Source organism: Hippoglossus hippoglossus, chromosome 23 (genome assembly GCF_009819705.1).
Source record: "Hippoglossus hippoglossus isolate fHipHip1 chromosome 23, fHipHip1.pri, whole genome shotgun sequence".
NCBI lineage: Eukaryota > Metazoa > Chordata > Actinopteri > Pleuronectiformes > Pleuronectidae > Hippoglossus > Hippoglossus hippoglossus.
This window is the reverse complement of record NC_047173.1, coordinates 5513752-5802109: the sequence shown is the minus strand read 5'-3', so window position 1 is coordinate 5802109 and position 288358 is coordinate 5513752. Positions and strand designations below refer to the sequence as shown.

At 42.1% G+C, this 288358-nt stretch overlaps 10 protein-coding genes, 3 long non-coding RNA genes and 1 pseudogene across 28 annotated transcripts; 8 read left to right on the top strand and 6 right to left on the bottom strand.

Annotated features, from left to right (window-relative positions):
• Positions 1-1533: 1533 nt before the first annotated feature.
• Positions 1534-4759, bottom strand: phlda1 (pleckstrin homology-like domain, family A, member 1). 2 transcript variants are annotated; one of them, XR_004613051.1, is made up of 3 exons: positions 4115-4759; positions 1811-2499; positions 1534-1776 (listed from the first exon to the last, which is right to left on the bottom strand). XR_004613051.1 is itself a non-coding variant. In XM_034578012.1 (1 exon), exon 1 carries the CDS (start codon positions 4613-4615, stop codon positions 4154-4156), a length of 462 nt encoding a protein of 153 aa, XP_034433903.1. In that variant the 5' UTR covers positions 4616-4757; the 3' UTR covers positions 3277-4153. The 2 variants fall into 2 exon arrangements, 1 of the variants encoding a protein (XP_034433903.1); XM_034578012.1 differs by lacking the exons at positions 1534-1776; positions 1811-2499 and having other exon boundaries at positions 3277-4757.
• Positions 4760-5709: 950 nt separating this feature from the next.
• On the bottom strand, positions 5710-30283 carry nap1l1 (nucleosome assembly protein 1-like 1). Its single transcript, XM_034578011.1, is given in 17 exon segments — positions 5710-7526; positions 12190-12240; positions 12393-12425; positions 12766-12888; positions 13851-13870; positions 13969-14114; positions 15619-15641; positions 15643-15666; positions 15668-15760; positions 15857-15928; positions 16215-16343; positions 16738-16818; positions 18257-18398; positions 21497-21599; positions 23950-24038; positions 25031-25069; positions 30138-30283. Coding segments are annotated over 16 exon segments (1185 nt in total). The 5' UTR covers positions 25048-25069; positions 30138-30283; the 3' UTR covers positions 5710-7487.
• Positions 30284-65071: 34788 nt separating this feature from the next.
• Positions 65072-146942, bottom strand: osbpl8 (oxysterol binding protein-like 8). 13 transcript variants are annotated; one of them, XM_034578262.1, is made up of 25 exons: positions 146619-146942; positions 124953-125050; positions 113323-113391; positions 105171-105207; positions 102179-102349; positions 83105-83178; positions 81609-81689; positions 80531-80632; positions 79556-79759; positions 77714-77798; positions 76259-76424; positions 75926-76151; positions 74739-74923; positions 73883-73964; positions 73672-73770; positions 73427-73523; positions 73184-73282; positions 72712-72809; positions 72218-72307; positions 71945-72081; positions 71615-71800; positions 70959-71112; positions 68821-68923; positions 68504-68609; positions 65072-68407 (listed from the first exon to the last, which is right to left on the bottom strand). In XM_034578262.1, the coding sequence occupies exons 2-25, from the start codon at positions 124995-124997 to the stop codon at positions 68278-68280; spliced, it is 2826 nt and encodes a 941-aa protein (XP_034434153.1). In that variant the 5' UTR covers positions 124998-125050; positions 146619-146942; the 3' UTR covers positions 65072-68277. The 13 variants fall into 13 exon arrangements, with proteins under 13 accessions (XP_034434153.1, XP_034434156.1, XP_034434155.1 ...); XM_034578265.1 differs by having other exon boundaries at positions 71025-71112; XM_034578264.1 differs by having other exon boundaries at positions 102179-102307.
• A 2357-nt stretch (positions 146943-149299) lies between these two features.
• On the top strand, positions 149300-180078 carry zdhhc17 (zinc finger DHHC-type palmitoyltransferase 17). The gene is made up of 17 exons (XM_034579083.1): positions 149300-149505; positions 158875-158978; positions 159507-159629; positions 160056-160133; positions 161463-161607; positions 162289-162353; positions 163133-163295; positions 163404-163529; positions 165466-165608; positions 166335-166435; positions 172770-172894; positions 173688-173750; positions 173864-173957; positions 176050-176133; positions 176239-176396; positions 176536-176630; positions 177024-180078. Exons 1-17 carry the CDS (start codon positions 149443-149445, stop codon positions 177160-177162), a joined length of 1869 nt encoding a protein of 622 aa, XP_034434974.1. The 5' UTR covers positions 149300-149442; the 3' UTR covers positions 177163-180078.
• Positions 179205-193562, bottom strand: csrp2 (cysteine and glycine-rich protein 2). Of its 2 annotated transcripts, none has more exons than XM_034579088.1 (6): positions 193488-193562; positions 191213-191339; positions 187684-187852; positions 185491-185620; positions 183054-183147; positions 179205-180301 (listed from the first exon to the last, which is right to left on the bottom strand). In XM_034579088.1, exons 2-6 carry the CDS (start codon positions 191322-191324, stop codon positions 180225-180227), a joined length of 582 nt encoding a protein of 193 aa, XP_034434979.1. In that variant the 5' UTR covers positions 191325-191339; positions 193488-193562; the 3' UTR covers positions 179205-180224. The 2 variants fall into 2 exon arrangements, with proteins under 2 accessions (XP_034434979.1, XP_034434980.1); XM_034579089.1 differs by having other exon boundaries at positions 191213-191333; positions 193483-193501.
• LOC117757708 lies at positions 181420-195885 on the top strand. The gene is made up of 3 exons (XR_004613192.1): positions 181420-181658; positions 194814-194816; positions 195864-195885. It is a non-coding gene; the product is annotated as an uncharacterized LOC117757708 (long non-coding RNA).
• Positions 193612-208855, bottom strand: e2f7 (E2F transcription factor 7). Its single transcript, XM_034579082.1, has 14 exons — positions 208647-208855; positions 208008-208112; positions 206978-207268; positions 206290-206449; positions 205727-205960; positions 204669-204824; positions 204419-204562; positions 204095-204268; positions 203893-203977; positions 201350-201668; positions 201018-201156; positions 199441-199826; positions 197352-198398; positions 193612-193674 (listed from the first exon to the last, which is right to left on the bottom strand). Exons 2-13 carry the CDS (start codon positions 208101-208103, stop codon positions 198243-198245), a joined length of 2340 nt encoding a protein of 779 aa, XP_034434973.1. The 5' UTR covers positions 208104-208112; positions 208647-208855; the 3' UTR covers positions 193612-193674; positions 197352-198242.
• LOC117757706 lies at positions 200319-230477 on the top strand. Its single transcript, XR_004613190.1, has 3 exons — positions 200319-200410; positions 201445-201526; positions 230336-230477. It is a non-coding gene; the product is annotated as an uncharacterized LOC117757706 (long non-coding RNA).
• A 2034-nt stretch (positions 230478-232511) lies between these two features.
• LOC117757702 (fish-egg lectin-like) lies at positions 232512-234263 on the top strand. Its single transcript, XM_034579087.1, has 5 exons — positions 232512-232588; positions 232766-233002; positions 233184-233407; positions 233506-233633; positions 233908-234263. The coding sequence occupies exons 1-5, from the start codon at positions 232534-232536 to the stop codon at positions 234047-234049; spliced, it is 786 nt and encodes a 261-aa protein (XP_034434978.1). The 5' UTR covers positions 232512-232533; the 3' UTR covers positions 234050-234263.
• Positions 234264-236996: 2733 nt separating this feature from the next.
• LOC117757701 (fish-egg lectin-like) lies at positions 236997-239368 on the top strand. Of its 2 annotated transcripts, none has more exons than XM_034579085.1 (5): positions 236997-237073; positions 237866-238101; positions 238281-238504; positions 238603-238730; positions 239005-239368. In XM_034579085.1, the coding sequence occupies exons 1-5, from the start codon at positions 237018-237020 to the stop codon at positions 239144-239146; spliced, it is 786 nt and encodes a 261-aa protein (XP_034434976.1). In that variant the 5' UTR covers positions 236997-237017; the 3' UTR covers positions 239147-239368. The 2 variants fall into 2 exon arrangements, with proteins under 2 accessions (XP_034434976.1, XP_034434977.1); XM_034579086.1 differs by lacking the exon at positions 236997-237073 and adding an exon at positions 237564-237768 and having other exon boundaries at positions 237865-238101.
• A 4773-nt stretch (positions 239369-244141) lies between these two features.
• On the top strand, positions 244142-246348 carry LOC117757705 (fish-egg lectin-like). The gene is made up of 5 exons (XM_034579090.1): positions 244142-244285; positions 244678-244914; positions 245082-245305; positions 245404-245531; positions 245968-246348. Exons 1-5 carry the CDS (start codon positions 244150-244152, stop codon positions 246107-246109), a joined length of 867 nt encoding a protein of 288 aa, XP_034434981.1. The 5' UTR covers positions 244142-244149; the 3' UTR covers positions 246110-246348.
• Positions 246349-248589: 2241 nt separating this feature from the next.
• Positions 248590-249373, bottom strand: LOC117757707. The gene is made up of 3 exons (XR_004613191.1): positions 248747-249373; positions 248663-248665; positions 248590-248630 (listed from the first exon to the last, which is right to left on the bottom strand). It is a non-coding gene; the product is annotated as an uncharacterized LOC117757707 (long non-coding RNA).
• A 913-nt stretch (positions 249374-250286) lies between these two features.
• Positions 250287-252524, top strand: LOC117757700 (fish-egg lectin-like). Its single transcript, XM_034579084.1, has 5 exons — positions 250287-250436; positions 250542-250778; positions 250942-251165; positions 251256-251383; positions 251785-252524. Exons 1-5 carry the CDS (start codon positions 250382-250384, stop codon positions 251924-251926), a joined length of 786 nt encoding a protein of 261 aa, XP_034434975.1. The 5' UTR covers positions 250287-250381; the 3' UTR covers positions 251927-252524.
• Positions 252525-255610: 3086 nt separating this feature from the next.
• On the top strand, positions 255611-256745 carry LOC117757703 (annotated as a pseudogene).
• The last annotated feature ends 31613 nt before the right edge of the window (positions 256746-288358 follow it).

Here is a 288358-nt window from a genome sequence, read left to right as displayed (position 1 = left end):
ATGATGGCAACAGGAAGGTATGTCGGAGAGATGCATCTCATCAGTTGCATTAGACACAGGGCACAGCTATTGCCCAGTGTGTGAGATGACAGCAGCACAGAGGCATGTGCTGGTTTGGCGGTGGTGATACACTGGGTAGAGGGGAGAGCAGTGGGAAACACCTCCAGCAGACAGGAAGCAACATGAGCCACAGTGAAATAAAACGGTTCCTGACAGCGAGACATCCCACAATACTGTTGCCTGTCACGTCCCACTTAATGTTGCCCTGTGTATCAACACACACGTTGCACAACAATCACATTATTTCCTCTGGTATTTTCTCATGAAAATCGTCTCATACTTTAAAATCTATAGCTTGCAGATTAGATGAGATGGTTTTATGAGCGTTTCTCAGTGGCAGAGCTGCTGCAGACACTAATCATCTGACTGGTTGCAATAAAAGTCAGTGGACTGAGCCAAAGAGTCGGTTTTAGTCTAAATGATCTAGTTGGGAAGCTTTAATCTCCAAGTACCAATTCAAGTCAAAATTCTAAATCCATTGTATTAAAGATATTAGACAATCAACAAATAGTTATCCTCAAAAAAAATATTATTTTCCATTCAAATCTCTCCTGCCCAATGTTTATTGTATCTATTGGAGAACATAATTCCTCACAATGATTTTAGCCGTCATTCCCTTTTGACTATATTAGCTAGCCATTTTGGATCCAAAACACAGGCAGCCTTGACACGGTGAAAAAACCTTTAGTGCACTTTTAGCCCTTTTAGCCCAACTGTTGTAGTTGCCCCATAGGATTACATTGTAGCCTCATTGTAGCCACTGCCGTCGTGTCATGGCTGCCACAGGAGGCAATCTACTGGACCGATGGCAAAGGTTTTTTGCAAATGTATTTACCCACTCACATATATAAACAAATGCTACGTTCCATTACACCTCGGAGCTCGTCCCTCGGAATGACATCACACATGAATAACCCGAGTTGATAACGCTCTAGTTGCCCAGGAACAATGTTTAGGTTAGTCAGCTAGCCATTGTTAGCAAAACCAGTTCGTAATAACGCATTATGCTACATTTCACACATACTAGCACCGTAGTAACACGTCCACAGACAGTAATTGGACAGTACAATGTGTATGACACATTTAATGACAAGTGCTAGTAAACAGTAAAAACTGCAGCTGTCACGATTGTTGATACGCGGAGAGGCTATCTTGGATTTTACAGTTGGGGGTGGTGAGATTCCTTCGACATTATGAGTCGAAATTCCAATCAGGGGTCGGCAATTCCGAGATACGAGGTATAAGGGAACGCAGCATTAGGGCTCAGGTTGAAAAATACCAGAATTTCCCTTTAAGGTCGACAAGAGAGTTTAGTGTGTGCCCTCGGTGAGAAACCTTTGTGGGATAGATGGGCTGTGATCATGTGACAGTGGTATAAAGCTCCGCTATAGGCACTGTCACAACCAGAAGTGCAACGACAAAATGTATCCGTACATTTTAACAGATAGTTGACATATAGCTACCATCATCAAACTAGCTAATAAGCTATGATAACTACTCCTGTTTTGCTCTAAATTGACACAAATTCAAAAATTTGGAGTTCCTCATTTGTCAACCTTGAAATGTTTTAGTTTCCATTTTTTTTTAGCTTCAGTCTGATGTTACCTCCCAGCAGAACTTCTTATTTGACCCCATCCACTCGGCCTTAATGCAACCAGTAGCTCCTTAAAACTGTCAATACAAAGAAAGCTCCACTGCTCATTTTACTGACTCCTGCTTAACTCTTCTCTGTGATAAGCTCGTATCTCACTCTGATTTAAGACTCACAAGAAAACAAGACACAGATTTTGTACCCATGAATGCAGCCAAATAAAATGTTGGAAAATAACTGATGTACACGACGTAGCGATTAATAAACCAAGCACTTAACACAAATTATGTATCGGTCGAGCAGGTATCTCATCATATACAGAATCCATAGTATTTTACTTTCGTATATATTCTAAGGTGTACAACTGCACAAGAGAGATGTAACGTAATGAAATGATTCTTTGGTTCAGTTAAAAAATGAAAGCATGGACAATTTTTACCAACCATGAGGTGATCCGACTAACGTACAGCGACCACCCTAACTACGTATGAAAGCTTCTTCCCAGTGGACTTTTGAGTGACTTGTAGGCCGTGAACCTCCGAGCGAGTATTTCCTGTTCCACTCCAGCAACAACCACACTGAACATACATAACATTTTATAGAAAAGATATATATATACACAACTAATAAATAAAGGGATAAACCCATTGCACGGTAGAATACAGTTGTTTTCTCACATGCTTTTTGTCCATCAGTCTTTTGTGAAAGAAGTCTCTGGGTGGAAAAGGGGGACGGGGGCTCTGCTCTTGGGAAACCACTACATGGAAGAGGGGTTCTCCTGGAGAGTGGAGCAGGGGGGAGATGCAGCCCGGGTCAATATTCATCCTCCGGCTCAGCGTCCAATTAACCTGCGGATGCATTCAATTAGACAGACTGCAGACTGGTGACACCCGACGCGGGAGCCAAAGGAAATCTTTAAAGTCTTGAAACATGGACTTAACAAAAGGTTGCGTATTTCGAACAGTCAGGAACTAACGATTGGACGCCAACTCACAGTGGCGATGTAGAAATGCTACTGTGCCTCAATTTGCTGCTCAGTCGCCGGTATCCATAATCTAAACATCTGGTTTTTTGAGAGTCGCAGGGGAGATGGAGACAATTGGGCAAGAGGCAGAGGACACCGTGGACTGGTCGGATGCCAAAAATACAAGTCTTTAAAATGTTTGAATTATTCATTCAGCTATTTATTTCTGTAATTGCCTCCAGTCCCCCTGACAACCCCCAAAGGATAAGTGGGATGAATAGTGGATGGATGATGGATATTTCTCAAACCCTATGACAAACACTTCTCTACACAGGGACAAAATCCAGCTGGGGAAAATATATTAAAAGCCTGTATTCATTTTATCTATTTTCTTCCTGAGAAGAATTAAAATGCCAATTACCTGACCTCAGTGCTACAACCCAACTAATCCTGAGGGATTCACTTAACTTTGATATTACTTTCTTCTTTTTCTTTACTAAAATAGGTTTTGATCAAGAAGTTTTTTTTTGTAAAGATAACCTAAAAACACAGGCTCTTACAGTGTCTCCCTTCAATTCAAAGCCTCGGACAGGATGTGACACTTGCCTGCACCTATTGTTTATTACCATGACTAAAGAACGAGAGGATGGTGAATCAGTTGCAGGAATGTTTGGTCCATTCATCTTCCTCTGGGTTGAAACCACCTTGTGACAACAATCCCCATGTGCCTCAGAGAGCCACGTGTGTGAGAGAGCGGCTCATTTCACCACATACAACCGGAGCCAGGACTGAGAAAGTGACCTGAGCTGCTTGAGCGTGTGAAGCTGCAAACACTTGGCTCCGCTGTCACACTTCAGAACAGGTTGGAGAGCGTGCGCGTGCGTGTGCGTAATGTGAGTTAGGGATTCTCCTGACCGCCTTTGATTTTTTTTTACGCGCAATCTGTGCGTCTCTATGCGTAATTTGGAGTCATCAGCACATACTTTCAAATACTGAGCTTTAACACTGTAGATTTAAAACATATAACATCATTGATTCACCCACGTTGGCTCAGTGTAATTCTAACAACACATAACCTATGCGACACTGGTGGAAATAATCAGGCGACGTGCGTAATTCAATCTATGGATCGCCGCGCGTAAAATCATGTTTTGGATAAATATGAACTCTGTGTATGAAATATCAGACGTGCTCCACCACATTTTTCTGAGTGGGGTTTCACCTCCATGTATGAGAGGACGTCTACAGCAGCCACTTACAAACTTTTCTTTACGCAAAAAATAAAATCCACAGTTTTGAGTATTTTCCCTTGTGGAAGAATGTTCGTTCAGGGTTGGATCTGTGCGGGAGGACTGTCAACCTACGATGGCACCAGATGGTATAAGTATCCAGGGAATAGAACCAAATGGGAAAAAACGCATCCTGGATTTGTAAAGGAGACCCCCAGCTGCTCCCCGGACCTGGGGGTCCCCTCCTCTCCTTCTCCCAAGGCGTCTTACCGATAATGGCGCACCAGTGTCCGCGGGACTCGCCGCAGGTCACGCCACGTTCGGCGTGCCCCGGACCGTCTTCTGTCCGGGCATCTGCACGACGAGCAGCTGCTGCTTCTGCCGGGTGGACTTGACGGCCAGGATCGCCTGGCGGTTCTTGTACTGGACCATCTGCAGGGTGATCTCCGCGTTCCAGCCCTCGTCCTGCGGGCACCTGAAGTCGATCTCCTTGCCCTCCATCATGACCACGGTGAAGTAGACGTACTTGCCCTTGCGCTCCACGCAGTCCACCGTCTTCATGCTGGCGAAGTGCAGCTCTTTGACTTTGCCCGTGTCCCCGCCGCCGTGGTGCGGCTGGTGGTGCTGCGGGTGGTCGTGCTGCTTGGGCGGCAGCAGCAGCACGCCGTCCTCGGTCAGGACGCAGTGCTTCTTCTTCCAGAGCTGCAGCAGCCCGTCGCTCCGCTTCTCCAGGAGACCCTCCTTGAACACCTTCATGCCGTTCTCCAGCATCTTGTCCCGCTTCACTGCACCGACGGACGGACGCGCAGATGGAGGAGAGGTGGAGGCATGAGATGCTGCTGGGACTGCGGTGCCGGAGTGTGTGGTGGAGCGGGCTGGAGTGACTGAGCCTGGCTGCTGGTCACAGTGTGTGAGGGGGCGGGGGTGGTGCACCGCCCCCCTGAGTGACACCAGCTCCACACACGATGGAAACAGCTGAGAACAACCGGGATTTCACCAGGACAAGCAACTCCTCACTGGGAGCTGCACAGTTTGAAATCAGGTTCATGATAATGGGACATTATGAGAGAGATGGAGATACATCAGGGAGGACACACAACTGACACTTTGACAACCATCTGCACTTTTGCAGGTGATACACACACACACACACATATTTGATGTATGTACATATATAACTATTCATATATACACATATGCACAAGCAAAGCATGCATTTAATCTATTTATATGCACACACGTATATATGCATACATAACCATCCCCACACATGTATATATATTTACACAGACATACATTTGTACCCATACCATATCTGTATGCACATACATTTTATTGATCAATATATATGCACACGCAAACACATACTGACGTGCATATATACACAGATACATTTTATGTATATTCACGCATAAAGTCCTCAGGTCTAAACGTATTTTCACTGTTTGGCTGCTTTGGCTTTTCCCCTTAAAGAAAAGAGAACGTGCAAAATCAGTTAACACTTTATTTTATTGTTTAATATATTGACTACAGCCTGAATGTAATGACATTTGAATTTAAGTCAAAGTCTGAACGTGTGTAAAAGTGTAAAACCATTTGTAACCAGTGTTCTGAAGACGTTTTGAAGTTTCATGTTCTGGTCAAATCTACATCAGCATATCAAAGGGCTCTCTTCTGTTTGGGTGGTATTTTATGTATTTAACGTGGTCATATTTAATTCAATTGTGAACCACTCAACCCTTTTTTTCCATTAAGTGTCACTGTTGATCCATCTCACAGCAATGGCTCCCTCTGCTGGCGAAAGGCTTTCCATGAAAGCACTTGCTCAAATCACCTTGATGGAGGAACAAAAACAAGTCAACACGAGACTTGTTTTACCAATTTATTCATGAACATACACGTACAGTTATTGAGTACATTAGTATTTTTGTAGCATAGCATTTTGCCTTGACAACAGCTGCTCGGAGGGACCCTACAGAACCCTGTCACCTCCTTTTCCAATGAACAGGATTTGAATACTCCCTGCAGATTGAGAAGTACCCTGGCTCTCCACAGTGGACACGATGCTGCCCGACAACCAACACCTGGCTGTTTTCACAACTAAAAAGGCATTAAGAATTGACTGGGAAGGAGGCAGGCTACGGTTTATGCTTGGTCCCTCCTCCTTACTTTAAATATTGCTCTGACGTACTTCTCTGAGGCCTTCTGGGTAACGAAGGGAGGGTCGGGGTGGGGCGGGTGGTCGGTCACTGGACACGTAACGGCCTTGTCGCGTTTTGCCCTCATTCTTTCACAGTGATAAAATGAACATGGAGCTCAGGGCCTAGACTAAGTTCCACGAGTCACCTGACCAGTCACTAATTGGCCACACCAGAGGTAAATGTCATAAACTGAGGAGAAAAAAGGGGGCGGGGTTTGGTGAACCTGACATGTCGATAAACACTAGATAATCTTTTACTCGTCGTCCGCTGTGCTACATCTGCCCAACATCGTTCTTTTCTGAACAACCAAAGTGTCTCCCTCGGTAGAAAAGGTGGCCCGCTTACATAGCACAAGTTGAACCATCCAGAGTGGGATCTCAGCACTCTCCCTGTTCCCTTGGAGGCAGGCGGGGCGTCAAAGTGCTGCTCGCAAAGGAATACTCAGATAACCGATGATAGGACGCCACTGGCACGCCACACACTAGTACAAAGTGCAATAGAAACGACAGCCACGCTACTGCGAGCCTACAAGGAGCCTGAAGCACTGGGATACTGGGGCGAAGAGGCCGGAACTCGCCCTCCTACCAAACCGTCTCACGACCTTCCTCATCTAAAGAATTTCTCTGGAATGTTAAAGAGACTCGACCAGGTGGGATATGATCCAAGTCAAAACTAACTTCACTTCTGGTCGGTTTCGGGCGAGTCTGTGCAGTTGGAGAGAAGTTCACCGATGGGGCCAGCCAGTCTGCTCACTGGAATGTATCAAGAGTGGAACGTCGTTGAGATCCCACACTCTGCAAGATTGTAAAAACTGGAGTGGACACCCGGCTGCCAGTCAAATCTGTCCTCCATCTCCAGAGCTGGAAATGCTACAATGCTTTTTTTTTTTTTACACAAGTGCTAAAGGCCCCAGTTAGGAATATATATTTAAAAAAAAAAAAAAGATTCACCTTTTACAACCAGAGCTAACCAAACCTGGAACTTTGGTAGGAGCGAGCGGTGGGTGGAAGGGGGAGTTTATAAATTGACGTCACCGTGATGCAGTCTGAACCACAGCTGTTGTCTAAGAGCAAATACAACAAAAGACTTCACAAGAACCCAAACTAGTTTAGCAGTGAAGAAACAAGTTCATGCTTTTTGAGGGAAGTTTTTTTCCTGTATTCTATCTATTTTACAGAGAAGGAGGAAGAGAAGGAAAAACAGGTCTAGTAAAATACTATGTATATTGAGCCACAGCTCCCAGTATATTACCATGAGGTTTTGTAACAAAAATCTTGAAACCTTTTTTTTTTTTTTTCTTCAAATTCTCTACCAAGAAAAATACAAAACATTATAAGGCGGTAAGTAACTATTTTTTTATATATTTTTTTCCTCTTTTTAGGATTTCTTAATTTGAGAAGCCGTTACAGTGCAGTTGATCCTCAAGACAGCCAGGCCAGGCTTCACTGCTGCTTGCACTCAGCTGGGGGGACTGCATCCTTCTGTAAGAAAACACAGGGATGAGGAGGGGGAGCTGTTAATATGAACGTCACTCCGGACACGCACTAACACACATACTACACACACACACACACACACACACACTACACTACACACAGCCAAGCCACTTCAACACCTAAAACATCCAACAAGCTTTCAGAAATCTAAGTAGAGTCTGAAAAGTGTCATGTCTCAACTATTTTGAGCAAAGCTTAAAAAAAATCTAAACAAATAAAACAAACCACAAATATGAACAAAATGAATGAAACATTGACTGTTGACAGACGGTGATAACTGTGGTTTGTAGTGTTTATTGGTGCCATGACTACAGAAGTGTATAGATCATCAGCTTCTCAATAAGCAGGTAGAAATAATAGATCTGCACCACCCCGAGGTTTAAGGATTTAGATGCCAACCATGAAAGGCAATGACCCTCCACAGATCTTTGTTCCATCGCCATCTGATTATTTATTTATTTCATGTCTTCATGATTAGTGTCCACGGCATCAAGGCAGACAGAGCTACAAAAACTGGACTAGTTTCTTTTGGCAGGGTTGTCTGTATCTGAGCAGCATTGGATATACAGGAATATACAGTGAGAGTGGGGTATGAAACAATGGTACTTTTAATAGTACAAATATCTTTGCAGCAAATCCTGAGAAAGTTGTTTTTTTTCTCCCTTGCATTGCTGTGGAGAGCCCAGTTTTCCTGCAGTGTCATTAAAATGATGGATTTGTGACTAACTGCAAGTACAGAAATCTTTACAATGAGGCTGATATGAAACCATTAGTGATTTATCAGCCAATACGAGTTAATACTTATAAGGAAAATGAACATTTTGCTGATGGGATAAAGTCTGTGGTAGAGGTTTCCTTTGGAGTTAGATGTTACTGATCTATCTGTAATAAGCTTAAGTCCACTCATAACACACGTCTGGACAATGCATTGGCTCTAGCCAACAACAGCCCAGATTTAAGAACTTCCAGTGAATATGCTCATCTGATAACTTGCTAAAACACATCATCTCCACTGTGACTGATTAAAGTTTTTCCTGTTGGCTAATAGAAAACCCAATATTAGGACAGTGATAAGGAAATTGAAGTCTAATAGCTCATTATATGAGTATATAAAGATTATAAAACTTAAGGAGATAACTACATATCTGATGTCTGCCAGTGGTGCGTATTTTTGGTGTCGCTGCAACAGGATGATAAATGTAAACACTTTAAACAACCTCAGGCCACTGAGCTCAAATTAATTAGCTGTCAAAAGCACAGGAAACACTTCACTGTGTCAGACAGGAAGATAATTAAGAGCCCATCATATCTGAGGTAGGGCGTCCTTCCAGCCGACATTAGACACTTGTAGAGGTGACGGCAAACTGCAGCTGTTCAGGCTGCTCTCCGTGGCCTGATGTCATACTGACTGCACAGTGCAAGGGCATGTTCACCACTGTGAAACACAACTGGCCTTAAGGCAACTCCAGAAAGTTTTGAGGACAAAAATATTACCTTTTGTGTGACAGTATACACTGAATTTTCACTAAAGTTCCTCAAAAATATCTATAAATGTAGACTAGAATGTATTATCCTTTTAAAGACTTATTTTTTAAATCTGTTGCCAAAAAATCATGTTCCCAAATATAAATATAAGAAAACAGGCTGCTCTTGCAAACTATTTCCGTGTATTTTGGATAATTGCCCACTATTTGTTAGTCCCTAGGCAGACAGACATTCAAGGCCGTTATCCCAGCACTAAAAGCAGATCTATAGAGACAAGGGAGCAGACAGAACTAATGTGGAAAAGGGAGGAACATAAAAACATGAAGAAATGGACCAATGGTGACTCAATGGTTCTTAAAACAAACATCCACAAATAAAACACAGAATTCATGGCAGACAAATCCTCAACCTGACAAATAAAAACTCAAAAACCAGACGACGTTTTGTAGACGGGAGAAGTTCAACATGGTGGAGGAAAAGAAAAGGGAGGGTTGGACTATTTTCAACATACAGAAGTGATACAGGTGCAAATGCAGAGCTTAGTATGGGTTAAACTTCAAAAAAACCAACAACAAACCGGTGGGTTAGTAGATCGGGGGGGGGGGGGGGTGCAGCACGGCGGCAGAAGAGAAAGGGGGTGCTCATGTAGGGGGTGGGGGGGTGCAGACAGATGGGTACACGATGGAAAAACAGGAGGGAAAGAAAAGAGGTGGGGGTGTGATGGTAGTAAGCTGACAATTCACAAGCTTTACCTACCAGGACAGGGTTATTTTTCTACTGTCACCATTTAAACCTAGTGAGGAAAAATTTAAAGAGTAGCTGACACAAGATGCCAAAGTGACCGGAGATGAAGAAACATTGATGAATAGGAAAAAAAATAAAAATAAAAAAGCAAAACTAGCAGAATACAGAATGTCAAAGATGTTTTTTTTTTTGGTTTAGCAAAGAAGAAGCAGAGGTCATGCAGGTTTATATCATCTAGTGTGAAATGCTCCAGTTTGGTTTAGAACATTTTTAACTAAGGCCAAATCATTGAGGCAGGACATAACAAGAAGCCCTAAACCTGCGTATGTGGATTCCAAAATTCATTTATAATGTTCACAAACTGTGCAACTGCCATAAAAAAAGTTTAGCTTTACCCTTTAAGCACATTATGTATCAAGAGATCCAGTTTACTGGAGCTTGCGCTGCTTTTGTTCACTCTGCTTGTTCGTAGTTTTTTAAGCTCAATTAGCGCCATCATTAAAGCAGTGACACAGAAAACCAGTGAATAAACAGAGCCGACAGGAGAGGACCTGCCATTTGTCTCAGGGGAATTACAGCAAGCCTCTGCAGGTTTGCACTTCATTCACACCATCTACATTTTTACAGCTGTGCCAGTTTCCGACACAAAATAATGCAACCACATGAGGCAGCAATGTTCAGATAAACTTATTAACCCATTTAGACCTGATGCAACCTATGCAGGAAAATACCTTAAAGACCAGATGTGCCATTTGCGTGCATCTCCATTTAGAGCTGGATGAGAAGGAGCGTGTTTTAGGCCTGCGATATACTTGCTGTGAACAACGCATACACAAGTTGGCTGTTTCGCTTATCCTGCATCTGCAAATCCTCAGATCTAACGAAACGCATAGGGAAGATACCACACAATACTCACAAAGGGTCGAGAGAGTAACGAATCTTTGACAGGGTCGATGGGCACGTAATCATGGGCAGAAATAGCGGAGCCGTATTGGCAGAAACAAAGTAAAAGTATAGTAAACTCCCTGTTTTCAGGAGTCATTTAGGAGTCTGACATTCCACCTACAGTATGAATGCGCAAATGACGCCTTTTCTGTCTTGATTCAAACATTAGTCAAAAGGTTGATCTCCTCGAGTGTCCTCCAGCTTTGTCCGTTTACTTAACGCAAAACCAGACGTGGCAGAAAGATGGTCTGAGCCCAAGATTATGGAGCAGAGCGTTCTACACCCTTTAGTTTTAGTTCAGTGTTTTGCCGTAGACTGGAATCCTCCAGTAACACGCGTAGTACCTAAGCAAGTACGTGAACAATACTGTTCACAACACAGCCAGCTACCTTTGTGTAGGTAGACAGCAAGTATATCGCAGGTCTTATCCGATTGTCATTGTTTTCAAGACACGTTTGTGTTGAAATACATCGCAGTTTGCTACAATACTCGCAGGAAAGGCGAAAATGGATTCTGGGAAATGCAGTTTGTTTGTTAGTGATCTAAGCCTGCAAAAAAAAATTGAAGTTGCTTTTGAGACGATGGCTGAGGATGTAGGCGATATTGAAGCAGAGTGCAGCAAAAATGAAAACAATGAAAAAGCTTCAGACCCAGACGATGTACCTGCTGACCCACTGACCAAAGCTCAGTTGGGAAGAGACATGTTTGAGGAGGAAGAGGGGGGGTCTCTCAGGGTTGGTTGGATTTATTGTCGTTTTTTTTTTTTTTAAATGCTCAAGAACATTTGAGAAAAAGCAATGATTTACAATTAAAGTAGAATATGTAAGCTACCGAATTGTCTATAAATAGGTCTCCTATGCTACTTGGCAACTCTGTCAGTTCTTCAGAAAATGGTTCAGGGTTGTTTTCAAACAACGCTTCAGTTTTAGAGGGTGTTTTTTATTCCCCACTTCAGGTCTTAATGGGTTAATTGTATCTTAAGCATGCTGGGTCTGTGTGTTGCTTTTAGTTAAGTTTCAGGTTTTAGTGACAACATGCAGCAGTCAGACTTAATTGACTGGTGAAAAGTCATGCTGAAAATGCAAGTAAAGATCAGGTTAAAACGAGCCAAATTAGATCATGACAACAAAATAAAAGCTGAAGCAAAATGAGATGCATTTGACAGTATGTATTCTGTATGTTGAAATCTGACAAGTCAATTTAAAACAGCCATTCTCTTCCTGCAGCTCAGGACGCCCAGAGGGCACCGGATGGTGCCGTGCGAAAAAGTTTCTTACTGTGATAACGACAGAACATTTACTCATGAGCTGTCAAAAGGTTCAGAGAGATCACTGCGGGCTATCCATGGCCTCCAGTCGGAGCTGGAAAGAGCATCCTGAGCCAACTAAGTTGAGAACAGCTGAGTAAGGTCTTTCTCAGGACACCAGAGATCTTTAGAGGGAGGGGGAGTGTGTGTGCTGGGGAATGAACTCACCTTGGGATCATAGTCGGGGTCGTTCTCCTCATCAGCCTCCTCCTCACCTTCCTGCACACACAGCACAGAGACTTCAGTTTAATGGGTTCCCTCAACACAACCACAATAAGCTCTTAATCACATTTACCACAACAATAAAACCACATCTCACTGTGGTCAATCATTCTCACTAGTTAACTGTGCAGTGCCCTCAATAGTCTCACCTCATCATCAGCCTCCTCTCCCTCTTCATCATACTGTAAAAACAAAAGTGAGGATTGGTTAGAAAACATCTGATGATAAACTGTCACATTTGTAATGAAGAATACCCAACTGCCAAGGAACTTAGCAATGTTATCTAAGGCTACATCCATGCTACAACATTGTCTATGTGATTGTTTCCACACATCACTGTTCCTTCTTGTCCAGAATAAAAACACAGCCAAGAAGTTTTCAAATTAAACTGGGCCCAGTAGCTTTCCCAAACATATTTGTAGCAGATTTGATGCATTATCACATGAAAACGTAGTAGTATGGATGAAGCCTTAACTACTAAATTCAGTGTGCAGTCCAGCAATCAAAATAAGTGATACTCACATCGTCATCATCATCCTCTATGGCCTCTCCTGTGAAGTAGAGCACGGCCCGAGGTACGATCCGCTCACGGATGAAGTGGCCGATTTCAAAGTCAGCAGCAAGAACTGCCTCTGAGTCCTCATCCTGAAGAAAGACAGACATTTTATTTGTGGATGTCCTGTATTCTCCCTTAAAGATTAGCACTACTTGGGGGTGAAATAAAAGCTATGTTGGTATCATTACGTTTTGGTTGAACAACCACAGCCTCCACAACGAATAGATTAGAGTTTGTTAGGAAGTTACACCATTGTTTAGTTCAGTATTGGACATTGAGTTTTCAAAATGATTTGTCAGCAACATTTTCCATTGCGTCCTCGGGGGGTGTTAATAGTTTTAAATTGCGTCCACATTGAGGCTTTCTATCGGTTCCCATGGTGACTGCACCGACATTCAATCACAAATTGATCAAAACGGAATAGTTTGCAGCTTGTGGATATATATTCTATACTTCATTTTTACCTAGTCTTGTTCTTCTAAAGCATGTTAAATTAAATTTTGTTTACTTTCACCAAGTATTTTCATCATCAAGAGAGAAACTAAAAGCTCGGTCCTGCAGTAATCTCTGCGTTGCACACACAAAAAAAAAAGCACTGGGCATGCAGTGAATAAGCAGCAACGTAGACAATAAAACATACAAACTACTTTTCTATTTTCTCTACATCCCTCTGTGAACAACTACCACTGGGTGATTTAAAAGACTGATTATTCTTCCATTTCTAATCAAGCTAAATCACCAAAATCTATTTAAAAAGGAGAGAAGAGGTGCCCGAGTACTCTGTCAGGCAGTATATAGGGTTTTGGTTTTAGTACTGATGATATAAGGCATCAGATTTAGAGTAAGCCTTCTGCAGTTTGATGACATCATACCAGATAATTAAACTCAAACAGTTAATTTCTTCATTTCTGCAAATTTGGAATGACGGCAGTGGTATCATCTAGTGATGGAGTTAGTGTTGACCAGTAAAACATCCATCTCACATATTCTTAACAAACCCAAGTTGAAGTTTAACTAAAATGCATAAACAATTGGAAGAACAGTGACTTACCAACTCTCCATTTTCTGGAACTGTAAGAGAAGGAGAATAGATAAGGTTTGTTTAAATAAACAGTAGTTTCAACTCCATGATTAAATGATCCCCCATATTTCAGCCCCATCGTTCTTACCCTCTGGTGGAGTGAAGAAGTTGAAGAAAGAGTCGTTGGGGACGGTTTTGGTGACTGTCCTGACGGTGCCGCGACCCTTGTGCTTCTGTTTCTTCTTAATTGTTTTCAACGTGACGTTCTTGCCCTTTGTCCAGTCAATCGTGCAACTGTGGTGAAACAGGAGGAGGAGGCAGCGACAGAAAGCAGTCAGCATCCACCATTTCAAAATGTCAAATCTAATTAGAGATTCAAATAAATCAGCTTAGATTTATTTTTAGGAATGCAAGTGGTGAGGTCACATAAAGATGAGTCAGCAAATAATGAGGTCACGATGAGAAAATGTTTGGTGCAGATTATATTGGTTGCTGTGGGGGGGGGGGGGGTTTCATTAAATAACAGCTCATGTATAAAAGACTGAATAATAAACTGACAGTATGACATCAAATAAACAGTGATTTACTTGGATTCAAAATGAAGACCACTGCAAAACAAATTAATGTAACAATTAGGGCTAAAACTATAGATTATTCCATCGATTATTCAAGCAATCACCTGAGCAGTATCTGTAACTTGCATATCATAAGAGCATGTTAATTATGAGGCAACGCAGTCATTCTGCATATGCACCTGATTGTCAGAAGCTCTGCTAAACAGCCATAAAAACATATTCACCTAAATCAGGGGTCGGCAAGTAAGCTTGGCCGCTGATTGGCTGTCAGTGTTTTCCAATTAGGAACTAACAGATCAATAGATGTGTGCCTGTAAGCTAAACCCATGGGTGACCCGATTAACAGTTCACACAGCAACGAGGCACAATGCATTAACATACGAAATAAAGTTGTCAATATGCACATGCTATACCTGTATGAACAGGTAGAAGCTCAGCTAAACACAAATATCCCGTTTCACATAAACCAAAACACAATTCTAACACCAAGCAACTAAAGCAGCATGTCACACTAACAGCACATGTCTACAAAGCTTGTACCGACGATCATGCTACTTCATGCAACACAAGCTGCCAGATGAAAGCTCAAACTCCCACATCTGTGTGAAATCAAAGATTCCAATGGTATCATATATTCTTATGACCAAGACTCACTGAACCAGCAGCCAAACAAGAGTTAAAACTACCGTTTTACCTTTGCTCTATTCTTACATTTTAATCCAAAGGTTTACTATGACTGGATACTATAATGTCTGTCACTTTGGAATGATCCCTGGGATCTACCTTTAGTTGGAAATGGTCCCAAACTTAGGACTTTTTTTTCTCCCTTTCTGTGGCTCGTCTCTCGGTTTTGCTCCTCGCTATTTTATCTGCGTTACGACCTCGTGCCATCCTTTCAGGTCGTGACATGCAAGCACGTGACAGGTACATACATAGAATAAACATGTTGTGCAACAGTAACAATGTTCTGTGGGAAACACTGTGAACACCGTCTGTTATACGGATTAAGAGAAGCTCAATGCAACTTATTTGAATCGAGGAAATGTATTTGAGTAATCGTTGCAGCCTTAGTGAAAGAGACACATCATAACTGAAAAACAGGAAAAAGCAACTGCCAATTCTCGCTAAAACAAATCCACTACAGCATAATGCAACACAAATGAGATTCAGTGAATTTAAGACAGATGGCCTGATTGAACAACAGAATCCGGCACTGTACTCACCCTGTGCAGCACATGATCTCTGGTGCCGTCAAAAGAGAAGGGGTCGCTCATCGTCGGGCTCTGACCTCATCTTGTAGGTTTTTGTCAACACTGTGTTTGTGAAGAAGTCGTTGGCCTCAAAGAGGAACTCTAACGTGAAGCTCTGGGTGAAGAAAGAAAAGAGACATGATTGAATACAACTCACTTGCTTAATAAACAGATCGCTTTAAGCCATGTAACCGAGTGTCGGCTTACTCACCATGGGCTGTCCTGGATCTGGAGAATTTACTTTTAATATCTTGTAAATGTTAAGGATGGGTTCGTCGTGTTCCTGAGGAAGAGCGACAGCACCAGAGCGTTAGATCATCCAGAAATAGAGAGAAAGAAAAGAGGGCACGTCTGTTTTTTTTAACATGACTGGGAATGTGCCACATACTTTGTTATAACACCCCCCCCCCCCCCCCCCCCCCCCCCCCCCCCCCCCCCCCCTGCAAACCCCTGCTCTGCACTAGTTGGGCCAGCAGGTGGAAGCACACCCTGATTTTTCATTGTTGGAAGCACATCCTGACAGTGACCCATTTTGTCTGGCTCACCAGGAGCCATATGGATGAACCTACCTGCAGCATGTCACTGAGCAGGTCCACGTTTTTGAAAACTGTTAACCAGAACTCGGGGATGCCTTTGGGGTCTTCCTTCTCCTCGTCCTTCTTCTCCTCCTCTAGTTTGGCCTTCTCCTTCATTTCATCCTGATCAAAAGGAGACATTTTCCTGATCAAAATAAGGCTTGCTCAACCACTTGCTCTTTTTGACTATGTCAACACAAGCTTTTCACCCAGAATGACAGCACTGGGGACAAGATGAAGAAAAGAATAGCTAAAATTACAGTGGCAATAAATCACTACACTGATTTCATCAAGTCCGCTGCCGCTCTGCGACTGAAACCAGGGGTAGTGATTTTAAATTTGAATCCTTGTCTTTAATTATTAGCCGCATGCAGTGCTTCCATTTTATGAAGTGAACCTTATTGAAATCTGGTTGAGCAAAGATTATACATGCATGAAATGTAAGCAGAAGGTTAAGAATTCAGTCAGCCAGGAAGCATGCAGGTGTGTAAAATTTCACCTGTAACTGCTTACTTACGGTCAGCTCTTCCTCCTCATCTGCCTTCCATTCACATTCCTCATCTGTGGGCTCGTAGGCTGCTTTCACTATTTCACTTCTCTGTCAACGGGAGAGGAGAAAGTTAGCTGTGGCTCTGGAGTAACGTGCAGTACACCATTATCTCTGTGTTCCATCATGTGATGCGATTCGTACAGAAATGTAAGATTACAAACAAAGAAAATAAGGGTTTTTGTTAAATTAAGAGCAAATTGTTTCAGTGATCCTGCCCTGTGAAAACACTGGCCACTGCTTCATTCCTCGGTTTGTTTACACGAAAACAAATGTGCCTGAAAAGCTGCATTAGGGACCTGGGAAACGTGCGGGTTGACCGTCAACAAAATGGCTCCTCACACTTGAAGGTTGAGAGCAGGGTCATTCTACTTTACTGAACAACATCAGTTCTGCTGAGTCATGTGACCTACAGAAGTATGACAACGCCATCTTTAAATCAGTGTAACTACAGGAAGTGTCAGGTCTGTTTTACTCCCACATCGATGACAAGGCCTTCACTTTGTTTCATCTTTGATTTTGCTACAGATTCTGAGTGAGAAGGCATCAAGCATGTCGTGTATTTGACATAAGCTGTTGCAGGTGTCAAAACCCCAAAAAAACTGTTGGGTAGCTTCTAAACAAGCAGGTACACAGGAAAATGTTAACTGAGAGCTTATGTTTTAAGGTAATAAAAATCCTTTAACGGGTAAAAAAAAGAGAAAAAAGAAATGTATGACTGCAAGGCAAAGACAAAAATGATCTCCAGGATGTAAGCGGACATGTTTCCTCCTCAATGATTGAAACTTAATGACCATAAACTCAGGAGGATCCACAATAAAGAAAAATATTTGGTAAATATCAGGAAGAGATGCTGCAGTTCACTAAAACACAAAAGGGAAAACAGAGTTCTGGATCAAAGTTCCACAGACTGATGGAACAAAAATGAACCTTGTCACAGATACGAAGCATCTGGTCGCATTTATGATCCAATACCTCAGGCAATCATTGACCCCATTTTACACTAGATATGTAATGATCGTTTGACTTCATGTGTATCTGTAAAATTACTCTTGAACTTCTGTAATATGACTAAACCTTCCACACAATTGTCTATATTGATGTAAACCTGCAAAAATTGAAGCTGAGACTTCAATCTCAAGTGCGGCTTGCTCATTGTGGAACTATAATATTGACAGGTTTCCACCCAAATCAGCCCTGTGCCAAAGTGCTTTGAGAAAAGGTATGTTGTGTTTTGGCATTACGTGACAAGCAAACTGAATTGCTCTCAACACTTTAATGTATTATTTTACATTTGTGAAAACAGAGCATCAAGAAGAAGAAATGTAATTGTGCAAATACTTGGCCAGGACTACTCAGGGAAAAAAAAGTGTACACAGAAAAGTATGTAGTAACAGAAAGACATGTACTTTCATCAAACATGCAACATAGCTGCATAAACATTTTCAATACTCAAAGTAAGGATAAAGAATGTGTATAAATGACCTACTTTGTCAAACAGGGGTTGGTAGAGAGCTGCGTACTTCCTCTCCAGTTCGTGTACTTCTTCGTAGAACTTGGCCTCAATGTGGGCACACTTCACCTGCAGGTTCTTCAGGGCGTTTACGCGTCTCTTTACAACCTTTGGTAAACTGTGGGACAGACGGAAGCAGAGAAGATGTGAGGGGAATCCTGGGGGAAAGCAAGATCCTGGAAAGGACATGGTATGAGGCCATAGGGACTGTTAGAATATTTTGTGTGGTTTAAAGGCTACATCCACACTAACAGTTTCAGACCAGTGATTTCTTTTCTTGGACAGACGACAACATGGAACAGTTACTAACAGGAAGTTTTAGCAATGTTTTGCCTTCACCGCTGGTAGTCTAGTTGTGACTGATAAGACCCAATCAAGAAGCGCATGTAGGTAACGTCTCTGTCAATCCAGACTGAGGTCACAAACAAACATGAATGTGTCAGAGGCAAACCTCACGTCCCGTTTATTTCCAATCTGTGGGAGCGAGGAGGCAGTTTGCTTCCTGTGGTGGTAAATATTTGTACAATATTTGTTTTCGCATTCGTGCATGTGTGAGCAACATCAGAGTAGTGTGGACGGCAGGTGTCAAAGTAGAAACAGTGATGAACGTAGTAATGTGGATGCAGCCAATGTCATGACTGTAAAGACTCTCAAACATGTGGTTATTAGTATGTGTTGACTTGTGACACGTCGGCATAGGCTAATTATGAAACTTAGAATGGCATTTGTATATGCAGCAACACCAGCCCAAAAATAATTTCCCCAATGGGAGAAGTAGATCATAACATTCTCCTGTCCAATCAAAACTAATATATGAACTGTAAACGAGTACATATCATGAAATTACAAGAGAAAACAGTTGGACTGCTGAGTTTGTGAAATGTGAAACCTAAAGATAGATGTGTATATAATTTGTTATTGTGCTTTTCTTCTGCTTCCAGGCTTCTAAATTTAAAAACATGGGACAAAATGTGCTCAATTTGGAGGACGTGGTAACAGAGAGGACCCTGCCTCTGAAGTTAATCTGCTGAGAGCTTTAGAGCCGAGCGACACACTGCAGGGGAGCACTCTCCCCAGAGGATCTCCAACGAGCCAGGGTGGCCTTCCCAGTACGCTCTTTAAACAAACTGAAACCAAGCCAAGAACACATTTTATTGACATTTGCTTCAGTTAGCAGTGAAGAAACGGTGTCTTATTTGTAGACAGATTTATTGGTTTACGCTTGAGGGATTCACGGCCTTATTCCTGCTCTGTACAACAGAGTGGCTTCCTCGACATCATAATAAAAAATGTAAATCTTTTAAAATGGCCTTTTAAAACCCCTTTTAGATGACATGTGTAATGGCAGATTTGCATTTGTGTAATGTTTAATAGAAGAACAGATATGTATTTAGAAGAAGTAGATAACAAATGTGTTTCTGTGACTTACAAGAGTTGCAGAGGGGACTATAAGTGTTTATGGCCCTCACATGTGTGTCTTAGCAAATGCTTCACTGCAGGGGTTACTTAGTGTGTCTGATAGAGATGGGTGAGGGGAACTCTGCATTGTATACAGGACTTGAGTCTTTTGATGTTGTAGATCTAGATAGGGGATCTCGGAGACAGATTGTCTCACACCAGAAAGGCACACCAGGGGGCTGAGACGGAGATCTGAGACAGGAACTCTGCCCAACCTGGTCAGACATCAAGAGGCTGAAGAATACCTTTTGGCTCCTCGCGGGGAGGGGCTTCTGATTGTATAAGTGAAGTGATTCTCCTATGCTCTGTGCTCATTCTATACACGTCACACTAGGTGGCTGTGTGGGGTGAGCCCACCTGCAGGTGTTTTAGTTGAACTTTCCTAGAGACAATGTTATGTGTGTATTATTATACAATAGAGTATGATTATTAAACAGAAACTGCCACCACACATGTTAATTAATTCCAACCAACTGGACACCATTGGATTCTAATGATTTACTTATATTCTTCACCCTGAAGTTCAGCTATAAACTGTACCACAATAATGTTTCTGTTGATTAGAACATGTGACTAGAACTGATTTTTTTTTAACTGATCATAAATCAATAATATAAATCAATAAAATGTGAGATTGATTGTTTTATTACAAGTCCAAAAGCCAAAGATATAACAATTATCTGACAAGTTATTACTGCCTGAGGGCTTTTACAAAAAGATTTTAGTCTTCGAGCATTTTCCTTTTGTTTTAGCATTTTTAGAAGAAATTGACAATTGTCTTTTTTGACACTGTCGTCAACCTTTGCTGTCTCAACTCTTTCAGTAGGTAAGGGTTATGTTTGAGGATACAATAGCTGCTTACTAAGTAGGAAACAGGTTGCCTATACTGCTCTCCATCTTCTATCCTTGGACTGAGCCAATCAAATTCGAGCTAAACAATGTATCACACAGGCTGTCGACAGGCTGCCTGTTAAGCTGCTCTGCACAAAGTGAGGTCTCTGAAACTGAGCCAATTTTCCCTCTTGCTTCCCTCTTATTGAGACGGCTAATACCTGACCTAATGTGAGCTGAGGTTTGACATTCCCCTCATGTGAGGGACTCAGCAGTACAATGAAACCTGACTATAAACTCAGTATGGGCTCAGCTATTGAGTATCAGGCTGAATGCATCTTCATGTTTAAGTGGAACACTGCTGCTACAGATGAGAATGACTGAACTTCACCTGAACTTAAGTTGCCTGAAAACACATCGACTCAACAGGGCACAGTCGCCACTTAGAAAACTAATTAACACAATATGTAAGCAATTGGACAAACAAGAACATCCACGTCCTCTAAATCATAGCGCAAAGCAACATAATGAAACAGCCTGGTTAAAAGCTACCAAGATTTAGATTAAAAAAACAACAAAACAATCAAATGTGAATAATAAGGGAATGTTATGATGAAAACAAATACTGTAGTTTTGGCCAATAAAAAGTTTTTACAGCCTTTTGCCAAAAGATTTTATCGTTAAGTCGATTGCCAGTAAAAGTAGCAATAGACTGAATTATCAGTCGACTGATTATTTGGAACGATATCTGGCATTGTGAGATAACTGTTATTGGCTGATGTCGGCCCCCACGAGGCAGATAAATGACTTAAAAAGCATCTCCCCTACTTTCATGTCCTTACAGATGCTGAACATCTAAATTATGCTGCAGCTGATTCCGCTCCACGACAAAATTGCCAAGAAGGTCAAAATGAGTCATTCCCTCACCTCTCCATGTACCCCGATGGTGAGCCGTTCAGCCCGTCCAGCCTCTCCTGCAGCGCAGCCAGGATCTGTGGATTCTGCATCATCTGCACAGTCAGCTGACGAGCTGAGCACACGAAACACAGAGAAGTCAAAAGTGTAAGATGAGGGCAGACAAATTCAGGAGTATGAAAGAGTCATTTGGGTCATATTTGGATGAGAACAGGTTTAGGACAGGATTCAAAAGGCAAGAACATAATATTAACTCTTTCTACTATGTAATGTGACCTGATCCTTAAACAACATCTGAGTTTTCCCTGAGTTATATTGCAGATCACAGAATAATGGTGCAGCAGAGTACAAGAGCAGTTTCACCTGTTTGCTTCCTGCATACTTTGTTGTTCGTTTGAGTAAATATCCGCCTGAATCAAATCCACTTATTAACGTGCCAATGCAGCAGGGACACAAGAGGTGCCAGTCTCCAATAATAAAGGGTGCTCTCCTTTTGTAAAAGCAGACAGGTGACATATGGTACGATGTGAGTGTACAACACATTGCTCGTGCCTATCAAAGCTCAGCCCGATTGCTGCTGGCAGGTGAGAAGATTAAAGAGACTGGATGTCCCTTTTCTCTGTTGGCACAACCTGGCCATTTTGCTTGTGGTGTGTTAGCAGCTCGAATAGATCAGCTGTCCAAGACTCCGCATGCAGTCAAATAAATAAACTCTCCCTTGTCTAAAAAATAACATAAGAGGTACTGGCTGAATGATTTGATACAAAATACCACTTTGGGTGGATAAATCAGTGAGAATTAGCCGCCACCGCAGAGTACAACTTTTAGAGGTCAATGTCAGTTTAGCAAGTAGCTATACTTTATGTCTCTAGTGACTTCCATACACTTCCTAACCTTGAGCAAAAATGGCTCTTAAAGATACTCCACTCAAAATCCATCCAACAACTATCCAGCATTTGCCCTCTGCAGGTCTAAACAGAAGCTATAAATGTTTGAAGCCTGTTATTTTCCCGAAGAAGCGAGTAAATATCTTTAATTAGTAATTTTTACAGTAGATATTAATTCGTGGAAGCTACAGTATGATTGCTCCTGATTTACTGCTCATCACAAACCAGTTGCATCCATACTTTTTGAGCATTGAAACAAGGTGAGCACGTTAAACACGAGAGAATGTGAGTGAAGAAAATTATTGTTGCGTATTTTAATGAGTATGGCTAACCAGGGGGAATTAGGCTTGCTCTTCTGCATCTAAACTGCAAGTAAACCGCTATTATATGTATGCTTCTGAAGAGATGGCTCTACTGTAAAAGAGAATTTTTTTAATGTGTTGCTCTGAACCCAAGGAAGAGCCGTGTTGAGCTTTAAGTTGTTAGGATGTTGCTCTCAAGAAAGCTGCAACCTGGTGATTTATGCGCGCCCATCAGCCCCTACGTACAGGCACATTTTAAACAAGCACAGCATAAGTGCAAATCAAAGATATTTAATTAATTCAATAAGACAAATTAATGTGTGTGGCGTATATATGAAAAGTGCAACACTTTTAGTGCATTTCTGGAGTAGTCTGTCCTTATGGAAAGCTCTGTTCCAACCACCGACATGCATATTTAAAGACAACATTTATGCATCCCCATTTTTTAGAAGAAAAAAGCTAAACTGTCGACAGTGAATAAACCTGAGGAAGAGAGATACTGTATAATTTACAGTGTATGCCAGCAGATGTATTTTCACCTTTGGATTAGAAACATCGGTTCACTTTCACAAATCTTCAGAGCGAGACATGCGGGTCCTCTTAGCTTGTTACTCATGTCTCATAGCAGCCTTGATGCGTCAGTGTGTTATATGAGTGGTTTCTTAACAAGAGTTTGCGCCGCACGTTAACACCAGCAGTCTGTGTATTACTCATGCATTTCTAATCTCCCCTCAGCTTCCAGAGTTCTTGTAAGGCTTTCCTGAGTGTGTGGTCGTTATGACGGATCACTCGCACACAGTCAGAACGAGCCTTTTATCAAGTCTGCCTTCTCAAAGACTTTTTAAATCTTGCTATAAATATAAAAGGCCAAACAGCCATCTATATCTATCTACAATGAGCCGGGAGTGGGCTTACACATAGGAGCCGTCTGAATCATTTACTGAGCATCAAACGGATGCATAAACAGCATCCAGATCCGAAAATAAAATGGATTAGTGCCTGCCAGCTTCTCACTACAATTCTAAAATCATTTCATGCAAATACCTGCTCGGTTCAAAAACAGTAAAAAGTAGAGCCAGAGTAAAAACATTTATATACACCCTGAATTATTTAACATTCCTTCTTTAGATTTTTGCCAATTTCTTCATTTAAAAACAATGAACTCCTCTTTCCAAACTGCACACAAATGATTTAATTTGCATTAACAAATAGACCTTGAATAACTACACTCAGATTGTTAATGACGCCATATTGCATTTTTTGCAAATAGGCTCACCTTTGCTGTTTTCATCTTCTCCAGTCTCCTCTTCTTCTACTTCCTCCACATCCTCCATATCTGCTGGGTCCATCTCGGCCTGGTCTTTGCTGCTCGGGTGGCAAAGGGAAGACGAGAAGGTCAGACAAAGCACAGACACTTGGGTGTTAATCAGTCAATTAATTCTAATACAACCAATCTGACTTTGAGGTTTTGTCAAGTCACAGCACCTTGTTTAGAGATTGACCAATCTATACTTGTATAAGTTTCAATGATCGTAGGGGTCCCTCAGAATGCAAAATATTGAGCCATACATATGTACGCAGCACACTTACTTGTTTATGGCTGTGAGGGTGCAGACAACTGGGACTCTTATGAGTTACATTTAAAAACTAAATTCGGCTAAAGACCATGCAAGGCAATACCCTAAAAGACTATCTGTGTATTTATATCCCAGTGAGGACTTAAAAATAAACAAAAAAACAACTCTATAGAGATTCTGGCACAGTAGAGGACGACAGGACCTTTAATGTGCGTCCGTCTTGATCCTAAAGCAGCAGTGGTTATAATTATTCAGCGGCAGGACATTGCTACAACAATGAACGTAGCGGAAAATATGAATAGATTATGTTCGGTCACCGCATTGCGATGCATGGAAGAATCAAGACATTTCCGAACCTCTAGTGTGTGCGTATACGCTCGAGCATGTGCAAGAGACATACACTGTATCCATTCCTGTGTGTGTGACGACCACAGGAGGGTAACTAAGGCTGGATCAGTGTAAATCAATGTGTTCTGTGGTGATGCGTGTATCAAACTGATGGTTAAACTGACTGCGTGGGCATGACATTAAAAACCCGTAGTTTTGGTAAACATCTGTTTACTCTTCAGCTTATTGGGGGACAGTGTGCTCCCCTGTGGGTTTGAATACGTTGCACCACACCTACATCAGTGATGTCACAGCTGGTGTATCTATCACTTTAACCGTCACCGACCCCTGGAGGCTACTTCAGGGACAGGACATGCAACCAAAAGCAGAAGAAGAGACAGGTGGAGGAGAGGTCAAGTGTTTTTAGGCATCACTGAGGGGAAATGTACTCACTTGTCGATGTCTGCCATTTTAGCTGAGTTTCAGGTGATGCTAGAAAAGACAAGATACATAAGAAAATAATTAGCTTTGAAATACTGAAGAACAAATTAATCACTTTTGATCCAACATATACTGTGATCGCAAAGTTAGTTAATTTGACTTAATTACAAAACACTAATAAAACATTCCTTAATTAAAAGTTAGCTCTGATGGGATTTTAACTTCTTTACAACTTGAATGGATTCTATACTTCTAGCAAGACAAGATGCAGGTGTACACAGCCTGCATGCCTTGGGTTCAGTAAAAACATAAATGAATGACCGAGATGGTTCCAATTATTCAAACTTGACATTTGGATATGTGGCAATGCTTCCCTCTACATCAGGAAAAACCACCACAGAATAGGGACTTTTCATCACTCAACCTATTTATTTTTACATAATGGCAGTAAAAGCTTTGCATCCCAACCGTTATGATGGAAATGAAATAAAAATTAGCATTACGAGTAATCCCACTCTTGCAAATGATGGCTGTGTGCACAACCATGTATAAAGGAAAATAGATATAAGAAAGGAACCATATGCAGCAACACGACAGTCTGCATCTGATAAACGATCAAAGCTGGTTTCCTTTTAAACATCATCTTAAGATGTACAAGATACTTAGAACAGATTGAGCTGTTTAAATCTTGTCACATCAGCAAAACAGATTTTTTTTTTGGAAATGTATGCTGCATCTATATGAAGTCTACCTGTCACTGTAAAGAGGAGCATAAACTAAAACTTTTCAATGGATGGAGTTTGACTCTGTTCCCTTGCAAAATGCCTACACAGAATCTAAAGGTTTTTAAGAAGTGTATTATTAACATTTTCTCCCCCCACTTTGAAATTTCAACAAAAGTGAAGATGCTTTAGCACTAGGGTTGGGATGATGAAGATGCCATTGGCACCATCATCATGACAGACATTCAGGGGTTTGTGTCCATTCTCAAGGTCTCACAAGTTCACGTTTTACAGTGGAAAATGTCTGTTCTTGAACACAACCCAATACATTCCTCACACATTATAGTAGTCAGGTAAAAGTTCCTTCTACTGCTTGTAAACACCACTCAGGAAATGCTTGTCAGGCATCTGCACTGTCTAGGGAGGTGTTCAGATTAATCAAGCAGTTTATTTCACAACAGATTGAAAAATACCTCTCTGCAAAGCACATCTATAAGCACTGAATATCCCTCAATGTCCATGATTATGTTGTGGATAACGTAGAATATAATCATGTTCATTCTTTCAGTCCAGGAAGTAATTAATACAATGTTAAATATGCCAAAAGAATTGGGTTGTGGTTCCTCATTTTTATCACAGGCTTTGAAACAAACTATGCCGTGCTCTGTGTGTACAGAGAACGTTTATTACACAAACACAAAGGATTTAGATAATTCAGGCCATATGCTCTAAAACACATTCCGATCTTAGTCCAGACAGGATCAATCCAGGTTGTGATGCATCCAACCCTCATTCGCTCATTCCCTCCGAGAGCCTTCTTCTCTTAAGAGAGATGGTAACCATGCTGTTCTTTTCAGGGGGGGTGGACAAGGGAAACTTGCATTGACAATAAGCAACCATTAGGATGTATATTTTGTTATGATAGAATAATGTCTATCACTTAATATTGTGTTCTATTGTTTATTTCTTTGTGTCGCTGATCACACACTTTTTAATTTAGATGATGTTTTGGCTCCACAGACAGAGGTGACAGAGTCGTGCAAATCTGAAGAGAATAGAATTGTTTTCTAATATTTTTGACCATGTTCACATTTGCATTTCAAATGTAATGAGAAATGGGCCTTACCATGTGGCAAGTCTATATAAACTAGTAAATTAATTTGCTGAAAATGTGCTATATGGTGATATTGTTATCTGGATATGAAATGGCTGATAGCAGTTTTGGAGCTTGGCCATATTGCACGGTAGTATAAGACAGTAAGGCAACAGATCAGGACCTGGAAGTGGCCGTGTCAAAACTCACTGAGGTGGCTGTAACTCAAACCTATAGCCTTCCGGTGAATAATAGACTGGGAGGAAATCTGCTTGTCACATGAAACCGAGCCACATCAGCTGTTAATCGGAAGTGGTGAAGATTTTCAATACTGATGCCGGATCAACACAGACACAATGCTGATAATGTTAAAAATGACAGTTGTCAAAATATCAACCAAATTATGAACCGAGTTTAAATGTTAGATATTTATTGATCCTGAGGGGAATTTACTTGTATGTTGTGTGGGTTCGTCCTACCAATCAGTCCGTCCACACTGCCCATCAACAGTGTGGTGAAAATGAGTACAAGAAAGATGAGAGTCCAACAGACAGAGGAGAAATTCTTGTAGTTTGGCTGAGCTAAAGCAGACGTAGCACTTCCCACATGGCAGCTCCCTCAAGGGGCCATTAATGTGCTTCTAGTGACTGTCAAAGCTCCGCTGGACTCCCTGTTCTGCCAGCAGTGAGTCTGACAGGAGCTTCTCGTGGCATGTTAGCTCCAACAACCTGCTCTGTGTCACTGTCCATGCTAAACTGAGCGGCGGGCACACAGTCTCTCCCATGTTCCAAACTACCCAGCCATGCCTCCGAGTTACAGCCCCCTGACTCATCTGATGGCTTTTTAAAAATGTTGGAAGAGGGTCTAACAGGATAGGTGCGGTCAAAGGCAGAAGCTGATCAGTCCAATACATGTTGATGTAATACATCCAGTATAAACAAACTGTTTTACAGACTTCAACCACATTGCCCAACCCTAACCCAGAATACCCAGGTCTCTCTGTCAGGTAAGATATTCATATTGCACCTCCTGGTGGCAGGGGAAATCTGTATCTTATAATCCAAATACAAACTACAAGCTCTTTCTTTAAAAAATAAAATCAGAAAATCTGAGTGACATTTGGATAAGGTTGAGACTGTGGCAAAGGTTCCTAATCCTGGTCTGACAGCCGCCCACCTGCTGGCTTTCCATCCTGTCATGTGTTGAGCTACATTCACCTGTCATCCCATAATCACTGCCTTTTTGAATGGCAACACTTCACAGCAGCACAGCTTGGACTCCTGAGGCCCACAACTCTGAACGTCCCGAGTCACGTAGCAGAGAAAAATGGAAACAGCAAGATAAAACCGTTTCTCATAGGGGACCAACAATTTAAACCAAAACCATGAGAAATTTAGGCCGTTGGGATTTTTTCTTTAAACGAACACGACGAAAAATATTTTCAGCAAAGCCGTCGAATCATCAACATCCCTTCATATCTTAGCTGTCCTACATTTCTCTTATACGGCGACAATATTCAACCACAGATCTGAAGTGACAGTTCATTGATCTCAAAATAAATCCACAACAGATCAAACCGGTTCGTCCTTCATAAGGGTATAACTGATCGAGTGTGTGTGTGTATTTATGACTTTCATTAAGTCCCATTTCATCTCAACTGAGAGCTTCATTCTGTCACTTTCTTAAAATGGTGACACATTCTGAAGCTTTCACTTTTCAGTCGACATAATCCCAAAGTGAACGGCTGCACATGTCCCCGTTATCTCGCTACAATATCTGAGGTAAGATGACACCCAACAACACAGCCATCTTCTCTATAATGCCAAATTATTGATGGGAAAGCTCTTAGCAGCAGAAGCACACATTCTTCAAATACACTGTTGTTGCATAAAATGTGATGACAGGGTTTTTTTCAGTCAATGTGCAGTCCTTTGTAGATGGACAGAAATGTATGTCTGGTGGGAGACCAGGCTCTACTTTTCACAATGATGTCTGTGGGGAGTTAGAATTTACATTTATTGTTAGTGTTTATCATTTGCTGACGCTAAGGTTCCTAATATAGCTGAATGTGATTGAATATCTCAATGCAACATGGTATTTTGTCATGTAGAATCGACCAGAACCACCATCCATCTCCACCAGAAACATCTGTCCAAGTCAAGACACGTGATACGAGATTTCTCTGATAACATCACAGCTCTGCACATGTTGAGTGAGGCAGGTTACTCCTACACATACATGGGACATATGAATCACATGTGTTTTTTAAAAAGGCCAGCAGATACTACCAGACAGTAAATGCAGTCGGTTCTGTGTGGGAGCTGCATGTGTCCCGGTGAACCATCAGACCGATCACACACACACTTCTCCTCACTGGTACCAGCCCCCCCCCCAAACCTGCCCAGCGACCACGTGTTGCATGCTCAAGTCTAGCGAGCCACCAATGACTAACAAAAAGCGCAGGGTGGGAGCCTGCTCAGTCTTTACTCTTGACATATTTACAACTGCATGCAGCCCCTAACAAGACAGCGAACCTGCTGAGACGTCAACTAAATAAACGTCCCCTCGCGTCCTCCACAAAACGAGGCGACCCCCCCCCGGCTACTAAACAGGCTAACTTTAGCCGGCCTGTGCCCGGCTCTTGTCAACGCGCTGCCTCGCTGTGTCCGGCTAGTTAAGCTAGCTTGCGCGCTGCTAGCTTGATGCGCACTACCCGGGTCTGAGCCTGTGGGAGGACCAGACTGGAGCTTAGAAAATGTGGGCCAGTGGACAAGTGGTGCCACGGGCGCCTGTACCGCGTTCGAAGCCGCTTTTGTTGTGTCATGCAGCCGGCTGAGCGATCGGAAGCAGCCGCGGTGTGCCGTGTCCCTAAAAGTCCAGAGTCTCGTAACCAGTTCCCCGCCCTGAGGATCACCCTCCAAACAAAATTAAGGTCGAGTCCAGAAATTACAAGATACAAGACACGTGTCAACAAATGTCGAATAACGCTGACAATTATAGGAGCTATTTGACGTTTTGTTGTTTCTGCCAATGCTGTAATTCTCGGGATAATCCCCGGGAAGCGAACATTGATGATTGCTGGATTTTTTTGGGGGAAACGCGTGTAACGTTAACACATCATGGTGGAGCAGGCTCGATGGCTGCTGCCGCTGTCTGACTGGCTCGGTAGCATTAGCAGAGACAGAGACGTCTCCCTCCGCCGTCCGTGTGGCTAAAGCGGCTCAAAACGGGGTTTTAACTCCCGAGACGATGCACAAGTTGTGGGGCGTCGGCGCTGAGGCCGCGTCCATGTCCCGTCCCTTACCTTCTCTCTGTGGCCGGAGGCTGGACAGGTTTAGACGGCGCTGCGCAGTGAAGCGGTCCCGGGGAAGAAAGACACTCCGCTCCGATGGCGGTAAAAGGGAGAGAGATCCCGCCGCCTGCGCTCATATACATCCTACGTCATCACGTAAACTGGCAGTCACCGAGGCAACGCTGCTTATGGGAGGGGCAGCGGCGAGGGCGCCCCAGGGGAGGGGAGGCGCAGGGGAGAGAGATCATCATAATCATCACCATAATCATCATCAAGCTTCATCTTCATCATCATCATCATCATCATCATCAAGCTTCATCATCATCATCATCATCATCATCATCATCATCATCATCATCAAGCTTCATCTTCATCATCATCATCATCATCATCATCAAGCTTCATCATCATCATCATCACCATAATCATCATCAAGCTTCATCTTCATCATCATCATCATCATCATCAAGCTTCATCATCATCATCATCATCATCATCATCATCAAGCACCATCATCAAGCACCACCACCACCATCATCATCATCATCATCATCATCATCATCAGAATCATCATCATCACAATCATCATCATCAAGCACCATCATCATCATCATTATTATCATCATGCACCATCATCAATACTATCATCAAGCACCACCACCATCATCATCATCATCATCATCATCATCATCATCAAGCACCACCACCACCATCATCATCATCAGAATCATCACCACCATCATCATCATCAGAATCATCATCATCACAATCATCACCATCATCATCATCAAGCACCATCATCTCAATTGTCATCATAAGCAGCAGCATCACCTCTGTCATCCTCTTCCTCCTCTAATCATCGACATCCTCCTCTTCATCCTCTTCCTCCTCTAATCATCATCACAATCATCAAGCACCATAATGCCAATCATCAAGCACCATCCTCCTCCTCCTCCTCACTGGGACTCTCCCTGTTATAAACCTTTATTTTCACCAGCAACAGCAGCTTTTTTTCATTATTATTGATTATTTACAATAATTACTGCTCCAATGAAGTTATGTCACAATTCAAACCTGAAGGTTCACCATTGACCTTGGAAATAGCTGCATTTTTTTTTATCTTGAAAACTTGAACACTTTCCGTTCCATATCATGACTTTCATCAGCCATTTGGAATTAAATATTCATCACACTGAAAATTCTAGATAGGATTATATTTCCCCCGTAATTCCGCCTGACATACAGTGGGCTATATGATAATGAGCAGCAGTAGACCTGCCAAAGAGTGCATGGGCCTGTAGATGTAAGAATTTGGATATACTGTATACGTTCTATTGTCCATCAGTGAGAAGCTGAGACCCCCTCTACTGCCGACAGATATTAGAATTATCAAACTAGCCCCTGTCTCAATACTGTGCCAACTGTTGACACCGTGTACCTAGCAATTAACTTGGGTGTGTTCACAGCAAACCAAGACATTATTTTCTTTCAAATCACACAGGACCACAAGCAGACTTGTCATGCCAGTGGTGGCGGCGTCATGGTAGACGTACACGGTTTTTTCTGGAAGCTTCCTCCTTCTCGGGTGTTCACGCCGGGGTCTCAGCCATGACTCGCTTTTGCTCAGTTCTCTTGTAGTTGCTGCAGGTGAAACCCTCTATGAAAATATCTCATGCTCTGAGGTACTGTATGTCACAGTTTCAATTGCAATTTTCTCACTTGTCAAAACCAACAAAACTCATGGAGGAGATGTTTCCAGAGTGTGAATAACTGCATCATTTGTGTTCAGTATCCCACAATATGAGAGGGAAAAAGTATTCTCAGCTGGTTTCCAAGACAATACATGCTGATTTGATCATGAATCTAGAAATCCCTGACCTACGTTACAGATGAAATTGTCTGTGAGGATTTCGGAGTGATTCGTCCGTCAGGCAGCACCAGTCTGAGTGTTACTAACGCCAGACTCGCGCTGCTCAGCATCAGCTCTCTCTGAGCAATGTCTGGCACAAGCCCAAAGGTCAGATCTGTCATCCGATGCTTTCCAACAAGAGTAAGCCTTCCCACGTGCGCCAATCCCTGTCAGAAACTCGTAAGTGAATGTTTCCCTGAGTCATCCAGGCCGGTTAGTGTATGAATAGACACCGGACCAGATGACTGGAGGTGTTCAGGGATGATTTTTCTCATCCTGCAATGTTTCATTACACTTCATCACTCTGATACCTGAGAGCTGCCAAGTACAACTAGTAAGACACTGGTGGGTGGTGAGCAGCTCCAGAGCAGCTGGAGGGGTGGTCACAGGAACCTTGCTGATGAGTGATAGATATAAGCCTGAAGTGTGATATGGAGGGGGAAGCACGGTGATGCAGTGGTAGGCATTGTCACCTCACAGCAAGAAAGTTCCTAGTTCTAATCCAAGTACTCCAGATTCCTTTCCTCATTACAAAGACACGCAGATTGGAGTTAGGTTAATTGGAGACTCTAAATTGACCATTGCAGTTTCTGTATAGCTGCGTTCAGACATGCACTGAACTCCAGAGATCCTCCGCAGTTGCTCCAGAGGACGTGTGTGTGTGAACGCAACTGTCCGCGTGAGAGCCTCCAGAGTTTCTGCCTGGCCCGCTAGTATAAAGTCGGCGGAAATCGATGTGAGAACACAGGAGATCCTCTGATGATTTCACTGTGAGGATGCAAAAGACGCAAAAATGAAAAAAAGAAAACAGACATTTTAGGATGAAGAAGTGGAGCCATACACGTACAAGACACAGACGAAGATGTCAAGAGAGTTTGTGGTGATGAGAGCCGACGCAGCAGTCGATGTGCTGTAAACACAATCCTGTGATCTCCGCGGCGTAATAATATACGTTATGTCCTGTCAATGCCTGCTGCACCAACCCTTACCTGAATCCTGCAGAGAATATTTTGCTGTTGTAAAAGCGTCTGAGCAGAGAACCCCCCCCCCCCCCCCCCCCCCCCCCCCCCCCCCCCCCCCCCCCCCCCCCCCCCCCCCCCCCCCCCCCCCCCCCCCCCCCCCCCCCCGCCCCCCCCCCCCCTGTGTGTGCATACATGAAAGTAAAACCCTGGAGAAAGTCTGGATCCAATTCTCCTGAGATCCTCTGCAGGAAATGTCTGAAAACGTCTTATGTTGGCCCTTTGATGGACTGACGACGTAGGGCATCCACAACCCATGTAATGGATGGATAGAATCAGTGTGGCACATTAGCCTCAACTAGTACAAGACACCCAGTTCCCAGCAGACCTGTCTGCAGGTGAGATGCTGTTGTCAGCAGGTTCTGATGATGAAGAAGAATAAAAGAATAAAAAAAGACGATATCTCTGGTTGTGCTGCATTGATTTTGATCCATTTCTCAATGTTACAGGTACAATGTTACATTTTAGGTGGCGTCAAGCAGTACGAATACATTTGACTTGACAATAGTGATTCAAGCTGCAGTTATTTCAATACTGGCATTTGAATTTCTTGTTATATCTCAAAGCTATAGGCTAAAAAGTGAACCTTATAGGAAGCAAATAAAAATGAAGGTCAAAATTGGCATTGACAAACACTAAGAAAAGAAACTTTTTTAAGTGTAACTTTTTGCAGCGTCCCCCCTGGTCTACTTTATTCTCACTCAGGAAATCATTTTGTGAGATCAGCCGTCAGTCAGTTTTTCGAGGTGTGAACCTCGTGGACCTTAAATGTGTCAAATAACAGGAAGGTCCTTCTCTCAACAAAAAAATCCTGTCCGCTGAGTTTGCATTTATGGTGGCAGCCCGGGCCGTCAGCAGGACATCTGATAAACCTTCAAACTGAACTGCATTCTGGGAGCAACAGTCAACTGGGTGATGTAAGTTTATTTAAATTACACTGAAGTGCACCGAACAGATGACGGAGCACTTTGGGGGGATGTGGAGTCACTGCTGCATGATAATGAGAACTGGGTTCCATTTAGAACGCGGTGCAGGCTACATGCCAGCATCCAAATGTCAAGGTGGGTTTGTGTTTGGAGCCATGAAACTGGCACCGAGTTCTCCATCACTGCTGGGGACAATTATCTCTTGGTTTGAATCCCTCAGATGGGATGACGCTAAATGAGAGGCTGAAAGGAAGTTATCACTAAGGAGGTATCAAGCCAGAGTTGTGCAGGGTGTTAGAAGACTGTAGGTGTAGTGGGAAAGACTGGTTGGGCAGCTTTTGATCATTCTTTCCTCTCTGACCACAACAATAGAACATTCGACTGAAAACCCTGCAGGAAACTTTATTCATCTTTCTTTATTTCATCTTTCATCGCTGCCTCAAAACTCTGCAACTCTCTCCCCTCCCATCATCCCATTCTCCCTCTGACTAGAAATGTTCAAAAATAATCTGAAAGCACATTTTTATTCTTTAGCCTTTCAATGTGCCTAAATTGTTGTGTTGTTAGTATTATGATTGTTGTTGTTATCATTATTATTTTGAAAAGCACTTTGGATCAACAATGTGTTTAAAATGTCACATTTTTTTCTGTTATCCAAGGTTTAGCTTCAGCCCTGTTACACAACGTACAGCTTTATTTCCCATTAGCTGTATCAGACTTGTAGGAATTTAATCAAATTATAACCGGTTTCACTTGAATAATCCAGATCATTAAACGACATCACTCTCTGTTCGATTCCCCCATGTGCCGAAGTGTCCTTGGGCAAGAGAGTGAACTGACACTGAACTGGTACACTGAATGATAGACAAGTCCTGCCACATACTGTAGATGCTGTGTGAATGAGAATGGGTGCATGGCAAAGCTGTACTTTAAAGAGTCTAGAAAAGACTAGAAAAGCACGATATGAATTCAGACCATTTACCAAAACACAAACTGCAAATAGGTTTGCAGTTTGGTTTATATCCAGAATGGAATTTCAGTAAGAGGGGAGCTGTAATAATACCTCGGCCAATCAACACTATTCATTTATGAGCATTTGTTTATTCAATTTCCAGTTTTGAATTCAAGCTTTATTGTCTGAATATAAAACAACACTACCAGTGGTTTCAAAGTTTCAGTCTACTATCTGAAATGCTTGTCCCACATTCTGCTCTGCTCATGCAGAGTTCCTCTAATTGCACAAGCACAAATGTTCCTCTGCCCACATACTGTAGCTGCCTCTTTGTATTTTGGGGTTTTCTGTCTCTTGAGGATGATATTTTAGATACGTGTGTGTTCTCTGGAAGGCGACAAATGACACAAAAGCCACACACTAATGTAATTTCTGTCGTAATTAGTCTTTCAAATTTAGCTATCACTACAAGCTTATTAGAAGTACCTGCTATAGTGAGAATATAGTGTATTTTAAAGCTAATGTAATAACTGATTAGCATTTCCATCTTTAGCAACACTGGCACCAGAACACAGGGGACAAGTGGTAGTTTTCCACTTCCAGGTTGCATGGTGAGGAAGTGGTGGCATCATAGCCAGGTAGACGGTGATAATATGAGCTGACGTCCAATAAAACTTAGATTATAAAACTGTGTGTGTCACTCGTGTGTCTGTCTGACTGCACTTCCCCGAGTGCTGCCATGAAAACCGTCACCCTTGTTGAGGTTCTGGCAGCAGCTGGAGAGGTGGTGAGTGTTTTTAGTGACGTGGACAAGCTACTGTGTCTCAATGTCTCTGTCGTTTGAAGACCTGCATCTGATCTATAATGGCAGAGAAATGGTTTAACTAGCTGCTTTTCCTGCACTGACACTGAAACCCGACTGATGTATTGAATATAAAAAATGTGTTAAATAGCTTTGCCTTGGGGTGATAGTGAGTGATACTTCGGAAAATAAATCTGAATTTGCAATGATGCTATCTATTAGGTTATGTTTTAACCGTAGATTTTTTTTTGTTTGAAATATTATTAAAAATGGTTGTTTGGTTTGTCTGGTTAGTTGGTTGGTTGGTGATGTTTGGTTGGTTGGTTGATTGGTCTGTCAGCTGGTGATTGTTGGTTGATTGGTTGCATGTTTGATTGATTGCTTGGTTATAGCTGGTTGTTGGATGGATCATTGGTTTGGTTGGTTGGTTGGTTGGTTGGTTGGTTGAATGTTTAAACCTTTCTCAGAGTGAAAAAACATGCAGGAGAAAGGATGCCCCTTTTGAATCTACTGTACATCCACTTGCCCACCACACATCAGAGAAGGTCTGGCAAGCTCACAGTTTGATGGTGGACAAAATAAGATGATGTGAAAAATTGAAGAGAAGAGGGAATGTGTTTCTTAACATATTAGAGCTGTACTAGAAGGGTAGGCTGGGCTGAGATTGAAAGGAAGTTGAGGTGGAAACGTTCACAAGCCCCCCCCCTCAACCTGAAAACCCCTTCCATTGCTGCAGTGTAGCTCCTGTTTCTCAGTGGGCACTACCTGAAACATGGTACAGTGTTACCTGCTTGGATGAGTGGCAGTTCCTCCTGATTGTGTTTCCTGTGAGGAGTTACTATATCCTGCTTACTGGAAAAAAGATTATGATGTTTGCACAACAACGTTGCTCCTCATTTGATGAATATTTAGCTGCAGCAGCAGACCGTTGCCTTCGGCCGCCGAACGTCCTTTCTCTGTTAATATTCAGGGGGATGGTGAAACTTTAATTTTGGACTTGAATGCATTCGCACCATCTATCTGGTGTGCATTTCCCCTCCTCGCAGGTCACTGTCACTGTGTGCAAACAAAGCGGTACTATTTATACACTTACAACTTGATAGCCCGTGTGCGTTGTCGTGAACAAAGCAGCAGCAGATTCTAGAATGAGACGTCCTGACTGAAGCACCGTGCTCGGGGAGGGCTGTGACATTTCAGTTAACATTTAGAGGCCCGTCCAATTAATATGAGCACGGGTGTGTTTCCAAGCCCGGCCCACTTAACAAATTAAAATGTTAATGTTGTTCCCAATTACCTCAGAACAACAGCTCCCTTAATACGCTCGACTTGCTCTTTTGTCAGCTAACTCCCTATTTACCTCTCAGCATGGCTCCTATCACACAAACAGACCCACACAGTTCCTTCAAAGCTAAATGCTGTTTAATTACTGTGAAATCGGGGCTGATGCATAATTTTCTAGGTCCAGCAAAAAACTGCTCACATCTGTTTTGTAGATATACAACTGGTCGGTGTTATTCATGATTTATGAGAGGACTATAGTCAGTGGAAAATAACACGTCGTGTGAGTACAGCTACTTTTTATTTCATGAACTTAAACACTATACACAACACAAAAAGATTAATCATGCAAGTTAGTGTAAACGTTGGGGTCTTGTGTAGTCTGTGTGTGATTTGTTCGATGGAAAGGCCGGACCGCAGATCTGTGTCAACAAAAACTTTAATAACTGCAATGTCAAATACCTCTCCCGTGGAGTAGAACAATAGAGAGGGGAGAGTTGAAGCGGGGACACACCCGTTACTAGGAGGGGTCACCCACATGTGGGCATTGGTATTCAGGAATTTACTAAATATTCTACATTGACAATGCAGAACTATACAGGCCAGATAATAACTATATAAAAATATATTGTGTATTATTATTAATCAGAAATCTATAAACGTAATTTGCATAAACTTTTGTATACAACTCACAAATGCCTGCTTGACTTATGAATCAAATCATATAAGAGTAAGTTCTTAACATTTAGTTAATTTTTATTCTGAGGGACAGAGTTACTGATGTCGGCGCTGGGATGTGCACTTCGACGCCTCCGTGAACTTTGCCCCTGGTGGATGAATCAGCAGCCTCCTAAGTCAGTGGAAAGCGATGACCCAGAAATAAGAGGTGACGCTTGGTTATTGGAGATCTCCTCAGTGAAAGCTGAGCATGTGACATGGCTCTTTTATGTTTGAAAACATTCTCCCTCCACACACACACACCTCCACACTATCCCACTGGTGGTGCATCAGAAAATACCACAGCAGCTGATAATGAGTTCTTGGCATTACGCTCATTCATTTCATACAAGAAAATCCATTCTGTTCTAGATGTGTTACGTGGCATGTGTTAGCTTATCTCAGCACTCATGCACTAAACTGAAAGTTGTTTTACAAGCTCTACAAGACATTTTTACTCCCCCATGTTCCAAACTGCACAAACCCAAAGGTTTAATGGTCCTTGACAAAGTTGTGTATTACAACTGAAATGACAGAGGTGTTATTTAGATGTGATTCAGTTATAGTTTGGAGCATACAGGGAAAGTTACTTTGCAGGAAAGGTCTGAGAAGTTTATGGACATTTTTATACATTGTTAATGATCATATCCCAAATAATTCATGAAGGACCGAACATTTTAAAACAAACCTAAACTAAGGAACTAAAGGACAGCTCACTAACTTTTTGCAAGAGGTTTCAACCAGTTTTGCACTGTGGATGGAGTTAGCTGCAGTTGTCATGGAGAGTGGATCTGATGGAGTTTGTCCAATTGCCTCAAAAGTGAATGGGCAAGAGAGAAAACTTACAAGAAATACATTTCTCTTTAGCAACAAAATGATATGGGAGCATTAGCCCAGAGCCTGTAGGGAGGCACCAGCTATAAAAGCTGTAATAAATAGTTGTATAATTTTTATATGAGATGGGTGACCTCATTATCAGAACTCAAATTTGCTATTGTCAGGACTGAAGTCTAATAATAGCATCTCAGGCTAAATATTGTTCCTAAGAGTGACGGCAGAGCCTCCATTAGAGGGAGGAATGCCACATGTTTCTTAAGGCCACCTGGCAGAGCAGCACAGGAACGCATCTCACGGCCTGTAAACTGCAACTTGCCACACGCAGAGTCCCCCCGTCCACACTGTGACGCCCCCTAATGGGCTTTTTAATGAGACCATCAAATGCAAACGGGACCTTGGTTGTGACTCCTGAGCACCCAGGCAACGTATTCAGCTTCCCAGGATGTGGAGGTGAATATTCCACCTTGGAAAATGTTCCATTCAACAGCAGACATAACACCTGGCCCCACAGAGAGCACTGTGGGAAGCACAGTCATGTTATTGCCGGCACTTAACCAATCCACACAGGTCAGTTGATTAAAGGTAACATCTTTCAAGTGCTCAATACGTTTGTTTCCTCTAGGGCTCGCTCGCTCTGTGTGTGTGTGTGTGCGTGTGTGCTGTTTCTCACTTGTAATATTTAGCAGTGGTAATTCTTGTCCTAATTATCCACCATCTGCTCACAGCCCTCTGACTTCTTTTACCTGATGAAAATACACCTTCTTCATTCTCCATATGGAGCTAAAATCACTGAAAGTCTGTAGTCATGCTGTGTTGAATGGTAATATGAAGATAATATAATAACATTCAGTAGCTATATTGTTTACCTTGTTGATGTTGTAATTTTAGGGTTTTTGCTTGTTAACACTTGAGTTTGACAATTGTCATGGGAATTCATTCTATAGTTTTTGATACAGTTCACTCAAAACCCTACAAATATTAAGCTCATGGTAGGACGAGAGGAAAAGTTAGGGAATGAACAAAATCAGAGTGATGGATCCTCTGTGGAAGAAAACATTTTTTTAAAATCCTGATTGGCCCACAAAAGCAAATGAAATTGCAAATTTTGCAGCTGAGCCCCACCCACCCAAAAAAATGTGAATTAAACAAGGACAAAAACACAATTAGAGAAAGTTGAAAAAGGGGAAAACTTTCCTAAATTGCATTGACACCACATCTCATAACGTCACATTAACTGAAAAATATGTTTTCGGGTAATTTATAGTCAAAGGTCATTATTAAGGATTTCATTCATGCCACTTTTTTTCTCAGTTTTCAGTGGTTGTCGGGCGCGGCAGGATGAAACTGATAATAGCCCTGTCACCAACTGTCAAATCTTATAAGCTGTAAGGAGAGATGAACAACCGACGTGCCAAACTTAAATATTAATGGCAGCTTCCAGCTTCCTGTGACACTTCAGTAGAAGGTGGATGCTCCCCAGTTTCCCCTCTCCTCTCCTTCCCATGGAAAACAATGATCATTACCAGGGTGATGAAAAAACTCTCAGTGCCTCAGTTTTACCACTAATATTAGCTGAAGGGCTAAAGATAGCCCAGCGGCAGCCCAATATTTCAGGGATGTTGTAAAAGACGACGATAAACCTCCTTTGAAAACCTCAAGAAAAACACTCAAAGAAAATTAAAGTGCCACAAATGTAAAAGCTTCAGGAGGATGCTGAAGCAGAGTTTGATTAAAGGTATGAGCATACGCAAAACAATTTTCATGTAGAAATACACGATATATATTTATACAGGGTATATTATACATTAAGAATCATTAAGGATGGTTTGTCTCAGCCTCCTGGCAGCAGGAAAGTCAGAATCAAAATTATATTTAACTGCCACAGTTGCATCTTATCCATTTGAAGTGTTTGTTCCGTGTTAGAATTGCATGGACTTCAGACACCTGAAGTCAGGATTAGTCTGAAACCTCTTAACATCCAGTTTTCCCTCTTTACCAAACACCAAAACATACACGACTGTCAGCAGACGAGATTTAGATCTGGATAGATTTATGCCAGTAATTAGTTAACATGGTAGAACATTAGTTACTACTGCTGCTCTAAAGGTCACAAAGACGAGTTAGTCCCTGAGATGCTCAGGTAGAATGAGTAACAACACGTGAGAGGAGGCTTCAACATGGACTTTTTAAAGATCATTTAAGTTTTTCTGCTTACAGGTCTCAGGTCAGACCTGGGATGTTACAAGCTCATTAGGATCCTCTTTCACATGTAACTGTTTCCTTCCTGGATTTGTCCTTCAAGACAACATTTGTCCTCTCCCGTCCTGACAGCTCATACTCAGCCTGTGCTGCTGAAGCCACAAACGGAGCTCAGGCGACGTCTTTCACCCTCTCACTCACCCTGTAAATAGCTCTGCTTGTGAAGACGGTTGGATGTGATCCACCAGGCTCCTGACAGACTGGATCCTGGCCTGCACACTCGCTGTCTGCCACCACACAGCACAACGGGAATCTCACTCTGTCACTCTGAATCGAGTAACTTGTGGCCATAGAGGAGCTCAACTGCTGCATGTTTGATTTCCTGCCTTGTCCTGGTGTGATGTATTGGTTATATGTTTGCACTCTAGTTTCCCTTTCTAAATAAGGAGGAACGTGGCACATCACTCAGCAGACAGCAGGAGCTTAATCTATGATGCTCCATCTGCATTATCACAGAATGTTACATCTGAAAGCTGCCAGTGTCCACGCATGGTGGCTGCAACAGCTGGATTGGAAGGATGGGCTGTGACATCTGTGGTATCCCGAGAGCAAACGAGCCGTAAAAGGGAGGAAAAAGAGATCAGGCCTGGCAGGAGAGGGAGAAAAAGGAGGATGGAGAGGCAACTGGCAACCACCTGCAGTCCCCAGCCAACACAAGGGGCTTGATAAATACTTAACTATCCGGTGGCACAGGACAGAAACCCCTGTTGCATAACAAGCAATAAGGCTCCGGAGGCTGACAGAAGGTCAGAGGGGAGGAGAGTGGGAGGGATGGAGGGGTGACTGTGTACCTCCCCCTAAACCCTCCTCCTCCCCTACCTCCTCCTCCCTCTGTCTGTGTCTGTCTGCTTCCGGCGATGATCTTCCTCTGGATATTATCCTGATGTTGCACCACAGCCTCACTCACAGTGTTGGCTCCCGGTGATGTGGCCCCTTGAGTCTAATTCTCTCAATCAGCAGACGCACTGTCACTGATCCACATGTCCTGAAGCGTGACTATAAAACTAATGTTGGATCTACAAGAAAACAACAACTGTGGTGGTGATTAAAAGAAGATGAGCAATAAGATCCGACAGAAGCATCGAGACTTAAAGACTGTGATGATTACACTGACCTGTCACCACAACTTGAAGATGATACACAGAGTAGAAAAACTGATTTCTACTGGTTGAGTCAGCATTAAACAGAAGAAATGAAAAATGCAAATAACTGATAATCAATTTTTAAAGGCTATTGAAGAAGGGATTCAGAACCAGGTACAGAGCAGGCTTTAAATAATTGATGAAAGAGTAGTAACTTATCAGTAACTGATTTGTATACATACACTACCGTTCAAAAGTTTGGGGTCACCCAGACAATTTCGTGTTTTCCATGAAAACTCACACTTTTATTTATCAAATGAGTTGCAAAATGAATAGAAAATATAGTCAAGACATTGACAAGGTTAGAAATAATGATTTTTATTTGAAATATTAATTTTGTTCTTCAAACTTTGCTTTCGTCAAAGAATGCTCCATTTGCAGCAATTACAGCATTGCAGACCTTTGGCATTCTAGCTGTTAATGTGTTGAGGTAATCTGTAGAAATTTCACCCCACGCTTCCTGAAGCACCTCCCACAAGTTGGATTGGCTTGATGGGCACTTCTTGCGTACCATACGGTCAAGCTGCTCCCACAACAGCTCAATGGGGTTGAGATCTGGTGACTGCGCTGGCCACTCCATTACAGACAGCATACCAGCTGCCTGCTTCTTCCCTACATAGTTCTTGCATAATTTGGAGGTGTGCTTTGGGTCATTGTCCTGTTGTAGGAGGAAATTGGCTCCAATCAAGCGCTGTCCACAGGGTATGGCATGGCATTGCAAAATGGAGTGATAGCCTTCCTTATTTAAAATCCCTTTTACCTTGTATAAATCTCCCACTTTACCAGCACCAAAGCAGCCCCAGACCATCACATTACCTCCACCATGCTTGACAGATGGCGTCAGGCACTCTTCCAGCATCTTTTCACCTGTTCTGCGTCTCACAAATGTTCTTCTGTGTGATCCAAACACCTCAAACTTTGATTTGTCTGTCCATAACACTTTTTTCCAATCTTCCTCTGTCCAATGTCTGTGTTCTTTTGCCCATATCAATCTTTTCTTTTTATTGGCCAGTCTCAGATATGGCTTTTTCTTTGCCACTCTGCCTAGAAGGCCAGCATCCCGGAGTCGCGTCTTCACTCTAGACGTTGACACTGGCGTTTTGCGGGTACCATTTAAAGAAGCTGCCAGTTGAGGACCTGTGAGGCGTCTATTTCCCAAACTAGAGACTCTAATATACTTGTCTTCTTGCTGAGTTGTGCACCGGGGCCTCCCACTTCTCTTTCTACTCTGGTTAGAGCCCGTTTGTGCTGTTCTCTGAAGGGAGTAGTACACACCGTTGTGGGAAATTTTCAGTTTCTTCACAATTTCTCGCATGGAATAGCCTTCATTTCTAAGAACAAGAACAGACTGGCGAGTTTCACATGAAAGTTCTCTTTTTCTGGCCATTTTGAGAGTATAATCGAACCCACAAATGTGATGCTCCAGATACTCAACTAGCTCAAAGGAAGGCCAGTTTTATAGCTTCTCTCACCAGCAAAACAGTTTTCAGCTGTGCTAACATAATTGCACAAGGGTTTTCAAGGGTTTTCTAATCATCCATTAGTCTTCTAAGGCGATTAGCAAACACAATGTACCATTAGAACACTGGAGTGATAGTTGCTGGAAATGGGCCTCTATACACCTATGTAGATATTTCATTAAAAACCAGACGTTTCCACCTAGAATAGTCATTTACCACATTAACAATGTATAGAGTGTATTTCTGATTAATTTAATGTTATCTTCATTGAAAAAAACAGTGCTTTTCTTTGAAAAATAAGGAAATTTCGAAGTGACCCCAAACTTTTGAACTGTAGTGTACGTACATACACTAACCCTACACACACACACACACACACACATATATATACATATACATACACATAAAAATACATATTTATAGTCTTTTCACTTTCTATAGCTGAAAATTATAACTGAACTCACGACAGATGAAGATTGTGAATTGCAGCCTAAAGGAAAAGGTTGGATTTGGGCCTTAAAACTGCGTCAATAAATAATAACAACAATAATAATAATAACAGTAATAATTACAGAAAGACTAATTGTCACATTAAAGGCATGTTTTAATTATATATACAGTCTATACTGTGTATATGTAAAAATGTGTCTCATAATTTTATTGTAGACATGGGATTTTTATGTTTTCAGTGTTTAATCCTCTGCAGGGCATGAATGTACTGCTGCAGCATGGGACCTGCTCTGCTCTATCATTTATTTATAGCACAACAACAAATTCCATGACAGTGGGAACCTCAGTTGTGTCTTCAGAATTTAAATCTCAACAACTTAAAAGCTTTTTTTTTTCTTCCTACCTTGAACATGACTCTAAATTAAATATAGAGCATAGCACCTGCTTCACTGAGTTCTCCGATAGGTGTTATCTGAGTTACAAATACACACACGCAGCCAAATGTAGAGAGGATGAGGGTTCAATGAGGCTCAAGCTTTTACTTATTGGAACATGTGCTGTTGAGACTGTTTGTTTGACAGAACTATCTTAATTCACTCAGAATAATGGGGAGGAAATCACCACCTTCTGAGATTGCAGTGGTGGAAGAAGTATTCAAATCTTTACTTAAATAAAAGTACCAATACAGGAATGTGACACCATATTTGGAGGAGCAGATCTGCAACCTGCACCCATTGGACAGTAATAGCCATCAATCACTTTGCAGACTTCTGCACTTGTAGGCTCTGTTTCCAGTCTTGGGGAAATTTGGCCCGTGACGGGAGACATTGACCAATCACAGGGCAGTTCAGAGAGAGCGCGCTCCTATCGGCTGTTCTACTGAGCAGCTGTGCGTGTACGCCCCTTTGATGAAAAGCCAACCCTCAATCAATGGCGGGATATCCTACAGGAAAGGTCAGTATCCTAGAAGTGCCAACAACTGCCAAAGCAAGATAAAAAAAAAATGTTAAACTGACTTATCGAAAATAAGAGAGTCTGAATTTAAATGCAATAAAACATGTGTGCGTCGTCGCTCTCGTGTGCGTGGGAAATGGTCGTCTGGTGGGAGGGGCTAAGGACAGAGAGCCTCCTTCCCAACACGTGACTATTGAACGTCCTTCATAGAGATGAGACCCAAAGATTAACTATTCTTCTAGCAATCCCACTTGCTGCAGCTTTAATGAGGAGGACAAACAGACTTGTGTTGCATATAGATAAATCAAATACTGGAAATGGAGAAAGATGGAGTAAGTGACGAGGGTTCAGTCCTTCACTGTCATCACTATAAAATGAGGGCGTTTCCACAGTGAGCAAAAAGCCTTCTCTCTGCCTCTCTGTGGGCAGGTTTGACTGCGCTTTAAAAATAGCACCGCGGTGAAATTAAAAGACCTCTGTTCCACAGCTCGGGGTTTGTGCCAGCTCTGTAATCCTATTCACCACTGTCACTACAATGTGTCGCCACTCTCGCTGGGCACTGGAATAACAAGGCCCACTCGCCTGCTAACCACCGTCGCTCCTGCAAAGCTCCGACTCCGCTGACATCAATCTGTGATGCAAGTTGATGAGGGTGATACTGAAAATTTTGCGAAAAGACATGAAGGAAGATACTGTTTGAAAAGTAGAGGCGATGACTGAAATTTGATGACTCCATACAACTGTTTTGAGTTGAGATATCAAGAACAGAACGTGATAAAAACATTATACAACTAGTTTAGATCTATAAAATGACAAGGAAAGGAAAATTAATCGACTGTGATGCACAAAATGTGTCTGTGCTGTGGAGTTGTACCAAAAAAAAAGGTCACAGATATTTAGAGAGGATTAAAAAAAGCTTTGGAGGTTCAGTGTCCAGATGACTGTCGCTCCCGACCGCTCTCAGGCATCAGTTCAGAGTGAGATAAAAAATAAATATTTGTTGATAGACAGCAGGGAGGCATGTTGCACAAACTGCTTCAAAGACAAAAAAAAAGCACTTTGATGAATGGGCCGAACCCAAATCTCAAATCTCAAATCTCAAATCAAAACAGAAATCTCTGCAGGGTTTGTGCCTCTGACTTCCTCGAAAAAGCAGACTTTCAGTGAAGCCTCCGCGAAGCCGGAAGTCATTTTCGAATTTACCCCCATGCATTATTCATGGCCTGGCTGCTGCCGTTGGCCTGCTCGTGTGCCATGGCCTATTTACAGAGCCACTCGCGAATCCATTAGCTGTGAACAGTGGAGCGCCAAGGCTCATCTATAAGCAGCTTCACAGCCACATGAAACCATTCATAAACATAATAACTCTTAGACAATAACAGCAGCAGCCGAGCTTTTTTTAACCTGGCTGTGGCTAATTCCAAATGATGAGTCTGTGGATGAGTCAACATGTAAGAGAGTAGACACAGAGCTGTGAAAAGTTTGAAGAGTGACTACATTTTACTGAATATTTAGCTGTGCTAGTGTTATATGTATTAGTCCACAGACTTTCGTGGTTCCTAAAAGATGATTCTTGATTATCTCCATCAAGGAGGTTATGTTTCCACCCCTGTCCCGCACCCGTTTGTTTTGTTGGTTGGTTCGTTTGTTTGTCAGCAGGATTACGCAAAAAACTACTGACCAGATTTCCACTAAACTTGGTGGAAAGATGGGACATGCGCCAAGAAGGAACCCATACAATTTTGGTGCAGATCCGAACATAAGGGTAGATACATTAAAACATTTTCTTTATTGTTTTTAACATTGTGTGATGCAAGTTTAATTGCGATTTTAGCCACAGAGGCTAAAACTATTTAACAAGCAAACAGGCAAGTAATGTAACGCAGGAAATGCCAGATGGAAAAGATTAGCTGATTTTTTATAAAAATCAAAGAAGAACTCAACACTTTGAACACAAATTATATATTAACTTGGCATCCAATGAAAAATAAACCTCTGTGGCTTCCACCGTTTCTGAAATCCTCACCAAACATGTCACACAAGAGGGGGGAGTATTCATATGAATGCGATACACAATCCCATTCGAAAGAAGCACCCGTCGAGGCTAATTTCAAGATGCTATCCACACAGCTAGTCTTTGACACATCATTTAAATAACCTCAACTACCTTCATTTTTGTGTTTTGTAAATTGTGTTCTTGTAAAAGAAGCTTGCTGCTTTTCCTAACAGCAATTCTTGTGTTGATTGACAGTTGATTAATGTTGGTATAAAAGTCTGGGCCCGTTTAGTTTTTTTAGATTCCAGGTCATTCACATTATCTCAGAATTACATCTCAGAGTCTGCGATCTTTTCCCTCAAAACTCATATTTACAGTTTAGACAACAGGGTATGAACACTGTATAAACCCTTTCTCAACGTTCACAACCGTTCACTGAAATCCACCCAGCAGAAAGTTGTACCTGCACTGATGTTGTGTGACTGTCGGTGTGTGAGTAATAACCCACAGGGAGAGCGGACTGGGCCTCTGAGGAGACGAGGAACAACTGGCCTCTAATCCTCAGGTTCAATGAAAAGCGCCACATCGGCTGGATTGGGCAGAGCGAGGTCATTGTCAGCGGCTGCTCGCTGGCATGTGGTCGGCGGGTTCCTGGCCCTCAGAGCGAGCTCTCACGCTACGTCCTGCCTCTGTGCTGAACACGGCAAACCTGCAGACTGCCGGATGTGATTCATCAGGCTGCGTGAAGTTGCTTCTCAACAAAAAAAAATACATAAGAATGTGTGCGTTTCTAAATCAAGAATGACGCGCACAATAAAAAATAAAAGTTGTGTAAAAGAGGCAGTGATAATGATCTCAAAGTCAGCGTCAAAGTGGGAAAAAATGAGTCACTGTTGGCTCTGATGGCTGAACTGCCCACCGAGGCCTTTTCTTATATATGAAAAACATCACTTATGATCTCAGTAATAGCACCTGAGAGGACTGTTGCTATGCTGAAGACGTACTCTAAGATATTACGGTGCACTGACTGACGAAAGTACCCCTCTCAATCTGACACAGTGATGTGGGTTAGAACTCACGTCGATGATCCATCTGCATGGGTCAACACGCGTCACCCAGCTCTCCTACATGACCCCTTCCACAACCGGGGGTTGAGGCTTCCTGGCTAATTGGACGACCTTTGAAAGTGGTGGACTGGTCGCCTGATATTGTCACATCTAGATCAAAGCCACTTGTGCCAGAAGAAAATAGTGTATCACAAAATAAAAAACAAAAGAAAATACATAAGTTCCTAATCCAAAAACCTTTGCATAACGTGTTCTATTGTTAAACTGATATTTTTGCTGTCTGTGGTCTGTAGTTTTCTTTTTTTTTGTTCTGTGATAATAATTTTATTTCTCTGCACCTTATTGGACACCCAAGGACACCTTACAATATATCATAAATGAATGTCATAAAACACATGAATAATTTAAGTAAGATCAAGGGGCATCAAAGGCACCTCACAGTACATATGTGAACACATGAGTGGCTAAAGTCAAAGCCGATGGTTAATATCTGATTAGTCTGTACATACACACTGAGAACACATTTAATGAATACAACACCATTATATCAATATAATAGAAGAACTCCGTCAGCCAAGCCCCCACATATTCATCTGCTACACAGGGATTTTTAGCTGTGCATCACCCACTGCACTAAAAATAGAGCCTTCTATTTCAAAACATCCAAGTTTTCTCATGTTCCTTTCTTTCAGAGCTGGTGCTCGCGAGGTTTTTCTGGTCACCTCGCTCTACTGTATCTACCCATATTTACTGATGCTCTCTCCACCATCCCCTGCTCTACAAAGGTGAAAGTCAATCAGAATCAATTTCCTGTTTCTTGAGTCCTGACGTGCATACAGTCGTATCCCGTCGGGGGCCTCAGCGGCATCTGGAGCTTCAGTAATAACGAGCCTCCCCAGTCCGAAAGCTCTCAGCGGCGTCCTCTGTTGACCTTACCTCCGGCGTGGCCTTCCTCCACTCTCACTGAGTCACCCTGCCATTGATTGCTCGCTCGCAGCGCGTTCCGCCGACAATGACGGAGATTTCTGCATCTTACATCACATCTGTTTATCCGTCTGTAACATAAAACACATTAATGTCCTCGTCCAATTTTCTTTTTATCTCTTCCCGGCAGACCGTGTCCCTGCCGCACTAGTTTTCTGCTGCATTTGCTGCTCTACCTTTTTTCCCTGCAGGGGAATTAGGTTTTTTAAATGTTTATCCAGAAATGCATTGTCATTGTCCCCCTGACTAAACTTAAACTTTCCATATGACCGGTACAAGACTCAACACTATGACTTTACTATTCAAACTATTGAATCCTGAATAAGACATTTAGATTTTGATGTTTACATAAGTTACAAATAGAACATTCCGTTCATATTCCCGTTTACGTGTTAGAGCATGGTCCAGTGTCTTATTCACACTATTGTCTTAATTGAGTTAATATTGGAATATTGTGTCCATGTGAACATAAAGTCTTTGATAATGTGGTCCCTTGGGGGTCATCGCAGTGATAGTTCAAGTTTCTGAACCGGCTTCTGCAAGAACCAGTGTCTTCTGCAATAAACAGACCAGTGACACGTCAATGAATATGAATTAAACGTATTTCCAAGTTCAAAGTCATGGGTGGCATTGTTATTCTGATTTCCCCTCTCATGTTCATTCATGGCCTGTTTTTAGAAGGTCTTCAAATCTCACCTGCAGAGCTCACACGTCTCGTCTTTTCTTACTTTCATCCACAAATGATCATTTTTGCCAAAGGAGAGTTCGATGGCAAAATCTGGATCATATTTTTTCTCTTTTCCAGCAGCGCCATGCTTCAGATTTACTCCTACACCTGGGAGCTGTCAGGCATCACCACAGATTCTGGCTCGGAGCTCTCAGCAAACAGACACCTGGAGGGACGGAGACAACTCGCCACCGAGCATGAGAATCACACCATTTCCTGCTTTCACAGCTTGTCGGCTTGGTGAGAAAACCAAAAGCGGTGCGGGGAGCATTACTCTATCAGAGACCACGCAACCTGAGATAAATCTGTGTATGTCTGTGTACGGACACACCGAATATGGGTGTAAATATGTCACAATCTTTCATTCTGAAACGGAGACTAAATAAAACTGACACTAAAAACACAACATCGCCCCCACATGTTTTCAAAGAGGCCGAGCTGGGATTTGGAAATGATGAAATGCAAATATTCACCCATTAACACACAGAGCTTCTACAAGTCTACATATATAGCACTTCTCTATCATGTATACATTGAATTCACACATTTTAGGGCAATAATGGCAAAAACTGAAAAAGCGGTTCATTATCTTTCCAAAAGACACTTTGATATGCAGACTGGTGTAACCGGAAATCTAAACTCTGACCTTTTTAATCAGGAGCTGACCCGTTCGCCTCCTGAGCCACAGCTGCCCACATTTCACAATTTGTTTTAAGCCAAAAATATAAAATATAAAATAAAAATAACAGTGATGATGTCAGGGTTATTTAGTCTTGGAGGCTGCACATACATGACAAAGAACCTGTGTTACAAATAAGATTGTGGTTGACTGCATTATAGGAAATGTAGAATGCAGTGATTTTGGATTTAGAGCAGGACATCTCACATTGTCCATCTCCATTTCTTTATAAAAAATCTGTTAGTTACACTAAACCACTGGAGGATCCACTGTCATGAAACTGATTCTGAATGTAGCCACCGAGACACACAAAACTACCTAAAAAGTCCTATGGAAAAAATATTTAATGATTTAGTTTGTGGATGGACAAATGGATTATTTCCATCCAGGACATTCAGAGTGCATGGAGCCAGAATCTGGAGGCTGGTGTCTACTAACAAGACTCAACACATGTCGATTCTTCTGATCTGTAGAATCCAAACAAGACAGTCAAACAAATAGTTGGAGGCTTTTGGATAATGATTTCCAATGCTTGTATCCATCAGGAATAAAACTAAAACCAGGAGGTTTAGCTCAAAGACTTGAGACAAATGGAGACAGCGGGGCTCTGTCCAAGGTTTTAAAGACAAAACATCTGCCTGTCACTAACAAACAAACACAAAAACTTCAATTACAGTTTGTGTTATTCATCATTTGTGCAACACAACAGGTCGTCAGCCTCTACCTTCCTGTAAAATGACAAATTTCCTCATCGAGATGCATTGAGATGCTGATCAAAACTTTAAATTCAACACCACTTTGTCACTTGATGCAGTTACAGTTGCTCGTGTGCTGTTTTTTTCAGCTTACGGTTCCTTTTTGGGGGCAAGGCTAAAGTTAATTTTTCAGTTTGTGATAAACATACAGTATAAAAACTATATTTCTGTGTTTATATCAAAAGAGTTAACTTCTAAGCCGGCCCCTTATTAATGCAGATCCCGGAGACGTGTTATTTCTGTGTGTGGGTCAGGCCGGAGCGTAACCAGAGCGAGCAGAGACCAACAGAGGTGTCTGATAAGGCGATGAGGAGTCAGCAGATTGTCGGCCAAACAGACAAGCAGGCTGGCAACCAGAGGAGGCAGCGCTTCAAAAATCTCTGAGTCATCGCCTGGCTTTCTTTTGACTGCTACAGAAATCCCCCCCCCCCCCCCCCCCCCCCCCTTCCTCCTCCTCCTCCACCACCACCACCACCTTTTCTTCTCCTCTGTTGTTTCTGCCATCAGTCTCAGTGACAGCACATGCATATAGAGCTGTTAGGAGTCAGTCAGCAGTCGCACACCGGGGCTAAGTGGGGGAAATCATAGCCCGCCGTGAGTACAGGGGGGGGACGGGGACGGCTCAGGGACAATCCGGGGAGTTCATTAGTGGCCACAGAGTTGGCAGCAGCAGAGACATTTGAAAGGATACAATGGGGATTTGATGGGAACAAGTAGCGATCTTTACATCTGTGACCGAATGACGCTTCTCTGAAGGCTTTCGGTGGAGAAATAAAAATGGATAAATGTGAGAAAAACATGGTGACCTTTCCGTCAGCAAGCCGTTTTTCTTTTTGTGGCAGGTTTGGATTATTTGCAGAATAATAAGAGATGATGCAGGAGGTGAGATCGGTGCAGACGAGACAGAAAATCCTTTCTTATCGCAAAGATATGTCATCTGGAACACAAAAGGAATCAGTTTTCACCACTGATGTGAAAGTGATTGGTCTATTTATAGCAGCCTGCCCCCCCCCCCCCCCCCACCGATGCAGCCCGAGACTACAGGCAATAAGAAAGACGATAAAGGGAGAGCGACAAAGAGTTTCTTACTTTGGACTAATATCTCACAGTCCAGCCGAGTTTAAAGTCAGCCTGTGTAAATGTAATTAGCCACCAAGCTCAAATTATTTAAAACCCTATTCCACAGGTAACTGAAGAACAGATTATTGGTCAGTTAAGGCGACAATTAAAAGTGTTTTTTGCGCTGAAGACTAAATTATATGAGTTCTTTAAAGAAACGCATAAATGGTGGTTTAACAATCACATTTATTACCAAATTTATAAAAAGAAAAATCAACATTAATAGATGTTTGACACAGATCTTCATGATTTCCTGCGTTGCACAATACTTTCTTTTTTTTCCCGGCTATCTCTTGCTCTCTTTAACGCATCCATTACACGACTGATAACAGCCCACCATTTATTTATCGTGTCTGTATGGTTTCTTTGCACGTAATCAAAAGCCACATCCTCATAACAAGCAGGGGCTCAGTATAATGCCTCTAACCATGGGGAAATAGTTAACCACATAACGTTTGCAGTGGGACCAGTCGAGGGACAGGAAAGGATGGGGGACATTGTTTGAACCGCTGGCTGAGAGGGGGTGGGGGGAGTGGTGGTGGGGGGGGTGTTTTAGTCCCGACTCTAAAGATATTTCTTTGAATTTCCATCCCAGAACGTAAGAATAAAGCTGCACTGCAGGTTATTTTGTTTGTTAGGGCAAGAAACTCAAAGCTTTTTTTCCAGATCTCCGTGTTCATGATGTTCATAAACAGCAGAAACCTCCACGAGGTCTCTTTAAATAGCACCGACAGTGTGACCATGTTTCTAGAGTGATGTTCGCTACATGCTTGTTTCACCTCTGTGGTCTAATTGGCTCCTGGGCTGGCAAGTATCCTGAGATTCTTTTCCAGAAAGTACAGACACACTTGACGGCCACAAGGAAAATCCGTCACCTGCTGATGTCGACTAGGAGAAGAGGAGAAAACAGGGGAGGGAGACAGAGCAGGACTTCATCAGAGCAGAGCCACTCGTTCATTCTGATATGCTGGGTAATGTTTTTTCCTTTTCAGAGACGGAGAGTGACGGTGCAAAAAAGATGCAGCTCTCCTGACAGAATCTTAATCTGTCCACACGCATCCTTCAGAGGTCAGAGGTCATCAAACCAGATAAACAGCGCCCTGGCTAAATGGACTTGCACATCCACATCACTGCCCGTGTTAAAATGCTGCAGAGGGGAAACTCAATCTGAACAAACTGTGCTGTGGTGATGATCTCGCCTGCTACGCCACCTCGAGATCGGCTTTTGTTTTTAATGGCGATGCAAAGTTAAATGAGAGAAACCCGAGACAGGAGCTGGGAGTCTATTAACGAGACGAGAGAGGGACGATGCATGCAAAGCATTTGTCTTCGGTGATGCTTCTGGATCAGGAGGAGAAAAACAGATCGTAGGTCTCACTGTGGGAACAAGTGATGCTCAACCCGAGGGAGAAAAAAATACTTTCAAGTTGTTACGAATTCTCAATCATGGGAAATTATCTCAGTGGTTATAGGGATGACAATAATGGTGTGTCTACAACTTTCGTCCACACGAAAAGATGTAAAAAAAAACAACAACTATTGGCTGGATTGACATGAAATTTAGTGCAGACATTCATGATCCCCAGAACTTGTAAAGGATCAACATCATCTGTGCTTATGAACAGACGGTCCTCAGGCGATTCATACGTTTCCACAAACAGATATACCTGCTTATACTCATCATATTTCCTGCAGCCAAATGCCAGAAACTCTATTTGATTCTATCTTTCAGGCTTTTTAACAGAAATTGACATTTTCATGTGATTCTCGTCTGACAATCACGAGGCTGAAATAAACCCACAAACCCCCAGGAAGGAATTACCCTGAGCAGGGGCACATCTGCATTTGAGGTGTGTGTTGTGTGCAGAGAGAAGGGAGAGGCAGCTGCACTTAGGGGGGTTCCCCAAAGCAATTCCTCTTTCTAAAAATAGCTGCAGCTCTGCCAACCTGGACAGAGGTAAAAAAAATTAAAAAAAATAAATCAATCAATCTCCAAGGCATTTATAGGAAGAGAGAGACAGGGGGGAGAGTGTGGTGAAATCAATGTAATTAACCTAAAGATCCCTCAATGTTTCATGTCCAAGGGAAAAAAAGCACTACTACACTTTCAAAATAACCGAGAGCAAAGGGAATGTGCACAGAAAATGATCATGAACAGGCTTATGCTCTTTTGTAATGCACTTCGCCGGCGCTGCTTCAATTACATGTCACACTTCCCTTATCTCTGACCCAGATGTTAGCAAGCAGGAGGAGAGCGAGGGATGAAGTGCAAAGAGCTGATCCTATGGACAGCATAGCCCTGAGAGTCAGCTATAGGTCACTTGATAGTGTGTTCATGTCTGTGTTTTCAGGGGCAGAAAAAGGAAAAAGATAATAAAAAGACGAGTAAATGCTGCACTAATCCGGCTGTGAATGAGAGCGGCTCGCTGCAGCAGTTCTTTTATGCTCTGTCGATTCCACAGGGGGATAAACACAACGCTGAGCCAGCACCCAGCACAACCTCCCCAACCCCGCTGCACTGCAAGCACTGCGGATTACCTCATTTTATGTCTGTTAACTCATTTAAGCCTGCAAATACAGTGGGGCAGAGGGCTCTCTGGAGACGCAACGCACCCCCTGGTGGCCGCACTGGACGTCCGCCACTCTTTAAGCACCGCTGTCTGTGACGGATGTGGAAAATCTTCATTTTTATTTTTAGTGTTGGCTTTGGCTCTGAACTCTTTATATACAGTCAATGCTCTGAACTGACTGATACGATCAATTATGAGCTGAGATGCAAACATTTGAAGACACATTGACCCTAAAGCTACTGAATTTATTTGGTAAAACTGCAACCTGAAGTGTGTAGAAATGACTCCTACACTATCTTCTGAAACCTCTTGTTGTTATACAGTATCTTCCCTCGTGTTGCACTTAGTAGCTTGTTAGCTACACTGTAAAAGTCCGGCAGGAAAAGTTGCGAAACACCATAAAATAACGGTAAAGTGATTGAAAAATGCAGTAAATAAGTCATTATATTTTCCTGTTGAATCATTCTACAGAAACTTTTATTTTACCGTTAATATTTTTTACTGTATTTTTATGGCATTAACACTTATCTAAAAAAATGGTAAATAATACAGTACATTTCTTTTTAAAAAAAACTTTACAGTGTCTCTAAAAAGGGGGTCAGATAGATATCTAAAGTTTATGTCCAACTTCAATCCAAGTTTTCCTAAAGGTGACCCACATACCAAATGTGGATGGGTGCTTATTATAGTAACACACAACAGACTGGATGAACCTACACTGATCTCACTGAACAACAACAAAAATATGCGCTGCCATGTCTCTGCAGTATTGCGGAATTTGACCCAGTTTTAATATAAATAAATAATGAATTAAAACCAAACTTACTCAAAAAATGAACATTGAACAAACATCAGTGGGATAAGAGCTATACCTAAATTGACAGACACCATCTTTGACTTTTTAGTTTGGTCCATGTCCCATCTACTAACATGGAGGAAGGAGGCAGGGTTTGGTAACTATACTGCAGCCAGCCACCAGGGGGCAATCCAGATGTTTTGCCTTACATTTTCGGGAGCTGTCATGTCCTCCGTCTTTACACGCAGTTATTGATATGAAGTACTTGTCTTTATATTATCGCGGTTGACACCAGTCTGGAGAAGAGTGCGCACATCTTTTCCATGGATAAAAAGTCTTCAGTGCTTTTCCCTGCTCCTCTTTAAGAGAAGGACTTCTCTCCACGTCTGATTTCACAGATGCTGTGGCTGCATCTAACCTGAACCAGGTGAACCTCGACCACCAGCTACTGTAGAGTTCCTGTAAATATTAATAAGCCCACTCTAATAAATAAATAAAATGGTTGGGTGAATAAATGCTTGTGTGTGTGTGTGTGTGTGTGTGTGTGTGTGTGTGTGTGTGTGTGTGTGTGTGTGTGTGTGTGTGTGTGTGTGTGTGTGTGTGCAGTATGACCATGCACTTATCTGAATCTAACATTCCAGCATGTTAATAAAACAGTGCTACACGTACGTCCACTGATGCAAAGTATTACAGTTGAGTCACGCCCCGCAACATCAGTCTGACGGCCTGTTGCCAGGACGATACCAGGGGGGGCGGAGTCTTCGACAACACACAGTGGAAAGCAGATTACATAACGACTGACAAAACATTAAGTGTTTCCCTTCTCCTCCACTATATCCGTCTGGTTGTCTCTCTCTCTCTCCTCACTTTCTTTATTTCCTTCCAAGTTTCCAAGTCTCCTTCACTTCTCTCACTCCCTACTCCCTCTGTTCATTTATCATTTTACGTCCTTCGATTTCTTCTTTTCCTTTCTACCTATGTTTCCTTTCCCCATGCCTCATTCCATTTTTTCTTTCCTCCCGTCCTTTCTGTCTTCCTTTCCCATTCCCTCATTCCTTCTTTGACAATCTCCCTCGCCCTATATCTTTCCTCTGATATACTTGTTCACTTTCTTCCTCTCCTTTACTCGCTAGCCTCCCTGCTTTACATCCTCACTCCCTCCTCCCTGGTTCCTCTCTATAGCCTTGAAGGGGAGCCAGCCAGTCATGAGGAGGATGTCTCCTAGCAACAGCGACATCCCGCCCATCCAGCATCAGGATGAACCAAATGTAATTTTTTGGGGATGAAGAGGGAGAGACTGTGATTGGAGGAAGAGGAGGGTTGTTAGGGAGGGGTGATAGTTAAAAGCTTAAATTTGACATTGTTTGACAATGGTACTTGTTTTGCACTGATGGCAAAATCACTGAGTTCATTTAAACATCACAGACTAACTTCAGGGTGTCTAGGTCAGTTTGACTCTTTTCTGATGACCTTGTCAATGTGTCCTTGAAGTATTTTGCAGAGATAAAAACATGGAGGGATGGCGGAGGGATGAAAGGCTCTGGAGTTATATTTGAACATCTTTGACTATATGAACACGAGACACTCAGCTTCATAAGAATGTGTCATCTTTTCATTTATTTCTGGGGGGAAAAAATTGCTCTTCAGCCACAGAGATGCTGGAAAGAACGTTTTCCACGAGCCGGATGGGTTGATTTTCATCTAATGGTCGGGAATAGTGCGGAAAATCAATGTCAGTAAACATCGACTGAAAACAGTGATTTCTCTCATCCTGGGTGCTGCAGTATGTACAACACATAGAGTGCATATAAATACATCTCTCCTTCCTCCCACTATCCAGAAATCAAGCCAAAATATGCAGGAAACAAACGCTGCCATCTTGTGCCGAAATCATCATTTAGAGACACCAGAGTCTGCAGGGTAGCAATCAGGGGATCAGGGAGACGTGGTAACCAGGTCCTGCTGATACAAGCTCTCCCCCAATCACGGGTCAGTCTCAGCTCACAATCAAGACCTTTCATCCCATTTTTTTAATAGAATCATAAAACAACGTAGAACTACCCACAATATGAATCGTACTGCAGCCACCAGGGGGCGATCAAGGCGCCTTGTAATGTCAATCCGTCTTTATGTACAGTCTATGGTGCAACATCACTGGAAAAGACACAAACTCTAATATAACAGTGAAGGTTAATTCCCTTTTTTTTGCAACTTGTCAGAGGAAACATCTGGATTTGAGGTGACATTTCACGAGGGTGGAGTTATTTTAGTAAATATACTGTACGCCGTCATTTAAAAGAGCTTTTGAAATATTTAGACTACTGCCTGAGGTCTTAAGACATTAAGCTGCAAAGCCACGGCCCCACTTAGTGCTTTTTTATTTATCAGGAAAGCTGCTCTTTGAAGGGTCTGCGTGATTCCTGTCAGGACCACTTCCTTCAGACAGTCTTTGTTTCTCAGACATGAAACACCAGCTGAAATTAGAAACTGCGTCACAGTTCTCACACAGTCCTAAAGCCCGGCTCTGAGAAGACATATGAAGACTGCAAATGCACGAAGTAGATTTGCATTGATTTTCTGCTAACTTATGGTTTTTGAATAACAAAGTACCAGTGTGGCCAAGCTTGCACAAAGGTCTGATGCTGCATGGTCTACGTTTTTAACATTTCATGACTGCGGACACTGCCTCTGCAGGAACGGAACACTGCAATATTCATGCGTCCAATAATGTCAAAGACGTTTCTGACGGATGCAGAGCTGCACGTCAACACTTTTCTTACCTGATGAAAACCAGCAGCCGCTCGGAGCCACAGCGAGACAGGGAGAAGCAGACGTGATCCAAGAGGAGAGGCAGAGATAAAGGGTTAAAACAAAACAAGAGAACGGTCACCTAGCTTTTTGGCGTTTGTTACGTGGAAGACAGGTGAGGACTTAGCAGGAAGTGCAGCACAGAAGAAATGTTAAATTTAGTGAACAGACTGTGTCCAAAATCCCTCACCAATCTCTATATACTCCAATATATAGTGAATTTGCCTTTTTGTACTGTCAGAATGTTTAGGGAAATGTTTATACCCTAGATAGTGGACTCATTGTATCCCACAATGCATCATGAAAAGTTGTGTAAAACCGATCACGCAATATCGTGCAGTGCCTTTGCGGCATTGACAGCAAGGTCACTGTTGGAAAGTGTTCTTTTTTTCCTGACCTCACTATATAGTCCTCTACATGTAGGAGATAGTGAATGAGCTGATTTCAGACACAACCGCAACACACTGGGAGGCAGATGGGCAAACTGGAAATCCAGAACTCCACAAAAAGAAAAACTCCAAAGGGCAGAAGAACAAACTGGGATCACGATGGTGAGCAAAACTGGAACACGAGGGGGAAAAAATGGCCGCACAGAGAAACAGAAACCAAAAGAGATGAAGACGTGTGCAGGTGATCAAAGAGGCGGGAAACAAGAGGAAGTGAAGGGACCACAAATTTGACACAGGAAACAACAGGAAGTAACCGCCAAAATAAAACAATAAATCACTCAACAAAAGGGATTAGTTGCCAAACTAAGGCAGAGACACAAGGTTTGTTACTTGAACATTTGAGGAGGGCCTTGATAAAACAGTTTGTTTCAGATGATTATAAAACATTATTAAAATGTTTGAGGTACAATGTTCTGGTAAAGGAACTTAAGTGTGGTAATTATTGAGTAAATAATGAATACAAATTTAATAATTTGTTCAAATTCAGTCTACTCAAAACTAATCGCATCTTATACCTGCACATTTTCTGTCGAGCTTCTGAGAAACAAAATATTATTGCCTTTTGTGTTTTCACATTAAAATAATGTAATTACATATCAATAAAATGTAGAAATTTGGGCGATTTCTTTGTATCCAGCTTGATAAATATATCAGTTTGTGTGTTAATAAACAATTCAGCGAAACTTGTTGAAAGACTGTGAGCAATAAACTGATTAAGGTGTAAAAGGAGCTGCTTTATAAAACACTTTATGCAGAATGTTCACTATTCCACATCATGATGAGCTAATACTTTACCAAACGTGTGCCGCTACGATCACGTCCACATCTGAAGGAGGAAATAAAACATTGTCAGTTCACCTGCGTTGAGGGGCCGTTGTACAGGAAAGAGAGGATTGTGTCAACATCAGATGATCTGAAAGAAAACAGAGACGACGCCCAAGACAAAATAAACTTGGTTCAACAATGACCTCACCAATACAACATCTTCTGCTTACATAAGTAAGGTTCACACAGAACGTATCCGTGTCCAGACAGGAGGTTCCCATCAGGACGGAAAGTTCTTTATTTAGTATTATAAGTAAAAGTTTTCAAGTAATAAATAATTATGATTTGTTGTTAGATTTTATATACAGAAATTTCAACTATGTAATTTTACACTTTTGTTCTTAATGCTTAGACTATAGAGTGTATATGAAGATAGAAGACACGTCTCCATTTCCTCCCACTATCCAGAAATATAGCGAAAATATCCTGGATACGAACACGGGAGTTAGAGTCTGTCAACAAATAACAAATTAAAAAAAGACTTTTAATGACTTTTTAATTTGGTCTATGTCCCTTCTGCCAACATGGAGGGAGTTGGGACTTCCATCCTATGATGCAGCCAGCCACCAGGTGGCGATCAAGACGCTTTGGCTTCACTTCTGTTTGGGGAGCTGTCTCATGTGGTCCATCTTTACATGGTGCAGATATGGCAGCTGCCAGGAGCTTCCTATCTGAAGCTCAGTGTTTGTGCTCTGTTGACTGACACAGTCACTGAACACATCCTGCATCACAGGACACAGGAATACTGCTGTTCACCACCAGTTCCCCACGTGTGCAGAGCTTTCTGACTGAGGGCCAACACCTTCTTATCCAAGACGGCTGCTGCTCACTTCAGACGGCTAGCTGTGAGGGAAGCTGGTAACAACCCAGAGGAAGATATCTGTGAAGTCTGCACCGAAACCAAACTGGAGGCCTGAGGTGCTGCCTGCTGTCGGCCCCCTGCTGTGAGACTCACCTGGAGCTTCATCACAGCTCTGAAAACACATAAAGCTGACTAAGAAGCTTGAAGACAGGATGTGTGAGACGCATGAGATTCCTCTGGAGCTGTTCTGCAAGGCTGACCAGGTGTGTGTGTGTGTGTGTGTGTGTGTGTGTGTGTGTGTGTGTGTGTGTGTGTGTGTGTGTGTGTGTGTGTGTGCACGAAAACCGATCATATACAGCATCATGTCGCTCCTCTACAAGGGGAATAAGGCTGAGCTGGACAAGACGAGCTGAAATCCGATGATCAGGCAGAAACGAGTGAAGATTGAGGAGGTCAAACAGTCAATGAAGCGAGTGTAACTTCCCTGCTCTGATTCAGTCTGTTGAGACGCCCGAGCTCGCTGACATGATTAAAAAAGAAGCAGAGAGCTTCATCAAACAACTGGCAGAGGAACTCTCTGAGCTGCAGAGGAGAAGTGATGAGCTGGAGCAGCTCTGATGCACCGAACACCAGCTCCTCCATATTTGATCCTACACACACCGAGGACTGGAATAAAAAAAGGTCCGGGTCGACTCATCATGTGAGGGGCAGAGCTGAGAGAGCAGCACGTGGACAACTTCACCGAGCTCTTGTTGGTCCTTGTATCCGAACCAAAGAGGATGAGTGTGTTTGTGGATTATGACGAGGGCCTGGTCATCTCCTCCATACGTCCCTGTCCCTGTGATGGTGGGAAAACAGTCAAGTCTCATCGTTTGCTTTACTACAACTCCAACTTTTAAAATCAAAGTCCAGACCCTGCTCTCTCTAATACATGTTTTTAATCTGAACTTCACTACACTTATTCTTAAATCTGCACTGGCTGCCTGTTTGCTTCAGAATTGATTTAAATTCATTTTATTGATTTCTAAAACCTAATTGTCTTGAACGTTCCTATTAATTATCATTATGTATCAGATTTGACATAAGAACCCTTGCGCGCCCTCAGACTACCGTCACCTGGTGGCTATTTAATTTACCCAAACATAGAACAAAAACCCTATGGTGAGGTGAGAGTGATTATTTTTTATTAGATCTTTATTTTTTTCATTCAGCCTCCTTGAATACGTGAGGGCAGCAGAGAATATGGGTATTTTTAAAGGCAAATCTCATTTATAGATCTTAGTCTGTAATGTCTATATATATATAAAATCTGTTTTTCAGACATATCATTATTCCATTTTATTTATTCAATTATATCCTTATTTATTTACTGTTATTGTTTTAACCCTAACCCCCATCACACTTTTCCTTCCCTAATCCTTCCTGTCACCTTGCTTCCTCTGCTTCTTCCCCCTCTCTTGTCCTTTCCTTGCTCTTCAGTCTCCTCCTGTCTGCCCTTTCTCCACCTCCCCTGATCAGGCTTCCCTCCTTCCACTTAGGAGTCTCTCTCCTTTCTCTCCCTCCACTGGAGTGGGGACTGACACCAGATGGTTTGTTGTTATCTGAGAGGGACAGGAAAGACTGTTCCCCTCTCACAACCTCTGCCAACGTCCTTGACAGAGGAAATGACACCGTGCACGACTGGATTGAAACAACTGGCAACCTTCACATCGCTCTCTCACAGGTTTTAGATGCTGTTTGGAGAAATTCAAAGACAAGACTGACTCTTACTTGGGCTCATTTCAATTCTTATTAAAGTAAATATGTAAATTAGCCTATACCATTAATGTTTAATGTTAGTACTCCTTAATAATTCCTAAACTTTTACTTTTTGACATATAGCCCATTGTGTCCCTGTTGTTAACAAGGATAATCGTATATGTACTCTCAAGTAATAGTTAAAAAGTTAAAAATAAAACACTGTAAATATGTTGTTTATGTGTTAGTTTGTATTCTAATGCTGAGAACTGTGTAAATATGTCTTGTTTCTTAGTGTAATACTCTAAACATTATTTTGTTTTCCTCTTGCTGACCCATAATGGTGAAAAAATATTCTAAAAAAGACATTTCCTGCATCACTTTCACTCCTTAAACCCTCAGCGGCACAATCACGGTCTTTAACGTCCGGTTACCATCTTGCTCAAGGGCAACAGCAGCGTATAAAGAGAAGAACCCTGCATATGAACCTGCAGCAGCTGGATGCAGGTTCAGGAAATCACTCTGACACTTTTTTCTCTGATCAACTCAAAACCAACTGGTCATCAGCAGGGAGAGGGTTTTATATCGCCCTCTAATGGTGGCTGAGTGGTATTACAGGGAAACCAAATGTTTCTTGGTACAAATGTGATTTTATGCAAATGCATACAATTTCCATTTAGAAAGACAAATGAATTCATAAACATAATTTCATTTGATAACATTTAAACTACGCTATAGCTTACTAGGGCCGACACATACTTACTGGGGTCAGCATACATTCAGTTTATATATAATTTACATATAATTTATCATCTTTGAATTTTTCCTTTTTTCTAATTCATCATATTATTTATTGCACGCAAGCTTTTTAGTCACAGTGCATTTCAGATAAAAGATTTGAATCCTTAGTTACCAAAAGTAGATCTCTGGAACAAAATACAGGATTGGAAAACATTTTGAATTTATACCTACACACTCAGTTGTCAGATTATTAGGAACAGTAAAAACAAACCTAGTGCAGCTGAATACAACTTAGTTAGCTTGGTTTCGCTAGATGTTCCTAAAAAACTGCCAACTCAGTTTAAATGATCACAATGGCATCAACTGGGTCCTTCACAGGCATTACGAAAAAGGAGCTTGGCCCATCATCTGCACGAGCGTTTAATGAAATGAAATAAATGAGACTTTGCTTTACCTATAAAGTTCATCAGATGAGAATGAAATGTGCTATGTCATGGCCATAAATGTACAATAAATACAAAGAAAAGGATAAAATTGTTTATTTGACGATGAAATGAGAAGCAAGCAAACAAAACCAAGCAAATTCAATTAAATCCGACCTTAAATCTATAAATTCTAAACCCGCTCCCTTCCTCGATCATCCACACCTCACTTTCATTCCATGTTTCAATGCATTTTCATTTCATGCCTGTTACTTCATTCGTTTTTCACCATCGGGTCTTTCTGATGTTATTGAGATCATTTTTTAAATTGGGCTGAATCCTGAGAGTGCCAATGTTTCTATTTGCATTTGCTTTGACCTATTTATGAATTAGTACATGTTGTGCAGTTAAACAATTCAATTAAATAAATGGAAACCGATTTTGGAAAGATGATCTCAACTCTGACCCCTCGTGCATTATCGATAAAAACAGCTGCTTCACAACAAACACACAGAGAAGACACCAGGATGTCACTTGTTTTTATTCTGTTATTTGTTACATGTGACCATCAACTTCTAAGAAGTTATAGTTGCCATGGAGATACAGTAAATATATTCAGATACTAAGATAGGAAAAGTGTGTGTGTGTGTGTGTGTGGGGTGGGGGGTGGGGGAGGTTGTGGGGCAGTTATCAGTTGACAGAGTGCACAAGTTGAGGACAGTTGTGACGTCAAGTAACGAGGAGCGGAATAAAAGTTTGAAATCATTTCTGAAAAACGTCCGGTGAGGAAACAGAATGGTGATCTGACGCTACGAGCAGAAACCAAAAAAAAAGAAACATGAACCCACATATAAAAGAGTAATAAATAAAACGTGTTATTTTACAGATACAACAACAGACTGCGGAGATGTTTATTTCTCTCTGAATTTGGTGTGTGTGTGTGTGCGGGAGAGAGAGAGAGAGAGAGAGAGAGAGAGAAAGAAATATAGAGAGAGAAAAGGACAACAATGGAGAGGAGAGCTCTCCCTCCCTCCCTCCCTCCCTCCCTCCCTTCCTCTCTCTCACTCCTGTGGCAGGAATCAGCATCCGTGAGCCTACAGGTTGCGTTACTATAGCGACGCGTCAGGAGAGGAGGCGGGAGGCGGGGCGGGGCGGCAAACTGTGGAGCCGGAGTCAGACTCGTTTCTAAGGCTTCTTATGGCACGTCCGCATGAAAACACTGCGGCGACCGCAGCCAGAGTCCCAGAGTCCCAGAGTCCCAGACCCAGTCCAGGTCCACTGGTCCCATTACTGTTCCAGGACGTACGACTCTGGCTACATCTGGATGGCGCCACACCCCCCTCACCCCTCCTCTCACCTCCGCTACACCCCCTCCCCAGCCTGACTCTAGAAGGCACTGGTATAATATGTTTATCTCCACATTCTAACATCTGGATTCTCTATTTAAGATCAGCGATTTGAGGCAATGAGGATACACACACACACACATGAAAAGGAAAAACAAGTACAGATACACACGGGCCAGCCGGGTAACTTACGGGGGGGGGGGGGGGGAAGGGGGGTACAGCCGGCTCCTGATGATGCTACCAGTTTTTTCTTTAATACCTGCGTTAGGGTTACAAAGTTTTTCTTCGCTTAACAGTCAGCTGACGGCGGAGGCAATCGGATATGTAAACGTCGACAAGGCTAACATCATGACAGGCGACAACAGACACACAAAAATCAATATTTTCCGATATGGTCCAGAAGTAGGTTTGATCTTTTGAAATGGCCCCAGCTAGTAATTACTTGCATCTTTGAAGAAAACCCTGACTGTATGCTGCCCTCTACTGTCAGTGAATCAGTAAAATGTTCAAACATAATCGCAGGGTTAACTAGATCACTGGGAGAATTAGATTTCCTGGGTAGTAAATCCAAACACACACCTTCACTTAGTTACTCCTCACAATCCTGGGATTTGTCAGGTTGTTATGCCAAACATTATTTGTTTTTAAAGCTGCAGGTAACTACTGCTGAACAACACAAACACCTGTAGGCCATGTGGATACACTGTCAATAGGAATATAATCGTGTACCCCACTAATCTGTTTTCCTCGGTTTTTGCCTATGTGCATGTGTATCTACAGAGTGAGTGGACAGAAAGACACACGAGGTTGAAAAGACTGGCTTGTGCACAGAGCGCAGGAGTGTCTGTGTTTGCGAAAAAACTCGCTGTTAAAAACGGCACGCGCTCACCCGTGAGGAGACGAGCCGTCCCATTGGATATTTACACAGTGAACAGGGGGGGGGGGCCCGACTTCTACTCTACACACTTGAGTTTGGCCGGTACTCGAGTACATCTGGAATGGTTCACTATGTTCGATACTAGTAAGTAGAAAAAATCGTACGTCTCCTCTGCAGCTAAAGTGTCTATCGCTAGTTTTCCTGGTTAACATCTGAGACGCAAAAGCACTGGAAGTGATGTTTGATGCCGTGATGGTGCAGCTCAGGGGAGTTTCTCCTCCATGGCTCAGTCTGGAGTCTGCCTTATGCAACAGCTTCTTATACATAGGGTCGGACATGAAGTAAGGGAGGAATAAATCGTTATTTTCTTCCTTCCTTCCTTCCTTCCTCTGATTCTCTCAATAACCACTCTTTCTTTGCTTCCTTCCTCCATCCCTCTCTTTCTTTCCTTCTGTCTGTCTTTCTTCCTTCCTTCGATTCTCTCAAGAACCGCCCTCTCTTTCCTTCCTTCCCTCCTTTTATTTCAAACTCACGCTATGTTTAAGTTGAGGAACTCTTCTATTCCAAAGCCTTGGAGAAGCAGATGTCTGACGCCAGGTACCATCAAAAAAACTAAACATCAACTAAAAGGCAACTTTAAATATATTTGCCTCTTTATAATTAAAATACTATACATACTATTAGATATTAAAATCTGTTCTGCATTTACGTGGATGTTAAAACAGGACATCACTGTCACGGTCAGCCATGTTTTTTTTGTTTAAGTTTGGCTTCATGTGCCCGGAGAGTTTAGAGGTCGGAAAAAAAACTCTACTTCCCGACGTGTCTTGAACGCAGCATCGATAGATCCCATTCCACCCATCAAGCTTTTCTTTTGTCACAACTTCACCCACTGACAGGCACTTTTTGAAACAGGCAAAAAAACACAGTTATTAGTTTAGTGTTGGGAAACACACTTACTCACTTTCCTGTTGAGAGTTAGATAAGACGATTGATATCACTCTGCATGATGGACATGAAGGTTAAGACTCTTCACAGGAGCTGGACTTTCTGGGTGAGACTGTGGGAGACACACACACACACACACACCCTCACCTCTTTCCTTTTCTTTGGTTATTTTTGTTTACGTGGTTTAATGTGAAGTCAAGTCCAACACGTTCTTTAGTGTTCTCCTCAGAAAAAATACATCTTGCACGCTCACTAAATTAACATCATATTATGTTGTGTTTGTTGAAATGATTGTTTGAATGGAATCATTTGTATCTGGGAGCAGTAACTACCTGATTATAGCGTCACATCTAAACTGTGTAACTGCCACATGTGGTTTGAACAATGATTTGTTGAGTAAAAAGTGATCATCTGTGAGCTTTAGAATAAATAAGATATATTCAGAGATTTTTTTTGAATGAATACTGAATGTTTTCCCCTCTGGTTTTGTCAGTCTGTGCGAGTGATGATTGACCTGAACAGAGTGGTATCGATTGTCTCATCTGACCGTCAAGAAAACAAACGAGAGCACTTCCATTTCTTTTCCTTTACCGCGTCATTTGGAATTTTGGTGAATTCATGTTTTGCCTCGATAAAACCAACTCCTCACGACCACCGCTAAACACATCATTCTCCCTTTTAACTGAAACCAGGGCAGTGGTTAGAAAAGTCACTCTTTGGCCCTCTGTGGATTTCCCCAGACCTCGGAGCAGAAATGTAAAAGTACTGTGATGCACTTGAGCACCATTTGAACTGATAGAATGACGAATGTATTTACAATACAAACATTTCCAGTGCATTTGTGCCTTCAAACAAAAATACTGTACATAGGGCTAAAGTCCTAACCACGCTGCCGTCTGTACACGCTACGGTCTACAATGACGCTGTGTCAAACATCGGACTTCATTTTTTTTCTTAAACATCGACTTTGTATGCAAAAGGTGACATTTTATTACACAGCAGAAAGTATAGCTTCTGTTCCTTTTGACAGTATCACTTGTGTTATTTTGTCTCGCTCGTCTTTTTTCTCCACGAGCCTCTGTGAAAGTATGTGATAATAAAAAAATAAGTCACATCGCTTTTTGGACCACTTTGTTTCTGTCTCCCTTATCGTCGCTGTTTGTTCGACGCAGACCACGGCACGCCAAGCAAAACAGAAGAGCAACAACACGAAAACATCAAAATAAAAGTTTTTTTCTTTGTCTTGGTTACCATCTGAGTGATGGTACTCGTCTCCGGGTGAAGATGTTCCCTGTCTTTTGAGGTGAAATGTGATTCGACAGAGTTGTTTCCCATCATTGGTGGAAAAACAAAACAAAAACAAAAAACACAAAGAACAGCTAAAAAATGGCTGCTGTCTTTGCCTTTACATCAAGGCAAATCAATAAGCTTCAGAGTGGCAGTCGAGACTTTTCTACACGGATGACTCCTCTCCGCTGCTCCCCTCCGCTTTGAAATCTGTGGATCTCTCAAGAGTTTCGGAATGGATAGGTTGAAAATAAATAAAGAGTTTTTAAAAGTCTCTTTTTTGTGTGTTGAAGTCTCCACTTCTCCTCTGGACGTGTTGCAGTTGGATTCAATAAAGACGGATGAACACAGTTGGTGGAGACTGTCACTTAAAAGGTCAAAGTTTATACTCTTCGTACCCCGTTGTGAAGCCTAAGGCTCAGAGTGTGTGTACAATATATATATATATATATATATGTGTGTGTGTGTGTTTGTGTGTAAGGGCATCACGCTCTCTCTGTGGGGTATGGCTGCTACTTGAAGACGTAGTTGATCACGACCTGAAGGAGGATGAGGAAAAAGATGATGACGTAGTCGCGCTGCTGGAGGAAGGAGCTGCCCTCCACCCGGCCTGACGCACGACTCCGCAGCACACTGATGCTCCTGCGAACACACACACACACACACACATTAGATGTAGGGGCTGAAAATGCACACATCGCATCACGAGCATCACAACGCGGCTGATGTCCGTCTCACCTGTTGATGTCCTCCTGCGTCTGCTTTATGGATTCAATGGCACTTTGAAGTTCACTGAGGTCGGCTCCTTTTTTCCTCAGTCGACTGTTGTGTTTGCTTTTGTGTCCTGCAACAAAGTGCAACAAAGAAATTCTGTGTTATTGGTCTCTAATAATAAAAGTGTTCAGTATCTGTGATATTTATATTTCACTTTAATATAACAAAATATTAACAGACTACACAAAAACAGTATTTTTTTATATAAAAAGTACAGAAAAGTTCTATTCATGTTTTCCTGTTAGTTTGCAAAAGCATGAATTTGAGTGTAAACGACTCACGTTCGCTGCCAGACGAGTCCTGACGGTCGGGTTCAGGTGAAGAGCAGCCACTCTCTGGACTTTTGGGCTTGTCGCTCTTATGTTTCCTCTTTGGCACCGTTACCTATTCACACCAACACGCACACACACACACGCGCACACGCACACGCACGCACACGCACACGCACGCACACGCACACGCACACACACACACACACACACACACACACAGAGAGACACACACACACACACACAAACGCAAAGATGAGCAGGTCAAAAAACAGGCGACACACGTCAGCTACAAACAAATAAAGCGAACACAAACACTCTGAATATTAGTGTCCACACATGTACAGACAAATAATTGTTTCAGTTCACATCAATGCAACAAAATAGTGCAGAAGTTCAACCCCCCCACGCAAGCTCCCACACAAACATGCGAGTGCAAGGCATGCTGGGACATCAGTAAATTACATCCAGAATACACAAATTATCCAAACCTGCCAAGAGCTGGTACATGAACATTATTCAGTTCAGAGGGATTAAACTCTGAGTGGGTGGCAGCTCCTGCTCTTAGTGCTTTTTTAATGGGGCGCAGTTTGGAGGCCCCGAGGTCTTTGTCAGACGAAACAGGTCGATTTGGCAGAAATAAAACGTTTCAGATTTGACTTCACAAAACAACCAATAGGTCTAAAAGTTCAAGTGCACAAACTATAAATAAGGCGATGAATTATTACAGGTAAAGAAATAATCCTTTTTCAAAAAGTTTCAGCTTGAAATATATATACTTTCTTCTCTTCTTGTACTATTTTGTGACTAGAGTCATGTAATATAAGGATTTTGTGAAGAAAACAATGAAATTCACCTTGTAGTGGTTTGAGTAGATACAAAATGTACTTGATATCATTGCTGAGTGTAGAACCGTGTGACGACGAGCCAATCAGGGCCTGATATGAGGCCAAATCTAGAACCTTAAAGAACTGAAAGACCCTGTTCAGACCTGGTTTTAAAACACGCCCTGAATGTGTCTCCTGTTGTGATCACTTGAGTCTGAGTATCCAATCTACAGATGTGTGACAATGTTTGTGTCGGTGTGTGAGAGACATACAGATAGAGAGAAAGAGAGGGAGTGAGCGGAGTCAGGAGGGACTAAATGAATGAATGCACGCAGCTTTGAAGAAAGATTTGACCATTTTAGGAAAAGTATCAGTCATTATGTGATGGTCAGTGTTGATGTTGTGGTGGTGGATACAAAAGAAACGGGTGTGTGGACACTGAGAAGCGTAAAAAGAAGTTTAAAATGTACCAGGTCAGACGTTCTTTGTACCGATGTTACCGCTACCAGGTCTGAACGGGGTCTTACAGGCAGGTAACTATCCACCCAAGAGAAACTTTACTGGATTGGACCCTTGGCAGGTGTTTACTTTCAACAAAACACAAATAAATGACCAGCAGCTGAGTAAAAGTAAAGAGTCTGTGAGTGATCACGACACAGGAACAGACAAAATGAAGATGAGGACAGGTGAGAGGTGAGCAGGGCGTGACGGCCGCAGGCTTTGATGGCAGTGGCCGGTTGATGTGATGGATGAAGCTGATGATGCTGTTCTCTCTCGATGACTCTGTACAGGGAGTAACCATCTCTAAATCCGTGTTGGGTCTGATGTACACGGGGCTTAAAAAGATTTACTTCACTAACTTTGTTCGACTCCCATTTGATGCTGAACAGGAAGTGCTTATCAGAACTTTTAATCACTTTCTCTTAATTAATCACAAACTGAAATCAACAACTTTATGGTTTTTAATATTACATCTGAAGCACAGATGTCTTCATGAACCCCTGCTGGTGTTTCTCCTCTGCACAAAGGCAAGAAAAGGAAGGAACAACTGTTGGATTTCCTGCAGTGTGACTTCCCTCCCATATAAAGAGAACAGCTGGTGCCACAGCAAGACAAGAAAAAAATAAAAAATAAAAAAAGGTAGAGAGACATAAAAGGGGCAGAGGCGACGGCGGCGGTGGCAGCACAGCGATGACGACACACACAGAAGAAGCGACAATGAAGACAGTGCAACGGGTGCTGCGTGGAAGGTGGCTGAGACGGCGAGATGCTTTTTTTTTGTTTTTGTTTTTTAATGGCGGCTTTTCGATCGGGACAACCTACCTGGCACTTGCAATTGTCCCTCCGCGGCCCCTGGTTACTCAGACTAATAAGACTGCCAGAACGTACCATAGGGGTGCGGTGTCGGACCTTGGTCTGGATGCAGCCGTCCTTTTCAAACTGGATCAGGTCGTTGAGTGGATCCCATGGCCTTGTGCTGGGGAGGGGGATGCAAGACGCAGAGTTGCAGTTAAAGATAGTCGCCACTAGATGGCCCCATGTCCCAATGGACAACTCAATACACTTGTCACAAGAAATTGTACAGTTCAGTACGTTCAAGCCAATTATATTTGTGTTTGTTTGAAACGGTGTCTACATTACATAGTTTATCCACAAGAGGGCACAAGTTTCTTACAAATGAGCAACTAAGGACACACTGCATTTTGTTTCACAATATATTCAAAATTAAATATCCAAAACCATAATGTCTTTTCTGTGTTTGTTATGTGTTTATGTGAAAAAACCCAACCATTGGGTGAGATATATGATAGATCTTGTACCAGTAAGCCTGTACTGGCTCATTCCAAATGTATGTAATAAGCATAACGCATAAAATAAGTTTTTCATTATCATAGTGTGTTCGGTGCAGGAGATGTGATAGAGCCACCTCATTTCTGCCCGATAATGTGACGTCATGCTGCAGGAGAATAATCACTCACTCAGCATATCTGTAATGCCACTCTCCAGTGATGGGGTCCTGCTCAAACAGGGCGGAGATCCACTCCTCGCATTTTGCTTTCCGCTCGCGGGCCGACTTCCTCTGAGCTTCCTCCAGAAAGAACTTCTCGTTGGTGGCCTCGGTCTGGTCCTTGTTGTTGATGGCCCGGGTCACGTGCTGCCACAGTCTGATGGACAGACGGAGAACAAGGTGGTCAAGTAGAGTTTAGACAGTTTAGACCGCAACAGACGACAGACGGTACAATAAAGGTACAATTAAAACACGCTGTCATGAATGTGTCTTTCTTCTATTCTCATTTAGTTGAGGTAACCTTTCTGCTTCAAACTCCCCCTGGTCCTCTGGTGGGACTGTGCAGCGGGTCAGTCGACTCTGTCTCAGCTCTGGTGTCGGATTCCAGAAAGTGTCCACCGTCCCCGTCTTCTTGTCATTGATGAAGATCTCGCTGTCCTGTAAGTGTCGTAACAATGTCGTCTTTAAAGACAGATTCTAAATGGGCATGCATCTCTTCCATCATATTCATATATCTGCTAATACTGTGGTTAGAAAGCATATATACATATAGATACATAAATCAGAGTCTCACCCAGTGTCCTTCTAGTGTGGCTAACACCTCCTTTCCCAGCTTGATCTTTCCAGAGATCTCATTGACACTGTCGCTGCTGCCCAGGAATGGCTGCAGGAGAGAGGAGAGAGACAGGGAGGAGGGGTAAGGAGCGGGGGGGGAGGAGGAGGAGGGGGTAGACGCTCAATGAGAGGCAGAAAGAAGAGAAAATTCAGAAGGAATGATTGAAGAAGGACAAAAGGGCAGGGGAAAAAAAGGATGGAATAGGAAGGAACAGAGAAGGAAAGAGAGGATGGGATTTGGGGGGTTAGGGAGGGAGAGGTACACACATCCAGTTAACTTGCTGCAATTACAGTGTGCTTCATTGGGTCTCATTTTGTGTCGGCAGTGTGTTCGTTGTGCTCTAGTTCTCAAAACGTCAGAGGATTCAATAATAAACTTGACTTCTATCACAGCTGACGGAGTTAAAGGCATCTTCTAATCTTACATCCGTGGATTTGAAAACACAGCCGTACCTTCAGTTTGAACTCGAGCTGAGCGCTGTAGCCTGTTTTCTCACAGGCAATGGTGATCTGTCCTCCCAGCTCCAGTGTCATGGTGCCGTACAGGATACCTAACAGATGGACAAGCAGCATCAAAACATTCAGTCAACTCAGATCTCTGGAAAAGTCAGACACAAGCTGACATGATAATCAGTTGTTTTTTTCTTTTTACACAAAAACAAACAGTGGAGCTCAATGACAATCTAAAGTTAAGTCTATGGATTAATAATTAATAATACATCAGAATGTAGACCTACAGAAATATAACACTCATGTCTTGGTAAGGTACAATTACCTTGGTGTGGCATAAAACCTTACATGCAATGCTCTACAATATTTGGAATAGTCCGAGTTCCACTGCTCATGCTCACGCACATTTCAAAGAGTTTACAGCTACGTAAAGCATCAATTTAGTGTCATCATGGTGTGGAGGATGAATTCTGACCTTTACAGTGGGCGTAGGGCATGTTCATCACATAGTCCTCCCCTCGGTTGAGAAAAGTGAGACGAGCCTCCCCGTCTAATATGGCCGACAGAGAGTTACCTAAAATGTAAATGATACAGTCAGTGGGCGTCAGCGCTAGAAACACCTGCAGCTAAATAAATACTAGAATATTGGTTTTACTAGAGTTAAGGTTCTTGTGGGTGATATTATTTTGGTTTTAGCTGTGTGTGTTTGTGTTTGTACCATAAAACTTCGACTTGGCAAGGATGCTGCCACTGAGGCAGAACCCATCCTTCCTGTTGCTGACATAGAAGGCAGACACCGGAGGATGATGGGAAACCTGGGAACAAACAGTGAGTCAGCTTGGATGCTAAAGAGGTGATTTCGAGGTCCATGTATTCGTCTCATGGCCAAAACCAATACAACAAGCTTTATAGTAATGATCTGTTAACCAATCAGATCATTCAGTCTTGGTATCTCTCTGTTACCTGTTCTGCGATGTAGAACGTCTTGCTGCTTGTCCTCTGGTGGAGCCACATGCAGCGGTACGTCTCCCCAATAATGGGGTTGTAAGGCTTCTTCAACCCCTGTGGTTTAACAAGCAACAAAATACCATGTTACTCTAGAGTACTGTTTGGAAACTAGTAAGTGTAATCTATGGAGCTCATCAACATGAAGTAGAGTGTTTACTCTGCTGACCTTTGGCTTTTTGTAAAATCCAGAAATGTACCACTTCACCACCTTCTTCATGCGGCTGTATGCGTTCTCTTCGATCGCAGCACTGAGAATGAAATAAAGAGTTAAACTTACGCTCGTCTGGAACACACGCTGTTTAACTCAGTGGGTAGAAGTTCCATCTGCTGTTGTGCAACTCTCTCGATGAGCTTGCCCAGTTTTTTTTGTATCCACAGACCAACTTTACAGAGCAAAGATTCTCTGTGTATTTCTTGATTTATATCTTGATTTTCTTGTTTTCTGAGTCCATGTGTTGATCATATATAGCTCAATCTGTCACTCAGCTCAATAATGGACAGCCTGTCTGGAGCATCAGGACATTTCAACTTGACCAGTGATAATTAGTGAGCAGGAAGGCGTAGACAGACGCCTCAGAATCCGTGCATCAGGCACGACTCTCACGTCTCTCACGTCTCTCACGACTCTCACGTCTCTCACGTCTCTCTCTGAGGTGCACATAGCAACCGTCTACCTGTTTTTACATTAATCAAGTTGCAGGCGAAACTGAGACAGACCCTTGCTGCAATATCAGTGCACAAGTTTATTGCTTAAAAAAAGGCACCTCACAAATTCGGTGTACGTTATGGCTCCTTTATCATATTACAATTTTTTTTCTTTTTCACTTGAATCCTTACAAATTGAAACAAGATTTTTTCTTTGCCACATCAGTATGCAATATTCCTTTTTAGAGGCTTGCTACATTAGGTAATATGCAGGTATTTCCTTTTAAAAATTAAAGGGTAATACAAAATTAAATAGGTTCCAGGAATTAGTCTAAAACCGAAAAAGCCTTTAGTGAAAACAAAAAGACTGGACTTACTCTGACAGGAAGTCTGCGTGGTAGTAGTAGTCCGAGAGTTTGTCCAGGAAGGATCTTGGCTCCAGGATGAAGGTGGGCAACACCACCTTGGACAGGTCCATGCCAGGTCGGACCTGCTTCAGCAACGTCCAGATCAGAGATTTATTCTCCTCCGATACCGTCTCTGTCTGCGCAGCCTCACCAGCCTGGAGAAGGAAGAGCGCAGGAAGGACGAGAGGCCATGATTGTTTTGAGTGTGATAAAACCGCAGACATCTTACTATTCACTCACAAGTGTTCAGATTCAGTTAGTTGCCATTGGCCTCCCACTCTGTTCCACTAACCCACATTTGTTTGCTGAACACTGTATCCAAGTCTCTATCATTTCTGTCCACTCTATGACATTAGGTAAAACTACAAACCATAACATACACACCGCACATCAATAATGAAGCAATCACCACTGAGTCTATATCTAGTTTGTGTTCTTCTCCTAAATCATATGCTTGATTTTAATGCTTGTGTGTTTGTGTACTTTGTCCACCTCCTCCCTCCAGGTCTTCATGGTGGAGAGGAGTCTGTGTGGCTCAGGGCCTCAGAGATCACAGTTTTTGTATTAGCTTACCACTTAAAATTTTGTCAACAAGATTTTTCACACTGTTAATCTACAATATTGCTCGGTTCTGCCCTGTAAGTGAAATTTGTGATTTGTAGAGGGGAAAAAAGTGAAATTTATACAAACATTCACATTCTTCCATGTGTCTCCACTTTCTTGAAATATGCTGCTATGTGTGAGACTACTGTGCAAGAGGCGGCTTTATTTAGCTTTTAACTATAAACATTTTGCTTTGCTTCAGTAGGTGTTTAATTAGCGAGCTGTCAAACTCAGATTCAGTACGGAAATCATTTCAGCACTTTCACACTTGTCATTATAGCACTGCAGAAACCCCCACACACAGCAACACCGATCAAAGCCTGTCAGAGTTACAGTTTTCTTCATCGCCTCAACAGAGAAAAATGCTAATTTCTCCTCATTATAAGAAACAAACCTTCATGAGAGAACAGCATCAAACTGAAGTATTAATTCAAGAAGAGGATGAAAACTGTTTCAAAATATCCCATGAGAGCATGTCCCACTGCTGCAAACATGCTTGGAAAACATTGTTTTTTATTGAACAGTGGTTTTGAATCAAACTCTTCATCTCCTACCTCTCCCAGTTCCTCGTGGGACTGTTCCAGGTACGGGGTTTCCCTCAGATGTTCGTTTGGATCAAGGTCAATGTACGAGTCGTCTTGGCGCTCCGACGTGTCGCTGTCGCTCTCCTCGCTCTTCTCCAGGCCTTCTGGGTCCGACTCCTCGTGGTCCTGCTCTCCCTCTCGGTCCGACTTGTCCGAGTACAGGTCCGGGTCTTTCAAATGGTCACTGTCACTGAACCTGGAGGAAGACAGGAGGATAAAGTGTTGGAGAAGTTTACAAGAACATACAAATACAATAGCCACTTTTAAGTGAGCTGTAGGTACATATTTTATTTCCGTACTTACTGGAAACCGTGCATGTTGTGGGCTCGCAGGAGACTGTAGAAATTAATGGAGTGTTCTCCGCCAGTAGCGACTGTGCTCATGTCGTCCTTCCCCTCACGGATCATGGTCCTCTTCAGCAGGCCGGAGCACTTCAGGGCCAGCTCTAAGGCGTCCATCCAGCATCGACCTGAGAGAGAGATTTCAATTCATTATCGAACTGCAGGAACATGCATTTAGGTTGTGTTTTCTAGATGGGATTTTTGTTCTTCTGGGACTTTTAACCCTACTCTTTATATCATTCCAAAGGCTCTTTCTTTCTCATGTTGATATTTATATCATCAATGTAAATGAAATGTAGGAGGGGGAATTATTTTTCATGTCTGTTTGGCTCATAAGAAAAACCATGTCTTGCTAAGTGTTTATTTTTAAGCATCTTTGAGGACACGATATTGTGTGTGTGCATTTTTTCACACCTCAAGACACTGAAACAAAAAAGCAAAGGAAATATTATGGACTAAATAGCAAATCGGGAGCCATTTTTGATTTGGCTTCTGCTTGCCTGTTCCAGCACCATGGAGAGAGACTGAAGGGAGAAGGGAGAGAATGGCTTGGAAGTTTCAGCACCATGGACAGAGACACATAGTTTCTGTGGCTTAAAGCTTTCACTCATTTGTCCAAGAGATGAGAACTTTATGAAAATAATCTTACAAAATGCTGCCAAAAATATAAATGAACATACATCTCAGGTCCCTCTCTTTCTTTCTTGTATTCTATATTATCTATATTTTCTTATTTGATATTAATCCTACTTTTGATCCCATTGCAGCTCATATATACCCCATACACTATGAGGGTTATTTAACAATGTAACCTTTCTACAGGAGACAGACTTATTAAGCACTTTATATTTGTAATATATACGTATACAGTACAAACATGTATATTCCAACCCCTTCACCTTTTAATATTTTGTTATATTGCAGCCTTCCGATACATAATTAAGGTAATTTTTCCCCCTAACAATCTACATTTAATACCCCATAATGACAAAGTAAATACAGAATTTTAGAAAATTTTGGAGTGACTGAAATAACCAATTAACATCCGAAGATGTTTTTTTTATTGTAAATGTAAATATTTCGGGTTAAAAAACATTATTTAATGGGATTACAAAACTAAATGGGGGCCGAGTGTTTTCTTTGTGTGTATTTTTTTCAAATTGTCCATGGATTACCCTGTACACATGGCAGTCTTAAGTCAGGACCATCAGACAATAACTCAGGTTTTCTTAATCAGACACAACAGAAATTAACGGGTTTAAAAAAAGGCTTGTGTTATTTCCACAAATTAGCAGCAGGTATTATTATGGAGCTGATACTGCCGTGTTGCCAATTCATGGGTTTATCACACAATGTACGCAAAGACTGGGACAACACAGACATATTACTGTTGTGTGAATGACAGCCTGTCTCTTACCATCAGACTCAGAGGCAGCACGAAAGATGAGGTGGCTGCTGGGTAATGGCTGCGTGATGGAGCCCACCGCTTCCCCTTTAGGACCCTGTTGAGAACAAGAGTTGAGGGATGTTATTTTGACTCAGTGTCTTAATTGGTGCATTAGTAATTTTGATCTTTGTCTCGTTTTCTTTTGACGTGGTTTGAAGATCTCCTTTGTGATTTCATTTATCATTTATTTGTATGATGTATATGTGCAAATAGCGGAAATCTACACTCGTGACTATGTCATTATGAAATAATCTATGAGAGGGGACAGCTGCGACAGAAAGTGAATGAGTGAAGTGTTTATCTCAATCGTGAAATGGAGAGTGGAGAGGGAAGGCGCGCTGAAATCTAAAACACAGGGCGATAATTGTGATTCAAGCCTTTTCATAGCGCTAACAAAAGGGAAAACACTTGAAATGCGAGGCCAGCGATGAAAAAAATCAAATCACAGTTGAAGTGGATGAGAGAACACAGCTGCACACACACGCAAATGGAAAATGTCCTGCTGCCAAATAGGAAAATGGCTGGGGTGTCGTATAATTTTTTGCATCTGTCCTAAATTAAACAAAGATGAGCTCTTCATTACAGTAAACATCCACAGCTGTTTGACTGTTTGTTTTAACTGCAGGGGACAAAGGGACTTTTATTTTTAATGGAAAATCATTGATCCCCTGATGATCTCCACATGAATATCTGTTTGTGTTCAGTTGGTTTCATTCATCACTGGTAGGAAAAACACACTGAACTCATCTGCATAAGAAATCACTGACGTTACTCTTCTCTAGCTCTCCTATTATCAGTCTATTATAATAAACATTGGGATTACTCTATAAGAGCTATACTTTTTCCAACACAACAATAAAGATAAATGTAAACTAATATATGGCACATTTAAAGGAATTTGAAAGGCATTGGGAACTATGTTAGAGTTAGATGAGAAGATACTGACTGCACAGTAAATATGATGTGACAGCTAGCATCTGTATCCTATTTATAGACATACATGCACATATATGTCAGAGCCTGTTCTTGGACCACAAACTGTTCTTCCAAATGCTTTGAAAGAGGGACACTGTATATTTACAGGTCTGAATTATAGTGCTGTGGAAGTGAATGGAAGAGGCTGCTGATGATAATTTCCCAGCCCCTGCCTAAACTCCTGGGTGAGTTTCACCTCACTCAGTTTCTTATAGATGATGCAGGATTTTGTCCTATTGAGCGAACAAGCTCTCTCTCAGAATTCTCTGCTTAGACTACATTTTGAAACTAGAATTACTGCACTGCGGTTGTATGCCTCCCCCAGCCGGTGCAGTTTCCATATATATATTTCAATATAGTTTCTTTCTTCCAGATTCACATAAGGTCACTGTAACCTTTGACCACTGAAAGGTAATCACTTTATTGGAAAATCTTAGTCAAAGTGACAACTAAAAGTTTAAAAAATTCTCTAAATCAGTCTTGAGATATCACATGAAGTGGCCAAAAACAATTTTTTGACCACTGACATTTTTTGACCACTGAAATTAAATCAATTTATCAGTGAGTCCAAGTGATTTTTGCCAGATGTAATGAAATTCCCTACGGGCAGTCCTAATATGTTACATTCACAGTAACATGAGGTCACTGTGACCTTGACCTTTGATTGCCTCCATCTATTTTTCATTTCCTGTTTCTTAAAGTAAGTTAATGTGAAGCTAAATAGTCTGTTTTTCTCTGCTTTTTAATTCAATAAATACCAGAAATTCCAAAAATGGAAAACACCAACTCAGCATTCCATGACCTAAGTAAATCCTGTATCTTATAGTGAGTTCTGACCTTGACGGCCCAGATGGACTGTTCCAGCGGGTGGAAGAGCTTGAAGCAGAAGCCGTCCTTCTTGGAGGGCCTCTCGATCAGCTCGCAGGCGTTGAGCAGCACCGTTCCCACCCACTGGCCGTTTTTGTTGGTTTTGTAGATGAGCAGGACGCCTGGCTTCAGCACGCACCACAGCTTGGTCCAGCTCTTCAGAGTGCCGCGGATCTAGAGAGGAAACATATGAGTGGCAGATAATCTAAGGTTTTACCTGAACAAAATTAGTCTCTGTATTAGAGATTTCAAATTATGCAAATTATGACTGCAGAGATTTATTTGTCCTTATTGCATCTTTGAGTATTCTTATTTTATTATTGTATATGTATTGTTAAAATGCACATTTTATTCTATTCTTGTATATTTCCCTGATTAGCATTATGTTCTGTCTTTTATTATACATCTATAACCAATATGACAATAACCATCTTGAATTTTGAATTCACACTGAACATGTTTAGTTAGGTTTAGGTTTATTCTGTAATGTAAAACATCTGGATTGTTTTACACCTTTGCACCAAATTAACACAAATGCAGAAAACATATTGTATTTGGAATTTAAAGTGGAGTAAAGTGCAGCCAATTCTTTAACTGCTAGATGAAGCCAAGTGTTGAAATTTATGATGTACTTGTACAATTATTTCTTGATTAAAATGTGTGAGAGAGACATTTTTATATTAAGTCATCCAACCTTCAGACACATAGATGATATAAAACTAAATCCTTCAAAAACAGCAAAGTGCTTTGTAACTGTTCAAAACACCAAACACACCAAGTAAAAAAAACATTTCAACTAAGATTCATTGTCTGTTCTTTATTCAACTGTATCCATTTGAACCTGCCAGTAATCACTTTTATGCAGGATTTTATATGGAGTGTGAAATGGAATCATCTTGAACACTGAGTTCCTGTAAACCCGAACAAACCACCCCTTCCTCTCACCTTCAGCCAGTCGGCCATGACGATGACAGAGGGGTCAGTGATGGTGCTGAGCAGCTCCTTGGTCGCCCTCTTCTTTTCTTCCCTGTAGTTTTTCTTCTGCACCTGCAGAGAGCACACACAGAGGGACAATGCTTCCAGTCAATCTACACAACTGCAGTGAATAATAATAAAATCCCACACTCGCTTCATCGCTGAATTGGAAACAAGTAACAGTGGGATCACACTCAATTTCTCACTTCCTGACTGCAGTGTGAGGTATCCGCTGCATTTTAATTCTTCAGTTTAATGTAATGTATCCTGCCTTCCATGTACTGTGGTGACACTGGTGCACAATATGGAGGAAGTTAATCCGATCAAATATACAGTATTTTGACTAAAGGTATTTGTACACTAAGGCCGTATTCTTTGTATGTTTTCCTTAACAGTTTTCCAATAAAAACTCAATACACGGCAACCTTGCACACGGAGAACAACAGGTTTTATTATTTTATCTATTTGTCCGAAAAATTTGTAACAGGATTCGAGCAACGAGGATGATTTTGTGGTCCTCTTACTTAAAAAACTAAAATAAATAAATACATTGGGTCTATCCAATCTTGAGAAGCCGTCAGGAACAAGGAAAAATTCATCCTATGATCAAGGAACTGTGAAATTATCCTGATCACTTCCAAGTCTATTTCAGGTCCAGTCTGTTTCGCTACCAGCACTGCATGTTAAAAAGAAAACACATGTTTGCATATCTAATTGATCCTGAGCAGCTTACACAACTCGACTTGACACGGCTTTCGACAGATGCTAAAAACGCAGCTTATCAAACCTGTTCTGACAACTGAAATGACGGACAAACGTTTCGGAGCTGGTGTGTAGATGTGATTTACACAATACGTAGGTTGTATCTATTCATTTTAAAATGAAGAATTTGGATGATAAACAGGGACTTGGTGTGCAAAGGCCTTTAGAGTGAACCCAGTGTGAAAGCAGCCTCCACGATAAGCATTTGACTATACATAGCATGACTGTTGTCGTGAGAAGTAAGAATCCGGATGCTCTAGACTTAAGCTATTTAAAGCTTATTTACCTTGAGGGACTCCTTCTTGGTGAGCTTTCCTCCAGACGCCGACACATCCTTGTCTGAGCCATTGTACAGCTTTGTTTCAGACTGTGAATACACAGAGGAAAGTCAGTAGATAATCTCTCAAGACTTCTTCAAATGTTACATGTAAATCTATCATGGGCTCTCTAATATATTTAAAAACACTACTCAAACATGTCTGGTGATTATAACCCAAGCTTTCATGTGAGGATTTCAAAATGTGCGCAGTCTACGTAACAATCATCAGCTTGTTTTACTACTGCACTCTGCGTAAGCTGCTCTAATAACAGTCTGACTAAAAGACTAAATGCAATCTAAGCTACAGCGTGTTCCCTGTTAATAATAAATCTGTTACCAAAAATGTTACAATCAACAAACTCCACTGAAATAAAGGCATCACATTGGAGGTTTACCAATAATAAAGTACTTGTGTAAGCCATTGTTTGCTTTTCCCTCTTAAGTCTGTTTTCTCCCCGGATAGTCCAAACTTAGCTCAGTTAGCAGAATGAAGCCTATAAATGCCAGAGCAGGAGCGACTCTGCCAGCTCCCTTTACAAGGAGAGATTTAAAGTGCAGAGACAGGTGGTGCAGTGAGGGAATCCTAAAAGCAGGGCCGCTTAAATGCCCACAGGCAAGGTTGAAGAAATAGAGAAGATGCATGATAACGAACGTGGAAGCTGAAATGTTCTCTTTCTGATCGCGCACCAGATAATAACTTGTATGCACACATAATTTACTACAAAATTCTGATGCATCTCTCACAACTTCAGATGCAACTTCAGATGATCTTAAAAACTATAAAAGCAAATTACCCGTGTTGTGTTCAAAGCATAAGTCAACTATGCCTTTACTATGCAGATATCAAGAAGGAAATTATCTTTTGCAAAGATGGCATATAAATAAAAAAACATCCCCTGTTAGGACTTAAGGGGCGCTGTACATTTCAGAACCATTACACAGAGTTTCCATTAGATGAGACTGAGCTATGGGTCGACTATCATAGATACAATATCAAAGTCTGGTCTTTGCCTTTTAGAGGCCTTGCTGATATCAAGAGCTTTTTCAGGCAGACCAATGTCCAACAAGATGAAACTTCCGAACTTTAATTGGATTCAAGTCTGATGCAAGTGCTTATGCAGTGACTCAGAGGGAGACTCCCACGTTTGTGCTGACAAACATATTTGATGTGGACCTCGACAGATAAAGGAGACGGGCCTCCTCCACATTCATCTGACTTGAAAGAAGGACTGAGTTTAAGTTTTGGTTTATAAATGTTTGATGCGTGCAGTGTATGATATGTGCGAATCATCTCAAAGTAGGCTATCTCGTGCCTGAGGCGAGACTGGGAAAAACAGAAAGAAGACGTGCACTAATTCCCATATTCTCCAGTCTCATTACAACAGGCACACCGAAGCACCAAATCAATCCGACCCACCCACCCATCACAGAACACTCACTCAGTGGAGGGATCTGAATCTTACCTTGCTCTTTGAAATGGAATGTGAGTCCTCTTTTAAAGGCAGAGGCAAGAGGTCCTCCTTCCCTCTTTCAAAACCTGTAACAAAAAAACATAAAGACATCATACTCAGTGTGTCTCTGTGGAGTGAGCTGGGTTTCTACCATTAACCGTGTCCCTAGCAACAGATTCCCCACTGGGCTCCTGGCAGATGGTGACACCGTTGGTCTCAAGGTGACAGAGAGCCTTTAAATATTTTATAATATCCATCTCCTATCCAAAGGTCATCAGTATTAATCAGTGAGTCAAGGGATGGCTGCAGAGTCTCATCATTACAAGTTGCATCTCATTTGCTTTAATGAAAAATGGGTGTGTTCCTGAGTTTGCTGCACAATAGTCCTATCCTTTTCAGAATTTTTCCAGCATACTTTTGTTTTGCAGAGGACATAGCTTGGATCCTGAGTTCTTAAATGAATGTTGAGAAGAGAAGAGAAAAGTGGTTACAGTAGCAGATAGTGAGAATGAGGCAATATAGAGAATATGACGATAATATTCACCTTTCACTAAAGATTGAAATATAATTTGTAGAAAAATGTACTTGGGTAAAGTGCAGTGGACAGGATGAAAGCGTAAGGATCTATATAGGTAGGTATGGTCTAATATGAATATGAGTATAAAAATGGCGTGTCGTTTTAGTATATAAACAGGTATAATTAGTATAGTATACTAAGCAGTATATAATATATAATAAAACTATATATATATAATAGTCATAACTTCCCAAGTGTATAAAATATGATAGGAATAAAAAATGAATTGTAAATATATATAGAAATAGGTGACATTACCAATAAGAGGCATACTAATTAGATAATATAATTGGTAAAACGTGATACCCATTTTGTATTAACTCTGCTGTTGTATTTTGCATATAGTCATACTGATGGTGAAAAGGAACCCCTTCCAGTTTCAAGGTGGATATTTCCTTTAACTAGCTAGTTAAACATCTCATGGAGTGAAACAGTATGAATACTTTTCATGCTCTTCAAGTGCTACTTGACCAAGAGTCAGTCGCATGCATGCACGTTTGGTTCGAGAACACTTCAGCTGCTTGAACGATGCCACGGAAGTATTAACCCAAGCATCAGTGGGAGATCCTTCTTATGCCAAAAAACCTGCCGGCATTCAGTTAAAACCCCACGAGCAACAGGAGTCGTTTCATTTAGCTGATTACGTCCAACATCCGAGCCACGCCGTGTTCCTTTACATTAGTTCAAGCTCCAATCAAGCAGAAGCGGCGATATACATCAAGACATCAGGGCATGTGATTGTCTTTCCTGCCGTGTGAGTGCGACACTAATGCGAATCCAGCTTCAGTGGGATATTAGATGTCCCACCAGACCATCTGTGACCACTTGACAGACACATCTCCATGCCAACTTCGGATTGAAAACAACTCAAGGGCAATTCAGACACTTATAGCGAGCCACCAGAGATGACATAATCACCATCCCCGTTCCCTTAATCTCCACATGTATGGACAAGAGTGGATGATCATAACATATATAATTCAATTCATTAAGACACAGAGTGTTCTGCTGCTTTGTGGTTCATGAAGTAACAGAAGAGCTGGTTTGAACACAACAAAAGATATAGTAATACATGAACATGTGATAAGATGATATTGAGAGATAAATCTGGGATGCATGCTGATGTTTAGTCAGTGTGAGTACACTCCAATTTACATGCTTGACAATTAGTAATCAGGCATTCTGAATAAATCAGTGCAGACCACCAAGTGTCCCATTTCAATTGGAGACACTTCAGGAGGCTACTTCTCCACGCCATAGGGCCTCGGACCGAAAACCTGAGGCAACTTGTTCAATAATTACAGCCACTAGAGACACGATGAATAATAAAATAATGAAGTTCCATTAATATTTAGCTTCTATATCTAGCTAATGTGGGAAAACAAAACCACCTAATGGTTATTGTGAAAGATTTAAAAACGACGATCTTTCTTTCCCAGGGGCCATTTTTAACAACAGATGTGCCATTTATTTAGAAAAATCCTCTCATAACATAACACAGAGTTTCTAAAATAATCCACCTGGATATGAGGGATCTTTCATTTGCAATCTTAATCCTATTAGTCCACATGAACCTTTTTTTGTTACATTTTTGGGATTACGCAAAAACATTAAGGACAATAGCTACGCTTAGAAATGTGCTTTGTACTGTTTCTTCTACCGAGGACAGTGGTATAGCATAGAGTGAAACCACCAGAAGATGAAGGGAAGAGGGTTTAGTGGGGTGTCTTTCACACAGATACGTGGCCTATGATATATTTTTATTTGAGATCATGCATTTTTCATTTGGTGCGAAGCTGTTTGGCTCTACAGGCTGATATAATACCTCTGTTAGCCTCTGGATGTGTCCATTCAGGACAGATGTTTTATCTTAAAACAAACTGTTAATGTTTTCAATTTTTCTGATATCGCCGTTTCATGACAACATATATTCCTTATATTTTCATAGATGGATCTTTTGGATTGTGTCTAGTCTAAGGTTGATACTTTTATATTTTGTTCTTTCTGTCCCATTACTCCCTTGTTTGTTTTGCAACTGTTTTGCTCTATTACTGGCTCTTGTACTTTTCTGTTTGTCAGTGTTTGGGATGCCCTCCAAAAAGAGACGATACATCTCAAGGGATTTACCCCATGGCAATACATTTCTTTTGTACAAAACAGTGATGGAATCAAACTATTAATCAAAAATGTCATTAGCTGATTAAGTAATGATACAAAAAATGGTTGACATTTCTTTAAAGGAACCCTTGAGATGCCACCGGGACGAGCAAAGGTCAGAGCCCACTCTCCCAGACAGAGAGGATGCTGCTGCCTCCACGTGCTTTATTTTGAAACCTTATAGATTAAGTAATCTAATAACTATTAAACATGATTTTCTTGGCACATATTCTGTGCCATCACATCATTATGGCACTGTGCCTTGCCTCCTACAAGTTGGCTGCTGAAATGTGGGCCACAGTTTTTACATTTACCTGATACGCCACACTATCCATAATCCCCCAGCAAAAGTAAACTGCCCCAAGGATGCTGGGAAAAAACAATTAAAGTAGTTGGAGCTCCGCCACACAACTGTTGCACAGCTGAAAAGCTGAACAATGCATAATTTTAATGTAACACACTCATCCTCGCATTTCAACTCACTATCCCACAATGTCAGGGATTTATAACTGAATTACAGCAAAAATAAGTAGCGTAAAGCAGTTTATTTTTATATCAAATATATTTTTAGTGCTGCAGCTTTGACAAACCCAGCCTTTGCTGTGCACGTGTGTGTGGTTGAAGCAGTAGGAGCCTCACGTCCCACTGCAGACAGACTGGGGAATTTGCCTGTAAAAAACTGGAGCTGCAGAGATCTCACTCTGCATCAAAGATCATAGACAGAAGAGAACAGTAAAGAGACTGATGAAAACAGAGGGAGAGAAAGAGCTGTACGCTGCTAAAAGAAAGTGGTTCTACATTAAACAGCGCCACACACACACACACACACACACACACACACACACACACACACACACACACACACACACACACACACACACACACACACACACACACACACACACACACACACACACACACACACACACACACACACACACACACACACACACACACACACACACACACACACAATTGCATACACTCTAGATCACCAGAGGCACCCATATGCATCAGACATCAATAGTGCGGAAGAAAGTAAAGGAAACTATATTGATTGAGAGAGCTGAATATGAAGAAATTTAGGTTTCTATAGAAACATTTTCAGCTTTTAATAGCGCTGCAGTATTTGTTGTTGTAAATGCGAGGGTTGCCATAGCAACAGGTGACCTGAGAACAACACAAGGAGGAAAAAGCTGTCAGCCCGGTTTCTCTTCAGAATACATCAGTTTTAAGGATTAAATTGAATGCTCGCCATGGCAACAGGATGTGTGGACATATTATTTTGGCTCTAGATTCATGAAAACTGAAAGATGTCTTGATCCGTTGAAGGAAAAGGAAAATACAAATAAGGACATTCGCTGGTATTGATTTTCTGTTTAATTTTTGGATGTCTACCCAGTTAGTAGCATACACCATGTGTAGTATTGTAATGTTTGAGTATAAATCTGAAACGTATTATCAATGTTAAAATAAGCTGCAACACCTCAGGTTCACATGTAAAAATAGCCCCTCATAGATGTTGAATGCGCTGATTGTAAGTCACTTTGGAAACAAGCGCCCGCCAAATGAAATGTGATGTAATGTGTCTGGAGCACTTTTTTAAACACGGCTGTATCGGTTATCATATTTGTTAAAATCCTCTTAATTTGTTAATAGCCATCATTAAAGTCATCTGGAAAAAAAAGGCTGTTGTATGTGGCCGTTGCTGGACTGTAATGTCATATAAATAACAATAATTTCATTCAGATTCAATAAAATGATTGGTCCACCTGCTATAACCCAGTTGTAACAAGACTTGTTTTTAGCAGTTGTCAGACATTGTATGTTCATATGTTTTGGGGGGCGTAGCTTTGATGAGAGGGCCAGTGTGAGGGGGTGGGATGGATCGGTCGCGTGTGTTCAAAGTGTAGCCTGCTCTTGCTAGATTTTCCAGGATTACCAACCCTAGCTACATATATCCCTTTAGGTCTTTTACTGTATATCTAACCTCCAGCTAACCTCTGTTCATTGTGCACCACTTGCACTGGTAATCAAAAGCTCATCTTATCTTCATGGACAGAGACTCCACTTATTGTTCCGTCATGCAGCCGACTCACGCTGACCTCAGGATGAGCTGTGATTACAGCTAATTATCGACCACAATGGTAGGGCTCTTTCTCTCTTTGGCTTTATAAATACCCCATGTTCAACTGCCCCAATCAATTCCCCCCCTGCAGGTAGTCCTTGACTACAGAGGAAACAACAGTCAACAAAACAGCTGAAAGTGCACAGACCACACTTTATGGGGGACATTTGAGCAATTTCGCTGCAAGTAAGAGAAATTTGCAGATTCAAACCAGCACAGCTAAGCTCAAACTTGTTACATTTCGGTCTGCAGGTCTGCTTCCAGGTCTCTGAACCGGTTACTTACTCAGCCGGTGCAGTATTTCACGAACAAAACAACAACTGAGACAAAGTGGCCCAAACCACATTATGTGGGTCATACTCTTATTCTGTCCGCACACAGGAAGCTCGATGAGACAAAAGCACATTATCGCTTGGAAGTGGTGATATTTCAGGATGTGACTGGATGAGAGAGGAGGGCATTAGGCTGCTTGTTATGGCTGCTGTTTTGTGTTGGTTATATATTTATGGTTTCATCAGGGTTAATGTGCACTGTCAGATGCTGGGCTCTTTTTCTTGAACCTTGGTAAAGACTACAGTCAATGACTAGTTGCCCTGTCCTCTGATATTTTATACGGATGTTCAGAAGAAACTAACAAAACTGCATTTTGTTCATTAAAGTTAGCTGAAGTGATTTGAATCCAAATATGTCAAATTCTCCTACTGCCTCCTCACCGTCTGCTAACTGTCAGCCACTGGAAATGCTACTATGCTATTGCACAGGAAGATACCCACAATCATGTTCACAACAGCACTCTAAAGGTTAAGTGCTGAAGGACAAACCACAGATAACACAAAGAACAAAATGAAATAACAAAAGGGCAAAAGCATCAGTGAGGTGGAGAGACCACTGGAAGTTGACAAGGTTATGAAAGGGGATGAAGAAGTCGCTCTGTTTCTGCCTGACAGGTGGGTAACATTCAATTTCCTTTGCTCACATTTGGTCAGCATTGTGTTGTTCAATTTGCTATTGTTTGTAATGCGCGATCATGAGTGTGGGGGGTGGAGCATCTCAGGGACCAGTTAAGGGAGGGGTTTATTTGTTTTGGTCTTAAGTTCAAATATCATCACACTCATTCCCCAGAATCCCTTATCCCACTTTTAAAGGGTATCAGAAAAAAATATGAATAAAAACGTATTACATTGACATTAAAACCAAGTTAAGAATGAAAATTGCATTATACACTAAAAGATACTGGCTGAAAACTGAGTAGCACTAAATTTCATATTTGAGAAATTGGAACTATCAAATCAATCATCAAACGTTTTGCATTTTTTCTTCAGCTGTAGCCTAAAAGGTTTCAGTTTTCCATTGATGGGCTAATAATTATTTTGACTCTGGTGGGTTTTGCAAAACAAACAGAAAACATATCCATTTCATCTATAATACATTTAAAAAGATCCACAGACCCTCTCATGATAGAAGATGAAATGGCAAGAGACAATTATTTGACTGACAAGTATGACCACAATTTGTTTGGTAATGTGTGTTTTTGACAACGTTACCAACGTACAAAGAAAAACTGAGTCATCAACCATTCGTCAGCTGTTTTCTATGACACAGAGCGTCGATCCTGAATGTGATAAAGATAGAGTAGACGCAGACTCTACTGTGGAGGATATGTGGGTGTAAAAAAACAGGGAAAGTATGAGAAGGTACAAAAAACCGTAAATGCAACCTGCCTGCACCAGCTGCCTCCTGCAGTTTCTCTTAAAGCCGGTGCCAGTTAGCAGAGTGACTACAATAAGGATGAATGGAGCCAAGACTGGGAGCTGACTGAGAGAAAAACATCATGACTCAGACAACGTCTCGCAGCTCGAGATATTCGTGTTGCTGGAGGAGGTGCAGCTTTAGAGGGGCCAAAAGGTCGTCAACTCAAATCCCCAGGCATGAAAAGGTCTGAGGAGAGAAAGACGATGACGAACACCCTCTCCGTCCCCGTCAGCTGCTGCTGCTGCTGCTGCTGCTGCTGCTGCTGGGGCTGGGGCTGAGGTGCCCTTGAGCAAAGCAATGACGTGGCCGAACTGCTCAATGGCAAATAGCGGGGGGACGAAGGTTGCGCCAGGTCGCATGACTCTGGATTTGTGCATTAACAGTGTGGCAGTGTGCAGGTGAAAAGTGGCATCTAAGCACAGTCAGCCTCTGCTGGATTAATAACAGTCATCTGCGAAGGTGGAGCAGAGAACATCCACTCTGTCAACGCTCCACTGGCTGCCAGCTGTCCGCCTCCAGGTTAGTGTCCTTTTCGGCAGGACAAACAAAGGTGGAGGCAGAGATTTCACAAACGAACACTGAACTGATTTAATCCTAAATGTTCTGGGGGGGATTTGGTGCACTTCTAAAAAATGCAGGATGAGGATTATCACTCCACTCTCACAGAGGTATCACCGGAACCTGACTAACAGCAAAACAGCTGAGCTGAGGCCTGAGCCCTGCGTCATTCATCTGACAGTTTGTACCAACCTGGTTTACCTCTGTCATCCCTAAACGGTTATTTGTTTCATTCTCTAACTGTAGGGAGAGACAAGAGAGTCCTTGAAGTGGGGGGGGGGGGGGTCACTAAATATCTTACAGCTATGACCAAATAGTCAAAGCATTTCAAGCTGAAATGATTCTGTTTTAGGATCAATGACACTAGTGTGATTTTTAACAAATGATTTTCTTATGTAACAGAGTTAAATCTACATTTACCATTGTCTCTATTTTCTTTCAATATTTCAGATAAGGTGTCGTTTACACCCTTGTTAACAAGCTTGAAGTCGTCTTCTTCTTCACTACAGTTGGTGGCACATTGTTACACCCCTTTTCCTGTTATCTCCCCAAACCCTTGGTCAATTGAATGATATGAAACAGGCAACAGGAATATGTATATCGGATATAGAAGTATTATCACATCACCCCCCTCTCTTTGATGGTGGGCTTCCTACCAATCAACATCTATCAACATTTTGCCCTCAGAGTCAAGATGCAACTTCATTTTAACTTCATAGTGAGCACATCTCTGCTGTTACAATGAAATTCTAAACAACACAATGCGTGAAAGCATTGGGTCCATGAAAGTGATATATCCTGATGTACGGATTATAAGTTTTCCTTGCAACTTTTTTGATGCCAACATAAAAAAAACTAAAACTTCCCTTTGGTTGAAAAAGTTTGAAGCAGTAAATCTGTTAAATCATTCAGGCAAATCTTATGTAAACCCCATTCAAATTCACTCTCTGAAATACAAGACCGGGCAGCCATGAATCACCAGAAGCCTGTTAATATTCAGTTTGAAATTGACAATCAAACGTGCATCTTAACAAACACAGTCATGCTTCAGTACTCCGAATGAGATTTCACTTTCAAAGCCACAGCTACACACATACTTGTCAGTCATTAGGTAAAACTAGAGGGTAAACCTATGGGCCAGCAACACTTCCCAGAGTGGAGCTCTGTCTCCGTAACACCATCGTACACCAACCTGGCAGCGACAGGGGCGACAGCTCGTTATAGCCCCCGAAGGAGGCATTGCGGATGAGTTTGCGTCCGTCCGGATGCGGCGGTCGAAGCGATGCCGTGCCGCCACACGTGGAGAAACGGCGACGACCCAGCAGGCCCTCCTCCTTCATCATGGGGCCGGTGCGCAGCTCCCTTGTGGGGAAGCAGGGAGGGAGGGACGCGGGTGTGGGTAAGGTAAGGAAACTCAAAGAGTAGAAGGGTCGAGGAATGGGGGAGGTCGGGGGAACAGTCCGATCTGTCCCACGCAGATATCGTGTGAGTGAGGAAAGCAACAAAGACACTCACATACAGACACACACACACACACACACAGTAGCTCAGACAGCAGTCGCTGAGGCAGTGCAGTACGCCGCTCTCCTCTACGCTTCCTTCAACCAACAGCTCCCTTCCTCCCTCACACACAGTCTCTTTCTCTCTGCGAGTGTGTATGAAAGCAGCAGCCTCCAAGTACTTAATAACGAATAAGCTGAGCCCCTCCTACTCCCTCTCCTCAGGATGGGCAGGAGAGCGGCATCTTAGCTTGAAAATAGCCCTTATGTTCCATATCTCATCTTTCTATTCAGCTATATCCCTCTCGCTACATATTTTATTCATTATTATAGATTCAAAAGGGGCACTTCACTGCTTTTCAACCATATTAATGGATTAGTCATGGGGTGGTGTGTCTATGACGTCTAGGGTACTTATAAATATTTTCTAAATATTAGCCGAGCTGAATTTAGTTTCTGTATTCACTCCTCTGACATCAGCGGATGATGTAAAGAAAATACAGGGAGGGTTTGGAAATTGAAAATCACATTTCAGTTAAATTATTTTTCCCAGATGTTGAAAAATCTTTGCTCAACATAACCATAGCACTTGTCAGAGTCTGGACAAGAGTTCTACTGTATGAGTCACAGAATAAAGATGAGTACGTGCACCAAGCAGAGGCATAAGCTCGAGCTGCTATTGATATTATTGCCTTCCAGCAGGAATGGACAGAACAACTGGCAGCATCAGGGCAGCTAGCTGGAATAAAAACAGCTGAAACACTGGTAGTGAAGTTATATATATATATTCTATTCCAAATGTTTAATCTAATTATATTTCAATATGTTGCAAACATTATATTTGTATGTTTATATTCAATACATTTAGGCTACTAAGGCTACCAGGTAGTGTTAAAGGGATAGTTCAGAGAAAAATGAAAATTCACCCATTATCCACATCGGTGGTTCACTGGACCGTAAAACACCTTGAAGTTTTTACCATCATCGGCAGGCTGCATTGTTCAAATGCCTCTCGTATGACAAACACATAAGTAATGCTTGCTATGCTTGCTTGATTTCTGTGGTGAGCAGGATTAAGTTTGAACCTAGTAAGTGTAAGCACCGTATTTAATCTCCATTCAAAGAAACACTGGTTTTGTTTGGGTCTTCAGAGGTTATGAGTCAATGGCCTATAGACCAGCGATATTTAATAATATCCACATTAACAGCAGTGAAATGCCCCTTCAAGATAACTGTATACACACCCTCCTTCCTCTCCCTACTAGCCACAGTCCATAGAGCTTACAAACTGTAAGTGCTATGGAGACAGCTGTCGTCAGACTAGAAAAACAACACCCACACTCAAACACACACACATACAATCACACAACATAAACTCTATTGAGGACAGAAGGAAGCACTTTATAACATCAGCGCTCAGATGATTCCACCGCATAACCCAGATGTCAACTGAGAAAACAAATTTCTTCCAATCACAGGCTTCTTATCTGAACGACCCGGTCGATCAAAATGAATTGAAATTCAACCCAGTATAAATCATATTCATATAGCAATACTAACTCCTTCCTGTGTACAGCTCTTGAAGCTAGAGATTCAGTAGTACCCAGATTCACAAAGTAAATGGTAATGGTGTGTATCAATACAGCGCTTTTCTAGTCTTGATGGCCACTCAAAGTGTTTTCCAGTACAGTGTAAGATGAATACGGTGGCAACAATTCATTCTGAGACTGAATACACTTAAATATGGCATTGACTGTGAGGGAGCAGGTGACACTCACTGTAAGTTGCTTTAGTGACACTGTTTCCTACAAAAGTTATCGCATGGTACAAATCTAGCTGTGTTGTAAGGGATAACTGTGGCTCAGACCAGACAGAAAGCTGATTGGTTTGGAATTAGTTTTTTGATTCAGTTATAATGAGTTGTTTCTTTATTTAAAACGATATAACTCGTTTAGTTGCTGTGGTGACGGCCATAAAAGACAATTGAGGTAGTCTGTGTTGCTCATACCAAGTGACGACATAGTGTGCGCTGGAAAAGAAAAATCGGCAACGACACCGGCGGGTAATGCATCTGTGCAGGAATGAAAAGACTTGGCCTTGGGCCTTATCTTTGAAACCCAGTCTCTGAGGCGCATTGTCTGCTGTTGATATCCCTCCACAGTCCACTGGCATCTCCATCTTCCCTTTCAGCTGACGTGCCCTTTTCTACTCTGTCGTCTTAGCCACTCCAAATGCAATCTCCTGGCATCGGGTCAAACCATGTTACGAGGTGGCCACAGAGACATTTCATCCCAGGTAGCTTCAAGAGGTAAACAGTGCAATCCCTTTCCCTGAGCTAAATGATGAATTCAAAACTGGTAAGTCAGCAGCTTTGACCTCCTCTGCTTTAATTAACAAAGGCAATTAGGATGTTCTGTATGTATAATGCACATCCCAGATCTAATTAACCCGCTTGCTGAGGAAAAGTCCATTTCTTCTGGTCCAATGGCACATTGGCTAAGTATAGTCGCCATCTGGGACGTTTCTCAAGTAGGAAGTGATTCTGGCCAATCCTTACCTCACTACCTTCTCTAACAAATCCAAAGTCAAGAATGGCATTAACCTGCTGTAAACACTCCCACCATTAGCTTTTCCCTATGACCACAGGTTTTGCCATCTGTTTTCCTGCTAATTATACATTTTTGTTATAAAAAATATTACGTTTTATTAAACCTTCTCTAACAAGCATTCTTATCACAGGGACGTGAGAAGGAACCATCAGTTAAGCGTACAACTGGGTGAGCATTGTCTGAATATCAGCTCTTTGGCACGACCGGCCAGATGGAGTTACTTATGTGCCACGTCTATCTGCTCAAGCACCTGATGTCTCATGTTTATCAGGTGAGCTGGTGTCAGGTATAGGGAGTGCTGCTCTGCCATGCAGGCAAACACGTGGAAGAGTGAGGATCTCCAGCTGCCCTGTGGAACAGCAATTCAACACGCTGATTCTCACCAGAGGGGCCAAAGTTATTGCTGTATTGACATTTAAAAGTTGATTTTGATTGGTTGATTCCAGACAAAGAACTGTGGTGTTTTTTTTAGCCATGCTATTGACTTAGCTCCAGAGGTGGCAATGTCTGTCGGTCAAATCACCACTTTGGCCTGAATATGAAAATTCTTTCATACAGATATCCGTGCTGTCGAAAAGATGAACCCTGACTTTTCCTTGATGATAATGGGTTTGACATTTGTGGCTTTAGGTGAAATATCTTGACAGCTGCTGCTTGGACTGCCACAAACTGTAGGTCCCCTCAGGGTGAGTCATAATAACTTTTAATTAGCACCATTAAGAAGGCAAACTTTTAATTTGTCCCATACTTTGCTTTAAGACAGAGATCAGAAGTGTGGTCCGGAAGCAAAAAAAGATTTTGATTATCAGCCATAATACTGTAACCACCTAGGGTACACTAACCACAGCTACGAGATTGTCATATGCTCCTGTAGAAGCCACAAGTCTGTATGATATCTTTGTTTTAAGAAAAAAATGTCAAGGAGAAGAACTACATTCCCCACACGATCAATCAGAGTTACATTACGTTTACCACCCTTTGTGACATGCTGTGCTTTTTTTGGAGACAATAAAAAGAATCCAAAGGGGTTAAAATCACTCCAAGTCAGGTTATGTACTAGAGTGAAGTGTTAGTGAGGGCCAGCTTAGGTGTTTATAGTGCTTTATGGGATGCATAGTTCCTTCACTCTTAAAATAATTATGTCCCTTTGCCACTTTTTTTTTGCCTCTGAATCAAATGTTTTATGGTCACGATTGATCTAGAAGCAGCTCAGCCTTGTTCCAGGTTAAACATTTTATTATAAGGATTTTGTAAAATGTCAACGGAGAAAATTTACTTTCAAAACCAGTTCTGGAAGCGGACGGTCACTGTTACACTCAATAGCCATCAGCCATTAAAGTACTTTTAAGATGCTAACATGTTAGCATTGTCATTGGGATGTTAGCATTCTGTTTTCAAACTGTAGCCTCGCAGAGCTGCTAAAATGAAAGTAGACCTGCTATTACTTTAAGAATTTATTGCAAGTTTACCACGACAAATGTAAAATCTCTTGAGAAGAGTTACCATCAGTTACAGTCAGTGCTGGTTGAGACCAAAACAAAGCTTTTCTAAGCTTTTTCTTTTCAGCTGAACAGTAAGAAACTGTTTCATCATGACAACACTGACAGTCTGAAGTCACCTGAGGATAACAATCTGTCCCTGTAGCTGCAAATCACCTGCAGACAAAATGTGACACAGTAACCCACAAGTTGCAATTCACTGGATACCAAGCGTGCTTACATACATACTGTGTGTCACATGCAGACAAACCTCCCTAGTCTTACATAAAGCGTCCAAGGAAACCCTGTAAGCCTGGGATTAGCTTTGGAACAAAGAGGCTTTTTGAACGCTGGCCTACAGGCATCTTCTGCTGTACTTCTCTCCTGTTAGACTCACTGTCACAGTCGAGGCTTTTTAAGAATCAACAACCTAGTTTCTGTGCACATGACATCTTTGGTGCGTAAAAGCGGTTTTATGTTAGTGCAGTCTTCCTTCTGTCCTCTTCACACAGAAAATGCACACATGTAAAAGCACAAAACAGAAAGCAACAAGAGAGTCATCATAGCGAAAAGGGGATGGGATTCATATGAGCAGGGACAACGGGACAAGGGGGGGGGGGGGGGGGGGGGGTTAAGGGGTCGCGCTAGCTGAAACACTAACAAGCACTATTTTGACAACTGCATGGTACCTCTTTTCTGATGCTTCCGTTCAGGCTAAAACCTGTGTGCTAAGGTCAAGTGCTGACAGCAGTCCATCTCCCATATCATGCTAAAATCACTTGTGCTTTAGATCCAGATCATGTCAGTCCAAACAAGCCTCTGGCTGTCCGAGCAAAGCTCAGACCTCAGGGCCGAGATATTGTCCATCACGTCGTCCTGTCCTCCTTCACTTCCACAGACTCTTCCTCATCTATGGTGAGTATCTCCACTATCAAGCCCTGTCCCTCTTAGCACTCAGGTCTCCCAGGGCTCAGCTGCTCATTGGACAAGAGCGTAGGTGGAAGAAAAGGACACTGGCCTGGCAGTGGCTGAGGGTGAGGATAAGACCTGCCCCTTCCATGTTATTAACCCTCTCTAACAGGGTATAATCCCAGAGGCTGATCTTAAATCCGTACTGACCCCACCTGCTTTCTCGCTTTTGCACTCCTTTGCCTTTCATCTCACCCCTCTTCCATGTATATAAATATATATCCCGAATCTCTCCATTTCCTCTGAAATCTCTTTTTAAATTCTCTCCCTATCTTAAACTCTGCACTTTTGTCTCACTCTCCAGTACAGGTAGACGTTCCGTTTACCTACAAAGAGGGTCAAGGCAGCAAAAGGTGTTTAAAGCGAGAGCGGCTTATAAGCCACTTGAAGAAACCTTATTAAACAACCTCCTGGGTTTATTTTTGTTCCCAGTGAATCGTGATGAAAAGAAGAGTCACGTAACAGCCAGACCACAGACACCAGAGTTTGTCTGTGCTTACGTGGGGATGCAGCTAAACTCAGATTAAAATAAATGAAAAAACACTTCCCATTATGGTACGAGAGCAGGGTGAGTCATAAACCAACACAGCAAGGATTTACGATAGAGAACAGTTCTCTACAAAAGCACGACTCATTTTGACAGCAAATGTCCATATTTTAGAATCCGATAACTATATATTGGCCACTATTTTCTATGTGTATATTTTCATTACTGATAAGGATCCCTTCAATTAAATTTATGTTCTTAAAGATGCTGGATATAAGTTTTCTCTTCAAATAAATGTGATTTTTAGAGCTACATCCATTATTGTGTTTGCAAGACAAATCTGCTATAATAGGAGGCAGTGCAAAAACAAGAGTTATTGGTGTTGCTTTTTACTGCTGGAGATATTTGTTGGTGAGTAAAGGAATAAAGTTTGATACTAACGTTGACTTTGAAGCAATAGTGATTGCATCAACAATGCAAAAGAATAATGCTTAAGAATAATTAATTACAGAGCAAATCAATACTACTGAGTTGAAACTTTTAAGCAAGGTGTACATCTCAGTTAGTGATTTAGAACGTCTCGATGTTAAGAAGATATTTTGCACAACTTGCACTGTTTCCTGTTTTTGAGTAATTCAGGAGTAATCATGAAATTAGCCGTGTTTAAATGTAATACTAATGTTTTTGTCAAATGATCAGTATCAGTAGTTTTTCATTACTCTTGGTGAAGGTTGAGGGCAGAGGATGTCGCACCTTGTTAAGCCTGTGATTTTAAAACTGTGATTTGAGAATATGGGCTTCACAAATAAAATTGGATTGATTGATTGATTAAGAAATGTCAACGATACAGTATTTTGAAATACAACGTTTCTACATCAAAGAGCACTGACAAGTTTATTTAATATAACTGTTGGATGTCCTGCTCAGTACCTATTGCTCAGTAACCCAATTTAAGTTCTAAGATGAAAAAAGAAAAGACAAGCTCCCACTCAATCTTAGCAGAACAAAACACAATTGAATTAGAGGGAAGTTTTTCATTGTGTCCAATGGGCAATAAACTGCCGCACTGTACCAATGTGATTGCTAAAATTGGATTTGCAAATTTAAACTCACTGCAGGGAATAACAACTTTGTAATTGCTTTCAGTAACTGTGTTAATAACAAAACCCAAAACGCCGATTCAGATTCAGAAGTAAGAGGAAAGATGTGGACTGTGATCAACAAACCCCATGTAAACAAGGGTTTTAAAGTGGTTACTATAGCGTGCCCAGTCAGAGGTGAGTCACTTCACTCAAGTAGAGCAATCAAATGTTATTGTGTTTATATACCTTGAGAAATCATCCTCCATAAATCATGGTTATTGTTCACTGAGCGGCATCGACTCACTAAACGGAGCTGTGGAAAATAACGACGAGAATTAACCATCGATCTTTGCACCTCGGTTGTTAACTTTCACACAACACCTACAATGCTCCTCTCTAACTGAGAAATAACTCAGAGTGCAACAGTCAACACCTTGTGATTCTGTGGAATACACAGCTCAAAACCCACATTAACGATTTGAAGTCAATTGTTACTGCACACTTTAAACCAAGGAAAATGCCCTTTCCTTGGGCATTTTTTACACACACGGCCATCACTTTGACACGAGACCAAGAGTGAGCTGGAGTCAGTTGCCATGGATACCACATTTTGGGCTGCAGGGAGTCGAGGGTCAGAGAGAGCTTTCATGCTGCCGTACTGACTCTTGTTGCACAGATACTTGATGTTTGGGAGGGGAGGTAGTTGCACAGACACAAGCCGCTCATGCTGGTATGTTTACTTCTGCTGGATCATGTTTCCACTGCACGCTCTCAGGGAACCAATTACCGTTTTAGTATGCTAATGTAATATGATTCACGGTGGGCAGGACTGACGCCAGACGACTGTATGAATTCTGATTGAGTGGATACATTACATGTCTGGCTGATCTTATTGTTGAAGCGCACATGACCACACATGTTAGAAAAAGCCTAAAAGCAGGAAAACGGTGACGCAGAGCAAGTTTTTATTGACCCCATCACATATGATGTTTGTGTATTGAGAATGTATGCATGTACACGCACACACACACACAGATATGAATAACACTTATGTCAGGGTGCAGTGAGATGACACTGATGAGTCCATTATCTACAACTTATAGTAAGTTGTGTGTTGGCAAACAATGAAGGATAATCACTAGATTGTCTGATGTGATTACTCCCTCTTGTGGTGGGAAAGTGGCTTACAACAGTTAAAAAACTGGAGGAAACAACAGACCGAGATGTCAAAACTACTTCAGCAATACGAGTAGATTCAATTTATCTTGTGGCAGTAAAACCTGGTACAGCAGATTCAGCTTAAACATTTTGTCAAGACCTTTGTTTGAGCATTTATGAGTCAAAGCACTATCAAGATGTCGTCTTTCTGCCTCTTACTTGTGACCTTGAGCTGCCCAGGTTCAGAACTATGAGCCAACAGTTGACAAATATTTTTTACAATACTGACATGCAGGACTGTATCATAGGGAATCCAACAACCACAATTTGAAGTTGTTTCTTTTTCTAAACTTCAGTTATCTTACTCTTGAAACAACTTGACTTGTAAACCAGTTTCTATGGCAAGTGCCAAATAAGCTTTTCCACCAGGTCCAACACCACAGTCTGCATATCCCTATGTTTTCTCTGTGAATCCTTGCAAAAGACAAATAGATACTGAAGATTAGTATCCTTCAACAACACTGGAAGCAGTTGACTAACCACAGAAAAAAGGATCCACAAGGGGGCACTGTAACATAAGAAAAAGGAACAAGCAGAATGAAGGGTGATGTAAGACCCTGGCCAAATCTACCCTTGAGTTTATTTCTCATCAGCTATTCACTTTCTTTTTCATTTGATTCTCTCTCTGCTGCGTGGGGACGTCCATCATCAACTCTGAAACGTCCCAAATGAGAGTCTACAAAACAAAATGATACGCTTTTCCAAAAGTGCAGGCAGATTCTGATGTCCTCTTCAAAGCTAAAGGTTGAGGATAACAGGGATACATCAGGTGGGCAAGGGGAGCTGACATGGTGGGGTATTTATGATGAATCGCAAAGTACATCAGCTGATACCTGAGCTATTTTGAGTTGTAGGTCACACATGTCCACAGCAGCTCAGTGACTCATCGAACATGAAAAAAAAAAGAAATAAAGAGACGATAAGAACTGGACCATGCAGGTTTACGGCTGTGCGTCAGTGAGACGGACAGAACTGCCCATTGAGTGAGCATGAGTCATTGTTTCTCCAGCGGGAGTGTCTGGGAAAGGCAAAGACCGAACACTGGCGGCCATCCTGGAGCTGGAAATGTCAAAAATATTCTTTAAAGTCCCTCTAAGTCTTAACTTAAACCTAAGAAAACAAGCCAAAGAAAGCAAAGACAAAGGGAACAGGATTATATATGTTAAGAGGCTCAAGGCGTATGTAGATCTGTTTATAGAGTTCAGGGGTAAAAACAGACAGAACACGCAACTTCAGACTGTTAATACCGAATGTTAGAACCAGTCTGTGACCTTTCTGTTAGGAGGCAGCCATTCGGACTGTTCAGCAACCCAATTAATATTCATGCAGTTTATCAAGTCAATCGCCGCAGAGGAAACTGGAGTTCTGCCTTCAGCCTCATAGCACAGAACCCTTAGTAACACAAAATGTTTGGGGATTTGTACAAAACAGATCACGAGATCGTCAAGAAATGGAATCCCATGTAAAATCTGTCATGTAAGAACGTTTTCTCTCACTGAATTCACTGGTGGACTTGTAAAGCAGCCCCTATGCTTGCTCCGCTAAACAAGAGCAACTGTGGCAACAGAAGACGAGAAGATTCGTAAAGTCAGAGAACTTAGTGAGAAATGTCCAAAAAGCATCGACATGGAGTTGATAACACAAGCATAAAAAGATACTGGTCAAACCAGACTGAGACTGTAGCGGCCAAAGCCTCGTCTCATTTGTAAGAAAATGACCTTCATACTGACTCTGCCAAGGGGTTTATGTTTTTTAATCCTGTCCGTTTGTTGGTTGGTTTGTTTGTTAGTTAATTAGCAGGATTACAAAAAAAACACTGGTATTTATGAGTGTGTGCAACTATGATGCAGATCCAAATAAAAATGCGAGTCTGGTGAATTTAAATGCTGTTTCATAAGGGGATTATTGGGCCAACTGGGTGCCCTTCTAGTTTTTTTTATTTCAGTCTTGACATTGTCTCACTTGGATGTGAAACATCTGCAGGAAGTGATACGTTTTATCAACAGCAGCTTAACACTGGAGAGACAGAACCGCGAAACAAAACATATTTTCTGACATATTTTCTTCAAGCAAGAAACTCATAATGAGTGTGGAGTGCGTTTTGACTACAGAGGAAATACACGTTACGCAGTGATCACCATATCAGTTGTGAGTTTCCATGAGCAACAGCAAATGGAATCAAATGGGAAATGTTCTCACAAAAGTGTAATTAAATACAGAGAAAACAGGAGAATTAGAAACACCAGCCCTTCTCAAACAAAGGCCATGGTAAACAGGGAAGGACCAGGGAAGCATTTGTTTCTTTTTACCACATTGCTGTTTTTCCTTCATAATAAGATATTTAAATCATCTGCACATGAGAAATATGTGCAATAAAAAGAGAACGAATGTGAGTGCAGATCATAAGGTTAGAATTTACAGGGTGGGGTACTTATTAAATGATGTCGCAAGATAGTACTGTTTGAACATGAAGGCTTAACCCATGATTATATTTGGCAAACTATGACACACGTTTACATCAGCAGTTTAACAGCTGGCCCACGCGCTCTAAACAACCGACTGTCTATCTTACCGTGGCTGTAGCTCACCCCCGGGCTGAGGGTCGAGGGGGTGGAGACATGCTCCCTGTTGGGCGTCTGGAGGCCGGCCTCCTTCTCCCTCTCTTTGTCCCGCTCCTTCACCTGACGCTGGCTCATCCTGCCTGGGGTCAGAAGGACGGTGTCATCACTGCACACTACAGCAGCTGGAGGAGAGAGAGAGAGAGAGAGAGAGAGAGGACAGAGAGAAAGAGGTGGATTATGAAATAATAAAGAGACATGTTGCCATCTTGTGTCAGATCACAGAGCATCTCCACACAGCCCTCTGGTGGAGCATTTGTTAGCTGCAGCCCTCAGTTTCATAACACATTTTAATAAATTATATAACATTTTTCATCCAAGTTTGATGATTGGGAAAGATGTGTTTCATGAGTCCTAATAACTTCAATATGTGTGTGTATCCCTCATCACCTCTATATGTTTACTTGGTCCTACTGAAACAAGTAGGAGTGTTATGGTAGTAGTGGTTGGCAGAGGACCAAAATAAATGTATGATGTTTAGTCAAATGTTTTGTCCGTGGCACTCTTCAGACCTGGTATTAACACCCGTCCCCAGTGATCTGATCACAACAGTGGACAGCTCGAAGTACATTAGTTCACACCGGGCCTTAGAATGTGTCTCGTCATGTGTCTCTAGATCTCATCTCCCCAACAACACACATATGTAATTTCCTGAAGGAGAGGGAGCGTGTCAATAAAAGACAAATAACCACCTGCACTGTGATCTGACGCTGTTTTGTAAATGGATTGTAACTGTCCGCTCAGATTCAGGTGTAAAAACTATTTTTAAGGCAGAGTTTTACAAGCATTTTCCTGCTTCATATCTGTACACACACATTCAAAAAAGCACTTATTTTCCCGCAGTGTCTTTAACCTCACCACTGATATCATTACTTAAAAGGTTTAATTCAAACAGACTCTTTCTTTTCACTATCACAAATCTTTCCTACAGGTTTACAAAGACTGATGTACAACTACAAACTTATTTGTGAACATCACTCAAAATATTATTTCAGTGTTTGTCGATAAAAATCTAGACTGTGGTGGCCCGCCATATTCTAATTTGTCCTGACACAGTTTTGTATAATAAATACACACAATAATACACACGTATTACATTTCTGTTCACAGAGACCACATTTTTTTCTCATCCATTCTGAGTATACATGTGTGTGTTTGTGTGTTAGTGAACTGAGCTCTACAGTGAAATACGATTTTTCATATTTGAAAGAGCCAAGGAATAAAATGGAAAATCAATATGTATTGGTAAATCTTAATAGTGTCAACGAATACAAAAATGAGAAGTGTAAAATTATGTGGTTCATTGTGAAACTGTTGCTGGTCAGAGGACTTCAACTGCGTAGGTGAATGTGATCAGGAAACATTTATGTTCACGCAGCTAACAGAATGTGACCACATGAGTCCCAGACCTCCGATTGGGTTCTGAGTGATCGCCTTGTTCTCAATGCGTCTTGGGTGCTTTCACGGCAGAACTCCAACCTGTCGACTTGTGATCGGATCACTCAGGACAGATGTTAACACCCGGTGTGAACAGGGCCTTTGTTTACTGAGACACACTGAGACAAGGACCTTCTCTCTCCCATGTTGAGAAAATTAGCCTCAAGTGAAGACACTGCAGATAAGATATTCTCAGTGGCCTTCACAGTACCAGTCTGTGCTTTTACTCTCATTAACTGGTGCAAAAAACATCCTCCTCCAACCTGAACAAGGAGAGCTATTGAAATATTTTCTATGTCTTCTTTCAATGATTCTTTGAATGATAAACGAGATGTTATGTACCAAACATTGTATTTCCAGTTATATAGAGGTTGATGTTACTACACTACTCACTTTATATAACTAGATACAGTGTAAGATAAGTGTTTTGAAGTCAGTTTGTATTATTATTATTCTTGAGAGGATACATATAACCAAGCTTAGTCTGAATCCAATTTGTATCCTCATTGTCTTTTCATTTTCCTCACATGTAAAAATACATTTTATAATTTCTCCTTTCAGTCTTTTGCACACACACACACACACACACACACACACACACACACACACACACACACACACACACACACACACACACACACACACACACACACACACACACACACACACACACACACACACACACACACACACACACACACACACACACACAATATATATTATAATCCAGAAGATAATCCATCAGATAATCCAGCCCTGTCAGCATCCATTCATTTTATCAGACAGCAGTGTGTGTATAGCAGGTAAGTCGTTTTGGGTTTGTGAATGAAGCTTTGCACACGTCATGTAGGCCTGCAGGGCAATAAACCCATGGCAATAATTATTCTGTTATAATTTTGAGGTTCAATATATATCTATACAATGCTTATATGATGCCAAAAGCACAACATAAAACACCTGTAAAATAAATCAAAAATGAGGAGTTTAAACGTGTGTTAAAAAAATGTGTATTTGTAGAAAAATTCTGATTCAGGTGTAAAAACAGGGTTAAAGTTCAAACTTTGAATTAAGTGTCACAAATAAATGTGTGGGAACTTTTAAGACAGAGTTTTACACAGTTTTCTGCTTTGTATCTGCACTGACGTCCAAAAAGGCACCTCTTTTTTCACAATGTCTTTAACACCATGCCCACAAAGAGAAGTTACTAAATTTGGAGGCAGAAGCGCTACAGATTTTTTTTTAAAAGCACTGAACAAAGTCAGTGTCAAGGAAACTGCAAAAAAACGTGCTCCGTGACAAACTGCAGTTAGTGGTTTATTAATGAGTGCATTACTGTTTACTTTTTGCACTACCTGAAAAAGACACTCACACTCACACTCACACTCACACTCACACTCACACTCACACTCACACTCACACTCACACTCCCTCATGTTCAATTGGCCCCTAAATACGAGCCCTGGCCCTTCCCCTGTGCACTGCCCTTCGTCTGAAAGGTCACTGGCTTACCGGAGGTGGCATGGGGCTCTCTCAACTCTGCATGGTGCTAGCAGGGGGAAAGCGTGGAGACAGAAAAAAGAAAAGCACAAGAGGGAGAAACGTCCATCATGGGTTGACCAGATGTTGACCGGATGTTGGCAGTGGTTGGTTTGCGTGCAGCGTGGGTTGGCGATAGTGAGCAGCAACAGCATCAGCAGGGGGAGAAGCCGCAGCCATACAGGACGACAACAAATGATAAAAGAAAAAAGAGGAGACGAGAGACAGAAAACAAAAGGAAAAAAAACAACATACATTAGTTCAACCAAAATGTTAACGGTGGACACAGCTTAACACAAACATGAAAACAGATTGGGGCAGTATGAGAGATAAATTCATAAATAAACAAGAGGAATAAATAAACTGCCATTACCACACAGGACACTCATGTATTATACTAGTTTACTTGTAACAGCCAGCCTGACAACACGGTTACTGCTACTTCAATTCGTAACAACTAAAGCTGGGTAAATATCTTGGTCTTTTTCAGTATTTTCACTTTTGTATGGCAACCAGCATTCAAATTAAATGAATTTCCTTGTGCGATTCAAACAGCAGCAAAAATTACATCATTTATGAGCGAGAAATCATTAAATAAATCACATTTGATGGACTGGAACCACAACATGTTGAGTATTTATATTGACAACTCACTGAAACCATTTAACAATTATTACAATATATTAAGTTTTTAGTCAAATGACTTTATTAATGTAAAAACTGTTTCAAACTCTAGTTTAATCACAAACAATTTGAAGATTAACTTGAGAGGGAAACTTCATTTGATTCTGCCTATTAATTGCAAATGACATCTGAAGCCATGCTGACAGCTCTGTGAGGCTGTATTTACACATTGTGGTGCGTGTAGCTAAATGCTACCATCAGCATGCTAACATGCTCATAATGACAATGTTAAAATACTGATGTTTAAATGGTGATATGAGCAGGATCACAGTTTCAGTGTAGTCGAGACTCATTGATCAACATTGCCATTCCTAGAATCATGTTGCTAGCGTGGCTAAAAACCCAAAGCTGAAAATTATTAGGGTTAAGATATGTTAAATTCGCAAATAATAAAGTGTCTTAGTTTTCAGTCATAACCAAAACCATAACTCAGACAAGGAAACTGTCAACGCACTGCAACATGTTGCTTATCTACCCATCTTTCACTAGATACTTGACTCTGCATGAGACTCTTTAACAAGATCCTAATTTACACATAACAGCATTGTATAAGGCCGCAGTGGATAAGGTAGAAATCTGACGTCACAGTTATACCCAGAAACGAGGAAGGATCCCCTAATTCCCGCTTTCAAGATGCACGAGCCAGTCAGTGAGGACTAAGACAAACAAAACAATGCCAGTGATTGGATATTGCACAGTTAATCAGGAAGGAGGGGGGGTCAAAATGCTAAGTTGTGATTGGTTAGAACTGCCCAAGCCACTGGCTGAGAGGATAGACAACAGTGAGAGCTGCTTACAACAATAAGGCGAACGGATTAAGAAACTGTCACTGAACGTCAGAGGTCGATAAACAAGGCTTTGTGGGAAGGCATCAACAGAGGGGCTTTCTAATTTAATCTTGGCTCAGCCCATTGTCTCGTAGAGGGAGAGCATATTTACACTTTGGTCACTCCCTGTCGACGGCAAAACCCTGACCTACAATCACAGGGGCATGGAGGTTAGAGGAACTGGCGACAGGAGGCCTGTGTGGATTCCTAGACAGCTCCACCTTTATTCAAATCAATAATCTTTTATCTACACATCTGGTTTTCCCACCTTTACCATAATGCTGCCGTCCATGATTCCTGTCCGAGTCAAATTCCAAAATAAGCCACCTTTTTCTCAATCATATTCTTTGTCTGACATGAAAAGTTTGGCAACTGTCACTAGTTTCCTCGACTGACGCACTATAATGGGACGTGTGTGTTCCAGGCTCTTTATAAAAGCCCTCGCTGATCATTAGCACTGATTAAATATGCAGATGAGGGTGTGGGCTGGGAACAGGACTGACAGTGAGACAAAGTGAGGGGCTGTGAAAAGTGTCACTGTCAAATAATATAAATTGTGAATTGTGAGAGTTTTTTGGGGGGGTAGAATGTAATGGGAGCACACAGCTGGATCGCTACATGTGACAGGCCTATATTTAGCATGTGAAAAGCTTTCCTGACTATTAACTCCGTTGCTCACTAGTCAACGGAGGCTGGACTCTTGAAGTGGGGGGGGGCGGTAGATCTATTCTACTGGCGAGAGTTTGACTCATTCGTACATTTCACAAACTTTTAAGTGATGGTACTGTTTCATTTTTTTGTCTCTGATTACTGCTTTACTGCTTTAATAAGCAAGTTACCATGAAGTGTAACACATCAAAACGCTTATTTGAGAAAACAACAAATCTTTTATCGTGAGATTTTTTCTTCCAAAATTCCAAGTCAACTAATCTTATGAGCATGTCCACGAGTGTGCACCAACCTTCTATGAAAGCTTCTGTCAAGTAGACTTACATGATTGAAACTTGCTACATGTCTTTTACGTCTATAAAATCCTCTGTAAGAATATGAAGATTGCCAGTGTAGAATTAATTGATATTTTGAACAGGTGTATAGGTGTAGGTACTCAGTTGAACAAAGTGCAAAATAGATCTAAAATGTTTTTAACCATGAGGAAAAGTTTCATGTTACATCTGTGATAATTGTTGGCAAAGCAAACTAGAAAGGTTTTTAAAGGCTGTAGACGAAATAGCTGGTGACACAATCCAGGTTTCAGATGGTCCCTTACATAATGTCCCCAGCAAAGGCTCAATGAGGCAGTGTTTCCATTTAAGACTGAACCCTGCAGCAGATCTAAGGTAAAGGAGTAATCAGTGGGACCAGGATGTTAGTGAACGTGATCACACATTTGCATGTTTGACAGTCACGATCGACTGAAAACACAGAAAACCAGGCTGGTGTCAGCAGGTATTTCTGCAATAATGAGCAAACCTGAGCCTGCTGTGTCTGATGAAGGCAAAGTCAGATGATTTGACTCAAAGCAAACAGACTCTCAGTAAGGACGCAAATTATTACATTTCCTCTCTAGCTCAGGAAAGATCTGTTTTACGGCAACAGAGGAAAAGTCTTAATATTTATTTTAAGCAACTTTGAAGTATGAATGAAATGTATAATTGTGCATCATCGCATGGACACGACACAACTTCTATGGGTTTACAATAAGAAAACAAAAACAGTGTCACCTTTATTTCAAGGTGTAGTGTGGCTGTCCTGTTCTTCACGGGGAAACACATATATTTTAAGATAAGGTGACATTGTGCTGAGTTTGGTCCTTTTGTCTGCCTATAATTTGGCTTACAGACCACAGCATGTTGATGAGATGATATACAAGGACAGAGGAGGAGATGCTCTTAACTAAAACCTAAATATTTAATGTTATGTCTGAATCATACACGTAAAGCGAAGGCAGAAAGCTGTGTATTGTTTTATTTGAGGAAGGTGGTTTGTGGAAGATTCATATTTTCCTTATACAAATAGTAACTTTGCCATCAATATTTGTGCTTTTGTCATAATATTTCAGAACGATATTGTTCCTGAGTAGAATATTACCTGGACATTATATTCTAAGGATTGAACACCATCAATTCAATAAAGATATATTAAATAAAGGGGAAAACCCTTGCTAATTGCCTGCTAGTTAGCTTGCAATGTCACAATGTCAAACAGTTTTATAGCAAAGACATCAACTGCAGCCATCAACCTATCTCATCAAGGTGAGAGAGGAGATCAAATAAAACAGGACGGTGCAAAACAAGGAATAGACGTTGTCATGACATCAGGGGCTGAAAATAACCTAAGTTGTTCTATGAAGTTGTTTTTGTGCCTAAAACTGTACAAATTGCAAAAGTAATAAAAAAGAAAAATGCTCACTATCTCAACAAGCATACATGCCTGATGGCTTTAAGTGTATAAATAAAGCTCCACAGCAAATTGGGCAAAGCAGTGGATTTTATTAGGGCTGAAGATAAGTTTGGAGCGAAACTGCAGGAATAAACAGTTTGAAGGTACGACATTCCACCCAGTTACAGTGTGTTGATGGCTGTTTAATGAATGTTGACGCTTGTCAGGCTCCGTGTTTGACATTAGAGTTTCAGAGAGGGAGGCGACAGCAGCTTTTAGAGGAGCGGACTGAATTATTTGGGTGGCAAATGTGTCACGTTGTTATGATTATAATTATAAGGAGAAAAAAACTAACAGGTGCACAGACTCCTTTCAAGATCCTGTATGGCAGATGACTAACATTGATTAAATCCTGTATTGTCACAGTTTATCAGAAGTGAAGCTCCTAATGTTTACACTTCAGTCACTTCTGGGGTTTTTGTATTGATGTGGCATATCACATGTCCAGTGTCTTGTATATTTCATTCATACTCACGTTTCAAATACAAACAGCTAATTGCGCTCTACCTGTGCAGCTGACTTTGTGTGTAGCCATGTTTAGCATCATCACTGATAGTTGCTTGAATATCATGCTAACTGTCAGGGCATGTATCTATCAAAGGTGGCCTTAGGGATTTAGAAGTTACGCAATGCAAGGATGGGCATTACAATTTAATCTCCAAACAGCAATTTTATGTTTTTCCAGTGAGTTTATTTCAAAAGAAAGAAGATGTCCATATATTAGCAATTATAACACTGGAAACATGCATCCTGAATCCTAGAAAGCTTTGTAAACAATCTACAACTTCTTCCACTTTGGACTCTCCATCCCAGTTTCTTATTTGTGTGAGATACAAATTTGTGGATCACCTGTAACCAAGGCTTGTAAGAGCTGATAAAAGTGATTGTATTAATAATATAAACAGACTTGTTGAAAAATTCTGCAGCTTTGGTGTCACCTGCCCCTGAGCTGTCGAGTGTGAAACTCAAACGTGATAGAAGAAAATATATTTTAGAACAAAAATGATATTGCATCAAAGTTCATGATCAATAACATTGATGGCTAAACTACAATCTCCGTATATTATATTCTCCACATCTCCTCCAGAGCCTCCAAACCTAAACAGGAAACACAGCCTTAAACAAAGCACACTCTCTCTGCCCCTAAAAAGATGAAGAGTGCTTACACAGAATAAAATGCCATGACATATTACATAACATTTAAACATCACTTGCAGCAGATTTCTGACCCAGTTTCTTTATAGCAGCAGGGAAAGAAGATATAATAACAACATCGTTTTTTCCCCCTTATTCTTTATCTGAAGGGCACATTTTCCCATTTATTCAGCTTGGAATAAAAAAACTATGCCATGAAGGCAAAACAAAAATGCTGTTGAAATACTGAATTGACTGTTCTCTGTATTTAAGATCCTTCTAGCTTCTAACAAATCCCCCACCACAGACTGTGAGCAAGATAGTGTAGGTCATGAATACATTTTGATACGGAAAAAGGAGACTAAAAAAGGATAAAGGAAAGACTACGGAAAGAAAAAGAGACTCAGAGAAGAGGAGAGCAACGTCTGTCTAGGTGCTAGACTGCTGATGAACAGCTGAGTCATCACTGGCAGCTATTTGTTGAGATCACATTATGACAGTAAATTCATGGATGTCATTTGTCTTAAAATTAGATGCAGGTAGCAAATAAACATAAATCATCCTCGGGGCGAGGTACCCCCAGAATTTAATCTGTCTGCAAGACAAATCATCAATACATAAAGGTAAATCAATTTCTCTAAAATCAAATTTACATAAAATAGTGGACAGATTCGTCCCTCATTCAAGAGAGTACGATCATCATCAACAATACCATCTGACATCAGATACATCGCCAAAGGGAGGTTTGGCAAACTAATCTCTCGCATTAGAGAGGTTATTCTGATATATGTGATCAATGATTTAATTAAGCCAACAAAGTCTGGCATAACTATATCAGTTTGTGCAGCTTTAACTTAAATCTGTTTGTTGTTCAGCAACAAAAAAGCTGTTAACACAGTATTGATACAATCAAACAGTGACTTATCATTTGAAATCACGTAAAATTGTTCAAGACCAAAACAATAAGCTGAAAGACACATTCAAACTGTGAAACTGAACCAACTGCTGGGTCATTTATTCCTGTTGTTATCAAACAGTATTGATTACAGCACCTTTAAACAAAGATATAATTATCTACATTCAAAACGTGACCATTCAGGCAATGTAATGAAAATATTCATCTATAATATTCAGTCATTCTTTCTATGTCCCACTCTTTGCTGTGGTAATGACGATATCCCCTCTGGAGTAAAACGATGGACATTTCCCTGTGTCTTACAAAAATGTCTTTGAACTCCTCAAAGTTAAATAGCTGATAACAACACTGACTCGACATGTTCATGTAAATAGTTGATATTGTTTTTGGGCTTGTGCCATAGAAGTGAATGCACTTAGGTTAATAAGAAAAGCCTCCCGCCCACCACCACACACTATAATGAAGGTTCTTACAGCCGCTGCTGTAACAATGGATTAATCAGCAGTGTTTACAAAGCCTGGTAAAGAGCTTTATAATTTCTGAGGCTATTGACTGCTGCATATGTGATACATGTGAGAGGTTATAAACTGTATAACCTCTATACTGAAGTAGCAATGGGATTCAGAGGGGTAAATCCATCCAATGTGTTTTGAACCTTTCAAATAGATAAAATTCTATATCAACACCTACAATGACTCAAACACACAGCTTGTAAATAAACTGAAAACATCTATTTTGTAGTTTCCAGGAAGCCCATATCATATGACGGTATCTTATTTTAACCTCTGTGCCCTGTCTGAGTCTGGCTTAATAAAGAAACCTAATACAGTACAAGCTAGGACTTGGATTGGATATCACAATTAAAGGTTCCTTGGTTCGGATGCTCATATGGTAAATAGAAATTAACTACTTCTCTGAACAGGAGAATGATCACAAATGACTGCATTAGTGGATGTGAAATAGGATGCAGTCTCCTGAGATCATGTTCAAACATCCGCTGGAATTGGGACAACAAAGGAGAGGACAACAATGACTTCAGCGAATGCTAATGTCATAACAAGAGCAATGACTCCTTTTGTATGGATAAACACAAAAATACTTTTGAAAATAAGGTATCAAATATAAGAGTTTTGACACTGAATATTTGATGTAGGCAGTTTTACATCATTTAACCATGTCAGTCTTAATGCATCAGCATAGTGAATATCCTGCTACACCCGGTAGGTCACCTCATCTAATACCACTGCCTTCCCTCATTTAAATACTGAATGCGCAGGGCACAGATGATGAATCTTGCTTATTTATATCTTTTCTAGAGGCTGTACTCACAGAGAGAGGGGGGAAAAAACACTTGACAAATGGCTGTATGCAGTTCAGCCCTTTGCAGCCTCTCTTCAAAGTCAACCCTGCCACATGGAGCATGAAAACTTCAACATATGACAGAATGCAAGTGGACAGAACGCAATCCCTGCTGAAAGGTTGAGCAGATTGCTCTCCTGATGAAAAATAGCTTCAAAATACAAAGTTAAACTAAATGTTGCAGATAAAATAGTGAGCTGGATAAATAGAAACAGAAGGAGACAAAAATGGGATTCTGTTTGGTCTTAATACCTTCCATATTAACAATAGAGCTTTGTGTGTTTTCAGAGACTGCCCAAGGTATGAAATAGAGCAACCCTCCTCTGCACAACATTACATTCTGTAGCCATTTCTACCATATGTGTCAAAACACCATAACACAGCTTTCACTAAACCCCAAGCATCCTCCTCTGCAGAGTAAGCAGGGTGTGAAAACCGAGTCGATGGCAGCATGCAGGAGTGTCAGAGTGGTTTTATCCATCAAAGAAGGGACACATCTGTCATCACAGGGCGGGTCCATAGTGTCCACAGCCTGACTCCGGGCAGGGAGGGAGATACAGTGTGTGGTATAGATCATAGGCTGCTGTCCATATGGTGGCAGATTTACAACTAGACCGGAGTTGCAATGGACACCATAAATAAGATGCCCCAGAGACTTTGACTGTAGGGCGGACTCCATTTGCCAAGATACTGTCCAAAGTCATACTTAAGCCAAGGAAACAAATTCTATTTACTGCGAGACACAAAGTAATTGTGGATTTCAAACCTTGGCAGGAAGGTAGAGGAGACAATATATTTTAAGATGTGTTTTATCGTTTTCAGGTTTCTGTGTCTCCTGTGTAGAAAGACAGATGCAAAGCAGGTGAGGACTTGCAGTTCACACTTCCTTCCTGGTCCCTGTTGAAATCACTGTGACACTGTGCAGGACTGACCTGTCAACTGTTCGATCACTTCTGCACTTCGTAACCATGCCCATAAATAAAACATGTTCTAAAACCTTCAACAAGCTATTGCAGATATTTCCTCTGGTCTGGCCTAAGATTCAAATAAACACAGATAAAGATGTGGGCAGAATATGATGAATGTGCAATAGCTGCTGGGAAACAAAGGCCTGAAAGTAGTTAAGTCAGTGGAGCTTCTCACAAAACTCTGCCTGCAGCAAGTGTAGAGAACAGGGCGCCATCATCGAGGAGTTGAAACAGTTTGCTATTGGCTGACTTTGAACCCAAACACTGCTCATGTTGATTAGTGTGATGCATTGAATTAGTGTTGTAATGTTGGTCCCTGTATTGATTCTGTTTGCTGCCTGAAAGTAGAGCTGCAACTAATGGCTGTTTTCATTGTTGATTAGACTGCTGATTATATTTTCGATTTGTTGGTTACATAAAACATCGAAAAACAAGTCATCAACAGGTTCCTGCTTTGATCACCATGGACAATGGATGTTAAATGAGAAAAGATTTTGTGATCGACAGATGAGGAACGTGCTAAATGCAGCTGTAGACTTTAAAGGAACTTTCCCTATCTGATGTTTTTCATGACTTAACCACAACTGAAAAATGCTGTCCACTGAGAACAACATGTACCAGACTATCCTTACGATAAACTTCAACTTGACAGCTAATGGTTTTTAAAGTAGTGCTTTCGACATGAAAAGACAATAACAAGCTGTTCTAAGTAATAATGAGGCTTTCAGTAGACAGTACTTTAGTGATTCATTGTTACTACGTGACAATCCATCAAAGACAATGTCTACAATCTAAACCCTGGGAGAGGTACATTTTCTGGTACGGAACTACAATCGTGAGTATTCTTGGAAACACCACAAGATGTGTGCGGTATCTGTTTGATGAGGACTGTGGAGACAAGGTAGCCCCGCGATTCTGAAAGAAACACTTTCCGGATAAATGTCTGAAATCAGAGTTTAAATCCACAATAAAAAGCTGGAGGAAGACAGTGAGGAAATCAGTAGCCTTGTAAGGTCAGGCAGGAAATCCATGAAGAGATAATTCACAGGAGCAGAGCAAATTTGGACACGTAGGCAAACAAGAGCAATCCAAAGAGATTTGGGGTTTTCATCCTGTTTTTCCATTGAAAAGACAGATGCCTGCTGTTGTTTATAGGCTCTACAGCATCTTGCACAATCACATCTTGTCCACGTTTTATGTTACATGAGAAAGAAGCAGGGACTTGAGAAGGGGGACACTTGACCTCACACGGACAGCATTTCATTAGACGGTAGCATTTCAACAAACAGAGCTGGGGGTGCGCTGGGTGGGTCTGTGGCCCTCACGCAGAGAGAAGTCTCAGTTTCATCACTGCGGGAGGGCTCAGGGTTCAGGGACAGCATAGAGGAGACAGGTTAACTGCTCTTAAAAGGAAGGGGTGGTAACAATACTAATAAATAATGAGGTCAGATGATGTCTTAAGGTTTTCTTTGTCATTCTCAGAGCCTAGAAACAGTATAATATTAATAATAGTATCAGAAATATTGGGACTGTGTGGGCCTGAATGAGGACAGTTTTCTTGAGCTGATCTAACCTTTGCAGGATAAGGAACGGCCTGGATGTTAGCTTCTCATGTAAGCAACAGAAAACTGCAGAAAAATAGTAAATAGATATGATTCGACCACATACTGTACGCGCTAACAAACAAATAACAGTCATTGTCAGTGATTTAAATAACTAGTTAATAAACACACATGCACAAAGATGCAATACCATGCACTGATATAGGTTCATCTAACATTCAGTGTCATATTATTAGAATTCCATCACTTATTATAATAATAACAATAATGCAATAATAGAACACAAATTGAATAATAAATATATAAGATACCCTTACAAATTATTAACTTGTATGTATCATACAACTTAAGTAACATAATGGATGCAGGACATGTAGTGTTTTAGTGGTCGAAACTGAAAAGTCCCATAAGGCTGTTGCTGAATGCTTTTTCAAAAAATGATTCCCCGTCCTGTTGGAGGAGGCAGCATTAAGGCCCTCTCCAGACTCCAGCAGCTGTTCAGAATGAATGAACACAGGCTTCAGCTGGTACTATAAATCTGATTAGACTCAATTCAGCCCCACTGCCTGCACCTCTGAGCTGCAGCCAAGACTCCTGCAGAGCCTCTGAGGTGGTGGTGGAAGGGGCCACATGACAACAACAAAAAACATGACCATTCCTCGATAACTGCTGTTCACGTCCTGGTTCATCTCCCCTTATTCAAATAAGCCCTGGACAGACATTTAGGTGGCAATTAGGAAAACTGAGAGCCATATTGGCTGTTAATTTGTGTGGGGTTAGGATTGCCACATAAAAATAAAAGCATTTCATTTAGTTTTTGTTGTGAGCCCCATTGGGGTTTCAATTGGTACTTGAGAGTGTTGCATTAAGGAGCTATCATGTTTCTACAGTGTACTGGACTCGGCTACTTCCTCAGTGGCAGGCAACCAGAGACAGACTTCCCCTCTCTGCCATTAAGCTCGATTAGATCCATGCTTTGGGTATCTGCCTGCAGCAGCCCTCCGTATTTGCACGAGGACAAATATTTTGCCGTCCAACTCTCTGTACTAACAGAAACAGCATGATCTGTGTTAGCTGTACACGTAGCACTTGAGCAAAGCGTGGCAGTGAGTGTTCAGCCTTCATTCAGGGATGACACACTGAGCAAATAACAAGCTGGAGTGGAAACAACACCGTAGACTCAAGAATGGAAGCATATCACCAAGTCTAAAGCTTAAAAAACTAACGGTGATGGCAACAAATTATTCTGTAAGACTGAATGACACAGGCTTTGAATTTGTGTACACTAGCTCAGGCTGATCCACCCACCCCTGCTTCCTGTACTGACAGTTTAAAGGACAATGTTCACATACAAGAAAAGAAAAAGAGGAAATGCGTACCGTGTGTCACTCGGTTCGAAGGAGGTGAGCTTGTCGCTGCTGCTGCGTCTTTGTCAAACTAAACCTGGTACGACAAGCCACTGAGCTCAGCCCTGTCTCTTTCCCAGACTCGCACACACACACACACACGAAACAGTGAAGGGAGGAGAAAAGGCAGAGAGAACAAGCATGCGAGAGAATTCAAACATCTCTCTCTCTCTCTCTCTCTCTCTCTCTCTCTCTTTCTCTCGCTCTTGAGCGCTGTTTCCTGTCATTCCTGATCTTTTTCTCTCATCTAATCATTCTGAGCCCTGCGTAATTTTCTTGTTGTCCAACTCTAATTTGTTCCATGACTGAAATTTGTTTATCCTTCCCATGCAGCTTTTATCTGGCCTCAAAGTACTCGGTCCATCCATCCTATTCCTTCAATTCCTTTTTTATCTTTCTGAACCCTCTATCAGGCATTTTGACTACAACAAAACTCTTTTCATCATGTTTGTCAGGCAAATATCATCTGACACACAGACCACCAGAAGACCACACAACCCCAAAAACAAAGAAGATTGTTGTCGCTGTTGTAGAGAGAGTTGAACCCAGCGCCACAATCAAAATCTAGTGTACTGGACCGGTTATTAGTGCAATTCAGAGCTGTGTGTGTACCCTGGAGCACAGCTACTATAACCACAAAGCTCTTCCTCGTGCTCGTGTTGACTGAGGCCCTTCTGCACCAATAAACCAAAGCCACCAAGCCCATCTCCACAGCCATCATGGAAAATCACCCCAGAGGAGGAAGCATGCATGACGCAGTCGCCCTACGACCTTATTATGGGCCCAATAACGTAAGCTTTAATGCATTCTCCTCTGCTGCTGTTTCCATTTACCTGCTTAACTGCTTACCACACACAGAGCGAGGTTCATTTAAGGATACAACACCAAATAATAATGACCATACAGTATCCACATATTTAGGAGTCATTAATACAGATGCAATAACCAACTGTGGTTTATAGATAGATGCCAATTGTTGTCAATGGGAGTACAGTATTTCCCGTACAGTTTTACCGGCATGCTGGGCTGCCAGGTCAACGAGAAGCCCGCCAGGCCAAGAATAAGCTTTTGTTTTTAATGCCAAAAATAATGGCAAATGTCAATTCATTCAGAAATCAATAATCATTTGCATTTGCTTGCCTCTGCGTGATGCTGTTCCAAATAGTGAGTCACCCTCTTTGTCTTTGCCAAGGAAACTCTTGATTTGATGCGAGTAGCACAGCATGGTACTCAGTCAATTTCAATTAATGCAGAGTGAGAACAAGAGTGTGTGCATGAGTGTATGGGATGCATGTTAGCTAACTGTGAACATAACCTCACCTAAAAATAGAAAAAGATCAAATGTTTTAATGTTTCTCTACAAATCTGATATTCAGTTGGGGAAGAAGTGAGAGGGGTAGGTGAGAGAAATGTACGAGGGCAGATGTATTGGGGGATGGGGGGGTTCGAGTAAAGTCAGATCAAGCATAAACATTGTAGCTGAAGCTGAACAAGTTGAAAAAAAGAAAGCCAATCTGGCTGGGATCCAGAGTGGTGGAAGAAACCCAAATGTTGCCCATGGTTGTACCAGATTACCCACGGAAGGTTCCAGTTTGTAGATGTCGGATCATTTTAAAACTTTTGTAAATGTGTTCAGCTTTAATTGTTGTTCTGTGTTTCCTTTTTGGCGGCTAATAATAAGGAAATTTACACCAATAAGTGATTGTTTATTGGATACATACCAACACGTCTGAAAAAAAACAATCTAAGGTAAACAGTTGAGTGTCATCAACAAAGATATTTAGTCTCCTCTGGCAAAATTGAAATGTTCTGTGTTTACTTTTCAAAATGCGTCAACATTCAATTCAACATTTTTTCGAAGTACACACACACATTTAGCATGAAACGTTTGCATGGTCTGCTCTGAGAAATGGCACTACATGACAGTAACTTTCTGAAGTTCTCATGAAATGTGTCACCAGCTTGCTTGAAACATGATTGGAGACTGTGAAAAACTAGACATGACAAATAAAGAGAATGGCAAACAATCCCCCATATAACCACAATGTGCCAATTTAATCTTGGAACTAAACAAAAAAGGTTTATAACGTTAATTTGAGCACCGGTAGGTTTTGTTACCTCGGATCAGAGCAAGGCAAGCAGTTTTTTATTTTATTTTTTATTTCACTATGTCAATATGTACACTAGTTCTAAGCTACATGAGAGATGATAAACAAATAAAGTTCGATTGATGAATTGATCGTTTGCAGTCTTTATGCTGCTGGCTGTAGCTTGTAACAGGCAGATATGAGAGTAGTATCAAAGGGCACATCTGATAAGGACAATTGAGAGGGATTTGACTCACTCCTGTCATAGTGCTCATGAGCAACTAAGTTAGATCAGTATAATATAATCTTATGCTCACAGGCTAGACATTTGTATCAAGTTCTGGAGACACTTTTTCCACAGACGGAGTGATGCATGAAACTTTAGCCTCTGTCCTGAGAGAGGAAATTTGATTTTTATTTAAGCCCACAAAGGAAGAGTTGAAATGGTTCACTCTACATCCAGTCCGCTGAGGTGGACGACCGGGATTCACGTCATGAGGTTGGATTTGAGAAATTATTTTCATCTTGACAAAAAAGGCCTGTTCCTCGCATCGCTGCTCGGAAGGTGTCAGCGAAAGCAAAAATGACCCTTCAAGGAGTTTGAAAATAGTCAAATCAACCAAACAAACTTCCGCCAGAGCCAGAAATGTAAAACTTATTTGCAATGGAACAGTGGCCACTTTAATTAGTCTAAAGAGCTCAGCTGCAGGCAGGAAACTCCTGCTGTGTGATTCAATCTGTGAATTGGACAGTGTTTTCTAAAAGAAGGAAAAACAAAGCACCCTTCTATGAGAGTTACTGTGTAAGGAGCACAAAAAACCCTGAACAGTAAGTCTTGTGATTGCGGCAAATTTGGTTTATTATTTATTTTCTTGGGCAAATGTTGCAACTGTAATGTTGACAGAAGCAGAGCCTCAATTCTAAAGGTGTATTTAAAGGGCACTTGCTCAGTGATTCACAACTTCCTCTGCTTTAGACCCAACAAATAACTGTATGGTCACACATCCTCATTACCATATGGGGAACTGGTGATATTCTATCTTTATCTGTTTGAATGTCAATGTTGTTTTACATAAGACACCATGACAGGTTTCAAAGTAGTGTTCCACCTCTGTAGAATGTTTTATTTATAACAATTAATGTTAACTGCACTATTTTTAAGTACTCTTGAGTGCTGATGTTGCCAATGTGGACGATTTGTCTTTATAATATTTCTGGACAATATAAAAACTGCTAATACTAAACATGATAGGATAGGTCAAACTTAAATGAAATGCAATGATCTATCTGCTCCTTAGTATTTAAGGAGCAGATAAACCATGTTCCAGAACAGGACCAGCTGGACCCAGTAGGATTGGTGAAGTGGGCTGAGGACTACTGGACAAGCGCTGTTGTTTTGGTCACAAAAGTCAAACAGACGGGAGCGTTATGAATAAGGAAATGAGACGTTGGCAGTGTGGCGTTACTTTGGCTGACTTTAACGCCTTGTTTTCAGCAGCTTGAAAGAGTGTGAGATTACTCCAAGTTAATTCAGCCTAAACCTAACTGTGCCAGAAAAGACAGGAAACACCACAAACAGAAAAAAACACACCTGAAACATCACCATCCAACAAACAGAATACTGTCATCGACACTCTCCCCAGTAATTAGACACATCCCTGGTAAAAAAAAAGAAGAAGAAACAACCCTGAACATGCTGTTGCCAAGACATGGTGCTGTTAGGTAACCTCAAAATTTAGGGATTTCATTTAATAAACGTAGCTGAACCGAGACATAAGCTTGCTGTTTATTAACATTTCACACTCTAGGAATTAACGATTAATACTCACGAGATTGTTTATTCTTGAATCTATGATAATTTGAAGACACGCTGCTCATATATTACATAATCAACTCAGGTTCTGAATGTTAAGCTTAAGCTTTCAGCTCTATGTCATGGCACCCACTTCACTGTTCTAAACTAGGCTTCCACAGTGAGATATGTTACTCACGCTCAAAACACAGGGGTTATGCACATAACCTAGTTTTCCCATGTTCTTTCTGCACTTCATCCCTAAGAGGAAAACTCAACAAGAGGTATATTGCTCCAAAGCCAAAGTAGTGTATGAGATTCTATATACGACACGATAAATGGAGCGTCTTTATGAATGCTTGAATGACTTTCAGTGGACACTTTTGTATATAGGGCTGCATACACGTACCATTGTATGATAGCTTTAGCATACATGTGGACCAAATAATAGTATGGTGCACTGTATGATTGCGAGGAGGGCTGCCACTCATCTCACTTCTTTAGCAAAATATATACTTTTATCATAACTGCAGCTCTAGTGCTGATACACATGATGTTAGCATCCAAAGACACTATATACTCCAAAAGGGATGTGACTGTGCCTTTTAGTTCATTGTGCACGGATCGATTCACACCAGCAAAGAACAGAGAACTAAATGTCTTTTTAGCATGTCTAATATGGTCCTATGGGTCCTATAATAGAGAACAACACTGAAATAGGTTGGATCTAAAGAGTTAACACACACATAGAACTTCCATTACATCCTAGGTGCCAAAATAATCCATACCGTCTTGATTAAAGCCCTCAAATTAACAGCCCACCCACCACTTTTGCCCGATTAATAGAGGGATTTATCTGTAATGGAAAAAACGGGACAAATTTCTGCCAACCTATGATAAATCCAGATCATCCTGCAACTTGCTCCACAGCATCTGAAGTTCACTTTGTCAAGTCTTTTCAAAAAGCTTGTATATCTTCAGACTCTCATTTGCAGTTTTCCCACATCTGAGGCCAAGCCAAAGCCGCGGAGGATACGCTTGCTTTTCCTGTTTACTCGAACTCATTCACTTTAGAGGTGAGATTGTGTCTCATCAGCCTGGGCTGTCAGCTCGGCTCTGTCAACAGCATCATGACACTGACCACTGATGTACAGTAGTTGATGCCGCCTCAGATACTCAATCCCTGAGAGCAGCCTGAAGCCAATTCTCACCTCTGGTTTCTTGCAGCCTCCCGCAGCTTATTCCTGTCACACTGTGTGGTGTTGTAGGTCTAAGAACAAAGACCCAGTACTCACTGTAGCTCTGACAGTTAGTGATTACTTTCTTAATAGCAGAGCATGTGGAGAGCTACTGTCAGTTTCTTGCATTTATTTATTCCCACTGCTTTTTTATGATGTACTCTTGGGTAAAAGCACATTTCCAGCATAGTTTAGACTATGTCAAATGTCAGTATATGGCATTAAAAGGTTTAATAATGATTCATGTTTATTATTGATTACATCAATTGTTAACATTGTGTGTTGTTGTCGCTATGACTATGATTCTACTCCGTACACAGTCTGGCAAACATGCAAATCTGTGTCAATACATCAAGTTCATTTTGTGACTTTTTTTAAAACTCTCACCTGCGAGTGGCGCTAGATGAAATGTTGGTGGATCACCAAGATCAAATTTCATAAAAAAGTTATTATTTATTAAGTATTACAACTCAGATTTTGGTCTGAACCAAAGTGGTGGCGTGACAAATAGACAGCGTCATCCCTCGAGCCAGTCTACTAGCGTGGCTAAAAAGTCGTGTTGAAAATAAAAAGTGTTCATGGAATAAACTTGACTCTACAAACCTGGGCAAACCTAAGACGCTGCAATCTTTCATATCAGTGTAATTTTCACACTGATGATTCATTGAGCGGTGGAAAGCACCGAGTCACGCATGAGAAGAGTCCATTACAGAGTTACACCATTTGTCGATTTTTATTATCAAAGAAATCTTAGCCTGCTCAGGCAGTGGTATTTATGGGCAGTAAAAAAAATGCACAGTTGGGACAAAATCCTCTACTAGTTTCAACTTATTAAAGTATTGCAAACTCAATTCCTGTATTAGAATGTCAGGTTGATAAAGATGCAGTGCACTGGTCATTTGTCGAGGGCTGATCAGTGTTGAGAGAAGAGTTGGTGGTGTTGATCTGCGGTGTTGCTTCACCAGATAGGAACAGTAAAAAATCTTGTTCTGGTGCTATGACTTTTGAAGATTCTTTTCTTTCTCAAAATCCATGAAAGAAAACTGATTTCAGATCTTTTCCCAGCAATATCCGGACTCGCATTCACTCTGGAAACTAGCACAACAAGTCTTTTACTGTTGGCACCTGCAAAGCTTTTCTGGAACAAATGTCAAACAGCCATCTTGGATGAATTTCTTTTCCCTCTCATCCATTTTAGCTGCTGAAATCCCCTCAGTCAGTGATCTTGCAGATCCTCTTTTCTTACCTTTAAGCCACCTCAAAAACCATTGTTTGAGTGCATAATGGCTGTCTATGGGCCTTTTCACTGCGGCCTATTGTGAACAGCAGGTCACCAGCACTTTCATTACAGTATGTACAATGCAAATGACAGGGGACTGAATGGCGGTGGACGTTTGAAACGGGAGGGGAGAAGGAGGGGGTAGGGGGCGCATGCTGCCATAAACCGTCCCGAAGCGTCTCCTGACTGTGAGGGGAGAAGCAGCAGACACCTGGCGCACTTCCCAGAGTCTTTCATCTCGGGGTTGGGAGCCATCCTCTCCACCAACGGGCCCTTTCAGCAAACAGCAGGATATGCCAGCGACACAATACATCGCACAGTCTAAGTCTCACACTATCCTGGCACTGCATGTCGCTTATAATCTGCAATCAAGTGATAACACGCTGTCCCGCAACCTCCACAAAGAAGGTTTATTGCTTAGTCACAAAGAGGTACATGTTCATCAAATGCAATTCAACCGGCCCCAAAAAAAGCATACAAAAAATAAACCAACTTCAAGCCGATTTATGCATCAGCAGTTTCATTATGCAGCTACTAAATTAGGCTCCGGGGGGGGGGGGGGGGAATTAGCTTGCACTAATAACAGAGATTGAGTGTTATTAAAACTTACTCCCACTCGGAGCAAGACTCAAAGAAGTAGGGAAGGGCTCTTAGCTCTGCTCCCGTTCAATGCAATTGTGTGTCATTGTGTGTGGAGGCCTGCGGGAACACCGTTATCATCCCAGTTATCTGCTTTTATAATTGCCCTCCTGCTCACTACGAAAAAAAGGCAACTGTGGATTATGATTGAGGTGAAATGAAAGGGCGAAAGTAGCCTAACAATGCTGGGATATGAAAAAGTGCGTTCTAGAGAGTGGATGTTTGTGAAAGTCACTTTAGTAGGCATGTACGTGAAGAAAACTTTAGTAACAAGTCAATGGGAAAATTGTGTGATACTCGTTTTTCTACAGTACCGTAGGTACTGAAGGTTCATTGATCTAATAACTGATTAATCATTTTAGTTTAACATATTAACATATACCTATTGACTGTCAACCTGCAACACCAAACAGGATGATGTAACAACCTCACACCATAGAGCAAAACAAAGAGCAAGAATTGTGGTTGACTGTGTCTGCTACGGAAGAGGACATCTTTAAAAAACACCTCTGTGACCTTTAATCTACCACAGCCTAAGTGACAGTAGCTGGCTTGTCTATCAACTGACACACACTCTGACAGTAGCTTAATTACAAGCAACAACACGCACGGTCTGCCACAAAGGGCCTGACAGGTCTGTGGCAGGTCAGTAATATTAGCACCTTTATCTAATCATTTAGATTCAGAGAGTGCACTCATGGAGCAAACAACCTGTCACTGATGCCAAAAACAAGCAGGATCCCTTTCTGACTCGAGACAATACATGGAGGTTGAGTGAAAACCACCAATTATTAGGGACAATGACGAGGCAATGAGGCAGGGTGGGTGGATTCAAGATTACCGGCTTGATCTGAACACATTTACCCATGTGTGCATCTCTTTAACTCTCTGCTTCTTCTTTTCAAGCCAGAGCATCTATGGCTTCATATGGTGCTGTTGTTTGCTAGATATGTGACGGATGAAATATTATTATTTAATACTGTTGAATAATGAGAAACTGAGTGAGACTAAAGCAGTCTACAGCAGTTACTTGAATTAAAACAACAATGACAACATTTCAAACACTGCCTTTGACGTGCCTGCTGAGATCCTACAGCTAGGACTCAGGGTGGGAGACATATTCGAGGGGGAGGAGGAGGAGTTTGTTTCTGTTTAAGAGGCTGGGAAATAAAGGTTTTAGTGAATATTATGTTTTCAAATGATTATTTTTTCAAATTATTTTTTTTATTTTAATGGGTGGAGCCTACAGAAACATAATAGTAATAAGGGTCTGACATTCATTGAAAGTAGAATACATTTTTTCAATTTAATCCTAAAAATGGATTTAATTTTTGGAACAACAGGTTAGACTCTTGTTTTGGAATGACCATCATTATAAGCATGTTCAAGTGTGACTGTATTACTGTATATAAGTCAGTGACTCACCAAAGTTTTCTCAGGCTCCTGCTGGGAATCAGAAGAGGACTCCATGGTCGTGTTAAACCAGAGTCAGGCCTGTCAGCGCCGCTCTGACAGCTGCATATCTGTCGGGAGAAGGGAGAAGCAACGTGTTATCACAAGAGGACAATATTACAACTCATTTGTTCTTATATGCATCTTTCATAGTTTTTATTTTCATTTCATTCAATTATATTTATGTTAAAAGTTTACAATGTGTTGAAAATGAAATCCTCAAAGCCTTGCAATTGTTTTCACAGCAGATATTTTTTGCCTAGAAAAGCACTGAATTTTTCAAACTGCCCTTTCACCTCATGTGGGATGGGAGGCTCGAAAGATTGGACTCCAATCCAACGTCGTGCCTACTCATCTATCACATTTCAGAACAAAACAGTTCGCACAGAGGCACAACGAAGGATTTCGCTCGTTTCTGCCACAGCAAAGATGACAAAAACAGAAACCTGTTCACTATCCCCCACTTCCTTTTACCACCCTGGCAAAGGTGTTTTAGCTCCAGGGCTTTAATAAACAACCCTGTTTCAGGTGGGAAGCAGTGGAGAACGGAGGATCAGCCAGTGTCAGCTCCATTCCCAACAGAGTCCTGAAAAATTCATACTTTAATATCTCTTTTTGTCTCTGCCGTCAGCTTCGTTTTTTTTTTTTACAAATTTGAAAAAAAATCCCTCAAGCTGTTAGTAGGATATTGCATTCATAGGAATAGGAATGATGGATGGATAGAAGGATGGACAGATGGACAAATGGATTTACATATGGATGGACAGATGGAAAAATGGATTTGCATATAGAAGGATTGATGGACATATAAATTGATGGATGGATGGATGGATGGATGGATGGATGGATGGATGGATGGATGGATGGATGGATGGATGAAACACATATTTACTATTGAGTATATTTACTCATCTGTCAGATCAAAAGTTCACGTGGGCATGAAAAGAATCTACAAGAAAATAGACAGAATTTCTGATGCACACTGAGACTCGCCAGTTAGTCAACAGTCTGTCAGCAGCTATACTGGAACAAAACAAAATAAAACCGAAGGCCAAATACAACCAAGAGACTTACAATAAAATGACCTGACCAACCTGCAATCCAAAAGCGAAAAGGTGGCCCCAAGACCAGGGATAGAAACTCAAATGAGGCACACAAAAGGCAACATGTGCATCTGCTGGTATCAGCTGCCCCACCTATGCATCTGTTCACCACCTCATATGAACAGACCCAGCACTCATTACCTATAGTTCCTTTGCTTCTATTTGGCCACTGCAACTGCACACAACAAAATACAGCCTCAACCCCACTATCTGCCACAGGAATACAACTCTCAGCTAAGGCCTCAACACAAGTTCACGATCAAGTGAGACCATCTGTTAATTACACTCGATGCTAAAGGAGGTTATTTTTGCGTAGAGCAGCTGCGAACCAACACATCACTGTCCTAAAAACACTTTCAAGATTAGGGCAGACAGCCACTTATGCTGATTGCTGTTTTGTGTGGATATTACAATGGTATAAACGGTGTGGCCCCACCTGAGACGATACCTGATCAACCTATTGGAGGCTGCGGGACCCAGGAGGCCACATGAGAATGAAGTAGTATTATGACCCGAGGTGACCAAGGATTATTAGAAGAAAAATACCTCACTGCATAACAGGCATATACACTTATGAGATAAAACCTTATGATCAGCTCAGGCAGTGACCAGCTACGCAGGCCCATTAGCAGCAGGGTGTGATGCACTGTGTTAAGACACATTCCTCTAATAGCCGTTAACCTTTCTTTCGACTTGTGCCACAGTAGCTCTTCTCTCAAGTGTTTTGGAGTTACACTGAAAATTAAAAATGACGGGGCTATGTTTATTAACTTTTCAGCGATATATTTCACAAACTAATTAACAACTTACCATGAAGACCACTTGACACTGTGATGCATATTCTGCTTCATGTGTTATAGACCATGCTGAGAGTATTTTGAACTACGGAATCTGTGCAGGTCCTGCAGGACAAACTATGTGATGACACATTTCTAAATACACAAAAACACAACTTGCATAGCATGTATTGTGAAATATTGTTTCCACCAATTTAAGGCCCAGGTCAACATATGCAAGCTAGACTGGCACTCAGTGGAGTACTTCTACCAAGGTCCCAGCAGTCCTCTTATGAAACCACATTTAAATGCACCAGAACACACCATTTTTATTTGGTACCAACCAATAAAAGCCTCAACTCCGTGGCATCAAGTAAAAGGCTTTGGATTTAGAAAAAAGCAAGTAGGCTTAGTCACCCTGTCCTGGAGAAATAAAGGTTGAAATTAGATTATTTAATTTATCCCTGCTTGCTTTTATTCACTGTGCAGGGACCAGTAATTTGATCATAAGAAAGAGCAATCTCATTTAAAGTCAATCCGAGCGCTGAAACAGTGCCATAAATGCCTCAAAGCCTGTTTCAACCTCAAAGCATCAAATCCAGAGATTCGTTGTAAAAGAAACGGGGGTATAAGGGATTCAGGTTATTTTAGGAAATAAGAGAAGGATGAGAATTGTATTGTACAGAGAACCATCACAGAGAAATAAGGTGTAAATCAAATGTTGTCTTATATAACAGTTCTGCAAAAAAATCGAATCTCGAATGTTTTTAATGGAACTATAGAGGCACTGATTCAACTGTATGATCATTCTGGAGGATGTAGGTCGTGCTGCTGTCCGACTGTATCACATTATACAGAGGTGTTACTTTAATTAAGGCTAGCTAACCTCAACACAAACTGCACATTAAAACTGTCAAGAAGCCAAGATTTATTACTGTAAGATCAGACTGCATTCGTTTTAGACTGATGTGCCTCGCAAACTGCCAACTGAATGAATAATTCAATATAGTTTCCACAAAAGAGTTGTGGAAACCGTGGAAACCACGAGTATGTGGTATATTTGCATTAGCATTTATGGTATGTGTATGCAGCTCTTGCCAATATTAGCTCCCTTGAGAGGTGCCAAGAAGCTATTAGAGGACAGGTTGCAGGAAGGAAGCAGTTTTAGGAGACTCTTCAGGGACAAATAGTGCCTCCTATCAGACAGAGGACATGCAGACATCCTGACAGTGAGATGATCGCCAGCCCCCCCCCCCAACTCATCAGTCATTCTACTAATGTAACACTCCAGTGCTCCAATGGCCTCTTGTCTCCAGCCAACAGACACACTTCATCTTGCCTCAACACTCAAGGACCCGACACGCCGAAGACAGATGCTTTCCACTCTTTCTCAAAACCAGCTTTAGCAATCAGACCATGACTCAGCCAGAAACAGCGGCCAAGCGGCTGAGGTGGGAAAATAACCGACACATCAAGACTTGCAACATTATGGCATTTTTTTTCTATAGTGTGTGCTGCAGCAATGACGATTGAATTTCCTACTAGGACACATGAAATACTTGATCTTATCTCTGAGCCTACAGTAAGATATTTGCCATTGACTGACATTGTTGGCATTTGGTTGACACACTAATCTATAGAAGCCGTACAACATATGCATTCAGTTCCACTACCACTTCTATATTTATGACAAAATTTACATTAACCTTTCAGCTGCCCTCTATTCGCAGCTAATCTTAGGAAAATATACCATTATTCTAATTTAAATGGCATATCTCAATGACTACAGGATGGATTACCATTTAATTTGGTGTTGACATTCATCTTCCCCACAAGATGAAATCTAATCACCTCGGTGATCCCTTTAATCACTTTTGCTCTATTACCCATAGTAGCACAAACTAATACTCAGGTATGACCAATTGCGTGCACAAGTAATTACAAACCCCAATTGACTCAGCTGTCCTTGTGTTAAGAACTAATTAGGAAATGTTAACAAGCTGGCAACCTACACTAACACGGTTCAATGGTTACATTATACCTGCAACACATCAATGTCAACATCGTCTTTATGAGTATTAGAATGCTGATGTTTGTGGCACAAAGCACTGCTGTATCCGGGTAACCGGAGCTGCAAAGCTGTGCCTGTTAATCTTGTCCTTTTAATGTCTGAATATTATGGCACACTTTAGGTTTCTTTTGTATTTGTAACAAACTGTAATAATAAGTGTGTTGGAGTTTTCATTACATAAACAAAGGATGAGCCAGTGACAGACACAGAAGATGGCACATCATGATCTGTTTTAGTCCTGCCAAAACAGTCTCTGACCTGAGTGCTGTGACTCATTGCCAAAGATAGAGGGCAAACGCACAGGGAATCCTAAACTTGTGGCTTGGCAGTGGCCCCAAAACAAAGCCGGAAACACTGGCTTAAGGGTTTTTCCACTGAGCCAAATGATAACAGGGAACCTCTGAGTAATATTTCGCTTAAAAGAGATCCAACAGAATGATACGTGTTTTCATTTGAGTCATTGATTTCCACTGTAGTGCAAGAGTATAAATTACAGGGTATATGAACATGCATCATTGGCTGTATCTGTAATAAATCACAAAATCACTGGAAAACACAACCTCTGACTCAAGGGTTATTTAAGCCAAACCCTGCCCCTTTGGATGTTCTATTTTAAAGTAATCACTGTTTACCTTGTTTTCTTCTTTAATAGTATTTTAGAAAGATATAGTTGACACAAACCTTTTTATCTGTGGTTATGAATTTGACTTGATTGCCTTCCAGAGGAATTATAGTCCAATTACACTCCTCATTATGATGGCAAATTGCTGTGATTATGCTTACAATACAAATATCATAAAATATAATGCATGTAGACTAAGTTAAAGCGGGGTGGTTTGCCAAAACAAACAGGTCTGAAGATTATAAAAGCATTTTAGAAAATGCTGGTTTGGATAGCTTGTCACTATTGTTTTTTCCCCAATCTGCTGCAGTAAACACTATGATTCTGATTGTTTTCAGATTAACAGTGGAGCCCTGCTCAAGGGCAGGTAGGGACAGCAATCATTTCAGGACCCTAAGCTGATTGTAGAGATGTTACTATCTGCTCTCAAAAGGGGGAAGCAGCGCTCTGAAAGCCTGACAGGAAGAACTATCGTGGCCCATCAATGCTGAGTGTTTTGAAAATGATTACCACGCACAGAGCTACAATGCTAAATCACAGACAACGGCAAAATATGGGATCGTTCTGGTCACGGACATTTTCCCCACTTCGGCAATATGATTCAAAAACCTAACCACTGCAAAGGCAATTCGCAATTTTAATATTTCTGTCGAAATATTCAATATCTCTCTCATCACCACTCCTCGAGACGACTGCCAGCCACTCTGATAATGCTGTGCAAGGCCTCTACTTCGCCTCCACCTCTGCTCAGTGTTGATGAAAGTTTCAAGATAATGTCCACCAAGAACCTCTCAGGACAAAAGTTTTTTGTTTTCATTGTAAAAGGAAAAGATGTGCTGCTAAATGATTGTTTTTGCCAGAGGCAGCAATGGTTTGTAGAGACGTTATGGGCTAAGAGTATTGAGTTAAATCTAAATTAGATAAAAGTGATCTTGTATACATGCTGAAATCCTGTTTGTTTGAATTTGGCTTTTCAAAATATGATGTCCAAACCCATGAACAATCCTTATATCACCTGTGTTTGCTAATAAATTGCCGGGTGTCAGGTTCGTTGACACTCAGGCAACACAGACGCCTGAATCTTCAGCCTCAGGCTAAGTTTCAACAAGTCTCATTCAGATGACAGACGAGCACTAGGATGTGAACTTGATGAACTATGGGGAAAAGGGCAGGTGAGATACTATGACTAAACAAGAGTCTAAAGCTATATGCTAGTGGCATGTGGGGTTGTAATTGGTGACAGTGATGCTGGGAGAGAAAAGCTCATTTCAGCATGTTTACTTGCTTATAGTGACAATATTAAATGCTGATTTTCAGCAGGTTTAACAATGTCTTTATCTACGTTTAGCTGGTGGACATTTGATACTGAATTACATTATAATTATATTAACATCCACATAATTATGTGACAGTCCATCCAGTAGTTATTAGGACAGTCTGAACAAAAATGGTGGAGACCAAGAAGTGCCCCCTAAAGCCCGCCACTTGCAGAGAGAGCACAGTTTCATAGATAGTAACAGTATGTTAAAAATAAAGTAGTTTTTCCATTGACTATTGAGTGCTAAAGTATCCAAAGTTTAAGTGAAAAAGCCGGTACAGCCTGGCAGAGGAGGTCTTTATACTCTATCACCTCCAGCAGGATGGCTGGATTGCACATTGGTCTTACGCCATGGTACTGTTAGTTCCACCTCTTCTTTTTAATTTGTTTTGTCATTGTTGCTGATAAGGCCCTTGTGTCATCAGTAACCCTAGTCATGTGGTAGGAGCTGGATGATGCAGCGCAGTCATATGTCAGCAGCATGACTACTCAGCCCCGGGGAGGGCCAGTGCTCATTGTGCTGCTGCTAGAGGTGTAGAGCTGCTGACCTGGACTAACTGCATCCTGCCAGTGAGGAAGTGCAGGGATCAGGCTGAGCTTCTATCAATTAATACTAAAATCTTTGAACATGAAATCTTTTTTTCCCCAGGTGTTCCATGGATGGGTGGAGGGCAGATGTTTCAGTGGAGGAGTTGGAGCAATAAGCAAACTGTAGGAGGTCCAGTGTGGAGGAGAGCCTGGACTTAATGTGCAACAGGATGAGCCTCGCAAAGCACTTTATGATGACAGATGTGTGCTGGGCCCGTAATCACTCAGACAACATACGGAAGACTTCTTAGATACCCAGATGATGGTGCTTAACTTGATGCATGTGGGGATGAATGTTTGGGCCAGAGAGGATTGAGGATGTGTTGGCATAGCCTGGGATTTAGTAAAGTTCTTCTGCTGTCAACGGGGTCAACCCGGACAGGGTCTTGTTGACAGACACATGCCTGGTGGTGAACCTGGTGATGCAGTCCCATTATTTAACTTCTGAAATCTGTGCCCTGAAGCTGTCCAGCACATCTGGATGGGAGGCATCCCTGCCACAAGTCTATGTTGGGGCTTTGTAGTCCGTGATGGCCTGGATGCCCTTCAACGAGCGCTCTGTGTGCCTCCTGTCAGCATAGTGGCTGTTGCTTCTCTCTCTGCATAATTCAATTCCTTCTGTGATGCCACGTGACAGGTCCGTTCTTGCTGATTTCAGGGCTGCCTTCGTTTTCCCATGTCTGAATTCAGCATCTCAGATCCTCAGTACCACCCAAACCTCTGCTGTCAGTTAATAGCGTCTGGTTTGACCTTGAGCTGACGATTTTAATGACTGTGACATCATCAATATGCTTCCTAATGTCAGCTGTCACAGTCTCTGTGTACTTCTCCAGATCAACAGGCTCGTTATAAGGAGCCGACTCTTTGAACATGCTCAGTGCTTGCAGTCCTAAGAGAGTTATATTGCTGTCATCACCTCGCCACTTTAAGAACATTAATAAGGACATGTGGAGCTCTGAAATCTACTGACCATCAGTTTTTACAGTTAAAGTTTGCTGTAGACCCAAATCAAACACACATCCACACTCTTTGGGGATAAACGGTTGATGGTCAGTGTTTTAATAAGTGCTCGCATTGCGAAAGAGAAGGGGGCAGGTGAATAAAAAGTTGCCTGGTCCACTGTAATCTTCTGCCTGTCCCAGTTTGGTGCTGTGCTCAGGGGAAGACGTCTTTAAACAGAATTAATCCATGTAGGTCAGGCAGAGATGAATATTAATCAACCACGAAAGTAGAGGAGGAGGATTGCCTGGCTAGACCAAAGAGATCCCGCACTGTTTTCCAGAATAGTAATCACTTTTCACCCCGTGACAAGAGTAGTATAAATGTATAGAAATTATACTGTACATGTAGTAATACAGCTCAAATACAGAAAATAGCATAAATGGTCAGTGTAAGGAGACGGTGCTGTTAAGAACATATCACCTCCTGTCTGCAGGAGTGTGTGTGTGTGTGTGTGTGTGTGTGTGTGTGTGTGTGTGTGTGTGTGTGTGTGTGTGTGTGTGTGTGTGTGTGTGTGTGTGTGTGTGTGTGTGCGCACAAACTGATAATCACATGTATTTAGTTATTAATCGATGATGTCGGATCATGACTCCGGATCGTTTCGGTCACTTTAACACTGATGTCCTGACTCTGTGCATCACATTACGTTACATGTGTCTCTTAAACTCTAGAGCGACTCAAACAAACACATAAAGTAAGCATCAGTCCTGTACGTGTCCTAATAACTTGTGATCAGTGATGGTGTTTATTGTTAAAGTGTAAAGTGAGCACAGGTCAGAGGGGGAGTGAGGAGGAAGCAGACTCCGACAGGAGACTCAGTAAAGGACGACCGGACCTTTAATGAGCGTCTGTCCTGATCCTGAAGCAGCACTGGTTATAATTATGAAGCGGCAGGACATCGCTAAAACAATGAACGTATGATTGATTTTGTTCTGTCTCTGCATCGATGCAGAGTCGTCCACGTCCACCATTATTATTATTTATCAGAAATAATCTCTGTCCACAAAATACTAGGGACAGTAATGGCTAAAAGTAAGAGCAGCTATTACTTTGCTTGAACAGACAACAAGGTGGAACTGTTACAGTGAGGGTTAACTAAGGGTTAATTCGATATTCATGTTGCATTCACCACTAGTAGTCAAGTCGTGACTCATTAGAACCAATTAGGAGGCAAACACAAGTGTCTGCAAAATCATTTCTAAACGTTTCTGTTGATCTTGACACAAACACAGTCCCAGATTTTTCAAAAACAGGGCCAGTAGTGCTTTCAACAGTCTCCAGAGTGGTGACCCTGACGCTATGTAGCAAAATATTTTTCTGAAATAACTATTGTAGATGTAGCGTAAAACTCAGCCTGCAAGGGTACACAGACATTACTATACAAATAAATGGCATGCTGCCACACATCATGCCACAATTTGATTACCGCCTCATAGCAATCCAATGTCATTCTTTCAGTATCACCTCATGTGCAACATTAACTCCAGTGAAGTCACTTTCCATGACCTTGCCACAACACAACATGTTGCACACAAACAAACGGAGTACTTCTCAACAAGAGATCATACACATATCCAGATTCAGGATTATATAATGAGTGTCTTATTGGTTCCCCATATTTAATCAAGGCTCCTGTCATGCTTTAATACCATCTCTGATAGCTAAAAGAAAAATATCCAGCATGATATTGACTCTTTTTAGAATATCCCTCTTTAATGTTGGAAGAAGGCATGTGAAGCACTGCCAGCAAAATTAAAACACTTTCAAATTCGACAAGGTGACTCGGCGCTCACTGAAATCTATTTATCAGACATGTGGATGGGAATGTTGATGAGGAGGAGGAGGGTGAGAACTTCAGTGGTGTCAAGGAGACTATGGTGACCTCAGATCACTGAACCCCCTTGTCGGGAGAAGCCCTGCACTGAAACTGTTGGCTCATAATGAACTGCACAAAACCATTACTGCCACAGAAATAGAGAGGAAAATCACAGAGACAACAAAGCTCCAGCTCCACTACAGAGCGGCACACTGGAAATGTGTATGACGCACACAGCCCGAGATGAATAATATGTCAGTTTGTGTGTGAGATACCTCTTACATAACACGAAACGGAGAAAAAGATGTAAAGCGGATCAAGTCTACAGGTGCAATCGTTCACACTTTACATTTGAAAGAATTTGCAGATATCATAAGGAAGTTAAGAGCTCAAAGGTCACGGCAGCAGGCGGTAGTCCTGTGACCCAAGAATGACCTTTAAAGAAAAATGGCACATGGGGAACACAGGCTCATAGACATCACGTCAACATGAGCGGTGCTGTCAGCAGCTTTACCAAAAATGAATCACCTTCTCATGCAGGCTGGGATTTCGACACAGACTGTCTGAACAGCCGTGGGGGGGGGATCCGGACACATTATCAGCCTGTTTTGTGATGTGGCCCCAATATATTAGCATCTGTTACCCAAACGGAGCTTTCCAACACGCACAGAAACCACGAACACACCAAAAAAGAAGCCACAAAAGTGACATTATTACACAAAGGATCATTACGTCTGTCCAGATCGAGTGAATTTACACTGGAACCCATAAAACACAGAGGCACGGAGGGCACCGGACAGATGCAGCAGGCACGCAGGGAAGAGGGTGAATCAAGGACCTACCTCATGTAGCTCGGGCAGCAGAAAGCACCATTACATTCACAACACAGCCTCTGAGAGAGGAAAAGAGAGATAAATAGAGAAAGAGAGACAGAGAGAGAGAGAGAGAGAGAGAGAGAGAGGGAGCGAGACGTAGAGATGACATCACCATATTTTTCTCCCTCCTCCTCGTAAATGTAAGCTGGCGCTGCAGGGCTGCCGATGTGAGCGGCGGAGCGGCTGTAAGAGCTGGCTCACTGTGTGCAACGACATGAGTACGCTCTCCATATAAGCCTTTCCTCCAATACTAATGTGACCCCAATGTGTTAGCGTCTATGGCTCCAACAGTGCCAAACAAACAGACACCCACACTATTTTAACAAGCACACACACGATTTAAACACCTGATGTAACTGAGGGACTGATATGATTCCTCTCAGTGAAATCACTTGTTTCATTATAAATTTTTAAAAAGTCTCTGCCGGTGGTGATGGTCACCTGCTATGAGCTTCAGCCATGGTGTCCTTATAAGAGAAGAGTTATCTCTCTTATCAGGCTAGACGCTACAGTTACTCACTAACTTCATGAAAAGATCCAAAAGAAGTGATTTAACATTAATGTTGCTTTCACCGCTGCAGCTCTTAGTGAGTACATGTTAATGGTTAACCAGTGTATCACTGCCTGTATTTACTGTTGTTTGTGCATATGGAGAAATCATTTGAGTATTTTTCCTGAATATTTAAAAATACGAATTACAGTAGTAAATAGTAAACCTACTAACCAATTTTTATGGAGGGTTTTTTTCCCTGGACATTTAAAAACAATAGTAAACACTCCCCTTGGTGGATTGTGTTGCAACCTAATAGGGAAAGAGGTGCTTTGATTTTCACTGTTTTTCACTGCTTCTCCTTAATAACTCGAAAACAAATTATTTGGAGTCTGAGCTTCTGTAAAAATAGTAAAGTGCCCATTCTAAACCAGCCTCTTTTAGAATGGCCCGTTTGCTTGGTAATGCTGGTTGCACCTTTCTTTCTGGAACCTTAGAAGTGACCTGCAGTAATTGAAGTGAAAAGACCGGCTGCTGGACTCAGTCCACAGAACCATGAAAAAAGAGCCGTTCACCTGTTTATTCAAAGCTCAATGAATGCGCCTGTTGATGTGAACGGCCTGTTAACAGGATCGTCACATCCACTTACATTAATGAGTCCCAGGCACTGCTATTACAGAGCGCTGGTCGTCTATTTATTCAAATTTTATTAATTGAACGAACAGATTGGACTGGAGTTAGTGTGGGAGACAGTGTTACTAGTGATCTGCAATGTTGGTGTACACACTGATTATATACAGTCACATGCCAAGAGGCTTTTCTTTTTTTAGTGACATAAACCCAATTTTATGCACGGGTGATATAGTGACCACATTCATTAAAAAAAACTAAAATTTGTAAAATTATTATTATTACTTAGGCAGACACAATTATTAAGTGCTGCGGAGTCACATCACAGAGTAGCAGAGAGAAGATTACATAACAAGAGGAGAGTTGAGCGACTTGGTGTCAAAGGGGAAAGCAAAGATTTAGCCAGAATACCAATTGTCAACCTGATAACATTACTGAGGCAATCTGCAAACTTGTGTGTACTGAGGGTGGCAGCATCTGGAGGTAATACCTCTACTCTGCACGCACACCTACAAGTGCACCACTAGATTGAAATCCAATGTTAAAGATCAAAGTCAGTGCTCTGCAGATACTAAGTCGACACTATTTCCCTTAAAATGTCCTGTGTCATTGATAGCAGCAGTGTTGTCACAAGTGTAATACCCAGTGGGATAATCTCTACGCCTTGTCGTCCATAGAGTGGATGAAGGATTTTTAAGGAGACGGGGCTACATCTCACATTTAAAAAAAGCAAATCAATCTTTTTATTTACCACTCACACACAAACAACATCCTGAGCTCACTGTCAAAACGATTTTTTTGTCTCATAACATCCGAATGATTCCTCCCTATCTTTTTCCTTATGTCCTGTTTCTACACCAATCGTCTTTATTGTGGTGCAGCACAGCAGGGCCACAGAGAGTAATCCGGTTCTGACTCTGTTCCAGGGGTTGTTTGTAATTCTTAGAGATCGCACTTGAAGATTACTCTTTTGTGGCAATAAGAGCAGACAGATGTTACTTTTGAAAGAATTCTGTGTGAGTGTGTGTGAGACGAGAGGACTCGTAACACTGCATTTGTTTTGAGATTTTAGGACCAAAAGTGTAAGCTATCTTTTCCTGAAGCAGTCTGTTCGCTTGACTGACCGTGTCTCTGCAATTTAAGTTTTGTGTGCGTGTGTGTGCATGCATCAGTGCGCGTGTACTGGTCCAGCTGCAGGGGGAACATGCTGTTGCACCCAGCACCCAGCTGCGAGTTTGCTCCTGAGGGAAGAACAGGCAGGTGAGGGCTGACGGTGGTGTGTAAGAAAATGCTGGGACAGGCTTCTACAGGACGCACTGTATCCAAATGCCCGACAAATACAATATATGTGTCTACACACACACACACACACACAAATACACACACAATAAGCACACACCATATCATAGCAATGTATAACCGTGAGCGTTTTGAAAAAGACATTTAATAAACCATGGCGTCAGTGAAGCCAGCAGGCAAGAAGCTCAAATCACAGCACATGACAATGAATTTGAAGGATGATTTTTATCAAAGAACCACATAGCATTCTGTGTGAATCATGTGTTCATAGCAAATGTAGCCCTTCACCATTTTTTGCCACCATGATTTTTCTATGAATTATTAAGCCTGAACACCTCCATGACCTTAAGTCTCTACTGGTTTTGGAGTTGTTTCCCTAACAACCTCACCCCAAATAACCATCTATTCACTAAAATTCCTCAAACATAACATGGCGTCTTTAATATTCCAGACATTCATTGATCAATGGGAAAGCAATTTCGATATAATCTCCTCATGAAAACCAATTCCATCTCACTCTCCCTCATTATCTCTCCACAGATAGGTGCATCGTATTAAACTCTATTGTTTGGGGCTTTAATCCAGTAGTGAAGCATCAGCCTGCATCGGAAATGAATCAACTTTTACACTGACAATCAATTCATTGTTCCGAGTCATTATGTAAGAAATGTTCCTCAAATTGGTTCCAGCTGCTCAAATTAGTAGTTAATATTGGTTTTATTTCTTATATAAGGGTAAAGTGAATATTCTTTTGGGGCTGTTGGTCGGACAAAACGAGAGACTGTAAGAAGTCACCTGCCTACATTTTTCAGTGTATAACAGTTTCAGTCCCTCCTGTGGTTCAGCATCAAAAATTCAAGCTAAACTATCTCCCTCGCCACTTTCGAGATCTGACAAAGTGCAAATTAGCTTTTGTGAAAGGTGAAGAATGCAAGGCTATGTGAGGATATTACACCACTGCATTGAAAGGTCATCTTTAAAGAGGATTAATGACAATGAAAAACGGTTAATAATGTGTTGCGTGGAGTCAATTTTGCAGCGAGTGTGGCACCCAATTACTAGGTTCCGCTAGAGGTTACAGTGAATTGGAGGGACAGACACAGCCAAAGGCTTGATTCTCCCACAATACCTCAGAGTTAAAATTGAACAAAGACGCCTGTCACTCCACAAATAACTGCAATTATCAGCCCAAAGAGCCGGAGTCAAGCCTGCTCACACAGATAGCTTATCTACACAGTGATAAAACAGAGGCCGAAGGAATTTTGAGATAACAATTTTGATAAGGGAGATGAAAGTCAAACTTACAGAAACAGGACATCTCAAAAGGAAAGTTTTCTTGATTCATGTTCAGCCATGAGATCCAGGTAAGGTATTTTATGATCTTCTCTCTTAAATGATCTTTATTTGCCATAATAGCATTGCCCGTGTCACAGGGGATCTAGAAGACATACTGTACGTTCCTGGAGCTAAAAGGCAATCTAGTCAGTCAGCTTCTTTCTTCCTGGCTGGTCTGTCATGGTTGGCTCAAATCATGTCCCTTTTCCCTCAGGCACCTGCTCAGCCTGAAGGAACTTCAGCCGACAGTACACAGAGATGCAGCTGAAATGAAAACCTGCCAAAAGCTGAAAGCTGCTACAGTTTTGTAGACAGTAATATTGATCTGGTACGGTATGACACTGCATCCTGGACACTACACACTCTGAGCAGCATCACCATCCCACTATACCAAACAGGCTCATCAAAAGCTATGAATTGTGCAGCTGGGCACAGGACTCAGGAGTCTGACCGAATGAATTAGGACGCGTATCTGAGCATGTGATGTCAATATGTTATATACTATCTTCAACATGGAGGCAGGAAATGTCCCCACAAAGAGGAGGCACCACTACCATCATCTTCCTTCAATTTACCATCAATAGGGGATTAGGATAAAAATAGAAAATGGTCCTGACTTTTTAACCTCTGAAAGCCGAGGACAATTCTCACACTTTTCATTTCGAAAAAACTTGAGGCTTCATCCTGATTTGTACATTTCAGTTTTAAACACTTTTCGAGCCTTTAAAAAAGAGGCACTGGAAAAGCAATGTCGCAGTCAACTGCTTTTGCTTCCTGATAGTTTTTTTTAAAGTGACAATACCACTACCAGCGATAACAAGCAAAGCGTTGCTAACACTTGCTGTCATTAACAGTTCCACCTCGTCATCTGTCCAGGGAAATAGATCTCTGCTCTTTCTTTACACCACTGCTGTTCCTCGTTCATAGCATTTTCTGGAACTAAGCAACCAACTGCAGAGTAGACTATCTACTTCCTGTTTACACAGGCATGCACATGACGATTATATTTGAACGGCCTTGTGATACGTGTAGTCAGATGTGTTAGTATGGACAAAGATCACTTCTGACATGGAGCGTAATCACTTGGAGAGGGAGAGGGATTGTGTGTTAACAGTAAAATCTATTTGTATGGATGTAGCCCACGTTCTAAGGGCTGCCTGAGATGCATAATATTTAAATCCTGTTTTAAAAAACTGGGATAAAGAAGATGGGAATACAACTACTAACTGAATGCAACTTTAAAATCATTCTTCACAATCTAAAATAGCTGGTCCTGCATTTCTGACCAAACATCCCTGTGAGATAGTTTTACTTTTTGTTTACTGTATCTGTATAGTCTTCCTTCCTTCAGGAACATATTTGCAGCCACTAGAAATGAGACACCTTAAAAAAAAAAATGTCTCATGTAAAAAAAAACATGATTCACTGGTAACCAATTGAGTCACCTGTCTATTGTGTTTTTCCTGTGACTCATCTGGAATGTCTTCAATACAGTTCAAGGTGTGGTCAAGGTATTGAGATAAATTACAGTCCCACACCATGTGCTGAGACCGGCTTAACTTGCGTCTGACGTTTATTACTCATCTCCTGAGTTCAGACACAGTGATTACTACAGAGTCAGATATGCATAATCAATTATGGATGGCAAAGAAGACTCCTGTCTAATAATCATTAAACCAAAGTGTAAAGGAAAAGACACTTTTGCAGGGATCAGTATTATTATTCTATCACATTTAAAAGAGTGGAATTAGGATACAGATACAGTATGTCTCTCAAATCTTTAGTGATAACAGGGATGTGTACCTCAAGGACCTCACCACAAAAGATACAAATATTTATACGTGGTATTATATTGCAATATGATGCACCATACAATATATCGCAATATAATACAACACAATACAGTTTGCGATATATAGCAATACTCTACATATTTTTTAACGAAAGTGTGAAAGGACCTAAAATACTACTTGTTGTGTACTACCTTGATAGTATATGTGCATCACATAATATTGATAACTCCGCCAACAAATTGTGCAAATAGTACTTGCCTTTCTAATTTATTAGGACAAACATTTGCATTGCAAAGTGTCACTAAACACTGAACAAATTGAACTGAAATTCACTTGCCATACACATTCAAAAATAAAGGGCATATTGCACTGCAATAATCATCTGTACCAATATGTTTGCACAGCCCTAACTGACCATAAATCATTTTTGTTTTAATAAGCTGACTGTCTTGTATTAGATTTTGGTAAGAATGTTCCCGATGATTCAAAATCAAGTGGTTCACAGGGTCTTGATTCTCCATAAGGTTTTGCTGCTAAACTTTGACAAAATTGTGTAATCAAGTACAGAGCAAATCCAATTGTATTTTGCCACTGGCAGATGTGGAGATTATGACAGCAATCATTTCACTGTTGCCTGGTCAAAAAGTTAAATTTAATTTTGTGTCTCAACTCGGGGGCATCCAGCAGTGTTTTGTTATTGGAGGCAGCCCACCTGTGTAGCTTTGAAACCAGCGGATCTTTCAGTGATGCAGGGGGAAGCAGCAGCTCAGGTGGGCAGTAATATGATTCCCCCCGCCTGTGAGGAAATGCACCCGGGGCCCGACGAGCGTGGACACTGAAGTTAATGGGCTGAGACACTCATAAAAGGGCCTGGTGCACCCACGCTCCTTCATCAAATGAGCAAATGCCGCTCAGCAGCGGGCCTGGTGCAAGGCTGACACAAGGAACCACGCTTAACCAAACGCTGTCATCGCGGGAGACAGGTGCAAATTAAAGGCATGTTTGTTCAGTTTTGTTTGATGTAGCACGGCCAGCAGCAGTCGAGCTCCTCTGAACAATGAAGGCCGAGACTATTAAACGAAAGCTGCACAGTAATACGGTTTCATTGGCATTAAAGCAGCTGCTTTTATTGCTAAGCCTTGGCTAACCCTCTCAGAGGCGGCAACAAAAGCCGATGAGCTACACACCACGGCAAAGTGCTTCAAAATGTAACCCGATTTGTTTGCCACTCCTGGACACGAGAAAGTAGAGTCAACTCTATCACTTGGAGCGCATCTGGCATTTGTGAGAGCAAATGCGTCCAATCAGCCAAACCACAGCCAGTGGCCTGAGTGTCCCGGCTGGGAAGATTAGCCTGCACTGATGCACTGGCCTTGGCATTTCAATAGCTCCATGAGTAGCACAGCGTTTGTTATGGCTCCAGATAAGTGTTTCAGTCTGGAGGGAGAGCGAGAGGGACTTATAACTCACTTGATGGGTGAACATTTGTTCAGTGCAGGAACTCAACTTGTGGGGGTTGTTATATTGTTTCATAATGTGGCTGCTGTGAAGCCCTTCAAGAACTGGAACTGTGATTAAGTCCTCTGCTAACTGATGTGAATGACAATGTTTATCTCATTACAATGCTACCTGTAAAGGCGTGGGATATGTAATAACTATTACAATAATTGTATTTATTGCAATTACTATTATTATAACTTCTGGTTATGTTTTTACCCGCATCTTGTTTGCTTGTGTGTTAAAAATCGAGATGATTTAGTTTTATTGGGGGGGGGGGGGGGGGGTAGGTTTTTTTCAGCTGCTGTACAATCAGAAATAAGGCTAGAAACATGTAACTACCACCGATGTGTAAGGAAGAAAATGTGGATTTAGTTGAGAATCAAAAGTTTAATGAACCTTCAATAGTTTTAGAACCATGTCTAAACAAACATGACAGATTAGGGACTATGAACCCTGGAGGACTGGGTTAGAGCATCTCCAAAACAGCTGATATTGTGCGGTGTTGCCAATCCAGGTATGAGGTGGTTAGTATCAAATGGTAAGAAAATGTAATAACATTATTATTGTAACCAAATCTATTACGGTTATTATTATTATAATCATAGTATTGATAAAAATGTGGTGAAAGGCTGAGAACGTGACAATAGCCTCTTGAAAACTTGGCTGTGACGCAATATTCCTGACTGAACAGATTCAATCCAAGTGCACTTTCCAGTGTATGTCATTTTGCAATTGTGGAAAACAGACAAGTTGCTGCGGGTCAGTCATTTGCTCCCAGTTGAAGAAGAAACCAATCTTTGTCTAACCGAGTAATTCATTTTTTACTGTAAATGCAAGACTCCACGAGGAAGGTTCCTTAATATCTGCAACAATGGAACATTTCAATTTTCTGAATCAGCTGGAATGATTCAAACAAATATTGACCAAGAATGTTTCAGTTTCAGCTCATCAATAGCAGCCTGCTTTGCATGTAAACAGTTTCTGTGGGAAGCTGAGCACAATCTTCATATCATGAAAGGAATCTGATGTAGCATAATGAAGCCAGGGATAATGAAAACATGGATACCACATTCCAGTCTCGTTTTTAATACACACCTAATTGACCTAATGCAGAGTAGGAGAGAAATATTTCTCCTGCTCTGCAGACACGACCTTGTTCAATGGCTGATGTAGAAATAAACAGCCTCTCTCTCCCACGAGTTAGTGGGAGCTAGCTTGGCACTTTGCATAATTAATCAGCTTCATTAATACAACTGTGCATCTCAAGGTAAATCTTCCATAAACGCCCCATTTTCCATGGTCACGGGTCTCGATAAATGCCAATAGGTGATAGGTATACCAATTTTCTTCTGCAAACAAAACATTTGCAATAATTAAATGTCAAACGGGTACTCAACATTCATGTTTAAAAGCAGTGAAAGTGCTTCTGTAATGAGCCATTTGAGCTATGCATCAGAATCTGACCTAAAATAAATAATAAAACCTATTTAAGAAGAGCAGAGACCACGTGACATGGCATCACAATGCAGTGTATACGTTACATTACATTACATATAATTTAGCTGACGCTTTTATCCAAAGCGACTTGCCCAAGGACACTTCGGCATGGGCTGGGATTCAAGATGCCGACCTTCTGGTTGGAGGACAACCACACTACCCCTCAGCCACAGCCGCCCTTTATAAAACTATTGTATTTAGACTGCAAATTATACAAATTATTGAATCAATCAGGTGATCAGAAGAGTAATCGGTTTTGGACAAACCATTCATTTTTTTCAGTCATTTTTTCAAGCTTTTACAGCCTCTAATCTTAAATTATTTTGTGCGGTTCTCTGTTATAAACTGATTACTTTTCCAACCTTCCAGCTAGTGTCCAAGTGCTACTGCAACGTTGCTACACTGTCTGGCTAATGTCCAACACGAGAAATAACCATGCAAACCTAAATTGGAACTCAAAGCCCTTTTCCCTGTGCTGATAAAGGCAGAGCAATCTCGGAGCCCATCGGCTACACAGTCCCACTTAGCAACGTGATACACGAGAATGGAGCTGGAGTTGAGAGACATCTACGACCAGATTTATACACAAAGAGAAACATTTGGACTAATCTCTATTAACAGCAATCTGCTTATGAATGCAGATACATTTCGAAGACAACAGCTGATGCATTTCGGTCAATGTGTTCCACCTCTTTTACTCTCCATATCGACTGTTTAACTGCAGGCAACCAAAGCCTGCTAAAGCGTGATTGGTCAAACTAGAAAAGGAAACCAGAAGGCTGCTGCACCCACAATCTTGTCCCTCGCCTAGAATCTGCATATTCACATGCATAGAGATTAAAGGCAGAGTAAAACTCCAGTTGCATTAATGAGTGGACAGGTTTGGTTATTCATTGATCCAGCAAAAATAATGGCATCTGAGGTTCAGTGTTATTCTTCCTTTATATCACTCCCTGACGTCGCCTTCTTTATCTCCTCCCAACAACGGGGCTCTTCTCCTTTTACCGGCTACAGTTACCACTACCTGGGGAAAGCGTCTGATGGCTACTGAGGAAAACAAAAGCTCTATCCTCTTTCTTTTCTCGTTGTGGAGTGGCAGATGCACTTCCTTTTCATGCCAGGAGCACAGAGAAAGCAAGGCTTATGGGAACCAATCTAAATGCAGATGGCTTCTTTATTCATTAGCCATTACGTTGTGAAATCAACATCAAAGACACTTGTCTATTGCCACACTAATATCTTTGTAGAGCCACTCTGTGCATATTTAACAGATTTCTGACAATATTAGTAAAAGCACTAATTGATTACTAGAGAAAATAACTGATTTATTTGCAATAACATTTCAGTTTCATTTTCTAGCTGTTCCTTCCATCTCTGTGCAAACAAGCTTCACAGAGGTGATCTCTTTCTCTTTTCCTTTGTATATCAGCATCATTAGAACCCTGATGCTCCTGAATAGACTGTGAATTCAAATATAAAGCTAATTGTGTCATCAAGGGAAGTGTGCAGGTAACATGATGTGGTCGGAGAAGGGCTGAAAGGAAACTCCATTTGACTGACAAATGAGCTGGTTCGCTCCCTTGAGCCTAGATTGCGAGAGTCAACAAAAGTCTGTCATGGAAAGTCTGGGATTGCCCTTTATTTATATGCAAATACGCAGAGGATGGAAAACATGAAAATAAAGTGTGTGACTGGCAGAAGCCAAGTCGGCCAAGGAGCACAACCAGGACTGGGCCATAAAACAATATACATAATTATTGCAATACAATTTTTAGCGTTAACAATATAAGAAAAATCCAAAACATAACTGTATGATGCGTATGAATTGTGTAAGCACAGTGAAGACAGTATCCTTCTACTTCAGGTTTGTAAAATGTTTTGTCGAATATCAAGTGTTTCTCATTCTCTGCTCATAAAGAAGAGTTTAAAACCACAACCAGTACAACCAATAATGCTGCATTTAACATCAGGATTATCGATATTGACTGATATGAACATTTCAATTTTGGCCCTACCAGATGTTTCCATCATGAACTCAAATCACCTGAGGTCAACAACAAATTTGACAGCTATTGATTTTTTTGATTTGAAATATTATGCCCGAAACCCAGACCTCTGTTGCCGCTTCCATCCTGATTTAATGCTTCATACACTTATTGTGGGTGGATGTAGGGGGGCTGATATCCAATGCCTTCAAACGCAGAATACATTTCCAACAATACACCCCAAAATGGTTAGAACAAACACTTACACAGAGCAGAAAAACCGGAGGGAGAAAGCTGCATAAAAATCGCAGGAGGATAACATCACAGACTGCTACCAGATATCCCGTAACAGGCCAGGAGCGACCGGATGCTTCACTTGGTCTGACACAATTAGGAACAGGTCTTGATGCCGGACAGTCTCCTGTTTCTGCTCCTGGCTCCTTGTCGGGTGAAAGTGGTAACAGAGCACCATTGAGGGGCTGAGGGGTGCACACATGGAAAAACTGGGGCAGGATCACAGGCAGATTTTGAAACCTCAAAGCCACGAATTGGACACGAATGCAACAGATTCTTCCATAAACCACCCCAGACACACTGTGGTTGCAGGAAATGGGAATCTACCCACTCACCACTTGAGCTCTTCCCGTTCAGATCGCCCAGCTGCAACTAGGCTATTTCAAACCCCATGTTCCCAGTGGAGGGTGAGTCGGGACAGCTTGTACAGGAAGTATGTAGAGATGGAGAAGCTGCTGCACTCAGCTATCGCTAACCCCGCGTTATTACATAATAGTACGCGGCGCTCGACTGCAGAGTCACGGCTGTCAACTCGTCACAAACACACACACGTTAGCAACTAAGCTAGCTGCGTTGTATCAACATCATCAGCTGGTGCAGGGGTGCGTTCGTTTTGTCGTATTCTCGTTTCGGGCGCGTGAGACTCACCTTTCCTTTCTTTGGGGGGGTCTGCGTGCCGGCGGGTCGCGTGACGGGCTCAAGACAGGGGAACACAGGCTGTGGGTATTCGTCCGGTCCTCCTGTGTGTGCTAAGTGTTAGCAGGCGGGGTTGTGATGTTTATTCGCAGGCAGCCATTGCTTCAGTGCGCGTCCCCCTCCGCCCAGCCACGTCATCCAGGTCCAGGTATTGATGTTTAAAAGCACAACATTAGAATTCAGGGTTGCTGGTTCGATTGCGAGCGTCACCGACCCACTGATGTTCAACCTGTTCTCCACTGGCCCGCCTACACGGTTCTGTCACAGCTCTGAGGGGACGAAGCTCAAGTCAATAATAATGCACCGTATTTCCGGTTACAAATTTCAAACTAAAAGCCAATTTTATTTAATTGAATTGAGACAGTTTTGAAGAGACTCGTCTTTTATAAGGGTTTATAATAATTGTCCTTAAATACATACTCAGTATAATAAAATGTATTGTGTTACCCCTATTTTCTATCATCTTACTTCCTGAATATATATTCGTACTGACTTTTTACAATGTTAGCATATATAAGTATTGTATTTACATATCATTTTTATATGTATTTAAACAATACAAGATAATATATATATATATATATATATATATACATAAATTGAATATGAATATATGAATTTAATTACTTTTGTGCTTGCATCATATATAAGTCATAAATGCTGCCGTATGTGTTATATGAATCGAGATTGTATTATTATTATATTTTCATTATATTATTGCTCATACTACAAAGTTCTATTAACTAATCGTGATAGTTTTCTTTTTATGCCAAGTTGGTATTTTGGCACCAATGCTCTGTCTTGACTTTATTCTGAAGATCGAACACTCGATATCCTGCTCATGATTGATGACAGTGTACCTTGACACAAAACATGAGACTTCCTTCCTTGTTTCTACTCGGTCATCGTTTGAGTTCCCTGAATGGACAGAACAGCTCAACAGCGACCCTGTCAGGCCACTTTCACTTCTGACACAGTCCATCTGAGCGCTCTATATCTATGATGGACAACATTTAGTTGTATAAAGTTATATATTATCATTATTCTGGCGGTGTATGGCACCTTACATGGCTGTTGTTATGATCCTTTCCTGATAAACAAATTGATGTCTCGTTTAATTTGAATATTAATTGAACTGTGGTGTGGTAAAGATATTTATGTCTATTTGTAAAAATTATGTTTTATATTCGGGTACAAGATACCATCTCTAGCATGCTTCTAAAGTCATGGTTTTTAATGTAGTACGTTGGACTCTATGTGCAGCTAATCACATCATCATAGGTTTATAAACTGTGTACAGGATTACTGTGCACGCATGTCTGGGTAAAGCCTGACATCTAGTGGCTGAGAGATGTATGTGATGGGACGTGGAGAACATTTAAAGGCACGATTGAGGAACTCCTATGTTGTTGTTGCTTTCTATTGGATGTTGTGAAATGTTAAAAAGTCAAAGTCCTCTGTGTGACTTTAGGTTTCCTTGTGGCCATATAGTACTGGACACTGAAAAGCCAAGCTGTGTGTTTGATTTTAGTGCATCCCAGACTTAGCCCTGACTGGTGGAGGGTCTGTCTCACAAGATGTAATGTCCCACTTTCAGTTGTCTTTTTTAAATAAACTAGTCACTTAATAACAATATGAAAATTTGTCAAGATTTTTTTTTTCCTAAGCTGTATTGAAGGCCATAATGTGCTTGAAGAAGATATATTAAATGATGTGTGGCTTTGCTCAAAGCTTTAGAGCTTACAGTAAACAAGGAATGACTTCAATGTGCACCTTTCTATCCATGTATCTATTTATCCATCCATCCATGTATATATTTATCCATGTATCCATGTATCTATCTATCTATCTATCTATCTATCTATCTATCTATCTATCTATCTATCTATCTATCTATCTATCTATCTATCAATCAAGTGTTGCCCCGTTGGTAATTGATGCTGATGATTCTAAGTTGTATTATGAATGGATGGTGCTATAGTGACAGCTAACCACAATGAAGTCCCACCTTTCGGACACAGACTTGTGGTGAAGGAGCAGTGACACACAGCAGCTGTCATTTTGTTTTCTGATATATGAGAAAACCCATCATCAACTCTGTATTTTGTAATAAACAAATAATAGTTCAAAAATGTTCAAATGTTCAATATCAATAAAATGTGGACAGGTGATCAGTGTTCTGTAGCACTTGGGTTTGTTGGTTGCCTAACACACCTCTGAAATAGCCAACATGCAATGTATGAAAAATATAAACAGCATAAAGTAAATCATTCAAACTTATATATAAACCACACACATGAACAGTAATAAAGCATACTGAGTTTCATTTGATGAAAAATACAATCAAATCTTCACTGCAGATAAACCAGGTAGGATGAGCACAACGTTTTCTAACTTCACTTCCGCACCATAGACTTTTTTATAAAAAAGCTCAAGCACACAAACAATGAAAAGTGGCAGTTTGTTGTAGAACTGTTTGAGGAAGACCCACTAATGACAAGGAGTAATTCTGAAGTCGCTCCAGAGCAAACAGCCCATAATAAACAGTCAGGTTTAGAACCGGAAGTGCACTAGTAGTTTATCCTTTAATGTACATTAGATCTCCTGGTAACGTGATGTGATTATGTGACCTTCTGTGTGATGAGACCTGCCCTTCATCTCTCACATTTTGACAGCTCCTCTCTCCTCTCTCCTCCTCCTCCTCCTCCTCCTCTTGTTTTGTTTCTACTACACAGCCTCCTGTTTCCCACAATGCTCAGCGGACATCACCACCAAGATGGCCGACGCTATGGAGGAATATGAGAAAGAAGCTGGCTGCGTCCCCATTCTCCATCCCGAGGTACGCTGTGTTGACTCCTCGCCGCCACGCGCACACACGGACACACACCAAACGCGTCTCGCCCGGTCCGTGTGTGGCGGGTTTTTGTCGTGCGTTGTGTTTTTCTCGGTAAACTGCGATGCCCCCTGCAGAAGAACCACCGGTGGGGGGGTGGCAGGCAGGCAGGCAGGCAGGCAAGCAGGCAGCTAGCTAACGATGCTAAAGGTGCTAACGCTAGCCCCCCTCCTCCTGCTGCTGCATAGCAAGCAGACGCCAGGCAGATGTGTTCGCGTTAATGTCCCCGCTAAACTCGGTGGTCTTCGCCGCCGTGGTGACACCGTGTACGACATGGCAGTGCGTGTGTAGCGGGGAGAGGGCACCGTTAACGCTTAATCCTTGCAGTCATCCGATGTTAGCTTTATAGCTCAACTGCCAGTGCAGGCAGGCTTAGCTGCGCTGATGTCCACTGGTGTCAAATATGTAAGCGTACATTAAGCTGCCGCGGTGGTGCGGTCTGTTCCGTTTAGATCATGCTAGCAGACAGGGATGTTGGTTAAAGTCTTATTTTCACTGTCATGTCAACCCCATTGGTTTCTTATCATGAATCCCCCCCCCACCCCCCCTCCCCCTGCAGGTCCACTCGGCTGGGATTGCTAGCAACGTTATCTGTCAATTTGTCATGTAGCATCTGTTGTTTCTACATCGCTCATCTATTTGGTAATGGTCGCTTTAAACGTACCGTGAACCCCACGCTTTAACAGGTATATATGCTTAAGTAGCCACAAAGGCTAACATCTGCCATGTTAGCCTCATAATAGGTTAGGAAGTAATTAGAATTGCAGCTAAATAAGGTTCATTTCAACAAAGGTAGCTTCAGACATAAGCTAACCTGACAGGAGTGCTCCTCTCTATTTCAGGCCAAGTCATCAATTTGTATTATTTTCATATATTCCCTTTATACTGTAGTATCTTGCATCAAAATTTGTAGGCCTTAACTTAATATCCTGGTTGTTATTATCATTGCCTGCCGTGTGATTTAAACATCAAGAGCTGAGTTTAATACGGTTTGTTCTATTGACAGCTGACTTGCTGTTTTACCACCAGTCCTGTCTTGATGGTTGGTTTGTAGCCAGATGGTCAAATCAGCTAATTTACCTTCAGCGTCGGCCTGTAATTGTCAATAATGGCCGTGAAGGGGTGCAGTTCAGATGATTCCTTTCTATCAGTCCCCAAGATGCAGGCAGATGCGTACATGTACCCTGAACGTTCATATAGTTGTTTATCATCTGGGCTTTTGGCTGTTACAAGACGAGACAAGACCCATGCTGCTTAACATGATAGGTCCAAGACTATTAAGCCCAATTCATTCTTCTGCGTCGAAGCTACGCTGTAGCCTACGTGGAGTTGTGCACCCTACGCAGAGCCCTACACTGCACCCTGATGTGCACCTCCCCAAAAATGTCACGATGCCACTAGCGTTTCTGTGGTGGAAGTGCAGAGCTACTCACACACCCCTAAGGACTACTATGAATTCTCAGCCCCTTACGTAGGCTACGTGTGGATTTACAGCGTAGCTTCGATACAGAAGCATCAATCAGCCTTTACTCGTATCGCAACCTCAATAGTATCAGTCACTAACTCACTCACACTTTTGCCATCAGGACTCAGGTGCACGTCAACAAGGTGCAACAGGGCCCACTTTGGCGAAAGCCTAGTACCTGTAGCCATAGTGTCACGAAATATAGCCTCTTTTCCACTGGTCAAAAAACCCAGTAACACCTGCTAACGTGGCTTGCGTCTGCAATGGGAATGGATACAATCGACATTCACTGTGGGGTCAAATGACTCTGCAGTATACACAGGTTTTTATCTGCTTAAACTCTGATCGCCAGTGATGGAAACATGACACCTGTATGAACATGCTAATTTCATCTTAATTTTGGTAGTCATGTTGCTGATGCTTTTCTCTCCATATCATGCAAATTGTAACTGGCAAATCACCGAGGTGAGCTTCTCAGCTTTCGGCACGTTGGTGATGTCGAACATGACTCACCAGGGATGAAAACATAAAGACAAACTCCTACTTGCAATGGAAAAGGAGTCATTACCCTCTTTTTCTCAAGTTTATCCACATAAAAACACAAACTTTGGTGTAAAAGAGGTATTCTTGCCATCTTGCCACTAACCCAGCACTTTACTGTCTGTCAATGTTTCATGTTGATGAGATGTTCTTGATGGTTACTGTTGCTATTATTATTGTATAAGTGTACTGTTTGCTCGGCGTTGCTCTGTTGTCTGTTTCATAGGACATTGTTTGTAGGGGTGAATGTGAATGTGCACTGTTGATAAACAGAATTTCCCCAATTCGGGACAATAACTAACTAACAAGTTCCACACCACAAAATGTTTAATTCAAACATTTAAAGTGTCCTGTTCACACATTGTGCCAAGATGAAACTGCGGTTGTTGCCTCATCATGATCTGTCATATTGCCACTAATATATTTGCTTCCATTTCAGTACTTGCTCCGTGTTCATAAATAATCCTATAATGGGGGAAAATGTGGTCAAATTAACCATAACAGCTGCATTTGTGTAAACAGGCACCATATGCTAATCCTGTCCTTGTCAGTTTGGTTTTGATTTTCACAAAAGAAAAGAAGAGCAGACAAAGGAAGACAGTAATTTGGAATGTAATCCTCCTGCTCATTATTCACCAAGGCTCTTGATTATGAGCAGAGATTAAGCCTCATTCTTTTTGGAGATTTTGAGACAATTATCTCACTTAGATGCTGCAGTGAAACCTGGACTATCACTTTCAGTCTGAAACGGTTGAGTTGCATTCACACCAATCTTGACAGTTGATCTGAGTCGGTCATCCTATGTCATCTCTCAGATGTGGTGTAATGCATGTTGGAGTTTTCTTGGCTTTGTTTAATGATGATTTAAATGATTATAAACACACATATCTCATTGAGAGCTGAAACATACATGTAGTAATTTGGTATTAAAATATTCAGTAATTTTACTGTATGGTAATGGAATGTGACAGTGCTGACCGCTGTCATATGCACAGATTCTGTTTGAAACCGTTGTGTACTTATTTCAAGGTATTCTGAAAACTACAAATACACACATGGAAGTCATGAAAGTACTGCTAGATAACAACTTCGTATATGAAAAAAAAAATGCAAACCCTTAAATGATTCTATTACACACTGTAATTTGAGGAAATACATGTAAGAATATTGGTTTTCTCCTATCGTGTCCTCTTGTGTGATAGATAACATGCTTCCTCTCTGTGGCACAGGAGAGGAAGTCTTTGCTGACTTGGGGAAACTCTGCCTTTTATAAGATAGGAAAGATGATTTCAAGCTGTTCTTTGCTGCCTTGATAGTCAGTTATTGACAATTCCTTCCTTAGTTTTGTTCAACTGGATGTTATTGTTTGAACCTTAGACTATATAAAGATGACACAACAGCTCCCCAAAGGTGAAGCCAAAGGGTCTCGATCGCCACCAAGTGTTGGGCTGCAGTATAGGTCCTAAATCCTGCAGGTTGTAGTTCTTATCACACTGATGTATGTCCAAGTGCACACTTGTCCAGTAAGTTTGGTTTTGATGAGTTATGCCTTGGTATGAAATGGGGTGAAACTTCATGATTGACCCCTGAGACTGACTTATGGTTGATCGAGCATGTGTATCGACAGGACTGCGCCATCCCCCAATCACTACTGCGCATACCCTGCCTCCAAATGCGCAAGATAGCAGTGCTTATATCAGGTGTCGACATGATGTCCATCTTTATATACAGTCTATGGTTTGACCTGATGGTGACGTTTGAGAGACATCAAACCGACTTAAGTCTTGTCAGTCAGGATTCAGTATTGGAGGCTGAGCCAGTGCCTGGAAAAATACAGTAAGAGAACCTGTCATCTGAAGTTTAATACACATACAAGCACCAGCAGCAGAGTAATGGTGATTTATTTTTCAAAAAAGGTAAAAAAAAAAATACCTCTGATGGTACAGCATGTTGAATATTAGTTTTATTATTATGAATTTGAGTTTTATTATCTATTTGACCCCTGTTGTCCAGTCGCCTCAGTAATTACTGCAATAAATACACAATTGCATGAGAGAAACAGACATTTTTTATTTTTGGCACTTAAAGGAAATAAACACAAGAACTCCACCTGTGCTCGTGCTTTCTCCAAAGCTTATTTCCTTTTCTCCAAACTGTCTTCCATTCATTGAGAGGTGCCACATCCTCCAGCGTCTTTAAATCATTGTGTAGAAGCTTTGACAATATGACCTTTTGGATGCACATATACCTGTCATGTTGAGGGATTTGTCTGATGGGCATATCTTCTTCATAAATGTAGTTTATTTTCTGTTTGTGCCCGCACAGGCTTGGCTTTAAGTTGCTCCTCCTTTCAACATGATGCTGCCTGTTATCTGTGTCATGTCGGAAACTGAAGTGAGAGCAGAGTGAAGCTGAATGCACAAAGCACCTGAATTAGAGCATCTGAACTTGAATTTCAGAGGCCATGCACTTCTTTTTTTATTGGAATGAGTTAAAAAATGTTGAATACAAACTTTTCCTCATTTTGAGGAACCTAAGATATAACGTCCTTGGCTTCCAATCTTATTTGAAATTGCAAATCAGTTTTCTTGCACAAAAGGAACAAATAGGTCTGGGACATGGTCAGGCACTTGATTTCATTCTTGGTTGTGGTGCAAAGTGGAAAACGCACGTTCTGTTTGCGTGGAGCATTCTCATTATGTCTTTTACAAACAAAGTGCTCCCCCCCTGCTTCCTCCAGGTCTGTGGATGTAAACTGTGCTTCGAATATTGAATTAGTCCCTCGGAATGGATCTAATTTCTGCCTGAATCTGATTGTGAGCTTTGGGCACAGCCAGCATGAGGAGGAACACAGTAGCAATGCAGTTTACATTGCTGTTGCACTTAGGAAACGGTTATAGTTAGTGTTTGCTGTGAATTCTCCAGACGGAAATCTACATAAATGTGGGTCTCAACTAGGGATGTCGGGATTAACCGAATTTACCATAACCGCTGTTTCATAATGTCACCGTAAGAATTGTAAAAAACACGATATTTAACTATGGTGTCCTGCCTCTCGCCAGTCACGTAATTTTTGCGAGTTGTGTGTGCGAGCCACTGAAATGTCAGTTGAGAAGAGGGAACCAACTAAACATCCTTATTTCCATCAACGCTGGACAAAAAACGCTGTCGGAGCAGTTCACAATAAAAGGAGAAATCCCTGTTTACTTTTTGTTTTCTGACCAGCACCGAAAGAGCGGCTGACACCCCCCCCCCCCCCCCCCAGCTCACTCTCTTCCTATTAACCATTATAAATGTAGCCGAGAGTTTAATTCACACAAAGTCACTGACCAACCTTCCACAATAAGGCAACTAAATAAAAGAGCTTACATAAATTACTTTTAAATAGCCGTTACACTATTAACAAAAAACTGGATATAGTTGATGATGATAATACATTTTTTAGTCCATTACCTATATTATTAGTTATATATTGGTTGTCCTGTCTCTTTCCTTCTATAGTATCGATAATAGTTAAAACCATGAAACAGTGATTTCCTCTGACAATAGTCGTGGCACCAAAATTTCATATCGTGACATCCCTAGTCTCAAACTAATAATTGGTAATGCTTATTGTCCTGTTGCTCCGAATAATTCTGCTGTAGTAAATGGTGCAGTTAAAAATGCATTTTCAGAGGTCCTGCTGTCCACCATTTTTAGCTCAAGGCACATGACCTCCCACTCCCCAAGGAGAAGTCGCCATATGTCCCACTGACCAGCTCCATCGACAAAAGCCAGGCCGGTTGCCTCTCTGAACAGAGGATCCAATCTAAAATCAATGGGTAGCACAAAATGCCTAATATGTTTAATTGATAGTATCGTTACTGCCCTCTCTACAGTTGTATGGGTTTCCAGTCATAATTAAGAGGTGAGAAAGTGCACAAACTGCAATTATCACTGCAGTTACAAATGCCATCATTCCCATTTTTTAAGATGGCAGGAGGGAATGAAGAGAGGGAACAGGCCAGTGCGATTGGCAGGGGGGGTCAGAGGTTATCTCCACGGAGGGCTAAGATGGAGAAAGTTACTTAACATCTGGTGTCTGAGGGTTTAGAGTCCTCTTACCCCTGTCCCTCGACTGACAGGAAATCACTTTCCCTGCTGAACGGCGGGATCACGTTCCCTCAGTTTAAAGTCCTAGTGGAGGAAGAGTCCTGGAGTTCCACTTTTTCTATTTGCCGGCCTGTAGGAAGGAATAACGCTCGGCTCAGTCACGATCGTAACCGAGTGACTCTCACCCGCCCACCTTTTCTCTGGCAGTTAAACTCGTCTGAATAGCACACTGGGCCGTTGAAACAAGTCGTATGGATTTGTAAAATGACCAAATCTTGGCAGTGCAAAGTACAAACGCCTCCTACCAGCTTTGACACGTTTAAAATACAGGAATAGAAATACAAGCTGGTCACCTTCATCTTAGCCGCACTCTCCTCCTCCATCCTCCTCCTCCTCAGTCTACTGTACTCTCAAAAATACAATCCCCTCCACTGCTGTTCGTGACATTAAATGTTGGTCATGCTTGTGGTGGCCACACAGAAACCTGATTTCAGTTTTAGTACATGGCTTCCATAATTAACGTAATTTCTTGCGGAAATTAAATGAATAAGACACTGCCATGTAAACCGCATTCTGAAAAGCCATTTTTACACTGAACATAATCAAAACTTTTATTCGCACAAAATTTACACTTTTAGCCTACAACTGGAGCTAATTTACATCAGCTCTGCACGAAACCGAAGGAATCTTTGGTTGAAATACTCTGCATGTCAGTGTCTGCACAAGGAGGATCTGCGGAGTCCAGTGCATGTCTGAAAGCAGCTAGTGTGACAGTGGAGGAACCAGGAAATGGAATTCAACCATCATTCATTCCTATATTTGCATGTTTGCCTTTCCTACTTTAACATGCCACAATGGCAATGTAAGAAGGCTTGCTGTTTTTGTTTTTTACTACAATGTATCTCATAGTTAGATTTTCAGAGAATAATCACAATGTTAATTGTTATTGGGTTGATGGACATTATCTATACATTTCTCAGCCAGAGTGGGAGATTAAAACACAGCTTGTTTGTGTTAGATTTTCCCAATGCACCTTCTCCATCTTGTTTCCCCACCACCATTCCCCATGATGTCAGAGATGCTGGCTCAGCACATCCCCCGGGCGCTGTAGGGAGGCCCAAGCTAAACTCGGATGCAGGATGGTACAGCTTGAAATCTCTGTGGCCCTGAGCTCTCACTTCAGGCTGCCCGGCAACTCTGCACAAGCCTGCCATGTCCTCTGCCCCCCCACCCCAGAGGCTGCCTCTGTATTCCTCATCGTCGCATAAATGAAAGTAGCAGCACAGCCAAAAAGGCTCAAAGGGCCTGCCTGAAAATAAACACAAACATTGGGCTTGAGTCGAGGTTGATGGTCGCCGAGATCCCAGTTTTGACACGAACTCTACAGAAATTGTTATTTCAATTTCTGGGGGGTTTTAGTTTGTAGAAATAAAGTACAGGTTACATGTTTAATTGTAAATGGACTGTATTTGTATCGAGCTTATCTCATCTTGATGACCATTCAAAGCTCTTTACAGTACAGCTTTGCTATTCACGTGCACATTCATACTGTGCATCTACGTGCAGCACTTTCTCTATCACACGTCACTCACACACAGCCCTCAGGGGAAGTTTAGGGTTCGGCATCTTGCCCAAGGATAGTGGACGACCCGCCCTACCTCCTGAGCCACAGTCGCGTCAGCTCCCTTTCACAAAATCAGATTTCAGAAGCCAGTGTGAGGGCTCTGTTTACCAGATGCAGCGCTAGTTTCTGAGTAATGGAGGCTAGTTGTGGTTTCTGTGGTGTTACTATGGAGGCTAATTGAATGTGAGTAGCACAGTTGCCACATCTGTGTGACAGATTAGATCTTCAGCAGGAGCAGCAGGATTCGACAAGCCTATCTTTATGTCTTTCCTGTTGCCTTATCAGCTATTAATATGAACATGTAATTGTCCTGCAGCAAGGCGCTGTGTGTCTGCATCACCCGAGCCTCTCTCCTGTTCAGAGGCTAAAAACGTGTTTCTGCCATGTTGCCCTTAGAAGCCTGTCCCTCGTGTTCTTTTTTAAATATATTTATTTTTAATAAATGTTGCCAACCGAAATCTTGATATCCTCATAAGCATTGGAGCACCCTTGTTTATTAATTTCTATATTTGTCCCTAGATTAATCAGATATAGTCATAGCCAGGAACCCTGGAGGATTAGGTCTGGACTATCTCTAGAGGCTTCTTTTTAAACATGAACAACGCAGCAGGAGATTCTCTGCTCAGACGCACTTCCCAACAGCAACATATCTGGTGGATTTGGGTGAGGGGTGGTGCACCAGGCAGAGGCAGGATGTAAGGTATTAATTCCGCTGCAGAGATCACGTGTTTTTGTTTACAGCACATTGACACCGGCATCGGCTCTTATCGCCACAAACTCTCTTGGCATCTTTTTTGGTGTCCTCCAAATGGATGGCACTGCTTTTTCATCTTGAGATGTTTTTAATGTTTATTTTTCTTATTTTTCCGCCTGTCGTGTGTTAGAAACGTCATCAACACAACCGGGGGATGTCCTGATGTGTTCTCACATCGGCTTCTCCTGAGTTTTGTGCAGGCTTTATGCGAGGGGGCCAGGCGGAGAAGGTTCACAGAAACTCTGGAGGCTCTCACTCGGACAATTGCGTTCTGGATGATCTCCTGAGTTCAGTCCATGTCTGAAAGTTCGCTATAATAACACAAAAGATCCCTATTGTTGTGTTTTGTGTTGTTGATTCATTCTAGAGCTCTGCACATGTGCTATTGCTCTTTCTCTCAGTAAAACATTAACAGACCAGCCTCTCATAGTCGTGGGCATCGGGAAAAATCCTGACAGATCGGTGGCTCAGTGAACCGTCAAAAAATCTATAGAGTTCTACAGAGCAGTTACAGCTACATATATATTCTAATTCTGTGGGAAACACTGTGCCAATTTATTGCCTCATGTAATTGAGTAATTGTTTTGTTAAAAATGTCATTCACAATCACTCAGGTCATGGGGATGTCTCGAATTAGGTTACTTTGTGTGACTAACAGTCTAAAACCTCAGGATATTCTATTTGCTGTCATGTGTTGCAAGGAAAAGCAGGAAACGCTCACTTCTGATAAACTTGTAGTGGAGATTTTTTGTCAAATTTGCTTGAAAAGGGACTAAAATAATCGATTATGAAAAAATATTGCAGGCCTTTTCTGAATCCTTCCTCTCTCTGTCTTTTCAGGAAATCAAACCCCAGAGTCATTACAACCACGGCTACAGCGAGACTGTCAGCCGTAAAAACCATGTGGACGACTACAGCACCTGGGACATTGTCAAAGCCACACAGTGAGTGGATAATATGTACATGTGTGTTGTCAGAATTCATACTGTTCTGTCACAGGGAGGTGGACATTGTTTACGACTTCCAAGTTATTGGCCTAATTAAAGCAGCAGCATCTCCGGAGTCAACATGTTTACTCATTTACAAAAGCTACCAAGCTACATTCATTTTAAATCCGGAACCACCACTTTGTTTTCTACTGTGGTTTTCGGATTCAGTCTGTGCTAAAGAAAGAAGTCACAGGCTGGTGAGAGAAATGTGTAAATGTGTTCCTGATAAGACAATGAAAGCTTTGTCTGACTTGTTTTGATTTGAGGTTTGGGATATCCCCTTTTTAAGACAACCACTGCCAAGCTATGACACAGATACAGTCTGTGTTTGTTTATCTGTGTTGTTTGTGTGTGTGCTCCTATGCATGTGTGCATTTTGTCAGTGTGTCTTATGTTTTATTTGCTTCACCCTGTACTTATTTGTGTATGCACACATATTTGTCTGTGAGGAGACCTTAATCCCACCCCACTCCTCTTCCTCAGGTACGGCATCTTCGAGCGGTGCAGGGAGTTGGTGGAGGCGAGCTTCGACGTTCGGCAGCCAGACAAAGAAAATGTTACCCTCCTCCACTGGGCCGCCATCAACAACAGGATAGACTTGGTCAAGTGAGTCAGCGCGATAGTGTAGGATGTTGACGTTGGTTGTAGCTTTGAGGTTCGAGATTTTCAGGTTGTGCTTGGAGGGTTGTGAGTCTGAACTCCAGGACTGGCTAAAAATATGTGGTTGTGCTGGTCAGTTCTCAGGTGTGAGTTATAAAAGTGAAACTAAAAATTCAGTATTGGTAAGGCTGTAATCTAGAATGTCCTGTATGAATCCACCAAGCTTTCTCTCCTAGCAGTTAGTTTCACCAGATCTCTCTGTGTGTAACATCCTTCTAGTATTTCATTTCCTTGTTGGAAAAAATGCCAACAGTTTATTAAAGTCTGCACCAGTTTCACAGCTCACACCCAGATTAGATTCATAAAAAGTGTTCACAATCTTGTGTAGATGTAAAATACAATTAAACCTGATAATTGTGTTCCTGTGTGTAGATACTACATATCAAAGGGAGCCGTAGTTGACCAGCTGGGAGGAGACCTGAACTCCACACCTCTGCACTGGGCCACCAGGTAACAGAAACTCACAACAGATAACACGTCTGCCATGTGATCGACACATTTCCCCCACAGCGTGTTCACCTTTTTTGACCTGAGAACATGCACTTTTCTCTATCATTTTTGTTCAGACTATTGTAATTGAAATGCTTCTTTTGATTCATATATATTCCTTGCGATGGTCCAAGGTTATAACAGAAAGCAACTGAATCTAAAGCTGCTTTCCGATATGCACTGAATCCTGCACATTTTCCTGTAATTTTCCAGTAAGAACGCAGATGTCCGACTAAGTCGCTCTGGAATTTATTCCTAAACGTTTCCTGCCAGCCCTCTTGTAAAAATTCTGGAACATGTCCAAGTGAGAATACAGCAGGACAATTCACACCAACAAGTGGGCGTGTTGAGGACGTTTCTAACCCATGAAGGAGGTGCAAATACTTCAGGGTGAAACACAAGATATCAACTTGGAAAGACAATGAGATTTGATTTCCTGCTTGCTCTACCCAGACGACACCACCCACCTGAATATTTTGGACATTTTCTGGAGTTTGTTGGAAAACAGCGTAAGAGAGATCTACTTTAGCTTCTCTCGTCCAGTTGATAGTCAATTGTAGGCTTATTTTAGCATTGACGCAATCAAGCAGTGCAAAGTTAACTGTTTAAACTCATCAGCGCAGTTGTTTTACACGTAGATCCTCTATCTTATCTTGATAGTCTGAAGGCGTTTTTATTTCCTCCTTCCTTTTTGTAACGATCACTCAGTTGTGCTGTAAACTGAGGTGAAGGGACTGGTTGCAAGTGATCCACAGTCGCCTCTGTGACCCCCAGTTAGCAGACATGGGGGGGGGGACATGAAGCTCTCTCCTTCTGAATTATTGATTGGTTTGACAACAGGCATAGGAGTCCTGTGTCGGTCTCCACCCCCCCATCCCCTCCACCTACCAATGACCTTTAAATGCCCCTCGTCGACTCTTGTCTATATGACCTCAGTTATTCACACACATAACCGAGCTAGGTGTGTTGGGTGTTACTGGCTTTGTCTACTCAAGTATACACACAGCAAATTACGGGTTTTGTGTGATGAAAGAGAGACACACACACACACACACACACACACACACACACACACACACACACACACACACACACACACACACCGAGGTCACTGTGATCTCATAAAACATGTTTTTGGCCATAACTCAAGAATCCCCCCACAATACACTTTTCTATTAAATATCTTGTTTCTTATTTCTGTTATTTATATTCCCTCAAAGTCTTCACGATATATGAGCCATCTTAGGGAGTGTCTTTATCTCTTTTAAATCATTGTTTGTCTTCTTCCAGACAAGGCCATCTATCCATGGTGGTGCAGCTCATGAAATATGGCGCAGATCCATCTTTGATTGACGGCGAGGGCTGCAGCTGCGTCCACCTGGCCGCCCAGTTCGGTCACACCTCCATCGTAGCCTACCTTATCGCCAAAGGAGCGGTAGGAAACACTCTTTCCAGCAGGCTGAAGCTTTGTCTCTTGTCAGTAGGGGTGTAACGGTACACAAAAATCACGGTTCGGTACGTACCTCTGTTTTGAGGTCATGGTTCGCTATGTTTTTGGTACAGTAGAAACAAGGAACAGAAAACAACAGATTTTTTTATTTATTTTTATTCAACCCTGGTTAACTATGGCTGTGTCTTTCTTACCTAAGTAATTTTTACAAAGTAAAATAACAAAATAAACACTTTTTTTTTCCCTTCAAAAAAAATGTACCTGTCCACATAGTTTGCAGAGAGGGTTTGATGCCCTGCTGGTACTAACAATGTCATCACTCTGTTAATGCCCAATTACAACGAGTCGGTACCGTGCATACCGAACCAAAAGGCCCGTACCGGAATTTTTCACTTCGAATATATGTACTGTTACACCCCTACTTGTCAGAAAGAAAAAAATAAACGTATGTAATGGCCCTTAACACAACAGCAAGTGTAGTTGTCACTCTACACAGTTTCCTCAAATGTTTTTTCCCTGTTTATCTGTTTTGTTTGGGCTTTGTGAGCCACTTTCTACCGTCGCTCTCCATCAGGGGGAGCCCTACCACCTCTCTTGTATTCCTGTCGCCTCTCACTGGCTCCTCAGCTTTTTCCAGCGTGTAACTGAACCTTCCCTCTCTAACAGGACGTGGATATGATGGATCAGAACGGCATGACTCCTCTGATGTGGGCGGCTTACAGGACACACAGGTGTGCAACACTTACATTTTGAAGTCCACTTAAGCCCATGTACAAGCCGGAGCATGTTTCTGCTGACGGCAGACACACACGGAACATTCTCGTGTGAATGACCAGTAATTCATTAGACAAACTGCTGACACAGGGAAACGAGTCTCAGTCTTGCTGCTCTGCTCTATATGAATAATCCTGACAAGCAATTTTTCTCTGATTTATATATTCAGCAATTAAATATATTACAATAGTGGGTGATTAGCAGGATAAAATGGAGAAAGGAGAAACGTCTTGAGGTTATGTAAATGAAAATGCATTGAAAGAAAGGACAGTTTTCATATGACATCATTGTCTTTCGAGCACTTGTAAAAATGTTTTTACGTCTGTTATACATCTATTGTTGACCACAGACGTGTATTTGTTTGGTTAGGTGGGTTTCTTTACCCTGAGTGAGATACACCCACTGGAAGAACATGTTAGAACTCGAACAGCAACAATGTTTTACTGAATTCTATTGGCTCACATCTGTCGAAACCAATTAGCGATTAAATGTCCAATTTCACACAGTATCTTAAAATTTATGAAAAATGTGTTGTTACTTTAAAAACTGAAAATGGAAGATTGTTAGAACTAACAATGCTATGACATGTTATAGAAAACAATATACAAGTATTTCTTCATTTGACAAAAATTTTTTGAGTCAAAATATATTTTGGGGTTTTAAATCCTAACAAATGGCACAGTCATCTCATTAGGTGGATTTCATAACTTGATTGATTTCTGCCTCTATGTGATAGTGTGGATCCCACCCGGCTGCTACTAACCTTCAACGTTTCTGTCAACCTTGGTGACAAATATCACAAGAACACAGCGCTGCACTGGGCAGTGCTGGCCGGCAACACCACTGTCATCAGCCTGCTATTGGATGCCAACGCTAACGTTGATGCACAGAACATCAAGGTAAATTAATTCCTCATGGCTTTGCACTCTGTCCTAGCTGTTTCATGCTGGTAATATTTAGTTCCGTGATGGTACATGTGCACAGACTTGTCTTCTGTCCCTTTTCAGGGGGAAACGCCGCTTGATCTTGCCAAGCAAAGGAAGAACGTCTGGATGATCAATCACTTACAGGAAGCGCGGCAGGCAAAAGGCTACGACAGCCCGTCCTACCTGAAGAGGCTGAAGATGGACAAGGTACACGCAAACACATACACACATTTAAGAGAGTCACTGCTTATCAAGTCTCACTGTCTAAACAAAAAGAAACACACAGTTTTGATGTTCGTGGGGCAACCTTACATTTTCTATCTCAGTTGAAGTGGACATGCTCAGACCAGCTTGTCCAGGTTGAACTTCTTTACAGCCCAAGTGCAACAGCATGCCTGGGGTTGGTTAATGTGTCGGACTTTTAACAGTTTCAGAGAGACAGTCTGACAGGAAGTAGAGGGTTCTTTAAATGACCTGTTGCATTTAACAATGTGACCACCTGGGGAAATTGGAACAAAGCAGGAAGCAAACCGTCTAATCTGAGCAGAGAGGGTGGTCATTCACATGTGTCCTGATAATCAACTGGAATACAATGAACTTGGTACCGGAATACGGGATGTTCCGATATTTACTTGGTTTCCTGACAGAGTGGGTGATTTCAAAACATCTGTGGTCAGTTATTTCCTGTCCTGGTAGAAGTTGTGTATTGCTTTCTGTTTGTTACTGTCTGAATGTTTTTATTTTGACTTTGTAGATTTTTTGGGGGGGGAATTTTTGCAACTGAATACGTGTTTTAACTCAGCTTGTGTTGTCTTTCTTCTTTTCTGCTGGGACATAATAAGTTAATGAAGGTACATTTTAGATTTACACAAAAATTGCATTAAAGATAGAAAAATCGATGCCTATTCTTTGACAATGTCACTGTAGATTTAGTGGATTGTAGATTATTATATGCACATCCCATTGAAGTCTGTTGTTTGCCTCAGCTTTGGTCCAGATCACTACTGTCAGGCCCAGTGCTTTAGTGAGTAGAGCTTCATAGGCCATAAGTGTGAAATACACCTGCTGCTTCCTTCCTTGCTCTTCATGTCACAGGGCTGTTAAAGACATAATACCCAAACTAGATAGAAAACTAAATAGGTTGCATTTCACTTGTTGAGGGTCGGGACACCTCATTCTTTAAACACAGACATTTTTAAGTTATCATTGTCAATTATTGCAATAAATGACAATAAATAAATGCGGAAGATTTTAACCATCAAGGTTAACTTGCAAATGAAGCTTTAATTACAATCTTTCTAGTACAATGTTTAGTAATATAAATAGTAATAGTTTAAATTGTCCTTTTCTGTTTTTCATTTGTTAATTGGAAAATCAAAAATTCAATAAAATATATTTATACAAAAACGAAAAAATCAGTGTATGAAGTAGTGTAGTAACCCTAAAATAAAAGTGAACTCAAGGCATGTCTGTACATGTGTGGGACTTAATGATACACCAACACCATCTTTCATTGCCTTGTAGAGGCGGTTGAAGAAGGGCTGTTGCTCGGCTGCGTCCACACCGATGGCACGTCGCACTATAGACGACCCTCAAAGCTAAACCTGCTCTGTACAGACTGCCCTTAACGTATAGTTCATCACTTGTGCCGTTTTTACAAAAATCCCCAATGCTGCTCTAAAATAACTGCAGAAAACCCTCCTCATAGGGTGAAATCTTAAACCTATATGTTAGACAGTTAATGAAGTCCATGTTTTATTGATTTTTGACTTTTACGCCAGTGGATTTGTCTCATGAACCGTGCACATTTAGTCTAATTATTTTAAACAAGGGTTAAGAGTCACCTCTAAGATAATATTTTTACGTTTACAAAAGATTTTAAAACCATAAACCGCTACAAAGTGCTACAACATTCTCCTTCCCCCTGGTTTACGTCTCATGTATTTTCCATTTCTGCATTTTCTGTCTTGTTTTCATCTCTCTTTGATTTTTCTTTACTCTCCCAGACTTACATCCATCTCTTATCAATCGTAATGTAATGCTCTCCACATTGAACTCAATACTTTGCTTCCCCCCTCCTTTTTATGTCATGTCTCTCTCTACTTGTCTCACTTGTTTTTTTTTATCCGGCCTCCTCCTGCAGGAGTTCAGGCAGAAGGTGATGCTGGGAACGCCCTTCTTGGTCATCTGGCTAGTTGGTTTCATTGCTGACCTGGATATCGACTCGTGGCTGATCAAAGGCCTCATGTACGCCGGTGTCTGGATCTCCGTGCAGTTCCTCTCCAAGTACGTGTCAGTCACATAAACACACTTACACTCACACACACCTCACAGATTTCTGTCTGCTATGTTCTTGCTTCATAATGGGTGGAAGACATAAATATCCATAATTCATTGTTCTTGCTTGATTATACACTGTTTTTGTTTTGTTGCTTGATTTTGTTGGTTAAACTTCTTTCTAAAAATTCTATCAACTATTTTGATGATGACCCACTAATGCAAACATTGCTAGGATTATGTTACATTCAATTTCCTCCAATAGATCCCCTACACCTAAATATTACACTGGGCTTTTAAACCCCTTTACTCCTGCCATCAGGTCCTGCTGTTGCAGTTTGTTGTCACTGCTGTTAACCTTTTGACTACAATAACATACTTTTACCAGAGTGTTCGCTGTATAATTACTGACATTCCCAGTGAAAAGTCCACATGAGGTGTAGAGTGCAGCTGCAGTGTGTCACTAGGTCGTGGTTTGGTTTATTTCTGCTGCTGTCAGAACAGAGTGTCGGCTTCATATTCATCCACATGTGCTGCAGTGAGCAGGTTTCACATGTGCAGGAAGAATGCCTTGATGTATTGAACACATTAATTAAGTGTTACTGTGAACAATATTTGATTAGCAGGAAGTGCAGTGCAGAAATGAGATGATGGTTAGGGGTTAATGAGGGCGATTTAAAAAAAACAACAACACTTAATTCCTCTTCTTCTGTCTTCTCTTCTCTCTGTGTGCAGGGCTTTCTTCGACCACTCCATGCACAGCGCCCTGCCTCTGGGAATCTACCTGGCCACCAAGTTCTGGATGTACACCACCTGGTTCTACTGGTTCTGGAATGATATCCTTTTCTTTCTTTAGACTGCATTCGTATTGGCTTTTTTTTTTTTTTCAAGGAAGAGTTTGACATTTAGGGAAATGCTTAAAAAGATTGATGCCATTGTAATGTCAGTACAGTTAAAATATAGCTACTGCTACAGCCAATTAGCTTAGCTCAGCATAAAGACTAGGGATGGGGAAACAGCTAGCCTGGCTCTGTTCACAGGTAATACCATATACATTAAGTTTTTATGTACAAAATGACATTTGAATTATTGTGTTCCTAACCCCCTTGCTGGCACATACTACTCCATCTCCGTGATAGATGAGTGACATTGAATCAAAACGTTTTGGCATTTAGCTGGCACTCGTGTAGACCTCTACCTCTTTCCAGCCACTCAGAGTGACAGATTGTTTCCACATTAAGTCACATATCTGTATTCACCCACAATCCACTTGTGTGTGAAGTGAGTTGCCAGAGGTTTGAGACCTGGCACACTCATCGTCTCATTACCAGAGTAAAGACAACAATTTAAAAACCTTGCAGTTTCGTTCCATGTTCCTCAAATGGGCTGTTTGTTCTTGGCTTAATAGATCTTGCAATCATGCAATACAAGCCAAGTGCTTTTATGTATTGGGTCAACCAATATATGTTTGGCAAATGTTATCTCTAAGCAGGAAGATCTCAATAAAATAAGGGCTCGTAAAATTGAATTCCCCCCCCCGTATTTTGCTAGAATAAGACAAAACACTACTAGGATAAGTCCTCGTGTTTCAGGCCAATTTCAGTGGATTAAAGGAGTTGGAAGAGAGAAAGCTGTGTACAAAGAGGAGTTAATGGAAATTAGGGCACCAGAAGCTGATATGTTCTCTTGTTAAAAAAAGAAAGCAGAATAAGTTACGTGTCTAAATGAACACGCCGCTTCTTTACTGTGTTTCATAATCGGGAACAGTGTGTTTAGTGTGCAGCAGCTGCTGGGTGAAACCTGACAAAGCGACTCCAAAGAGTTTCTCTTGGCCACAGCACGGCTGCTTTCTCATGTTATTTTGTTCGTGGAAGAATGGCTGTTCTTTTTCCGGAGCCACTAATTGCAGGAGGTGAGTGGGGAGTTCTCGTTTGTGGAAAGCTTTTAATTTAATGCCTCATTGCTTGACTAATGGGAAGGGAGAGGGTCTTTGACCTGAGGTTATTGAAAAAGAAAACTGTGCTCTAAGGGTCTTTTCATTTTTCATGTTGCTGGAGATGTGTTTTGAACATGTTTTTCATGGATGCGTGGCATCTACTCAGCAGTAAATAGATGGGACCTCACTACAGTGAAGTGCCCTGACCTGCTCATGTGCATTCATCTTCAAAGAGCAAAGATTTGATGAAGTTAACATCCCGTGCACTGTTAGATGTTTGTTCGTACATGGATCATTCACCACGTGGGAAGTTGTCCCTTTGACAACAGACATGTCTGGTCTCGTATGAAGACGTGATTGAGAAAAACACTGCTTCTTTCAGACTTCTCTTTTGTCCTCCAGCTATCAAGCCTGTCATTAGGTGTGTGTGTGCGTGTGTGTCAGGAATCGTTTTGCTCTAATGGTGTCTCTCCTCAGCCTTTTCAGTCCACAGACGTGCTGGTTCATGACTCTGACATCATCGAGACATTAGATATTTCTCCTACAAGGCTGCAGTCGTGGTCTATTCTGTTTTGTTCCGCCGCTCAATAGGAGATTTTGGGTTGACATTTGGTTTTGTCCACTTGTCTACTTTTTAATCAAGTGTAATGTTTCTCAAGAGCACCGTGAGACCGGAGGATTTTGTGCTTGTTGTGACGAGACGTTAGTAATTAATTTAAACGCACATCCAGCTTTTTCCACAAGTATCGTTTTGATACTTCAACCCCACTGGAACAAATGTCCAGTTAAGGTCCAAGTGTGTTGTCAAGTATGATGCGTTATCCAGGTGCTGACATCTGTTGTGAACAGGCCCACACTCAACATCTGGATGAAACATCTGCTGTCCTAGAGAGTAAAGATGAAATAATCGTTTGAATAGGGGGATATCAGCGCACACTGCACAAGCGAGTCCTTCCTTTTAAAGGTGCGCATAGTGTTGCACTTGCTTGTCACTTGTTTTTGAGAAGCAACATTTTTGCTTGAAATTAGACAATTTCTGATTAATTTATTCGAATTGACTAATCAATCATGTAATAGTTGCAGCTCTGCCTAGTTGTATGCGCAGGAAGGGAAAAACATAGTTACGAATATAAAAGAGAGAACATCATTCCTCATGATAGTCCAAGCTAATCGCTGCGGGAAGTGTTTGTGATTGATGGATTTCTGAAATTCTCAACAAAAAGGGTTTGACGTGAAAACGTGTGTGGGTTTCAGCCCCATTTTGATCATCCGACAGCACTGCAGTTGAAGCGTAGCAATGCTTTTTACCTCCTCCTTTGTGATGTCAAGGGAAGAATCGGTTTACTCGGTCTGACCCTTCAGAGCCTGGTTACGTAAACTGTGGCCTGGGGCCCAGCACGGGTTAACATTCATTCTGTACGTGCCTGCAGTTCTGGTGACCCTCGGTTGAACTTGGATTAGTAGATAGGATACAAACCTTTCATTTGTGCGAAGGGCTGGAAGATTCCAACATGTGGTTTAAAGTGTCTTGTCCGGATTTCATGGTCAAATATGAAAAGGGTACGTTTTCATTTGACATTTTACTTTTTGTTCAAACTTTTCAGTGAATGATTTAAGTTGCAAAGAACTGATAACCACAAGGACCTGATCTGCTGTTGGTTTCGTAACAGCCCCAATGTCTGTTAGGCAGTGTCATTATTCTGCCTGGTATTTTGCACGTCTTTGTTCTACCTTCAAACGGTGTGTCTACCATTCCTGACCCACTTTCTCATAATGTGAGCTTATTATCCTCCCCAGGCCTGTGGTGGAAATCAGATCAAATGACAAAGGTATGAGCTGAGCGATGCTACTTCTTTTGTCCTTCCCCCGGCCCAGATCATATTTTCCTTATGTCTCAAGTGAAAAAGAGGGGGAAGACCTGCTCATAAAATGCTTTACCAGCGGGGTTGAAGATTTGAAAAAGACAGATTTGTGATGTGTGGAATTAAGCAAGAGTGCAGAACTGATGAAAGACGACACTGACTGCTTTGTAGAAACAATAAAAACACAGAGCTTTGATCTGTATCAGTTTAACTTTAGTTGAACCGAAATTATATCTGCTCCTTATTAAGGGTGCAACGGATCACAAAACTCACAGTTTAAGAAATATGTACACTTCCTGTAATAACATAAGAGATCTCTGATATTTTGCTCCTTTGATTCATGTAGAGCTGTGTGCAGCCCTATTTATCTCATGCTCGCCCCGTCTCTCCCTCTTGCATGCTCGTGATATGGTCCATTAAGTTTTTACCGTGCACACAGGCACTCAGACATCATAGTTTCAGCTGGAGCTGTGTGTACACATGCAGTGCAGTGCAAGTAGTCTGTACCTGTCATTCAGGCACTGTGGCGCGGGCATGTGCCCCTGTGGTACAGCCACAGACTGGATCAACTGTGTGGGAATCATTGGTCTTATGTGCCGGGTGTCAGGGTGATGTAGCTTCAAATGTGTGGCCATGCTAGATGTATTGCCAATACCATATGGTTTATTTTGCCACAGTGCCTACATACCGTAACAGTTTTATCCACCATCCGTCATCAGTATATTGATCTGGGAATAAGCCAAAAATGCTTGCGTCCATTGCAGCCCTTCAACAGATAAATGGATACTAATGGGAAGGCGCTGACTCTCTGTCCCACTGAAACCATTTGTCTGAGGAGTTGCATCGATCCCTGGCTCAACCTCTGCCACTCCACTGGTCATTGAGTTACTAGACCAATGAGGCACTCCAGTGAGTTTCTTACTTATCAGTTCTGTTCTGTCAACCCCCTCTTCTTTATGGAGATACTTTAGAAGATCAATCTCCATGTTGTCCTCAGGGATGTGTAGGAGCTTCTCTCGCTCTGTCAGAAAGTGCCTATGAATGAAATCATAACTGCGCTGCAGGGATGACCACAGAAGCTCAGTGGTTTGGTTCCTTGTCAGCAACAAACCACAGTAGTTGTTGAGGCACGTTATTTCTGTGCCTGCAGTGTCTCTCACAGTTACTAGTAGCTGATTTCCCAACGGACCTCGAGGGCTGCAAACCTTTGCTTCTGCTTCACAGGATTTATTCGGTCATCTGTTGTGGTTCTGTCGGTGTTGGTTTTAACATCGAGTGTGTTTTGACAAAGCAGATCGCAGACTCCTGCCTTTGCGCACACATTTCAGGCGGCATTCTCCCACCATTGTGTTGCGGACCCCAGGAAGAATCACTGCTGCAGTGCTGGAGCAAATGGGGATCCTAACAAACTAACATAGACTGTTGCCATTTTTAAAATCCCCTTTGCTATTGGAAAAATGAGAGTAACCTCCATGGTAGTTGTTAGCGATAGTTCAATAGCACAGTCAACACAACTTGTTATTGTTTTAATGGCGTTTTAAGTTGGTACCATTTTTGCGACCCAACCGTACTGACAGTGTTTCTTACTCAAGGCACTTGGGATTCAAATGGGTTTTTCACTTTGTAAAAACCTGTTTCATTTTAAGTCTGGAATATGATCCTGACACATTTATGCAACACGTCGGCCCCAAATAGAAGCTTTGCGGTGTGGAAACATTTTTTGGGAAAGATTATTCCAGTAAATAAATATTGCACACTCATAAAGTTAGTGGACAAGACCATATGTAAAATGCCTTTTAAACTTTTTTCAACATGGACGACGTAAAACCCTTTTATGTCAGTCATTTGCTGCCTTCCAGTGACACTCAGCATGTTTGACCGAACACTGTCACACGCAACACTTCATTTCAGACAATATTGCTCTTGATTTGTTTTCTTTTGGATCCCATCATGATGATTGACTCATAGTTTTGCCTTACAAATTGAAATGTTGAGTCACACGTTAGCAAGTGTTGATGCTTTTGCAGTGTGTGTCACTCGGCTGGTTTCCTCTGGGAAACACACACACACACACACACACGCAGCACTGACTGTACTTAGGCTAATCCACAGCTGTCACAACATATGATCTTATCTCTCCATGGTTAGACACCAGGCTGTTGAACCTACACATCTTTTTCCATAACATAGTAATCGCATGTCTGTTATGTGTGTTAAAATCGATGTGCACACTTGAACCTTCCTCCTTTACATTTACACATTGACTGTGAAACACCTTCACACAAGCAGTGTTTGTGTAACAAAGAATCTATATATATATATATATATATATAAGAACAGCATTTCCTCTGTAGAAGCAGGAATGCTTTATGGTCTCTTGTGTGTATACATGGAAGGAAGTCATGTTGAGCTGTTGTGACGGACTGAAAAGATCCCGCCTTGACGCGGTGAGTCGAGTTCAGACAGTCTGTCTGTTTGTCATGTTGTTATGACGAGAATAACTGACTCACTTTGACATCATTGTAATAAAATACACAGAAACTTGACACAACACACAAGTTTTTGTCATGTTCGGCCGACGTCAGCTGAGTCTTTACGGGACGCAACAGCAGGTGTTGGTGTGAGTTTGTCATCATGTGGACCTGGACACACCTACTGTTGCAGGAACGACCACAGAAGTGGTTTTGTGTATTTTGGCAGGTGCTGAAAAGTCTTTGAACAGATTTAATCAACACGATGGCGTCACAACCGGATGTAAACAGGTGTGTCATTGAAATCACAATGAAGAGGTGGACGTGGTCCTACCCATGAATGTTGAGCACTGATGTGGTAACGTAGTAATGACTACTGAGCACTCATGGGTTGGCATGTGTCTGCTGTGTTCCCATCACGAGATCGTCACTGGTTATAGAATAAATATAGAGATTTATAATCAAGTATTTTACCTGCTGCTGTTAAAACTACAGTCTTATAAGCGTGTTTCTATAAATTCATCAAGATGTGATTGAAATGTAGACTTTCAACTTTATTTCAAGGGGTTTAACAAAAACATCACATTGACTGTTAAGGAATTATTGCTACTTTCATAGATAGTCCCTCCATTTCAGGAGGCTTTGAAAGTAATGGTTGTGCTGTGTTACACAAAGGACAGATGAAGCTCCAGGCAGCAGCAGGTTACACTAGCACCTGTAATAACGCTGCAGCTTTAAATGACGTCGATCGTTTTAATGCAGCAGTTGCTTGTCATCGGTCCAGGAGTAGCAGCAGCAATGTGTTTTTAAAATGATTTGAAGTTTATTGTGGTGAAAGTAACGAACTAAAAGTGTGCAGAGAACAGCTGTTTGTCCACCATCTTCCTTAACCTCGCTGCACATCTACCTTTTGCCACCGTCCACGTGCCCTTCCTGATAAACACCCTGTTTCTGTTCTACAACTTTGGGAAATCTTGGAAGTCGGACCCAGGAATCATAAAAGCGTCAGAGGAGCAGAAGAAAAAGGTTGAGTTATACTTTGTGATCACTATGACTTGTTTGGTGTTTTTCCCACTCCCACTGTTTTCTTATATCACGTGTGATGTTAATTGAGCTGTGAACATTTGACCGGTGGGTTCTCCGGTCCGCTGCCCACAGTGGTCGTCCCTCTCTGTACCCTCCTCCGGCCTCCGTCCCTCATTATCACACTCTGATCGACAACGACAGGGACTCAGCGTCTTACCAGGACCCGATTGTCCTGTGTCCTGTGATTGATGATGAGCTAAATTTACCCTGCATTGTTAGCACAGTGCAGGCTAGTCAGCCACCTCCGATCAAAAGCTTCAAAGTCTTCCCTCCGCTGCAGAGGATCTCCTCCCACCTCTTGTTTTCCTTTGACACATGCACATAAGGAGTTTTCTAACTTCAATTTATTTGCACAGAGACGAGCTGTAAAAACAAGATGATAAAAAACACACAGGAGGAGCAAATGTCTCATTTGCACAGATTAGATAAATCCCGTTAAAGGTATATTGCCTTTTTAAAAAAGAAAACGCACACACAAGTGAGTCATACTGTAAATCTCATCGTGGCCTTTGTCCCAGTTCACCGTGAATCAGCCAACTTTCCAGAGTGATCATCCAGCTGGAAACCCTAGCTTCAGCCTGTGCACTGTCAGTAGGTCTTTTGTTGCACTGCCAAACAGACCTCAGCGAGATGAGTTTCTCAGTTGTTGATTCATTTTTCTGCCATGTCTTTCTCTTCTTCTTTTTTTTCTTTTTTTTTAATCCTGCTCTTTATTCTCGTTTCTTTGCTCCAGACGATCGTGGAGCTGGCAGAGACGGGCAGCCTGGATCTGAGTATATTCTGCAGCACCTGCTTGGTAAAGTCTATCTCCTTCCCCCCCGCCCCACAAGAACTGATAATGCATATGAGGGATTATGTCAATAAGCCGACTTTTCATTTTAAGGATTCCTTGTTTGTGTTTCTTGACAGATACGGAAGCCTATCAGGTCCAAACACTGCGCCGTTTGCAACCGCTGCATCGCCAAGTTCGACCACCACTGCCCTTGGGTGGGGAACTGTGTCGGTACGTCGGCGTACACCACTGCAGATTTATGAGCATGTCAACAACCACAGCAACACATTCACTTCCCAACAACCAGCTGCTCCTAGTTTTACTCCTCAGGTGGAGAGTTTTGATTCTATTGTTTCACAGCTTCAGATTTCCCTTAGCAACACATGTCCTCACTAAAGGCTCTGCTCGGACTTTATTCTGTTTTTTATGCACAACAAAGAAGAGCTGAGGGGGAAAAAAAACATGATCAAACACAGGAAGCACTACGTAATATCTTCTTGATTGTAAAAAATTAAAGCTTTATGACATAAAAACCTCCAGTGGGACTTAAATAAGACCACATCCTTAAAATCATGAGTTATGACAGAACCTGAATGCAGTGGAGAATTATTCAATTAAGTCCTTAATCCGTTGGAAAAACCTAAGTGAAGTGTATGTACTTCTGTCTTTGTAAGGACCAGTTTGATTATTAGGCCTTACAGTGAGATCATTTTGGTGAAATCTGGGTTTTATTTTTGATGGTTAAGTTTAGTGTAAAGGGCCAGGAAAAGCGTTATGTCAGTGAGTGTCCTTACACAAATAGAAGTACTAGTGTGTGTGCGTGTGCGGGGAGGTGTGTCGTCTGCACTCTGGAGACATTGGTGGAAGGAAGGCGGGCAGGGGTCCTGTAGCACTTCCATTTTTCTGTTGCTCAGGATGAAGCTTTAAACGTGAGGAAACTGTCTGAACAAACAAAAAGTTTGGCCTCATGACCACTGGGACAACGGTCCAGTAAAAAAAGTGACACAAAAAGCTTTTAAGACGTGTTCAAACATTGGAAGCAATTTATGATGCGGTGAGGGTGAGCTTTCCTTGTACTGCATGTTATGTTTTAGAGGGTAAATCTATAGCAGGTGCACTGACTGTCTCTCAACAGGTAATATCATGATGTTATGTTCCCTCATAAGGCCTCTTAATGAGTTAATAGACGGTACTGCAAGAACGCCTCATTCATGTGCTGATTGTGGCAAAATTCAATGTAAAGGTCTAACAGGATAAAATAAACAATGACATTTTATATCCAAAAGATTAAAAGTCGAGTTCACTCTGAAGTCATAATGCTCTTCGTTATTCTCAGGAACAGAAGGGAGATAGGGACGGAGGTATGCACCCATAAGGCGCTGATTCTTGTTGACCATGCTAGCGCAGAGGTGTGGTTCTGTTGTTGGCAGTGTCTCCTTTTTCACCCATCCTCCCTCTGCTGCTGATATTGGAAGACTGTGTATAAAGATGGACATTGTGTCTCCGCTTCCTCCCACTATCCAGAAATTAAACCAAAATATCCTGGACATGAACACTGCCATCTTGAGCTGAGTACTTCATTTGGAGACTAGTGATTGGGTGGCTGGAGCTGCTGTACTGATGCACCCATTGATACTCACTCGACCAATCTCGTTTCAGTCTCAGTTGTCAGTCATGAGGATTCTCCCCATTTTTATGGCATAAAATAACAAATTTAAACCAAACTTACCAGAAAAATCCACATTTGGACAGAAACAATCTCTGAGGGAAATGTATCCAATGTGTACTCTAGTGAGTCCTTTAGTACTCCAGTTTACTTTAGTTTACTTCGATTTTTTTGTGTGTTTATTTTGGTCCGTGTCCCGTCCACTAACATAGAGGAGGCAGCGTTTATAGACTATGCTGCAAACAGCCACCAATCGGCTTTACTTTAGGGAAGAAGTCAAGTCGTCCATCTTTACATAGTGTATGGATTAAACTCAAATTGTAAATAAACCGATTAGCATGTTAGCATTCAGCTCAAAGCAACAGAGCCACTAGTACTGCTGTAGACTCTTAGTTTTGTTATGGATGAGGACCTTTATAAACACTTCACACCTCGAAATGCTGTAAGATTTTAGTTGGACTGAATTTTGTATGTCTCCCTTCTCTTCTGTTCAACACAGCAGTGTGACAATGAAGTGATCTCATCCCAGTGACTTCTGGATTTGTCCAAGCATAAAAAACTGGACCTAACTCTCACCTCAGCTGGCAGAGGCAGCCAAAGCCACAAACTGATATGAGGAGCACAGAATTTGACATGTTTTTGTCCTTTCCTCTGCAGGAAGTGGGAATCACCGCTACTTCATGGGTTACCTGTTCTTCCTGCTCTGCATGATCTGCTGGATGATATACGGCTGCATCTCCTGTGAGTCAAAAAGGCCTTCTTTTTTTTTTATTCATTGCATCAGCTCAACACATACATCTTCCTGTTCCTCTGCTGACCTCTTGACTTCATCTTCTCTGCCCTCAGACTGGAGGATCCACTGTGCCACCAATTACGCCAAGGATGGTTTCTGGCTCTACCTGACCCAGATCGCCTCCTGCTCCCCCTGGATGTTCTGGATGTTCCTCAACAGCATCTTCCACTTCATGTGGGTGGCGGTGCTCATCATGTGTCAGCTCTACCAGGTCCGAATTTACTTTTTCTTCTTCTTCTGAGTCTAGCTACCACAATATCAGTGATATAAACTCGTTTGGATTGTAATCGATATTTCCATCTCTTGATTCAAAAATGTCTCTGTGCTCTTTGCTTTTTCCCTCTTGTCAGATCGCTGCTCTGGGAATCACCACCAACGAGAGGATGAACGCTCGGAGATACAAGCACTTTAAAGTCACCGCCACGTCCATCGAAAGCCCATTCAAGTAAATGCTCCTCTGTTATTCATTTCTGCATCCTGACACGTCTTCTAGACTAGATGGGCACATACCTCCACCAAGGCTAATACCCTATCTCGCATTGTCAAATCAGTGTTTACCATTAATTATCCAGACTGTGGAAGCCCATCATATTCTAATTTGTCCGGCCACAGTTTCGACCAAACACTGTGCAAGGTACCAGATGACTGTGTCTCTTTTCTTCAGTAATTTACATTTAAATCTATAATATCTGAACCAAAGGTCCATTGTGGTGCTATCAGTTGTTTTTGCAGAACTGCACTTCTGGAAGAGTCGTGACACTGTTGCCACTAACTGAAGCCACTCCCCTGTCTCTCTCTCTGTTCCTCTCTCTCTCTCTTTCTGTCTGTCTCTCTACAGCCACGGGTGCATCCGGAACCTAATAGATTTCTTCGAGATCCGCTGTTGTGGTCTGATCCGGCCCGTGGCGGTGGACTGGACCACGCAGTACACAATAGAATACGACCAGACGTCTGGCTCGGGCTACCAGCTGGTGTAGACAGAGGAAGAGGACGATGCCGAAGAGGAAGGAGGGGATGAGGGGGCAGGTGGAAGTTGAGTGCGGCTGGACGGATGAATAGCTTTGAAGGATTGCTCCCCCCCCCTCCTCTTCCCTTTCCCCCCCCTCACAGATGCGATTATATCGAAGTGATGCTGTTCTCGGGAGCGCTTGCTTTTTTTTTGGACCATCTCTCCCTCACCGATCAAAACACTTTGGGGAAAAAGAAAAAAATAATCAGCCAGGACTCGCATGCTGTTACAGGGCAACACCACAGCTACACCCCCCTCTCTCTGCCCGCACCACCACCGTTACTACTATTAATACTACTACTACTATTCTACAACATCAGATGTCATTACAGTACCTTCACCGCTATCCAGCGCCCCTCCGCTTCGTCTCCTCTCCCGAGCCCTTTGGACGGTGTGATGCTGCCAGGCACGAGCGGAGGGGAGGGAGGAAGACGGACGCGAGGAATTACAAAATAAAAGCTCTTCTATTTGTACTGGAGATGCGATGCTGCAGAGACAGCACCGCCATGAAGTGGCAGTATCGCTCTTTCTCCCCCCCCCCCCCCCCCCCCTTTCCCACTTTAAACCCTTATTTATGGTGTCCCTGTTGATGTGCCCTGTATGTATTTCCTGTTTTTGATTGGTTCGGGAACCCTGGCGTTCCCGTGAAAATTAACTGTGGTGGCCGTGGAAGCTAAAGTAAAGTTGCTCTCTTGTTTTTTGTTTTGTTTTTTAAATCATGTATTTGTTTCTCAGTATGATAGAGATAAGGGAATGTCTTTTTAACGTCTTGATTTTGCACCGTGATGATTTGTGCGTGGCGCTGATGAGGATTTGCCAACATTGTTGATCTTATCAGAGGAAAGCGTTGGGTTACAGGCGGAGCCGCTGGAGGAGTCCCACTTCTCACCTGCTCAAACAAAGCTGCATCCGCTGGAGACAAAACTTTAGAAGATATAAGATTTCTTTTGCTATTAAATAATCTGGAGACAGTTGTTATGCAGTATTAGAGCAGGATTAAATGCAAGAACTGGGACGTCTCCAGCTGCAAATCACTGTAAAGTGACCGAAGATATCCTACAGACAATGTGATACAGGTATATTTATTTTAAAACTATTTATAGATAAAGTAACTATCCTCTAGCACCATCGTTTTTACATTTCACATCATTTTAGCTGAATAGGTTTTTATGAGAAGAATTATTAAAGAAGTACCTGTGGCTGTTGAACATGGAAACTCCACAGACAGGTACAGCAAGTGTATTTATTAACAGCAGAGACGAGTGTAAAGACGAGGAAAAAGGAGAGCGCAGCAGAAAGATGGACGAGTTTATGTAAATGGTTCATTCCATGTGTTTTTCTCAAGAAGCTGTAAAGTCTTATTTGTTTTTGGTGTTTTTTTGTCTGCCCACAACATTGCACTGATTTTTTTTATTTTTTAGTTGTTTTGTTTTTTGTTGCCGTTACTGAACAGAAAGGCCCAGCAGCTCCCGTTGTTTACAGTGAGGAAGACATGGGGCCCAACAGACATGGCCGCCCCTCGCAACACTTCCTGTCTGGACCCCCGCACGGTCGGCTCCGCAACAGCAGCAGCAGCAGCAGCAGGATGGACTGAAGTGTAAAGAATGTGCATCTGTACATAAACGAAATCCTTTTTTTTTTTTTTTTCCCGTCAGTGTTAGTCGAGGGTGCCCCTGGATTTAAATTCTTTATTTTTTTTTCAGTTTGGGGGATTTCTTCCAACTAAACGGAAAGAAAGAAAACGAAGTGACTGTACTCCAAGTGTATGACTGTAGCTTTTAGTGATGTCTGACACTGCTGTCTATAGGCATTTTAACCCCTAGGTACCCTTAAATTTCCACTGCATGTACGATGCTTGGGACAGCTGGGCTCTCGCTGCTCCCCCCTCCCCGCTGTGTCAATCCGACCCCATTCTCATCACCATGGTGACAGCCCGGCAAGCCACGTGTCTGTATATAGTGAATGTGAAGTATTTGCAAGTACTTTTTTGCGTTTCATTCATTTGTCTGGTTTTTTTTCTTTTCCTTTTCTTTCTCTCAAATCCAGTGTGTTTAGTGGAAGTCGTCTTTCAGGGCGGCCAGATCCCCAGTCGGGCCCTCCTGTGCAAGTGTGTAATATATTTGAATGTTCCATGCTTGTGGACTCTGTAGTCATCCTAAAAGTTTTTTTATTATTATTATATTTTCTGTCATATATTGCTGGGTCTGTTATACCACTGGATGTACAAATTGTAAAGCAAAGACACTAGAGAACTAAGGCAGACGCCATTTTTTTGGGTTTGTTTTCTTAAAGCTGAAATGTGACCATGCAATAGTTTTAAGGATAGAGGGAGGTTATATTATATTAAGGCCTCCCAAACTTTTTGGGCCTCATGTTTGCATCATCAGAAGGGGACAGTGTGTGTGTGTGTGTCATCATTTCACTCCCACCACCATACAAACCACTGCCCGACGAAGACGCCACGCAGCAGCCGCAGTTTGTGAGCTTTAAAAGGTCCGAAATCACGACCCGGCTGTTCAGATCTCATATCAGCGGAACATGCTCCCAGGAATTAGCCACTTGTGTGTTCTGATGATGCCTTTACAAGTTACAGGAGGTAAATGGTGTTTTCTAAAGAGGTCAGCACCCCACCCCACCCCGCTCATCATCAACTCAAAGCCATTTCAGTCCTCACTAGTTCTTCCAGCAAACCCGTCCCTTCTACCCTCTCACCTCACCATGTGGAATAAAGAAAGAAAAGGAAAAAAAAAAGATAAAGCACATAATCATCTCCAGTGCCTCTCTGCCCACCTTCAGACATCACTGTAACTCCGCTTCAGATGTAAACATATGGGCATGGTTCAGTTTTAATGGCTTTAATAATAAAATACAGTCAAATGTGAAATGGTGGTTTGGTTTGTAAATGTTTTTTTATTACGCCGTTTCAGCGTGGGAGCACGGAGGGTAGAAAACACAGTAACGAAGTTAAGAGTAGCACAGAGGAATGTGTGAGGGTGAGATGTTCTGTCTGAGCGATCCACTTCAGCTTCATCACTGAGCGTGAACCAGAGCTCCGGCTCCCTGGCCGTAACCGAAGCCTTTGGGCCCGAAGTTCTTGGCGTAGCACGCTGTGGAGAGAAAGGGAGGAAAGAATTAAAATGAGAGATTTTAGATGCAGATGTCATTGTTCCAAAGCACATCCTGTAACTTTTTTATTCATCGGCTAAAATGTGGAGGGAGAGGGAGAAATGAAACTTCACTTATGATTCATTTAAATTAAACAAAGCAGCAAGTTTGATGCTTTGTAAGGAGACGGATTCATGGTTAATGTGTCCATGGTAGTGTTTTGTACTGCTCCAGTGTGATTAGGTGGTCAAAATAATAATATTACTAACTCTACACTGATGGATACAAGGACATTTTACTGTGTTTTGGTTGAAATGTCCCTTTAACCTTCAGGCCGTGGATATACTGTTAAGCCACGTGTTCGCATAGACGACCAAATGGCTTGGGAGCTCGATTGTTCCCATGCTTGCTGTGAAGTGTAATATGAGTGTTCCACTAGAGGCCCCACCACAGAACTCGGGCTGTACAGAACCTATAAATTAACTGGAGATCAGGTACAGCCCCGACCAATCATGTCTGTAATGCATCTTGTGGATGAGTAGCATGCATTTCGGAGGACGTTCGCCAAACGGACGCAGGGTACCGATGGCAGCCATGATGCCTTCTTTTAAAAGTAACTATATCTCCACCCTTAGTCAGTCACACTTACAGTCAGTAGTTACTCAGAGCAGCAGGAGTCTTTTGCCAAAGGCCTTAAAATTTATCACAGTAGGAAGTCATGTTAGTTAGCGTGAACAAGGACTCATGAAATGAAGCAGCGAAAAGGAATTCAGCCATAATTGATTTCACGATATATAGACTTGTTCCTTTTCCCACTCTGATGGGTCAAAATGTCTCCCAGTTAAATTGCACTTGCACTTCCTGTGTCTACGGTCAAACTGAGCAGGGGTGTCATCAGACAGAATGCAACCCCCTCTGTGTGTGTGCGTGCGTGTGTGCGGGTCATTCAACTGGCAGTAGCTGAAGACAGAAAACCAGTTTCCCAGCTCCAACCCTCAGTTGTTTATCTCACACCAGCGTGATAAGTTTGAAACGCGCTCACAGTTCAGATTGTGGTCAGACAATGAGGAGTGGAATTTTTCACTCTCTCTTTAAATCCCGCCTGGATTTTTGTTTCTGCTGCAAAGTGCAGGTCTGCTGGCGGCATCGGTCTTCAAAAATGTCCATGATGAGTAACAATATCCAGCAGACAGAGTCGGGATGTCTCTGAGAGGACGGAGACAAAACCACTGATTGATAGCAGCAGCGGCAGAGTTTGGCCTGTGTTGGGTTTAGAGACCGAGAGGCAACATTCCTGCTCATCAGCACATGGTTTCATTATGACGCTCAGCAAACATCCATCTGCCCGTGTGTGTGTGTGTGCGTGTGTACGGCCAAGCCATCCTGTCTCACGGTGCTAATGAGGAGAGAGGGAAATCACAGTGGAGGTCAGGCTGCAGATGTGGACAGGAAGTGGCTCAGTTAGCTGGACAAGGCCGCTGTCGTCCATCCAAACCCCCACACACACACACACCAAACAGGAAGTCACCCTCATACGGGACGACAGTGAGTACAACAGTCTGCGTACGTGTGTTCTAGGTTTGTTACATACCTGCCAGTCAGGTTTGTTTACGCTGATATGATCACAGCATTTGTCAATAGCAGCCGAGCTTTAAGAGCTGCTGTGTATAAGATCACTTGATAATACACAAACCCTCACTTGAGCCATGTGTTCTTACTTCCTGGTTGAAGAAGTGAGTGCAACATAGTCTGTATCTGGCAGATTACTCACTCACATGACATCAGTATGTTCACAGAGACAATGCAAACACCCTCAAGCTGCTCCTGGTGCAGTGTTAACCATGTTCACAGTTGAAGTTCGGTGCGTTTGCATGTTCAAAATGACAACGCTGACATACTGAGGCTGGATTTAAGTATAATTTTGTTGCTTTTTAATCATAAACCAAAAAATTGGACAAATTAAAACCTGAAGGCACCAGATGACATGTTGAGGGGTCACCTGACTTTGTGTCGTGAAGATGTGCGACAGATTAAAGATGAAAAATAAGTTCAAGAAAAAGCATCGTCAGATTTCGGATCGTCATGTTAGACCAGAGCTTTTCCATTTTTTAAGATACTTAAATTCTAAAGGCATTTCCATAGAGCTTTTCTCTTCCTATCGACCACTCAAAGCACGTTACAGTATAAGTCACACACCACTCACACACTGTCGGTGCAGCCGTCGGGACAAATTCGGGGTCCACTATCTTGCCCAAGGGCATTTTGGAAAGGGCTCGAACCACCAACTTTCAGCTTAGTGGAGGACCGTCTCTACCTCCTGAGCCACACCCGCCCAACTTTAGAATATTATTACCCACTGCGAGATAGAAAATATCCCTGGGGGCCCCCTCATGTATGTCCCTTGGAAGAATTAGCAATGAGTAATTTTAACACTTAACTATTTAGTTATGAGAAAGATCAACAACCTTTTTCACCATGTCACCACAGAATGCCCACATGTCCTATTTTAAATGGGTGAATCTGGAAACCTCTCGGCGTACTAACAATACTCTGCATTAATGGATGTTTATCTGTTTTCAAGTGGTTGATTTATTCCCCTCTTGTTTTTTGCCAGCGCATGTGTTGGCTACAGCTAATGCTATTTTACACTGTGTTATTTGTGGCTCTCTGTGAGATCTCAGCGATGGCAGAGATCCATCAGGAAACACAGAAACATTTAGTTACAGCCACTGCACATGTTCAGTTTCTTCTCACCTTTGCAGTAGATTTCTCCCTCTTTCTCCGTCTGGGTGGTCGACTCCAGGCTCTTTCCACATTTCGCGCAGCGGAAGCAGTTCTTGTGCCACGGCTACGAAGAGAAAGGATGTTAATGTACAGTGGCAGATGCTCAAGTCTCTTGAATTGTTACGATTTGTGCAAAAAAAAAAAAGAAAATCCTCCAACATTCAACAACATCCTTTTTTTTTTTTCTACAGCTGATCATTGCAGATCACATTTCACTTCCTACATCGTATCCAATCGCAGCTTTTTATAACATCTTCTTTATTTCGAAAATTACAGGTTACGTTTGAGAGTCAGTGGAGCCGCAAATAGATTTGGTCCCATTAGGAAACACATTAACAGCTCCTGCCCGCCCAATGACATCACCCTCAATAAATCAGCACGTGCGTGAACCCACATGTGCATCAGCGACGGGAGGAGAGCGGTCCACTCCCTTTTAGAGGGAACACAAATCTGGGCTGCTCTGTGGACGGGGTTTTCATGTGAGCAGCCACTCTGAGACTTGTTCGGGACACACAACGTGCCAACAGATCTCCATTACAGTGTGAGCTTCACGGCTTCATCTGCTCGTAAATCTGTGTGTCAACAACACCTGCCAGGAGCCCGGTGTCCGCACAGCGAGGTGTGATTAATCGCAGCTTCGTGGAAAAGCTTCAATCAGAAAGAAACAGGGTTCGTGTTCTCTCATTAGGGGACGCTGCACCGAACCTCCTGCATGTGGTTCGGCGCTGTAAAATAAAACCATGTGCGTTCAATTCGGTCACTTAAGTTTCCTCCCTGCTGGTTTTGCGATGTGGACCGTGGTCCTGTGGCGTTCGAGGACACGGCCCCCCGGTTAGAGGTTTGATTCCTGTTGGATGCTAAATCAGTGTGTAATGATAGTTCTGTGAAGATGAATACACACTACACGTTCAAAAGTTTTTGTTATAACCCCATTAAGTTCACACTGCAGCGTAAGTCGTAGGAACACATTTATTCTAGTCTGTGGTGTAAGATGGAGCGCCGGGCACAGCCTGTTCATGGAGTCTCTCTCAGTGTTGTCAAGACGACCTCATGAATCCTCACCTGAGCCAAGAGACGTTATTTCTGTAACTTGGCTGAACGAGTGAAAGCCGAAAGAAAAGTTGGCTCATATCTTGACAGACATCACAGTTTAATCTGCCAGACAGTGAGACAGTGTCCAGAGTGTTTTTCACTCTGCAAACACGTGTGTCTGGCTCTACTGTCACTTCTGGCTGGTAAAATAAATTAGTTAGTTGATTAAGTGAACGGTCAAATATGAACCATTAATAACTTTGTGCTATTTAGTAATTTATCAAGCAAAAATGCCCCACACACACACACACACACACACACACACACACACACACACACACACACACACACACACACACACACACACACACACACACACACACACACACACACACACACACACACACACAGTTTCTCTCTCACATTTTTAAATGTAGGATTTTCTTTTCTTTCTTTTTTTAAATATCTTGGACAAAGTTATAATTTTAAGGGTGTTAACTTGCAGGTTTTCACAATGGGGGCATTTCCGTACATTTTCATTTGCGCTTTGTTTTAGTTTTCCAAACTGTCGCAATGTGTATAAGGGCATAAACCCCTCAACATACTCTATAGTATTTGGGGTTTTACAACTCACTTCAGTTGCCAGGATGCTCTGATGATTGTTTAACTGCTCAGATGAGGACCTTAAACTGACCAATATCCTGCAATAGGTCCTGAACTGGGACCATAGTGGAGCTACAGCTCCTGTGTGAAACAATGAACTCTCTTTCTCTACCTCGTAAAATGAGATGCACACAAAATCTCCATTTGTCGAGTGAAGAGGAAAAGAGCTTCATCACAGGATATTGTTGAAGGGATCATTCTCTCTGAATAATTCGATGGAGCAAATATATTTTTCGAAGCCTGTTGCTTGTTTTTCCTTTCGCATGCTGTTTATTCGTAATTTCCCAGATGTGTAATGGCCTTAAGTCCGTGGAAAATTGTGACGGACATTTTCCTTCCCTCCTCGAGTGATCATTCTCTGTGGAGTCATCACTCGCATGTAAATGCTCAGAGAAGCGTGTTATTAGCAGGATCATAGAGGAGCCGATGCATACACCCTCCTAACCTGAACAATGGGTTGTGTGTGTCGAGCATGTTGACTGACCGATCCAACACTGCCAGGCAGGTTAGGCACACACTGCCACTATTGTGCTGCCTCCTGAATGCAGCATGTTTGCCGAGGTGCAGCCGGAAGAAGCACTATTAGCAGCTTCGTCCATTTTGAATAATAACTCCTGTTTGTTAATTGATCAATTGTTAATATATGAAGCTGTTAAATGTTAAAAAAAAACATTGTCTTGTATTCAGAAGAAGCTTCAGATAAATCTCCCACCTTGCCCGCCCCCATGATCTTCTCAGCTGCATAGACAGAGTCTCCACATCGCGCACATTTCTCGGAACCTCCAAACTTCTGGGCAAACTTGGACGGGTTGGGGTTGGTGGTGGGTCTGTGAGTCTGCGTCCTACGAGACAAGAAACAGGCAAATGAGGAAATGACTGATTGTTTACTAATAAAACGTTAATTCAGCTCTCTATTGTTTTATAAATTAAAGGGCTTAAAGTCAGATGAAACATTTATTAATTCTTGTGTAAAATACAGTTTTAGAGAGAATTATTTAGAAATGAAACCTGCTTCTGCAGGGAAACAAAACATTGACATTTTAAGGCTCAGAGAGGTTAAATATTCTCAAAGTTTTCTAATGCCAAAACCTATTTTCTTTCAAAAGTATTAATGAATTGACATATTGAATGAAGTATGACCCCACATTGCAACATCTCTCAAAAATACCTCAGTGCCAGTGTCAGTTAAACAATAACTTATGCTTCAATAATGTCGATTGACACAAACTCCAATATTAACTATCGTCAGAATTTCCTTAAAGCGACACACCCTCTTCATCTACTCTTGTGTCTTTAGCCCGTGGTGGGAAAGCGAGCAGGGCCCCCTGGGGCCCCCGAGCGGTGCTTATCGGAGGGTGACTGGCAGCCCCAGTGGCCCCCTGAATGAAGCCCTTTGTGGCCAAAGACTGAGAGGAGGGTGATCCTGCTGGTCACATAATGAACTCTTTGACAACTACAGTCATCTGACATCTGGGGCAGGAATAAACCTTCTGGGTACGTGTGCATGTGTGTGTGGGAGGGGCGGTGGATTTTCTGGTTTGTTTCTTGGTGCCCACAAAGTGACAAATACGCAGTCAAACACTCTCAGGTCTCAGAGGTGGGTGCAGAAAACCCAGAAGCCTACAAGCTGCTAATAGGTGATGTATTAACTTTAAAAAGTTTAAACATATTCAATATTTCAAAGATCAGCTTTGACTTTTCTGCTGCTGGAGTTACACCGTCCACCAGAGCAGCTGGAAACAGCCGCAGCTGGATTTGATCAAGAGGCCGACTGCCAATATTCCCGTCAAGGTTTCCTTCCTCTCTCAAAACCTTGTGGTTCAGTCAGTGAGAAACAGAGCAAAAAAGTTTGACATCTTGAAACTGGGGCCATTTGAGCCTTGTTTATCTCCAAGTGTCAGGACCGCTGATCTTTACTGTAAGTGACATCTGACTGCTGTGTAAGTATCAGTCATGTAATAATCTTTTATCACTGACCTCGCTGTAACCATTTTTATATCGTGCTCCCATCTGGTAATCCTTCCTAAGACCTGGAATAAGTTTACTGGCTCCAGAACCAAAACCTTGGACAAGGCTAGGAGGAGGTATGGCTATCAGGACATTTAAATGGTACTACTTCTCTTACTGGTTCCGCTTGTTGATCCATTCTGAACTTTAACAGCTCTTATCAGCTCTTTTTGGACTTTTTCTTTAACAGTATTTTTATTGTAGTTTGTCTGCAGCCCCCTAAACCACAAAACCACTCCTGCTCAGTGATCTGAAACCGAAACAGAATCATTCTCTGACCATTACCGACGGAATTTATGAACGCGACCTGAACAATAGGCTGGATAATGCTTTCATTTAACCATTAACTCTTGTTTGTATATGTTAACTGTGTGTGTGTGTGGCCACCAAGCTGCTAACACACATCACATACCTGAGCTACGACGAGTACTCTGCATTTCTGTGCACTATTGGACCTTATAGGAGGACATTTTGGGGAGGAGAGGACATTTTCGTCTGTTTGATTTGGTTTTAAGATGCAGGTTTAGTTAGATTCAGGTCCGGATAAGGACTGGGGGTTCAGGCTCATTTACGCTGCCTTGGCTCGTGTTCATCATGTTGCATTTGGACCAATGTTTGTTCAGCTTTATGTACCAGGGGAACTACATATTTCAAGTTCAGCGATATGAACACAGTCGGTGTATTTTTATCAATCCTCCTGTTAGATGGAATGAATGTCAACACAGCTCTGATGAAACGCAGCAGGATGAACAACACAACTCTGAACAGCAGCATGTCGAGTAGTGACAGATCGAATGACTTCATCTATGATTATTACTGCACCACACTTTCGTCAAACACACACACACACAGCATCCATTTATGCCACACTCGGCACAAAAGCATCGGCCCGACTCACTCTTCGGGTTTGATTCCCAGCCGCTCTCCCCGGTCCATGTTGAGCGTGCCCGCCCCCTGTCCGTAGCCGTAGCCTTTGGGGCCGTACTTTTTACCGTAGCACGACTTGCAGTAGATCTCCTGGTCATGAATGGCCAGTGTGGTGCTGTCTAAGCCCTTCCTGCAGACCACTGTGGACACAAAGAAGGACAATGTTGTAGTAATCTTGTCAGATGACGAAGAGACACAGTACATTCTGGTGATCAGAAAGCTGCCGGCCTGCAGTTCTACGTCTTCGCCAACCAGTGCAGTTTCTGTCTTTATACATTTTTCCAAGACTCATATGAGGTCACTGTGACCTTTGACCTTTGACCACTGAAATCCAAGTGACAACTGGTCAATATTTGAGAAAATACCCGAAAGGCAGACTAGAAAGATATGTTCAAAACAAACATATGTTAGGCAAAAAACCTGTTCTGTCCCAGATCTAATCAATACATTTAAGAGTCTAGTGAAAATTTGTACCAAAGCTGAAAGGATCATCCAGATGCAAATAAATTCCTCACGGGGTTCCTGATGTTTCACGTTCTTGGTCCTGTGAGCACCCAAATCGAATCAGTTTATCCTCGAGTCCAAATGAACATTTGTATCAAATTTGAAGAAATCCCCTCGAGGTATTCCAGAGACGTTGCGTTCTCGAGACCAAAAACGGGTTTGGTGAGGTCACAGTGACCCTGATGTGCTCATCCTCGAGTCCAACTAAAAGTTTGTACCAAATTTGAAGAGATTCCCTCAAGATGTTTTTGAGATATCGTGTTCACAAGAATGGGACAGACAGTACGGACAACTCGAAAATACTAAAATGCCTCCAGCAGCTGGCAGTCTGCAGCATAGAAATAGTGTCTGCGGGTTTCTGGAAGAAAATTAACATTGTGTTTGCTGCTGGAAATGTGTACTGGAAACATTTTACATCTGAAATGGCGCTAACAAATTCTGCGACAATTTGACAGTGACCATTACAACTCTTAAATGTTTCAACTGCAAACTTCCAGCAGAGAGCCCACAACATGTGTCTCTGGGAGGTTTCGCCTGTTCCAGTCCCACACAGAGATCTTTATCCCGTGAACCTTCTTTCTGACGAGAGGCGAGAGATTTAATCCAAACAGGGAAAGATACTTGGGGAAGTTGCCGCCCTTCATTTTTCATCTCGAACGAAACAAGAATAATAATTTTATGTCTGTCACTGGTGATTTTTTCCCCCTCAGAGGGTTGTTTTTCACAGGCCCGTGGGAATTTCTTTATCACATCCCTGTTACTCTCACTGAATGTTAACACCATTTAAGCCTTTAGAGTCAAAATATTGACATGCAGAGAGGGAAAATGAATTTAAGCAGCAGAAGAAATGTATTTTCTTTATCCAGATTTGTATCATCCTAACTGGTTTTCCTGACGTCTGTCTTGGATTTATTCAAGCAGAATGCAGTAGCTGTTTGAAAAGCAGGTTTGTGTTAACCTAAGAACTCAATATCAGGGGAAAATACAACAAAGGAATTGCGGCTGCTCATGACTTGCACACAAATTCTTCACACACCAGTCAGTACTGTGTGACCATCTGACACCGGTCTAACATTTCACACGACTGGCTGGGAAAGTGTCTCCGCTCCAGTCCCTCTGATCTCGAGGCCAGCACTTTAAAAAATAAAGGCTTTCACGAGCATGTTAGAAGATTTATGTGAGTCCAATTGTGTGACTCCTGAATCCTCATATTTCCTCAACCTCACTTGTTGCAGTTGTTCTCACACATATTTCCAGTTCCTCTCCACCACGGTAACATCATTCATTGTGCGCTACCACTGCTATCAATTACGGGAGGTCTGCAACGAGTTCAATTTAAGACTTTTTTTACGACAATGAATGAAATCTTAAGACCTGTGTCATGTATGACGCATGTGACGGAATATCAGGGTCCCAGAATCCCTTACACATACCCATAACTGAAGATAAGGTGTGTAAGTAGCCGAGTACTTATCAGTTCCATGTTGGTTTTGTTTGTAGTTGTATTGCAGCGTGATAATACTGTATCGCTGAGAAAGAAGTACAACACATGGAGACATTAAAAATGATTAAAGCCGCAATTTCTCTTAAAAACTTTTAAATGCACGTTAACGCAATTAAAATCGACATAAACGCACATAATATTCTAACAATATTCAAGACTTTTCAAGCCCACAATTTAGAGTTTAAGACTTTTTAAGACCCGACAGAAACCCACTTTAACAAATAATGAAGACATAGTCACTGAAGTAGAGTCAAGTGAGGCTTGATTCCAACTGAGTGTCTCTATTGTCTGTAGCTGCCTTTTACACACTGAAATGGAAAGTGTTGAATGTCAGACAATGTCAGAAAGCGCCAAAGGAGAAAGGAGGACGCCACGTCGGCTCGCTCCTCGTCTCCTCAGTGTAAGACAAAGCAGCCCTTTGTAAAAAAAAAAGAAGAAGAAACTCATCTTTTGTGGCTCAAACTGCTCTGGTCTCCGATTGATGGCGGGCGGCTAAATGAAAGTGTCCGTGTAATCCTGTTCTCCATGCAGGGTCCTCACTGGAACATCCTCACTGACATTTCAAGGACGGTTCGGGACCGGGCCGCCCACTCATCCAGCAGACTGACAATAACGTAGTGTGGACTCAACAAGCAAATGGCCAGAGAGAGAAATGTCAGCAGCGGCTCTCTGATGAGCGCTGGTGAGTTGAAGCAGAGTTCACCGAGCGCTCTCATTCTCGCCCATGGAAGAATTACTGTGAAATGATCTTTCAAGACCCTTTGCAGCTTGGAACGAGGACGTAACATCACACAGACGCCCCTGTAATATATGATGAATACAAGTGATCTGTGGAGGTGGATGGAGTATCTGCTCTTGGCAGGTCTTTCATTAACATGAGGACTTTTCAGACGGCTGGCAGCAGCTTCTGAAGTCTGAGCTGTCAGATGTTTTCTTCAACCAAATGGGGTTGTCAACGTGCTGAAGGTAAAAAAATCAATCATGGGATTTAGGAGTTGGCTCTCAAGCATCAACTTTTGGCGAACTGTACTTTTTCTAATCAAGAAAAAGAGATGGACTTCAGCAGGCAACCCTCAATTCTCAGATTTTGTTTTTATTTTGTATTCTTCAATAAGAGTCTTCATATCTTCAAATATATGAAGACTACATGAAGCTGATATTTTGGTAATTACTTTCTAGCTAGTATCAGTATCGCCCCCCCATAAATCTGCATCAGTCATGCACTACCTCATACACCCAATTCCACTACTTCATCTCTGTACAGTGCAGATCCAATGCCAGGGCTCTTATTGTCACATATACCTCCTTGCATGCACTTCAATTAGATCATTTCAATTTAATAGCATGAGGACATAACTTCACACTGCTTAACTGGAGACATACAATACACTGGCTTAGACGTAATCTATAAATCTGTGGAATGCTTTGAAAGCAGCGATGTGTGTGTAGTTCAAATCCTCGTGGCCGGCGGCGTCCAAACGGCAACACTTACTGCAGAGGAAACAGCATTTGTGGAAGCTCTTTCCGTCACACTGCACTTCCTCGGCGTGGTAGACTGTCCCACGGCACGCGCCGCATTTGTTGCCTCCTCCCCAGTTTGGCATTGTGTGTGTGTTGTCCTAACGGGAGACAGAGAAAAGACGTGAGACATTTACGCACAGATCTATTTGTTCCACTCTGATTTGTCCTCACCCAAACTTTGGAAACAAACCAATTCCTTCAGTCCCATTCACTAAGGAAGCATGACTGGGAAACTGAGCATAACTTCATTCCAGCACCACCCTTCTTCATTCATATCCGCACACAGTTCCACCTGGGGCATCCTCCAGGTAGAGCTGCGTGTGAACATGAATGAAGACGGCTGTAATCATACTACCTGAAGAGCTCTAATTTAGGTATTTAAAGCATAAAGCAGTCTCTCTCTCTCCATACAGTTACTGTATATCTGCATCAGCCTCGGAGAACCTGTTTGGCTGGATATCGGAGTAACACATGTTTGAATTGAAAACCAGTGCTCCAGGCCATAACTACCACTCTGACAGAAAAAACGCACACAATACAAAAGGAGGTCAGCCCAAATAACAGGGCAGGCTAATACCCAGAGGAATGTTTTAAAGCGCCGAGCCTTGAGGCTTTTGTTGACTGTTGTCTGACGGGCCGTGGCTGTGGCTGCAGGGTGTAAAAGCACAAACAGGAGTAAATCAGAGTGTGAAGTAACTTCTGCTGTGATGGCAGTGAGCCCACGAGACGCACCCAGCCCCTCCCTGACTCACATGCGCGTCTGTCTGTAATTACACGCTCACTCATTTAACGGTTTTTAAGATGCTCTGCTTTCCTTGCGTATCACCGCGGAGCGAAGCAGCCGTGACGTCCTACCGCGGAGATTGAAATGTAAAAAAAGCTCTGTGATTATTAACTTAAGTGAAAAGAAATAACACTTCATGAACTATTAATCTTGTCAGACGCTCGAGTTCTCCTCCCGGTTGAATTAGAGACTGTGAAACATTTACCCTTTAAGTTCCCGCAAGGGTTGGGTGTGATGACAAAGTCTACACTATGCTACTTTTTTACCCGAAATTAGCAGCTTCAAAATTAGTTTGATAGTTCATTGACTTGGAATACGGAGAACGGAGCCGCTCTTATTCCCGCTCCTCATTCTGTAACTTGAACGAAGGCTTCGGCAGCCTTCAGTTGTCATAAAAACTCAAAAAAGGTGTTTAGTTTGTCCAGTCTGGGCTACTGTAAAAAACATGGCGGCCTCCGTAGAGAGGACCCGCTCCTGATGTAACTACAAAGTATTTAAATATAAAGGTAAAGAAAACGACAATTCGTACATTTCAGATGAAACACACGAGTGAAAACATCACCTGGATTACTTTATATTCCATTGCTGCCAGTAGATCCCTTTCACCTGAATCTTACACACTGGACCTTTTAAAGAAATCCTCAGGAATACATTACTCCCGATAATAACTTTATATCTGATATTGCATGACGCATTAAGTCCAACGAAAACATCTTTGTTTGTTCTCCTGCTTCTTGTTACATCATCATTTCATCTGTCTTTGGGCGGTGACCTCTCTGACCCTCACAACCTCATCAGTGGCTGCTGCACCATGTCTGCCAAAGGCTACTAATTCAATGCCGTCTTCAGTTGTTTATGAAATTCAATGACAGTCTTTTAGATTTAAATTCTGTCATTCTGACGCCACAACATCTTTCCCGGAGCCGTAAACACTGGACAGTAGATTTGAAGTTGTGAAATCTGGCTGCAATCACAGATGCAAATGACACTGCAGCACAAAGCAGAGAGAAACAGCTCGTATTACATATTCACAGCATTTATACTAAAAAAAGGAAAAGTTCTATATTTATTTAACATGTTTTCACGTCACTCTTCACTTTCTATGACCTGCAGCTTCTTAGCTTGATGACATTGAAAGTTTTGTGTGTTTTTAACCAAACAGCAGCGAATAAAAAACCTTCACAGCTAAAGTTTAAGTATTAAATGGCTGAAAGTTTTTTTTTTTTACTAAACTGCACTTTATCTGAACCCAGTGGGGAAAGTAAATACAGTAATGTTTTAACCTGCAATAAAGGACAGAAGTTGCTTTAAAGCTTTAACGCTCAACACAAATAACACGACATATAAAGGTGATTATAAACGTAACAAAACGTTTATTTGAACCTGTTTATCTTCAGTAAACCCGTCTGAAACATTATTCAGGTTAACGTGCAGCATCATGTGTAAAGAATAACAGGTTTACCTGAGCGTCTGTTTTTAAAAAGCAGGTAAAGTCCGGCTGTGGAAGTCTCCTGGCTCCTGATGAACGTGTGTTAACTGTTCTGCAGACTCCTACTACACTGACCCTGAACGCCACACACTGCACATACTGCGTGTGGGAGGAGGAGAGGGTCCGAGGGGCGTGAACTCACCACTGCTGCCTTCAGGCGCTGTCGGTAAAACAAAAAGGAATAACACTAATGTCATTGTGTCAAAAATGTCAATAATGTCTGAACTACGTTTCTATCACACACGTGGGTGAGAATTTAACCTGGGCAGCTACATGAGAGAGTGTTTAAGAGCTAGAATGTATAAGCTGGTTGAGTGTTTAAATTTTTGCATGGTTGCGGTGGTTACTTGTATTTGATTTGTTTTTACCTGATTTGATCAATTTCAAATACATTCATATCACCATGGAAACATATGTTCAGTCAGTGGCAGCTTCAATGGTTATAAAAAGGAAATGAGACAGTTTTATTTATAAACATTTCATATTTATAGGAAGTGAATGTAACGAGTATTGAGTTACCTGCTCTCTACACTGTGTGTATCTATCTATCTATCTATCCATCTATCTATCTATCCATCTGTCTGTCTGTCTGTCTGTCTGTCTATCTACCTACCTATCTACCTATCCGTCTATCTATCTATCTACCTACCTACCTATCTACCTATCTATCTATCTATCTATCTATCTATCTATCTATCTATCTATCTATCTATCTATCTATCTATGTCTGTCATTTGTCCAAACGTGCAGTTTTTCTGCCCCCTTCTGGACACACAGTGCAATACCTGCTGTCTTTGCCAAGTTGCAACACAAAGGTTTCCGTGGTATTACATTATATAATAATAACAGAGTTTACAGTTGCATTGCCACAACACTCACTCGTCCAGCACACTAAGCCTCCACAGACCACCTGATAACAACCTAATACCTTCAGCAGGATAATACTCTGAACCTTGTTCTTGGGGCAAACAGGTTAAATGTGTAAATATCACACACAGATCTGCTGGTTATGAAAGCTTGTTTGTGACCTTTGGTCATGGCCTCGCTACAAGTCTCCCCTCAGTGAAACATGGAACCCCCCACAGCACTCTGGCGTGAGTAGTTCCATTTAACTGAAGGTCTTAAATTCATGAAGAATTAGCGGAACAGTCCGATTTTCAGTTAAACCAACTTGTTTACCAACTCTCCTGTTGTTAGGATGTAATCTACAGTGAGACGACTTCAGTCATTGCCGAGGTTTGATACTCAGTAAAAACAGACTCCGCTTCATTATTTTCCAATTATGTGGTTTATTTACAGTTGGTCGCTTTTGAAGTATAATGAAGACAAAATGAAAGAAATAATCATTCTCAGGCTCTGGGGCTGTGCTGAGTCACGGTGAGAGCTGACATCGGCAAATGGGGAAAAAAAAGTCTCAGAGAAAACATTGACGGGAGTGCAGGGCCTCTCCAGCTGCATTCAGGGCTCCACAGTAGGAAAGAGGCACAGATGACATGTGAGGGAGAGGGAGGTGGAAACCACTGCTTACAACAAGTACAGTAAATAAAAAAAAGTACAGGGCCTCAGTAGTAGTATTAGTGGGATTGCAGGGGATACTCTGCTGCCCCAGTGTAAACAGATGCAAACAGAAAACCAGGTATTTTCTCCCATCTTAGTTTAGTTATAAACCAAAGTGTTGCACAAACTGACATTTAGATTTGATTATAGTTCTAGAATAAAGGTTTTTAGAATCCATGCTTTGGGAATAGGATGTACAATATCAATACTCAGAAAGTTGCTGAGATATTTCAGTGGATGAGTGAAAGTTTGACCTGCCAGTGGACGCTGGATGCAAGGTCATGGAGTTGTTCCAAATGTCATTGCAATCTGCCCAAGCTCAAGGGCTTTCTCACTTCAACCCTTGTTTGTCTACACATAATACCATTGTTGTATTTTTCATATAGTAAAGCCAGAATTCCAGAATTTAAACCTAACGAAGGAGAATGTATGATTTTATGCTGAAATGGAAGTGGGATTTAAAAAAAAAAAGGTGTTGTGATGACTTTCAATGGGGATTGTGTTATGTCCTGAGTGACTGATTATTATAGACGCATTAGAGGAGCTGAATCAACAAAATAAATAGAAGAATCCAAAAAGACGAGGAGTCGAGTTCCACTGCTCCTGGGAACAATTCATGTATGTAGATGAAACAAATCGAGGCCTATTCAGGAGACCAATATCTTTCAATCTATAGAATGTGTTGGGCCTTGGTGGAGCTGTTTGCTCTATTGAGGGCCATTCAAAATTTCTAGATTGTTTTCTGCACCTCTTTTAGAATTGAGGGGTTGTGGGGACACGACTCTCTGTAAGTGTGTATATCTGAGTGTGTGTGCACACTGATTTTGGTTTATACAGGTGTAACTATATATGTCTCATATCAGGATTACATTGATATTACTATGTACTGTATTTATAAAAGCCTCTCTCCGCAGTAGAGCCGGAGCAGCATCCGTCACCGAAGTGGTTTTTGGTCACAGCAGCAGATACTTGGCGAAACTGTGCGTCTATATAAAGCTAATTGTCCCATCTGCTGAGGATTTAGTGTTATAGATGCCTCGCCCTGGCCAAACACATCCACTGGCAGCTCCCTCGGCTCACTTTTAATGCAGATATAAAAAAAAAAAAAACAGCCTTGATTAAATGTTTATGTCCTCTGACAGATGGCGTGTGTGTTTTTTAAAGTGACTCAATTAGCCTGACCTGACCCAGAGAGCCCACTTGATGAATGTGTCAATTCACTGATGGGGGGGGGGGTTTCATTCACTTTAAATAAGAGCCCGACCTCGGATCACAGGAGTTTACTGCTTGTGTAATTTGTATTTGAACCGTCCCCTCGGCTGGGACATGTGACTCATTATTTGTGACAAATATCTATTATAAAGCTTCATCCCCCCCCCCCCATATCATCAGTCTCATCTAATGTGTGTTTAATGCGACAGTGCACGGAGCAGTTTGCAGCAATATGAACTGTTACAGATGAAGAATGTCACCCCCGCCACATTAGCATGACTCGCTTCCATCTGCTGGGCCATCTGTAAATGTGTCGACATATGGATCCCCCCCCATCCTACATGGTTTGTTGTTCTTCTTCAAAGTATAAATCTCAATGGAACCCAGTCAAAGTCTTTAAAAAATACCGCCACATGTTTGTCGAAATAAAGAGCACACGTCAAAAAAACGTTTTGGCATCGTATCTTTTTTTAATTTGTGGAAAGTGAGAAACAGAGGAGAAGCAGTTAAAACCTCCACAGGGCGGCGCTGCAGTGAAGTTAGGACAGGACCTACTCAAACAAGCAGTGCAATTCTCATTATTCTCAAAACAATCAAGCAGCAGTTATCATTCCGCATTGTGAAATTATGACATGAATAAAAAACAGAAATAATTATGGACATGTAACTGTACATCGAAGACGACGCGTCCACCGGTCCCAGTGGATTCCCTGTGCACCCTTCGGCCTGACGGAGCTCAGCTCTCCTGAACGACTCCCGTACAAAAGCACCATTATTTGTTTGTGTTTTTTTTTTTAGGCTGGACTGTTCCGGAGGCGAGTGAGCGGGTCTGTTCCCAGAGGATTGTCCACACAAATCCCTGCAAAACCTTCTCTCGGCGAGGTGCCTTTAAGCAAGGCACTTAAACCCCAACGGCACCAGCCAACAGCAGATTGTGGCCATGCTGGAGAGATCTTCTAAAATGCGTTTGATTATATGATAGGGAAAATAAAAAAAAGACTTTCCCTGGATAAATAATGGATTAAAATAAAAGTCTTTACAGTACTCTGATATCTAGTATTCAAGTACCTGAGAGCACCGTCCCATGTCACAGTCCTTTAGTAACACAGCTAGAGGGGTTGGTGTTGAACCATAAAGCACTATGGTTGCAAATCCTCAGCTCCAGTATCGCTTCACTTCCCGATCAAAGCATTCTCTGTGCATCAAGACGTGGCAGAACTGTCCTGTAACAGTTTTCTGCCTGTAAACATTTAAGGCTTTAGTGATTCTCTCCTCACAGTAATGTCTGAACTGAACCAAGAGAGGAGTGCCTGCTGCGGTCAGTGTGAACCAGCAGCAGATACACTTCCTGTCACACCATGATAATGCAGCAGCAGCACACGAAAGGGGGGGGGGGGGGGGGGGGGCAACTAAACGATGATCGCTTCAAGAATGACACACGTACATTCATCAAAAGATTTAGTGCTACAAAAAGAGTTATCGTTCCATTACAGTTCCTGTAATCGACATATATTAGCTAAATTATAAATAGCAATTGGGCTTTAATACACAAGTGATGGGGGATTGTTTAGATTTGATCACATCTGAGAGGGAGAACTGTCTGAAAATACAAAATACAGCAATTGGCTGACTCCCACCACAGGAGGGCACTGTTACATTGGCAATACTGCTTCACCTGTTCTCTGAAGTCAAGTTTCCAACAAAAGGAACCAGAACCGCAGGGCACGTTTGAACTGTTTATCGACCAATAGTGGAAGAGTTTGGTAGAAATGTAGTCGTTAAAAAATGTTGGACTCTTTTAGGCCTCATCACACAGTATTTTGCTAAAAACTTCCGAAGGAAAACCTGAATTCATTGATCAATTAACTAAAAACAGCACCAATGGCTTTAAACCATTTTTTCCCCTTGTAGGAACCAGGACCTGGATGTTACAATAGTATCCGAGCCACCTACAGATCTTTAAGTGGTCGGTGGGTGGCCGATGTCCAGCCTCCTCTGTGCTGAGCCTCTTTTTCGTGCAGCTGGAACAGCGCTGACTACACTTCCCAGCGTGCCCGGCGTCTGGAAGAAGGCCTTGGTAGCAGAGGCTGGGGCGTCCTTTGGAGTATGAGGAGTCTGAGGAAGGAGAGAGAGAGAGAGATGCAAGTTTTTGAGAAAAATCCTATTATAGTTCATCACAGTAATGAAATGTTTGCTGTTCCTACAGATCTCTGTAGCTTTATTTAATCTCATGAGGATGTGAAAGAGAGAGACTTGACTATAATAATCAGCAAACTGCTCCCTGGTTTTATGTTAAAGCTACATTATTGCTATAGACTGAGGAGGAAGAAGAGGGAAGTGTTCATTCATATATTTATTTATTTGTTGTGCCTTCAAGTGCTCCCTGTAAAAAGCTCTGTACGGTTGTATTGTGTCAGTAAATAAAAACGATGGATTGACACTGGAAGGCGTAAAAGAGTGAAGCAAGTTCCTTTGTTTAAAAAGTTGCTGTTAGGTGGCAGTATCCTAACAATTACATTATATATATATAAAAATATTTTTTTTACCCTAAAAAATAATAAAAGCCACCTCTCGGCTATACCAGCTTGTCCTTATTTAAGGATATTTAATTATCAAAACCACTTTTCGGTCAATCAACTTGTGAATGATGATGAATTATTTCATCTCTATGGTGCAATTTGACAAGAAAACAATAAGAGAGCTCTGCTCAGTAACTAGCACCAGACCCTGCTTCTCCTTTCCTCCTGTTTTCAGGAAGGTATCACTCGTTCCAAATCACAGCCTGGTCATTGATTTGTCCTATTGTTTATAATGCTGCATTCATTTCCCATTCAGTGCCTCTGCTCTGATCAATGAGACCAATGCCAGCAGAGCTGTGTTGGGTTCTCTGTGTCGACGGGAACATTAAACCCTATTTAAGGACCTTGAGATTAATCAGCTCGAACCGCTGCCCCACAAAAAATGGTCTGAATGAGTAAATGAGGGGAAACCTTCCACAGAACAGATGCTCACGTCACACTGTGTTGTACCAGAAAGCTCATGTATCAATGTGAAGGGAAATTATGTCTAAATGAATGTTTTCAGAGCACAGATCGATGAGGATGTGAAGATTTTCAGCTGTAATCATTTGGGGTTGCCAAGGGACTGCGACTCTTACCAGTGGTTCTGGTGTGCTGATGCTGACCGTCTGCCTGGGTCCCTGTGGTGAATGTGGAGCGCAGAGTGCTGACCCGTACAGCTTGCTTTGTTCCGGAGTGGACGGCGATGGAACCGGCGACCAGCTAATGTCCTGTGCAGCTGCCGCCGCCAGGCTGTAAGGCGTAAAGTGGCCAGGTGACATCATTGCGGGTAGACTGAAGCTAAGTTTGGCGTGGCTGTCCGAGCCTTGCTGTTGTAGCCCGCCGGCAACCAGGGGGTAGTGGGAGAGGGCGGAGGAGGGCACCAGGACGTAGGGCAGCGCCAGGGTGGGAACACCGCTGGAAGGAAGTGCTAGACTGGCCTGGTTCTGGCCCGCAGAGAGGAAGAAGTTGAGGCTGTTCAGACCTGGAGACAGAGGAGGAGAAAATGTAAACAAAAGTGCAAGGAGGTTATGTGTTCATCTGTGATTGTTGGAAGGATTACACAAAAACTACTAGACTAGTTTCCGAACCGAAATTTTGTGGAGGAGTACGGCACCACTCAAAGAAGAAACCTTTAAATGTAACAATTCGCGGATTCAGGATTTTATTTCACTTTCTTTGATATTATGAGACGGGGCAACATTTCCTCCTTTCTTGAATAATTCATGGATCTTGATGAAAACAATCATGTTTAGGGGACTTATACTTTACGTTTGTGTAATTTGATGCCGAGCCAAATGAAAAATCTAGATGCCGTGAATTTCGATATTGTTTCATGGAGTGTGGGGGGGGGGGGGCCTGTTGGTCTTTGGCAGAAGTATGTGCTCTGTCCTTCTAGTTTTATCAATAAACTGACATGGTGATTAAATCAAGTCATGTGATAGAAGTCACGTGACCTACAATGAGACAGGGTGATGGAAATCAAGCGCTCCCTCAGCACACAGGTGTCTTGATTCAGTGTGTGTCTCCTGTGAAGTGGATCCTTTGTTCTCATCTGAATGCATCTCAGTGAGTATTTACTTAATTCAGTGTAATTGCTGATTGTTGGACTTTGATGACTGATTATTGATCATCTCACGATAGATTGTTCAACACAGAGAGAAAATCCCAGCCGAAGATCAACAATCGTTCTTCTCATTGAACTTCAGTGTGTCCTGAGTCAAGTACAATGGCAGTTACATTTGGTGAGTATAAAAGAATATATATATATTTCATTGTAACTGATATCAACCTATTGGTTTTCAGTTGTATATTTAGTGACAGAGTTGATTAAATTACTCCTCTACCACTTGTAATTTTTGTTTAAACTGGATTTGGCAGTTTCAGCAACTTTCACTCATAATAATCCTCATTGCTGGAAGGTCATGACCATAGAAACCTGTTCACCACATATTCTTACACAGTGTGTCAGCGTTAATACAATCTCTATAGGACAAGAACTCCAACCACTCCCTCACGTTTATGATCATCTATGTACAAAGAGCACATTAGTAATGAAATTGTAATTTTCCTTACCTGGTCAAGTTTCATTTTAAGGAGGGCAGATTCCGCCCCTTCCCAAAAGATTATTTTGGATTTATAGATTTTTTAAGAGTTTTCATAAATCTGTATATACCTGCATTGTTGGGCACGTAGAGGTAGTGTGACGGCTGGGCGGGCTCACTGCTGCTGCTGCTGTCACACAGACCTTCATCAGACGCTCTGCCGGAGCCTGTGGAACGCTCCTCTGCTTCCCTCCGAGGTTCAAATCTCAGCTGGAAGGAAATTTTACATCACATAGACTTTTAATAAAAAAATCCAATTCTGCATAACGGAACTTATTAATGCCATGTAATCATATTACTGCACTGAACCAAAATAATCCTGTTGTTCTCAGTCAACTTTAACAGAAAATAAAGTGGTGGAGTAAAAGTCCAGAGAAGCAAAACACATCAAGTATCCCCTCACCTTGTCACATTCCTCTAATCCAGACATTCCCTTCTTTTTCACCACTGCCTCCTCCTCCTCCTCTCTTTCTTTCCTCCTCTTCCTCCCCTCCTCAGACTCCAACCCGGGTGACCTCTGACCTTCGGGCATGGGGTGCCCATACAGCATCACCACCGACGGCTGCGACAGGCTGGGCAGGTAGGCCAAGCAGCGGGGAGAGGAGGTGGATGTGAAGTGGTACTCAGGCGGGAGGGAAGGTGTCAGCCGGGTGGACTGGGTGGAGGACGGAGGTTGATGGCTGCTGTGGGAGTGAGGCTGCAGTGCCGCACTGGGACGGTTACTGAGGAGAAATGAGGAAAAACGAGCCTGTTAAAGATTTTTGGGAATATTATTTGACTTGATTGAGCAATGCAGGCTTCACCATCCAATCAGAATGCATTTATCCCCAAGGGTATCAAGATGATATATTAAATTTAGTAAATACAGCGGTGGTTTAGGCTTAGGTTCCCGTTTTTCTTATGTCAAACATTTAGGTCCATTTCTGGCTCATGTTACCTCCCAATAAGTACTGAACACCAAGAGTTCAAGGAACAATGCGATCAGTGGAACTAAACCCAGGGACGGAGCTCATTCAGTCCCGTTTGTCTGTGAAATTAGGAAAACTTGTTTGACATTAGATTAAAAACCAAAAGCTAAATGACAGCTGGGTTAGAGCAACAGTTTCCACAGTTGAGGAAACAAGAGTTATGTCTTCTTTGTATTTACTGTGGCGCTTCTGCGCTTAAATACACCTAATGAATTGATTTAAAGGAGACTGAAAACTTCCTGAAGAAGATTATTTGTGTTGTGTAGTTATTCTACAGTTATTCAGCTTTTTTGCACACACTGCCATTTAACAAAAATATATAGTTTTTCTTTTACTTGTTCTCACATCCCCGGTCTCTGTCACACTTAAACACAAGGCAACTCCTTATTCGTGATACCAGTGGGATCCAATGCTTCCATGTTGTGTGTGAATGGAGGTTTGCAACAATGTAGCCGCTGTGACTCTTGAACAAGACAAATCTGTAACATTCAGCTCTGACAGCTGTTCCCAGGGAGGAGTTTGAGTCGGAACCAGGAACTAAAGCGGCATCCACACTGCTCCAAGGGTTTCAAGCCTGATAAATGATGTTCGGAGACTCTGCTGACCCCGGCAGACACATACATGCCCAGTGTATGCGAACGGTCATGTGATAGGTTTTTTTTTCAAGTGTGTTGGTATGTGCACAGATAACTTTCCTCCTATTGCACTAAAATGCTCCACTGGATTGAGATCGTTTTAGTCTTCAGCCATTTTTAAAACAAAATGTCTTTTATATGGATGTAGCTTTAGTCCCTGCTTCCTCCAGTAAAACCACAGGGTACTTTCCTGCAGCATTGCAGAGGCCCTGTTGGTAGAGATGGATGCAGAAGCCCCTCTGATCTCTCTTGCTGATGTGCAGATTTCTAACTTTCCTGTGGGCTGCCACTGCCCCTGGTGGATTTTACCCAGCCTTGTGTGTTAAATATCCTCTTTCAACACTCACTTGCCTGTCTTATTATTTCCCTCCCCCCCCAAAAAACACTTAAGCAGCCACAGCCTTGGGGCGGCTGTGGTAAACTACTGTGTCTGAAGACGCCAACATATACATTCATGAGACCATAACTATTCATATCCACAGCAGCCGGCTCGTGTTACATGTAGCCTAAAGCTAAGCTCATCAGCCAATGCAAACATATGGAGTGTGTTGTGTTATGTATGAGCGACTGAGATTTCTTCTCACCTCCTTGTAACTAAAACAGTCGATAGCTATTAATGCCTGATGTGAAAATGGAAACCGAGTTTATCCATTTGAAAGTAATTGCGGAGCCTCGCTCTGACAGCGGATACATTCTGAGATGAACCGTTTCTATAAACAGCTCCTGCACCGTTCCTTTCCTGACAAAGGTTAGAAATACTGTGTGCTGTAAATTCTTCGGCAGTAAATCGGAGGTGCGCGATATAAATCTGAACCAAGAGAAGGCCAGGGCCATTATAGTGCTGTGTGTGTGTGTGTGTGTGTGTGTGTGTGTGTGTGTGTGTGTGTGTGTGTGTGTGTGTGTGTGTGTGTGTGTGTGTGTGTGTGTGTGTGTGTGTGTGTGTGTGTGTGTGTGTGTGTGTGTGTGTGTGTGTGTGTGTGTGCGCCTAAATCTGTTTTCACGTTCTGGGGACAAAAAGCTCGTCCATTATGTAAATTGTTACATTTTAAGGTGACGCGTGTTTTACGGTTAGGTAAAGTTTATGGTTAGGTTGGCAAGTTATGTCCTCTGACGTCATGGAGACACAACTGTGTGTATGTACTTGTACAGACATCCGAGTCTAGACAGTGAAGATATTTTGTGCATATGCTCTTTATGGGTTAAGACTTGACTTCACGGTTTTTATTTATTTAGTTTATTTGTGATGGTGAAGGTATGGGAAATAAATTAGAGTAAGGGGCTAATGAATGCATTCTGTCAATGAGTGTCAAGATGTGTGTGTGTGTGTGTGTGTACTAACTCACTCAGAGCTGCTTCCAAACTGCAGTCGACAATCTGCGTTGGGGCCTGCAGTCTTCCTGGAATAATCCACGGGCTGATTTGGCAGACCTGAGTTGTGAGAAATCAAATTGTCTTTATTAAACAGGAAAATACAAATGCTCAACTCTAAATGACTTTTCTAAGTGACTACAAGCAGACTATATTGTAAAATTCAGCGTCTCTTACCCGTTAGCTCTGGTCGTGGGCTGCTGGGGGCAGAGTTGACCAGCCGTTGAATGGTCACAGACCTTGGTGTGATGTTGAAGGAGGCGTGGCGTGCCATCTTGGCTCTTCTGAGGTCCTGCCCTGCTATTGGCTGTGTGGCGTGAGGAGTGACAGCTGCCACGTTGAAAGTATTTCCTAAAGGTAAAGGTCTGAGTTAGCATGACAGCAATAATGACAAACAGCAGGATGACAGTGGTGTGAGCTCATGGGGTCTCTGAATGAGTTTTCAAATTTTTTTAATTCCATAGTTTCACGTGGATATCAGAATGTGACTTGGATTCTTACCGGCATTCCCAGAGTTGTTGAATTCAACCTGGCCGAGCCACTTGAAGGCCGGTTTCCTGCCTCTCTCCTCGCGGACATGCACCTTCTTTATGAGGCCCAGGCTGGTCAGGACATTGGCGATGTCGTACAGTCGCCGCACCTTGGCTAAAGATACATGGAGGTTTAGTTAATACAACAGACGGAAGGAGTCCTTATGCCACATTTCAGCTTTCCGATCACAGCGCATGTTTGGTTTTGCTGGATTTCTTACTTTTGTATTTGCTGTGACTCGACGAGTCTTGACTCTCCTCAATCAGGATCTTTGCTGCTGCGTCCAGGGTAACAGTCTGAGTTTTGGACACCAGGAACAGCATGACAAACTTCTGGCTCATGATCCGCAGAGACTTGTCCTTCCGGTTGCCACCAGCTGCAAACGACATGGGTGCACATAGTATGTAAGAAGAGGAAATGAGCTATCAAATGTCTTTTGCAGACACAGAAATGTGTACATCAGGTATAAGATTAACATTAATTCACCACGCAAAACCAACTCATTCCAGCAATAGAACTAACATATCAAACAATTGACAATATGAGCTCCCTCTCCATCGACTAACATATTTGAATATCTGTTTATTCTTACCCATGAGACTGACTTTTTATATTTTATTATATACACCCATAAGCAAAATAGAGACATGACGAAGGCAGACTTTGTGCTTTTGTCAGCATTTGCATACTTGTGGTGCAACGTCACCAATTTCCTAGCTATGAAATGCAAATGTATGTTATGTTAACTATGTCATCAGAGTAGTGGCAGTAAATACAACTACAGGAACATAAACACGAGACATCACTGTCCGACTCGTCAAAGCTCTATTGGTGATGTGATTAGGCCTGAAATTATGGCCTTGATTAGAATTTGTTTACGATTTAAAATGTTGGCTGTTTTGTGTTGTTATGAAATGGTTTACATCAGAGCCTCTTCTAAAGGTTAGAGGCTGTAATGAGCTCATGTTAAATTGCACCAGTTAAACCTGAATATCAGCAGCTATGCAATAGGAGGTGCACCATCTTGAGGTATGCTTTTTAATTGTTTCCATAAGAAAATACAGCAGGTATGCTAATCAATCAAAGCAGGTATGCTAATGTGTACGTGATCACATTCTGGGCCAACGTAAAATGATTATAAGTAATTAATCATGAGATTATAAATGCCTAAATATAACAAACAGATCCCGTCACCAGGGTTTACCTTCACAAACTACCTTTTTGTCACTGGTGACACTGTTATCCAGCCACTTAAAGTTTTATAGGTCTGTCCATTACCGTTGCCGACGTCCCCTCCGTCATCCTCGCGTCCTGGCCCGGCCTCCCTGGCCTCTGCAGCCAGCTCCATCTGGAGGTGGTAGCCCTGCTGCCGGCCCCGCCGCTGCAGCTCCTCCAGCGTGGCCTCCAGCTGCTGGCGCCCATACCAGGTGTAGCTGTTTTTGGCTATACGGCCGACGATCGTCAGAGACTCCAGCACGTTGACGATGTCATAAATACGCCGCCTTTCCACTCCTGACAAGTGCAAGAAGGGAAGCATTAGCTTAATTATCATTAAAAACCTCGCTGAATAGTCAGTATTGCGATTTTAAAATGAATGAAAGCCCTATTCTTGATTTAAATAGTGATGTGCTTTTGAATCAAAAGGGATCACCATAGCAACTGCACCTAAATCCAATAACATAAAAGCCTTATAACGCTCATGAAATGGACATTAGCTGCTTCCATTACCATTAAGCTCCCAGTAGTGTTCACAAACAGCACAACAGGAATGAGCGGGGACGTAGACGCAGCCGCCCATCTCCCCTGTCAACACAATCTTTTGTTAAGTTGCTGGCTCTTACCCAGACTGGTCGCCACCTCGTCCAGTGAGATCCAGATGGGGCTGTTAGGAGGTGGGTAATCGGGGTAGAGGGCCAGGAACTTTTGGCACAGAAGACCCAGACTCTTCTGCTTCCTGCTCGGCTTTTTCTCGGCCTCATCCTCTTCATCCACAGCTTCAAACTGAACAGAAACATGCATGGATAAATATTGGGGATGATTCCTAAAATACATTTACATTGGGTAAAGAGGTTTTGGTTACGCTTTGTGCATCCCCATCATCCTGTTACAGTAAGATAACACACATCTTAAATAGCTTTTCTGCAACATGCCTCCAAGGGCTCATTTTTCACAGAATCAATTCTTAAAAACCATGGAAAGATATTAAAACTGGAAAAATATTCAGATGTCGGATTAAACTACCAACTGTAAAGCTTGGTGTGATTTAGGCTCCATCTGCTGCTTGTATACCAACTTACTTCATCAGTCATGGCTAAGAAATTTTATTTGTACTTTAGGGTAAAAAGTGTGTACTCTTTCAAATATGGAAATTCTGGCTCCATTGGAGAGCACTTCTCTAATTAAACCAATAAACAATAACCGTGATCAACTGGCTTTCTCCTCAGTAAACTATCAAGAATTAAGACAATATTAAAAGGGGTTATCGATTTACTCTGGAGACATTTCACATAATTGACAAGAGTCTTCCACCTCCGTGTCCTCTGTCACGGTATCTGGACTCGCCGGCTTCTCCTTCTCGTTCTCTATGGGCCTGAACAGCACCTTCCTCATCTCTCGGTCCCTGATGTCCGGACTCGCCGCGCTGATCAGCATCCTGAGATTGGCCGTGGGGGACCAGGGCTCGGCCAGGGCGGCGTGCTTGATGGGTGTGATTTGTGCCAGGTCAGCGGCTGCACCTTTTCTGTGGGTCAGCAGAGGAGGGATGGTGGACTCTGGCGATTTCAGCGGAGACCATCTCCTCCTCTCTGTGCAGATGTTTTCCTGTGACGGAGACAGATGTGGGGTTAAAAGACAAACTCCCCACATTGAAGTTCGACTCGGAACGAGGTTATTTAAACGGTGTTTTAGGCCTTAATTTCCTCTGATACCCTCCTCTGGAGCTGCATTATATAGCTGCGTAATATTATGAGAATAAAATCGTTTTATTACAAGAAAAAAGTTGTCATTTTATTAGAATAAAGTCCTAATCTCATTTAACAAGGGCGATATCAGAAGTTCAGCCTGTTGCCTGCATTAATATGAGGAATATTGAGCATCTTGTTACGTTATGATTTAGCACAGGTCTCACAAATAATGTAAAATGATTATGGCGCACGCGTGACATTACAAAGCAGTTTTTTTTATTTCGAAAATTTTAAAGTGAACACTACCACAGGCACAGTGGTGAATTTATATTTAAAGAAGAAATCAAATACTACACAAGGCAATGCACAGATTGTTTTTAAAAGACTCCAAGACCTTGTTTGGCTTTTAGTTATCTAATCCACAAACTATTCCGACATTCTGTCATCTTGCTGTTGGAGCCCCCCCCTCCATAACTAAGCCCACATCATATAACCCCTGTAACTTGGGATGCCATCACACTCCCCTGGCCGTTTCCCCTCTTTCCAGCCTGACTCTGCAGCTCGCCCTCAGTCGCATGATCTCAAACCTGGCAACCGGCTCCAGTGATCAGACCCTCACAGACCTGAGGATTCCAGCTGTAAACCCCCTTTTTTACCTTTTGTTCGGCCCGGTCTCCATCCTCCTCCGTCACCACCGTGAAACCTTTCCTCGGACTTGTGAGGTCTCTCAGTGCGAGACATTCCGCTTCCATGGGGGAAACCTGTAGATCCACAAATAAGGAAAACAGCGAGGATGTGTAAGACAAGTAAAGCAAAGACGGATCAGAGGACTAATACATTTGGCGGGGGGAGGGGGTGAAGTTAAGGAAGTTTCAGTCTGGACAGAAAACTCGAAGAGGAGTGGGCAGCTGGATTTGGCGCAAAGAACATCGGCTAACTAGCCCTTAGCAAGCTAGCACCTGGAACTAAGCTAACAACCGGTGTCTTTTACTTACTGCAGTTTGGTTCAGTGCTAACAAAACGTCCCGTCCCCCCCATTACACTGGAGCAGAGGTGACAGACACATTAGTGAGGGGGGGAGGGGGTCACTGCCAGACATTAACACGCAGGTAAATAACGAGCTGTGACACAACATGGAGCGTCAGTGCTGTTACATAACAGACTCAGACTGGTCCCTAACCGACACACTGGCAGCGGGTTTATACTTAGATTAGCTGCTAACGGGACTAGCTCAGCTGATCGGCGCGTCTCGGTGTAATATCAGACAGGAAACCGCTGGAGGGAAAGAACCATACCTCGGTGCTCTCCGCTGAACGGATGAAATGCTCCTGTAATGGCTCCGTGTCACACACACGTTGTCAGCACGTACAGTTCCTCCACGCCGACATGGCCTGTGAGAAATAAGCGGGTAGTGCTCCGTGTGTCCAGTCCTGCGCGGCCGTGTCCTGCGGAGGGGACACTTCTGATCTGTCCTCTGGAGACAGCATCACCCGCTCAAGCTTGTTTTCTGGCGCTCTTCGGCGTCGGGCCCGCTCCGGCCAATCAGCGCCCGGGCGGTGGGCGGCGTCCTTCGGCTCCAGCCAGTCAGCGTGGTTGTGCTCGGGGTGCGCACCACGCCCCCAGAGTGGTGTTGGCGGGGCAACAGGCGCGCTCCGTCCAGGATTCCGGGGGGAAACTAAAAAGAGTTGAGGAGGAGACAGAGGTCCCACTCTGCGGGTGTTTTCCGGAGCGGGATCAGAAACGGGGAAAACCAGTTTTAGTAACTTGTTTTTTTAAAGCGATTCATTAATAATGAGCACTGGCAAAAGTATATGCTACATTTGAACATAATATACCGTAATACAACCACCACAGAAAGCTTTATAGTTCAGAAACTGGGCTTTTCTTTAAATATGTAGCAATCTGAAAAACAATCCGACAAAGATAGTTGAAAAAAACATAACGGGTAATGTGTTTTTACTAATGCATATGGAATAACTTTAATACTTAGGGCGATGCGGAAGGAAAGTAATATGTGAATAAAATCATTATATTACAAGAAAAAAGTTGTAATTTCATGATAATATAGTCGTAATGTCATTTAACATCAGGATATCAGAAGTTCAGCCTGTTGTCTGCATTAAAATGAGGAATATTTAGCATCTTATGTTGTGGTTTAGCCTACGTCTCACAAATAATGTATTACTTCATATTTCGGCTAATCAGCATGTTACAAGTATCAGGACTTTGAAAGGATTGTGTAATAAACTGTCTATTCCCCAAAAGACAGAGCCACCCAGACCTGTGGAGGAGACTGTACATCATTGGTTACATGTGTGTGAGATTTAAAGGAGTTTCATAGTTCCACAATATGTTTTTACTGACGCATATGGAATAACTAATACTTTGGACGTCACTTCACTTTGGGTGCAGAGAACGGGACGACAGACGGGGGCCCTACATGTTCACGATTGCTTCTTGAAATCTTTAAAGTCGATAATTGTCCCCACATTCATGTTTTTAAGGCCGTCCTGTTGGTCTTGGTGCGGATGAAGATGCAACCAAATGTTCTAACATAACATCAAAAAGAGGAGAAAGAAGAAATGGGGTCTAAACAAAGATTATTTCAGATTCTGATAACATTTTTTTTTACATTTCTTGAATTATTTCAGCCCACTCGAGATTGTCCTACCTACTTTTAATATTTGTGATATTTAGCTATCATGCAAACTTCTATATTGACTGTCAACCGTGCTGACTTTCACTTTTAGAAAAGTACAGACTAGATAGATTTATTCAAACGAGTGACTCCTTCTTCCTTAAGGACGATGTGTGTAACTTCCAGCTGAGGCCTGTCCCCTGCTTCCTCTCCCACAGTGACACCTTGCAACAGCACTGTGAATATAAATCTACCTTGAAGCTAATCACCCGGGCCTTTGTCTCCAGTGTAATGCAGAATTAGCTCTGCGGCTGGAGCAGACAGATTGGAGGCCCCCGGGAGATGTGGGAGGGGAGGGGGGGGGGTGACAAAAGCAGTGGCGCTAATATCACCTGGTCCTCAGCGCGAAAACTTATGGTGGGTGGAAGAGAGTCGGGGGGAAGGGAGGGAGACCGACAGACAGACCCGCCCTGCGTGTAAACAGAGAGCCTCAGTTTTTGGCCCCAAATCCACCAAATCTCCCGCCAAATGTTATTTAGATCTGGAGGGTTAGGGTTAGTATTCATATAAGATATCTGCGATACACTTCAGGAGGCTTCATGGTTTTCTAGATTCCTTTCTTCATTGCATTGACTTCTAATTATACAAACAAATACCTCTTTATATAAAACAAATGTGCCCTATAACCTCTGGGCAGGGGAGGCCCCCCCAAAAAGGAGGGGTAATTATGTAATATGCTTTATTTTTTACTAGTGTAATTAGTATTCTAATGTTTTTGCTTGAGTTTCAGCTAATAACAATTTCATACCCTGTTTAATAGTTTAATCTCTTTCAATGTATCATACATAATTCATTCATCATAATTAATTCTATTAATTTAATGTTTAAAATTACTATTTCCATCTGAAATGTAGCGGAGGAGATATAGAGAGGTGCAGACAATTAAAGTTGAAACACTTTTGTAGTGCAAGTAAAGATTTCACATACTTTGTAAATGTACTTAGATACTTTCCATATCACAAAACTAATGTATCAATCTTGTAAAAATGTCTAAACACCTTTTAACCAGTTCGTTTTTTGGTTGATGTGAATCTTCGTTTTAGTCTAATACTCCACAGTATTCTAAATTACCGTTATCGGATTGTCATGCTGAAGTCCCAAGTTGTGACACTTCACATCATCCCATGAATTGAGAGGCTCTTCGATGATCTCCTGCATGATGAGCAGGTCCCGCTGCTGCTGGTTTTATTCCCACGATTCAAAAAACACAACTCTTGGATTAGTAGCATACAGTCGCGCCCCTCAATGGACTTTTCTTGCTCTGCTGTTCAGTTTGCAGTCTCTTCATTGTGTTTCTTCTCAACCTGAAGCTGCAAATCTACCTGTCTTGTTGCTTTTGTTTTCACCGTCATTTCCCCTATTAACACCATAGAGCAGGGATACACACAAAAATCCACAGCTATAATAAAAAAAAAACAATTCTTTATGATCATAATGCAGTAACCAATTGAAATTTGCTTGAGTGAAGTTGTTTTTTTCCAAATAACATTTAGAGGTCACGTAATCACTGCCTGCCACTTGAGTGTGTCGCTGCAGAAGTTGGCTGAGAAATATTGGCCCTGTGCAATACGACTTCTCACGTGTGTGTCCGCTGGTTTTACAGTCTGCTTATAACGCAAATAGAAGTTTGAAGTTATAAGGTAAGATAAGATAAGATCAAAATTCAGTTGTTACAGCAGCAGGCCGGTCAGAATGAGGTGACAAGAGAATAAAAAAAAGGCAATACAATAATAATAAAAAAAATATTACATTACACAATATACACCTTTCACAAGTAGAAAAAACGTTAGTACATAAACATAAGGAAATATTGTGATGTGCAGATGACACAAATGTGCAAAAAGTTATTTTCCATTAGAAATAGCGTGAATAGTATGAGTAGATTGACGTGAGAAAAAAACAGTGCAGTATTTTATTTGTTGTAGAGTCTGACAGCAGTGGGGGTGAAGGACCAAAAGACAAAAGGAAATTAGTATTAAAGTTGTGGTGTGTGAGACTATGTGTGTAATTTGTTGTGTGCGTGCGCCTCAGGACTGCAGGGCTGGGTGTATGTGCTGGAGTCCTTGATTATGGGATGATTCCTCCATATGAAAAGTGCCCTGAGATGATTTCTGTTGTGATTTGGCCCCATATACATAAAACTTGTGTGTGTGTGTGTGTGTGTGTGTGTGTGTGTGTGTGTGTGTGTGTGTGTGTGTGTGTGTGTGTGTGTGTGTGTGTGTGTGTGTGTGTGTGTGTGTGTGTGTGTGTGTGTGTGTGTGTGTGTGTGTGTGTGTGTGTGTGTGTGTGTCGGGCATGTTGCGACTTGTCAGGTTGTGAGGGAGTCAGCTGAAGCTGCTTGGTTCCCCCCCCCCCCCCAGCTGCTTTCACTGGTCTCTAACATTTGAATGTCACAACAAAGCTTTGTTGACTGCTCACCTCTGATAGGTCACTGACGCTTTGTGAGTCCTAAGATACCAATCTGTCAAACAGTGCTGGCGGCTTTGACTGTTGTTTTCTTTTGGCCTGCGTTGGTTGTAGACCTCTGAACTGAGTATCGGGTATTTTGAGTATTGGGTGTGGTGCACCTCCCAGGCCACAACACATGTCGGTATCACCAACAGTTCACATCAGCTAAATAAAGCTGATAGAGTAATTATTCCTATTTAATTAATTCCGAACTGAACAGAAGGTCGGACTGCAGGATAAATGGCAGTGGCATTGTTTATCCAGCTCAGCTGTAACCATGGCAGTGGAGGAAGTATTTGAATCCTTCTCCTAGTCAAACGTATTACTCAAGAAGAAAAATACACCATGATATTATAAGAAGTACAAGTCCTGAAGGCAAAATGTTAAGAATGGAAGAAGAATCATCCAAAATGTACTCAAGAGTATCAAAAGTAAAAAATGAATATATGTAAGTATTGATATGCAGGCAAAACGTTTTATAACTATTTTTGATATTTCCATTTTTGCTTTTGGTTTTTAAAAGAATCATTTACAAAACTATGTTTGAGGGCTACAAGTGTGATAGATATCCCGCGTTACTGTGTTATTATTACCGTTGTCTTGTAGTTGAATTACCTTTACCAGTGTGACCAGAATTTTAATGTTGCTTGAGATTGAGCTAATAACAATTAAATACACTGTTAAGTAGTTTAATCAGTATCAGTGCATCATTATTTATTAGAAAACATGTGTTGAAATCCAATTTTCTTCATTTTCCTGAGCAGAACATTTAAACACTTGTGCAGAGTGCATGACTCGATACCTTCCACAACTAAAATTCATAAATTTTTTCATTTGATTAATCTTTTAGCAGGAAAAGACGAGGGAACCAACAGGGAACCAACGGCAGCTTTGTGCCTGCTGTTCCCAGTGGAGACAAGAGTGATTAAAACCAGGCCGTTTTTTCATATTAGTTATTGCAACACATGCAAGTAAAGTCACATTACAATTAAAATAAAGGAACAGTCGGCAAGAAAAAACAGAATACACTAGAGAGAAGCGGACAGGGGATGAAAGAGCAAGATGTTACTACAAATCAGTAGCTTCAGATTTGACCGTCCAGTATCGTATGAATGTTTGATGTGCGTAACAGAGGTTTATACAGTAATGTGCGAGAGGGCACCAGGGGCCATCACAGGATCTCATTCTAGATTATTGTGTATGTATTAAAAACATATCTCTAACCATTTTTGGCAGACGATTATAAATGAATCCTAGAAAACTCTCTTTACACTGTTGTGTGTTTTAAAGGTATAGAGCCGCAAGGATTCCTGTGGATTGGATCTTGATCCTCCTTGCCTACATTTATAACTCCCATGCAGTCACCATAGCAACTGAAGTAGCTTTAACATCATGGGTCAGAGTTGACCTCAGGAGAACAGGAGAGCACGTTGCTATGTCGGCAAACAACGTAAAGCACAACTCTGCCCCCCCCCCATGATAATGTATATTTATAATTGTGACTCCAGTGCTTCTTTTGATTGTCTGACAAAACAAGAATATAAATTTCCACACGGCTCATTGCTGTTTGAGTAGTGTTTCAGTGTTGGCTGACATTACTGGTACATAATGCAGCAGATCAATAGGGAGGCAACGGAAAGAAAGTGGGGCCACAGGTCAGGAACACCTCACAGCTCAGTTGAAAGGATGTTTGCTGCAGAATACTGGATTTGATATTCATGAGACGAGAAGCTTTCCAGGCCTAAGCAGCAACGTGAGCGCACACATTTTTTATTTTCTTACATCTGTAAACATCCAATTATTTCCACTTTTCTGAAACTGAAGCTGTGCTCATCCAACAGAAAGTTTAATGAAGCGAGTCAATCTGTTTTATGTCGTGGACGTGAATGTTGGATCCCCGAGTGTCTCCGCTTGATTAATGGGAGACTCGGCAGCACGGCTCCGCTGCCCCTTCCGCCCTTTTTACTCGTTCTTGACCCTCCAAACGCTTTTTTTCTAATGAAGCAGACGGAGGATCAATAACTCCGAGAAGCCTCTGATGATGTTTTGATGTCGTGTTCCATTACTCGCAGACGGATAGTTGGTGAAATCAACTTGAAATGCTGTTGTATAGATTTCAATGAGAAGGACAGCTGCTCATCTCTTCTCTAATTCAATCAACTATGATTCTTTTTCTTATTAAAAACAACACGTTGGAAAAACTCTGGGTTTTTTCATACCGCCATGGAAATTCTTAAAATATTCTGATCATGTAAACTTGTTTGCGGTGATGAGCTGACTTGGTTTGTCGCCGGCCGACCAGTCAGGGCAGGCTTTATTATACGTATTGGCCTGACGAGCTCCCAGACAAACTGCTGAGACATAAATAAAATGTGAGTTTTACCTTTTGTTGCCCACACCGTGACACAGTTTGCTTTCTGGGCATCATTTACATTAATCTTGCATCATAGACAAGCTTTTAACTTGTTAATGTTGAAATGAAAAATGTAATTATAGAGACATAACGCAATTTTGTGCGGTGGTCCTTTGGACAAATGTCAATGCTTGACTTTTTTAGTGTCGTAGAAACCTTTAAGTCTGTGAGGTGTCCCTGTCCCGTGTGTCGGTGCTGTTAATGTTAGATGTGGCACATAAAAACACACAAAGCTAAAACTGAGATGAAACGTTAATTGTTAATTGAATGAAGAGTAATGTTGTCTTATGGGATTCACTGGGATTTCTGTGGTAATGTAAAAGTAATAATGATAAAAACAAAAAAACTGATTTTGACATTGATTACCATGGCAACAATCGAAGCTTCAATGCTTTCAAGTCAGCCCTGAAATGACTGAAAAATATAAATATGGGACGATGAAAAGGTTAGAGGCCGTCCTGCTCTCCCCAGAAGAGAGTAACCCACCCTTCTTTCAGCACACACAGACAAATCCCCCGTCCCTATCATTCACCCCCCCACCATAATTTCCATGCAGGACCTTACCTAAAGCCGTCCTTTCATATCTAAAGAAAGAAAATGAAATGGAAATCGTCTCTCAAGCCCCAAACAACAAGCCCCAAATGTAAATCTATTGATTAGACGTATTGTGAGAGGTAAACAAACACACTTTCTACAGACGGGGAGATGAGCATTGATTGGAGGGTGGTGGTGGAATGATGATCCCCGCGGTGTCACGGCAGCGCACTGTGAAATTGAAAAAGATGCCGTGCAAAGGGAGGACAGCTCCCTCCGTGTCTGTCCCCGTGACCACGGCTGACGGTAAAACGGGGGTGGTGTAATTTCACCCTTTTTTCCAGATATTTTGTTCCATCAGGCATAAAGGGGCGTCTGCACAAGCTCAACATGAGATCATTGCATCAGGTGCTGCTGCTGCTGTCTATAAATTACCCTCAAACTGTATAAGGAGGTACTTTACAAACCTATAATTATGAATCAAGTAAAAGTCTGTCAATAGGCTTTTGTTGTTAGGGAAAAACACACAAAACTCTGAGTACCACAATGTTACTATGGAAACCTCCATCTTCAAATTGCGGAATAACCTCAGTGATATTCATTTTTGGAGATGCGACCGCGTATTCCTGGCACCAGCATGTCTTTCCCAGGAATAAAACTGTTGTGAGCTTTTACATTCACGGGCCTGATGCATCCCCGATTGTTAGAAAGTCGTATAACCATACCCACATTGCAAATCACTGGAGGCCACAAATGTTAGTTACGGCCACATTGGCACCAGATGCATTTTCACATCCATTTCTCTGAATGAAAACACAGGGAGGCTGGAAGCCCGAGAGATGCTACATTCACACACACATGAATCATCACAGATAAATAGCTTGGATGGGAAATAAACTTGTTTATATCTGAGAGGCGTCCTCTATCAAATGATTTGAGCGGGATGATGCCGCCGCCGCATCCTCTCGTCCATGGTGCGATGTGATTTGATTTCACCTGGCAAGCAAACGACATCAGAGGAAAACAATTTGGTGCAATTTTGGCGTCAAGCTGGCCAGCCAGCTGCTTGTTAGGGTTCATGTGTGTGATGTGCAGCTGATGGCGAGAGAGCTGGAAGCCTGCAGGACGCCAAACTCAACACATTTACTCAACAGGGTCTCCATGCTGCATCCCAAACCCCCGGCAGCTGCTGCGGTGTGGTCATGAAATGTGACATGACCGAGACAGAACAGAATTATATATACAATGCAACAGCACCGCAGAAGATGGAAAGTAAATGCGTTTGATTTGTGTATAAGAGAGGGTGTTTGGTTGTGTAGAATTTGTGTGCCTTTGTGTGCACGGTGATGATTCACATTTGTTGACATCATTCGCCTCGGGTGTTGACATATTTTGTTTATACCAATCAGACCATATTTAAAACTAATTTATTCTTAAATGTAGATTTTCCTGAAGGCTGAAGGTTGCAATTTGTGACCTATTCTGCCCTCTAGTGTTTATTGGTCATAACACTTTATGGATGGAAGCCTTTTAAAAGTTTTATTCAACCAATAGTTGAATAATCTACTGACTAATCAAAACATACAGGGAAGCATCAGGGTTCTGAGTTCTCCTGACGGGAATGGATTTACATTCTGATGCTAGTGAGGACGGACTAGACGGGCCACTGTGACCCTTGACCTTCTTTCAAATTCTAATGTAATGTTATTTTGAAAATGAGATTCTACAGTATGATATATTTTTGCTGTAGCTACAGTGAGAGGGAGTCTGCAGATCTTAACTAAAATGTTTAACCCGACCTTTTGATGTATAGAACTTAGAATAGCCGTTAATAACTAGTGTAGTTGAGTGGCTCATGGTCATGTTAACGCTGCTCTACCAGTGACAGTCACCAGGGAGCGTCAGTGTTGCAGGTATGAGACTTAGCAGCTTTCATTCAACACAGCTCAACTTGAATCCTTGCTCCTGTATGTTAACTGATGTGGATTCCAGCAGCAGTTAAAGCGGAGCTGATGAGGAAGCAGCTGCAGAGACACAAGTTCACAACAACACTTGGAAGCAGTTCTTCTTACTGCTTAGAGGATTGTTTTAAATCAAGTGCTTTGTAAATAATACAAACTTTTATTTAGATGTGATGGATATATATATATATATATAGTTTGGGAGATTTATGCAACTTGGTGTTGATATAAATGTCAATTGTCTGTATGTTGAGTTGAAAAAAAAACGCACTAAACATCGGCATGGTAAACCTTTCTTAATGTGGCATTTAAAGGCAAAATCTATTCAAAAGCAGCAACACTAGTCCAGGTTAAGATGTGTAAAGTCACATATAGAACTCCTGCCAGAGCAATGATGCAATGTTTTATTTCTTTTTTTATTCAGATCCACTGACACTTTAGTGTGTCACGAGGAGGAGAGGAAATAAATTGCATCCCTTCCCCTCCAGAGGAGTCAGATCTGAGGTTGTTGGACTAAAAATAACATGTGTCAGTGATGCCTTGAGCCAATAAGGGCAAAGATCTGTTATCACAGAGGTGGATCCACCGGCCACCGCTTCCCCGGGTTCATTTCTAAAATACACTGAAGGATAAAAGTACATCAACATCACACTGTGAGTTTGTCTTTGTTTTCATTGGCCTGTGTTTGTCTGTAGATGCTAAGATGGGTCAGGGAAGAACAGATTCTGGCGGATAATCCGGATCAGGGGATGGATCCAGGATTTTTTAAAATCATTTTTATAATATTAAATATGATAAAAATATATAAAAATGTATGTCTATTTTGTTTCTACGGGAATAATTCATGTATCTTAATAATACATTTTTAGGGGACTTGCAATTTGGTGCAGATCCAAATAAAAATCCAGAGCTAGTGAATTTACATGTGCTTTCATTAGGGGACTGTTGAGCCTTTGCGGAGGTTTGCACTCTACCTCAGCTGTAAACCAGTTTGACATCTGAAGCTGAACCACCACTGGGGGGCTCTCTTGCACACTTCACTCGCTCTCGCCAATCTAGTGTAAACCTGCAGTCCGGTTTTCAAACCCAGTAAAGGTTGAAGTTTGGAACTTTGCAGTATGTGTGTGACATTCTGTAGCTGCAGAGTTAAGGAGGAGAAAACAAGCTGAGCCGACACCACAGCGTTGGCTTGGAACAAGACACTGGAAAAAAGCAGCAGCACCGAAGAAATCAAGCCATAAACTGTAGAGATTTGAGTGTTTGAAATCAGCAAGAAATGAGACCAGCTTATGCTTAGAATTAGAATGCCACGGGCTGATACAGTGCACTTAGCTGCACGCTACTTTATAAATGTCTTTAAAGGAAGTAAAGTGAAGCCAAGATAATTTGAATTTTTGTGTCCACGAAAGTTGAAATTAAACCAAACTGTGGCTTGGGAAGCAAATGTTTTATTTGTATGGTTTTTTTTAAGGGTTCATCAGGTTCACAAGGTCAAGAACCGAGAACTTCCAGTCAGTCTCCACCCACGAGGAATGCGGCCACTCAGCTTTTGCGTGAAAGATCCCTCTGGGTTAGTGTCACTGAGGGGAATTCACATGGCCTGAAGTCAACCCGGTTGGATTTCAAAGTTCAATGTCTCAGTGCCATAAGTTGAGTGGATTTGAAATGTTCAAATATTCATTAGCAGTTTAATATCAAATGTTTCTGTCTTTGTTTCCATTGGCTTCTTTTTTTCCCAGCCCAGAGCGTCCACTTGTGACTAATGGAAATGTGATTGAATATTTGGGCGGCTGTAGTTGGCTTGTGACGTTTGATAAATATCAAATCTTTGCCGGTCTGCCAGGCCGTGGTTATGAGGCTATGGTTTCAGGAAATGAGCAGGTCATTGAGCTGAGCTGATTATTGACACAGTTGTTTTTATGTTCCACCAGAGCACAGATACAACTGTTTATGGGCGACACATGTAGGTCTCTCTCTCGTTCTGTGAAAGAATGGTGCAGTGCAAAAACAGCTTCACTTGTCATCAACCGGCTTTGGAGAAACAAAAGATCACAAGTTGCGGTCAACACCAATCCATCAACACGGAAACCAGGAAGACACTGTTGTTCTTTGTTTTGACTGCCAAGTGACACATGAAGCATTCAGTCATAGCCTAAAGGCACAAAACTCAGCAGACGTGGAGAAGTTCATGTGGGTGTGGGTGTGTCTGTCATTAGGGGAAGAAGGGTGAAGTTGTTGTGAATTAAATGATCCTATTGTAACTCAAGGGTGTAGCTTACATTTCTTCTTTGTTCTGAGCATTTATTTTTATTTTTGGCAGATGATTTAAAATATCTCTTTCCTCATTCATATGCACACACACACACACAAAGAGCCTGACTCGGCATTAAATCTGTGTTTGCTCTTACAACTTGTTTCACGCTTAAGCACAAAATTCTTTCCAAGTGATAAAAGATGGTAGAAATTAAATTCACAAACGTGTGAATTCTCCAAACAAATTTTGGAACATGTATGACAGCAGGCATATGAAAAGCATTGAGCCCATACATCAATAAACACAAGTGTAATATTGTCATGAATGTGATCAAATAAAGCGGTGAACAAGATAAATAAAGGAGAAAACAGCAGGTGAAATTTAAGTAAAAGTAACAAGGTACAATGCAATGATAAAATATAACCTCATATAAATATGTAAATAAGTACTGTATTTCTATAAAATGACATAGAAGCCCATATAAATCCAAGAAATGAAATAAAATACGAATTTAGAAACTTTTAATGTTTTGCGATAGTTTCAACAGATAATTCTGCTGTTTTCTTAAATCAATAGAAAGACTTTCAGGAAAATGTCTATTTCAAATCTCACATGCGATTCTATCATGTTTCAATTTGTTGGTTTGGGCTAAATTATTCAAGAGTTTCATGACAATGGGGAAAAAAACATTATTTTATTCTTGTGTCGTGTTGATGCAAATCTCCAAAAAAAACTAAACAAATCTTGTATTCTACTAAAGATTGTATGAAGTGGAGTTGACCTACATACAATTTTGGGCTGTTTTTAGCTTTACAATGTCAATTTCATACAACTATGACAGCATACATGCAACATTGATTTTGATTATGTTTTCAGACTTGTAAATTCATTTTATGAGATATCATGAATCAAATGCAAATTTGAAGGGCCTGACGGCAACTGCCTCGGCGGGGCGTTTCTCAGAAGTGGGTTGGAAAATCCAGTCCTGGTGACCGAGATTTTTACACAGACAATGAAAGTATTTTACTTCTGCGACTTCCTCCTCCTTTTACAATAGCCGTCAAGCAGCTTCACAGAGTTATGTGAGGGACAAAAACAAAAGAGTCATCTGTCATCTAGGTCAGCAAGTGTGTTTTTTGACGTGTTCAAGTGCAGCAAAACAGAAGAGTCGCATCCAAGAAGTTTCTCTGTAAACACATTTTGTTCTTCTCTGAGCCAAAAGCAAAAGAATGACCAGTATTTAATTTAACTTAGCCGATGCTCCATGTACAATAGATACTATGTGAAATAGAAATTATTATCATCGAAGCATGAATCCATCTTTACCCTCTCTCTCTGTGTGTGTGTGTGTGTGTGTGTGTGTGTGAAAATATCTGTTGTGAAAATGGATTCCTTACTTAGATTTTTTTAAAATAATAATAGTTTAAATGGTGTTGTTTGTGCTTATAAATCTTTAATCCTAGAATAACAATCCGACATTTATTAGTAAGCCCGACAGAATCTGTGCACCTGCACCAAGGTGTGGGATCATTGTATTGAATCTTTGTTTCATCCTCTGCAAGAGCTTTACCGTTTTACTTAAAGAAATCAGTTTCCCTCTGTTCCTGATTAGACTCGTTCTCTGCTAGAGAAGTTTTCACCCAGACCACTTGGTGGCAGTATAATTACCCACAGTAGGAGAGAGCACCCTTTAAACTATTCGCCAAGTTATCATTTCGCAATGTCAACTTTTCGGCTCTCCATCCTTTGCCTTTCTGACAAATATAATAAATATTCAAAGTTTATTTGCCTGGTAAAATGATGTCATTAAGTCCAACAGAAGTTTCTGTGTTTTTTAACACGTACAGAAACTCTACGTGGACTTTTTTTGAATAGTTCTCTACATGAATGTCCAGTTAAATCAGGAAGCGTTGGGAAATATGTCGAAAAAATCATACCATATAACAATCTGTATCAATCTGAAGGGAAGAGAGGTATGGGCAGCTTATTGCTATTATGATACATAAGAAAAAACAAATAGATAATCAGTCCAGACTGTTTGTCTTGCTGTCGTCTTTAAGAGCCTCCATCCTAAATGAAACTCCATATGGTAATTTTCATTCTACCTCTCTACCGTGAACCTTCTGTTTGTTACAGAGGAAAAAGGTTCCCAGCCTCGCCTCATGACTTCCGAGAGCCGAGACGTGTAAAGTTAAGAATTAAATTCGCACCTTTACTGAGAAGTCACTGTTTCCTTGTTGTTGCAGCCTAATGACAAGTGGCTCCGATGCTATGAGGAACTGTGAGGAGTTTCATGTGCAGAGACACACCCTTTCACAAAGAGCCCGATTCTGGTCTAGTCTTGCTGACCACCCAAAGCTCTTTACAGTAACAGTTTTGCCATTCACACACACATTCATACAGTGCATCTATGTGCAGCACTTTCTCTATTACAGATCAGTCTGTCAGGGGCAATTTAAGGTTCAGTATCTTGCCCAATGGCACTGCAGCGTGTGTGGTGGGGGAGACTAAGATCGAACCGCCGTCCTTCTGGTTAGAAGACGACCCGCTATACTCCCTTACCCGCCCCACCTCCCGAGCCACAGCCGCTCCAGTAATAAAGCAAATTCAGTTTCATATTGTAAAAAAATTGACTATAAAATCTTCAGTCATCTTCTAAACCAGGTAGGATGAGCACAAAGTTTTCTAACTTCACTCTGCACCATAGAGTGTTTATAAAAAAGCTCTGCGCACAACGTCCAGCACCTAAACAATACAAAGTGACAGTATATTGCAGAACTGTTTGAGGAGGACTCACTTTTGAATGAAGGAGTGATCCTCAAATGGCTCCGGACGATTAACACGGGCCAACCAAACAGGTTTAGAATGGCCACTGCACTAGTTCACACAATTGCTACCTTTTAATTTGAAAAGACATGATTCATTTGTGTGTAACCAAACTATTTTTTATTGGGTATGTTTAGTGGTTAATAAATGTTCTTTCTTCAGTGTGTTTAGAATAAATGGCTGGCAGGTAAGATGAAATGTAAATGTGTAGGTGTGTGAGTTACAGAGGTGGCTGACAAAGAAGCTGTGCACAGTTACATACTTGGCACAGCTAGACCTTTGCTGCTGTGATAGATGGCCTCTGACATCAGAGGGCGCCTGGAGACTCGCGGGACATGGACAAACAGCCCGTATGCAGGTATTTGTTATGTCCCCCGAGGACCTTTGCTGAGCCTCAAGTCACGCAGGCCCCTTCCATCAGCCTCTGTCCCCTCCCAGGACGCCAGCATCGTCCAGGGCTCGGCGATGCTTCAGGCGTCTGCCACCTTGAACCATCAGTCTTAAGCCGGGGCTGTCGGAGAGCTATGATTTACCTCCGAGCTTCATGGAGAGAGAGAGAGAGAGCGGGAAGGAAGTTTATGCACTCAGTCTATGTATACACTGAATCTCCACAGCACACTTTCTAATAACGTTTAGGATTTATGATTTTACACCTAATACATACCAGCCGAGTAGTCCATAAAACGTGAGGCTGTTCACCTGAGCCATGTCTTGTGCTATTTAGGTTCAAGGCAGAGAGACGGGAGGAAAACAGAGCCCTGAGCTGTAGAGATGGGAAGCAGGACAAGAATGACAGGATATTCTTTGTATCTAATCCAAATGGAAGAAACCAATTTTCTGAAAGGTGCAGTTCAAGTCCAGTGTTTTAGTGAAGTCACTAAACCTCGAGTCTGAATTGAGTCTCCATTACGTTAGATCGCAAATGCAGACATTCAATCAGAGAAGTGCATGTAACAAAATGGCTTTGGGTTTCTGACTCTCCCTTTATCCAGACGCTCCTGTTCGTACATTTTACAGTGTGTGATTCCTGCCTTGTGTAAAAGGGACGAGTAAAACGACGATCAATAGCGAAGTGGAATGATATACTGTATAAACCTGGTAGAAGGGTAAAGTCCAAAAATTTGTTTATTACCACATCACACTCTTTCAAACCTATCTCCCTCTGTAAATGTTAAAAAACATGAGAAAACAAAGAGCTAGTGTACTGAGACATGACGCATGATATGAATCATCACTGATAAATAGTTTGGAACCTGTTTATACCGGAGAGGTTTCCTCTATGAAACGCCTCTCCCTCAGTTTGAGTGAAAATGATAATACTTTACATTTTCATCCACAATGTGATGTGATTGAATTCCACCACCAACACGAGAAAGCAATCTGGTGCAATTTGGCTCCGAGCCGGCCAGCCAGCTGCTTGAAGGGGGGGTTCACCTGTGTGATGTATGGCTAATGGGGGGAGTGGGAGGCCTGCAGGAGGCTGAGCTCAGTGACTTCTGCCTAATGTTACAGTGAAATGGATCTGCCCAGGTCGGACATATACCGAAAAAAGAAAAACATCCAGTGGTAAACGAGAAGCAACATTATTTCTAATGCTCACATCATCCAGAGGGGACTGACGAAATAATTCTTCACTAGTATTCAGTTATGACTTCTGAAGTAGCTCCAGAGGATTAACAGAGGCCAAGTAAACAGCCAATTCCAAACAGGCAGGTTTGGAATGGGCACTGCACTCGTAAGGGTGAACACGGCAGGTGGTAAAGGGGGATGAGCAAAAACTCCAGCATGAAACCACATGTAGGACTGGGATGCCGAAGAGGCGGAAGAACGATGAGGAGGGAAAATGAGAAAGAAAGGAAAGTCAACCTCGATCTTTCACTTGACTTAAGTTTACTGGTCATGTCAGGATTTTCACACAAGTAATTGGTCCAAAAAAGCTTTTTTTCCCCCCTGCCCACACAATATTTTTATACAATTTGTAGTTTGAGCTGATCACTTCCTAAATGCCTCAACAAGCTGTCCTCATGAATGTTTAAGGACACAACAAAACCAGTCAAACCTGCATAATGATCATTGAGGTAATTAATCCAGTAATCGTGTCAATTAAGTCGTATGAGAGTGATGTCACAGCTCTGCACCTGTAACCTTTTCCGACACGAAGATCCTGCTACACTGCCCTGCAGAGCTGTGGTCGATTTTTGGATGGCATGTTGGCATCCCGGAGTCACAGACAAAACTCAGAACACAATTAGGTGGCGCTCCTGCCATGCTAGGGCGGAACAACTGCTGCACGTGGGGTTGTTACCGCCTTCAGAGTCAGCGGTGTCACCTGAGAGTCACTCTCAAGGACATCACCTGGGTCAGCTGGGTCACATGAGTTATGGGTTTATTAGGTGTTGAGCTGTCTGGGGAGGGATCCAATGATTTGCAATCCAAGTGATGACAAGTGGCGTCTTGGACCTGGTGGTAACGTCCGTCCTGAGAGATCCCACCAAATGATGTTGTTTTTCTGTCTGACTGTATAGATGGGTGTGTTGGCAATGCGTTTGTGTGTCCGTGTGAGAAGGAGACAGCAGGGGCTTATACTTATTTTATGTTCATTATGAAACTGTAGTACGCCAGAGGACGTCAGCCTGAGATAAAGTCCACCTGCTCTGGTTAGTGACCCTCACTCTGACACATTTATATAACTGCTGTCTGAAAGAGCAGTGTATGTTTGCGTTATATCGTGTGTTTAGTATAATTCTAAGACTTAATCATTAATGCTTAAATTTTAGTAAACATCAATCCTGATCATAAATACCAAGTTTTCATTCATTTTAATTATTCTAACCATTTTTTAAAAAGCATTATTTTCCATATGACAAATACTAGGGGGAAATGCGTGTATGCATGCATTATATTTGTGAGATTATCACAGCCTTGGATATGTCAATGAGTAGCAACACACACACACACACACACACACACACACACACACACACACACACACACACACACACACATCATTTCAGTTGCAAACATTAGGTTTATGGGTTTCATTAGAAACAGAAATAGTGCCACTACAGGAGACCAGGGAATAGTTCATATTTGACCTATATGCCAAATATGGGAAAAATGGGTCAATCTGATGTTAAATAGTAAAAAATATAAATTTGAAGCCAGGACCTCAGAATGAAAGCATAAAAACGTGGAATGCATGAATTTATGGGAAATTTCAAGCCATATATACATTAACACAGCCAAAATGATCAAATGAAGAAAACTGAAATGGCCAAAAATGTCCACAAGGTGTATGCCCTAAGGGTTAGATTTGGATTTTTCACTAAACTAGTTTTTTTAACTAGATTTATTTTCAAAATTTGTGGCTCCTGCTCTTTGTTGATACTAAATTGAAGATGGTCAGAGCTTCTGTGCTCTATCATGAGGAAGATGGTAAGATTGACATCACTTTGGTGTTGATAAATCTATGTTCATCATTCACTAAACATGAACTAAATCCACCACTTATATGAGCATATGTTGTGACAAAAGAGAAAAGGGGAAAAAGTGTAATTCAGATTACAGTTTGCTTACCCTGCAGTTACCCCGTAATAAAACATAACACTGTTTTATCTTGTGCTATATTCATATTCCCTGAAATGCAAGAAGGCCTCACAGAGCTGTAAAAAGCTAAGCTTGCTTACTGAGGGAAAACACCTTCCCCGTTTCAGTGACTTCAAAACTGTCAACACCGGATTTACTGTTAACCGAGTGACATCTGGTTTGGGGGATCATTATAAAGGAACCGTGTCTGTCTGTTGGTGATAGAATTTCTTAAGCGATGCAGAAGTCATCCCCCCATCTTCTCTGAAATGTCCACGTTATAGTTTAGTAGGTTGCATACATACCCTTTGATAAAAGAATAGTTGACCAGTTGTTAAAAATGAACTACAGTACATCATTATATGTGATGATGTGCATATTAGTTGATTATAACATGACAACAATCAGTGGGAATCTTTATAGCCATTATATTGGATCTTAAAATGGCCCTATAGAGGTGAAACTAAAGCCCGGCATTAGCGAAATGGATTGAGTCATTATGTGTTACGTGATTATGGTGCGACAGTCAGCATACACTTACTTGGGTGGGGGTGAGTTGTGGTTTAAGTTTGTTTCTACCATGTATTGATACACATTGTACTGGTACAATGTTCCCACATAAGTTAACACCCTAACTCCAGAGTCATTAGTCCATAAATTATGGGCTATAATTCAACTGTAGTCAGCTGGTACCTGTTGTTCCACTTCTGGCAATTAATGGGTGGAAAAATGCTCATTGACCTAGTGTCTAATTTAAATGAGGATAATTTGATAATGACAGTGTAAACTCCTCCATGATGAAACACACTTGTCAGTGTGGGTGTGTCATTTTAACTGCCTTCACAAATATCTTGAACTGAACTGCTACCTAATGGTCTGCAACGTATAATAAAAATAATAAATCATGGTCCATTCATACTGGAATAGTATATATATTGCTTGTAGCAAAGTAAACAAAGCTAATTTAAAGCGGTTTTATTTTTTCAAAGCGGCACACCAAGAGACAGAGGATAAAAAGAGCCTGAAATGTCCTGACTGCCATTCATTTGCATGGACCAAGCCACAACAGATGCAGTGTAGATCCACCATAAAGGAACTTGAGAGCATCTTTCATCAGCAGCCCCCACCCCAAACTTTTCAAGCCGGCTCAGTATTAGTCTGAGGCACAATGTGAGGCCATCTGGGTTATTTAATGCAGCTCTGTTTAGAGCCATGGACAATGTTATATAGTTGTTTCCACAAAACACTGCTCAATACTGGTAAACTGAACTACATGTGTAAAACCAGTGGAGGGTCTTGTGGAGCGGTCATATGCCGTTGTCCATGCGACCAAAAGGTCATTGGCTCGATCGCAGAGTTCCCCCTTCCGCATGCTGAAGTGTCCTTGAGCAAAGTCCTGAATCCCAAATTTCTCAAAGTGCTGCACATACTGTAGATTCACTGTATTTGAATGTGTGTATGTGAATGGGTAAATTGCAAAAACTTTACTTTGAAGTGTTTTGAGTGGTCATCAAGACTAGAAAAGTGCTATATGATTACCATATAAAATATACGGACATTCATGGATTGTCTCAATAAAATCTTAGCTTGTACATTTTAGTTATGAAGGTATACCTGCGAACCCAGATATACTTGTGGGATGAATGGGTTCAATCAAATAACCATTATGGCCATCAACCAACAGTCTTGATATCTAATATCGAAAGGTCAAGACCTATAACATAAAACTTGCCACAGGTCCTTGGTGAATTTGAGCAAATTATCATGGCAAAAAATATATGATTTTTCCTTCGATGTAAACCCAACCTTTCTTCTAAATTGCTAAAGTATTTTTAAGAATTTGATACAGGCATATCTAAGTTCCTCCACCAAGGAGGTTATGTTTTCAGTGCTCTTTGTCTGTCAGCAGGATTATGGAAGAATGACTGAACTGATGTCATTGAAACTTGGTGGAAGGGTGCAGTGTGGGCAAAGTAAGAACCTGTTCACTTATGGAGTGGATTTTGATTAAGAATTGATAGTCGGGATCTCTTTTCATATTGTTTAGCATTGCGAGACAGGGTGTAATGTCATTTTTGCGCAGATCTTGTTTGGGGGGAAAAAAGGCTTACTTAGACAACTGATATCTAAGAGTGTGTGCGATTTCATGCGCGTTGATTGAATTTAAGGGGACTCTTGAGCCTTGGCCTTAGTGGTCTTAGTGACACTCATAATTTACTTTCATTCAATGCAGATATTTGGGCTTGAGGGGATTTAGTAGCGTTACTATTGTACTAATATGGTGTTTTAAAATGAAGTCAGGGTAAAAAGGAGGTGCCTCAAGCCAGTAGTGCAACAACAAGCATGGGTGTGGAAGTATTGTCTTTCACCTCTTGCATTACACAGGACTTTCCCTGACCCATCCACCCAGTTCTGGCAACAAGTGCTCAAACAATTACAAAACTTAATACCTGAGATGGGTGAGCTCCCTCACGTAGTACGACATGCAATGTTCTTTGCCCAGGACTAGACTGGTAGCAGACATCTTTGTCTTTTAATGAGAGTCAACAGCTGGGATAAATGCATGCTTCATGTGTTGAAGCCTAGTTGTATGTGATCAAGCATTTCATGTTTCAGTGGAGCCTATTAAACAGAGCAGGCATCAGTGTGAACCCGTTTACACTTAGTATCAGTATCTTGATATCTTATGTTCATAAGGCAAAACACATTAGTGAAGGTTGTAAATGGATGCGGAAAAACGTGAAACTTCTCGGGTCATTTAAAAATCACAAATGTCGCTCTTTTAAAACTAAAAGTGATGCTGGCATTGGTACTGAAAGGTAGTCCACCAGCCTCTTCCACCTAATTTGCATATTTAAATTCAATCACTGTGGGATTTGGATGGAGTTGAATTTAAGTGGAACGCATATCTGACGGACCTACGTTCATGTTATCTACTTCACACTGTTTTCTACTTACACTTGTTTAGTATTGCACTAACGATTAATTTGTTTTCGAAAGCATATTAACTGTCAATGTTGTGGTTCGATGATCTGATGGCCCATGGATTAAAAACTATTTTTGAGTCGGTTTGCCTGTGATTGAATGCTCCTGTACCTCCTAGCAGAGGGCAGGAGAGTCAACAGTGGGTGTGCAGGGTGAGAAACAGTCTCTGGGGATTTCCTGGCTCTGCTGAGGCACTGGGAGATGGAGATGTCTTCCGGGGAGGGCAGAGAGCAGCAGATGATTTTTTTTCTCCTTCTGTTTTAATTACTTTCTGCAGAGCTCTCCTGTTTTGGCATACCACTGTGATGCAGTATGCCAGCACACTCTCGATGGCGGAGCGGTAAGAAGGTCACCAGCAGCTTCTCCTTCAGTCTGCTCTTCCCGGAGCAGCCTCAGGAAGTGTAGATGCTGCTGGGCCTTCCTCACCACTGCCGATGTGTTTGCTGACCAGGAGAAGTCCTCGGAAATCTGGGTTCCTCTCCACTCTGTCCCCATTGATGAAGAGGGGGGCAGGTTCTGGTCTCTTTTTTTCTTGGTGGTGTTGGCGTCCGAATACTGTGGTGTCATCCGCAAATTTGACGATTGTATGCATGTTTAGAACGGGCACTGCACTAGAAGTGACTAAAGACTAATTCATGGTTGCTGCATCTGCGTACCCCCGAGGGTCTGTGTGTTGTAAATCACATCAGCCTTCCTACAAGTGTGTAGACGGCTGACATCTGAAAACCGGTCCCGTTTCTTTCTGTCTTCCTTGTTTCTGCTCTGTCATCGCCCATGTTTATATAAGCTTTGTTTCATTTTTGGGAAGTACTTGCTGAGCAAGATGTTTCAAATGCTTGAGGACTTAATGGGACTCAGCTGGCAATTGTTTTAAAGAAGTGCACCAAGTATGAAAGATCCTTTCATGCAAAGCCAAAAAGAACAGAGCGCAAGTTGTTCACATGTCACAGCAACAACGGTGTCCATGAAAATGTAGGGGGCGGCATTAGGGTTAGGACATTGACCACGGACCACTGAGTTCTTAGTTCGGGTGCGGCCGGGGACCTCTCTAGCATCTCTTTCCCTCATTTCATGTCACTATTTGAAAGAAGGCAAACATTTGGCTGACTAATACTTCGAGATAATACATATTTCCCAATCACGGCTGCCTCTGAATGTTAAAGAACACTGGTTTGATGATTTACAGAGTATGAGAACATTTATTGGATTTTATTAAGGTGTTTCCATCCTTTCCTGGAGGTGTCACTTCCTATAAGGTCCATGTTCTCCCTCTTGTACAGACTGTCGATGTCAAAACTGCATTTTGAAGATATCCCTGGTCTGGCTCCAGGCCCCACTGAGCCAAGATGTGGAAAACCAGATCCTATGACCTGCAGGTCGACCTCTTCCCAATCACTGTACCATAAAACCTCTATTCTGGACAGGGAACCAAAAACAAGAGTTGCTGTTCGTCCAAACGAAGTGCCATTAACCTGACAAAGCACGTTTATGACTGGCACTGTGTAATATTTGGACGGAACTGGCTGAAGGGGGTCAGCAAGCTACTCCTTTCCTCTGTTTTTCCGGTTTTCCCCATCTGGAGATGAGATACAGAGAAAGGCCATAAAACCAACATCCCACTCTGAACTGAGAACCAGCTCATTTTATTGAATGTCTGAAGCAATGTGAGAATAATGTTAAAAATGTCTGTGATGTGTTTAATATTGTTTTCTAATTGATTTCAGGTAATTTGATACAATTCCAACACTGTACAGCTTTAATGAAAGCTAATTTGAGATTTCAGAAAGTCTGTATTCTAACGTGCATCTACACATTTGCCATTTAAACATACTAATGTTTTATTTCTCTTACCATATAGCTGCATGCATTTCTGAATGTTAGTAATGTTTATTAATGTTATAATGGTTCATTATACTCTTATCCAAATAACTTCTAATGTTGTTTATACTGATCCTTCAGTGGTTACGTACAGATGATCTACATTCGTGTTATTCACTTTGTGTTTTGCATTGTTTAATCTTTTGGTTTTCCATACAGTGAATGTTATTGGGTCATGATGGAGATAGAATATGTGACCTCACCCTCTAGACATTATGTTACACAATTAGACAAAGCAGAATCACTGCTTCTCCTCCAAAAGAGAAGATCCCAGTGTGACCGCCCCCAGGAACGTCCGCCCGACCCCCTCGGGTGAAAAACCGTGGTCGCACACAGACTCAGGACACTTTCATACTTCATCAGTTCTTTTGGCTTACACTTCATCCTTATTATTTGCAACTTTTACCTAATTCCTTACTCATCTCTCAAACTTAGTTAATATAGCATATATTCTCTTAAAGAGATAGTTCACCCAAAAATCTAAATTCCCTAATTATCTACTCACTCCTATGCCGACGGAAGTGGTGGGTGAAGTGTTTGAGTCAACAAAACACGTTTTGAGTTTCAGGGGTAAAACAGCGTGGCTGCCGAATCCAAAACGACTGAAGTAGGCCACCACTCCTTCAAACATAAAAAAACAACATAAAAAAAGCATAAAATACCACCTTACTGCTCCTGTGGTGTCATCCAAGTGTCCACAAGCCCCAACATTCAAATTTGACCCGAAATTGCATCATTTACACTGTTTTTGGCCGAAATGTCCGCTCTGACCCTCCTCCTAGTAACTGCTGCAGTAACTGCAGTTATCATGAGTTCTTGCGATACTTACGAGTTCTCACGAGACGACATCAGCGACTACTGCAGGAGGAGAATGTGTGTGCGACAATGTGACACACGCACACGCACACAAACAAACTACGTATCTTGTAAGAACACACGTACATAATGTGTGTTACATATGTGGTACATTTTCTTTTACAGGTGCAGGTGAGTGGACAGATCCAGACTAGCTGATGTCCCCTTCCCTCCTTCCAGTCTTAATGTTAAGCGAGGCTAATCAGCTGCTGACTCATATTCCATTAATGACATTAGAGAGTTAGTTATCAGTTGTCTCATCTGACTTGAGGTAAAAAAACGCATTACCCAAAAAGTTGAAATATTCCTTCGGTGACAAATTATCATGAATTCATCGTCCATTTGATGTAAAAATAATATCATAGACATGAAAGTAGTTATGTTACTAGCTGTGAAATAACCAAACTGATTTATGGTTAAGGGTGGACAGTATGAATTGCATTTGACACATTTTAAGAAAGCAAACAAGACACCTCGTTGTTCTAATTAGCATGACAACAAACACCGTCCTCTATAACATTAAGGCTTTCATAATGTCAACACCCATGACTGTTATAATCTGGATGATTATTTTAAAGGCACACTTTATGCTAATGCTTCTTCCTGCTGAACCAGATTTTAGTGTAATTAAGCCTTGGTTAAGAGTATATAAGCCACACAACCCAGATGGGATGTAGGACAGCCGCTCCGCTGAGATATTATTCAGAAGTTCAGTGGTGCAGAGTCTCAAAAACTCAGAGACAACATGAAAGCTGTCGTAGCCTTCTTGCTGGTGCTGTGTAGCCTGGCTGTCAGTCATGGTACTAGTCGTGTTCCTAACGCTCGTCCTTCTACTCAGCCTCCTAGACGTCCTCATGTTCGTCCTCGTCCTCGTCCTGTCGGTAAGTCCCTGTCAGATGATTTTATGACACAGTTGTTGAAACGGTGTTTAGTGAGATTTTTTTGCCTTAGAAGAAATACAATGTTTCCACACACAGGATGGAACTGCAGGGAGGGTCCTCGGCTGTATGGCGCCATGCAGATTGATGCTGGAATGGGACAAGTGGTTGTAGCAGACAAGTACAAACGGACGTACTTCCTCAGTGGACTTGCCTTGTACAGACTGGGCAGAATGGGCATGAAGCATGTCTCAGTGGGAGCTGGGGGAGTGTGGGGAAGTTGCCACGCCAACAAGGTGTACAAATATGTAGCTGGAGACTTCAGCCTTGCCAAAGGTAACTAGAATTATTATTCATTTCACATAAATACAGTGTGTGACATTGATTTTGGTTTTCTTACTATATAATGCATTGTAGTGGTGGTTCAGTACAATAATTATACTTGGTCAATATAAAAAAACACACAACAGATTCCCAATGTTTGCATTGAACTTCTTCTTCTTGGACTCGTCTTCAGGTCTGTCTATGTACCAGGTGGATGCTGGCGGTGATGGTCAGATTGTTGGAGTAGGATCCGGCAGCTATAACACCTACTGTCTGAAGGAGAAGACAGCTTTGGACTACTGTGGACGAGGCACCCTGAGCTGGAGTTACCTCTCAAGAAAGATGATGTACTACAGCTGTGGCTCAAAGTGGGGATGCTGGGGAGTCGACAAACGTTACAGGATCTGGGTCACAAAGGTTGGTCACTGGAGCGTCAGTGAAATCTCATTTTGGCCTCTACCCATTTACTCATTGATCATGACATCATCCCCATGTATGTGTGCTTCTTATGACAGAATATATCACCAACCAACTGCCGCACTAGTGGCTGGACAGCCGTGTCAGGGCCAAGAATGAAAATGATTGAAGTGTCGTCAGACGGAAAAGTTTTTGGCGTGACTACAACTGGCAAGATCTACCAAAGGTAAGTCAGTGGTCCTCACAGTCTTATACCATTATACCATTTATACCATAAACAACAAAAATAACAGCAGCAAAGTCAGAATCTGAAGAAAAGAAAATCCGAAGTCAGCATGTTGATACATTTACATTGGTGTAATTGAACATAGTCTTTCCAGGATTTATGGCTCCTATTAAAATCAGTGTAAAGCTTATAAACATTGTTAGTGTTGCCTCTAATTTCAGCTCTCAGTTCATGTCAATTCATAAATACTCGTGTGTGACTTTTCTCTCAACAGAGCTGGCATCACCAACCGTTGCAGACAAGGCACACGCTGGCTTTACGTCCCAATGTGCATGCCCGTCAGACACGTGTCCTACGACCTGCGCAATCTTTGGATTGTGACCACCTCTGGTTTGATCATGAAGTGCTCACACTAATGTCATCAGTCTGTCTTGGCTGTCATCCATTCAAAGTTCTTCATTTTCTATTAAATCATTCAGTGCACACAGTTAATAAATGATTAGCATTTGATTTTTTTCTACAGTGTTAAATCTCTGCTGTAACTGTCATGTCTGAATAATCTCACGCATGTTTAACGTCTTCCTGCCAGTTGGTGGACTTTCTGCTAAATGATTCTTAATAAATGATAATTGAAGCAATTTCATCTGACTTTTGTCATGCTGCATCTATAATAATCTTGTACTTGTGCTGTTGAGAATGTGGACTTGAAGTAGGAAAGAAGTGAAGCATTGTTGGTTCTTCCAAACAAAATGTACCGAAGAGGGGTAACTTTGCTGAAAACCTTTCTTTTTGGTTTCAGTGTGGTTTTAACGTTCCTCCAAGTAAATGTTCAAAATCAGCAAATTTAATAAAGTTTGATAGCAGAATCACTTCCAAGTGTTTCCCGAATCAAGAAAAATCAATGTTTATAAACTTTAACCATCACAGACTATGATATATAAACTGATTTCATACCATTACGAAGTTTATTTGTGATGGCTTTCATCATTTGTTCTTTGACAATGTCCTCACCACAACTTTACAATAATGTTTAATTAATCCATAAGATTTATGTAAAATTCTATAAATGTAATTTCATTTTCACCGTGCTTTGTACATCATGGTAAAAACTGATAGGAAAAAATTAAGGGTTTTCTCTTGAAAATGGACGGTAACCTTAGATGTCAACTGTCCTCACTCACAGTAAGAGATTAAAACACAATGCTTTCTATGAGAGATCCAAAAAAATCCACATTGTAAATCATCCCGGCTCAGGTGTTAAAAATCTTTTTAGTTATCTGTTGCACTTCTGCCCTGCAAACATGCCTCCATGCTGCTCCTATGGTGTCATCCAAGTGTCCGCAAGCCCCGACATTCAAATAAGACCCGAAACATAATGGGCCTGATCTACTAATGGTTTCCGCGTGTAAAAACGTGTGCAAACTTATATTTCACCCGCAAAAAACATGCAAGATGATCTACTAACGGTGCGCACTGAGGACTGCATGCAGAATAAAACGCGTTGTCCATTTAGTACGTTTGCGTCAATGAATATGCATTATCTGGCGTTTCTACCTGAGTGTGCAAAATATTGGGAGGAGTAGACGCAAATACTTTAATTTAGCACTCGCATCGTGATTTACAAAGCCTGAAAATAATTGCGGGGATTGTGACTACGTCTATATTTAATACGTTTGAAAGGAAGGCGCTAATCGCCACAGCGTTGCGCACAGATGGCTGCAGCCAAACAAAACTGAGCATTCACAGCCACTAAAGAACAGAAAATTGACCCCAAGCCGAAAGAAAAACTTACATTGAGTTTCATTTTGTTTTCCTATTTCCTTCTTTTTGCCAACATTACATTTTTAACTGGGGGTATTCTTTTTCGCAAGTTTTCTTGCGCTTGTCTCCAGTGCGTTCATCTCCTCCGGTGCGCTCTCCTCCCTCTCCAGTCCCCGGCTGCTTCGTTGTGGGACCGCTTGTATGAAGAGACCTCACCACTGCCTGTACCCCATCTTCGATCCCACTTGCCAGGGTCCTGACGGCCATCGTCAGACCAGATACAGCGCTGACCAGCTGCCTGCTGTGCGCTGTGTGTGCACTACAATGGCCTGAGTGTCGTGCCTGAACCCCCGTGCCACAGAAAGTGAACTGCACCTGCTGCTCAATATTGGTCAGAGGCATCTCTTCCACCGCCCCCCCCCCCCACCTGTTTGATTTGCCGAGGTTTCATTATGAGCTATTTTTTCTTTTGTTCTTCTTCTTATGTCCTGCCATCTTCTCTTCATTTCATCGGCTGTTCTTTTTGTTTTATCCACAGCATTCACCTTCTCGCAGATACTCTCCCATATCGCGTTTCTTTGTGTTGTATTAATTTTTCTTTGCTGTAGCTCAACGACATGTTTGTTTGCCTCCTCCACTAACGCCTCCAATTCCATTCAAATTGTGCTTTGCGCTTGCGGTCACTCTGCTCTCCGTGATGCTCCATGGCGGAAACCAGTAACCCATGCAAAACACTCATTTAAATACTACTGCCTCTACCATGTTTGCACCTGTTATCATATGCACAATTATTTTAGTAGATCCCCAGCAAAAACGCCCACCAACCAAACGTGCAATCTGTTATGATGCACACGCAATTTAGCACTCTTTATTTCGGATCTTAGTAGATCAGGCCCAATGCGTGTTACATATGTGGTAAAAATTATGTCTTTATGAGCAAACCCTTTCTTAGAGGTGGGATCCCAAAACATATCCTAATTTTTACAGGTGCAGGTGAGTGGACAGATCCAGACTAGCTGATGTCCCCTTCCCTCCTTCCAGTCTTAATGTTAAGCGAGGCTAATCAGCTGCTGGCTCATAGTCCGCGGATGACATTAGAGAGTTATCAGTTGTCTCATCTGACTTGAGGTAAAAAAACACATTTCCACAAAAAGTTGAAATATCATCAGCATCATCATGCTGTTGTCAAATTTCACCGCACATTGTGGAAAATTCAATTCATCATCCATTTGATGTAAAATCCATAACTAGTAAAATAATATCCTACATTCGAAAGTAGTTATGTTTTTAGCTGGGAAATACCCAAACAGATTTATGGTTAAGGGTGGACAGTATGAATTGCTATTACCACATTATAAGAAAGCAAACAAAACTGCCATGTCATTGTTCTAATTTGCCTGACAACAAACACTGTCCTCCATAACATTAGGGCTTTCATAATGCCAACTCCCATGACTGTTGTTATCTGGATGACTATGTTAAATGAAACACTTCCTGCTGAACCTGTTATGGTGTAGTTACGCCTTGGTTGAGAGTATATAAGCCACACAGACCAGATGGGATGTAAGACAGCAGCTCCATTGAGATATTATTTCAGTGCTGTCTCACAAACTCAGAGACAACATGAAAGCTGTCGTAGCCTTCTTGCTGGTGCTGTGTAGCCTGGCTGTCAGTCTTGCTCAGACTACTCCTACTCCTACTCCTACTACTGCTACTCCTACTCCTACTACTGCTACTCCTACTACTACTGCTACTACTACTACTACTCCTACTCCTACTGCTACTCGTACTACTACTCCTCCTCCTCCTACTGCTACTCCTACTACTCCTACTCCTACTACTGCTACTCCTACTGCTACTACTACTCCTACTACTGCTACTCCTACTACTACTGCTACTACTACTCCTACTCCTACTCCTACTACTACTGCTACTCCTACTACTACTCCTACTCCTACTACTACTCCTACTACTACTCCTACTCCTACTACTATTACTACTGCTACTCATACTACTACTCCTACTCCTACTACTACTCCTACTACTACTCCTACTCCTACTCCTACTACTACTGCTACTCATACTACTACTCCTACTCCTACTACTACTCCTACTACTACTCCTACTCCTACTACTATTACTACTCCTCGTCCTACTACTCTTCCCACTACTCATCCCATTTCTCTTCCTTCCCATCGTCCTACCACTCGTCCTACTACTCGTTCTACCATTCGTTATACCATTCTTCCTACTACTCGTCCTCATCCTACCACTCGTCCTCGTCCTCGTCCTCGTCCTACCACTCGTCCTCGTCCTCATCCTACCACTCGTCCTCGTCCTCGTCCTACCACTCGTCCTCGTCCTCGTCCTGTCCGTAAGTCACTGTCAGATGATTTTATGTTACAGTTGTTGAAACGGTGTTTAGTGAGATTTTTTTGTCTTAAAAGAAATACAATGTTTCCACACACAGGATGGAACTGCAGGGAGGGTCCTCGGCTGTATGGCGCCATGCAGATTGATGCTGGAATGGGAAAAGTGGTTGTAGCAGACAAGTACAAACGGCCGTACTTCCTCAGTGGAGTTGCCTTGTACAGACTGGGCAGAATGGGCATGAAGCATGTCTCAGTGGGAGCTGGGGGAGTGTGGGGAAGTAGCAACGCCAACAAGGTGTACAAATATGTAGCTGGAGACTTCAGACTTGCCAAAGGTAACTAGAATTATTATTCATTTCACATAAATACACTGTGACATTGATTTTGGTTTTCTTACTGTATAATGCATTGCAGTGGTGGCACAGTACAATAATTATACTTGGTCAATATAAAAAAAAACACAACAGATTCCCAATGTTTGCATTGAACTTCTTCTTCTTGGACTCGTCTTCAGGTCTGTCTATGTACCAGGTGGATGCTGGCGGTGATGGTCAGATTGTTGGAGTAGGATCCGGCAGCTATAACACCTACTGTCTGAAGGACAAGACAGCTTTGGGCTGCTGTGGACGAAGCACCCTGAGCTGGACTTACCTCTCAAGAAAGATGATGTACTACAGCTGTGGCTCAAAGTGGGGATGCTGGGGAGTCGACAAACGTTACAGGATCTGGGTCACAAAGGTTGGTCACTGAAGCATCAGTGAAATCTCATTTTGGCATCTACCCATTTACTCATTGATCATGACATCATCCCCATGTATGTGTGCTTCTTATGACAGAATATATCACCAACCAACTGCCGCACTAGTGGCTGGACAGCCGTGTCAGGGCCAAGAATGAAAATGATTGAAGTGTCGTCAGACGGAAAAGTTTTTGGCGTGACTACAACTGGCAAGATCTACCAAAGGTAAGTCAGTGGTCTTCACAGTCTTATACCATTATACCATTTATACCATAAACAACAAAAATAACAGCAGCAAAGTCAGAATCCGAAGAAAAGAAAATCCGAAGTCAGCATGTTGATACATTTACATTGGTGTAATTGAACATAGTCTTTCCAGGATTTATGGCTCCTATTAAAATCAGTGTAAAGCTTATAAACATTGTTAGTGTTGCCTCTAATTTCAGCTCTCAGTTCATGTCAATTCATAAATACTCCTGTGTGACTTTTCTCTCAACAGAGCTGGCATCACCAACCGTCGCAGACAAGGCACACGCTGGCTTTACGTCCCAATGTGCATGCCCGTCAGACACGTGTCCTACGACCTGCGCAATCTTTGGATTGTGACCACCTCTGGTTTGATCATGAAGTGCTCACACTAATGTCATCAGTCTGTCTTGGCTGTCATCCATTCAAAGTTCTTAATTTTCTTTTAAATCATTCAGTGCACACAGTTAATAAATGATTAGCATTTGATTTTTTTCTACAGTGTTAAATCTCTGCTGTAACTGTCATGTCTGAATAATCTCACGCATGTTTAACGTCTTCCTGCCAGTTGGTGGACTTTCTACTAAATTATTCTCAATAAATTATAATTTAAGCAATTTCATCTGACTTTTGTGATGCTGCATCTATAATAATCAGAGGGGAAACTTTGCTGAAAACCTTTCTTTTTGGTTTCAGTGTGGTTTTAACGTTCCTTCAAGTAAATGTTCAAAATCAGCAAATTTGATAAAGTTTGATAGCAGAATCACTTCCAAGTGTTTCCCGAATCAAGAAAAATCAATGTTTATAAACTTTAACCGTCACAGACTATCATACCATGTTATTTCATTTTCACCCTGCTTTGTACATCATGGTAAATACTGATTCATTTTTCTTGAACATGGCAGTAACCTTAGATGTCAATTGTCCTCACTCACAGTAAGAGATTAAAACACAATGCTTTCTATGAGAGATCAAAATCCACAGTGTAAATCATCCCGGCTCAGGTGTTAAAAATCTTTTTAGTTAGCTGTTGCACTTCCGCCCTGCCTGTGAGAGTTTTGTTTACTGCAGAAGGTTTTTATTTATTTTACTCTCCTTACTCTAGTTGAGGGTTAAGGGCAGAGGATGTCACACCTGGTTAAGCCCAATTAGGCAGCTTGTGATTTGTGACTATGGGATATACAAATAAAATTGTATTCTTTGATGATAAAAACATCTCGAATGGCAGTCAGTAGGAAGCATACCTCAATGAAGGCCCAGCAGTCCCCAAAAGCTAGGGTTGGTAATCTTGGAAAAGCTAGCAAGAACAGGCTACACTTATATTCTACACAATACAACCACACCCATCTGGATCATTCTACCTTGCCAGCTGCATGGAATAATGATCCTGTTAAAAACAGTCACATTAATCATAAATATAATATTTTTTCAACTTTATGTAGTTCTGTAAAGGCGATGCCAGTCTGACTATGACTTACTGGGTTTAAATGCCACAAGCAAAAAACTAATTTTTCTATATACGTCTCCTGATTTGTGTCTGCACCAATTCTGATGTGGATGGTGAATTATTTGGTAAAAATGTTTCAACACTTTGCCTGAGTGGGCTTGTCATACATAGTCCTGTTGATTCGAATAACCGGAAGTCGATCAATAAATGGTGTTTTCTTTAATGCTTTACCCATTCTGTTGAGGCGTAACACAAAGATTTGAGGTAAAAAATAAATTAATAAACTAAGTAACCAAGACTCAACATAACAATTGCAAAGGACAGACAAACCGTCTCTCTTGGCATCCTTTGATTTGAGTCACTCAATTTTGTAATGAAAGACAACAAAACCTTTAAAGAATTGAGATAATGGTAAATAGTACATTCCAATATTCTTGGGGGAGGACTCCCACTCACTATTTCAAAAATATGCACCTCCAATAAAAAACATCAGGATGCAAAAAGAAAGAGAATCAAACAAGGAATGAAAGAAAATCTTTTTGTTGGTAATACGACAAATTGGAAAAACACCATTACAATTTTAAAATTATTTTGTAAGCTAGCACGTTCATTTAGCAATCGAAGAAAGCTAACGCCACCAGGAGCCTGTGGCCACTACTGGAGCTAGCTTCCCGCTGGAGCTAGCTAACCAGATTCTGACTCCTGATTATTCGCCTCCCTTTAGTGGACACTTCACAAGCTGTAGTGCAGGGGTCACCAACTGGCAGACTCCGGTCCGGACCGCGAGAGGTTTCCATCCGGACCGCGACTCTCCATTAAAAAATAAATACATAAATACATCCGCGGCCTTGTTTGACTTTTAAGAGACTTTAATCAGGCATAATGATGCCAGCCCCGTGGAGCCGCTTGGGCCCTATGGGTTGCTATCATATACTGTGTAGCCGGGTTGCTAGGTAGAGAGAAGCACGCAGACGGAGACACACGGATGAAAGCGAAATATGGCGTTATCAAAAGTTAGGAAAGTTGACGTTTAAACCCGAGTCTTCCCAGCAGAGTGGACAGAAAAGTATGTGTTTGTTCTTCCTGCAGTGAGCTCAACAAGACCGGTGCGTCTCATTTGCTCTGAGTCTGTTGCGGTTGTCAAAAGCGTCAATTTAAAACGCCATTATTAAACCAAACACAGACACTTTGAAGACTCCTACCCGCAGCAGTCCGAGGTAAGGACGTGGAAAATAAATGAGCTCAAAGCCCAGTATGAGCGCTCTACGCGGGTCCTCTCTCATTCCCTCTCCGCACAATAGCGGACATACGTGTGTTCGCTGAGAATACAGTGGATTTTGGGACAACATAAAAAGCCCTTTAGAGATGGGAGCATCGTTAAAGAGTGCATGAATGCTGTGTCCGAAACACTTCTGGATGGAAAAGAAAGGCGTGAACTGACAGAAAAAATTCAACAAATCCCCCCCCTCTCAGCCACAAGACGCGCAGAAATATTAGGAGAGGATGTTCAGTCACAGCTCACTGCTGCTATTAAGAGTGCACCGTGCATAGCTTTAGCAGTTGATGAATCAGCTGATATTAGTGACAATGCTCAACTTTTGGTATATGTCAGATTTTACCACGCAGAGAGGAACGATTTCTGTGAGGACATTTTAGGCATCACAGCACTTACAACACACACCAGAGGGGAAGACATATACTTAGCTATAAAAGAAATGTTAACACAGAGAGGTACCAGTATGAAAGATGTTGTGTCCATCACCACCGATGGAGCTCCCTCCATGATATCACTGCATTATCCATCAGTCTGTTCTGCTCTTTCAGAAGAGTATGAAGAGGTTATGAATACTGTGATGAAACTTATCAACTTTCTCAGGGCATCGTCATCACATAAACATCGCCTCCTTCGAGAATTCCTGACGGAAGTTGATGCAAATTCAAATGACCTACTGCTGCACTGCAATGTTAGATGGTTGAGCAAAGGCAGAGTTCTAGCGCGCGTTTGGGCCATTCGAAATGAAATAAAAATGTTCCTGGAACAACAGAAGAATCATAAGGCCAGACAGATTGCTCAGTTTTTGGAAGATGAGAGAAAAAAGGATTTTATGGCCTTCTTAGTTGACATAACCTCACACCTAAATGACCTCAACTTAAAACTGCAGGGCAAGAACAACTCTGTGTGTGATTTGGTAGCAGCTGTCCAGTCTTTCCAGCGGAAGTTGGAGATTTTCAAAGTGGATCTCTAAGAGAACTTTACATATTTTCCAGCAATGAAGCAAATTCAGGGTGAGAGAGATATTTCTTCTCATGTTGAGTTCATACAAAAACTGATTGGAAACTTCAGTGATCGTTTTGATGACTTCAGCCTGGAAGAACAGGCCCTCCTTTTCATTCAGCATCCTTTTCTGTCCAAAATGTGACCACGTTTTCACAGGAGGCTAAAATGACCTTCAAGTGGGTAGATATGGCATCTCTACAGATGGAACTTGTTGATCTGCAAGCAAATGTAGTACTGAAAGAGCAGTGTGGAGTTAGTGATGCTGCCAGCTTCTGGCTACAGACTGTAACTGAGAAAGTTTTCCCTTGTCTCAGTAAAGTGGCAGTACACACCTTGACGAGGCTACATGTGAATGAAACTATGAAAAGTATTTCTTGTTCCTTTTTCTAAGAAGTTTTTGCTTCAATCCTTAAGTCGTTGTTAAGCTCAGTTCAACTTAAAGCACTTTATATGTTTGTCTTTGAGGAAGTTACATCTTTATGGTTAAAAGGAATGTAGGCCTATCTGCAAATTCCAAGAAAAAATGTTTATTGCACTTTGTTTCATGTTTGTCCAGAATAGGCATTGTATTTTTGCCAGTTTGTGTTTGATTTTGTATTGTTACAAAAGCAACCGTGTGCAATAAAAATGTTAATTAAGCTGATTTAGTCAGAGCCCATATTTGTATGTCTCTAATTATCCGGACCCCAAAAGGGGAGGAGGGTTGATGTCTGGACCTCTTGCAATTTTAGTTGAAGACCCCTGCTGTAGTGGCTTGGATGTGGTTACTTTCGGCCACTTGGCAGTGGACTTGTTTGTGTCAGTGGAGAAGGCGCAGTGCCCACTTTTCTTGTCCCTGCACGATCTGAGCATCACTGGGAGTTGATGCTTTCATGAACGAATGGCCGCAAGTTCCATTATATGCATTTCCCTGGCTTTGATTCCCCGACATTGATCAGGGTGCGGATGAATCGCCGGTCACTGGTTTTAGTGGCTCCTCACTGGCTGTCCCTGCATTGGCTGACGGAAGTGAAGCAGCTACTCCGTGGTTAAACTTGGCCCCTCCAACAAACTTAATAACCTCCCCATCCAATTTCGATGTTTTTTTAGGGACCTGGTTCTTCTTTGTCTGTCAAATCTAAGCTGCTGCATCAATGTTCAATCACGAAAGGGAATCTGTAGTTTGTCTGTTCACTACTACAATAGAAACATGGCGATGCAACATGGCAATGACCAGAGAAGCGAGACCCACTCCCTATGTAAATATATTGGCCACCTGCGATTAAACCAAACAAAGGAGGAGAAGAAGAAGAACAAGTACTACTAATAGTTCCGGACTATTACCTCAGGACAAGAGAACAGCCCATTAGAACGGGCACGGCACTAGTTCTATCCAAATTGCAGGTGTAGTCAACAGTTACATAACATTCTGCTCTTAATACTGTGCAATTTCCATTAATCACACATGTGTCATTAGTTCACTAACCTTTTACTCACACACACACACTTCTTAAGCGTATCTTATGTGAGCACAAGCAAAACATACATAATTTTATCATTATGGCTTTCATAATGTCTAAACCCATGACTGTTCTTATCCAGATAATTGTTTTAAATGCAACACTTTTTTCCTGCTGAACCAGATTTTGGTGTAATTCAGCCTTGGTTAAGAGTATATAAGCCACACAGACCAGATGCGATGTAGGACAGCCGCTCCGCTGAGATATTATTTCAATGCTGCAGAGTCTCACAAACTCAGAGACAACATGAAAGCTGTCGTAGCCTTCTTGCTGGTGCTGTGTAGCCTGGCTGTCAGTCTTGCTCACACCCGTCGGCCTACTCCTACTCCTACTCCTACTCCTACTACTACTCCTACTCCTACTACTACTCCTACTCCTACTACTCCTACTCCTACTCCTACTACTACTCCTACTCCTACTCCTACTACTACTACTACTAGTAGGACTACTATTTCTGCTGGTCCTATTTATCGTACTACTACTCGTCCCTATACTCGCCCTACCTCTCGTCCTCGTCCTCGTCCTCGTCCTCGTCCTACCACTCGTCCTCGTCCTCGTCCTCGTCCTACCACTCGTCCTCGTCCTCGTCCTCGTCCTCGTCCTGTCCGTAAGTCATTGTCAGATGATTTGATGTCACAGTTGTTGAAACAGTGTTTAGTGAGATTTTTAATCTTAAAAGAAATACAATGTTTCCACACACAGGATGGAACTGCAGGGAGGGTCCTCGGCTGTATGGCGCCATGCAGATTGATGCTGGAATGGGAAAAGTGGTTGTAGCAGACAAGTACAAACGGACGTACTTCCTCAGTGGAGTTGCCTTGTACAGACTGGGCAGAATGGGCATGAAGCATGTCTCAGTGGGAGCTGGGGGAGTGTGGGGAAGTAGCAACGCCAACAAGGTGTACAAATATGTAGCTGGAGACTTCAGCCTTGCCAAAGGTAACTAGAATTATTATTCATTTCACATAAGTAAATACAGTGTGTGTGACATTGATTTTGGTTTTCTTACTGTATAATGCATTGCAGTGGTGGTTCAGTACAATAATTATACTTGGACAGATTCCCAATGTTTGCATTGAACTTCTTCTTCTTGGACTCGTCTTCAGGTCTGTCTATGTACCAGGTGGATGCTGGCGGTGATGGTCAGATTGTTGGAGTAGGATCCGGCAGCTATAACACCTACTGTCTGAAGGAGAAGACAGCTTTGGACTACTGTGGACGAGGCACCCTGAGCTGGAGTTACCTCTCAAGAAAGATGATGTACTACAGCTGTGGCTCAAAGTGGGGATGCTGGGGAGTCGACAAACGTTACAGGATCTGGGTCACAAAGGTTGGTCACTGAAGCATCAGTGAAATCTCATTTTGGCATCTACCCATTTACTCATTGATCATGACATCATCCCCATGTATGTGTGCTTCTTATGACAGAATATATCACCAACCAACTGCCGCACTAGTGGCTGGACAGCCGTGTCAGGGCCAAGAATGAAAATGATTGAAGTGTCGTCAGACGGAAAGGTTTTTGGCGTGACTACAACTGGCAAGATCTACCAAAGGTAAGTCAGTGGTCTTCACAGTCTTATATTTTACTTCCAAACGTATATTTTACTTTGTGCACGTCATTGTAGTTTTTATAACATAAACAACAAAAGCACAGTATTCAAAACACGTCTCTGTGTTTAACAGCACTATATCTGGCACAACAGTGCACAACATGAAAATCTGAATTCAACATGTTGATAAATTTACAGTGGTGTAATTGGCCATTGTCTTTCAAAGAAAGAAACATTTTAACCCAAATTGAAGGCTCCTCCTTCAGTCAGTGTCAAGCTTACAAACAGCAGAGTGTTGTGGTAAAATGCAGCATTCTTCATCCAATTCTACAGCTTGTTCCGAAGATATAGAGAGTGAATTTGTAAAGTTTTGCCTCTAATTTCAGCTCTCAGTTCATGTCGATTCATAAATACTTGTGTATGACTTTTCTCTCAACAGAGCTGGCATCACCAACCGTTGCAGACAAGGCACACGCTGGCTTTACGTCCCAATGTGCATGCCCGTCAGACACGTGTCCTACGACCTGTGCAATCTTTGGATTGTGACCACCTCTGGTTTGATCATGAAGTGCTCACACTAATGTCATCAGTTTGGCAGATGTTTAATGTGCATCAATCTCTGTCTTGGCTTTCATCCCTTTTAACTTCTATCCTATCTTTTTAAAATCTCTGGTGTAACTTCATTCATCCTCTCTTCATTAGACTACTGTTTATTTGGGAATCAGTGAAAACTATTGCTGCAAGTACTTGATTCGTAAATATATTGTGGTTCTTTCTTAAATGATTCAGCATCACTGCACAAAATCTCTGATAAGCATTTAAATGAGACCGTCAATTACTGAGAAACAAAGTTGTTTAAAAAGAATTCCAACTCATTGAACTGTAAAACAAATAAATGACAGTAACATGTGTATTGAATGGATTATTCCCAGCATGGATAACTTTTTCCTGTACTTTCTTCTATGTTAATAAATGATAATTGAAGCAATTTCATCTGACGTTGTGTCCAAATATTAGTGCTGTCGTGAATGAGGTCTTAAATAAGTAAAGCACTGTTGGCTATTCCAAACTAAATGTACTGAGGAAGTGTAACTTCCCTGCAAACCTTTTTTCTTCTGGGTTCAGTGTGGTTTTGACATTCCCTCAACTCAATGTTCAAATCAAGAACTAAAATAGGTTTGATGCTAGAACCAGTACTGAATGTTCTGTGTCTGCCCGTACTATTTGTGTAGCCAGTCTGTAGTTTTAAACACTTCTTCAATTCTAAGGCACATAGAGCATGTCAAAACACAAGTCAAATCAAGAAATAAAACAACGATGATCAGGGCAATATCCACAGTTATTTCATAAAGTGAGAGCTGTGTATATGAATGTAAAAGGACGGTGAACAGATTAACGTCTGTGAATACCGCCTTTATAACAGCGGTGTATAATCCGCCAGGTGCCGACAGAAATCAGGCCCTAGGCGAGCTGCATGCACTTGTCGACAGAACAGAGACCTCATGGCCGGAGGCTGCGTTTATTGTGGCCAGGGATTTTAACGCCAAGCTGAAGAAAAGTCCTGCCGAGATACTATTAAAGGGGACATAGCATGCCCATTTTACCACAAGTTGATATGGTTCCTTGGGGTCTTAATGAAATGTCTGTAACATACTTTGGTCAATATACCACAAGGATCATTTAAAACAGCACCCTTTTTACCCTGTCTAAAACAGCCCTCCACCGAGTGACCTGTTTTGAGTGCCTGTACCTTTAAATGCTAGTGAGCCAGCTCCCCCCTCCCCCCTCTCCCCCCATGATTTTAAATGATATAAATTACATATTTTATATGATATAAATTATCAAATATGCATCCCATACTTTGTATTCCCCTTCTGTTGTCCTGGAGTTTTAATTTTCCCAATCACATAATTAAATGTCCCCCTCTGCCCATCCACTACAAGCACACAAGCACACAAGCAGATAGACAGAGAGAGAAAGAGAGGGGTGGGGGGGGGCTATGAAGACCATCATTTACCCCCAAACCCCGACATTCAACGGGTACAACAACAAGCGGAGAAAGCAGAATCGCGGGCTGACCAGCGCGGAGAAATGCGCGTCCCGTGTGAACAGCCCGGCGGCTGCGCGCTTGAGAACGGCGCTGCGCTGCCTCGCAGCCTCGCTGCGTCCGGTGTAAACCCGGCGTAACGAGTGTGGGGGGGCAGGGGGATGAGGTGGGGGGTGGGCCAAGGCCATGTAGGGAGACTTCCAGTGTATTGTGACGACACAATACACAGGAAGCTCATTCCAGTCACTCAAGCATGACGTTTCTGACTTAGAGGAACCATAACAAAACGCGCGAGTGTTTTTTTTCCAGAGTTTTGGGGTTGGTAGACATGCCAGATACCCACATTAGCGTGTAGAAGCACTAACAAAGTGGAATTTGCATGATATGTCCCCTTTAACACATCAGCTGTCCTACGTGTGGTGAGAATACACTCAACCATGTTTACACACCTTTCTGGAATGCATATAGGGCCCTACCTCGAGAGCAGCTCCCCGGCTGTGGAGGCACAAGAGGCCCAGGAGGACCGCTGCCCGCCTGTTATATCAAAGGCAGATGTGGGTAGATCACTTCAACGGATTAACACACTCCCTAGAAACCCCAAACCCTCTGCCTACGGCGACCGCCCTGTAACACTCACCTCCGCCATCATGAAGTGCTTTGAGCGGTTAGTCAGATCCTTCATCACCTCCTCCCTCCCTGACTCACTGGACCCACTTCAGTTTGCCTACAGGCCAAATAGGTCAACTGCAGATGCCATCTCCCTCACCCTGCACACTGGCCCAATGTCTAATCAAAACTAGTCCAACGGCAACAAAATAAACCCCAAAAAGCAACACAAAATACACTGCTTACACACTTACACAGCATTACAAACGTTGACAAATTTGTTTTAATATTTAAAATGACAGGATAAAAATCAAACGTTCATTGTGCCAGCATTGTAAGCAGTTTACCTTAACCCCCGTCCCTCACACACACACACACACACACACACTCTCTCTCTCTCTCTCTCTCTCTCTCTCTCTCTCTCTCTCTCTCTCTCTCTCTCTCTCTCTCTCCCTCAGAGCGATGTAATCTCAGTGTTTACTGACTTCCTGTAAGTGGCAGCTCAAGAGTTCACTAAAAACAAAGGGTGTGTCTGACATGTTGCTTTAACTCTCAGTATAAACACATCGTGTGTTTTATCTCACGGTTGAATCTTCAATCTAACCCGGGCCACCTTGGTACGTGCAGCTGCGCCTTCTACAGCTCATGTAACAAAGGAGGTCAATCCCCATTGTTCACTAGTCTTCCGATTTTCAAGTCGTTTCCACTGTTACAAATGTCAGATGTGTATATATGACACAGAATGCTTGGTTACATTAAAACTCATACAAAAATATGTGGGTCGTTTTGGATGATAATGTAGATATTTTCCTATAATATTTAAGATTAACTTACCCCAAACAATTAGGTTTTAGCTGCATTATTTTCGCTTGCATGTAAAATGGCTACCATGGTGCATTTTTCTGTATCACTTTGGAGATAAATTAAGTCTTCATGGATCGGGCTTCATAATGTTTTCCACTTTTACACATCTGCTTCTTTAGGAAAACTAAATCTAATGGGCATATACTTTATGCCCATTTTTCTTTGGTTTTTGTGTGTTGCTTCTCTACTAGAACTGTCAATAACCTGTGAAGAAAAGATGTCCAGTATTTTAAGTATAAGGACCCCAGTGAACTTTTATGCAAGTTGGTATAAGAAAGTAATGAAGTGCTCATGGAGATGTTTCACAAATGTGTCATCAGTAAAGGCAACTCGGAGAGAGGAGCTGGGCACTGACAGGCAGTGACAGTCACACAGAGGAGTAGAGTCTCAGTTTGTTAATGGTTTTCTCCAAGTTCTGGAGTAAAAGCCCTCTCATATTTAGACTTGTGAAAAGTAAAGACATCAGTCTTGTTGTTGTGTTGAACTGTGTAGTTATGAGTATGGAAAACATCTAATTTCTATTCTAGGAGTCGGACTGCTCAGGGCCACTGAGAGTGGTGGAAGGGTCAGATCTGCCCCAGAGTGTGAGGGTTCTGTCTTAGGCACGGTTCCACCCAAGCTGAAATGTGAAAATGTGTCCCAGCTGACAGAAGAACATAAGGTGAGCAGGGAGAAGGGACAAAACCTGCTGCCGGAAAGGAGGAGGAGACGAGTGGAATGCGGCTGCCAGTAAATATCTGCCAGTGCACAAGAGGGCAAGATGAGTAAACATAAAGAGGAGAAAGAGGCATGGCAGAGACTTATGTATTTCGTTGATAAATCCACACAAGCACCGCTGTTATTTTCTAGATCTGGAAATAGACATAGGATATTGCACTCATTTTTTTTACAACGTGTAGCTCCCTATGTTTTTCGTGTATTTGCATCCGAGATTTTTTACAATTGCAAGCGGCCTCTTCTATTTGTGGCTCTTCTTGTGTATCCACACCCTTTTCAACAACTGCACAACTGCATTCATGAGAAAAGATGGCATCTCATTAATGTTGAATGATCACCTGTGACTCGAGTGCCACGAAATGTAATGACATTCCTGGTTTAGTGTTGATCAAGTCAAACTGGCTAAACATTTGAAATGAATGAAAACATACTTGTAAACGTTCCAAAATAAAAATTTCCTCCTTGATTCCCCGAACAGCCTGCAGAACCAGTTCTGGTGGGGAATTTGGTATCAGCCCAGATTAAGTATATAAGGCACACAAAACTGAGCTCCACAGAGAACACAGCAGTTCATCCATAGTTGCACTGCAGACCATAGACTCACAAACACAGAGACAACATGAAAGTTGTTGCTGCCTTCTTGCTGGTGCTGGGTTGCCTGGCTGTCAGTCATGGTAAGTCAAGATTCACATTTGACTTATCACAGTCTTAATCGTTGAATCGTCGTTTTATTCCATTTTTCTACCCTTCTCAGATAAATCATGATTTTGTCTTCACAGCATGGAGATGCACCGAGGCTCCGCGGCTGTACAACGCCAAACAGGTTGACGCTGGAGTGGGAATGGTGGTTGCAACCGACATTTACAAACGGGCCTATTTCCTGAGTGGACGGAACTGGTACAGACTGGGCACAACCGCCCTCAAGCATGTCACAGTGGGACCTTCAGGAACATGGGGGACTTCCGCCTCAAACAGGGCCCACAAATTGGTAGCCGGAAACTTTAAACAAGTCAATGGTAACTATTAATATTATTGTGTTTGTATGATCATCATGTTGTTTGTTTACGGTTTAATGTATTGTAGCTACGGCATTCTCCACATTTATATTATATATTTATATTATATATTTGTATTATAGTACTGTAATGGTAATATAATGACCTATGTGTTGGTCTTCAGGTCTGACTATGCAGCAGGTAGATGCTGGTGGTAATGGGCAGGTCGTCGGGGTAAGGCCCTCCAACTTTCTCGCCTACTGTCTGAGAGAGGCTTATGCTTTGCACTACACTGGAGTGGGCGGTGTCGGCTGGACTTACCTTGCAAGAAGGCTGAAGTACTTCAGCTGTGGCCCACGGTTCGGATGCTGGGGAGTTGACACAACTTCCCGTGTTTATGTCTCTAGGGTTAGTAGCTGTTGCATCTCATATTGTCATTAACTGTACTCACTCAGAGATCATGGCATCATCACCATGTATGTGTTCTTCTTGTGACAGGCAATATCACCAACCACCTGCAGGAATAGTGGCTGGATTGCCGTGTCAGGGCTAGGAATGAAAATGGTTGAAGTGGGGACAGACGGAAGCGTTTTTGGAGTGAGTACAGCGGGCAAGCTCTACCAAAGGTAAGTCAGTGGTCCTCACAGTCTCATATATTACATACAAATATGTGTTTTACTGTGCACACATCATTGCAGTACGTATAATTTAAGACCAAGAAACACAAGGGCACAGTATTCTAAACATGTCTCTGTCTTTAATGGAATTACATCTGGCAACGAAAGAGCAAAAAATGAAAATCAGAAGTCAACATATATTTACAGTGGTGTAATTGACAATTGTCTTTCAAAACTGTTAAGATTTCGGCCGAGACTTGAGTCATCTCCTTCACTTAGTGTCAAGCTTACAAACAGCAAAGTGCGACGTTCCTCATGCAACACTTGTACCTTAGATATAAAGAGTGAAAATCACAGCACTCAGTTCATGTCTATTCATAAAAACATGTGTTTGACTTTCCTCTCATCAGATATGGCATCAGCGCACGTCGCCCACAAGGCACAGGTTGGCGTTTAGTCCCAATGTGCATGACCATCCAACACGTGTCCTATGACCTGCGCCAGCTTTGGGTCGTCACCACCTCTCGTCTGCTCATGACATGCGTCCACTAATGTCATGAGTGTGGCAGATGACAAATGAGCACCAAACTCTGTTTGTCTTGGCTCGCATCCATGTCTTTCTTTTCTTCAGATGATTTGATTTTTTTCCCGAAATTTAAAAATCTGTGGTGTAAGTTTTCATTTATCTCCTCTGCTTATTTCAGCATCAATACAGAACATCTCTTATCAGCATTTAAAAAAAAAAAAGTAGGTTATGAGCACATTTAAAAAGTGACAAAAACAAGTATGTAATGTAAATTGCATCAAGCAAAATGTTATTTGATTTAATTGTGAGACAAACAAATGTTGCATTGTTGTTTTTTCATGCATGTTGAACCTCTTCCTGCCAGTTATTGTACTCACAATGTTAATTAGGGATCATTTGAAGCAATTTCATCAGATATTTGCCCTGCATTTAAATATTTGTGCTGTAGTGAATGTGGTATTTTAAAGAAAGAAAAATGAAAGCCTTGTTGGATCCTCCAAACAAAATGTACAAAAGAACTGTAACTTTGCTGAAAACCTCTCTTTTAGGGTCTGTGTGGTTTTAATGTTTCTTCAACTAAATCTTCAAATTGGAAAATCAAATAAAAGTTTCATTGCAGAACAATTACTGAATGTGTCTGTCTGTTACATTTTCGAAGCCAGTCTGAATGCAAAACACACAGCAGCCAGTGAGTCGATGAAAACACACGGTGCGTTAACATCTCAGAATATCTGTGCATGCAAAACACCACAAGGGTTATCAGGAACTGCTGATTTACTATTCCATCCCTCCACATGTCAAGAATGAGCTTTTTTTTTACTGTTACCAACCAATGATTTTAACCAGTTAACTTAGGTCGAGTAGCAAGGTCACAGCTCAACCACACCTTTAACCTGCTGTGAAGCCAACCTGGTTAACCGCCTGTGCTGGCAGTTCAAACGGCTCGGGACGGCCGTGACCTTGGCCTTTTTGGAAACTCAGCAGGCGAGGAGGGGCCTCTACTTCATACGACATTTCTGTTGAAAAGTGTTTGCGATGCTGCTGGGGCTGCCACTCCCAGCGAGACAACCTAGATAATTTTGCTTTAGCAACCTAATTGGTATGTTGTATGGGTGGGGATCTTAGCCCAGCCTCCACGCACTGCATTCTCAAGGCGTTTCTTTTTTTTTAAATTTCATTTTCAGGGGGAGACACGTCAGCCAAAACTTAAGGGTAGAACTTAGAGAAGTAACACTTTAAGGAAATCTTTTTACCACATGTTCCAGCAGACCTCCCTTTCCCCAACTACACCTCCCAGCTCCTAATTGGCCAGATGGGACATGTAATCCCTCCAGCAAATTCTGGGTCTACCTGCTGAGATGCCCGGACCACCTCAACTGTAAAACTGGGATTGAACTGTATAGAAAATGAGATTCGCTTTTTGGGATTTGTATGAAATAAAAGAACCATTATTTCAAATATCACTAATAAGATTCTTTTTTATTGATTTAGCTAAACCACTATAAACCGCAGCAGTCCAGTGGAAACTGAAAAGTTTGATGGTCACATTGATATCATTTTATATCAAATGTAAACTTGACATCTGCAGCTCCTTTTTAATTTTACATTTTTAATTAACTGTCCATTAAGGGGGGAATCACAATTTTACGATTACAAATACTTTAAACACCTTGAAACACTCAAAACACTTTTATTTTGTCCAGGTTAATTGCTTTAACAGGTTAGCAAGACTTTTTCCACTGTTAATCATCCTCGACCAACTTGACCACCGTAGCCAGTGTATGAGCAACACATGATCTTTTTAGCTTTCATGGGCAAGTCTGACTTTTGCTGTGTATCCACACCACAGACTGACCCACATCCAGCTCTAACAGAACATTGCACTGCAACTGCATTCATCGCAAATGTCAGATCATCAAGCATGGACTGGATTGCTGCAAAACATCACAGGAGTCCTACTTTAGTGGAAGCCAGTCCGAAAACAAAAGAAAAATCGAAGTGAAAGAACAACTTGTACCTCTGAAGCCTTTTTGTTTCCTTTATTAGAAGTGTCGGTATGAGATGAGTGGGAACGGTAAAACTAAAGGTTCTCTTCTCGCTTCTTGAACAGCCTGCAGAACCTGTTCTGGCTCTAACTTTACACCTGTCTCGTGTGTTACTGGAATATGAATGTTAGGAGTATGACAGCGCACCGAGTGGCCGCAGGTGAAAAATAAAGGGGGGGGGGATGAATTTCAAACATTACAGGTGTACAATGTCGAAAGGCAGAAAAGAATAAATGGATGCCATTAGGATTATAAATGACAAATACCTGTTGACCGCGCATCACAGACAGGCTGGTCATGCAAACACCAAATCTTTGGAGGCCATGGCTGTTGAGGTCCCTAGCTCTCAGAGGGGGAGTGGGGTCATCTCAAACACCACGTGGAACCATAAAACTTTTTGGATTTTCCAACTTAAAGCCAAAATAGAAGTTGATAATTTCGTCCTTTGATTTGTGAGGATGTGTCTTCTTGTCTCTGTCATGTAATGCACAGATCTGTACATGTTTTAGCTGTATCTTTCCTTTAATTTGAGTCACCTGCACCTGTCTATCATGATGATAAGCTGTGAAGTCATTTCCTGATATCTCCCAGGCCTATATACAGTATGTCTTCTTCAATCTTCACTTTCTTTATCGTTTCCATATATTAGCCACACTAATATGTGCGTTTAAATGTTTTCTTCAAGGTTTATTTCCCCTTTTGGGTTAAAGTTGTACATTTTTATAAAAAAAACGTTTTAATTATTGTCCAACATCATAAAGTGATAATAAAATAATGAATATTCTCATTCTAGAGTGGCAAAATAATGAGATTTTGGGCGTCAGGAACTACAACACAGTTGACAGGTAAAAAGACACCGCTTGTTACATCCATCTGTGATTGAAGTAGAATTTTGAATGTTTCTCTTTAATTTAGTCTCTGAATGATCTTTCTTTCCTTGAGCTTCAAAATTGCCTCCTTTATTTTGTATATCTGTCTATTGGACTCTGCCTGCCGAGCTCACCATACAACACAGCTCTCCATAACCAGCTCATATCCACCCGTCTTGAGCTTCACTCAACCCTCATCAGTCCGTGACCCAGTTCTGCATTTGGGTTCACCCATTTAAACAAATATTTCCTTGTTACAAAATTTAATTCAACAAGAAATGTATTTAGGTCATCCACTGCAAGTGAATGTGTGACAAAAACAAATGCTACTTGTTTGCATATCTATGACTTCATAATCAAAATTCATATATATTTTTTAAAGCTACTAATACTTTGGTGGAAGTTTGGCTCTTTTTATGTATCCGCAGCCAGTTTAAAAACTGCAGCACTGCATTCATCCGAAAAGAGGGTTCTTGGGTCGTCACGTGTGACTAGACTGCGGCAAATTGAAACAACATTCCTGGTTTTGTGGAAAGTCAAGGTATGAAGACAGCGAAAACCAATCTAGGGCAACTACCAAAATGTACCTCAGCAGCATTTCTTCCAAAGATGTCACACCGGTTGAATATTTCTCGACAAACATACTGGTAAATGTTTAGATTACTTCCTGGAAAACCTGTTTTGGTTGGAATTTAGAATGGGTTTAGAGTATATATATACGCTACTCTAAACAGATGGGTGGTAGGACAACAGCTCCACAGAGAGAAGCGAGAAGTTGATCCAGAATTGCACTGCAGAGCACAGAGACAACATGAAAGCTGTTGCGGCCTTATTCCTGCTGCTGTGTTGCCTGGCAGTCAGTCATGGTAAGTCAAAATTCAAATCTTGTTTGTTTCCTAATCGTTTGTTGAAACTGTTTATTTATTTCTCCCATTGAACAGAAAATAATGGTTCCACTCACATGAAACCGAATTTTGTCTTCACAGCATGGAGATGCACCGAGGCTCCGCGGCTGTACAACGCCAATCAGGTTGACGCTGGAATGGGAAAGGTGGTTGCAACCGACATTCACAAACGGGCCTTTTTCCTGAGTGGACGGAACTGGTAGAGACTGGGCACAACCGCCCTCAAGCATGTCACAGTGGGACCTTCAGGAACATGGGGGACTTCCGCCTCAAACAGGGTCCACAAATTGGTAGCTGGAAACTTTAAACAAGTCAATGGTAACTATTAATATTATTGTGTTTGTATGATCATCATGTTGTTTGTTTTTCGGTTTAATGTATTGTAGCTACGGCATTCTCCACATTTATATTATATATTTGTATTATAGTACTGTAATGGTAATATAATGACCTATGTGTTGGTCTTCAGGTCTGACTATGCAGCAGGTAGATGCTGGTGGTGATGGGCAGGTCGTCGGGGTAAGGCCCTCCAACTTTCTCGCCTACTGTCTGAGAGAGGCTTATGCTTTGCACTACACTGGAGTGGGCAGTGTCGGCTGGACTTACCTTGCAAGAAGGCTGAGGTACTACAGCTGTGGCCCACGGTTCGGATGCTGGGGAGTTGACACAAGTTCCCGTGTTTATGTCTCTAAGGTTAGTCGCTGTAGCATCTCATATTGTCATTAACTGTACTCGCTCAGAGATCATGGCAACATCACCATGTATGTGTTCTTCTTATGACAGGCAATATCACCAACCACCTGCAGGACAAGTGGCTGGACAACCGTGTTAGGGCTAGGAATGAAAATGGTTGAAGTGGGGACAGACGGAAGCGTTTTTGGAGTGAGTACAGCGGGCAAGCTCTACCAAAGGTAAGTCAGTGGTCCTCAGAGTCACATATATTACATACAAATATGTGTTTTACTGTGCACACATCATTGCAGTACGTATAATTTAAGACCAAGAAACACAAGAGCACAGTATTCTAAACATGTCTCTGTCTTGCAAAAAATGAAAATCAGAAGTCAACCTCAATCTTTCATTGTCAGTTCATGTCTATTCATAAACACACGTGTATGACTTTCCTCTCATCAGACGTGGCATCAGCAGTTCTCGCAGAGACGGCACATCTTGGGTTTACGTCCCAATGTGCATGTCCGTCAAACACGTGTCCTATGACCTGCGCCAGCTTTGGGTCGTCACCACCTCTGGTTTGCTCATGACATGCACCCCCTAATGTCATGAGTGTGGCAGATGTTTAATGTGCACCGATCTGGAAAATTCTATCCTGTCTTCAGATTATTCAGTGCACACAATTCATAAATGTTGAGCATAAAAAAAAAAATCCTCAAGGATTTGGTGTAAGTTTTCCTTTATCTCCTCTGCTTAGTATGTTGTGATTCTCTCCTAAATGTTTCTGTATTGTACACAATGTCTGTATGTTTCACTTCTTCCTGCCAGTAGGTGTAATTCTTTCTTTGTCAATAAATGATAATGGAAACAATTGAATCTGACCTTTTGTCATGCTTCGTCTTAATATTTGTGCTGTTGTGAATGTGTAAGAAAAAGCATCTTTGGTTCTTGTTTTTTTTAGCTTCAGTGTGTTTGGAATATTCCTTCAATTAATTGCTCAAATCCAGAAATTGAATGAAAGTTTGATAGCAGAACTATTACTATTACTTCAAAAATCTAATAGTATAGTGGTGATTTCTGCAACTATGAAAAAGATCAATTTGAGAGATGCCAGGCAGGTAAACCGATTGAGATTGAAAAGGACATTGCAAAACTAGATTAGTCGAAATTAAAATGTATTAAGCATCACAGGTGTCGGATTGAGCAGGAGCCATCTTCATTTTGGGGCATTTTAGATAAGCCTCCTCTCATGAAAGTCCTGTGCAGACATATTCTTGCCATTTCGTGGGGATTTGGCTGATGTAAGCCAACAACTCGATGACCTTGACACGTGTCCTGTGTCTGACCCACTGGAACTATCTCAACGATTAACATTCCTTATCATCGACGGCGCTCGTCTTTTTGCAGGTCACATATCACATGTCAGGAAACAGTTGTTAAAGTAACAAGTACGTAAATCAGTGTCATATACCTGTCAAAATAAAGGTGATCCCGTTCCTGTCGAAGCGTTTTTTATCTCTCTGTGCCGACACACATGATGACTGGACATGAGGTGACAGGGGCAGTTGCCAGGTCGTCAGCAAAGTTTCCAATAAGGAGATCTACTGAAATCACACACATTGTTGATGATGGGAATATGCTTATCACTCACTCACTCACTCACTCACTCACTCACTCACTCACTCACTCACTCAGTCAGTCAGTCACTCACTCACTCAGTCACTCACTCAGTCACTCACTCACTCACTCAGTCACTCACTCACTCACTCACTCACTCACTCACTCAGTCACTCACTCACTCACTCACTCACTCAGTCACTCACTCACTCACTCACTCACTCACTCACTCAGTCACTCACTCACTCACTCACTCACTCACTCACTCGCTCGCTCACTCACTCACACCCAAAACTGTCTTTACCTTTAAAATGTATTGATTTACGTTATAGGGACTGTAAACAGGTTTAGGTCCCCACAGCATCAGTAATGCCCGGACAACAATCATAAACACACATGCACACAAACATGCACAACCCCAATTTACACTAACCCACAGAGGCAGAAATTGTTACTTTAATTTGGTTCCCTCTGCTGGTGGGATTTTGTCAGTTAGACTGGAACGCTTGAGCAGGCCAGATAGATGTGTGAGTGAGTGCGTTTGTTTGTGTGCGTGTGTGTGTGTGTGTGTGTTTTTTTTCTGGTTCGGTATTCAGGTGTGCAGGAAAATACAGTCTTCTAAAAAAATTCAATTTCACAACTTTGTTATCATCAAGGTGGTCTCCATGGAAACCACACACACTCAAGAGTATTGAACAATGACAGATTTTTGCTTTTTTAAAATAGCATTTCTGTTCTCAATAAGCACTAAATTGAAATTAGAAGAGGAAGCATGTAGTCTGAAGTTTGAATTCATAAATTCAATCCCTAAACTACTCAACACTGTTACTGTTTGAAATCAAACATGACTGTAGAGTGTTTGTCAGGCTGAGTGCTGATCTTTTCAAAACATTTACATCTTCCCATCATGCACTGGGGTAAACGTTGCTCTATGTCTATTGCTGCTGTTCCATGTGTCATTTTGCTTTAAATCTACCTTATAGTGTTTCCATTGTTTCTATACTTTGATTACAACATGATTTTATTTGTCATCAGTTAAAAACAATGCATGCTTGCCAGTTGTAATATGTATGTAGTAACAAACTGGGTAAACAGGAAAGAAGGGTCCCATTTAAGCACATTAAACCTAAAACTCCTGGAATCATATTAGATAGAGAGACAAACAGACAGATAGACAGATAGATAGAGAGATAGATAGATGGATAGAAAGATAGATAGATAGCACCCTCCCCACATGCCTCTACTGCCGGCTATCTGATGTGCAACACTGCCACCTCGCGTCGGACCGAGCAGCTGCACTCTCCCGGCTGAGCGCGCAGACGGGCTTGGCGCTCCGGGGTCTCGCAGGCTGCTGCCGCCCCCTCTCAGCCTGAGCACAGAGCCTCTCCTCCCGCAGACAGCCGGGCTGACCGCCGCCTCATCCCTCCGCTCTCCAGGAACAACCTTTCAGAAGAGAAACAGCTTTAATTCCTTCTTCATTTTCTTCTTCCCCCCCCCCCCCCCCCCCCCCCGACGCTGCGCCTCCTCTCTAAACCTGCCTGGGTCCGCATGTGTGGATAAAGAGGAGAGAGCCTCCCTCCGTCTGCAGCTCCATAAACCAGGTGAGAGCATCCATCACCGGTCTGCTGCGAGGAACGGCAGCCTCGGCCACTTGGAGCGGTGCGCCGCCGGGCTGTTCGGTTCCACAGGGATGTGCACCTGATGCGTGTGAGTGTGGCTGGTTGTCGGGTGTAAAATACACCAAAGCTCTTCTGCAGAAGGTTCCTGCCCTGACCAACAAGGCGGGTTTCGGGCTGCTGGCGCGTTATTCCTGAAGCCATGCGTAAAATGCGTGATCCCAGACTGACACCGTGCAAGTGACAGAGCCGGGAGTGGGGGGAAAAGTGGGAATGAGAGGTGAGGATAATCTCAACAGGAACAACCTGCTTCATTTTCATCTCATTTTCTTGGATGCTGACAAGTCCTCGCAGCTGCCACAATGTTTGTCAGGTAAAGAAAGTGAAGCTGCTGCAAACTGAGGGCAGAGGATGTCCCCCTCCATCACCAGGCATCAATGTGGTGCCTCCCTCCCTGATAACAAACTTTACTGCTGATGTGCTGTGGACATGCCCTCCTCCAGCTCCATCCATCATTCTGCCCCCCTCTGCTTCCTTCATAACATCTGCGAGGTGCCTCCCCGGGATGTGGGTGCTCCTTGGTTTTCATTTAAGTCACTGAAATTACCCCCTGAGGGGAAGAGCATTGTCTGAGGTCTGCGTTTATGAGACACACGCCTGGATTAGGGCTCATCCTAATCTATTTAGCATCAGTGGCGGCCCGCTCTCCTGAATGCCTGAAACGGTTTTAATAATGGATGGCGGAACAGATTGACTGGCTTTGCAGCATCGATTTTTTTTTCTCTGTATGAGGCTGTAAAAAAGTTTTCTGATAAGAAACCAATCGGGGCATATATTCCTTTACAAAAAAAAAATCCATAGTTAATCATATTGCAAATTCTAAAATGGATTGCATAGCAAACCCAAGTACCCTTAGGGATGTACACGCCACACAACATGAAATAAGTGTAAACTATCTGGAAATCACTGAGATTTGTCATTTTGTCGTGAGTTGATGAAATCCACATTTTTTTCTTGAAGTTGCCCATGAGTGTGTTCCTCAAGATTCTTCTGATTTCACAGTTGGCTCTGGTCATGTTGTACCCTTCGTATTGGTTCCAGACAACAATAACGGCTTCTTTATTGCCCTAATTGAATCACACGCCCAAGTCAGGCGCAGCGATTAGTTCCTTGATTGTGCAACCAAGTGAGAGGCGGCGGCATCCGGTGTCCCCATCCCACAGGAGCGGTGTGAGGCCAGAGCTGGCTGCGGGCCCGTTGGTGGTGTTAACCCCCTCATTCATTCATCCAGGAGCAGGAGAATCGAGAGGGCTCAGGATTTGATCCCCCGGGGAATACTAATAACCTCACCAAAGAGATTTGTCTAAGCCTCGCTCACTAACAGCCCAGTGGGCAGGCGTGACGGCGTGCCAGCACTCTGCGGTCGTGTAGGGGGGTTAGATGTAGTCTGGAAGGGTGAATGGGGCTGCTTAAGTAAGCACTTTAAGGAGCCCAAGAGAAGTCATTAACCGGTGAATGCTTCCTCTGAAGAGCAGCAGGTAGGCTGTGCAGTTGCCAAGTCAGGTAATAGTCTTTGTGTCCACAGTGTTTGGCCTTTTAAGATGCTACGCTGCCTCGTTCAGGTCGTGAGCTGTCGTCCGAAACGTGAGAAGCGATAAGACGAACGGTTCTCGAGATATGCGTTCCCCAGACAGACAGAGATTTCTGGCATAATTAGATAATTGGTTTTTCTTTGCATAATTTCAGCTAATTTCTAATGTTTCAACTCTTACTGAGTTACTTTGTTGTGCTTCCTCTCCAGCATTAATGCCGCATATTTATCTTCAACACTTCCTGGCACCTACTGTCCATAGGTGTGACTCCTTAAAGTTTCCATGCGTGGCCACATTCTGAATCTTAGTTACGAACAAAAGGGTGAAAACTCATGTTTTGCTCATGCATTAGTGTTGAAAAATGTAACTCAGCATTCTCGGTGGCGTAAGGAGCGAAATGCAAATCTCATTTGTGTCCCCACTTGTTAGAAAGGAGCAGAGCATTCATGTGTAGGCGAGGCTGTGCGGTGCAGCTGTGTGTTTGGGTTGCACAGTTGATTTGGGGTTGATTGTGAGCAGTCAGCTGTGCTGCGTGAAGCCGACAGAGGCGGCAGTGAGCCCCCAAAGGGCTCGACCCCCATCTCCAGCCTCGGCCCCTCCGCTCAGCTCTCCATTAAGGCTGTCGCTCCCATCGTCTGCTCCTTTCCGCCTCTTGCACGGCTTTGATCAGACTGTCGCTCTTTTCTTTTTCCCCCTTTTCCTTTATTCCTCTTCGACTGACTTTTTTACTCTCTTTGCATTCCTCACCAGACACAAGAACGTTCTTTCTCCCCTCTCATCTCCTCGCTTCCCTTCCTTCCCTCTCTTTCATGTCACAGCTTTCATTTTACAACCTCTCTCTGTGCCCTTGTGTCATGTCTCCGTTGGATCACGAGGGAAGTTCCTCACTGAGATCAATGGCGGCTGAAGATATTTCAATTAAAGTGGCAGATTGAATTAGATTCGGACGAACCTCCGCAGACGAGGGTTTAACTGCTTTGATAGAAAGCAGTGACACGCTCTCATCAGCATCGATTAGCTCAGTTGCCGTTTTAGGGAGGAGGCTCGTTTGAGTAATCAAACCCTAAGTAGTACCTGCAGGCGCGCGCCGCTCATGGATAAATAATTTGTTTCTCTCAAAGCTGACTGACCAGTAGCTGAACATTCTTCTGCCACGCCATGCACCGCTGTCTGACCAGCAGTGAATGTGTGATAAACCCCCCAAAAAACCTGTTCGCAAACTCTACTTGCGGATGCGGAAGAGTTGACGAGAAGCAGTTTTGAAACCAGCAGAGGATTCAGTGTTAAATTCCCTCACAAAAAGGAGAAGAGAAGACAAAAGCTGCCTGTAATCAAAACACAGAGACGAGAGTGGAGGAAACAAATGGCTCATTGGTGTGTTTTCTGCAGAGGCTCTCAGTGTCTTCAGACAGAGAGAATATAAAGAATAATGAGAGACACAAAGGAGGCTATGAGGGGGGGGGGGGGGGGTTATTTGTCACCAGTGAGCGTTCAGGGCAGAGAGCTTCATGACACTGATGGCCTGTGAAGCTGCTCTTTGAGGATGCTGAATTAACTTGTCATGACAGATAGTGCGCTGCGTCCCTGAGCTGCCGGGAGCTGAGGATAGATTCTCCACTACAACGAGAAATTGTAAGGGTGGTGTCGAAAGTGAAGATTTAGGACAGGACTGGATCCTGGTCCTCCCTGTGGGGGGGGAGGCACTGGGAGGAAATGGGTAGGAGGCAAGAAACAGGTGGTTGAAAGAAATCCAACTTATCAAGTCAGTTTTTGTCACCAAATTAGAAAAAAAAACTCAAATAACGATTACATAATAACTTTTTTCTCTGGGATTTCTGTCGGCACGGTTGCTGGTGTGGCAGCACAAGTACAAAGTTTGTTCCGTGTTCTAGAAGTATGCAGAGTGTGGATATGCCCAGGTACAGTATAGCTGGGTTGTATAAAACGTCCATAGCCAATGAAACGACATTCACTTATACGTAGGACGTCTTCTTTTGTTTTTTAATGTTGGTGAAATTAATGTTAATCAGAGCTACAAAAATCCAGGTGAAAAAAAAAGGGCATAAAGATGCAACTTTTAAAGTAAAGGAACTGTGCACACTCAAAGCAAACCAGATGCTTATATGTGTTCTGTCTCATTATTGATGAATATTAAAATGCAAACTAATATTGAGACAGACCGCTAGAAGGGACGCAAGAGAACCAAAGTTACTGAAAACATTTAGCACTTTTAAAACTTTTTGACAGATTGAGGTTTGAGGGAATAATTACTTCATAGAAAACCATCATTCAAGGATCCCTGGATCAAGTTAAGTCCGATTTACAGTTATGAACTGTTTAATTGAAGCTGCAATGCTGCTACTTGACCTCACAGCATCCTTAAAGTCTCATAGAGGCTCAAAGTGGTCATAGTAACGTCAGTGTTGGGTTGGGTTACATAAGCTCTGGACAGCTATTAAAGGGACAGTTCACCCCCAAATTTAAATTCACTCATTATCTACTCACCGCTGTGGAGGGGTGGGTGAAGTATTTATGTCCTGGAGCCGGGCTTTTAGGTAGAGAGATAATCATGAAAGAGATGTGTTGAAGGACCCCTGCATATCCCTCAGAGTCACCTGCTTAAAACAAGGGTACGAGATGAGACGAGACTCTGACTCATATTAGTGAGGAGTCTCCTTCCTGCGTCGTTGTCCCTGTCTCAGCTTCCTTTGCCCTGTGTCTCTTTTGACTGGTAATGGTCCACAGCAAGTCAACCGAGTGCATGTTTTTCCTCACCAGCAACATCCCACATCAAGCTTCACACATTGTCAGTCTGCTGAAAGCTGCTGAGTGCAAACATGCAAACATGCTCTTCAACTTTCAGTGAGATCATACGCAGATAGTTGAGTAGTGGCTTGTTTTTCTTTTTTACCCTTTTGTTACATTTCCGCTGCCAATCTGGGGATTTAAACTGCCACCCTTCGATTTCGTTTATTCCTTCTCAGAACGGGGGGGGGAGGAGTGTGGTGCCCTGTGGCCGGCTTCGCGTGTAATTCAGATTAACTGTAGCTGTAATGTAGATTTATTTCTCTTTAGGTTTAAAGTGTCAAACGCTCTAAACGCCTCCATCCTTCAACGGCAAACCGCCGTTGTGATCCAGACCAGCTGATCCCTGAATTAATCTGATGCTAATTCATTACCGCTGTTAAAAAGTGCCGAGCATTGGCTTTACAGCAGCATTTACATTCCCTCTGATTATCAGAGCTCACAATGGGATCTTTACTCCGATAAATAAAAGTGCCCGTGACGTGGCAGCAACAGGATACAGTAGAACAAGAGATGAAAACAAACACAAGGCTTGAACCTGCAGTGGAGGAAGAGAGAACAGAATCTGCAACTACTTCCTCTCCTGTGCAGTAAGTGCATCTGAGGGCCAAAGGGGCATCTTTCAACCCTGGCTCATGCTAATGTGTTAATATGAAACATCGCTGTTGTGCACCACACAAATGGCGTGAATCTGCTGTTAAAAACGACTCAAGTTAAAGTATAAGTACTGATTCCACCTCTTTACTCAAGTAAAAGTATAAAAGTACAGGTTCTGAAATGTACTCCAGGTATATAGGTCAAAGGTTTTCTTCCGGCTGTATCTGTGCAAAGCTAAACTGAGACTAATGTCACATTAACATAGTTCAAAGACTATTTCACTTGAACAACTCTTCAAGTAAAATGAAAAAACTATTAGTTTTACTGTGCTTGATCTGCACTGATAGATACAGAACAAGGAATCCTCTTTTCTGTGTTATTCTCCATTTAGGTTGAAATCTGTCTTGATGTTGGGAAGGAGACATGTACTCGATCATGCAAAATAAAAAAAGGAACGGGCCTTCTTTGAAAATGTAAGCAGTGAAAAGTACAGATATAAAATGTAGGGAGTAAAAGGTTGTACTAGTAAAGTATAGATGAAAAATCTACTTGTAAAAAGTATTGTAACTAAGTATTTCTACTTTAGTACTTCCCACCTCTGCCAGGTGGCAATCAAGACACTTTGGCTTCACTTTTGTCATGTCGTCCATCTTTATATATAGTCTACGGTACAAATACCAAAACAAAACACCCAGACCCTCCCTTACTATCACATCTGTTACAAACTGGCTGGGACTTCCAGTTCCCGTTGCACTTGTACACACATTTACAGTACATGGCCTGTATATCCATATACCTGTATCCACCTTGGAGATCAAGAGAGCTCATTTCCATTTCACAGGGCCCTCTTTGTTTCTGCAGTCTCCAACATAAAGCACTGCGCTATCCTCTCAAGGCACAACTCCTCGACATCGCAAGCTCTCCTGACATGTCACCTGGGAGCTTCGGTCCCAATTAGAATTACATCTCCGCTCGGAGGCTGAACCTGGCTGTTGGCGGCGTTCAAGGTGCGTGAACACGTTCCTTTAACCCAGTTGCCTCATTGTGCTGTCTGTCTTTCACAGAATGTCAAGGTAGCAAAGCCCCCAACGACTTCTGGAAACGCTGATCTGCCCCCACTTTATTTGTCTGTTGCACAATACGACATGTTATTATGAAAATATTAAATCCTCTCTGTGTCCCCGAGGAGTCCTCCCAGCTCCGGCTTTGGGATTGTGATTTGTATTGTGTAGTGCTTGGATTCACTTCTGCTTAGTGTGTGTCACTCTCCTTGCATAACCACTTGTGGTGTATGTGTGCATGCGTGTCTTGGCGAAGGTTTGGCTCCGGCCGGGGAATGTTGCTGACACACAGGGAAGGGAACCGCTTTTTCTCCTCGTACAACAATCAGCATGGCATCTATCGCACCATCAAAGCGGTGGTGGGTTAGCGCTCGGGGTTAGCGGCGTCTAAACCCGAGAGGGCTCCTATGAGTCATGAGGTTTTTCGGAGGGGTTATGCGAGTTCACTTTCGCTCAGTGAAGCCACATGTTAATATTTCAATGTACATTTCAAAGCGTGAGCGGCCCTGTAGATGCCAGAGGATGCAAACCGCTCGATCTGTGTTAAGAATTGAACAGCTGGAGGCTGCACAGATAACCACTGATCTCAGTGCACATTTCATAGTCTCACTGTATAACACACACTCGGGCTGTAATATGGTATTTTCTACTGGTTTAATGGAGAAGGCTACATCTTTTTTCCAGCGCGGAGTAAATGGAGGTAGATGAAATGTAGACTGCCACCCATGAGACAAGGGTTGATGGGAAAATGGCCTTATTTTTAGTAAGGGACTTTGAAGCAGGCAGAATTGAAAATGCCTTCCTCAGTAACATTAGACGCAATGAACACTTCATTCTAAAAGGAAAGAGGAGCCATGACAAATGCACGATCACCTTTCCTTTTTTTTAAATCATATGCGAGGGACGACCAGTGAGCCCTGGTCAGAGGACCAAAGTGCCCTGCTGGTGACGGACGGTGGAAGCAGGTCAGAGACGTACACAGCTGCCTGTCCATGGAGTGCTCCCTATGACGGAGCGAGAACCTTAAAATGAATCCTGAACTCAATGGGAGGAAGCCCATTTGAAGAGTATAGGATGTTTATGATGTGGGTCATCGTGCTGGATGTGGTCAGCAGCCTTGCAGCAGCGTTCTGGGCAAGTTGCAGGTGGTCAAGACACGACTTGCTCCAATTTGGTGTTTCTTAAATGAGATAAGACAAGAATGGGTTATAACATGTAATGATTTTGAATGCTCAACCTTATCTTTTCTAAACGTTTGTGATTTGCTATTTCAAACCACAACAAACTGTCTTTAAACTTGAAATTGAAAAAGAGATTTGACATTTGATCATGATCATTTTTGTATCACGATAAGGTTTCATGGCCATACCGCTGAGCCCTATATGCCATCGTCTGCTTGTAGATACCTTCACTCTGTTGACGCCATCAACCCAAGAGATGCCCGTGTATGTATTTTGGGGACATTGGTTTTGGAACAATCGCTGTGTCTATCAAAAAGTTATCTTAACTCCGTCCACTTGGGCATTGTGGCTTTATTTGCTCCAAAGATGTGAAAATGGCTCAAACGCAGCATTTGAGCGCGAGGCAGCAGCTCATGCATGCGAAATGAACCGGAGTTTGTTTATTATTTCCCCTCTCATTTCGCTGGTGTTGCTGCTAATGTCCTCTGGGCCCAGATGACACGGCAAAGCCTTTAATCACCGACTGCATACGCGCAAACGCATTGGCAGACGCATGCACGCTCACTCGCACGTATCACACAGCAAACATCTTGTCCAATTACCGATTCGGCATCAATTATTTTCCCAGACTCCGTGCTCGTCAGAAGATACTGATTGCAATTAGACGTATGCAATCGACTTTGGACACAGGACGGGCTGATTTTGCATTCACTGGCTCCCTGGCAGGATTTGAGGTTGTTGTAACGTTTGAAATGTGTCTTTCTGTGGACAAATAGACTGTTATTACATAGTCGGTTATTGATCCGTGTGTTACAAGTCCAAAAGTGGCAGTGACGTCTGATTTATGTAATTTATTCGATTTGTGGGAATGTCCGATGCGCTGCACAGAAGCTGCTGGTGGACAGTATGGATCCCTATTTGTCTTCTTTACACCAAGCTGCTTAGCCACGCTTTTTCAAATTAGCGGTGACTTGTGAAATAAAGGAATGAAATATGGGTGATATTTGTTGTTTCGATTAATCTTAAGGATGGCAGGATGTGCACGCCTCCCTGAATGCATCACCCCATTGGAATAAGTACAAAAATACACTCAGCTGCACTGCTGTCATATGGTATGGTATATAAATGACAAAAACTAAATTTGGATAGGAATAACGTAACAGGGGGAGGCAGGGACGGAAATACTCACTGCGTTCCTTCGCAATTTAGGCAAATGAGTAAATTACAGGACGTGGTCTGTAATAGACATGGACAGTTCAACAGGAAAAAGCCTAAAGAGGAAGCTTCCTGCAGGAGGCACAGGACAGATCAGGTATTGTTAAAATCACCTGACATCTCCCATACGGAAATACATCCAGACTAAATGAGGCTAAAGAGAGTGGGTGCTGTGTATTCGGGGGGGAAAAAGGACATCATTTAAATGGAGTCTTTATTCATTTGTGCACACTCTAGTAGCCTTGCAGTGCTTAATGCCGTTTTACAGCATGTTAAGTTAATAATTAATATATGCATCTTAATAGACATATGAATCAATATTTTAAGATAATGTATAGATGAGAATCAGCGGTGCCACAGCTTCTTTTTCCTCAGCTACTCCACCATTGTTTGATTCTGTGCGTGTTTTACAGCTTGGCGGAAGAAATACGATGTGGTGACAGTGTTCTCTAATGGAAAGCATCTCTCTCAGCCTCGACGGCAAAATTCAAAAACGAATACAAAAATGAACTAAGAGGCAAGCGAGTGATTTCCAAAAAACCCTGTAAAGACAGACCCACAGAGGCCTGCGGGGGCAATCGGAGCTAAATGACGATATCAGGCAGCAGCGAGAAGTAAAGCGTTTCCATGTTACATTTACATTTTTATGTTTACACACTCTGCGCGGCGCACAGCTTGAGACGCCTCGGCGGTCGTCTGATTGTCAGTCACGTTCCCCCTCAGTTGCGTGCATCGAGTGTCATCATTGAAATTGCTAATATTAGGGTAGTAGCCGCCGTGTCTAACCAGTGCTCGTCCTGGCAATGGATTGATCCGTGCATTCAATGACTTCAGCCATCCGTGCAAGTGTGTTTGGTCATGCATCAAAATGCAAAAAGGAGAAAAGTGGAGAGGAGGAAGGAACAGACTGAAAGAGAGGGAGGGAATTTTTATAGCCAGTTTGCTTAGACAAGTTGAGGGTCGGTTAAGGGTTTTAATGCAAATGAAAGCACAGTACCACATAGAAAATAGGTCGTTATACAGAAGAATGTCCACTAATAGCAACATAATAAGCGAATAACTAAAACATGGGGAAATCGCTTGCTTTGTTTTACCAACAGTCCAAACCCCAAAGCCCTTTGCAAGGATATAAAACAGATGAAAGGTGCAGAACATCTAATTTAAGCAGCTGGAACCAGAAAGTTTGCTTTTTTTTTCTTCTGTGAGTTGACAAATCCATTCATAGACTAATGATTTCAGCTACGAATAAAACTCCCAGATTAGATGCAGCACATTAAAAGAAATGGAGCGCAGTTGAGCTAAGGCTCAATTAAATCTGGATTCCCAGGGGCCAGCATGTTACCATTAGGTTTGACTTACACCCAAATTTAATACCTACAATTTCTTTCAATTTACACTGCCTACAGCTCCTGAAATCTTTCTACCCCATCAGCCGGGGATGACTCTGGATCTAAGAGGCAAACATCGACCTGATACACCGGATACGGTCTGTCCATGTCACCGGATACAGTCCATCTACCCAGATCAGTATTCTCAGAATAAAAAGGACATGAGTACAATATAGATAAACGGAGGGAGAACGATAAGGGGTCAGTGAGATCAGAGTTGAGGGTCTGTGCCATTTTCTGTTCGCTCCCCGACCAAAGACACGTATCAGCGGGCCAGTTTGTTTGGTGCTGGCATGTGCCCACTTGGCGGCGGCTTCCTCTACATCACCCCCCCGTCTCCCTCCCTCTGTTCTCTCTCTGCTGTCCTCAGTTTTATATGCGGCCCTATATAGTGGTTTACAGGCAGACCATGGTGTGTTGAGGAACCAAACAGCTCATAATTGCTTCATTATCCACTGTTAGAGGCAATTATAATAAAGGAATCAATCTAATGGGGTTTTTGAAAAGGAAGGAAGTACCAATGTGATGTGTGGTTAGCGGTTGGATTTCCTTTGTAATTGCAATACATGGCTTGAGATCAGGCTCTTCTTCGGAGTTCACTTGAGTTTATGCAAAAGTCTTCTTTTGGAGAACTTTAAGTTAACATTACACACTCGCTAGCAGCCATGGTGAGGTCGTGAGCGTTTGCATTGCTCGATATCCGAGAAGGGAATTCCTGCAACAGCCGAGGCCCCCTAGGTGTTTGTGACACTGCCACCTGTTGTTCCCAAATTGACAGACAACCAAGGGCTGCATTTCCAAGACAACACCGAACTGCTAACAGGCCCCCCCCCCCCCTGTCATTTTTTTCTCCATAGTCAAAACAACTGAACCTACCCAAATGGGTTGGCTACATTCGGTTTTCAAAATAAAATGTTGTAGATTCAAAATTATATTAAAATGTGAGGGAAATTAGTTCATTAAAATGATTTATACTATACTAAGTCTGATACTTGAGTAGCTGTAAAAACAAATTGCTGCATAATTTCTGACAGACATTTGCCACCAACACACACTGTGAATCAGTCCCACATCTGCACATTGATATGATGATTATTTTTGCTGTACTGTCAAAACATATTGCTCCATAATCTCTGGCCATGACTGATGGATTGGAGTTCAGGACAACTCTGACTGCACACACTGGAAATCACACATTTTTACACAATCAATCTAGTGGAACTGCACATTTAATGTTCCACATAAGTAGTTAGACAAAGATGTATTTGGGTGAACCTTTAAAACTGGGGACTCAGAAATGAAACTGAAACTGCAGCCTGCGATACTGAAGGAGCATGTTAGTCAATATGATTTTATCTTGTGTTGGCAACATCTTTCAACAGGACCAAAGCAGCCATTGTATCATTACACACAACAATGTGGCTGATCAATGGTAAATATAATTAATTATATTACACATTCTTTCTATAAAAATAGTAGAGAACCTATGTGACACTGTGGAAAACCAATTTGTCTCAACGTTTTCTTCCTCATTTCAATGAGCTTTTTTAATATTATGGGCATTTCAGTCAGGATCTGTAGCAATGGCAAAATGAATGCTTATATTTGAGTTCATTTCCTCCATGGATGTAAACAAAGATGCAATAAGCTTAGAAACCAGTGCGTCATCTGTGCCTCCAGCCAGGGGATGTACAGTAATGGGTTGCATCATCTTTGGAAAGTGGTTGTTTGTGTTCCAGGACCTTTTTTGGAAGTACCACTCATTGTAGAAATAACAGGCCATGCTGAACGTGGATCATCCTTCAGGAAAACCTCCTCATTTTCAGATGGAAATTCTCCTGGAGAAATGCATTTGCAGGAAGCGTGTAATTGCAGCATTTACGCAGTTTACTAAAAGAACATCTGACCTAATATTTGCCTGGACAGTCCTCGTGGTGAATCATCATCACGTGGATCTGTGGTGCACGGTCTTATCGGTAAACCTCCACGATTGAAACCTATCGCATGATTCACTCTGCTACTGTTCCCTCCACCTCTCCCTCTTGATTTCTACCCTCCGTCCCTGTGTACTCTCTTACTCCCATTCAGCGCTGCACCAAGCTGGACACTTCATAATTATGGATTTGTGTATGGCAGGAGTTGAGGCCTGAACACATTGTAAAGGCCTCATCGGGGGACATTGCCTATTCTTTAACTTCTTATTGAACACAGTGGAAGAACAACAGGGTATTGTGAAGTCTTTGATGCATAATGTGTTAAAGCAGCCGTCAGCCAGGTTAGCGGTAGCCCTCTTGTCCAGCTTTCATGTAAGTTTTAATTTTTCATTTACCTTATCTGGAGAAAGGGTGAGCTGGTGGGCGTTCAGTTAATTAATTGAGACTGTTGCAGCTATCAGATCTGTGACCTTTTAGTTGTATGCTGGTCTCCGTACTCCTAATGATATCCTGGTGCTCATTTAGAAGGGGATTTTTGAGTGATCTTCCTCTCAGGGGGGGGGGGAATTCTTTAAACTTAATGCCTCTTTGTGTGGAGCTGGAAGCCTAGAGAGTTCTTCAAAAACAGTGTTTTTCGAGTAATAAGACAGGGAAGCTCAGAGTTTAGTTGGATCCCAATAGTCACTTTCATTGTGGATGTTGGCAAAGTATGAAGATTCACTGAGTCTCTTCTAGCAAAAAGCTTTTAGGGGACTGATCTTTATTTGGCTCTGACCAAGACGTTTGTTTTTTTCCGTTGTAGCTAATCACCTCCGTCAAGGAGCTAATGTTTTCCGCCCTGTTGGTTTGTTTGTATGATTTCAAACAGGATTATGCAAAAACAACTGTACGGGTAAAGTCAGTCAAATGACGCAGTATGTCAACGAAGAACACGTTCAATTTTGGTACGGATCCGGATCAGGGATCAGATCCAGGAAGGGAGATTTAGCATTTTGGACTTTTTCCCTGATTTCCCAGGGAAAAATATCCTGGATCTTAATGGAAATAATCAGGCATGTTTAGAGGACTGATTTACGTACGTGTTTGCAATTTGGTGCTGCAAGACTGAGTATAAGGAGACTATTGTATGACATGTGGTGATATGCATTCTACTGTACTATGGTTCCAGTGGACATTCATTTTGTATGTAACTTGAAAATAAGTCAAATGTTAAATTTGGGTTGTTGGCTGATTAATACAAGTCTGTGCAAGTGGCTTAAAAATACTTATATCAAAATATCAATTATTCTCAAATGCTCATTGTGGGCTTTGTTTCTGCCTTTACCTGATAGAGAACATACTGATCTGTTGGACTTGGGGATTTAGTATTTTTACTAACTGAAAATAGTTGTGTTGCTTTGTAAAATGTGTCTCTTTTTGCCTTCTGAAACCACAAAGACCGAGATGACCTGTTTTCTCCCTGACATCTTGCCTCGACCCCTTTCTCACGTTGTCGAACATGACAGATGGGGGAACTTCTATCCGTCGACCCCACCTGCCCACGTCACTGTACGCCCGTGCTGATTAGCCATGGGCCTCATCTGGCAGAGACACCCAGCGAGGGAGTTTGTTGCGACCTCGAGGTCTGCAGCCGCATTCGCCCAGCCACAGTGTGTGTTGGCGTGTTCGGCTGAGCACCATATGTGACAGGATGTCTGTATCAGTGGCCACAGAGCACTTGTCAGCTATCGGCCTATCATTCGGACACATCCGAGGCACGGTTGGCACCGAGGGGCGGAGAGATGAAGGCAATTTGTCCTGTTTTCCGTTCACTCATCCCAACCATTTTTTTCCCCCGCACTGAAAAAGCGTGGACTGCAGCCATCTTTTCTTAGCAGCGAGTGCAACCTAAGTCCTATAGGATCAGAGTGGTCCAGAGTGAAGGCTTTGCTCTTACCTTCCGTGTCCAAGTCCACTCCTCTCTTGAGGCGTCATTACAGTGCCAGAGTGGGATTCAAGCAGGTACTCTTCCGCCAACAGAGGCTTGAGTGCTTTGTTTTAATCCTAATATACCTCCGAGAGCTTTGGCAGCATTGGCTACAAGTGTTTCTGCTGTGGCCCCCTTGTGTAATGCAACTGACTGGCTCAATATGTGCTCCCTCAACCTTAAAGTGCGTGAAAGCTGTAGGAAACATCGTAAAGCTTCCACGGCTAATGTGCACAGATTTTCCAATGAAACGGGAGTGCTGATGACATTATCACCTGTCCGTCTCGACAGCGCTGTCGTTCATTTCGTGGTTTTCACGGCTCTGTGCATTGTGGAACGGTTGAACTTTTCACACTTGCTATATTTAGAATATTATTTTTCCTGTCAATTTGTGAGCTGTTGGTTTAAAAGTTGGCCGACAAGGTATTACGGATACATGTGAGAAGCGGGTGGGAGTTTGAAGGACTTCAACAGTGAAACTAGAGAGCAATAAAACACATGGTGTTTTACACAAAAACACAAAAACATAAGAATTACTACATATAAGCTGGGTGTGTCTCGTAAGACTGTGTGTTGCCTCCAGTTCAAGACACTGAACTTGTTTCCTATTAAGAGCTGGTAAAAGAACAAGCAGGTTCCAAAAATACATCTGTTTTTTTTTTATTAGGAGTTGTTGTTTTTCTGTCTGTTACTTGCTGTTAAAGTGGCGCGCCATCAATTTTTTTACTTCGAGATCAGATCACTAATCTTGATTAATACCACTCAGCCTGTGAAACCAGCCATATAATGTTTTGATCACGATGAGCTCCATGCTCGAGTGGCTTTATGGTAATTGTAGGCTGCATTAATTTTAGACCCAGACTCGGCACTAAAAGTCAGAATATCTTGGCCTCGGCCGCTTTGACTTTGTTTTCCATTAAGAAATAATCTATCTCCAGCTGGTGTCCTTACCAACTCACTTTAATTCTTCAATAGACAATCTTTCTTTTTTTTAAATAGGTACAAATACCTTGATATGTGAAGTCAGCACAGTTTAGATTAAAGATAGAGAGTTTTTCTCACCAAAACCCATTTGCTCTAATCAAAACCTGCTAAAACAAAACTTACGTACTTTTTGTACATCATCAAATCGGTTTAAAGCTGCAGTAATCAATCATTGCAAATTGAAAGTAGATGTTTAATTTGCGTCACTTGTAATGACACCCCCCCCCAACCTCCTCCCAACTCAACCCAAGTGTTTCAGCATCATTTAGCTCCTTGTCTTGGTTCGATGGCCCTCGACTGTCAATGTTCACTCTCTCTGCTCATATGCTGTGGTTTTTGGTCACAGCAGTTTCAGTAACAAAATTCCAAAACTCACAAATATTAGTCAGACAAAGGAAATAGAAAGTATTTCTATAGAACCTTTTCAATCGTATCTACCTCTTTACAGTAGAAGTCGCTTTCACCCATTCACAGCCACAAGGACCATAGACTATATAAAGATAAACGTGTCTTCAGGATCCAGAAATGAAGCTAAACTATCCTGGCTATAGATTCCTTCGATATATGCACTCGACCAATCACAAGTCGGTCTCAGTTGTCAATCATTAAGCTTCACCCCATTTTATAGCATCAAATGAGTAATTAAAACCAAACCAGAAAAATGAATACTTGATCTCAGTGTGATATCTAAAATGACAGAAACCAATTTTGAGAAACATTTTGACTTGCACTTTTGACTTTTTAGTTTGACTCATGTCCCATCCACTAACATGGAGGAGGTGGCAGCCTACACTGCAGCCAGCCACCAGGTGGCAATCGAAACGCTTTGGCTTCACCTTTTGTGCTCTATCATATTGTCCATCTTTATATACAGCGCATGGTCAGGCCACTTAAAAAATACAGACGCAACATACAGGTGTTGGGGATCGAATCACTGGATAGACGACCCTCTTTACCTCCTGAGCCACAGCGTGTGCGTGGTTAGCTGGTGAACATATAGCATTCAGCAGCTGGAGAGCCAGAGTATTTCCTTTGTGAGTCAGACGAGAGAAAAAAACATGAAAAAGGCTAGTGAGTATTGGACAGTACATAGATCAGGTTGCCAGAAACCCGATTCCAAATAAATGCTGATGTTGCTCTTTGTCTTTTAGATGTGTACATAAAGGCTCCTGTTTGCCAACACATATCAACTTCATGAGGTGATAACATGCCAATGTTGTTATAGCAAGTTGCGATACATCCGAAATCATTTTACGAGACCGAGTCATGTTGTAAAGCTTGAGCAATATTGTTAATCAATGTCCCCCTTTATGCCTATAGGGCTGTAAGATTTGAGATTTCCATGCTGTTACAGCTCAGCGGGGCTGCTCTACCTAACACTACCTAATTGTCTTTCCCTTCCTCCCATGAGAAATTAATAAAAGTATCCACCCCATGGCACAGGGGAGCTGTGTGTGACCAGTGTCTGATCTGTCTCGCTGCAGCCGATTAATATAAGACTTCTGCCGGAAAGGACAAAAAGTCCATCGGCCAATCAAAGGCCTCATCACAAGACATTATCGTGCACCCTCTTCCTTTATATATGATCTGTTCGGCCTTTTCATTTCAAACATCTGCTCACTGTAACCTTGAGATCCATGTGTTGAAGTAGATTTTCACCTGGCACAGGGTGTGTGTGTGTGTGTGTGTGGATTCAATCTGAGTCATGAAATGGTAATGAGGGTAGGAAATGGTGTGTGTGTGGTTGTGTAAGTGTGTGAGTGTGTGTGTACACGCCAGCGAGAGCGAGGTGCCGCATAGCCCAAGGTTTGCTTTTTGTACGTCTGGAGGTTGTTATGAGAATTGGTGATGTAATCGCTACTTGTGAGTAACTTGCAGTGGGGATGACTTCATCTCTTTCCTTTTGGATTGTGAGAGCTGGCTATGAATTTTATTCCCGGCTTTAATTTTAGAAAAGGGTAAAATACAGAATTGTGCTTATTTTGTATGTTTCTGTACATTTGAGCATGTTTACTGTACTGGCTGTTCACCCTAGAATTAAGCTGATGAGACGAATTAAGAAAAGATTAATTGTGAAACGAGCCCAATCTCTTTACTTTTCTTGAAGAAAATTAACCTTGATTACTTTTACTTCTGCCAGCCACAGGTATAAATGTAGTGCTGGTGCTTTTATTAGAAGTGAAGTCCGGAGTCAACACAACTGCTGAAACAAAGGAAGTGACTGTGATGAAGGGACTTCAGGGTTTTTGAGAGCGCCTCTCTGCCAGAGGAACGCATGTTTAATGATTCCTTTCAAGGATCCTGGGATGAGACAAAAGACTATTTCCTATTTCCTGTGAAGATTGATGTTTTTATTTTTGAATGAAGCCACTTAGCTTTACATAAAACTGGAAGGGAATTTAAGCTTGCTCTTTTGTACCCCTCTTGGCTCCAGTCTTTGAACTCCTCGATCCCATTTAGCAGATATGAATGATCTAGTAAAGTCAACCATCCTGTTGCTGGATTAAAACTGCCTGCTTATTCTTGTTCACAGGTAACAAGACCTATTGAAATCCAGCATTATTATTATTATCTTTATTATCATTTTCTCATTGATATCAACCTCGCTAAGGACAGATGTTGTCACACAGTGTACAGATTGTTAAGCCTGGGATATGCAAATATAAAAAATGAGCGAATTCCTGTATAGTGATTAATAGCTCATGTAAAATAATAACTACTAATGAATAATCATTATTATTGTTTCAGCTTTAATTTTGCCCTCTTATTGCATCTTGTGGATGAAATGAAATGCAGGATGAGTGAACCAGTGAGTGCAGCGCAGCCCGGTGGTATCACCGTCTGCAGACCGCGTGTACAGGATGACATCACAGCGCCAGAGCTTGTTACGCCGTCATGCTCCAGACATGTCATGGGATTATACGTAATGTGAATCACTTAGCAATGATCCAGCAGCAGGCATTAATACCCTGTAATTGCATTAAGTGTGATTTGCATAACAAAAAACAGAATGGATTAATTTTTGCTATGATATTTTCCTCAATGAAATATTTCCCATGCTTTCGTTGCAGTGTTCTGCCGTTTCCAGACTTTACACGATTCATTTTTGCAGCTGCAGCCACTTCATTTCTTCCAGCAGGTCCCCGTGGGAAATGTATCTTAACCAGGGAGCCATGTTACTTGGGAACAATTGTATCACTATGTAGGTTGAGCCATTCAATTACACACGTTTTTACTTGTTTTTCGATTACACGTCAAAGCATACTGAAGCAATTTGTTCCAAGGGTTCGGGGATTGTTCAGCCCTGATCAGCTCTAAAACAAAAAAACAGTCTCTAAAACAGTCTCCACCTTGTGTCTCTTAGCCTGACAAACAGATAGATTGACTTCCTATTCACCAAAGGAATTAAAAAAAAAAAAAAGAGTCAGAATTACTGCTGTCACTTTCGCATAATTGAGAAAATCGGGAACATTCAAAGCCTTTTATTCCCCAAATTCTTCTTGTCTGGCCTCATCACTACCAATTCTGTGACTTACCTCTGTGTTCATCAGCTTAAATGAGCTGCACCATTCTGTATTCAAGCTACAGAGCCCCTGTAAATTATTTGACCAATATTCGTGCCAATCCAAAAGTGAAGCACATTGCATGGAAAGCCTGATTCAGATGGTCTTTGCTGCGTTTTCTTTATCCTCTCTTTTCATCCCAAGGACATTTAGAGTCCTTTTGTGTGCTTTCCACTAAGCATATTACTAATGTCTGCAGCCACAGAGGAGCTTTTAATGGATTTCTCGGCACTTTCTCTGCAGAGATTGGAGGCTTGTGTGTCGTTGGTAATGCACCGCAGGACCTTGGACACTGAAATCAAATCCACTGATCAAAGTGAAACATTTAGTTATACACTTAGACGGCGTCGTCTTTTAACTGTGACGCTGCAGGTCGCAGTTAAAAGATGACTCCCCCGCGTTGGGTTTCAAGAAGTCATAAAGGAGCCTTTTCATTGATCGTCGATTTTTACATATTTTCTTACATATACGTAGGTGTAACGTATATGTAACAAATCCCCCCACTCTTCCTCTCAAATTTCCCGAAATTATCCTCCATGTTGGCACTAAAAATGGATACTGTGGGTCTAGGGCAGGTTGAAGAGTACAAACACACACACACATGCACACTCGTCTCTCTGTAGTTGTGACGACACTCATTGGAATAATGCATTCCAAAGCCCCTTATCCTAACCCCTAACCCTTATTTACCCTAACCTGAACCTATTTCTAACCCTAACCCTCAAACAGCCCTTTGAATTTGTGAAGACCAACCAAAATGTCCTCACAATGACTGTATTGAACCAAAGTTGGCCCTCATAACTATAGATAGACATGCACCCACACACACACGGGATCTGGATCTGTGTGCTGCCCTTTCTTGTTAGGTATCTGGACAGGATATGAGGATATGTGTGAGCAGCTGTGCCCTGTCCATCCAGAGAATTGAGAGGCCAGTGCCTTTGAACAAGGATGCCACCCCTGCCATTGAAGGAACCTTGCCTTTTATAACACATGCTGTACAACAGCAGATGGACGAGCACAAAGACAGGAAGACAGACAGACAGACGGGGAGACAGGGAGACGAGCATTAGCTGATCAGGAAGATATGTCATGCGTGCAGTGAGAGGATGCGCCTGCTTGTGGAGCTGACGTGTACATGCTGTCCCAGAGCTACCGGCCCACACTGGAGAGCTGTCCTTTCAATGACACACATTTATCCACTCAACATGTGGACAATTGGCTGGAGAATTATGCCAGACATCGACTCAGATGCTGACTGGGACATTGCCAAGTTTAGATACAAATAAGATAAACGCTTCGTTCCTTCAATGTATCCAGATTTGGTGTTTTTTCCCATTGGTTTGCAACCAATTTGTTCTCAGGATTTATTTTCTTTGGATGTAGCAAGAGATTAGATTTAAGCACAGTAGCAAGCTCGAGGAGGGACATCTTTTTCGTTGAAAGAGGAAGCCTAATTTTTTCTCAGAAGCCATTAAAACAAGCCAGTCAAGCGTGGACGGTGAATGGACGATGGGATACGGAAATGTGACAGACCACATTCAGCATCCCAATGTCCTCTTTTGGAAAGCAAATTGTTTTGTCCCATGTCTGTGAGGCTTGGAAAACATACAGGAAAGCAACCGATTATTAAATCCGCCGGCTGAGGCTCGGAGAGCATTCTCTGATCCTATTTCCCTCTGGAGATTGATGTGTGCAGAGCGAGAGCTGCCTTACCATGCTGGCAAGATTTACAGATTTTTTGCAGTAATAAAAAACATCTTCAGTATGGCTTTGCCCTAAAGTTATTATGCACAGCAGGAAGCCAATCACAAAGGCTGTAGGATGCACTAATAAATGTCAGAGCTGGGAATTAGGTTTTGGACGCACCTCTGTGCTGCACAACAGAACTTATGAGAAAGGTCGAGCCCAAAAGACCTGGTATGAGCAATCAAATCAGGAATTTCAGCTGAGTAATTACAGAGTTTGGAACATATTTCTGGCGAATAGCAAAAGCAGAAGTGTTAGAAGTGGAGCCTGGGTCCTGCATCTTTCCTCTGGTCTCAAACACAGGCCTGGTCTGACGCTGAGACAGTTGGCCGGTTCTTGGAAAGGAGGACAAAGGAGAGAGGAAGGCGAGTTTGGACAGAAGAAATGTGGCAGAATGAAGCCGGTTACCGCCAATCTCCATAATCTCTTTGTGTCTACCTCCAAATCCTTCTTTCCCTCCTTCTAGCTTGTCTGTCCACCCCTTTGCCTGACTCTCTCCCCCCCACTCTCAGTGGGTGTGATGTCTGGAGCCCATCGACCGTTGCCGATGATTTACGCTGTGACACGCTGCCGCTGACGGATCGCCGCGTTACTGCCAGACGTGTCACACATGACGAACAGCGGTGGCGGCAGTTAACGAATAGGGTTTGGGCGTTGTGGGGTGTGGAGAGGTGGGGAGTTGTCTTTCAGAGTGGATGGTTATGATGCGTGCTGGGGCTGGAGATGGCATCTGTACTTAGAGTTTTGCAGGCAGTGCAAAAAAAAAAAATAGGGGCTAAATTTGGAAGGAGGCCTGTCGTCTCTTCCACGGCATCACTCAGTCCAGTTGAGCACTGGTTAGGCTTTTTAATATAAGTGATTCGATTTGAAAACAGTGGGGGAGACGCCACACTGGGTGCAGGCAACATTTCTTGATGATGCAGTCATCAGTGCATGTTGAAATAACCTGCTTAGATGGTGGCTCTAACCCTTGCCTTGTCACAGAGAATTAGCATCATCAGAAATCCCCCCCCCCCCCCCCCCCCAAGGACTGTCTTCCGTGTATGATGAATGTGCACAATCATTCATCCAATGAGAACATTAGGTATGGGTTTTGATGTATCGTAGAATTGGCCCCTCACTCGTTCAGTTTCCTGGCTGCACTTGGGAAAAGGAATCCCAGCTGCAGTGTTCCCAAACAGAATTTGAAACGGCCCCCTGCACCGGATCACAACTCTATGCTAATTTGTCAGTATTTATCCCAGGAAGGTCATTAAACTGAATAAGTCAAATGCAAATAAGCACTGATGAAAATGCTGGGGTGTTTTTTTGTGAAGCGCCACTGATTAGTGTTTGCAGGAATTCAAATTTTCCGCTGCCGTTATCCTCAGGTACCCTGAGAAAAACCGGATTGTTTTAGGAGGGCGAGTGTCCTGCTCTCCGAGGCATCGGCCAGGCTGACGTCTGCTGCCACGGGGGTTTGAACCTGTGCTTTCGCGTGAAGGACATTAACTGCAAATGCCGTGCCCCCCTGCTGTGTCCGCTTTTAAAATCACAAGGTGCTTCTGCCAGACACCACAGGCAGCTCCTCTAGTGACTCTATTGACCTGTGACCCTTCAACACACGGCTTGGATACTCGTCTCTGATACACCTGCGAGGTCACAGATTGCCGTGTCACAGGTCATTCATCCCCGTGGGAGGGTAAAGAGCTTACTCCCCCCTCCCCCCTCTACCCCCCGCAGGATCATCAGTTGGACTCCTGCTGAGAGCGTGGCTGGAATTAGCATTGATCTGACTCGCTCATGAGCTCGCATGTATTTATGGACATGAATGTGTTTCATGTTACCCTCAGCATGGCCTGATAGATTGGATCAGTGAGGGCAGTGAGATCAGAAGGCAGATGGAGGTTCTTTTGGGTATACATGGATAATTTGGAGGAAAGTATCAGGCAGCATGATGCTCAGTGGCTAAAAGCAAATTGTTGATGCTGGTCAACTCCTTTTCTTTCTTTTGTTCAGCTTTGTGCAGATTTTTTATTGACTTGCTAATTGGTGGGGTTGACGATTCTGGGGGGTTGTGCAGCTCTGGCATGGTACTGACTGGCACCACTTCGCCACTGGTAGCTGATTTGAGCGACAAAATGGGAGGGTCCTTGCAAATAGCATTACACCCAATTCAAAAGGCGTGAAATGGATAGATCAAGAAGGGATAATAGAGTTTGGAAGAGTGACTGTTTGCTCCATGACTGACTGGTCTGTGTTGGAGGATTCGATCCGTCTCCATGCCCCTCTTTCCTGTAAAGTCGGCCTGGTGCTGATCCAGATGTCCCGACAGCTCAAACAGAGATTTGATTCTTCTTTAAACAGACAAGAGATAAGAGAGAGGGAGAGCAGGGTTTGTTTCAACACGTTCTTCAGATTTCGCTGAGCAGTAGCTGACACTTCCTTGTCTGGCACACAGTATACTGATATACTGACAGATGTATTGTTTGTCGCTGGTTGATGCCTATTTGTACCCAACAAAGCTCCTTTATGGATAAGACAACCCCAGTCTGACAAACCTCCCGGGTTTTTCTCGTGATTAAACACAGTCTGAGCGGTTGATTATTTGATAAAGCATCAAAATCTTGGCTCATGCGGCTCTGCGTATGCTGTCGAGGCTCGGCTCTATCAGTGTTTTGGTCGGAGTCCCTTTCAGACCACTGTGAGCGTGGCTGGAGTCTTGCCAAGGAACGTCGATACCACACTGGCACGTTCATAGATTGGTCTCATTGCACTGGAACTCTCTGGAAAACTGGTGATTACAGTAGCGCTGCAGACATCACGCTCCTGCATCCGTGCACAGATGAATGTCATCATGTGAAAGTACAGCTCGCGGCTGAAAACAGGCGGTAGAAGATGTTGAGATCCGCTAAGTTTGGCTTGTTTCTTTGTGTGAGTATGGCGGTTTAAAGAGATAATGCTGGGGCCGGCGGGGCAAAGCGTTTTGTGGATAATCGCAGTCTCTGGAGATTAAATTCACCAATTGTGCATGTGCAGCAATGGCTTTTACTCACTGCTGTTCTGAATGATGAGGGTTTACTGTCTCTCTCTAGGTCACATGGGGGAACAAACACTGACCGTAGTGGACATCGACCTGCAAACTGTGCACCTCACAATTTACATCCAGTAACAATGTTCAGTGACTGACTCATGGAATGACTGATGTTTGTTCTTTATGTAGGAAGGCAGAAAATGACGGTCAGGAGGCCTTAAAGGTTCAGTGTGTTAGGTTAAAGAGATGTATTGGCAGAAATTTAATATAAAATTATCTTACTGATGTTTTTACTAGAGTGTTTCATTTAAATTGTACGAATTGTTATTTTCTTTACCCTAGAATGGACCTTTAAATTTAAATACTGTATATTTACATCAGGAGCGGGTCCTCTCTACGGAGGCAGCCATGTTTTTACAGTCTTTCAAACTGGACAAACTAAACACCTTTTGAGTTTTTAGGACAACTGAAGGCTTCCACAGATTCTCTTTCATGTTTGGAAGGGGAGGGTGAGGTGAGGGATATTTAGCTGCATTATGCAACTTCACCACTAGATGTCACCAAATTCTACACACTGAACCTTTAAGTGATTTTTAAGCAGAGAACCAGAGTTTCCATTCTAACACTGACTTGACTTGTCAGGAGAAGAGAGTCGTTGATGACTCTGATGGAGCTAAACTGTGTTGGTCTCACAAATAACTTATTCTGACTTTTTTCCACCTTAGAAGACAGTGAACTAGGGCTGGGCAATTAACTGAAAATGTATCGAAACTGACATTTATAACCTCTCGCAACTTAATTGCGTGCATTCACATTCGGGTTTCCGCTACGTTCCGTACCGTATTACCCTGCTGCATGTTCTCCCTCCTCACTCCCCCGCTGACCTGCGCTCACTCTACATGTTCACAATAAAACCATCACTAATCAGAAGTTATTAGGACAGGGACAATATTGTGTTTGTTTGATTCGCTCTAGAGTTTAGGTGACACACGTTTAAATACATTGAAAAGAGTATAACTGACAGTGAAGTTGTCCTTTCTCATTATCATCTGTCTTTAAATAGCTGTGTTACACTTGAGGTACCACATCAAATTTTGTTCATTGAAAGAACTGAAATGAATTGTAGTCCATCTTGGTGTCAACAAAGTGTATTGCGACACTCTCTGCTGAATGATTCCTATTTTCAAACGTGCAATGGACTGATGGGATATTTGCCAGAATTGTCACAATTTTCTGACCCTTAAGAATTGATTTTCCATATCTCCATCTGTGCCTCGCCTCATTCCTTTGCTGCGCCCACAGAGGGAGCGGACTTGATTGGACCTATAACAGTGATTTATCCCCAACATGCATTTAAATTGTCAGCCTCAGCTGTCACCAGGCTATATGTCTAACACAGAAATGTCAAAGCTCTGTCATAGGCCCTCTTCAATTTCCTCTCTCAGGCTTGACACCGAATGAATGGCTGTGAATCGTTTCAAATGGAGCTGTAATTGGATTGTCATATTTTCACATGAGAATACAAAAGGACAAAGAAAAGGGCTTCACACAGTGACTCCCTTTTTTTCCTCACCCACAATCTCCTTCTTTGCCAGATGTTTTTTTTTTACCATGCAACAAGCTGGAGCTTAAACCCAAAGCTCCTCTGCAGTACATGAAAAGAAACTGGCTATCGCTCCTTTGGTTTTCTTCCCCCCTCCACTTCCTTGCAGATCAATTTGCTCCCTCATCCTAACACCAAACCCCCTCTGCTCTGCACTAGCGGGAGAAGCTACTGTTGCATCTGGAGCACCGCGGTTCCATAAGTCATCTTTTACAGCTGCCTGGAGGGTCATATAATCCCCGCCACCGCCCTTCTCTCACAAACACACACACACATAGACGAATGGACAGTGGAAGGTCAGGTCAGCAAAGCAAGAGCAAAAGAAAGAGAGGGGGGGGGGGGGGGGCTGCCATGATAACAAACATCAGAGTCCCCAGGGACACGGGCCAGTGATGGTGTAAATGCTCTGTTAAAGGGACAGAAAGAGTCAAGAGAGGAGTGAAAGTGGCTGCGTAGTGCAGACGCTGCTTTCACTGGAGAGGTCTTCATCGGCCATTGGGATACAAAACGAAACCAGCGCTTACATTCATCAATTAATTCAAAATTAAAAGAGAGCATGAGAACATCCCAGACTCAAAAAACAAATAGTCCCAGTTCAAATTCCCTTACTCATAATAATGTCCACAAACGAGCCTTAACCCACAACACACATTTGCAAAAATCAGTGCATTTCCTAAACAAATATGATTTAGCTCAATTTAAGACGTGATCATGCATTGTCACAACAAAAAGACCATGTCAATACATTGATTGCTTTAACAGTGCTTTTCTAGTCCAGTGTAGCGATAATGAAACTCAGCAAAGATGAGTATAGTTTACTGTGAATTCAAATGAATTGGTGATGTATTGTGATCTTATCCATTTGTGAATAACTGACAGGGCCGCGGCCTTGATGAGACATCGGAGGTTGTTTTCATTTGCATGAAAAAGAGGAAGCACACGAATTCCCCATCAAGGCTCATTGGTTGTACCGTTTTACCATAGCCAAGGAGGTTATGTTTTCATTGCTGTTTGACTGTTTGCTGGTTTATGCAAAAACTACTCAACTGGTTTTCTTAAAACTTGGATGGGGCTTGGATGAACATGGTTCTAAATAAATAGTAGTGTGATTTTTCTAAAAAACATCGGGCATATCTATGAGTGTGTGCTTTGTGGTGAGGATTGATTTAAGGGGTCTGTGGGGCATTGGCAGACCCCTGCGCCCTCTGAGTGCTCGTTAAAATGTGCTTTCAGGGTTAAAAAGAGATGGTCTTTTTGTATCCAGCTGAGGTCACGGACGACCAACGTGTTGAGCAGGCTGAAGGCAGGGAGCACCTATGAGGTTACAGTGTTGCTCACTGGGTAGGTCCTGGCCACATATTGTGCCTTTTACCTTTTGAGGATTATCAGGGATCCCCCTCACAGCAGCAGCACTGCAGGTGGGAGCGTGGTGAGAGGACACAGCATTACAGGGGAGACAGCCGGGGGTGAATTTGTCAGGTCCGGCTTGTCAGGTCCGGCTTACCAGGACTCCTTTCGCTGACACCCTGTGTCAGCGAAAGGAGTCCTGGTAAGCCGGACCTGACAGTGACTGCCAGAGGAGGTTCATGGTGGGGGTGGGCGCACAAGAATGGAGCGATTACGAGTTCTGGAGTGGGAGAAGGTTGGGGGGGGGGGGGGGGGGGGGGTGTTTATGCCTGCCTCTCCACAGGTGCTGTTATCAGACAGGAACACGACTGCTTCAAGTGCTGGGAGATTAAGATTAGGACCTCTAAGTGACGAGGACCACTGTTTGGGGTAGGAGAAATCTGCCCTCTTGTAGTGTCCTTGAGCACAACCACAAATCACCTTCATTGCCAGAATCTCATTGATCGGACATTGACCTCTGACCTCCATGGAGAATGATGCAAAAACTTGATCATCAGAAAATGTTCGAACCAGAGAGAAAACATGAAGTGCAAACCTCCCTAAGAGCTGCACAGCCATCTTTCAGTTGTTGTGATGAACAGATGTTTTGAGAATGCCGTTGAAATAATTAACTGTGGTGGTGAGCGTGCATAACCTCCGCTGGCCAGAATCCTTGGGGAAATATGGCAAGGCCTTTCTCGAACTGGAAATGTGGTGCATTGTTTATATGGGGAGCATTGAGCATGTGCTTGTACTAATGGCCACATGGTCGCAATGTGTGAACAAAAAACGCTTGCAACTCTGTGACGATTGGTTGAGTCTGGAGCAGATTCACTTTCAGTCACACAGATCACAACCACCTGAGAGATGCATGGGTTTGTGGCCACATGCTGCTTGTTGATTTATAAGTAAAAATACCTAAAACTGTCAGATTTCAAATTCACAATCAAAGTAAAACTTTTCTTTGTTTCTCACAATTACGTATTCAAAAGGTTTATGCTGAAAAAAATAAATCCCCTTGTGGCCTTAAATTGACGTAAATGTAACGCTACACCTTCCACTCTCATTTCTCGACTGGAATGAATATGCTAGTATATGGCCCCACCCACTGTTTTGCTGCGTTCCAGACAGACTCGGATGTCAGATATTGCGACTTGAAATTTCCGACTTGAGAGTTCCGACTTCCAAGTTGTCTGGAACGCAGCATAAGCATCTTATTTTGCAGACTGACGTTTGTTTACTGCAGTTTTAAGGTGGAAATACTACATGTTTAAAAACTTGATTTTAACTTGACGAGGGCTTACACTATTTGGGTCCAGTGAGTTGGTGAAATTATGTTGGGAACAGCAATACGTTTATTTACTTTTTCTTATTTAACTTGTGTTAATGAAAGAGGAAAAACACTTAAGAGTCACAGAACTGCAAAATTACTTCTTGGAGGCCATTGAGAGTCAATAGCTCGATGCAATGCAAAGCACGAGTTAAACACAACTTGAAAATTAAAGATAGTTGAAGTTAGCTGGGGCTTCTGGGGCTACATCGTTCCGTGGGCGAATTAGGAAGACTAATTTCAGCGGGCACAAATGAGTCCCAGTTCTTCCTTAAAGTTTAGGGCACACTTTGGAGCAGCACTGAAAAAGACGATAAAATGATATCGCATGTCAGACGCACACACGCACACACACATGCACACACACACATCTGCAGACTTTGCACAGACTTCATGTTTCTCTTTAGGGCAACATATGTTTTGATTGCACTTCAAGCATTTTTTTTATGTACACTGCGTCCTCTTACGTTTTATGTCTTTTATCATTATATGTGGTGATGTCAAACGTTGCTGTGAGTTTAGACGGGTTAAGGATTTTATTGTACCGTGACAGAATGTTTATATGGCGATAAAGTGTGAAAGTATGACTTATATTTAGAACTACATGTTTTTTTGTCTTGGATCAATCCCCTGACAGTGTCATTGCGCTAATATCTGATAATATATCCATAACATACTGTAGATGTAAATATGGATTGTGTGTGTGTCCACGGGGATAAATCAGGTGAACATGCTGTATTGGCAGTTCAGTGTAAGAGAGACAGCGGTTCTCTAATGTCCACAGGCCACAGACATGGGCCCTGGCGCTGTGCACAGACCTAATCAATGTGCTCATGGCTCCCTGCCTGCTGGCTAATGAACAGCTAATGCTCTCCTCTCCCGCCGTTCGGAAAAGAACCCACTTTGAAATTGCCACGGCGATGATTACCTCCTCCATATTGCATGAGGTTGGATTTTAAACGAATGTGCTCCACCCCTCGCGTGCTCCCCGCTCCCCATGTGCCGATGCATATCATTTTTTCACACAATCTTGATTCTTTGAGTAGATGATGTCATCTTTTTGCTTCAGTAGCATGAGCATCTCAGTTTCCCTTTGGAGGACGCCCGGGCCGGAGTAGGAGCCCCGGCGTACAAATTCCTCGAAACAAGCTCTTTTGTGCTGTTTTGACACTTACATCAGAGCTGTTTTCCAGCGGCTGCACTTGTTTTCGCATCACTGCAAACGGACTTAACACTGACTCAGCACAGCATCAGTGCACTGCTTTTGAATATCTTCGCCTCCAAACAGCCCCCTGAATAAACATGCAACCGCATTGTTTATCCAGTAGGCTAATTAGCTGATTATTTAACCCCATGCAACTCCGACT

What these genes read in the sequence shown, in the direction of transcription:
- e2f7 (XM_034579082.1), bottom strand. Translation starts at nt 208,103, where the DNA reads ATGGAAGCGGAATGTCTCGCACTGAGAGACCTCACAAGTCCGAGGAAA. An exon ending in GAGTCACAGCAAATACAAAA is followed by an intron (nt 204,563 to 204,668) that starts GTAAGAAATCCA and finishes ATGTATCTTTAG; the next exon opens with CCAAGGTGCGGCGACTGTAC. An exon ending in CAACAACTCTGGGAATGCCG is followed by an intron (nt 204,269 to 204,418) that starts GTAAGAATCCAA and finishes CTTTACCTTTAG; the next exon opens with GAAATACTTTCAACGTGGCA.
- zdhhc17 (XM_034579083.1), top strand. Translation starts at nt 149,443, where the DNA reads ATGGCCGACGCTATGGAGGAATATGAGAAAGAAGCTGGCTGCGTCCCC. An exon ending in GACATTGTCAAAGCCACACA is followed by an intron (nt 158,979 to 159,506) that starts GTGAGTGGATAA and finishes CCTCTTCCTCAG; the next exon opens with GTACGGCATCTTCGAGCGGT. An exon ending in TTGATGCACAGAACATCAAG is followed by an intron (nt 163,296 to 163,403) that starts GTAAATTAATTC and finishes GTCCCTTTTCAG; the next exon opens with GGGGAAACGCCGCTTGATCT.
- LOC117757700 (XM_034579084.1), top strand. Translation starts at nt 250,382, where the DNA reads ATGAAAGTTGTTGCTGCCTTCTTGCTGGTGCTGGGTTGCCTGGCTGTC. An exon ending in AAACTTTAAACAAGTCAATG is followed by an intron (nt 250,779 to 250,941) that starts GTAACTATTAAT and finishes GTTGGTCTTCAG; the next exon opens with GTCTGACTATGCAGCAGGTA. An exon ending in GCGGGCAAGCTCTACCAAAG is followed by an intron (nt 251,384 to 251,784) that starts GTAAGTCAGTGG and finishes TCCTCTCATCAG; the next exon opens with ATATGGCATCAGCGCACGTC.
- LOC117757702 (XM_034579087.1), top strand. Translation starts at nt 232,534, where the DNA reads ATGAAAGCTGTCGTAGCCTTCTTGCTGGTGCTGTGTAGCCTGGCTGTC. An exon ending in TAGCCTGGCTGTCAGTCATG is followed by an intron (nt 232,589 to 232,765) that starts GTACTAGTCGTG and finishes TTCCACACACAG; the next exon opens with GATGGAACTGCAGGGAGGGT. An exon ending in ACAGGATCTGGGTCACAAAG is followed by an intron (nt 233,408 to 233,505) that starts GTTGGTCACTGG and finishes TTCTTATGACAG; the next exon opens with AATATATCACCAACCAACTG.
- LOC117757705 (XM_034579090.1), top strand. Translation starts at nt 244,150, where the DNA reads ATGCGATGTAGGACAGCCGCTCCGCTGAGATATTATTTCAATGCTGCA. An exon ending in AGACTTCAGCCTTGCCAAAG is followed by an intron (nt 244,915 to 245,081) that starts GTAACTAGAATT and finishes ACTCGTCTTCAG; the next exon opens with GTCTGTCTATGTACCAGGTG. An exon ending in ACTGGCAAGATCTACCAAAG is followed by an intron (nt 245,532 to 245,967) that starts GTAAGTCAGTGG and finishes TTCTCTCAACAG; the next exon opens with AGCTGGCATCACCAACCGTT.
- osbpl8 (XM_034578262.1), bottom strand. Translation starts at nt 124,997, where the DNA reads ATGGAGTCCTCTTCTGATTCCCAGCAGGAGCCTGAGAAAACTTTG. An exon ending in TGCCAAGTCGAAGTTTTATG is followed by an intron (nt 73,283 to 73,426) that starts GTACAAACACAA and finishes TTTACATTTTAG; the next exon opens with GTAACTCTCTGTCGGCCATA. An exon ending in GGGGAGTTTGAAGCAGAAAG is followed by an intron (nt 71,801 to 71,944) that starts GTTACCTCAACT and finishes TCTGTCCATCAG; the next exon opens with ACTGTGGCAGCACGTGACCC.
- phlda1 (XM_034578012.1), bottom strand. Translation starts at nt 4,615, where the DNA reads ATGCTGGAGAACGGCATGAAGGTGTTCAAGGAGGGTCTCCTGGAGAAG.
- csrp2 (XM_034579088.1), bottom strand. Translation starts at nt 191,324, where the DNA reads ATGCCAAACTGGGGAGGAGGCAACAAATGCGGCGCGTGCCGTGGGACA. An exon ending in CTGGGAATCAAACCCGAAGA is followed by an intron (nt 185,621 to 187,683) that starts GTGAGTCGGGCC and finishes CTTGTCTCGTAG; the next exon opens with GACGCAGACTCACAGACCCA. An exon ending in AGATCATGGGGGCGGGCAAG is followed by an intron (nt 183,148 to 185,490) that starts GTGGGAGATTTA and finishes TTCTCTTCGTAG; the next exon opens with CCGTGGCACAAGAACTGCTT.
- LOC117757701 (XM_034579085.1), top strand. Translation starts at nt 237,018, where the DNA reads ATGAAAGCTGTCGTAGCCTTCTTGCTGGTGCTGTGTAGCCTGGCTGTC. An exon ending in AGCCTGGCTGTCAGTCTTGC is followed by an intron (nt 237,074 to 237,865) that starts TCAGACTACTCC and finishes TCCACACACAGG; the next exon opens with ATGGAACTGCAGGGAGGGTC. An exon ending in ACAGGATCTGGGTCACAAAG is followed by an intron (nt 238,505 to 238,602) that starts GTTGGTCACTGA and finishes TTCTTATGACAG; the next exon opens with AATATATCACCAACCAACTG.